The sequence below is a fragment of the Dreissena polymorpha genome, chromosome 9, assembly GCF_020536995.1.
Source record: "Dreissena polymorpha isolate Duluth1 chromosome 9, UMN_Dpol_1.0, whole genome shotgun sequence".
Classification (NCBI taxonomy): domain Eukaryota; kingdom Metazoa; phylum Mollusca; class Bivalvia; order Myida; family Dreissenidae; genus Dreissena; species Dreissena polymorpha.
The window spans coordinates 38,021,321-38,309,678 of NC_068363.1; the positions used below are offsets into that span (position 1 = coordinate 38,021,321).

A 288,358-nucleotide genomic window follows, 5' to 3' on the forward strand; every position below is an offset into this window, starting at 1 on the left:
TTTAAAGCAATATAATGTGCGAACAGGTAAAACCCGCTTTTATAATAAAAGCGGTTGGTCATCGTATTAAATGCACGATATTCTCCACACGGCTCCAATATATATGAGCCTCGCTCTGGGAAAATGGGGTTTAATGCATGTGCTGATAGTGTCGTCCCAGATAAGCCAGTGCAGTCCACATAGGCAAATCAGGGAGGACACTGTCCGCATATAATACATTTTTTCTAAGAAAAGACTCATTTAAACAAAAAATACCATAAAAGCGGTACATTTTGTTCCTGATTAGCCTATGCTTAGGACTGCCTAGATAATTTAGGACGACACTTTGCGCACATGCATAAAACCCCGTTTTCCTAGAGGGAAGATCTTCAGTTGTACAAGGATGCATACAAACACATTATTTATATACGTTTGTTTATTCACGATAAATACGACCGATCCGCAACGTTTATACAATCTTAATTAATTTCACTTTAGTTGTTGTTGTTCCTTTTTGCGATGGTTTTGTAGATGTCAATGTACTTTATTTTACTTGTAATGTGTCACGGGGGTAACGAAGTATGTTTACACAGTCAGAGGAGCACATTCCGTTGTGCTCACGTGGCGGCTACAGGTGCTTAGTGAACCCGGTAGTTGACTCCGGTGACGGATTAGACGCTGAGCAGTTAGGGCAACCTATCCTTGGACACTCGAGTTCGGATTAGGTGTAAACTCTTGACTGAAAGATTATTCGCTAGAACGTCCCACTTAACCATGGATACTTATGTCAGCAATAGCAATATTAACCAACAGCATGTTGATGTGCACATTTTTTATACAAAAAGTGCTAAAATGTAACCGATAACAAATGCAAGTATGCAGTTCTTCATCGTTATAACGTATGCGGAGATGTTCAAATATGTCCCGGCGCCACTCTCGTATGTGGAGAAGCTGAAATCTTTCCCGGTGCCACTCTCGTATGTGGAGAAGTTCAAATCTGTTCCGTTGCCGATCTCGTATGTGGAGAAGTTGAAATCCGTTCCGTTGCCGATCTCGTATGTGGGGTAGTTCACTCTTGTATGTGGAGAAGTTCAAATATGCCCCGGAGCCACTGCTCGTTTGTGAAGAATTTCACAACCGGTGCCACTTTCTGTATTCTTGTCTGTCCCGCCGCTTCTTTCTGGGTGCTAGCAAGTTCGAGTTAGTCCCTGTCGCTACTTATTTGTGCGTTGAAGTCTCAGATTGTCCCACTGCTACTTCTGTTGAGCTCACCGTACGACCGGCTCTTGGATCCACTCGAAAGCCGGTCCAGTATATGTCATTGCTATTTTGTTTAACTATATTTTTGTTTTTCCGAACCTTAACCTATTATGAGTCAAAACTGATTTTCTACAAATCCAAACATTATTTTAACGTAAAATCAGGGTAAGTTTAGAATGGACATTTTTATATATTTTAAAACGTATTGATTTTATAACTTGTAACAAAAATCTATCAATAAACATAAGTTGATATAGCTTTGTAACTATTTCGCTACGGAAACATTTAAAAAAAATAATCCATATTGTTTAAAAAAGTGTGCTGTGTAAATCTATTTGTTTTTCATTCAAAACTTTAAAAACAAAGAATTTTTCCTGCATCGATAAAACTTAACTTTTTTAGTAGTAAAAAAGTTATTAAAAGTTTGTCACGAGATCGCGGATGGTCTCATGGACGTACATTTTCTAATACTGGCTGTTTTGCGAATACGCTGAACATTACCTTCCAATCCTACTCATTCGCTCCCTCACATCCAAACTTGAATTGATTTGTTAACTGTATTGGTTTTGACTGGATGTCGCTAATTGCATTTCATAAAACATCTGCAAAAAAGTAGTACGAATACGAATTATTACGGTTTTCATATGAACTGGGAGGTTTGCAAATGTGTGTAATATTTGGAACAGTATCATTTTATAACAAGTTTCTTTAAATTGAATATCGAGGGACGCACATTTTCAAAAGGTACTGTTCAGGGTACTACTCCGAAAGAGCAGGTTGAAAATTGAACCATTCCAGTTAATTGCTTTGATTAGTTTACAAATCTATAAAATGCCAGTTAATATTCGCAAACACTTTTTAATTTGAAACAGATTTTCAAAACATTTGCTTTGATCAACCTTAAGGGCTAGAATAGAAGTGAGGCCTTTCGCCAATATTAAGCTCATTCTATTATTGGTTTTACATATTTCGCTAATAATCACTAAATTCCCACTTAACTCTTCATTTTTATACAACCTGTGGGTATCCGTATTACTTCTTTGCGGATGATTTTATTTTGTTTTATGAATCAATTCTCTTATGATTCAGAAAGCTCATGTACAGGAGTTGTGCATTAGGCAGCCACTGTCTTGAATCCGCCACCCGCTTCAAATTAGTAATATAAAATGGTGCTTATTGTTTTGTTGGTCTTTAACAATAGGAAAGAGTTAAAACACTGACATGTTTTCGTGTTGATGCGGCGATTACAAAATTATGTGATCATATTCATAAACGTGGATTCTACGTCTCTGCCATCGTTGTATAGCATCCCCTTAACCCTTTTTTCCACTCAGAAGCGAAGTGAAAATGGCTATGTGCAAACAGCATAAAACCAGAACAGCCTGCGAGTCACTCGCATCCTGTTCAGGTTTTATGCTGTTAACTTCAAAGAGACTACACAGTCGTCAAAATACGCATCTAAGCGTCAAAGTACGTATCTAAGTGGTAATGTTTAATGTCAATATATGTCATGGGAGGAATCTACGTATCATAATGCGCATGCGCAATTTTGAAGCCCAACATGATGACGACGATGCAATTTACTTGCCGCGTAATGTACATATGTGCACACACTTTTTTTTATTAAACACTTTTTATGTTAAAATTTCCACACGCAAACTGCAAATTAAACAAATATGTGCACTTCAATTTTTAAATCAATTAATACCACGTGACGTCGATAAAAAGCTCCGTTCCCCCTCAAATAAATATTAGAAATACTTCGGAGTATTTCAGGAAATTGCAAATTTTTATTAAACTATTGAGTTGTTTTCGTGAAATATAAACAAATGTTGTTGTTTTTTTTGGTTTTGAACAAAATGGAAGTTGCTTTGGAAAATAATTATGCATACAAAATAAAATTATATTTGATAGTGATTTTTTTTTATAGAAAAGTTAATTTTTCGTTATAATATGATTATTTATCATTCAAAATGATGTTTTTACTAATTAATATCATAGCCACACGCTAACCACCTGTGGAAAATAATGGTTGGTTTTCAACTAAATATTTTAGACGAAGTATTTTATTTATCCGCAAAATACACATACCATATTGTACGGTTGAGTTTTACATTCTCTTACTTATCTCCCTTGAATACAAAATGGCTTCCAATTTGACAGTACGATCGGGACACTTTGAAGTTTTTATTCGCCAACAGTGGTGCAAAGTCTCTGCGACACTGAACGATGAGTCCCTTACATTATCGCTCGACGAACCACCTGAAAACATGTCTGCATCGTCCACTGCGAATGACATATCCGTCCAGAGCATGCATGTTCACACCCCAAAAATAGATTTGTCTCCAGTCCCAGATAATATTCCTGGACAACGTCGAACTGTGAAAGTACTTAAAGAAGAAAATAATGGCCTTGGCATCAGTATAAAAGGTGGCAAGGAAAATAAAATGCCCATTTTGATTAGCAAGATATTTAAAGGCTTGGCAGCAGATAAAACTGGCCAGTTGTATGTAGGTGATGCTATTTTGTCCGTAAATGGTGAAGATCTCAAAGATGCAACACATGATGAAGCTGTTAGAGCTCTGAAAAATGCAGGAAGGGTTGTGGAAGTTGAAGGTCAGTGCATCATTTTAAATTTTTTCATTATTAATTGTGAAATATGTAATGGTTTAAACGTGGATGAACTGTGGTTAGAATATTTCTTATTTACTGCAAAGAAGTCTGCTTCATGTATATGCTTGTTGAGCGGTACCCCTTGTTGAGACCTGAGTAATTATGCCCCCAGATCAAACGATCGGGGGTATATTGTTTTTGGCCTGTCTGTCATTGTATGTGTCTGTGTGTGTGTCCCAAAACTTTAACCAAAACTTTAACCTTCTTCATAACTTTTGCAATATTGAACATAGCAACTTGATATTTGGCATGCATGTGTATCTCATGGAGCTGCACATTTTGAGGGGTGAAAGGTCAAGCTCATCCTTCAAGGTCAAAGGTCAAAAAAAAATTCTTCAAAACTTTAACCTTCTTCATAATTTTTGCGAATATTGAACGTAGGAACTTGATATTTGGCATGCATGTGTATCTCATGGAGCTGCACATTTTGAGTGGTGAAAGGTCTAGTCATCCTTCAAGGTCAAAGGTCAAAAAAATAATAAAAGCGGCGCATTATGGGGCATTGTGTCTCTGACAAACACATCTCTTGTTTTCATAAAGATGTTACATCACAAATATTTAATATAATACTACTATGAATTATTACAAACAAAATAACATATGGTCTTTATAATTGTTTTTTTTTGTCTTATCTTTTTCATCTGTAATAATAATATGACTCAAAAAGAATCCAGGACTCAACTAGCACCTTCCATATTTAAGTTCAGGGTTTTTTTTGGGTTGTGGGGGAAGGGGCCTTTAGCCCTTATGTGGGGGAAATTTTACGCGGGATTTTCCACTTTGGGGAAAAATTGTGCGCGTTTTAATTTTCGCGGCGTTTTCCTTTTTGGGGGATTTGTTTACTTACTCTCTCATTATTACAATACATTTGTACATGTTTGCACTATATTCATTGTTTTTTTCATAATTTATTACGTTTTGCAAGATTAAATTGAAATAGAATTGAGGTATTATAATCATGAGACACATCTTTCTATATAAAAAAAAAATAATTTTTTTTTTTTTTTTTTTTTTTTAGAGGGAATTTTTTGTTCTGAAAGGGGAAAAAAACATCCTAGTTTGGTGGGGGAAGACGCCGATATTCGGCGTCTGTTATATAAGGTAAAAAACCCCTGAAGTTATTTTAATCTTGGAGGTGCCCCCTTATGTTGGACTCAGAGCCATGACTCTATGAACTCTTTCCTGGTACTCAAATGAACTAACCTAAAATTGGCTTGAAAAGTGTGTGCAATCATCCAATTTTAAGGAATTGTAAGTAGCCCTCAATAATTTTTTAAATCAAATGTTAAATTGATTATTGTGTTATCATTATAATTGCTGTAATCTTACTGGAGTTATAACCTGTCAAGTTACATCGTCTGACTGAGTTCGAGTTAAATACAATACCATAGTCATCTAGAAACAATGCAAAATAAAACATTTACAACGGTAGTAACACCTTAATTGAAAATGATTTTGTTTTTGATACATGACAATTTCATTTATTGCAAATATGTTTATTACAAGATTGTTTAATAAATTTGCTGAATTATCTTCTTAAAAAGCTTATTTTTTCATGCCATTTGCTTTTTATCAGAGGCTTAAGCAGTTCAGGAATATCTGATCAGGTTTTTATGCCCCCGGATCGATAGATCGGGGGTATATTGTTTTTGTCCTGTCTGTCTGTCTGTCTGTCCCAAAACTTTAACTTTGGTTAAAGTTTGATAACTTTTGCAATATTGAACACACCAACTTGATATTTACCATGCATGTGTATCTCATGTAGCTGCTCATTTTGAGTTGTGAAAAGTCAAGGTCAAGGTCATCCTTCAAGGTCAAAGGTCAAAATTAAAAAAAAAATCATTTCTCCATTCAATCTCTTACTTCTCGTGCAGCTGCACATTTTTAGTGGTGAAAGGTCAAGGTCAACCTTCAAGGTCAAATATCATTGTATTTTTCTTTCCTATAACTTTAATCTTTGTTAACATTGCATAATAATTTTTTAATATTGAACACAGCAACTTCATATTTGGCATGCATGTGTATCTCATGGAGCTGCACATTTTGAGTGGTGAAAGGTCAAGATCATCCTTCAAGGTTAAAGGTCAAAATAAAAAAAATAAAAAATTCATTTCTCCATTCAATCTCTTACTTACTTCTCGTGCAGCTGCACATTTTTAGTGGTGAAAGGTCAAGGTCAACCTTCAAGGTCAAAGGTCAAATATCATTGTATTTTTCTTTCCTATGACTTTAACCTTCGTTAAAGTTTTATCATAACTTTTTATGCCCCCGGATCGATAGATCGGGGTATATTGTTTTTGTCCTGTCTGTCTGTCTGTCTGTCTGTCATTCTGTCCCAAAACTTTAACCTTGGTTGAAGTTTGATAACTTTTGCAATATTGAACATAGCAACTTGATATTTACCATGGATGTGTATCTCATGGAGCTGTTCATTTTGAGTTGTTAAAAGTCAAGGTCATCCTTCAAGGTCAAAGGTCAAATATCATTGTATTTTTCTTTCCTAAAACTTTAACCTTCGTTAAAGTTTTATCATAACTTTTTTAATATTGAACACAGCAACTTCATATTTGGCATGCATGTGTATCTCGTGGAGCTGAACATTTTGAGTGGTGAAAGGTCAAGGTCATCCTTCAAGGTCAAAGGTCAAAATAAAAAAAATAAAAAATTATTTCTCAATTCAATCTCTTACTTACTTCTTGTGCAGCTGCACATTTTTAGTGGTGAAAGGTCAAGGTCAACCTTCATGGTCAAAGGTCAAATATCATTGTATTTTTCTTTCCTAAAACTTTAACCTTTGTTAAAGTTTTATCATAACTTTTTTAATATTGAACACAGCAACTTCATATTTGGCATGCATGTGTATCTCATGGAGCTGCACATTTTGAGTGGTGAAAGGTCAAGGTCATCCTTCAAGGTCAAAGATAAAATAAATGGCTTTAAAGCGGCGCAATAGGGGGCATTGTGTTTCTGACAAACACATCTCTTGTTTAATGTTGTCTTTGATCTCTTTAACTTCTTGCTGATGCAGTGGCATTTTATTTGAAAGTCATGGTTAACAGAAGTTTGTTGAGAATCTCCTAATTATTGTTTCATATCTCGATTATATTTCCTGTAAGCTTCATGACGTTGTGCAGTACAGTTACCTTAAAATAGCTCTTTATTTTAATGGCTTCATAAATTATTGTTATAGTTATATTCAGTTTTAAATATATGTGTTCAACATATTTTTCACCAGCAACACTTTTAAATAAATGAAAAACATAAATGCAATAAACAACATATGACATCTATGTGTTTGCAAATACTAAGAGTTTATTTGTTTAATAAAAAGAAAATCAGGTCTTAATGATTATATAGTGGTTTTGGGAAATGAATACACTATTGAATTATTACAATTTAATGTTGCAGTTGCACATTTACTAGATGTAAAAAAATTCATATCAAATGTTGATGTGGATTGACATATGAATAGTAGTTGGGCATGTATGCAATGTATTGAAAATATTTGATAATATGTGCTGAATATGATGAAAATTATATTAACATGAACAACACTCTTTCCAACCATAATCCTAACATATGTAAATGTATGTGATCTTTTTGGGGTTTTGATTAATCACCACAGTTTAATGCTATTGATCTACCCTCAAATTTTTAAACAGCCATTGTGTTTAAAAATAAAAATGGTAACATTTTTTATGAATGATTAATTTTTTTTGATAAGTCGTGCCATTTTATCCAATATTTTCATGATGAATGATATTCAATCCAAACTTGTATTCTTTTCTCTTAAGTAAGATACCTAACAGAATATCCGTCTTACACAAAAAATGCAGATTTGTATTCCTTTCTTTTTCAGTAAAATACTTAAGAGAAGTTACGCCATACTTTCGGAAGAACTCTGCTTTGCACGAGTTAGGTTGGGGATCTGCAGATAACTCCCATGAAGCCAACGGCGCCAACTGGTCTGAAAGCAAGACAATCCCACTTAAACTTTGCTACTTGTGTCGCAACTTGAGTTTGTCCGATTCTGAAAAAAGGAGTATTGAATTGCATTCACCCGACGGCAAAAGTTCGTGCGTTTTGAGATTTCCTGATTCTTCAACTGCTGCGGAGTGGTTCAATGCCTTACACTCGAATGTGACCATGTTGACTGCTCAGGCCATTCATGATGCTAATATAGTGATCAGCTCCGCCCCAAACCAGAGGGAGATCGTTCACGTGGGATGGCTAGCTGAACAGGTTGTGTCACTTATAGCACTATACTGATTTTACATGATTGAGGGTAACAATCAAGACCAACACACTTTTGAACCTAAAAAACAATAGCAACATGTTAAAACTATCATGTATATAAGTGTGATTCATTATTTAAAACACCAACATTCATAATCATGTTGTTGTTTTTTTAAATTGATAATTGCATTTAAATTGGAGATTTAAATCAAAATAACTTTCATGTTAAATGTACATATCTGTTAAAGATTACCAACACATGCTTTCTTTCTTAATAAATTCAGTAAAATCATTTTATGTAAATAAAGATACAAATATGTATATTTTAAGTACTGTTCTGTAGCAGTACTAGCTAACTTGCTATTTACCTATGGAATCATATGATCATTTGCAGCTACTAGACGAACACAATAAACACACATGGAAGCCTGTATTCATTGCGTTGACAGACAAGGACCTGCTAATGTACGACACTGCACCCTGGAGTAAAGAGGAATGGGCAACACCCTTTCAGAGTCATCCTCTCCTGGCCACTCGGTGAGCTCCTATACCCCTTCAGTGATTTTTTTGCTAAAAATTACCGCTGATTTTCGGCTGCTTCCCAATCACAAAAATCAACATTTTTTCCCAAAAGGCTGACCAAAATTTCCAAAAAAAGCCCAATTTCCAAAAAAAAAAAGATCTTTTTTTTTTTTAATGACTTATGATTTCTTAACTCTAGATCTCAACTTTTTATCAATGAAAGCAATCTTAATTTGACCAGACTCCTTTTCCCAAAATGGCTAGAAAACCCCTGAACATGCACTTAAAAGCAATTTTAATTCTGTAACTTATAAACATATTTATAATGCTTATTTTTTCCCGATTTCATGGTTTATCGCACTATTTTACCCAATTTCATGGTTTATCGCGCTCATTTTCCCAATTCAAATGGCACAGTCTGTAACAAATAAAAGCAAAAAAATCACTGCGGCCTTCACCACTTAGATACGCATTTTGACTCGTGTGTAGTCCCTTAGAAAGTTACGTTTAATTGAAGACCTTTCTTACTGGATTGAAGCTTTAAAGGCTTCATTTTCAACCCTTAGATAATGATGTGCAGCTAACAGTATTAAAACTGGTTTTATGCTGTTTGCACATGGCCATTTTCACTTTGTTTCTGAGTGGATAAGGGATACTTGACATAAACTGCGATATAATGTTTCGCTTACATTATACTGAAGCATTTAGTATTTATTATTGATATTTTTATTACAGTAAGGGTTTCTTGATTTACGGAAATTGGAGATATATAGGATATTTGTTCATGTCAGTGTAAGATCGTTTGTTATTTCACGAGTGATCATAGAAAATGTTATTTTTCTATGATCACGAGTGAAATAACAAACGATCTTACACTGACATGAACAAATTTTCTGTTTCTTTTATGCCTCTTTTTCTAGAAAATAATTAATAATAATTTCCCTTTCGCTGAAAAATAACCCTCTCCCGTGGCGTGCCTCAATACAGTTTAATACACAAAATGACGTCATTAGTGTTTGCATCATTCCTCCGCCGAAAGAAAAAAGTCCAATAGTTGATCGTCTACGAGTAAACAAAGCTGAAAGGTTTTAACATTTTATTGCTGTTACTAAAATAACCAAACAAAGTTAAGCATAAAATAATGCTACAATAATACTAACTTGTAACAACATTAACTAAACAGTACATGTCTGTGATGTCGTAGGAATACGCAAATGTAAAAGTAGTAGAAAAAGTAGTTCCGAACATTTGTTCTTTTCACTGCTGTTATTTCACTGCAGAAATGTCATATTTTAGCATTAGGTATAAAAGAATAACTCTTAATTACTAGCATGTCAAGTGTCTTTAAGGGGGTTTAATGAACAAGAATTGAATATAGATGCAGATACAGCTCTGTTCCAATGATGTTTTCACTGAATAATACCTAATAGTTTTTACTATTATAAAAAAAGCTTACTATACTGGTATATCTATTTCTATGATGAAAATTGTATTGAGTGATTTTTAGCTTGGCGTTTTCGGAGAAAACCAGAGGTATTGTCATAGCAAGCTCGTCGTCTGACGTCCGCCGTCCGCGTCATGCTAAAACTTTAACATTTTGTTAAGGTTTTGAACATTGGCTCTAAAATCAAATTGCTTCCACCTACAACTTTGAAACTTCATATGTAGATGCACCTTGATGAGTTCTACACGTCACACCCATTTTGGGGTCACTAGGTCACAGGTCAAGGTCACTGTGACCTTAAAAAAATAAAAAAAAATAAAAAAATTCTGACAAGCTTTCATTTATTCAACACTGCACCCGTAGCCGAGCGTGGCACCCGTTATGCGGTGCTCTTGTTTTGTTTGTTATCAACATAATGAAATCATCATTATCATATTAAAATGACCAAAATGACTTAAACTAGCTCAGTTTGCAGAACACTGAACTGTCAATGCATGACATGTAATTTCTAATTCAAACAATCTTGCGCGGAGGTCTGTCATACAATTATTTCTTAAATGCAGTGATTTTTTTTGCTTTTATTAATTACAGCCTGTGCCATTTGAATTGGGAAAATTAGCGCGATAAACCGTGAAATTGGGAACAATATCGCAATAAACCATGAAATTGGGAAAAATTAAGCATTAAAAATATGATTATAAGTAACAGAATAAATACTTTTTTAAGTGCATGTTCAGGGGGTTTTCAAGCCATTTTGCGAAAAGGAGTCTGGTCTAATTTCGATTTTTTTAATCAATAAAAGTGGCAAATTTGGGAATTATTTATTGTCAAAAAGGACTGAATTAAAGATCTATATTTTGTAGGATGTTTAAAAAATAAAGTTGAGATCTAGAGTTAAGAAATCATAATTTAGACAAAAGAGACTTCTTTCTTTAAAAAAAAAAAAAATAAAATTGAAATTTTTTTTAGGGGGGAAATTTTGGTCAGATTTTTGGGAAAAAACATGGAATTTTGCGATTGGGAAGCAGAGAAAATCGGCTGTAATTTTAAGCAAAAAAAATCACTGAAATGTGTCCCTCTAACACTTATTTAAGTAGGGCAGCTGCCAGTTACTGACAGAAAACTCTTTAATAAGCTAAGCTTGCTTGGTAAGGTGCATGTATTTTTGATAAAATATTTGTAATACAGGAAGATATGTATTTTATCAATCACCATTTGACTTCAAACAGGGAATTTGTTTTCATTTTATTATATAGCCTGTGTCTTTTGGATTGGGAAAAAGGGGCTTTATAAAGCAGGACATTGGGAAAATGAAATATTATTTATATTCTCAAAATATTAGATGTTTCCATTTTTGTATCAGTAAAAATTAAATGTTAAAGGCTCATAGAAGGTGACTATCCGTAATTATTACCGGTTTTTAAATATATTTTGCATATTTTAGTTATAAAGGTTATCAAAAAAATAAAATATATATGCTATAGGACATAACCATAAAAACATGAGCAATACAACTTGTTTAGAGCTCAAAATACAGTGTCCTCCAAGTCAACAATCAGTTTATTTACATCGCTGTTTACTAGGGATAGAGCAACGCTTCAGTGATGCAGGTCACCATAAATATATCGTTAATTTTCAACGTTTACGGTATCACTTACAAAGTAGGTCTCTTCTAAATGGTCAAAACGTTTGTATTGATCTAATAAGTTACTTTCTGCTGGTAAAAATTTGTTAAAAATAAAACTTTAATTGAATTTTATTTCGGCTATTTTTAGCATACGTCTCCGCTTTGAGGCTACACACCAGGTTAGTTGCAAAGTTGAAAACATTTCTTTCAATTATGAAACGGGTATATCTTCCATAATTCTTGACAACGTTGCACCTAAGCTGTGTTATTATCATTTTTTATCTAAGAGTAACTGAAATCCGGTAAATATTAGATCAGTCTTTATGCATAATAATTGGATTTGTCACCTTTTATGAGCCTTTAACTGCAATTTTGTAATATTAAGTGCTTCTAAGGTTTCTTCTCACTCTAGTTAATGATCTTATTTTGAAAATATTTATGTATTGACCATTTTTGGAAATTGAGGGTGGATTTTTGTGGAAAATTATTAGTTTTTTTATGGGAATAGTGCCATATTTATGTTATAATTCTAAGCAAACAAAAAATCACAATCAAACCATGTCTAATCTCCATATTTTCCGTTCAGACTGGTTCATTCTGGTCGCCAGTCAGCCCATGCTCTGAATGACGGAGACGTGCTCACGTTTGGTACTCGCTCCGGGACCAGGAATGGTGTGGAGACCCATGTGTTCCGTGTGGAAACCCAGCGGGACCTTGCTCACTGGTCACGGGCCCTCGTACAGGGCTCACATGGGGCCGCAGCCCTCGTCAAGGAGGTCACATGTCGTATGTTCAATGTTTGACTTTTATAGTTAACTAGTGATAGCTGTTTTATAACAGTTATTGAAGGCACATGTCATATGTAGGATGTTTGACTTTTATTGTTACCTAGTGATAGATTGTTATCTAACAGTTATGGAGGGCACATGTATGCTTCATAATTGAATTTGATAGCTAGCTAGTAAGGCCTAAAGCAAAATAAGCATTTTTTCAGTGAAGCCAGGCTTTGAAGGCATGTTTAAGAAAAGTTTCTTTTTACAATCATATTTCTGTTTATGTTTTCATTTAAATTGGTTTTACTCTTTTTGTGTTGAAAATTTCAGATAAATCGGCCAACCCGTTTGGAAATTATGAAACTTTAAAGTTGCCTAAACTTACAAAAAAATGCCATTTCAGAGTGACATTTATTTTTTGGTAAATAAAAAATGCATGTTAAAAGATATTTTAGTATCATATTTAATTATTTTTATGCCCCCGGATCGAAAGCTGCACATTTTGAGTGGTAAAGGTGTAGGTCATCCTTCAAAATCAAAGGTCAAATTTATGGCTTTAAAGCGGCGCAATAGGGGGTTTTGACAAACACATCTCTTGTTGTATTTATACTGTAGCAAGACTATCTGTCTTTCTCAGAAAATCATTTTCGAGAGAAAAAACAAGAATTTTGCTTTAATATCACCCTTAATATAAGCATGCATGTCATTTTCTTCATTAAACAGCCACTGAGAGAATAAGACTGGTCTTTGACCTTTCAGGTTTATCAATTCATCATTCTAACTATAGAAACTTTTTGTCCCAACAGTCAGGGCTGATTTACTATACACAGATCACAAAATTTTAATGAACCCCAAATGTAAAATACTCTGTGGTCCACATGATTCCCAAACCTCTTTTATTATAATTTTGTTACATTGTAGTGTAAAATATGCATAAATACACACAAAATAATGGTCTTAATGCAATGGAACATGTCCCAACAGTCACATTTATATATTTAATTAGTTCTTATAATTATTTACACTAAACCGTAAAATATTTCAACAGAAATTATTTTTCTTACTGCTTTGGTTTTCATCTTGCATAAAATAATTAAAAATATAGATCTACTAGGTACATTTGATTAAATACTGAATTATAAAATGGCAATAAATTAAGTAGAAAGTGAAACATAATATTGCGTTTTTATACTTATTTTTCAAAAACTATATACAAATTACTGTCCTTTCCTGCCAAATAGTAAAGTATATTGTGTAAATGTATAAAAGAGCAAGAATTCTACTCCATTACACTAATAATTGATACTTCATCTGTGACTTCTCATTATTGTCCCAACAGTCACTATTTTAGTGATTTAATTCATGACATCATATCTGAAAAACTACGCAAGATAAGTTGGTCAAATTTTGAACATTGATTTTAATGCCATGGAATTTAACGACAAACATGTTTGTGTACAGAATAGTCCTTGATTCTTCTTTAAATAAAACTGACCATGTTCAATACTCTGTTTACACTACCTTTTGACCCTTACTTTATCAAATATTTTCATATAAGAATGTTTATCATGCACAAAGTAGTTATATTTTTCATTCTCTTTATCCCAACTTACTCATAAAATGGATAGATAATAATATACATGTCCCTTTTATTCCTATATTTTGTTATAATTTTATGTACATTTTTTACATTTTTTACAAATTTTCTGTCAGTCATGGTTACTTTTTTCATACTGAATTAAAAGATTTCCTTGAAACATTAACAATGTCATAAAATTTGAAGTTCCGGGAAATAGAAACATCTATATTATTTCCACTTGTTTTGCAAAATGTCACGCTTATTTTGCTTTAGGCCGTAATAGAGTTAAACATGTTGTATGTTTGAAATTTGACTGTTATAGTTTATCTTTTCCTGATCAGATAGGCAATGTTTAGCTCGGCTGTTTTGGAGAAAACCCGAGGTATTGTCATAGCCAGCCTGCCGTCTGCCATCCGCCGTCCGCGTCATGCTAAAACCTTAACATTGGCTCTAAAATCAAAGTGCTTCTGCCTATAACTTTGAAACTTCATATGTAGCTGCACCTTGATGAGTGCTACACGCCACACCCATTTTTAGGTCACTAGGTCAAAGGTCAAGGTCACTGTGATCCCTTATATAAAACTTAAACATAGGATCTAAAATCAAAGTGCTTCCACCTTCAACTTTGAAACTTCATATGTAGATGCTCCTTGATGCACGCCACACCCATTTTTGGGTCACTAAATCAAAGGTTAAGGTCACTTTTCTTCTGACAAGCTTTCATTTATTCAAAACTACACCCACAGCCGAGTGTTGGCACCCGCTTTGCCATGCTCTTGTTATTATTTGTAGTCACTTAAATAAATTTAAAGACCTTTCTTAATAGATTCAAGTTTTAAAGGCTTTTAAAGTGCTTGGAAACTGATGAGCAGCATCAGCACAAAACCTGAAGAGACTGCGAGTTACTCGCTGGCTGTACTGGGTTTGGCTGTACTGGTTTCATGCTAGTTGCTTATTGCCTTTTTATGTCCCCCACTATAGTAGTGGGGGACATATTGTTTTTGCCCTGTCTGTTGGTTTGTCTGTTGGTTGGTTTGCGCCAACTTTAACATTTTGCAATAACTTTTGCTATATTGAATATAGCAACTTGATATTTGGCATGCATGTGTATCTCATGGAGCTGCACATTTTGAGTGGTGAAAGGTCAAGGTCAAGGTCATCCTTCAAGGTCAGAGGTCAAACATATGTGGCCAAAATCGCTCATTTTATGAATACTTTTGCAATATTGAAGATAGCAACTTGATATTTGGCATGCATGTGTATCTCATGGAGCTGCACATTTTGAGTGGTGAAAGGTCAAGGTCAAGGTCATCCTTCAAGGTCAGAGGTCAAACATATGTGGCCAAAATCGCTCATTTTATGAATACTTTTGCAATATTGAAGATAGCAACTTGATATTTGGCATGCATGTGTATCTCATGGAGCTGCACATTTTGAGTGGTGAAAGGTCAAGGTCAAGGTCATCCTTCAAGGTCAGAGGTCAAATATATGTGGCCCAAATCGCTTATTTTATGAATACTTTTGAAAGATTGAAGATAGCAACTTGATATTTGGCATGCATGTGTATCTCATGGAGCTGCACAATTGAGTGGTGAAAGGTCAAGGTCATCCTTCAAGGTCAAATATATGGGTCAAAATTGCTCATGTTATGTCACTTCTGCAATATTGAAGCTAGCAATTTTATATTTGAAATGCATGTGTATCTCATGGAGCTGCACATTTTGAGTGGTGAAGGGTCAAGGTCAAGGTCATCCTTCAAGGTCAAACATCATATAGGGGGACATTGTGTTTCACAAACGCATCTTGTTCACTTTGCTTCCGAGCGGTGCTCGGGTACATGTTTCATGGGTACATTTACATGTACAGTATTTTGAGCATTGTTTGATCCATAATGATTTTTATAATAGTGCTTTTGAATTGTTATCATTGGGTTTTTTACATTTCATATATCCATCCAAGATGAAAAGTCCATTACAAAAAATCTGCAAACATGTTGTATTATGCTTTTAAAAAGAAATAATCATAAAGATTGAAAATTTATCTTTACTCTCCAAATATTCATTCATTAACCTGACTCTGACCTTTATGTATATGAAGAAATGTTTGATGATGTATATGTTACTTCCATAGTTTTCTTGAGTTAAATCTATAATGGCATTTTTAGCTCATCTATTTTTTGAAAAAAAATTATGAGCTATTGTCATCACCTTGGCGTCGGCGTTGGCGTCGGCGTCCGGTTAAGTTTTGCGTTTAGGTCCACTTTTCTCAGAAAGTATCAATGCTATTGCATTCAAACTTGGTACACTTACTAACTAACATGAGGGGACTGGGCAGGCAAAGTTAGATAACTCTGGCTTGCATTTTGACAGAATTATGTGCCCTTTTTATACTTAGAAAATTGAAAATTTTGGTTAAGTTTTGCATTTAGGTCCACTTTTCTCAGAAAGTATCAATGCTATGGCATTCAAACTTGTTACACTTACTTACTATCATGAGGGGACTGGGCAGGCAAAGTTAGATAACTCTGGCATGCATTTTGACAGAATTATGTGCCCTTTTTATACTTAGAAAATTGAAAATTTGGTTAAGTTTTGTGTTTAGGTCCACTTTATTCCTACAGTATCAAAGCTATTGCTTTCATACTTGCAACACTTATTAACTATCATAAGGGGACTGTGCAGGCAAAGTAATGTAACTCTGACTGGCATTTTGACAGAATTATGTGCCCTTTTTATACTTAGAAAATTGAAAATTTGGTTAAGTTTTGTGTTTTGGTCCACTTTACCCCTAAAGTATCATAGATATTGCTTTCATACTTGGAACACTCGCAAACTATCATAAGGGTACAGTAAAAGGACAAGTTGCATAACTCTGGTTGTCATTTTTACAGGATTATGGCCCTTTTTTGACTTAGTAACTTTGAATATATGGTTAAATTTTGTGTTTCGATCCATTTTACTTCTTAAGTATCAAGGCTATTGCTTTCAAACTTCAAATACTTTCATGCTATCATGAGGTTACTGTACCTGGCAAGTTGAATGTTACCTTGACCATTGAATGACCTTGACTCTCAAGGTCAAATTATTAAATTTTGCTAAAATTGCCATAACTTCTTTATTTATGATAAGTTTTGATTGATACTTTGACAAAACTACTTTTACCTGACATACCACAATAGACTCCACCCAAACCATCCCCTGTGCCCTCCCCCCCCTGCCCCCCTCCCCCCCCTCCCCCCCCCCCTAATTTTTATTTTATTTTTTTTTAAGATCATCTCACAAATGACCACCACACCCTCACACTATACCCCCCCCCCACCCCCCCCACCCCCGATTTTTTTTTGAAACGGTTAAAAAACACAAATATTTATTTTATTATTTTATGTTTGAAATACCGTCCAACCATCGCACCCAAGAATCCCCCCCCCCTCCCCCTACCCAAATCCCCCCCCCTCCCCCTACCCAAATCCCCCCCTCCCCCGTAATTTTTTTTTTTTAAGATCATCTCACAAATTACCACAACACCCTCACACTTTACCCCCCCCCCCCACCCCAACCCCCCAAATTTTTTTTTTTGAAATGGTTAAAAAACACAAATATTTATTTTTATTATTTTATGTTTGAAATACCGTCCAACAACCATCACACCCAAAAATCTTCCCCCCCCCACCCCACACTTACCTTAGCATTTTTGGAAGATAATGTAATAAATTCCACACCCCCACACTATACACCCCTCTTCACTCCTCCCCTCCCTCCTTTGTGATTGAACATGAGAGTCCCTTCACCTTTAAAAAGAAAATAGATGAGCGGTCTGCAACCGCAAGGCGGTGCTCATGTTAAAAACTGTTACGGTGTTGCTTTACCCTTTTCCTTTCGGAAAAAACATAAACTTGGTTAAATGCAATCAGCATAAACCCAGTACAGCCTGCGAGTAACTGGCAGTCTGTTCTGGTTTTATGAAGTTCGGTGCGCATCAGTATCTTAGGGTTGGAGATTTGAATCTTGTGAGAAAGGTCTTTAATTTTATATGTTTTTTAAGGGACTTCAAATGGGTCAAAATGCCAAAATGAGCGTTAAAGTGTCATTGTGAATCATTTCTTCTCCAGCTGCTACTTGGCAGAGTCAGAAAGGCAAGCTGACATTGCACTACGAGAATGGCTTTGCCCTGTACTCTCTCAAGCTGGGCGAGGGAGACAAGCCGAAGCTGCTCTGGTATTTCCCCTACGAAGCCTTGAGAATGTCCGCAGACGACGGTCATAGGCTGCTGTGGTTGGACTTTGGCAATCAAGGGGAAAAGGTTCTCAATATGAATATCGGCCATGCTCTGTGAAAAGATGGGTTTAATGCATGTGCGTAAAATGTCGTCCTACCTAAATTAGCCTGTGCAGTATGCACAGGCTAATTAGAGACACCTCATACATATCTTCTGCTTTTATGGTATTTTTGGTTTTAAGAAAGTTTCTTCTTAGCACGAATCCAGTTTAGGCAGAAAGTGTCATCCCTGATAAGCCTATGGCTGCCTACTGCGCAGGCTAATCTGGAACAACACTGAATGCACATGCATTAAACCTCCTCTCACAGAGTACGGCTCATATCATTTACTCGTTGATATTACAATGTAGTTTGGAAATCAAAAATATCAATTATTTGGACCTTGCACAGTTTTTCTGTTGTTTGGATGACTTTCCAAGGGATGGTGATGTGTACAGAACTGGGATACTTTAAATTATTGAAGAATCTGTTGCTTCCTGAGAACATTAGTCAGAGGCGTATTCTTTGTAAAAGTTTTGGCCAAGAAAGGCCCCATGTGGAGTCTAAAAAATAATAATATTTTTCGCAAATGACTCCCTTAATGACACAATCGATGGTTTCAAAAATAATTTTTTAAATTTTATAAATTGTTACAATTATTTCATCTCACAAGTGACAAGCCAGGGCAGTAAATAGAGTATTGAAAACACTTATTTCTCAATTTTAAAGTAGTTAATAGCAACAAAAAAATCCCAATATCCCCATTTAAGTCAGAATGAGATTTTTCCTGATCCCAAGGGCCCACAATGGTGGAAAAAGAGACACCTGAGTTTATATTTTTCAATTTTAATTAACCAGCCAAAGTAAATTGCCGTAAGTTGGATCACATTTTGTTTAACTTTATTTTACAGATTAATTTTTTTTTCTGAGCAGCTGTGGAAATGTATTTCTTTCATACACATACAAACCATGGTATTGTTTCATTGTGGTATGTGAAGAAAGCCGTACCATATTTATTTTTTTATTGCGTAATATCTAGCAATTCTTGTTATTAAATATAGTAAGGTTTACCGGTATTGACCAAGTAAGACAATTTACTCCTCAACAAGATTTGCTTTACAATTTGTTTAACCCTTTCAGCGCTGGAACCGAATTTTATAGGCCTTTGCAAACAGTTTGGATCCAGATGAGAAGCCACAGAAGGTGGTGTCTCATCAGGATCCAAACAGTCTGCTATTCTGATAGTATTCTTTGAAAACAAAAATGAAGAAAATGCTAATTTGAGAAATTCAGCTGGCAACATTTTAGCAGACGACAAATTTCCCAGCATGCAAAGGGTTAATCATTCAGAAAGTGTTTCATTTGAATACAGTATTGTAATTCTTAATACAAGGACATTTAAAGTCCGGCTTTGATATATGACATGGACATGTTAAGCCAGACATACCGTATGCTCATATAATTGAGTTTGTTGTTGACCAACCAGGGTTCATACCTGTGCAGTCCATTCAGGGACGAAACTGTCTGCCTTTATGAAACTTTTCCTTTATAGGAAGTCTCCTCTGAACCAAAATCCTGTCTAGGCTAAAATCATCAGTCATTGTGTGGTCAGCACAGGTTTATCTGGGACAAAACTTTACGTTCATTTGTGAAGCCCTGTTTCCATAGCGACAGACTCAAATATTTTATTTCGTCTCCCATTTCAGGAGCTGGATCTGGAGGCGTGTCCAAAGCCACTGGTGTTTGTGCTGCACACTTTTTTGTCAGCCAAAGTCAGTCGTCTGGGTCTGGTTGCCTAGCAACCTAGGGTATTTATCATCTTTCATTCAACGACAAGAGCCACCAAAGATTCTTTTATAATAAAACAAAGATAAACTTAGCCAGACTTAGATTTAGACTTAGTTAGACTCTAACCAGTTTTGCCAAATATTGATTGTTAAATAATTAATGAATTGTAGAATATAGTAGTAAATTATTATAGAATTATTATTACAACTTCCATTAACATTTGATATTATGAAATCATCGTCTTATGGCCAGTATTTTGAGACATATAATCCTCCCACTTGTTTTTCAATGATACACATGTGTTTAAGGATTTTTTCTATTAAGAATGTAGTTTAGTGTTCAGTTAATTTGTTATTATCATGATCATTTCTACAAACATTTAGCAACATTTTGTTACCCTTGATACATAGACCAAAACTTGTCTCGAAGTTTTCTACTACACTTTTCAATGTACAATATTTAGACTTGTACCTCATATAATGAAGTTGTACCAGTGTTCTTCAGAAAAATTTCAGAAGCCAGTTATATTTTCAAAGTAGCCTGCAACTAAGCAATAAAACAGGCATATTTGCACCATTTCAATTGATATTTGGGGAAAGTAGCCGGCATCTAGATTGAAGGAACTGGTGAAATAAAGGCTGTCGGTGCTTCCGGAGAACACTAAGTTGTACATATGCATTTTTTGTAACCATACGTTAAAAATTACTAAAGGTATGCCACTTTTTATGCTCCCCCTAAAATTTTGGAGGGGGAGCATATTGTCGCCGCTTCGTCTGTCCGTCTGTCCATGCGTCCGTCCGTCCATCCGTGCACAATTTTTGTCAGGGCTATTTCTCAGCAACTAATGACCAGAATTCAATGAAACTTTATGGGAAGCTTCACTACCAAGAGGAGATGTGCATATTATCAGCTGGTTCTGGTCGGATGATTTTTCACAGAGTTATGGCCCTTTGAAATTTTCCATTAACTGTACATATTGTGCAATTCTTGTCCTGGCTATTTCTCAGCAACTAATGACCGGAATTCAATGAAACTTTATTGGAAGCTTCACTACCAAAATGAGATGTGCATATTATCAGCCAGTTCTGTCGGATGATTTTTCACAGAGTTATGGCCCTTTGAAATTTTCCAATAACTGTACATATAGTGCAATTCTTGTCTGGGGTATTTCTCAGCAACTAATGACTGGAATTCAATGAAACTTTTTGGGAAGCTTCACTACCACTAGGAGATGTGCATATTATCAGCCGGCTCTCGTCGGATGATTTTTCACAGAGTTATGGCCCTTTGAAATTTTCCATGGTACATATAGTTTAATTCTTTTCCGAGCTATTTCTCAGCAACTTATTACGGGAATTCAATGAAACTTTATGGGAAGCTTCACTACCAACAGGAGATGTGCATATTATCAGCCGGTTATGGTCTGATGATTTTTCACAGAGTTATGGCCCTTTGAAATTTTCTATAAACTGTACATATAGTGCAATTCTTGTCCGGGCTATTTCACCCCAACTACTGACTGGAATTCAATGAAACTGTGGGAAGCTTAACTACCTTGAGGAGATGTGCATGTTATTTGTGGGTTCTGGTTAGATGATTTATTTAGAGAGTTATGGCCCTTTGACATTTTTAAGTTGCTAAACCATCCATCGTATTATTTTGTCCAAAGTTATGCCCCTCAAGACGTTTCCTTTTATTAGCTCACCTGATTGCTCAGGTGAGCTTTTCTGCCCGGTCTTTGTCCGTTGTCTGTCCGTCCGTCCACATTTGTTCGAAAACACTATAGAAGCCACATTTATTGTCCGATCTTCATGAAACTTGGTCAGAAGCTTCGTCCCAATGAAATCTCGGTCGAGTTCGAAACTGGGTCATGCCGGGTCAAAAACTAGGTCATTAGGTCAAAAATAGGAAAAAACTTGTAAACACTGTTGAAGTCACATTTCATGCCCAATCTTCATGTAACTTTGTCAAAATGTTTGTCTTAATGATATGTTGGTTGAGTTCAAAAGTGGTTCTGGTCCGTTGAAAAACATGGCCGCCAGTGGGCGGGGCAGTTTTCCTTATTTGGCTATAGAGAAACCTTGTAAACACACTAGAAGTCACAATTTTTACCCAATCATCATGAAAGTTGGACAAAACATTGGTTTTATTGATATCTCGGATGAGTTTGAAAATGGTCCAGATCGGTGAAAAACATGGCCGCCAGTGGGCGGGGCAGTTTTCTCTATATGTATATAGTGAATATAGAAGTCACATTTTTGGCCCAATTTTCATGAAATTTGGTCAGAACATTTGTTTCCTTCATACGAGAGTTGAGTTAAAAAATGGTTCCAGTCAGTTGAAAAACATGGTTGCCAGGGGGACGGGCAATTTTCCTTATATTTATATAGTAAAAAGGCTTGTATTGTGCTGTTTTGTATTGTTTGGGCAATCGGTCACTTGCCTTAAATAAAGGACCATCTATTTGTTTTAATGAGAATTCAATACTGCTCCAGCAGCTGGTGTTTCACTTTTTTATATTGTAAACAATCATGAATTAAGGTCGTGTAACATGCGAGACAACTCTTCTAAATATTGCATTTAAGTTTACAGTAGTTACTCCCCTTTGACTATTAATGTTTTCATAATAATACAGTGAATTTCTAAAGGGAACATTTCTTTTCCGATCTTCATGAAGTTTAAAAGTGGTTCTGATCTGTTGAAAAACATGGGCGCCAGTGGGCGGGGCAGTTTTCCTTATTTGGCTATAGAGATACACTCTAGAGGCCACATTTTTTGTCCGATCTTCATGAAACTTAGTTAGAAGATTTGTCCCATATGATATCTTGATGGAGTTGAAACTGGGTCATGCTGGGTCAAAAACTAGGTCACTAGGTCAAAAAAAAGAAATACCTTGTTAACACTGTAGAAGTCACATTTCGTGCCCAATCTTCATGTAACTTTGTCAAAATGTTTGTCTTAATGATATGTTGGTTGAGTTCAAAAGTGGTTCTGGTGCGTTGAAAAACATGGTCGCCAGTGGGCGGGGCAGTTTTTCTTATTTGGCTGTAGAGAAACCTTGTAGACACACTAGAAGTCACAATTTTTGCCCAATCATCATGAAAGTTGGACAAAACATTGGTTTTATTGATATCTCGGACGAGTTTGAAAATGGTCCAGATCGGTGAAAAACATGGCCGCCAGTGGGCGGGGCATTTTTCTCTAAATTTATATAGTGAAAACATGTGAACACTCTAGAAGTCACATTTTTGGCCTAATTTTAATGAAATTTGGTCAGAACATTTGTTTCCTTGATACGAGAGTTGAATTAAAAAATGGTTCCGGTCAGTTGAATAACATGGCTGCCGGGGGAGGGGGGGGCAGTTTTCTTATATTTATATAGTAAAAAAAGCTTGTGAACACTCTAGAAGTCACATTTTTTGCCCAATCAGCATGAAACTTGGTGAAATGAGTTTGTTTTATACATATCTCAGATGAGGTTGCAAATGGTCCTGATCGGTCAAAAAACATGGCCGCCAGGGGGGGGCAGTTTTCCTTATGTGACTAGAGAAACCTTGTGATCAAACACTATAGAAGTCTCATTTTTTGCCTTATCATCGTGAAATTTAATCAATACATTGGTTTTATTGATTTCTCGGACAAGTTGGAAAATGGCTCAGATCGGTGAAACACACTTTGATTGCTCAGGTGAGGTTTTAGAATTGGTCTTTGTCCACTGTCCCTTCGTCCACATTTGGTTTGTAAACACTCTAGCATTCACACTTCTCAAGCATTCTTTATGAAAGTTGCTGAAAGATCTCAGTCAAGTTTGATAATGAGCAAAATCACATAATTAATGCTATAATTATTGCCCTTAGATTGTCCAAATTTTCATTATATTATACAAAATCCTTGTAAACACTCTAGAGGTCACAATTGTGTTTCAGATTTTATAAATCTTGGTCAAAATATTTATTTTTGTAAGCAAAGTTTGATGTTTGGTAAGGGGGGTCAACTCAAAATATAGGTCACCAGGTAAAATCTTACAAAAACAAAAACACTCCATACGCCAGAGTTTTTGTCCAATAATGATGAAACTTGACCAGGATGTTTGTCTGGACAATATCTAGGTCAAGTTTGACGTTTGGTAAAGATTAAATTAATCGACTTCTCTCAGGTGAGCGAACTAGGGCCATCTTGGCCCTCTTGTTGATCTTATGGTAGGGCAGGGTGATGATTTACAGAAATGCTGCATATCTTGGTGTTATTATAATAATCTTTGTGTTGAATAAAATATTAAATCCTTGTCAAAAGTTCTGAACTAGATTAATAAATTGTAACTTTTTACATCCTTTAAAATGGTGAATTAATTTTTATATTTAAATCTATGCTATTAGCTTAATATGAACATAACCACAAAGTACCTTTTTCTGGTAATTAAATATAGGCTGATTGCTAATACACATGTGGTTGTACATGTATTGATACTGTAAGATATTTATTCTAGTCATCAGTGCTCCAGCTAGGATTTGAAAAGGGCAGGGCGGCTTTTTTGTTTAAAGGGCACTTTGGACGCGCAGTATTTTGTCAAAAGGGCACTTTCGAGCGCCAAGGCGTTTCTGGAACGCTTCCTCTTACATGTTAATTTATATGTTATTAATAATTGTAAGAATATATTATTGCCATTATTATTAAACAATTCAAATACAATGTCTACAATGAGAAATTAATTATTTACAATGTATTGTAATAAGAGATTTATTAATCATCATATTAAAAAAAAAATTAAGGGCAGGGGGGGCCCTAGGAAGGGCAGGGCGGAGGTTCGGGAAGGCAGGGCGGGGCGCCCTTCAATTTAGGCCTAGCTGGAGCACTGAGTCATGATAATGATTTGTTACTACATGTATTGCCTGTTTTTGCATACTTGACATGTTGTATGCAGAAAACATACCCCAAAGTATACCATGACTTTTATTAATGATAAATGTGAGTTTTGTTTTACTTAGGTAGCTTATATTTACCTAGGAGTTAGATTAGTTTTGGAAGGTTTAGTTAAGTAAACTGTGTCATATCACTTTCAATGTATTGTATACATGTTAATGTTTTACTTGCCTATATAATTACTTACATTTGTTTTGTTTTTTTAGCTTCAACTTAGGTGATAAGTTTACACTTTGTCTGTTTGTTTCTGTCAGTCTGTTTAGGTTTTATGCTGTTTGCTGCTTATCAGTATCTAAGGGTTGGAAATGAAGCCTATAGAAGTTAATTAAGTACGAAAGGTCTTTCATTTAATTTGATTTTCTAAGGGACTTTAAACGGGTCAAGATGCACATCTAGGTGGTTAAGGTTTAACCAGGTATGACTCCATGCTTGCTGTTTATTTCTACATGCTCGGTGGTTGTTCTTGTATTAAAGGAACTTACATAAATTATTTAATGATTTTTAATGATTGCTATCTTATGGCAAACTCTCTTTAATACAGGTGTGTTTTATAAGGCCTGCAAAGTGCTTTTGAAAAGGCAGTGCATTTAATTGTTTGTGTATAGAGGTGCATCTCAATGGCAGCTGTGCTCTTTGTTACTTACAATATAGTAATATGTGTGCTGTTTTTGTTTTTCTAGCACTTATTGTGATCATACATTAAATCACTTATTGTAATCATACAATTAAATACAATTAAGGGGTGTAAATTGACAAGGCTTTTTCTAGTACCATTTTGATTTCTAAATCCTATCCATAATGGGTATTGTTTTGAGAAGTCAAAAACTTTTCATTTTTCAGCATACATATGAGTGGCGCTCTTGGAAAGCTGGGCTTAATGTACAATGTATATGAGTTAACCCTTTCCCTGTCAGAAGCAAAGTGAAAATGGCGATGTTCAAACAGCATGAAACGAGAACAGCCTGAGAGTAACTCGCTGTATGGTCAGGTTTTATGCTGTTTGCTGCTCATCAGTTTCTAAGGGTTGCAAATGAAGCCTATAAGAATTGAATTTAGTAAGAAAGGTTTTTAATTAAAATTAACGCTCTATGGGACTACAAATGCGTCAAAATACATTTCAAAGTGGTAAAGGGTTAAGTTTATACAAGAGTAGTCTTTGCAGTCTGCATAGGCTAATCGTGGCGGACACTTTTGCCTTAAACTTGATTTTCATTTAGAAGAGATAAAAATTCCATAAAAGCAGATAGTCTCGTCCCTGAATAGCCTGCGACTGCAGACGCTTATCTGGGAGGACAAATTAAGCACATGCATTAAGCCCCGTTTTCCCTGAGGGAGGCTAATATATTATTGGACAATATATATCACTGTTTGTGAACAATATATATCACTGTTTGTGGACAATATATATCACTGTTTGTGGACAATATATATCACTGTTTGTTTGTGAAATGTTGGTAATACAGAATGTATAAACAGATATATGTTTTTTTCTTTCAATGCCAATGGTGTTTGCTATTTTTGATAATAGTACATTCATTAACTTTTTTTATTATAAGTAAATATAATGACAAGACAAAATGAATAGTAACAAAATGTTTAAAGTGTATTGCAAATGAAATGCCCAAATTTTCATCTTAAAATGTATAAACAAGAATAAACACTTATTCAACCTAGCTATCCTTACTCAAACTTGGTCCAACTTATGGGTGTTACATAGCCAGTGAGGTTTGGGATCAGTAAACTTTATAAGATCTAGGAAATAATGATATGTACTGTTTGAGTCGTAATAATGTTAAAATCAAGTGTATCTTTACACAAAAAAAGATTCACAGTCTCAATTCTTTTTTTGACATTTTTTTATCATTATTTAATGTTTATAATTTTGTCTCTAAGATATGTTGTTGCTTTGATCACTCAAATATATATATAATCATATCAATAATTGATTTACACCATAAAATAGCAATATTTTTTATTTGTATAGGCCTATGCACTATAAAGTGTATAATAATTTGTACAATCAGGCATACATTTTGTTGCCATTCTTTGACATTTATGCACAATTTTGATATTTTAAGCAATTATTTACGATATACAATGTTCATAAATGGGTCTTTATCATCTCACTTATAAACATGAAGACTTACCCTGTTGCTTAAAGACATGATAGGATGTATACATTTTTATTGATAGATATATTTATTTTATGTTGTTATGTTTTTGATAGCTTTATAAAATATGTTTTGATTTTTATTAGCGTCTTGCAAGTATACATGAGGGTTCTGGTCCGGCATTTATTACAGAGGGAGTTCACTGTAACGAGTTCAAGGTTTCATGTGTGCGAAAAGTTGTTTTATGACATATTGATACTGTTAAAGTGACTTGGCCACGCGCCCAATATCTGTGGTTGCAATGTGAATAAAAAGGAACACTTTCATTTTCCTAAATTCATTAAAAGTGTGTTTTCACTAGAGAATAGCAGACTTGTCTCAGCTACAGAGTTAATAGCACAATGGCTGTGTTCTGAATTCTTAAATCTACCAACATGATAGTGTTGTTTGTTTGGCTGTTTTATATATTTTCTCAACAGTTTGACAATGTTAGGAATGAACTCCATGATACATATAAATACTCAGTATTTACTGCTGAAACCAGTAGACCTACATAATATGTTTTGTCATTCACTTGATCTACATTGTATTAACTTCCCTCATAATTCAGAATTGTTTCTTTAAGGTTGTGGATTTAGTTCAGTAATTGTAAAAGTGACATGTATTTTTGTTGAATTCATTAACCAGATCATTTTAAACTAGTCTTTTCAATCACGTCTTGTTTATGATTTGGAAGACAGATTTACATGTTAGTTATTATTTGTTGTGTTTGTTTATCATATATTTACACCCTGTAGTTGTAACTATTTAGAATGTGATAGATTTCAAGTGTTTTTATAAAAAATTGTGTTGTTCTTTCCTTTATATTATTATGAAATATAATGGTTGTGTTGTCTTACCCAAATATGATTATGAAATATGATGATTGTGTTATTCTTACCCTATTATTACTATGAAACAAGTGTAATTACTTGGTATCACACCAATAAAAAATAATGAAAAAACTGTTGAATTCTTTGTGTTTTATTTTAGCCCTTACGTGTAAAAACATTTGTTGTGTGTCCATGCGTCTGTGCTAAATGTTTTATAATGCCCTGGAAATCTCGATATAATCCGTCTATCTGTAGCTGTTTCATATAACATATATACTGCTTGCTACAAAGCTTTGATTCTTGCATTGATGTTATGATTGAGCACTCTGTATAAACCCACACGGCTTACCCCATTTTGACCTTGCTATTGTCCTAATTTTTAGATCTCCTGAGCACAACGTGCTCATGGTGAGCTTTTGTGATCGCTTTTTGTCCGTCATGCGCTGTCAACATTTGCCTTGTTAACTCTCTAGAGGCCACATTTATTGTCCAATCTTAATGAAATTTGGGCAGAAGATTGGTCTCAATGATATCTTGGATGAGTTAGAAAATGGTTATGTTTTCTTGAAAAACATGGTTGCCAAGGGGCGAGGCATTTTTCCTTATATGGCTATATATGGCTAGTGTAAAATCTTGTTAACACTCTAGAGGCCACATTTATTGTCTGATCTTCATTAAACTTGGTCAGAAGATTCATCCCAATAATATCTTGGACAAGTTCGAAAATGATGCCGGTTGGTTGAAAAACATGGCCACCAGGGGGCGTGGCATTTTTCCTTATATGGCTATAGTAAAACCTTGTTAACACTCTAGAGGCCACATTTATTTTCCGATCTTCATGAAACTTGGTCAGAAGATTTGTCCCAATAATATCTTGTTATCTTAGGTGAGTGACTTTGGGCCTTTCAGACCCTCTTGATTACTAATTCCGATTAAAATTCTTTGTAAATCCAAAATAACGTGTTTTGTCTTTAATACATCAAAACCGCTTGCTTCAAAGCTTTGATACTAACATGGACATTATCTGTGAACAACAACAATTCACCAACAACACTTGACATTGACCTACTTTAGGACTTTCTGGGTTAAAATAACTTACTAAAAAGCTTTGACACTGCCATCTAACAAACAGGTGTTGGGCGCATGGCAAATTCACTGAAACTCTATCAATATGTCATAAAACAACATTTTTCATCACTTTGACAAAAAAAATAATTCTGATATCCTTTGCACACCTGTAACGTATTAGAACATACATGTTTTTTCTCTCCTCAAAACCGGGGAGATTTTTGCAGTGAACGACTACAACGTTATAGAACGCATACAAATTTCGTTGTTTCAAAACCTGACCCCATTTAAGCGTAGGAACCCTGCATCTTTTTTTCTTAAAAATAGAATTATCAATGTTTGTAAATGAACTAAAACTTAATCAAAGACAAAAATTAAATAAAGACTGCGACGTTTGAATGTTCAATATACAGTCTGTTTACTATAAACTTGTCAAATAAAGTTTTCGACCATTTATGGTTAATAATTGAGAGTTAAAATCAATAAATATTTAAATTTCCAAAATTCATCTTTAATAAGTAAATGAGTGGTATTTTGAAAACAATGATTTTCTGTCATGTGTGTGGTATAAACTTAAGAAAGTTCTGCATTTCGAATGTTTTTATGACAACGTTTTGGCAAAAAAAATCAAATCATACAACGGATCATGTGCAATATTGTTTATTGATCTGTATTGATTTTTTTTAAATACGTTTTTATACGTTACAGAGGTTTATTTTCTATTGACAAAGTTCGTAAAAATACGTTACAGTTCTTCTTAGTATTCTCATACACGTCATTTTTCAGTTGTATAAAAGGGTAAAAATACGGTAGAAACCCTTTCTATAACAAATTATACCGTATTTAAGCAGATAATTGTTTGACGACAAACAGCTGGGACGGGTAAAATTGTATTTTTGGCCCGATTTTCGTTGTAAACCGTAAAATGTATTTTAAAAAACGCGAAAATCCGTTACAGGATTGAAAATAGCGAAAAACGTGTACGTTTTACAATGTTGTAGGTGTTACCTTTAAAAAAAGCCCCGGTTCTGAGGAGAGAAAAATTGTATACTTTTCAATACGCTACATCGTTTCGCTGCAAAAATCGCCCTGGTGCCTAAAGGATATACTATACAAAAAATTATATGAACATATATATTACATCAGATTATTTTTTCAAAGTGATGAAAAATGTTGTTTTATGACATATTGATAGTGTTTCAGTGAATTGGCAATGTACCCAACACCTGTGATCCAACACTCACACTTAGCGCAATCATATCGCTTGACCTTCTTTTGGACTTAGATACTGCCATCCAACACTCGCCCCAATGCAATCATATCACCCGTACCTAAATGACCTTGACATTGACTTAATTTTGGTGTAAGACTTATTCAGATGACCTTCCAATAGGGGCGTCAGCAATATCAAAAGCATATTATTTGTGTACTTTTTTCAGCTCAGACATAAAAAAGTACTCATGATGAGTTTTGCGGGCGGCTTTTTCTGCTGTTTGTTGTGCATCGTCCCTCAATTGTTGTAACAATTACCTTGCAAGCACTCTAGAGGCCAAACTTAGTATCTTCATTAAACTTTGACAAAAAATGATCAAAATGATATCTAGGCTGCAAACAGGGTGGTGTTTGGTCAAACTCTAGATCACCATATCCAATTGAAGAAAAAGATTGTGAAAACTCTAGAGGCCACAAATATTGTCATGTCATTAAGAAAACCTTTTGAACACTATACCTGCTCTGATCAGTTTTGTTTCTTGAAGTCTCAGGTGAATAAAGTAAGGCCTTTGTTCTACTTCTTTAAAGACACTTCAATTTGGTGAAACCATTATTATGTTATTTGGAATTTCCAGATGTTACCTTTTGTCATGAAATAATCGTTGTACAGTCTTGTTTTAAGTGTGTGTGTGTGTGGGGGGGGGGGGGAGGAGGGGGGCAATTACCTGGAAAATTTCCACGTGTCTTTATGGTAACCACCAATCAAACTTGCATGCAAAATGTGGGCAGTTTTAAGCTCACCTTAGCAAAAAAAAACAACAAAAAAACAGGCTGTCCCTCGTTTGTTGTCTGTTGTGCCTCATCAACATTTACCTTCAGGACACTCTAGAGGCCTTATTTATTTTCAATTTAAATGAAACTTTGTCAGAACATCAGTCCTAATACTATCTTGATCAAGTTTGACATAAGGTCATGTGGGAACAAAAACTAGGTTACTTCGTCATCTGAAATAAAAACTTTGTGAACACTCTAGTTGTCCCATTTGTAGGCTACATTTATGCCTGAATCTTCATAACACTTGGTCAAAACATGTGTCCCAAAAATATCGTGACCGAGTTTAAAAATGGGTCACAGGGGGTTCAAAAAAGTCTCTGTGTCAAATTAAATAAAAAGCTTCTTAATGCTACAGAAGCCCTATTAAGTGTCTAATTTTCATAAAACTTGGTCAGAACATGTATCACAATATTAGTGCTTAGAATACTCTCCTAGTTTTGAGATGTTAATTTGATGTTGAAACAAACATAACAAATACTGAACACAGTTCAGTTCCTTTGGGTATCAGGTTAGAGTCTTAAGACCTGGGCCATTTCGTATGCTTTATTATTGGGATAATTTACAACTAATATAATTCTGAGCATATTCAATTCAGTGATGCCAGTTGAACACGTTTTCATATATAGAGATTAGAATGTTAAGACTTAAATTAAACATTTGAGTCCCACCCAAGACCCAGGTTTATGGGTTCAAGGTCACTCTGAAAGGTCAAATATATTTAGCCCTATGTCCTGTTTAGAGCTTTAGGTCCAGCATGTTGTCCAGAACTTTGAAATTGCATGGTAGAAATGGATAGACAGATGAGATTGCGTCATATGCAAGAACCAGGTCCCAAGAATCAGGTCCAACTCACACATTCAAGAGATTTAATTATGTTTAAAGTTAAAAGTTTTTATTATATTGCTGAACAATACATCAATACAATACCAATATCATTTTAAAAGTAAAATATTAGAACTGTGTTTTTCATAAATCAGCTACATTAAAATATGTTATTCAAGTTAAAATATCTTTTGTAAAACATGCCTTTCTTATCTTTTGTTTTCCTTGGTAGGCAAAATACTTATATTAAATGTTTTGTATGACCACCATTGGTCCCTCAATTTAAGGTAAAGGTCAAATGTTGGAATTCTGACCCTGTTGGAACCATTTTTCCATACCTTCGATCCAAGTGTTTGTGAAGCATAACTTTGTATATAAGTAATCGACTTTTAATTACTTCATTGAACTTGCGTGTGTTTGTTATGAGGTGCAGTATCAACTGCAATAATCAGGTTCTAGGTTCAAGGTCAAGGTCATACAGGAAGGTCAAAGGATTTACTTTTACTTTTTTTCATCCAAGTATCAACTTATTATTTGAACATCTGTTATTTTTCATCGCAAGGTCGAGTAACTTTGCTAGGTGGTTACTGGTGTACATAACCATTCATTGTATGCTATAAAAATTGTGTTAGTGAGTGGGAATAAGCTAAACCAGCTGTTATTAATTGCAGACGATACAATAATGGTAATGTTAGTGAATGACAATGTGACTTCCTGTGTTTATGCCAAGTCTATATGTTTTAGAGTTAATTAAAGTAACATATGTTGTGTATGACATCCTCTTCAGGCTCCTGACAGCTTTTAAATCAGAGATAACAATTTTCAATTTTGCTTAAAACGATGCTTAGTTTGCAGTTTGACGATAACAGTACCGTTGCCAAAGTGATGAGAAAGACAAAAACGCTGCCCGTTTCATGCCAAGTATGTGTAATGTATTAAGCTTCCTGTCAATTAAGTAAAGCATTATCGAAGATAACAATGCTTACATGTGTGCGGTTTTGATAATACATGTAATTTAATATAATATTATAATGCTATATTATTGGAATTATATTGAATAATTAATGTAACCAGATTAAAAAAACGTTGAGAATCCCCATTATGAGATTGGCCCCTAACCATTCATGGTTGAGCAGCTACTGGCATACAACAGTTGCGTTCCCATCAATTACATGAGTTTTAATTGACCTGAACCTTGAGGCAGCTTATATATGAAGCTTTCAATAAGACCTAGCTTAGATTTGTATTGCTCGCTAATAGGGTAAATGTCAATGTTCTACTCTACAACTAGACGAAAGTGGTCTTCGCTCAATTCATTGAAATAAAATTTAGCAATTGCTCTAAAATGTGTTCGTATGTACCATACGTGCATATATAGCATGGGATTGCACTTAGGGCCAAAACTTATGTAGGGCGGTCAGGTCAAGGTTACGGTTATACGATTTCCATTAAGTTACTTGAGTGAGTAGTTTAACTTTAAATCAATGCATTGTGATGGAATGTATATGTGTAGGTAGAACATTAATCATGGAGTATAATACTAAGGGTTTTATAATAAACGTTGTGTACAGAAAATATCTCTACGTATTAAGTGAACAAACTGATACAGGTTCTGTTGGAAGGTTGCTCAAGTATTTTGCTTGCAATACTTTAAAGCTTTGTTTTGATTTTCAGAGCCCTTTACATCAGTTGCTGTATAACTGTGTCTGATGATAGTAATGTTAACTTTCGATTTTTTTTATAAACTTCCCGATGCTTCATATAATAGTGTAGCTTAGCTGTTGTTTACTTAAATGTCCGTAATTACCATGTATCAAATGACCAGGTTTATTTTATTACAACTATAATTATTACATTTTAACCGTGAATATGTAATATGATACAGAACATCGTGTATAGCGTCGCATACATTTAAATTATTCAGTTTCACATTCTGTTTCAAAGTTTGAGAGCAGACTTGTCAGTAAGATGTATTAGCTTACAGTCAAGTGTATGCGATCTGCATTTTAATAAAATGTTAACGTCAAAGTGTTGTTAGATCATTCAGTTTTGTATTAAACAATCTTCACTTTTTGAAAATGATTAAGCATGCTTTAGTTTGGTTATTTAACAAGCAGATGCGATTGGTCAGTGGTTGAGAAGTTGTTTTTATTGATTATTTACTCTCTTTTTTATATATTTATTATTGTTTTAAAAAAATGAATATTTGTTTAGTTGTTTTATTTAGATAGAGGTAATAGAGGAACTAACTGATTTGTTTTTAGAAATATTCTATTTCACACACATAACATATTCAATTGGTTTATTCATATGAAAACAAATCTGTCAATACAGACTTATTAATCACACAACAATTGAGAGTTATAGATATAGGACTAATACAAATATTTTCATGTGACCAGATACTATAGATATTCATTTGTTTACTAAATAGACAAAAATATTATTGCCATTAATTTGTTACTGTTGACAACATTTGTTGTACGGTCAATATAATGATGGTTTGTATGGCGTGTGCGCGTCCAACCAATCTTGTCCAGACTGTAACTTCAACGTTCTTTATATGTGTCCCAAGCTCACAGGTCAATTTAACACTCAGTTGGTATAATGACGCGTTACTAATAAAATATAAGAGCCAATAAGTATGACAGGGCCACTCCAGCCTTGTTCAATCAAGAGATTTGCAAAATTCTCGAAACAAACAACAACATTCTCACGACAGATTAATGGTTTACGTTCGAAACCTCGTTGCTGCAGGATTTGCCCCCGATATCAAATTAGCAGGCCATTTGGCAGCTTGTATTTTTTCATTTAAAACATTACTTTTATAATTAATAAAGCTAGTTTGTCTTTGAAAATGTTATTTATTTATGAAACTCCTAATAAATATCCTTTATGTAAAATATGAAAGTTTAGACTAATATTTTGGTGTTGAATTCTTATGCTACGTTATTTGTATAAATACCAACTGCTATTCAAATCAAACAATAAATAATTAGAACTGTCATAGTTCCTTTTTCGTTGAATTATCAATGTTATGTATATTAAGTTTTCTCTAAGTTTAAGTTGTGGGGGAAATATGATGCCTCGTCAAAACTATTCTGCCTTGTTCTGAAAATTCGATAACAACCGGTTTTACAATTTGTTGTCGGATTGGCAATAGCGTGTGTAGAGCGCGTTCTCGTTCGTTAAATATCGACTTAATATAAGTAATGTGTTCAAATAATTTTCGTTTAATGACGACAAATAATTGGTTTGTCGATCGAGATAAATCGTTTATCTGCGGCCTTATTTGGGGTAATACACTCAGCTTTGCGTAACGATATATGGGCTTCAGCACCACCCAGTACATCACTGAAACGATTTCAAGACGTCTTTTTTTGCTCTCCCCCCTCACCACCTATCTAGTTTGGCAAAACATCTAGTGTAAATATGTTGAAATTGTATTTATTTATGCAAATATTCTATCGCAATAGACATGGCGTTGAATATTATTACCACGTGTAAGTTCCATAGATTTATTAAATTATTAAATAAAGTCATTAGCATTTGTTCCGCTGCCCCTTTGCAAAAGCATCCTGTATCATATGGGTCCTAGATATTAGCTAATATACCAGATGCAATCGGGCTTTTATGTTATGTAACTCTTGAGAACAATTGTAACGCGAGCCGGCCAACTTCCTGAGGCCGCCACCGAGCGCTATGTGCACGGCCTCACAATGCCGATGTGCCTTCCGAAGCTCTCGGCAGGCCAATTACAAAATATTATTTAATTCAATGATTTTCCTCAGGCTGCCTGCCTTTTGATTAGAAAACTAAAAGTGATCAAGTCGCTCTGAATATTTACAGTGCGACAAACAGGGGACCTTTGCCTTCAATGAAGCTTTAGTTATTCGTCACCCCAAGGCCCTAGATGGAACGTCCACAACCTAGTAAGACTTCCGAAGACACCAACCCTATGAAGATCCTCTAAACTTGCAACAGGAACTCTGCAGCCCGGCCAGCACCGTTTTAAGTCAACGTAATTACCAAAATGCTCCAGAGAAATGTTCTTTAGAGTACCGCACCCTTGTTTCAGATGTTGTCATGCTCGCATCCGCAGGAGTAGTGGCCAACTTTGTGTGTGTTTCAGAGTTTATTTACAGGTCCTACTGGCCTCTTCACGAGGTTACGGTAGCCCGACCTGCCCCTGTGACCTCTCAGGGGAAAAAGATTAATTTTAGAGTCAAAGTAGGTCAAATTTACCCCGGCTTCCCGGGTATTCGCCAAATACTTTAATTTTTAAAAGAGTTCGTTGCACGTTGGCCAATGAGACCTATCTACCTAAAGGTGGTGATGAGGAGCGGATCCCGCCGAGTGTCCCGCACATTACTAATGTACAAGACACCCAACGCGACCCACATCCCAACACCACTCGGTACGCGATTTACGTGTGTTCAGTGGGGAAAAAAACGCCCCGGTTGGACGTGATTTCATCACATCTTTAAATAGTAACAAATGCCAAAATGTATTTGATACTTAAGATAATTTGCAAATGTTTGTTTTACTTGTAATTCTTGAGCACATGTATAGTAAATATTTAAGAGAATTTGCTATAAAACTGGAATGTACAGGATTATCGGGTAATTGGCAAGTTATAATTCTGGTACAAGTTAGCAATATATTGTGATATATTGCAATACGGGTTTTTGAACCGACAATATATTGCAATACGGTTTTTGGCGTATTGTTGCAGCATTAATAATTAATAACATAGTTTTACAAATTTATGTAATAATACGGCCTTAAAGCATATGTCTAACACATAAAGAAATAAATAGTATCCTTTACTATGTATCTGTTTTGGTTGGGCAGAATACATTCGCGTTATCTGAATGTATAATTGATATTTTGAAACACTTTATTTTGGCGAGAAATCAGTCGTGTACATTCGGAAATTGCTGAACAAGACATAAAAAAGCAGAACAAAGTTTACAGATATCTATTTTTGTCGTGCGTTAAATAGACGTGTAAAATACCGATAATAGTCTCCACTCCACACAGATATCAAGTTAAAATGTTTCTACTTAAACAAAACAATACTGCCAACTATCAAAACTTAATCTCTGTTTGTAACAATAAAGGTCATCATGAATATCCCGTTGAAGTCCGTAACGGATTTTAAATATAGATATAAACAGATATAACAAATATCGTGCATTATTGTATGCTTTCCGATTGTTTATAGAGACATATTGATCAGTGAATTAAAACTGATATTGCACTTTTTCAAACAGTGAAAAATAACTGAAAATTATCGATAATTTTCATTGTTTTACCGGAACTAATTTTAGATATCTTTGGTTTCCCCATCGTGACACCCAATTAAAGGCAATTTTACCACGGAAGACTACTCTGCATTGATGTTTATAAAAATATACGGATGAGCTTTCTTTTTAAATACATGGGGGTGCCCAACGGGAAATTATATTGTCCGGAATGGCAAAATACAAAAATAATCATTTGTAAGCATAAAAAAAAATTTGTTTGATTTCGCGGAATATCTTTTAATTCACTCGTCATCATAGAAAAATATATTTTCTATGATCACTCCTGGATTAAAATCGATATTCCACCAAATCAAACAAATATCCTCTATTTATTAATACTGATACTTGCAGCACAGATTTGAATTTAACCGATAGCTGAAAGTCACATAGTAGTTGCTGTCGAAATTAATTTGTACATTAAGGCTACACATTTATTTGAAATTCTGTGTAAAAATTCTCCTTCATAAACTGTGCCGCATAAAGTTAAACGTTTGTATTCTACTTGAATTGAGAGTTCATATTAATGTGTTATTTTGTAACTGTTGCTACTATAATACATACAATATATTTATTTTTTACCTTATTTATGCGCACAAAATCGACCTCATAGCAAAATCGTAAACTCTGTTGGAAAGCAGATCGGATGCGTATAACTATTTCTTATATTCATGTTTATCCGGTTATTTCATATTAATAAACTGGAGTACTGTATTTTATCATTATCAATTAATGCATGTATATTTTAAGGATTTTATATTGATTTGAATCATATTTTTTGGCTGAAATAATTCTTTACTTTTACTACATGTTCCACATTTAATGTGTTACTGTACATTAATTGTATAATAGCGTACACTTTGTCAAACGTGCGTTAATGTGAAAGGCAATTATCGTTTTCACTGATATCACCGAAATTCATATCAGTCCGTATTAGTATCATGTAATCAAAGTATTAACGGAGGGGCTCTCATTAAGAAAGAATTGCAATTTTCTAATCAGATCTTACAGACTAAATGGGCGAACTTGAATCTCATATACGTCATTTTTCAGTTGTATACAAGCGTAAAAATACGGTAGAAACCGCTATGGGGCATCCCTTTCTATAACAAATTATACCATATTTAAGCAGATAATTGTTTGACGATACACAACTGTGACGGGTAAAATCGTATTTTAGGCCCGATTTTCGTTGTAAACCGTAAAATGTATTTAAAAAACGCGAAAATCCGTTACAGGATTGAAAATAGCAAAAAACGTGTACGTTTTACAATGTTGTAGGTGTTACCTTTAAAAAAAGCCCCGGTTCTGAGGAGAGAAAAATTGTATACGTTTCAATAAGCTACAGCGTTTCGCTGCAAAAATCGCCCAGGTGCCTAAAGGATATACTATATATGAACATATATATTATATCAGATTTTTTTTTTCAAAGTGATGAAAAATGTTGTTTTATGACATATTGATAGTGTTTCAGTGAATTGGCAATGTACCCAACACATGTGATCCAACACTCACACTCAGCGCAATCATATCGCTTGACCTACTTTTGGACTTAGATACCGCCATCCAACACTCGCCATAATGCAATCATATCACCCGTACCTAAATGACCTTGACATTGACTTAATTTTGGTGTAAGACTTATTCAGATGACCTTCCAATATCGAAAGCATATTATTTATGTACTTTTTTCAGCTCAGACATCAAAAAGTACTCATGATGAGTTTTGCGGGCGGCTTTTTCTGCTGTTTGTTGTGCATCGTCCCTCAATTGTTGTAACAATTACCTTGCAAGCACTCTAGAGGCCAAACTTAGTATCTTCATTAAACTTTGGCCAAAAATGGTCAAAATGATATCTAGGCTGCAAACAGGGTGGTGTTTGGTCAAACTCTAGATCACCATATCCAATTGAAGAAAAAGATTGTGAAAACTCTAGAGGCCACAAATATTGTCCTGTCGTTAAGAAAACCTTTTGAACACTATACCTGCTCTAATCAGTTTTGTTTCTTGAAGTCTCAGGTGAATAAAGTAAGGCCTTTGTTCTACTTCTTTAAAGACACTTCAATTTAGTGAAACCATTATTATGTTATTTGGAATTTCCAGATGTTACCTTTTGTCATGAAATAATCGTTGTACAGTCTTGTTTTAAGTGTGTGTGTGGGGGGGGGGGGGGAGGAGGGGGGCAATTACCTGGAAAATTTCCACGTGTCTTTATGGTAACCACCAATCAAACTTGCATGCAAAATGTGGGCAGTTTTAAGCTTACCTTAGCAAAAAATAAAACACAAAAAAAACAGGCTGTCCCTCGTTTGTTGTCTGTTGTGCCTCATCAACATTTACCTACAGGACACTCTAGAGGCCTTATTTATTTTCAATTTTAATAAAACTTTGTCAGAACATCAGTCCTAATACTATCTTGATCAAGTTTGACATAAGGTCATGTGGGAACAAAAACTAGGTTACTTCGTCATCTGAAATAAAAACTTTGTGAACACTCTAGTTGTCCCATTCGTAGGCTACATTTATGCCTGAATCTTCATAACACTTGGTCAAAACATGTGTCCCAAAAATATCGTGACCGAGTTTAAAAATGGGTCACAGGGGGTTCAAAAAAGTCTCTATGTCAAATTAAATAAAAAGCTTCTTAATGCTACAGAAGCCCTATTAGGTGTCTAATTTTCATAAAACTTGGTCAGAACATGTATCACAATATTAGTGCTTAGAATACTCTCCTAGTTTTGAGATCTTAATTTGATGTTGAAACAAACATAACAAATACTGAACACAGTTCAGTTCCTTTGGGTATCAGGTTAGAGACCTTAAGACCTGGGCCATTTCGTTTGCTTTATTATTGGGATAATTTACAACTAATATAATTCTGAGCATATTCAATTCAGTGATGCCAGTTGAACACGTTTTCATATATAGAGATTAGAATGTTAAGACTTAAATTAAACATTTGAGTCCCACCCAAGACCCAGGTTCATGGGTTCAAGGTCACTCTGAAAGGTCAAATATATTTAGCCCTATGTCCTGTTTAGAGCTTTAGGTCCAGCATGTTGTCCAGAACTTTGAAATTGCATGGTAGAAATGCAAAGCCAGATGAGATTGCGTCATATGCAAGAACCAGGTCCCAAGAATTAGGTCCAACTCACACATTCAAGAGGTTCAATTATGTTTAAAGTTAAAAGTTTTTATTATATTGCTGAACAATACATCAATACAATACCAATATCATTTTAAAAGTAAAATATTCGAACTGTGTTTTTCATAAATCAGCAACATTAAAATATGTTATTCAAGTTAAAATATCTTTTGTAAAACATGCCTTTCTTATCTTTGTTTTCCTTGTTAGGCAAAATACTTGAGAAATTATATTAAATGTTTTGTATGACCACCATTGGTCTCTCAGTTTAAGGTAAAGGTCAAATATTGGAATTCTGACCCTGTTGGAACCATTTTTCCATACCTTCGATCCAAGTGTTTGTGAAGCATAACTTTGTATATAAGTAATTGACTTTTAATTACTTCATTGAACTTGCGTGTGTTTGTTATGAGATGCAGTATCAACTGCAATAATCAGGTTCTAGGTTAAAGGTCAAGGTCATGCAGGAAGGTCAAATTAAGGCAGATTAAATTTTTATAAACCTTATTTGGTGCATTATAACTGAACAGACTTAATGTACTTAGTCCCTGAGTCATGAGTCAACAGCCCAATATGAAGTGTGTAATAGAAAACAAGAGGGCCAAGATGGCCCTAGTTCGCTCACCTGAGAGGAGTCAGTTCATATAATCTTCACCAAACGTCAAACTTGACCTAGATATTGTCCAGACAAACATCCTGGTCAAATTTCATCATTATTGAACCAAAACTCTGGCATATGGAGTGTTTTTGTTTTTGTTAGATTTTAACCTGGTGACCTATATTTTGAGTTGACCCCCCTTACCAAACATCAAAATTTGCTTACAAAAATAAATATTTTGACCAAGTTTCATAAAATCTGAAACAAAATTGTGACCTCTAGAGTGTTTACAAGGATTTTGTATAATATAATGAAAATTTGGACAATCTAAGGGCAATAATTATGGCATTAATTATGTGATTTTGCTCATTATCAAACTTGACTGAGATCTTTCAGCAACTTTCATAAAGAATGCTTGAGAAGTGTGAATGCTAGAGTGTTTACAAACCAAATGTGAAAGAACAGACGGCGGACAAAGACGAATTCTAAAACCTCACCTGAGCAATCAGGTGAGCTAAAGTGTGAAAGGAACCATTTTTGAACTCAACTCACGTATCAAGAAAACAAAAATGTTCTGACCAAATTTCATGAAAATTGGACCAAAAATGTGACTTCTAGAGTGTTCACATGCTTTCAATATATACATATAGAGAAAATATGCCCTGCCCACTGGCGGCCTTTTATTTGCACCGATCTGGACCATTTTCGAACTCGTCCGAGGTATCAATAAAACCAATGTTTTGACCAACTTTCATGATGATTGGGCAAAAATTGTGACTTCTAGAGTGTTTACAAGGTTTCTCTAAAGCCAAATAAGGAAAACTGCCCCGCCCACTGGCGGCAATGTTTTTCAACTGACCGGAACCACTTTTGAACTCAACCAACATATCATTAAGACAAACATTTTGACAAAGTTACATGGAGATTGGGCATGAAATGTGACTTCTACAGTGTTTACAAGGTTTTTCTTTTTCTTGACCTAGTGACCTAGTTTTTGACCCAGCATGACCCAGTTTCGAACTTGATCAAGATATCATTGGGACAAATCTTTTGACCAAGTGTCATGAAGATCGGACAATAAATGCGGCCTCAAGAGTGTTTATGAACAAATGTGGACGGACAGACAACAGACGGATGACGGACAAAGACCGATCACAAAAGCTCACCTGAGCAATCAGGTGAGCTAAAAATCAGGTAAGTGAAAGAAGAAACTTGCATGTGCAACAAATAACTGTTTTGTTGAATTTATTAATTTATTAATGCCATGTGAACGGATAACAAATGCTCTAACTAGTCAAAAATTGCATTGATCTAAAGTACGAGACATAATTACAAAATGACTTTATACAAATGTGGCAAAATATTACACAAATTTAAAAGAAATATTCACCAACTTGTAACAGCTACATGCCTATACATTAAAATCAAATCCAGCCATCACTGTTCTGCACCTTTTAATTTCGTATTAAGTAATAAAAGAAATACAACACATATATTTTGTACAAATTTTAAAGCAATAATCAGAAACAAACGACAGCTACCTGCCTACAAGTTAAAAATCAAATATAGCCACCACAGTTATTCACCCTTATATGTTTTATTTAGTCATGCATTTTAATTAATATTGAACATTTAATATATTAGGCGAGTGTTGGATTACAATGAAGTGTTTTTATTTATAATTGTTATGTTAATATGCAATGCTCATAATGTAACAATCAGTGTCAAATGTTTAAATCGCTTTCATAATATTGCAAGCAATACACAAGTCAAAATGACCTGACCCATTGTATAAACCAAAAAATTCAATTTCTTATGAAAGCTATTCATAATTGAATTACTAAATGTTGCAGTAGCAGTGACCAAACCTTTGACAATGTGTGCGTTATCCTAACATCATCAAATGTGTATTACCAAGTTTCATCCCATTATTTAATGTACTCTTTCAAACATCAAATGATCCAGTTTATGGACAGCTAATTCTGAAAGCTTAATTACAATGTAACAGGCCAACAACGCAATGTTAGTCTAGTCATCAAAATCTTTTATACAAAAAAAGACATACAGTAAATAAATATTATGCAAGCAAGAATGAAAACAAACTATGACTTAAGAGTGTACTTTGTACCAGATTATAAAAGTTTACAAAAGAACATAACAACACAAGCAGTACTGATGGCTTTTGGAAGCATACTGTGTAAATATGTGAGTATTCAAGCAACAGTTAATACAAAGTTATGCATACAACATACAACAGTTACACATATGTGTCTTGTTCTGAGAAAACGGGGCACAATGCATGTGCGTAAAGTGTTGTCCCAAGTGTTGTTTTCTCAGAACATGAATCATATAAAGATAGATCCAAACAGATCACAGTCGGGTCAATACCAGGACATGTGCACTTATAAATTCATGCAAAGTTCAAGCTCTATTTCTCTATAAAAAGTGTTCATAATTGACCTTTCACCTCTATGACCTTATCCTTTGGGGTAAAGAGACCAGTTTTAATGCTCATAGTTGGGTCGCCTTGCCGTTGTGAATATGGTGCTTCAAATAAGCCTTAGGCTCTTTATGCAGTCGAGCTAAAATAACTAGGTTTAAACTAAAGTTGGCCCATGATGAATAATTTTTGTAGCAAATGCCTGGTGAGCTTTGTCTGATTATTTAGCTTAGTCATTATTTATGCAAATTAACATTTTTTGAAAGTTTTGTGACGATCCGATGAAAACTGATTAAGTAAGTGATCAGAAAACGAAAAGTGTTGACATGCTGGTGGACTTACACACAGTCCAGTGATTACATGCTTCCCTTTGGGGCGACAGGGGGGGGGGGGGGGGGTTAAAAAAAATAAAAAAAATGCAATCCCATATCTCCAATCGTCAGAATTCAAACTACAAACCCTTTGGTGAAATTTTACTTATTCTCACTTTTTGTATACAAAACCATCAAAACCTTAACAACAACAACAAAAGCAGTAGCAACAAAAAAAAACTTGTTACAAAATTAAGTATGATAAATAAAACTATTTTTCACTGAGTAATTTTTTTAATATATATGCATTTCATTAACAAAAGCAACAGGCATTTCTAAATATATGCCATTTTACATGATGAAATTAATATGCACATTTGTTTTGGGGCAAGTAAGTGACATATATTATATAAATTAACAACACAGATTTATTTCATACCTGTTTAAGTATACAATATAAATCAATCATATCAACAGAACAGAAAGACAGCTGAACTTCAATACAACTCCGAATGCAAAAAGATATAAACATAAAAATGTCTAAACATTTTGACTTCGTTAAAGTTTAAGTTTAGAAGACAATATATTGACAGAAGATACAGTAAGTATATATGTTTACAAAATGAATTACACAAACTCACTTGATATCTATATCAATAATGCATTCAATTATGTTCATTGTTATGTAATTAAGTAAGCATTAAATCATGAAATTCATAAAATTTGAAACATTTAGCAGAAAAAAAGGAATGTTCACATAACCATTTCAATAAATATATATAAGAAAACATAAAAAAACTTTAACTGGTTGCAATTTCCAGAAAAAATAATTTTAAAACGACATTTGAAACTTTTTCATCTTAATCAATTGTATATACATGTAATTTGTGGATTAAATTGTGATGTTTAAACGCCTTTCATTGCTTCAATTACCAAAATAAAAATGGAATTCAGTGTCCACTGTTCAGATGGTGTTTTATCAAGATTGGAACTCTTCTTAGGGATGTTTTACATGGTATTTATGGTACTTGAAATGACTAATCTACCTATTTAATTTCATGTTCACAAGCTCCTGTGACCAAACCCTTGGAACCGTGAACCTCAAAAATTGATAATGGTGTTGCATTTCTACCAAGATACCAGCCTTTCATATCAGACGATGGCAGATATAAGCATTCTCATGTACTGCGGGTGAATAATAATTTGGTTTACAGACAGACCACGCCACCATGCAAAAGACAGGTCCAAAAAATAAACCCTACTTCTTTAACCCTTTACCACTTAGATACGTATTTTCACATATTTGTAGTCCCTTAGAAAGTTATATTTAATTTAAGACCTTTCTTAATAGATTAAAGTTTTTAAGGCTCACTTCTTTATATTCATCTCCAAACTTGAGATACTGATGAGCAGCAAACAGCATAAAACTGAACAGACTGCGAGTTACTCCCAGGCTGTTCTGGTTGTATGCTGTTTGCACGTAGCCATTTTCACTTTGCTTCTAAAGGGTCATAAAAGGACATTTATTCATATAGATTGAGTTTGAAAGTTTGAAAAAAACATTTGAACAAAATACACCATATATGCCAAACATTTCAGGTCCAAATAGGGTCATTCCATACAAATTGGCTGGACATTTATGACACAGTGGGACTGTGCCACCCGGCCACCTTAAACTATATTTCATTTTGCCTTCACTTCAGTTAGAGGTCAGTTGAACTTACTTAAACTAACAGAACAAACATAGTTTTTAACAAGAGCACCGCATAACAGGTGCCAACGCTCAGCTGCGGGTGCAGTTTTGAATAAATGAAAGCTTGTCAGAATTTTTTATATTTTTTTAGAGGTCACTGTGACCTTGACCTTTGACCTAGTGACCCCAAAATGGGTGTTGCGTGTAGAACTCAAGGTGCATCTACATATGAAGTTTCAAAGTTGTAGGTGGAAGCACTTTCATTTTAGAGCCAATGTTCAAAAGGTTAACAAAATGTAAAGGTTTTAGCACGGCACCGGAAGACGAGCTGGCTTTGACAATACCTCGGGTTTTCTCTGAAAACAGCCGAGCTAAAAATTGTCAAAACAAATTTTATAACATCGGGACAGTGGGTCAAACAGTCCTAAACACATTTATAAGAAATAAAATCACAGATCTACAACCAATTTGCATTTTGTTGGTAAAAACACGAAAACCCATAAGCAACTTGTACTAAACTAGAAATGGCGCGGCTACGGCCGACGCGTATACCCCGCCGCGACTTTTGACCCAGGGGTCAGATCAAAATTCCAAATAGTGCACTGTCGCACATATGCTCATAGCTACCAGGTGTTTAAGCTCAAGGTTCTAGTGCTAATAGTGTAGGAGGAAATAGTGACCAGGACTGACGTACAGACAGACAGCGGAGATAACCACATAATCCCCCCAATTCGGAGCGTGGGGATAATAAGTAGTAGATTGACATTACAAAAATATTTTATGAACACAACAAAGTTTAAAAAGTTGATAATTGACAAGTGGAAAAAGCCCTTGAATATAGCTACACACAAATTCCAGTCTGACAGAATTCACTCCAAATAGTATATGCCATTATTTGTGTACATGCAACACCAAAATGGTAAAACAACACACTTAATGGTAAAAAGGAAGCAAAACTGAGTTTCTGATTACACAAATGCCTGTTATCATGAACATGACGCCATAAGCTGAAAATCACAACAACCCTGAGTCATTACAGTTAAATCTTACAACAAACCTACACCTTGAAACATGTGAGTCGTGTTCTGAGAAAACTGGGCATAATGCATGTGTGTAAAGTGTTGTCCCAGATTAGCCTGTGCAGTCTGCACAGGCTAATCAGGGACGACACTTTACGCCTAAATTGGATTTTTGCTAAGAAGAGACTTCATTCAAACGAAAAATGTCATAAAAGCGGAGTGTCGTCTCTGATTAGCCTGTGTGAACTGCACAGGCTAATCTGGGACGACACTTTACGCACAGGAATTATGCCCAGTTTTCTCAGAACGCCACTCATGTCATCAAATTTCATGTCTTATGAAAAGTGATGGCCATAAGCACTAACTGGAAGCACATAGAGCATAATGTGACTATAATGTGACTATAAAAGCAATTCTTAGATCGATATATATTGATCAACATTAAATTAGCATCAACTAAAATGCCATTCTAATATTTGGATTACTTCATGATTATCTTAATACACTGATAAACATGTGCACAAAAATGTTTTAAAAGTTTAATACAACACCGATGCCATACTTAACAAATCAATAATACCTATTTACATTGCAATGTCTTTAATGCAATAAATAATTATTTAACTTAAAGTGAACTTTGTTCAATCAACTTAAGTAATACCATAAATAAAAATGTTAGTTCATGTTACTTCCTGATTATCTTAATAAACAGATAAAATGTTCACACAAATGTTATAAACAGTATAATACCAAACTGGTACCATATTTAACAAATCAATAATATATATTTACATTGAACTGATTATTTAAATTAAAGCTAAAATTGTGTGGCCATATTGAGTAGTAACATAATAAACAATATTGGTTTATGTAACTGCTGTAAGAGTTTCAATGATTTACTTATTACATATCATCATCATCGTGATAATCATGATCATCATCATCATGATAACCATCATCATCATCATCATGATAACCATCATCATCATCATCATCATCATCATCATCATCATCATCATCATCATCATCATCATCATCATCATCATCATCATCATCATCATCATCATCACCACCATCATCATCATCATCATCACCATCTCCATCCTAACCAACATGATGTTTGCCAAAATTGCTTACGTAATTCAAAATTATTGTTATCATCAGCAGTAGCAGTTCAAGCAGTATCATCGTTGTAAATAACATAAGTATCAGTGTTTGTCATTTCTGTTTTCAACAGCAACAAAGCTGAAAGGTAGTTGGTAGTTGTTCAAAGATTTTATTGAAATTATTTTAGGATTATGAAGCCTAATTTTTCAAAATTATCATCAACATAATTGCCATCATAACAAAGTGTCTCTATTTTACAAACACATGATCTGACTACTATTATCGATTGTCATCATCGTCATCATCATCATCATCGCCATCAACGTGACTATGGTATCTCCGCAGGGTCGCTGTGCCAGGTGCGTGAGATCCGTATCTCAGCGTGTAGTCGTAGTACGGATAGGACGGTGCCCAATCTGTGTTGGTTTCGGTGGCATTTTCTTCACTCTCGTCAGAGATTGGTGTGCGACCAAAAATGCATTCTGAATATGCAGGGGGTGGGAGAACAGCTGCAAAGAATGTTTTAATATATAAACAAAAATAAAATATCCAGATAAGAAAATATTTATGGCCATACATTCTGGCATTTATATAAAAGTTGAAATTAATATAAAGATGCAGTCACTGAACAAGATGTTGGGTACACTTCACCAAACCCAATGATAAAACTGAGCTCATTAGTGCTACTGTAATAATTAGTTAATACATGCTCAAATCAAATATGTATGCTTATCAACTGACAATTATTATTCTTTTAAATAAAGACAACAAAATGACCCTGTTCCAATGTCTTTACTCCAAATTCAATTTAACCTTTTTCTTATCAGAAGCAAAGTGTAAATGGCTTTATTCAACTCTTAGTCTGTTCAGGTTTTATGATGTTTGCTTCTCATCAGTATCTTAGGATCAGAACTGAAGCCTTTATAAATTGAATCTTGTATATCAATTTGATTTTCTAAAGGACTTTAAGCAGGTCAAAATAAGTATGTGAGTGGTTAACAGGTTAAACTACAGCTTTGTCACAGACGTGACGAATACCCCCACATGAAGAGCGGATGAAAATTACTTGAAATAGGGAACACCATGCTGAATGTGCAAAACTCACTAAGTGACCCCATGACCTAGTTTTTGGCCCGGCGTGGCCCATGTTCGAACATGGCCTAGAGATCATCTAGATAAAACTTCTGACCAAGTTTGGTGAAGAGCGGATGATAAGTACTTGAAATAGAGAGCGGACACCATACTGAATGTGTAAAACGCATTAAGTGACCCCGTGACCTAGTTTTTGGCCCGGCATGGCCCATGTTCGAACATGGCCTAGAGATCATCTAGATAAAACTTCTGACCAAGTTTGGTGAAGAGCGGATGATAAGTACTTGAAATAGAGAGCGGACACCATACTGAATGTGTAAAACGCATTAAGTGACCCCGTGACCTAGTTTTTTGCCCTGCATGGCCCATGTTAGAACATGGCCCAGAGATCATCTATATAAAACTTCTGACCAAGTTTGGTGAAGATCGGATGAAAATAACTTGAATTAGAGAGCTGACACCATGCTGAATGTTAAAAAACGCACTTAGTGACCCCGTGACCAAGTTTGGTAAAGATTGGATGAAAACTACTTGAATAAGAGAGCCGACAACATGCTGAATGTTTAAAACGCACTACGTGACCCCGTGACCTAGTTTTTAACCCGCCTGACCCGTATTCAAACTTGACTTAAGCATCATGTAGATACAACTTCTGACCACGTTTGATGATGATCGGATGAAAACAACTTGAATTAGAGAGCGGACACTTAATGCAGACCGACCGACTGACAGACCGACCGACAGACAGACAAGTTCACTCCTATATACCCCACTAAACTTCATTTTTGGGGGTAAAATAAAGAAAACAAAATGATCTTGGCCCATTGTTTCAGCTGAGAACCCAATATTTCCAGTTAAACAGTTTCCATGGCAACATGACCTACATTCTTCATATGAAGGTGGCAGCACCAGCTCCCCGGGTGTGTTCCCAGCCGGCAACTCAACAGTCAAAGCCTCTGGAGAAACAATTGCCGGCGCCGATGGTTGAACATACGTTCTTGGGAGGGGTTCAGGTTGAGACATATCTTGTAACGGAATGGAGCCAATGAAAAGGGGCTTTGAAACAACACATTTCTCAGAGCCAGAACAGACCTTCAGCTGAAATAATAAGGTATTGCTAATCAGGAAAAAAAAGAAAGATTGTTTATTTGTCGATTAACAATGATTTGGAGTTTTGATGTAAAGAAAGTTAAACAACAAAGGCATGAGATAAGTCGTTTAATAGCCATGCATCAGAGCAATGACCAATTTATAGAATTAATGCAAAAGATTTTGCCATGCTTACATGATTTGATAAATGTGCGGGCAATTTAAAGATGAGCTATATTTTATTACACTGTTCTCAATTCAGGACTTCTTTATGTGTATTTTACGCATAGTTTGACAAAGCTGTTTTTTTTTTGCCTATATTACGATTCTCCTTTATAAAAAACATTATTCATTCTTTAACAGGTAACCCCTGTTACTTACACAACTGTTTACCTTCACAATATGTTTGTTTTGATTTTTTTTCCATATTCAACTGCATTTAGGTCATACTACACAGTGGTCATTTTATCTAAACACAAATTTCCTCAGTATGCTGATTTAGTATTTTACCAGAACTATTGGTAAGCGAACATACTTTTAAGTGACAACTGTCCTATTTACAACGGAGGTATAGAGGATAATGGCAAAAGAAATCATTCTTGAAAAATTAATACAAATTATGTGTCTAGGTTCAGAATTGAATACTCCATCCTCAGATTTGTAGTCCAGCGTTCACCAACTGGGAAAGTTGACCAGGTTATACAAGCTTAAACATTCCAAGTAATGTAGAACTACTGGTTAATACTTTCAAGAAAATCTTAACATGACAAGATGTTCAGATGCTGGCAACTACAGAATAAATATGAGCCATGCTCCGTGAAAAGGGGGTTTAATGCATGTGTGTAAAGTGTCGTCCCAGAGTAGCCCGTGCTAATCAGGGACAACACTTTTCTGCCTAAACTGGATTTTTGCTAAGAAGAGACTTTCTGTAAATGAAAAATACCATAAGAACAGAAAGTGTCGGCCTTGATTAGTCTGTGCAGACTGCACATGCATTAAACCCCTTTTTCACAGAGCATATGTAAATGGTCAACATTGGGATCCGCATGCTAAAATATGCAGTAAACAATGTATATTTAATGCAAAAATCACTAACAATTTACCTTGACTTCATATTGAATGTCTATTATATTGCAACCGTCATTGTACGAAGGTGGTAATGAAGGAATTAACGTTGAGTTATTAATGTGGTGGTCTTTGTGAGGTCGGATTATCATACTTCCCGAAGTGAACAGGTTGAAATCATGAGACTTTGTCATAAACTTTGGCCGACCAGATGAAAGAAAGGAATCGGAGACACCTGTGTATTTAACATGCTGAAACAGAAAAGGAGAAAAAAATCATTGTACAATAATAACTGCATTGTGATTGAAGATCAACAAACAAAACAGAAATTAAGGTAATAACTATAATAAGATAAGCATGTAAAACAAGTTAACCTTACTTTAAAATTAAGGTCCAGAACTATTCATGTTTTAATTAAAAATGCAATATTTTATTTAGCATATTTTCAAACAAAAATATTGGAAACAATATGGACATAAAAAATGACAGATTTTGATGCTGATTATTGCATATCAATATCCCTTTGAGCGCTGGAACCGGATTTTGAAGGCCTTTGCAAACAGTTTGGATCCAGATGAGAAGCCACAGAACGTGGCGTCTCATCAGGATCCAAACTGTTTGCTATTCTGATAGTATTCTTTGAAAAAAAGTGAAGAAAATGATGATTTTAGAAATTCAGCAGACGACATTTTAGCAGATGACAAATTTCCCTTTATGCAAAGGGATATGTCTGAGAGTAAGAAGTAATGTTGAGGTACTGATGATGATTTACAGTACCTAGCATTTTGTCTTATCAAACAATTCAGAACTACTAGAGACTAGAGCTTTGTCACAATGTTTTTTCTCTCACTATTTTGGGAACAGGGCCGGGTCCCTTTGGATTGGGAAAAATCACGGCGTTTTGACCAAAATTGGTAAATTAGTGTTGTTGTTTTTTGCAAACAAATGCTTCAAAAATGAGAATTAATTAGTTTTAAACAATTTTTTTTATAGAATATTACTTGAAGAGCTGGATGGGCGATTAACTAAATGTTGATCAAAATATATAAAAAAATTATTTTTTTTAAACATTTTATTGGGAATTTTTGGCTCCCTTTTTGGAAAATATATACTTTTTTCCATTGGGAATGGGGCTGGATACCATACCAGCCCCGATTTTGAACAAAAAACACACTGTGTCACAAAGTTAACTAATACCACTGCACCTCTTTGTCACATAATTAAAAAAACATGCAGATCACTGGGGTTGAAAAATGTTTTCTTACAAATTGATTTTCACTTCATCATGATGGCATATTTGAAGTTTCCATGTTATCTTGAGGAATATGGAAGTTGTTTACTCCACAATTTAGAAACATTTTGTGCAGACAAACAAAAGAAAAATCAACAAACAAGCAACAGCGAATCCCTTGTAACACCTGCAGAGGTATTATAGTAACCTGGAAATTTCAGGCAGAAAAAAATCAGTGATTGAAGTCTATATTTTTGTGTGCTGCAACACAGAACTGGCAACCTACCTGAATTAAAAACAGAAACACCTTGTTCACTGGATTGTCAGTCTTGTTGTCGATGTATATATGATAGTTGAGTGGCTCCCCTGGTACAAACCCTGACTTTCCGACATCTAGACTTGCAGTGATCTCCCCTGCATCGCAACAGCAGCCGTGCAATGTCTGAGTTACCTCACCGTGGATGGGAAACTGAAACACAGGGGTCATAACTGTGGCTGCTTTACAGTGCTTAGTTCTGTGACAAGAATTGTTTTCCACAAACCGATCATTAAGCATGACATAATATAGACCATGCAAAAAGAATAAAGAATATGCAAATTTTATGGTATGCACAAAACTGATGGCATATTACAAAATAATTTACTCCAAATGGTTTTGCAAAATATGATTTTTACAAAGCTGTATGTAAAACAATTTCTCCATTTTCATAAGCCTTAACTGAAATTTCGGACTTGTGCCTTGTTTATTGTATTCTTATTCAAGTACTCTCTTTCGATAATTTTGTCAGATCAAAACCCTAGTGACAACTAATTCCAATAAATCCCAACCAACTCTATGTAATCGTATCTCATTTGGAGATTGATTGAAATGTGTTGGATTTTGATAGCTGTATTTGAAAAAGTGGGTGTGAACCCAACGCAGCATATCCTAACATGTGGATATGCATCACATTGTGAACACGAGTGATAACTAGATTCAAGTTTTAAAGGCTTCATTTCAAACCCTTAGATACTGATGAGCAGCAAACAGCATAAAACTTGAACAGACTGCAAGTTACTCACAGGCTGTTCTGGTTTTATGCTGTTTGTTCATAGCCATTTTCACTTTGCTTCTGAGTGTTGACCAAATTATGCCTAGCGTCTAGAAAAAAGGCCTTTGCAAACAGCGTAGACCCTGATGAGACGCCGCATGATGTGGCGTCTCATCAGGGTCTGCGCTGTTTGCTTAAAGGAATTTCTGTAAGAAATATTCTAAATATAGAAATAAATATACTAGCCATCCCTAATTTTGGAAATAAATTGATCCAATTTAGAAGGATGGGAGAGTCCACTCGGCATAAATGGGTAAAAGGGTTTAGGATTAGTAGAGGATCCCAAAACAGTGGGAGCGTGGAATTAGGGGCAAAATGCCATCATTACCACAGCATTCTGTAGAAGATTGAGGTCCAGATGATGAATGACAGTAAAGGCACGCATTTTCTGTGAGTTGAACTTCCATGGGCGATCTATAGTTGCCTTGCAGAAATACCTAACATGTCCCAACTTCCCTTCAAAGGACGATGGGAATGATGGAAGAAGGTCGATCGAAAACGGGTAGGCATGATTCCCAGATGGATGTTCAATGCTGTCACCAATTGTGCCTGCAAAATAGTGATTCCTATTTTCATGTAAACTTTGTAACACTAAAATAAACACTAAAAAAGAGAACAATTCATTTGAAAACATATTTTCATATTATAATTTTAGTACATGTATGTATAAACAAAAAATAAGTCAGTGCTAAATTTAAACATACATTGGCTGCATTTATAATAAATGTGTTTTTTAAGAAAAGAGCATATCAGCAAACCCAGATTAAAGCTGAGGCGACTTTCAAATACATTAAATAAAAGAGTTCCATTGTGCTTTAACATCTCTTAATTGTTACTCCTTTCTGCAGAAAATCACAAGGTAACAACTATCAATGCATGTATTTAAACAAATAGTATTGGTAGAGAACTATCAATACCAGCAGCTGGAAATAAAGTTAGGGTTTTCTCAAGGTACATTTCCCTTCCACTGTATTTGGTTTTGCTCTTGCCATGTTTATGAGTCCAAAGAGTCTTTGCCTGTCCCATAAAGAGTAAAGATATGGCTGAAACACAAAGGGTAAAATTAAAATAAATAATGGATGTTTAAAATGTTTTATATACATGTATGTTGTCTACACAACACAGTTGGTTTGAAAAATTGAGTATAATGGTCAGAAAATCAAATTGAGAATGGTAACTTTATCTGATGCCAGAAAATCACTGTTTTAAAAATATCAGTTCCTTGTCTTGAGCTTCGGAGAATAGCCCTTAATGGTTTAGAACTCTTTTTAAGACAGATCTCTTCTTTGCATATTCAAATTAAGCTTTGTTGGTTAAGCCATAAAAAGGTCAAGAAAGTTACAGAAACATGCCTTGCTGCAGCTTTTGTAATAATGGACAGTGTTCCTCACTTACATCTAACTTTCATTGCTTTCACCAGGTTGACATGGATCTTGCCTGAGACTGCATGTCCAGCGCAAAAGACACCCTGGGGGTTGTCGAACTGAATGTCAAAGTTTTGTAACTTCATATTTTAAATTGAAATTAGTTCCTCAGCTTACAGACATCTTATTCTGGAAAATTTTGTTCAGCCAAGTCACGCATACGGTTATCAGTGCTGTTTCACATCTTTCTAAATTGTCATTATGTAGGCCTACCAGTTGCTTTTAATTTAAGTGTTATTTGGTGTTATCGAACACATTTAAAGCATTGCATCAAACGTATTTCTTTATTCTATATTATGGTTATCATAAATGTAATGGTTACAATAACTGAGAATGAAACCGATCCACACATTAGATTACACAACCATTAAAAGTAATATGAATCATTTGGTCAAGCGAATCATTTCCTTGTTATTACTGTGACAGTGCTCATTGAAACATTTACATGTTGTAAGATCAGCGTTAAACCACGCATGAGTTTACGATTTGACATTTAATTATTTTAGACTGAACACGCGATTATAAATATGGCAAGAAATAAAAGAGCTAAACAATTGGCAAAAGAGAAAAATCGAGTGAAGCGAACAAAAGAAGAATGGGTAAGATTTATAACGAATTAGTTGTCTAAGTTTGTAATGTAAAATCGCGCTATTTCTTCTGCTAAAATGACGAAACTACTTAGATAATTCTTAAGACAATAAGAAGTAGCTTCCGATAAAATAGAAAATATTTATGAAATTATGTTGACAATTTTGAATCAAAGTCAATCCCCCCAAAAAATTGGATGAAACTCTTTGCACTAGTATACTGATACTACAGTCGGTCGGGTAGTTCCGGATCACTAGCGTAAATAATGGTGTTAATATTTTTAAAAGAAAGCAATTGCTTTCAAAATACTTGGATTATTGAGGCAAAATATTTCATATTTCAGGCCATATTAATTTATTAATACTTACCAACACATTTCTGATGCCAATTTGAACTTATTCACTTGCATAAAGTTGGCTAGTTCTGAATCGAGTGCGGTAATTTTGGAATCCAGGTTTTTTTTCTACTTTTTGGGAAGATAGCCCATGGCTTTGGAATTGGGAATTTTATCGGCATTTTCATGAAATTGGGAAAATAAATTCATTAGCCTTTTTTTTTCCACACGAAAAGTCCACTGATTAGAGAAATACTAAATTTTATATAACCCTTTATAATCATTCAAATTAAAAGAACAAAATCATATCATACTTTGTTAGATTTAATTGAATTAAAATTCAGATAAAATACACATTAGACTTCTTTAAAAAAAAAAAAAAAAAAAATTTGTGTGGGAAATTGGGAATTTTTTGCCACATTTTGGGAAAAGGGTATACTTTTTGGGATTGGGAACATAGCCGAATTTCGGCTATAAAATCGGGCCAAAAAAACCCTGGGATCACTCGGACTATTTGGAAGATGTAGGTCAGGGATCATCTCAAAACTTATTTTGACTGTCAACAATTATTTTGACTGTCAAAACAAATGATGCATGTATTAAATAAAACATCAAATAGGTTCGTTTGTTTCAGTTTAATAACTGTCTGTCTGACAATTTAAAAACATATTGTGTGTGTCTACACAGGAGAATAAAGCTGTTGGAAAGTATTTATGTTTTGATTTGAAATGGATTCCTCTGTATTATTGGTTATATAAAACTAACACAAATACTCAATACAAGCAATTTATTGATAAACTAAAGATACCTTCTTTGGAAATAACATAATATGATAACATTTAACAACAATAGAATCACAATAATGTACAAACTGTATGAAAATATGACATATATGCTTATGACTAGAACATTTTATGTATGACTAGAAAATATTTTTATAACTAAGGTCTTAAAAAATACAGAACTTTATATAAATGTATTTATAATAAGAGATGTGTTTGTCAGGAACACAATGCCCCCTATTGCGCTGCTTAACTTTTTTATCATTTGGCAGGTACAGATTTCCCTTTAAAGCTTATTACTTCCTTGGAATAGCTTTTTTGACCTTTTACCTTGAACAATGACCTTGACCTTTCACCACACAAAATGTGCAGCTCCATGAAATACACATGCATCATGCCAAATATCAAGTTTCTATCTTAAATATTGCACAAGTTATCAAAAAACTTTAAGGTTAAAGTTTTGGGACAGAATGACAGACAGATCAAAAACTATATGCCCCAATCATTCCATCCGGGGGCATAAAAATGACAACTGAACATAAACAAGTACCTCTGGAATGCATTTGCTAATAATAGGATCACAATAACGTAAAAATATATAAAAGCATCCATAACAAGAGCTGTCACCATAGGATGACTTATGCCCCCTTAAAACGCTTGATAGAAGTTATGAGCTTTTTTCGAAACCTAAAGCAGATTTGGAAACCTAAACGCGGACCCTAAGTTCAAGGTCAAGGTCACAGGGGTCAAAATTCGTGTGCGTATGGAAAGGCCTTGTCCATATACACATGCATACCAAATATGAAGGTTATATCTCAAGGGACATAGAAGTTATGAGCATTTTTCAAAACCTATACGCAGATTTCGAAACTTAAACGCGGACTCTAACTTCAAGGTCAAGGTCAGAGGGGTCAAAAAATGTTGTGCCTATGGAAAGGCCTTGTCCATATACACATGCATACCAAATATGAAGGTTATATCTCAAGGGACATAGAAGTTATGAGCATTTTTCGAAACCTAAATTCAGATTTCAAAACCTAAACTTGGACCTTAAGTTCAAGGTCAAGGTCACAGGGGTAAAAAGTTTTGTGCGTATGGAAAGGCCTTTTCCATATACACATGCATACCAAATATGAAGGTTATATCTCAAGGGACATAGAAGTTATGAGCATTTTTTGAAACCTAAACGCAGATTTTGAAACCTAAACGCGGACCCTAAGTTCAAGGTCAAGGTCACAGGGGTAAAAATTTGTGTGCGTATGGAAAGGCCTTGTCCATATACACATGCATACCAAATATGAAGGTTATATCTCGAGAGACATAGAAGTTATGAGCATTTTTCGAAACCTAAACACAGATTTCAAAACCTAAACGCGGACCCTAAGTTCAAGGTCAAGGTCACAGGGGTAAAAATGTTTGAGACGGACAGACAGGCGAACAGTCTGATCACTATATGCCCCCTTTTCTTCGAAAGGGGGCATAATAAGTATAACATAAACCAGTGCCTCTGGAATAAATTTGCTAAAGAAATGGAAAACAATACTAGATTAAGTTACTTTTTTGGTTAATAACATAGTATGATAACATGTAACAATAATAGGATCACAATAATGTAAAAATAATGTAATAAAAGTATAAAAAAACAACACAACATAAACCAGTACCTCTGGGATAAAAATGGTAAAGAAATGGAAGACAGTACTAGATATCAAGTTAAATTTTTGGTGAATAACATATTATGGCAACATTTAACAATAGGTAATAGGATTACAATAATGTAAAAATATATAAAAGTATCCGCTTCGACCTCTTTGCCAATGACTGTGCAGAGCACCCGTGCTTTTTAGGACCAACAAATGCTTACTGTATGTGTTAGCCTTGACCTTGTTACTTAGACCTAATTCCTCATAACTGGTTTGCATAATAGATCTCAATCAGATGCAAGAACATGTAAAGTTTGGAGAACCAGGTCCATAAAGTTTCATTTTATGAGCAAGGTTACAGTTTTAGGGCAGAAAGACAGACTGTATAAACAAAATTCAATCTTATTCTCTGTATTTCTTGACATTGAAGTCACAAAAAAGTATTATAATTAAATAATTCCAATGAAACATTATATCAAATTTATGAGAAACTAGGCACTTTTCATTTCATATATTTATACAAAACTTTTGTGGTAGCTAGAGCTTTAAAATATTACTAACACAGTATTTAAACAATAATAAACTGTTTTGAGATTTTCCCCAATCAGCTGATCTGCAAACAATAATAAACTGTTTTGAGATTTTCCCCAATCAGCTGATCCACAACTGACATGTACACAAGGTGCAATTTCCATGCTTTTATTTTCATAAATCATAAACATATACTTAAATCACTCACAGGAATTTAAAAACAATAATAAATAAACAAATTCATACCAAATGTACAAGCATTTACCAAGGAAATGTGCTTCTAAATCGTCTTTTAATTGGTAAAATGACACGACTGTGATAGTTACCAAAGTTTGATTTTCAATGAAAACACCGTTGAAATAAGAAGCAAAACTGTGTTATTGCTTGAAATTAACCACATTTTCCAAAAATCACAGTTATATTGATATGGCAATATCTTTTAGACTAATATTTTAATTATGCCCCCCTTCGAAGAAGAGGGGGTATATTGCTTTGCTCATGTCGGTCGGTCTGTCGGTCGGTCTGTCGGTCGGTCCGTCCACCAGGTGGTTGTCATACGATAACTCAAGAACGCTTGGGCCTAGGATCATGAAACTTCATAGGTACATTGATCATGACTCGCAGATGACCCCTATTGATTTTGAGGTCACTAGGTCAAAGGTCAAGGTCACGGTGACTCGAAATAGTAAAGTGGTTTTTTGAATGATAATTCAAGAATGCATACGCGGCCAACAGGGCACACTCTGAACAATATTACTGTAATCCTAAATCTATAATTATCAGTCCAATGAAACATCATCCTTTTAGTAAAATACAGTGGATCAGTAAAAATATTATCAGAATATGAGATTTTTGGTATATTTTGTATATTAAATATTGAGTTAATGTTTAATTTTGTTGATTAATATAAATATAAGCAGGACAGGGGAGGTAATACACTACAGGGGAAACAAATGCAATAAGTTTAAATTTATTGTTACAGATACTCCCTTGTAATATATTTAAATTTTACCAAATGTAAGGCTAACTGCATTTTTGTAATGCATACTACTACTACTACTACTACTACTACTACTACTACTACTACTACTACTACTACTGCTACTACTGCTGCTGCTACTACTACTACTACTACTACTACTACTACTACTACTACTACTACTTCTACTACTACTTCTACTACTACTACTACTACTACTACTACTACTTCTACTACTACTACTACTACTACTACTACTACTACTACTACTACTACTACTACTACTACTACTACTACTACTACTTCTACTACTACTACTACTACTACTACTACTACTACTACTACTACTACTACTACTATTTCTTCTGCTACCACCACCACCACCACCACCACCACCACCACCACCACCACCACCACCATTCACAGTGACAAAAAACAGATTCACACAATGGCTGCTACTACAACTCAGGGCTTTCCTTTGACCCGAGCTCCCGGGTTTTGACGCTTGAAAATTACAGAAGACCCCTTTTTGACTCTTGAGAAAATTATGTCATGCGTCACATTTGACCCTGGGGAATATACCGACTTGCGTCAACGAGATCAAAAGTTGTTAAGACTAAGCGATAATTGGCTCGGGGCGGACCACCACCACCACCACCACCGCCGCCGCCACCACCACCACCACCACCACCACCACCACCACCACCACCACCCACCACCCACCACCACCACCACCGACAAAAAACAGATTCACACTATGGCTGCTACTACAACTGAGGGCTTTCCTTTGACCCGAGCTCCCGGGTTTTGACGCTTGAAAATTACAGAAGACCCCTTTTTGACTCTTGAGAAAATTATGTCATGCGTCACATTTGACCCGGGGGAATATACCGACTTGCGTCAACGAGATCAAAAGTTGTTAAGACTAAGCGATAATTGGCTCGGGGCGGAGTACCACCACCACTACCACCACCACCACCACCATTCACAGTGACAAAAAACGTATTCACACAATGGCTGCTACTACAACTCAGGGCTTTCCTTTGACCCGAGCTCCCAGGTTTTGACGCTTGAAAATTACAGAAGACCGCTTTTTGACTCTTGAGAAAATTATGTCATGCGTCACATTTGACCCGGGGGCATATACCGACTTGCGTCAACGAGATCAAAAGTTGTTAAGACTAAGCGATAATTGGCTCGGGGCGGAGTATCTCATTTAGTAGTCGCTCATCGTTAACGCCCGCTTCCAATCATCGAAGCACAAGTCCACCCAGTAGGCGGAGTTTGGTTAATTGAGAAATCTAGTATTGACCAATTAAAACACTGCTGGTTCGCATGTATTAACTTTCCATTATTTATCATAGCGTTTGTTATCAGCTGTTTGAGGAAAAGACGTGTATTAAACCCACCTAGTTGTAATAATCCAACTCCCAGGTATTGACCCTCTGAGCTGTACGTATGTACTCATAAAAGCTCAGAGTATTTAAGAAGAACTATAAACCCCCCAAAACAGAATGGATTCATCCGCGTCAGTTTTAATAATATTCAATATAAAATAATAACATCCATATCCACAGTACACTGTAAAGCATATTTTGAGATATTTCCAGAGTATGTCAGAATGTATTTCCAAAGCTGAATGCACCCATCACTGTTTTACTTCATGTTTGCTCAATTCAAAGACGCGAGAAAGTTATGCTGTGATAATTATGTAGGGCCTACTGTCTACAACGTCAAATTACACGCTTTGCATCAAAGTTGCTAAAAATAACTATAGAACCGATATAACTGACCTTGTGGGCAAGTGACAATTTTCGCATGTGCTAATTGATTACAAAATACATGTAGGCGTAATAATTGAACGTCTGAGAAGGCATAGAAAACGGCGTGTTTGTCGCACGTTTTCAGTGAAGATGGCACATGAAATAATTAAAGGGTGTCGGAATTTTTAATGAGATTAAATACGGAGGCACCTTTATCGGTGAGTAGAAATAATTTCCTTTTATAGTTTACCGATTTATATAGGCTATTGTGTTAAGGTGCCACCCGTATGTTTTTTTGTGATAGCCAGCGGAAATGTTTTTTTTTAACATTTTGTATTTCATTCTTAATTTAATAGCCAAGCGAAACGGTCAAACAAAGTTATTGGATCCCAGAATCTGTTATTCCATCCCAGAATGTGCTGCGCAGGTTTCAGGACATGTGCAAGAGAAGAAAGTGATAGTTTGCTGGTTTTATGCTAGTTGTGTGTGTGTGTAGTCATAGTGTTGTTTTATTACCTTTTCTTTACTAGTGCACCCATTTGAGATCACTCTTTAAATGCATGAATGATTTATTTATTTGTTCAAATGATTGTTAGTTTGTAGGACATATGACATATTGTTTTGCTGTATAAATGAAGTAAATGTTATATTAGAATACATATTTCGTATGTAATCTTTGAGATGTTGTGTAGGACATATGACATATTGCTCTCTGAGATGTTGTGTAAGACATGATATAACATATTACTCTTTGAGATGTTGTTTAGAACATATGACATATTACCCTGCTGTATACATGAAGTAAATGTTGTATTAGAATACATATTTCGTATTTATTAATAATTGAGATATTGTGTTTAAATGCATAGTGTCGTAGTGACAGTCCATGTAAGAAATAAATGTTAACATATCTTTTAATTTTTTGCTTTTTATATATTATTAACCAGGTTTTCCGAAGGAAAAAACTGGTTATTAGATTGGCGAATGCGGGCGGGCTGGCTGGCTGGCTGGCTGGCGGGCGGGCGGAACAAGCTTGTCCGGGCCATAACTATGTCGTTATCTCCAAGGTCAAGGTCACACTTTGAGTTCAAAGGTCAAAAATGGCCATAAATGAGCTTGTCCTGGCCATAACTATGTCATTCATTGTGAGATTTTAAAATCATTTGGCACATTTGTTCACCATCATGGGACGGTGTGTTGCACGAAAGAATCACGTCAATATCTCCAATGTCAAGGTCGCCACAACTAAAAATAGATTTTTTTTAAAAACAAACTTACAAAGGGGGTTAATTTTGTTTGTTCATTTCAAAAGTTCAGTTTGAGTTTTCTCCCTTTATCAGATTTTTTTTTCACAATGAAAACCTGGTTTTGTGACAATTTTGTCCCTTGTATCTCAGTAATTTGCTTAAATTTAAAAAAATCACTGACTCTCCTGCGTTATTATTAGGACTCTTATAAGTTTGATTTTGACTCTTGAAAATATGGTCCCAAGAGTCCTTGACTCTTGAGATTTGAGGTCTAAGGAAAGCCCTGCTTGAACTTATAGCCCATATAGGGGGGCATGCATGTTTTACAAACAGCCCTTGTTAAATCATAGAGTTGATTCGGAATTACCCGAGATCTGGAACTCCCCGATCAACTGTATAGTGATAGTCAAACAGAAATGTTAGGGTTATTTTACTTTGATTAACTACATAATTGGGTATTTTTCGATTGGATTGTACTTATTCGGTTTTCCAAACACACTGCATGTCAAGAGATTATCAACTAACTTGCATATAAATTGATTTCCTTTAAAAAGATAAAAAGTGTTGATTTATAGCATGGAAGTCACGACTCTGGTAGACTTTCAAAACAGCGTTAGGTTTAACAAATAGATTCACGTTTAGATTTATTAAAAATACCTGTTTGTCGCAGACGCTGTTCTTTTAGCTATTTCACATATTTTCATAAAGCATCTTGAAAATCTACATAATTAATTAGTTTATTGTTGAACAAAAAAACAACAACTAGCCTTTCATGCTTCTGCTTTTTTGTCTAATACAGGAGGCGATGAAAAGAGAAAACCCAGATTTGGGCCAAAAGAAAGGCTACCACCTGGCACCAAAGTCTAATGAAATGTTTGAGAGATACTACAGGGTATTTCTTTACTTTCTTAACCATTTACCACTCGGATACGTATTTTGATGCATTTGTAATCCTTTAGAAAGTTAAATTTAACTAAAGACTTTTCTTACTAGATTCAAGTTTTAACAGCTTCATTTCCAACCCTTACATACTGATGAGCAGCAAATAGCATAAAACCTGAACAGACAGCGAGTTACTTGCAGGTTGTTCTGGTTTAATGCTGGCTGCAAAAGCCATTTTCACTTTGCTTCTTATGGGGGAAATGGTTTAGTAATGACAACAATAAATAATTGATGTAGTTTATAATAAGAATTTTTAATAAAATTCAGCAATAATTATATCATAAATGAAATATGTTTTAGCCTGTCAGTCAATTAATAATAATAATGGCTTGTACATGTACTGATAAGAGTAAATATTGTCATCAAGAAGTTGTTGATGTAGTTTAATATACCGTTTTCTCTTCAAAAAACATTTTCAAAATGAAGTGTTTATTGTTGACATACCTTTATTGTCCTCTTGGCACCAAAGTTTGGTAACAACATTGATAGATAAGTTGTTTCCAATCCAAACAGAAACTTCTTTTTACAGAAGTTCTTGTTTATTATTCACAAAAGTAAGCTCCATGACTCTTCTGTCTGTTACCAGGGTATTGGTATCGTGCCTGAGGAGGAATGGGATGATTTCCTGAATACCATGCGCCGCCCTTTACCAACAACATTCAGAGTGACAGGTTCACGCAGGTAGGGTGTTCAATGGAGCCTCCTTCTTAGTAAACATGTCTTCATGCATATGCATAAAGTGTCACCCCAGATTAGCCTGCACAGTCGACACAGGCTAATCAGGGACGACACTTAACACTTACTAGTACAGTCAATCTTGTGGATGCGACCACTTGTATTAAGCGACCTTTGTCTTATGCGACCATTTTGAAATCCCACGGAGCTTTTTCGCTATATAATGATATTGTATTAAGCGACTTTTGTCTTACGCGACCAGCGACCGCTGATTTGTGTGTATTTTGATGTCCGAATCTTGTATTAAGCGACCACTAGGAGGTAAAAGTGGTTAATCTATCGATCTTTCAGGGACAAATCCGTGTTAATTGTTTATCTAAGCCGATAAGATGTACTGTTACACCTCTGCTTTGTTTTCACAACCATTATGATTATGCTTTGTCTCGTTGACCGGTTCTGACCGGTATTGTTGTAGACTGCGTATTAATTTATTGAGTTGAATAATAGGGGAACGTATTGCGCACAGTCTACAGCTTAAATAGTTTACTATGTGGATCATTAAGAGACAATGCCGATTTTTCTCGAGTATAGATAACAGGTGCAGAAACAATGCACTGTACGCGACAAACATTTCCTGAGAAGTGCGGAAAATAAACTATTAATCGGCAACATCTGTCGAAATCCGTACATTACCAATTTGTAATAATGCTAATTAGTAGATATTTGTAAGCCAATCACATTGTTATTTACTTAATAAATTTTCCAACCAGGTCTGATTGTTTGTTTTCAATTGACGTGTTTTAATTTTTTCAGCTCATTATTTATCATTGAGTTAGATTTCCTTAAGCGTAAATGCAGAAATTAAAATGTCAAAACAAAAAGTATTAACGTTGAACGAGAAAATTCGGGTTTTAGAATTGTCAAAGAGTATAAGTGCACGTAAAATCGCAGACGAGATTGGAGTCGGAAAAACCCAAATTCAGAACATTCTTAAGCGTAAAGCCGAGGTGCTTGAAGACGTGAAAATAATGTGTCAGGTGAAAAAAAACGCGCAATATAGAAACGGAAAGAGAAATACATGTGATAATATATCATAGCTTTTGGCTTCTGACATTTATTTCTAGTTTTAGCTGTACACATGTATATGTAGACTGTTACACATTTTTAGCAAAATTCTTTGTTCTTAGGAAAAATATTTCCTTGTCTATTTTGTTTTTCGCAAATAAATATGTACACACAATTGATTTATAATAAATGATAATTTATAATAAGTGAAAAATAAAACACATTATAAGTAAAATATTGTTTATGTATTGTGTTTATATTCATTTTATTATAAAAGTTAAAATCATTGTGGATAAAAGAGATAATCCTTCATATAGATTAAAATTGAGGGTAAGCATTCTTCCAGAATGGCCTTTTGTATTCAAAGACCGTTTTATTAAGAGACCACTTTTGATTACTCCCTTGAGTGGTCTCTTAATACAAGATTGACTGTATCTGGATTTAATTGTTAAAGGCAGGCCTGTTTTAAACGGAAATCAAGTGGAGGTGGAAAGTGTAGTCCCTGATTAGCCTGTGAGAACTGCACAGGCTGATCTTGGATGTCACTTTAGCTTATTTGTTAAACCCAGTTTTACCAGAACCAGGCTCAACTGTTGTGTGTTGAATTTGGTGTTAAATCTTTAATCCCCAGTCAATAGCAAAGAACTCGATCCATTTTTAAAAGATTTTTGTTCAAAGACCCGCTACTTGATATATTTTACCAGGTTTTCTGAAGGAATAAACTGGTTATTAGACTGGCGAATGTAGGCGGGCGGGCTGGCGGGCGGGCGGAACAAGCTTGTCCGGGCCATAACTATGTCGTTCATTGTGAGATATTAAAATCATTTAGCGCATTTATTCACCATCATTAGACGGTGTGTCGCGCGAAAGAATTACGTCGATATCTCCAAGTTCAAGGTCACACTTTGAGTTCAAATGTCAAAAATGGCCATAAACGAGCTTGTCCGGGCTATAACTATGTCATTCATTGTGAGATTTTAAAATCATTTTGCACACTTGTTCACCATCATTGAAAGGTGTGTCGCGCGAAAGAATTACGTCAATATCTCCAAGGTCAAGGTCGCGACGACTAAAAATAGATTGATTTTGAAACAAGGGGGGTAACTTTGAATAATCAGTAACAATGCACATTTTGAGTTGGTCTCTCTTTATCAGACTTCATTTCAAATTGAAATCAAGGTCGCCACGAGTAAAAATAGATTGATACTTACACAAGGTGGGTAACAATGCACATTTTGAATTGTCTCCCTTTATCAGACTTTTTTTCAAATTGAAAACCTGGTTTTGTGACAATTTTGTCCCTTGTTTGATTTTGAATCTAAGAAAGAACATACAGACTGAAAAATGGCAATAACATAGATAAAATTAAATCTTTAGCCTAGTTAGCAAGTAATTTATTATTTTTCAAACGGTACCGCTTTTTAAACCGAAAGAAGGATCTCTAGATGTATATGTCCATTTAGACAAACGTGATTGTTTTTAGCTCACCTGGGCACAACGTGCTCATGGTGAGCTTTTGGGATCACCTTTTGTCCGTCGAGTGTCGTCAACATTCTGCCTTGTGAACACTCTTATCGAGTTCACATTTATTGTCTGATCTTCATGAAACTTGGTCAGAACATTTGTCCCATTGATACCTTGACTGAGTTTGAAACTGGGTCATGCTGGGTCAAAAACAAGGTCACTAGGTCAAAAAAAAGAAAAACCTGGTGAACACTGTAGAAGTCACATTTGATGCCCAATCTTCATGTAACTTTGTCAAAATGTTTGTCTAAATGATATGTTGGTTGAGTTCAAAAATGGTTCTGGTCAGTTGAAAAACATGGCCGCCAGGGGGTGGGGCAGTATTCCTTATATGGATATAGAGAAACCTTGTGAACACTCTAGAAGTCACAATTTTTGCCCAATCATCATGAAACTTGGTCAAAACACTGGTTTCATTGATATCTCGCACAAGTTAAAAAATGGTCCAGATCGGTGAATAAACATGACTGCCAGGGGGTGGGGCAGTTTTCTCTATATGTATACAGTGAAAACATGTGAACCCTCTAAAAGTCACATTTTTGGTCAAATGTTCATGAAATTTGGTCAGAACATGTGTTTTCTGGATATGACGGTTGAGTTCGAAAATGGTTGTGATCGGTAAAAAAGCATGGCCGCTGGGGTGGGGGGTGGGGTCATTTTCCTTATATTTATATAGTAAAGCAGCTTGTGAACACTCTAGTTTAGCATGTCAAGGGAAGTAATTGCAAAATGTCTTTTGAAAAATTATGTTGAATTGACAGAGTTGTCTCCCTTTTATTTTTTATTTTTTTTAAGCACAAGAAGATTAAGTGGAATTAATTATAAATGATAGTTTTACATTCTGGAAGATAGCAAACTTTTGAATATGTTTTTTATTGTTTGATGATTCTGTACAATATGGCATTCTTTTGTCAAACGATTAAAGCGAGACTATACGATTTTTATATGTGTTAAATTGTAATACATTGATAAATACATGTTACAATAACACCAAATAGGCAAGACATTGAAGACGAATTTCATAAAATGCAGCAAAGACAAATTAGCGCCCCGAGCCGATGGTGAGGAAGATATTTCGTACATATTTTCCTACAATAACCGAAGAATTCGTCTTTTTATTAGGATCAGAGTTAGTGTTTGTGTGTCGTAAGAATAGACATCGCTGCAGGAATAAAAAAAAACAACATTATATACATCGTACATGCATGATATACATTCTGGCGAATTCGACTTTACAGACATTTTCGATTCAGAATTAAATATCTGGCTTATTTCACATTTTTCGACACATGTTCTTCTTAACTTTTATTTTAAATTATATTGAAATGTATGACCTTGTTAACACTCTAGAGGTAACATTTATTTTCCAATCATCATGAAACTTGGTCTGAAGATTTGTCCCAATGATATCTTGGATGAGTTCGAAAATGGTTTTTGTTGCTTTAAAAACATGGCCACCAGGGGCAAGGCATTTTTCCTTATATGGCTTTATATGGCTTAAGTAAAACCTTGTTAACACTCTAGAGGCCACATTTATTGTCCAAACTTCATGAAATTTGGTCAGAAGATTGGTCTCAATTATATCTTGGATGAGTTCGGAAATAATTATGTTTGTTTAAAAAACATGGCTTCCAAGGGGCGGGGCATTTTTCTTTATATGGCTATAGTAAAATCTTGTTAACACTCTATAGAGGCCACATTTACTGTCCGATCTTCATGAAACTTGGTCAGAAGATTCATCCCAATAATATCTTGGAAATGTCTAAAATGATGCCGGTTGGTTGAAAAACATGGCTGCTAGGGGGCGGGGCATTTTTCCTTATATAGCTATAGTAAAATCTTGTTAACACTCTAGAGGTTTATTTTTTTATCTTCATGAAACTTGGTCAGAAGATTTGTCCCAATAATATGTATATCTTGTTATCTCAGGTGAGCGACTTTTGGCCTTTCAGGCCCTCTTGTTTGATCCTCATGAAACTTGGTCAGAAGATTTGTCCCAATAATATTTATATCTTTTTATCTCAGGTGAGCGACTTTGGACCTTTCAGGCCCTCTTGTTTAGTTTTAAAGCACAAAAAAGACAGACTTCTACCTTGTAACAACCAGATATATTCTAATTGGCATAGATAAAATATGTTTCTTATTTATACTTAAATTTACTATGCCAAATAAGGTGAGTGGCTTTAATTTATGGTAATGATAACATTTTTGTGTTTCTGCAGACAAGCTGAAGAGCTGTTGAAGATCATTAAGGGTCAGTACTTCAGCAAGTTTTTTTCAACAGACGATGATCAGGAGAAGATTGTACCAACACAGTTACCATGGTAACCTTACAAACTGGAAAAATAAAGTCTCTTTCATGCAATTTATAGTAGTATTTTAAATTGGGGTTAATAATGGTTTTGGAATATTTTACGACTTTAAAACATACAAGCAGTTGCTATCAATTACTTACCATCTTTGATAAATGTATCTTAAACTGTACATTTATTTAGTGATATTATGTATTAAACAAATACTTAGGCCCTTTAACAAAGTTCATGCTTTTTAAAACTATTAACTTTGTTTACGTTTATTGTTATGATAGTTTATGTACTTAAATGACAGATGTGTGTACAATATTGTCTGAAATGTGCAATAAATCTGTCAGTGACAGAACTCTCCGCAAAGACTTAGTTTTTATTAAGCAGAGACTTTTTATGTCCCCGAAGGAGGGCATATAGAGATCAGACCGTCCTGTCAGTCTGTCCTTCCGTCACACTTTGCGTTTAGGTTTCGCGGTTAGGTTTCGAAAAATGCTCATAACTTCTACGTTGCTTCAGATAGCAACTTGATATTTGGCATGCATGTGTATCTCATGGAGCTGCACATTTTGAGTGGTGAAAGGTCAAGGTCATCCTTCAAGGTCAAAGGTCCAATATATGGCTTCAAAGCGGCGCAGAAGGGTCATTATGTTTCTGACAAACACATCTCTTGTTATGAATGAAAATTTCTTTGAAAGCGCTTCATAGACAGGGCTTTTAACCCTCATATAACAGGGGCCGAAATTCGGCCCCTTCCCAATCGAAAATTAGGTCATTTTTTCCCAAAATTGATAGAGGAATTTCCCAAATTGTATGCACAAAAAAAAATTATTTTTTTTTAATTAGACATATTGGTAGACATATTGGGCATCTGCCAAACTGAAAGCAATGAGCTCTAATATGATTAAGAATGCACCACAATGTGTCTTTTAATACTTCTGCACAACAAAAAGACCCTGTTTCAAAATCAGCAGTTATCGCGCATGAAATTCCCTATTTAAAAGGCCCCTGGCCTCTTCCCAATTTCCTGATAAAAAGCCCTGATAGATTTCACAGAGAAAGGTTCATATATTACTTACTGTACAGGTATCCTAATGGCCTTGCCTGGCAACTGGACTTCACAAGGAAGGAGATCAAGAATGATAGCGCCTTGAAGAGCCTGCATGGTTTCCTTATTTCAGAGACAGAAAGCGTAAGTACAGTTGATAAAGGAATATTTAAGTCGTCATGTATGGTATTGTATTTGTTTATGCAAAAGGGAATCTTTCTCAGACCCTTTGGCACGACAACCCAGACAATTTTAACAATTAAGTGCATGCGTAATCTTTAATGACACAACGATGCAGAAAACTTCACCAACTAAGTACATGAAAAATCTTTAATTGCAAATTGTCATAATATTAATGAGTAAAAATCTTGACAATTATTTTATATTCTTGACTCCTTGGCTTAGAACGAAAGCTTTTGCTTAAAATCATAATTCATTATCATAGAGACATTTTATCTTTGTTAAATATGTGGGCAACACTGTGGGAAAATAGCTTTAAATGCATGTGTGTGAAGTGTCAACATAGATTAGCCTGTGCAGTCTGCAGAGGCTAATTAGGGACGACGCTTTACACTTGTATTGTTATTATTTTGCTTTTATTAGCTCAGCTGTTTTCGGAGAAAACCTGGGGTATTGTTATAGCCAGCTCGTCGTCCGGCATCTGCCGTCCGCTTCGTGCTAAAACCTTAACAGCCTCTAAAATCAAAGTACTTCCACATACTACTTTGAAACTTCATATGTAGATGCACTTTGATGAGTTCAACATGCCACACCTATTTTTGGGTCACTAAGTCAAAGGTCAAGGTCACTTCTGACAAGCTAGCATTCATTCAAAACTGCACCAACAGCCGAGCGTTGGCACCCACTATGCGGTGCTCTTTTTAGGAATTTTCTTCTTAGCAAAAAATGCAGTGTATCCAGAAAGTGTTGTCCCTAATTAGCCTGTGCTGACTTCACAGGCTAATCTGGGACGACACTTTAAGCACATGCATTAAACCACGTTTTACCAGATCGAGGCTCATATATGTTACATTTGCAGGGCAACATCAGTCGCCAGGAGGCAGTCAGCATGCTGCCCCCTCTGTTGATGGATATCAAGCCTCATCATAAGGTAGCTGTTTAACAATTTCCCACTCAGAAGCTAAGTAAAAATGCAGTGTGTTTTTTCATTCAAAATCGGGTCCGGTAACCGAACCCATTCCCAATGGAAAAAAGTATATATTTGTTCCACATGGTAGCTAAAAATTTCCAATGGATGGTTTCCCCCCCCCCCCCCCAAACAAATTTTTTTTTTTTTTAGATCTCAATATTTTGTTCATCTTCCATCCATATAAGATCTATCTTAGTAAATATAATACTTGACACACTTGTATCCTCAATTTTGAAGCATTTGTTAGCAAAACAACAACAACACTAATTTCCCAATTTTAGTCTAAATGCCGCTAATTTTCCCAATCCAAAGGGACCCGGCCTCATTCCCAAAATGGTGAAAACAAACACACTGAAAATGGCTATGTGAAAACAGCATAAAACCAGAACAGCCTGTTTGCTACTCGTCAGTATCAACGGGTTGGAAATGAAGCCTTTGAAACTTGAATCTAGTTAGAAAAGTCTTCAATTAAATGTTACTTTCTGAGGGACCACAAATGCATCAAAATACGTATCTAAGTGGTGAAGGGTTAATTTGTTTTGGCAGTACACTTCATTGAGAATCAGATTGTGTACAAGAAAATGTCAAGGTCATACTGGATTTATGCTTTTATTGCTCATGTAATAGTATTATGTAGAGTTATCATGACACTTTAATGCTAATTCGTTTATTTTTCATACCATTTTATGACAACGTATAATTAGGTGTTGTATTTACACAGACACATGTTTTTTCTCCCTTTACCAAAGTAGAGTTAATTCAACAGATTCATGCACGCTTTAAAATGCATGTAAAAGATTATGTTCATCTGAGCGTCTTAATGCGACACATTCTAGCCTTGCGCGACATCCAAACCATGTTAAAAAAAAATGGATGTTTCACTGAACTGCAGGTTGACGCTGAAATATTGCTTGCAAAATAGAATAATAAATAAAGGGATAGCAACTTTTAATGGTTGATGTTATAGAAATATGTAGCATTATAAAACCCTTGCCCAACCTGTTCTATTCCTAAGATAATGTACAGAACTACCCAACATGTTCCATAATAATCTCAGATACTGGACATGTGTGCTGCACCAGGATCCAAGACGGCCCAGCTTATAGAGGCCCTGCATAGTGATGAGAATGTACCCACGCCTGGTAGGTTGATAATGGTTTAATGTACCCTTGCCTGGTAGGTTGATAATGGTTTAATGTACCCATGCCTGGTAGGTTGATAATGGTTTAATGTACCCACGCCTGGTAGGTTGATAATGGTTTAATGTACCCACGCCTGGTAGGTTGATAATGGTTTAATGTACCCATGCCTGGTAGGTTGATAATTGTTTAATGTACCCATGCCTGGTAGGCTGATAATGGTTTAATGTACCCATGCCTGTTAAGTTGATAATGGTTTAATGTACCCATGCCTGGTAGGTTGATAATGGTTTAATATCCCATGCCTGGTAGGTTGATAATTGTTTAATGTACCCATGCCTGGTAGGCTGATAATGGTTTAATGTACCCACGCCTGGTAGGTTGATAATGGTTTAATGTACCCATGCCTGGTAGGTTGATAATTGTTTAATGTACCCATGCCTGGTAGGCTGATAATGGTTTAATGTACCCATGCCTGGTAGGTTGATAATGGTTTAATGTACCCACGCCTGGTAGGTTGATAATGGTTTAATGTACCCATGCCTGGTAGGCTGATAATGGTTTAATGTACCCACGCCTGGTAGGTTGATAATGGTTTAATGTACCCATGCCTGGTAGGTTGATAATTGTTTAATGTACCCATGCCTGGTAGGCTGATAATGGTTTAATGTACCCATGCCTGGTAGGTTGATAATGGTTTAATGTACCCATGCCTGGTAGGTTGATAATGGTTTAATGTACCCATGCCTGGTAGGCTGATAATGGTTTAATGTACCCATGCCTGGTAGGCTGATAATGGTTTAATGTACCCATGCCTGGTAGGCTGATAATGGTTTAATGTACCCATGCCTGGTAGGTTGATAATGGTTTAATGTACCCATGCCTGGTAGGTTGATAATGGTTTAATGTACCCATGCCTGGTAGGTTGATAATGGTTTAATGTACCCATGCCTGGTAGGTTGATAATGGTTTAATGTACCCATGCCTGGTAGGTTGATAATGGTTTAATGTACCCACTCCTGGTAGGTTGATAATGGTTTAATGTACCCATGCCTGGTAGGTTGATAATGTTTTAATGTACCCATGCCTGGTAGGTTGATAATGGTTTGAGCAGCTAAAGAAGAGTTATGTATTAACATGTAGAAATGTTTGGATCATGTTGTGTATATAATTAACTTTTTGTGAAATACTGCTTATTAATATGTAGAAATCTTTTTCTAAAAACAGAATAGAGTTTGCATGAGAAAATAATATATTTGTGCTTTTTAGTACACACATTTGGTATACCTGTAAACATGTATGTATAATATAAACTATGATGAAATACTGCCGTAAAGCAATACCCCCTAATCATGGTTATACATGTATTTATCTAAAATATAATATCTAGTAAATCTGGGATTCAATGGATTCACTTTTCTGTTATACTCTTAGAAACTTATTTCAGAGGGTTTTGTGGTCGCTAATGACGCAGACAACAAACGCTGTTACCTGATGACACATCAAGTGAAAAGGCTTCAGAGCCCCAACTGTATGATTGTCAACCATGATGCCAGGATCCTACCCAACATGTTCTACTCCAAAGATAATGTAATTACACTGCTAAGAACTTTATAAGTGCAAATATATAAAGTTATTGAAATACATTTGCAAAAATCTATAGTGAATAAAAGACAGTTTATCTTGAAGTTTGTGCCGATATTGTAAGGTATAATAATAAATACTTGTATACGTCTGAAATCGGTGACAAAATTTCACGTTGCATGAAACATAACAGTGTACAATGAATGCAGTAAAAATGGAAGTTTTGGACAAGAACACATGCTTATTAAATAAAGTAATTCTGATGTGTTTCGAATTGTCATAAGCGGCATAAAAATCTGTCTTTTATGCACTAGTCGAAATTCTTAAGAAAAACTTGTTTTAAAAAGTTATTTGAAGTAAAGCCCCACTGCCATCGTGTATAATTCAAGTTTAAAGGTGGAACCCCAAAAAGTCACGTGATCCTGCACATTGTGTAATTTACTTCTAAAAATGTTGTTTTGTAGAATGCAGATGTGGTGAAGTACGACAGGATCCTGTGTGATGTCCCATGCAGGTCAGTTTTCATGAGTTACAATTGTGTGCTTGTATGAAAATGATTTCATTAATGTTATCAAATTATGACTGTAATAGTTAGCTGTCTGATTTCTAGCTCTGCTGTTTTCGGAGAAAACCCGAGGTATTGTCATAGCCAGCTCGTTGTCAGCCGTCCGCCGTAGGCGTCGTGCTAAATCCTTAACATTGGCTCTAAAATCAAAGTGCTTCCACCTACAACTTTGAAACTTCATATGTAGATGCACATTGATGAGTTCTACATGCCACACCCAGTTTGGGGTCACTAGGTCAAAGGTCAAGGTCACTGTGACCTCTAAAAAAATATATTCTGACAAGCTTTCGCAGCTGAGCGTTGGCACCCATTATGCAGTGCTCTTGTTTTTTACTTTAAGCATGACTTTTATTTGTTGATTGCATATGAAATTTTGCTTGTAAGTTTTTAGATTTCATTTGAATATTTAATTCTGATTTCAAATTTATTTACTTTATTTTGTATTTGTCGTTTAATCATTTACAAAATAAAATAAACAGGATTCCAAAAATGCACATACTGTTGGTCTGTTTTATTTCAGTGGGGATGGAACCATGAGGAAGAACCCAGATATCTGGTCAAAGTGGCACGTAAATGGAGGATATAATCTTCACAGGTAATTGGATGGAATTCTTAAAAAGTTCAGAACATGAATGAAAAATAGCAAATAATCAATATACAATTAACATATGAAGCTTCAACCAAATTGACATATTTGGAACAGAATACCTTAGTAAGAATGATAGGCTGTCAGACTAGTGCATGGGTTGGTATAAGCTCTTTTTGTCTTAGTGAACCAGGTGGAATAAATGCTCCTGCCCTATATGCAGGGCTTTTTTTCCTGTTTTTGTGAAGCGGCCTTGGCCCCTATTTTGTGAAAAGATGAGGTGTGAACTGTTCAAAATTCGTGAAAAAATGAGTTGCGAACGTTCTAAAATTATGAAAACTTGAGTCTTAAAATTTATATAATTGTGAAAATTTGAGTCACAAACTGCTTGAAATTGTGAAAATTTGAGTTGAGAATTTCGCAAATTTGTGAAAAATGGCCTTTCTCACAGAAGGAAAAAAGCCCTGATGTGAGTTTGGTTGGTGGTCACCATATTGCACAGGTAAGGTGTCCACTAGGTACTCAGTTTCCCTCAGCACAAAACCCTGTCAGACTGAAAATCATTCATTAAAATCTTGTGTGAGATTTCAGATGTAATACCCCCCCCCCCCCCAATGTTTCCTGGGTGAGATTGGGTATATCCAGGTCCTCACACTATTGGTGGAAGAACTTTATACATGTTAATTATTACATTTGATAAATAATGACATGATCACGGTCACCTATGCTTAGTCATCAATTTTTTATTTCAGGGAACGACTTCATTATTTATAAAATTTATTATCAGGGAATTAGTTATGTGTTAGTGTCTTTCTGCCCTTTTCTGTGTGAAGCGTTCAGAAGAAGATCCTGCAGCGAGGTCTGGAGCTGTTGGCTGTGGGTGGCCGCCTGGTGTACTCCACCTGCTCCCTCAACCCCATGGAGGACGAGGCTGTCATACTCACAATACTCAACATGTGTGGTAAGTCAAGGTCACGCACTGGGGTCAAACAATACTCAACAAGTGTGGTAAGTCAAGGTCACTCAACATGTGTGTTAAGTCAAGGTCACTCAACATGTGTGGTAAGTCAAGGTCACTCAACATTTGTGGTAAGTCAAGGTCACTCAACATATGTGGTAAGTCAAGGTCACTTAACATGTGTGGTAAGTCAAAGTCACTCAACATGTGTGGCAAGTCAAGGTCACACACTGAGGTCAAACGAGACCAATTTTGATTGCATATGCCTTGTTTTGATAGGATTCTAACATCAAGGGATATACAGCAATCCATAAACTATATTTATTTGTTGGAGGATTTCAATTTAACAAATGCATTTGTTATACATAGTTTAAATGTATTTTATTATAGCTCCTTTGTATTGAAAGCCTACAGCTTATTTGAAATGCTCTCGAGTCCATTTCCTGGGCCTATATCAAGTACTTGGTGTCTTTTGGGGGCAATATAAAGAAGGCTGTCACAGTGGGGATCGAACCCGTGACCTCCTGATCGCTAGACAGACACTATAGCCTCAGCCTCCTTGTTATACATGGCCTGGTCACTGGTCCCAAGTTGGCCTTGAATTTATTTCAGGAACCATTCACCCTCTACCTTTGATTTTGGTTTGACAGTTGTCAGTTACTTGCACAATTGTGTGTGCTTAGTAAATCAGCTCAAATTGAGAGTAGGTTTACTTAAATGACTGAAAAACTTTTGAAAAAGGCACAAATCATGAAAAGCAAGAAAACATACTCTTCTTTACCAATAACATTATGATCTGATACTAATCTGTGCAAAAGACATTTTAGAGAGGCTGTCAGCCATCTACACCCTCCACAAGCAGTTTGGTTGGGGTCCACTGACATGTACACCCCCCACACATGTTGATAGATTTGTTTGACGTTTAAGGGGCCCATAGTTTACATAATCATGTGTGTATAAAATTGTGAAGTCTTTTGGGTCATATCCCAGTCAGACCATTTGAAATTTTATGAGGAACACATTTCCTCACATAATGCTTATTTTCATATTTTGCCCGTAACCTTTCGACAATTCTAAGACTCTAAGTTAAGAATATTCTGAAAACTGTAATGTTTTAGAAATATGTAAAAGTGCAGTCTACCATGGCATTTCACATCAATAATTAAAACATTATTTATTTAGAAAATTTGATCATTTCTAGCTGTAGGCTGTATATATACAAAAGCTCAAAGTATATTTATTGGATCAAAGTTTATTCTTTATTCTTAAGTGTAAGAAAAGGTTTGTGAATACATGTCCAGGTATATAAATGGGTACATCTGAGGAGAATTACATATGTGTAAGAAAGCCTAGAACATTTGGGGGATTTGGGGGACTTTGCCAGTCAGTTCAAGATGTACATTTGTATAACCCTTAAATCTTGGTAGAAGATGTATATGTATTTCAACTAACAATCACAGCAATCTTTACCTGAAGAATTACCATTTACTTCATCAAATTGTAGACTAGAAGCTTATTTGTAGCTTAATTGCCGAAATAAATGTTGTTGTTGTTGTTTGTTGTATATCACTATTAGACTAAAAGCCTCATTATTTTGTTCACTATTGGTTTTTGATAGGTGGAGCTGTAGAGCTGGTGGACGTCAGTGACAAGCTCACAGGACTCAAGTACAGTAAAGGCACCTATTCATGGAAGGTAAGCTCACAGGACTCAAGTACAGTAAAGGCACCTATTCATGGAAGGTAAGCTCACAGGACTCAAGTACAGTAAAGGCACATGTTCATGGAAGGTAAGCTCACAGGACTCAAGTACAGTAAAGGCACGTATTCATGATAGGTAAGCTCACAGGACTCAAGTACAGTAAAGGCACCTATTCATGGAAGGTAAGCTCACAGGACTCAAGTAAAGTAAAGGCACCTATTCATGGAAGGTAATCGAGGCAAGAAAAGGGAGGTCACTCTACAAATTTACAAAGAAATTTTCATTACATACTCTTGAAATTTCATATAAAGAATGAGAATTACTCATTGAGGACAGAGAGTTTAGCTGTTGATTTTTATGTTCTTGTTGATATCAAAGGTGAGACAAGAAGTATTGATCTCCCTTCAAAATTTTGAAATAAGTTTTTGTATAAGTTATTGCATTCTCTGCTCACAATTCATCTGTGTACAATTCTTTTTTTTTAAGTTAAAAGCCTTTGAAATTCCCTTAGTTTAAAACTTATAATAACAAGTTTTTCCTTCATTAGAAGGGATTTTATGAAAGATAACAGTTGACATCTTCCCTGGTATAATTTCTTTTTTGTGATGCTTTTTTCCACAATACACCTTGGCTAATTTCTTCCCCTTTCTCAGTGATATATTATTCCATTACATAGAAGGCTAGACCATTACCTTAATCAGTAAAAAAAAACACTGCATCATATCTACAAAAAACATTAAAATGTCATGCATTTTCTTTCACTTGCTTTTTTACCAGTGCATGAACAAGACTGGAGAGTGGTATGAGACGGAGGAAATGGCCTCGAAGCAGTTCCGTAACCAGTGGGACACTACGATCTACCCGCCCATCATCACTGTGGCACAGGAGGCCAAGCTAGAGAGATGGTGGGTGTATACCTGCTCTGTAACCTTTTGTAAGAAGAGAGATGGTGGGTGTTAACCTGCACGTGTAACCTATTGTAAGAGGATGAATGAGATGGTGGGTGTTAACCTGCATGTGTAACCTATTGTAAGAGGATGAATGAGATGGTGGGTGTTAACCTGCATGTGTAACCTATTGTAAAAGATAGAAAGATAACACTTTTCTGCTCAGAAAATGGCTCTATGCAACCAGCATTAAACCATGAGAGCCTGTGCAGGCTGTTGGAAGTGTTATGCTGTTTGCTGCTCAGCAGTATATTAGGGTTGAAAATGAAGGCTTTGCAACTTGAATCTAGCAAGGAAGATCTTAAATTTAATTTTATTTTTTTAAGGGACTAAAAAGTTTGTTGATATGTGCATCTGAGTGGTAAAGGATTAACCCAATGGTGTAACCTATTGCAAGAGGATGAATGAGAAGCTTGTCTTGTTGTTTTCCATATTATAGCATTATAAAACAAACATCTGCTCCAAAATAGATTTTGTGTTAAGCAATCGGCTAAAACAAATAACTTTCTATGATAATATAAGCCTCATTCTGAGAAAATTGGGCCAAGTGTATGTGGGTTACGTGTCGCCCCAGATTGGCTTGCACAGGCTAATAAGGGACAAAACCCACTGTTCTGTTGATTTTTAATGAAAAATGCTTTATTTATTCTAGTATCCGGGTGCTGCCCCATCAGAACAACACTGGAGCATTTTTTATCGCTGTATTGGAGAAGACAAGAGATCTGCCGTGGACATCAGGGAAATCAAACAGTAAGAGTTATGTGTCCTTTTGCACGGATTTCTTTAGTAATGTTGATTAAATAATCAATCATTCACTTGTAGAGCCACTGAGAAGTGCTATTATTTGCCAACCATTTTATTATTGTTTTAACAGAAATATGCAGTTTGAATTCAAAGATCACTTTCAACCCCAACACAAAGGTATAGAGTTTATGTACTAGATTAACTATTCAGGACAGCTTTTCAGTCTGTACACAAACCTGTGTGACAAAAAACTCTGCACAGTTTGTCATGTACAACATTAAAACTTGTATGCTTTGTTCCTTATTGTTATTATCCTTAATTCAAAATTGTCTAAGTTATAACCTATGCAATTATCATTGCAACTTGCTGTATATCATCCTGGCATGCATCTTCTTAGAGTATTTGTCTCTATTGTAACAACCTCTGCTTTTGTCTTTTTTTATGTTAGCTAGTTTTCACTCATTTACGTTACAATTTCTGCCTTCTTTCTGTTTATATTGTACAATAATTCTGCCTTGTACCCAAAACTCAGACCATTAAGACAGAAGGAAAACATGTAAGTCAGCTTTTTGGTGTCACTTTAACACGTTTTTTATGACCCATGTTCGTTCAGGAAACGCAGATCCCATCATCAACCCCAGCGAGCGCCAGGATCCCAGTGAGAAGAAGCAGTCCCAGTCCCAGCACTTTACCTTCGGTATCCGGGGCAAGAACGGCAGCTACCACTTCGCCAAGTGCAAGCTGTGCGGGGTCATGCTGCAGGGTCGTAACGACTTTAACAGCCACCAGGGCGGCCGCAAACATAAACAGAGCCTGGAAGATTATGAGCAGACCAAGAAAACAGGTGGGTAGTACTTTGAAGAACCTTTTGCAGTAGATTAGTTTAAACCTATTTATTTTAGCTAAAAAAATGTAATGCCTCTGGTGTCTGTTCCCTGTGTAGAACCAGTACTTGGTGTCTATTTGGGAGAATTCTCCCACATTGGGGATTGAATTTGTGGGCTCCAGGTTGCAAGGTCAATACTTTATCCACTACGCCATGGCAACCTCGCAGATTGCCACAGATTGTGGATTCTTACTGTGTTTGGTCAACTGTCACTATATCAGAAATTGGCTTTATCTATCATTTTAATTGCTTCTTCAATACCATTTATATTTCTGTGACTTTCATTTTCATGGATAATACCAAATTAGTTTTTATGCCCTCTTTCGAAGAAAAGTATATAGTTTTCGCACTGTCCGGCAGTCTGTCTGTCAGTCTCTCACACTTTTCATGTCCGCTCTCTAATTATCCCCCGCCATAGGCGGAGGGATATTGTTTTGGCGTTGTCCGTCCATCCGTCCATCTTTCCATCCGTCTTTCCGTCCGTCTGGCACTTTTGTGTCGGAAGCCATATCTTGGAATTCTTAAGCGGATTTCATTGAAACTTGGTATGAGTATATATATGGATAAGAGGATGATGCACGCCAAATGGCATTGTACACCATCTGTTAATAACGGAGTTATGACCCTTTGTATCTTGAAAAAATGCTTTTTTGAGTGTCAAATATAACACTTTTGTGTCCAGAAACATATTGGCGGGGGATATCAATTCAACGAATTTGCTTGTTCAAATAGTTTTCATCCGATCTTTAACAAACTTACCAAACTTGGTCAGAAGTTGTATCTAGACAATATCTAGGTAAAGTTCGAATATGGGTCATGCCAGGTCAAAAACTAGGTCACGGGTCACTTAGTGCAATTCAAGGATTTAGTATTTAGGTTTCGAAAAATGCTCATAACTTCTATCAAAGCGTTTTTAGGGGGCATATGTCATCCTATGGTGACAGCTCTTGTTTAATATCAAACAAGCCCCGTCATTCTGATTTCCTAAGTATAAAACTTCCTGAGGTTAAGATAAGCACATTCCATCGATCAAAACAATGATTTTGTTGGTCAGTTAAAAAATAAATAATTTGAATATTGATAAAATGCGGTTTAAAATTTCAATAAAATTTATTTTAATCCAATTTTTAGCTCGGCTGTTTTCGGAGAAAACCCAAGGTATTGTAATAGCCAGCTCGTGGTCCGGCGTCGTGCTAAAACCTTTACGTTGGCTCTAAAATATAAGTGCTTCCACTTACAACTTTGGTACATGCATTTTGAGGAGTTCTACACGCCACACCTATTTTTGGGTCACTAGGTCAAAGGCCAATGTAGCTGCGACCTCAAACAAAAAAAATCTAAAAAATCTGAAAATTGCACCCGCAGCCGAGCATTAGCACCCGTTATGCGGGGTCTTGTTAGAAAGTAGGTTGTAAATTGTGCATTCAGTCTAAATAAACATTTTCTTGTGGATTAATTGTTATAATTAAATAAGATTAGTGCCCTTTGCCTGGCACATACGTTACATGATTTATGTCATTTACGGCACTTTTATACACGTTTATCCCTATTATTATTGAAGATTTTCTTTTTAAAAGGAAGTTGTGTTGACGAGATGAAATGAAAGTTTGTGAGCCGTTGCCTAGTTACTATGTCAACTTTTCAAACAATGTTCATGGCATGTTTCGATATAAACCAGAAAAATCATTTGATGTATGATACATGTATTACTGACTTCTTATGTGACACTTAGGGCATGCTTTTTTTATCAATTCATATGAAGTAAGTGAAATAATTTGATAGTTATACTCAACAAAGTCCATATTTTTCCTCCTTTTGTATTTATTTTATCACTTACCTTTAATTTTTTATTCAGGACCAGTTGCAAGTACAGACCCAGCAGTTCCAGTTAAAAGTGATACTGTTGCTATGGATACAGAACCAGCAAAGCCAACAGAACACGCCAGTAAGACTGATACTTACTCATCTGTAGCGGACCCAGAGAAGCCCACAAATGACTGTGAACGAACCACAGGGGAAGACACAGTGGCTTCAGGTGTAACAGAGGTCACAGCTAGAAAGGTCAGAGATGAACCAGAGGTCACAGAGGAAAGAGAGGTCACAGGTGAACCAGGGGTCACAGACACTGCAGTGGAGCCGAGTGGAAAAGACTCTCCACCTACAAAACGTCAGAAAATGGATAAGGGTGAAACTACAGAGGAGAAAAAGGAAACAGAGCAGAAGAAAGAAATGGAGGAAAAGACAAAACCAGAGGAGATAAGGGAGGCAACACAGCAAAGTGGGATACCAGTGATGGTCCACGGCCACAAGGAAGACCCCTTTATCTTTTGCACCAAGGATGACCCCATATGGCCACCTATTAAGTAAGTTGTTATGTACACTGTAAGTCCAATATAAAGCAGATGACAGGGCAAAAGCCAAAAACCCAAAGGATAAATGGGATGTGTTGTTAATTTCGTGCTCACTTATTTCTAAGTTGTGTTTTCAATTGCCAAATACATACATTTAAAAATGACCACAAATGGCCACCTATTAAGCAAGTGGCTATGCAGTTGGGTTACTTAGCTGCATGCATTGTAAAATAACTGGTAGAATAATACTATTCTAGAGAAGACAATCTTCTGGTATAAGTGGTTGTCGAGATCTGAGATTCAGGCATGTTTCATGCAATTTATCTTCTGAAATGAACAATTTAAGTTCATGGATAGTCTGTGTTTTATCAATTCTTAGTCACAAACTGAATTTATAAATGGTTACAATTTTTAGCTCGACTATTATATATGAAATATATACAGTAGAGCTATCCTACTCATCCCGGCGTCAGCGTGTGCGTAAGCGTTGGAATGTTAAAGTTTGCGTACCACCTCAAATATTTCCTATGTCCCTTGACATATTGCTTTTATATTTTGCATACTTCTTAACCAACATGACCCCAACCTATAAACATGAGCAGACAACTGTATCAAGCATTTTGTAAGAATTATGGCCCTTTTTCACTTAGAATATGCATATTAATGATAAATCTATGTTAAAGTTTGCGTACCACCTCAAATATTTCCTATGCCCTTTGACATATTGCTTTTATATTTTGCATACTTCTTTACCAACATGACCCCAATCTATAAACAAGAGCAGACAACTGTTTCAAGCATTTTGTAAGAATTAAGGCCCTTTTTCACTTAGAATATGCATATTATTGATAAATCTATGTTGAAGTTTGCATACCACCTAAAATATTTTCTATGTCCTTTGACATATTGCTTTCATATTTTGCATACTTCTTTACCAAAATGATCCCAATCTATCAACAAGAGCAGACAACTGTATCAAGCATTTTGACAGATTTATGGCCCTTTTTCACTTAGAATATGCATATTATTGATAAATCTATGTTGAAGTTTGCATACCACCTCAAATATTGTCTATGTCCTTTGACATATTGCTTTCATATTTTGCATACTTCATTACCAACATGATCCCAATCTATCAACAAGAGCAGACAACTGTATCAAGCATTTTGACAGATTTATGACCCCTTTTATACTTAGATATCAGAACATTTGGTTAAGTTTTGTGTTTTGGTCCATTTTATTCCTTAAGTATCATAGCCATTGCTGACACACTTGGAAAACTCGCTAAGGGGACTGTACAGGGCAAGTTACATAACTCTGGTTGGCTTTTTAACGGAATTATGGCCCTTTTCTGTCTTAGTAACTTTGAATATTTTGTTAAATTTTGTGTTTATATCCACTTTACTTCTTAAGTATCAAGGCTATTGGTTTCAAACTTCAAATACTTTCTTACTGTCATGATGGTACTGTACCTGGCAAGTTGTATTTGACCTTGACCTTTGAATGACCTAGATTCTCAAGGTCAATAGTGTTTTTCCCAGAAGGGCAAAGGGGCATGGCGCATTACTTTCAAAAATGGCATTTTAGCGCGCAGTTTAGGCAAAAAAGGGAAAAAACGTTCCGTGAATACCTGAATGAGGGAGAAACATGTGATCGCATCAGAGGCAGTTGTGGAAAAACATAAAATATATACAAGTACATTTAATGGTATATAGTAATTGATGTATTTAACCAACTTTGATTTATATTAATATATTTACCTTGCAATGTACGTTTAAGTTCCATGCTGTTTCAATACACTGTACAGCACGACAAACATAACTAGAAATGGCGCGGCAGAGGCCGATGCGTATCCCCATGCCGCATGTTTGACCCAGGGGCGCCCCAGGGTTGGTAATGGGGCCATGCATAGTTGAGATTGACCGTATTGTCATTAAAGAAGTTCAGTATCAATTAGAAGTGAATTTGTGTAGAAATGAAGAAATTATACTAAAAGGCAATTTTGGGTGGGCGTGGCCTATGTGGGCGGGGCGCCCCAGGGTTGGTAATGGGGCCATGCATAGTTGAGATTGACTGTATTGTAATAAGAGAGGCTCAGTATCAATTTGAAGTGAATCAGTGTAGAAATAAGGAAATTATAGTAAAAGGCAATTTTGGGTGGGCGTGGCATATGTGGGCGGGGCGCCCCAGGGTTGGTTATGGGGCCATGCATAGTTGAGATTAACCGTATTGTCATAAGAGTGGTTCAGTATCAATTTGAAGTGAATCGGTGTAGAAATGAAGAAGTTATAGTAAAAGGCAATTTTGGGTGGGCGTGGCCTATGTGGGAGGGGCGCCTCAGGGTTGGTAATGGGGCCATGCATAGCTGAGATTGACCGTATTGTCATAAGAGAGGTTCAGTATCAATTTGAAGTGAATCGGTGTAGAAATGAAGAAATTATAGTAAAAGGCAATTTTGGGTGGGCGTGGCCTATGTGGGTGGGGCGCCCCAGGGTTGGTAATGGGGCCATGCATAGTTGAGATTGACCGTATTGTCATAAGAGAGGTTCAGTATCAATTTGAAGACAATCGGTGTAGAAATGAAGTAATTATAGTAAAATAACCTTAAAAATTGAGTAAAAATCTCTGACCCGGCCCCACCCCAACTCCCATAACTTTTGACCCAGGGGTCAGATCAAAATTCCAAATAGTGCAGGGTCGTTCATATGCTCATAGCTACCATGTGTGTAAGTTTCAAGGTTCTAGTGCTAATAGTGTAGGAGGAGATAGTGGCCAGGACGGACAGACAGACGGACGGCGGAGATAACCACAATATCCCCACGCTTTTTAAAAAGCGTGGGGATAAAGGCAATTTTGGGTGGGTGTGGCCTATTATGGGCGGGGCGCCCCAGGGTTGGTAATGGTTCCATACATAGTTGAGATTGACCGTATTGTCATAAGAGATGTTCAGTATCAATTTGAAGTAAATCGGTGTAGAAATGAAGAAATTATAGTAAAAGGCAATTTTGGGTGGGCGTGGCCTATGTGGCCGGGGCGCAGCAGGGTTGGTAATGGGGCCATGCATAGTTGAGATTGACTGGGTTGTCATAAAAGAGGTTCAGTATCAATTTGAAGTGAATCGGTGTAGAAATGAAGAAATTATAGTAAAAGGCAATTTTGGGTGGGCGTTGCCTACGTGTGCGGGGCGCCCCAGGGTTGTTAATGAGGCCATGCATAGTTGAGATTAACTGTATTGTCATAAGAGAGGTTCAGTATCAATTTGAAGTGAATCGGTGTAGAAATGAAGAAATTATAGTAAAAGGCAGTTTTGGGTGGGCGTGGCCTATGTGGCCTGGGCGCCCCAGGGTTGGTAATGGGGCCATGCATTATTGAGATTGACCGTATTGTCATAAGAGAGGCTCAGTATCAATTTGAAGTAAATCGGTGCAGAAATGAAGAAGTTTATGAAAAATAACATAAAAAAATGAGTGAAAACATACATGCCATACGTCCCGATCTCGGCGGGACAGTCCCGCTTTTGGACCCTTTGTCCCGCCGTCCCGCCGTGAGACGATTTGTCCCGACATTCGTAAAAAACGATGTAAGGTCTATAGGTTCCCAATAAAATTCGCTATTCAAGCTCTGTTTCGCTAACACTTACCACCGCTAATCCCTTTATTGCCCCCAATTAACAATCCGATTCTACTTATCGTGTGTACCAGTGTTGTTTATGACACCTTATCAGCGATTTATCGGCTAATTATTGATTTCATCAGGCATTCACACCATGGTGGTCTTTAAAATAGTGGTCGCTTATTGCTATCGATTATAATGAAATAAATGTTGAAAATTTGTTTATTTTTGTATTTGTTTGAAACGGTTTACAAAACAATTGTTTCGTAAAATTAACTCTACGTCATTAATGAGTCTTTTACATTCAATGTTTAGTTCCAATATAGCGGGATAATCCGAATGTGCAATATACCAAAATCGCAACAAACAGTCCAATAAGTGATACCCATCCTGTCTAGTGTAATTGGGTGTAATTGTAATAAAAACAACGAGGTGCTATGCATGACAGTTTGACCCTACTTCAATTAAGCTAAAATCAACGAGGTGCTATGCATGACAGTTTGACCCTACTCCAATTAAGCCGCGACAATTGACAAGTAACAAACTGCGCATGGATACATGCTTAAAAAAACATCGCAACAAACAGTAAAAGTGGTTCGGTAGATAGTGTACTGTAACCCGTACTTTCAGTCAACTGGATAACCTCCCCTGCGTTAATGTTTGCCATTGAAATTAATATAATGAGTATTGTTGTTGTAATGTTCTAGATTTTATACTCTTAAAAAGATGAATATTATTTCGTTGTTTGCTATTGTCTTATTTAATAAAACTGTTATTGTTATGTTTTAGATTTCATGCTTCATATCAGATGTTTTATGTCTTGAATAAAAGTATCAAGAGTTTTTGTTAGTACTATTTACTGACAATAGTAAAGGTGGAATGATAGATCGTTTTAGGGTGTCCTGCTTTTTGGTCAAATGTTCCGACAATTTTTTATGGAATGTCCCGCTTTGGACCTCAAAAATTATGGCATGTATGGTGAAAATCTCTGACCCGGCCCCGCCCCAACTCCCATAACTTTTGACCCAGGGGTCAGATCAATATTCCGTCACTGTCACCGTCGCACATATGCTCATAGCTACCATGTATGTAAGTTTCAAGGTTCTAGTGCTAATAGTGTAGGAGGAGCATGTGGCCAGGACAGACGGACAGACGCACATCACCACAATATCCCCACTTTTTCTCAGAAAAACGTGGGGATAATAAACATAGCTTTTATGCTATATTAAAACAAATTACGTTAGAAAAGAAATAAAACGCATCGCAAAAAGTATGCGTTGTCGGCAGGTTTCGAACCTGCCCGGGAAAATCCTAAAAGATTTCAAGTCTATCGCCTTAACCACTCGGCCACGGCAACTTTACACTGGCTCTTCAATCTTCGCAGAAATCGCGGGAAATCATTATGGGTGCGCTATCTTAACATTTGCAATTTTACAAGAATACATGTAACAATTCAGTTTTTACTGCAAATAATGCATTACTAAAAAGTGGCAGGTGGAAAACAACTTATATATGCTCAAGAACTTTAAGTGTTCTAGTTTTTCATGTTTTTTTATCAAAATGTATTCATTGTTTTCAAAACCTATCGCAATACCAGTTAACAGTAGTGCAGAAAATAAATATCATGGTTAGCTTACGTACACAGAATAAATTTGTAGTTTTAAACTTAACAAAATGATATGTAACATTAAAGTTATTTCTATTTTAGTAACATTTCAATAGGTATAACATATCTTCTATTGAGCTTGCATGACAATTAAGCTGAACGGAATTCACTGGGGAGGGATATCATGTTTAGTCTATTTGAGGCGTATCAACCCTCACCAAGTTCATTTCTTTGTTTTATCAATGACAGGAACAAAGAAACACTGATTGTTTTTTATGATAAACCCATTGAAGAACAATGTGCTTATACGCTTATGGCTGCCTTTTGTATGCTGACATTTCTTTTTAATTTGAATTTCAAACTACAAAGTCATTTAAAGTGACAAACCGGTACCTTCAATGAATATGTAAAGCTATACTTCTTAAACAATAGATAATATTTTGAACCAATAATGCATTGACAATTAAGATAGACAATATAATTTCATGTGTTAAGCTATTGAGTGGAAACAATATTTTTACTGCAGTAATTTTGAATTGCAAAACAAACACCATGTGCAATGCAAAGTGCCATTATAATAGCATAAATAAATCTCAATTTATTGGGCTTAAATCAGTTGTGTATCATTCATTACACTTATCATAAAGACCTTGAATCCAGCCATCAAACCATTATCAAGTCGTTATAATTTATTAACCATGATATAAAGTTTCACATTTTCAATGATCACTTTTTAATAAATTAGCTCTTTTTGTTTCATTCAACTGAGTAATTGAGCTGAAACCGTTTTACAAGAAAGGATCTTAACAGATCCCAGAACTCATATCTAGATAAATGTATGTGATATCGGGAAACCATCATGATTACCGTAGAGATCAGCAATATCTCGTAGAGATCAGCAATATCTGCCTACATGTCGTATTTGTATATTCTTTTACCAAAGTTAATTAATAAATAATATGTTATGTGCAATAATATTGCTTTTAATGAATTTATAACAATCAAATTACTAAAATCCGCAAAAAACAGATAAAAAACATGTTTTCACAATATTACACATTGAACCAGTTGGTGAAAAAGCATATGCATATATTCAACATAATGAGTACCATAAGCGTTTTTAAATGTGTTGTTATACAAACACTTTGTGTAAATAAAATGTGTAATCTGATTAAGGTAATAATTGTGTTCGCTTACAATGTTATTATTGTTGTCAATTAAATTACAAAAACCCAAATTAATTTGTTTTACAGGTGTCTGGTATACTGTATAGCAAATCTGCAAATTGCAAAATTTACCTAAAGAGATTTGTTCAGAGATTTGTGCATTTGTGAACAATGTCGTTTGAGTAATATACTTATAAAACTGCAGAATTTTACCAGTTTTATATAAGTATAACTACACTTGAAAACATAGAAATTACTAGAAATGGCGCAGCAGAGGCCAACGCGTATCCCCACGCCACATGTTTGACCCAGGGGCGCCCATAGTTGAGATTGACCGTATTGTCATAAAAGAAGTTCAGTATCAATTAGAAGTGAATCGGTGTAGAAATGAAGAAATTATAGTAAAAGGCAATTTTGGGTGGGCATGGCCTATGTTTGCGGGTCCCCCAGGGTTGGTAATGGGGCCATGCATAGTTGAGAGTGACTGTATTGTAATACTCTCTATTCAGTATCAATTTGAAGTGAATCGGTGTAGAAATAAGTAAATTATAGTAAAAGGCAATTTTGGGTGGGCGTGGCCTATGTGGGTGGGGCGCCCCAGGGTTGGTCATGGGGCCATGCATAGTTGATATTGACTGTATTGTCATAAAAGAGGTTCAGTATCAATTTGAAGTGAATCGGTGTAGAAATGAAGAAATTATTGTAAAAGGCAATTTTGGGTGGGAGTGGCCTATGTGGGCGGGGCCCTTAGGGTTGGTAATGGGGCCATGCATAGTTGAGATAAACTGTATTGTCATAAGAGAGGTTCAGTATCAATTTGAAGTGAATCGGTGTAGAAATGAAGTAATTATAGTAAACGGCAATTTTAGGTGGGCATAGCCTATGTGGGCGGGGTTGCCCAGGGTTGGTAATGGGGCCATGCATAACTAAGATTGACCGTATTGTCATAAGAGAGGTTCAGTATCAATTAGAAGTGAATCGGTGTAGAAATGAAGAAATTATAGTAAAAGGCAATTTTGGGTGGGCGTGGCCTATGTGGGCGGGGCGCCCTAGGGTTAGTAATGGGGCCATGCATAGCTGAGATTGACCGTATTGTCATAAAAGAGGTTCAGTATCAATTTGAAGTGAATCGGTGTAGAAATGAAGAAATTATAGTAAAAGGCAATTTTGGGTGGGCGTGGCCTATGTGGCCGGGGCGCCCCAGGGTTGGTAATGGGGCCATGCATAGTTGAGATTGACCGTATTGTCATTAGAAAGGTTCAGTATCAATTTGAAGTAAATCGGTGCAGAAATGAAGAAGTTAATGTAAAATAACATAAAAAAATGAGTGAAAATCTCTGACCCGGCCTGCCCCAACCCCCATAACTTTTGACCCAGGGGTCAGATCAAAATTCCTTCACTGTCACCGTCGCACATATGTTTATAGCTACCATGTATGTAAGTTACAAGGCTCTAGTGCTAATAGTGAAGGAGGAGCAGGTGGCCAGAACGGACGGACGGACAGACGCACAACACCACAATATCCCCACTTTTTCTCCGAAAAACGTGGGGATAATAAAGCAATATATGCATATGAATCTGATTATACACAGATCCACTAACATATAAATGAAACCATGTTTGTCTTATCCCGATTCTAACGATAATCTTGGCAGATGTTTAATATTGGGAGTAAACTGATTGCAAACAATATGCAAGCGCTCGTTTCCGTGAAATATCGTGATACACCCACTGAGTAGATTACAAATAAGTATGTTGCTATCAAAAACATGTTTATGCATCGTTGATTATCACAGACATTTCATTAATTCCTTCTGAATCATTAATCTCCATCGTTAATTTGATCGTTTACGACGTTATTTGCAATGTTTGCCGAGACACAATTTAGTTCTGTATGTCCGCCATGTTGTCAAAATGTGAAATGATGTAAGCGACAGGTGCGCATAGCAACGTAAAATCGTCTTATGCGTCTGCCTAATACGCGATTCTCATTTTGTTTAATTAGTATACGTCTCAGTAATTAATTCAATAATTAATTATCTTAAAGACAATATCGATAAATAATTAATTTTTTTGTGTTTTTAAATGTAATTATGGGTAAAAATATATGTTTTTATATAACTGAATTATGTATGAAATGCCACGAGGATAACATCGAGCTTTCCATCAAAAGTCTCCGAAGTAACAGTCCACGATTTTATCCTGAAGGAATACACATTACCGACCGATTAGTGGTATAACATATTGATTGATACTGACATTGGGGTTATTCACGCATGACTAATTCACAAACGCGCTGCCTCGGAGGCCATAATCTGATACTAGTCGGCTTAGAAATTTGGTCAAGGGGCAATTAAGATGTTATCATTATGGACAGAAAACAGCGGGTGCTTATGAAAGGGCAGGGCGGCACCCTTTGGAAAGGGCAGCATGGCGCTAAATGGCTTTGAAAGGGGCAGCGTGGCGCTACAAAAAAGGGGCATGGCGATTCGCCACGCTAAAACGGCCTGGAAAAAACAATAGTCAAATTAATAAATTTTGCTTAAATTTCCATAACTTTTTTATTTATGATCACATTTGATTCATACTTTGACACAAAACAACACTTACCTGACATACCACAATGGACTCCACCCAAACCACCCCACCCCAGAATTCCCCCCCTTATTTCTTTTTTTTTTCTTATTTTTGAAAGATCATCTATTAAATGACCACACACCCACATTATACCCCCCTCTCCATGATGGCTTACGTTACACTGTCAAGCACTTGAATAGTCGAGCGCGCTGTCCTCTGACAGCTCTTGTTTATTTTTGCAGTATTAATATTTTATATTTAAATATGAATTGGTTGTCCATAAGTATGTCTGAGTCCAAAGTGTGCACTAATAGTTAAATATTTTCTTAAAAACAATACAAAGTGTATTCATAACTTTATTTAATTTGGCAAGATAAATAAGGAGTTTCCATAAAAGTTTATATAGAAAAACATTCATTCATTCATGATTGATCTAGGATGGTTGCATACTTGGCTGTGTATGAATGAGATATGAATATGAAACAGGTCTAAATGTATGCACGCAATTTAAAAGTGTAGTCAACACAAGTTTTATGAGACGACACTTTAAGCATTTATGAGTATTTTTCATTTGAATTACTTCTCTTCTTAGCAAAATTCCAGTAAAGGTAGAAAGTGTAGTCCCGGATAAGCCTGTGCATTAAACCACATTTTTGCTGAGCAATGTTCATAATTTTATGCCCCCGAAGGAGGGCATATAGTGATTGAACTGTCCGTCCGTCTGTCCGTCACACTTTGCGTTTAGGTTTCAAAAAATGCTCATAACTTCTATGTCGCTTCAGATAGCAATTTCATATTTGGCATGCATGTGTTTATGGACAAGTCTATCCATAAACACACAAATTTTGACCCCTTTGACCTTGAACTTAGGGTCCGCGTTTAGGTTTCGAAATCTGCGTTTAGGTTTCGAAAAAAGCTCATAACTTCTATCAAGCGTTTATAGGGGGCATAAGTCATTTTATGGTGACAGCTCTTGTTTAATATGTAAATTATGTACATTGCTTTTGTCCCTATTTTCTAGAGAATTCTACGGCATTGGTGAGAGCATGTGCGTTGAGCAGATAATGTACAGGAACATGAAGCGCATGCTGTACTATGTGACAGAGCAGGTTAGAGACCTGGTGGTAGCCAACAATGAGAGAGTCAAGGTAGGTGTCAACGGCCTTGTATCACTTACATACTTCCTAAGTTAACTCTTTCAGTGCTGGAACCGAATTTTGAAGGCCTTTGCAAACAGTTTGGATCCAGATGAGACGCCACAGAATGTGGATCCTAATCAGGATCCAAACTGTTTGCTATTCTGATAGTATTCTTTGAAAAATAAATCGAAGAAAATGCTAATTTTAGAAATTCAGCAGACAACATTTTAGCAGACGACAAATTGCCCAGCATGCAAAGGGTTAAGATTCTGACTCCACTTTATTTCTCAGTTTTTAAGATGAGTTTGACCATCATGTTCAATTTTGTGTTTACAGAAATGTTTTTTTTATAGTTTTGATTCTGACTCAAGCTTCTGAGTTTTTACATTTATTTGCATTTTCTTACAGCCAAGATTTGAGATTGTTCCTGAGCTGACATATATTCTCAATACTTGGCCATACTAAGTTTGACCTGAAAAATGGAGCATGTTCATTATACTGGGCCAATTTCATTGCATTAACAATCGTCATAATGTTTCAGAATTTAGTTTTTATGTAATGATAAAAATACTTACCAAAGGCATGAACATCCAAACAAAAAGGAAAATTATCACAAAATGAATGAGATTATCATTAAAATTGAGTGTTATTTATACGTAATTGCAAAAATATTTGTGTTCACAAACATTATTAGTCTTTTATATTATAAATCAAAGTTTAGGAAATTTAAAATTGTTATTTAATATAACAAAGGGGGTAATCATGTGATTATCAAGATGGCGATGTCCATGCCGAGGCAGGTATTTTTCGCCGTTTTATACCCTTTATTACTTGTATTAATTTTTAGCTCACCTGATTGCTCAGGTGAGCTTTTTTGACCGGTCTTTGTCCGTCCGTCTGTAAACATTTGCTCGTTAACACTAGAGGCCACATTTCTTGTCCTATCTTCATGAAACCTAGTCAAAAGCTTTGCCCCAATAAAATCTAGGCCGAGTTCGAAACTGGGTTGTGCCGGGTCAAAAACTAGGTCACTTGGTAAAAAAAAGAAAAACCTTGTAAACACTGTAGAAGTCACCTTTTATGTTCAATCTTCATGTAACTTTGTCAAAATGTTTGTCTTAATGATATCTTGATTGAGTTCAAAAATGGTTCGTGTGTGTTGATAAACATGGCCGCCAGTGGGTGGGGCAGTTTTCCTTATTTGGCTATAGAGAAACCTTGTAAACACTCTAGAACTCACAATTTTTTCCCAAACTTCATGAAAGTTGGTCAAAACATTGGTTTTATTGATTTCTTGGACGAGGTCAAAAATGGTCCAGATCGGTGAAAAAACATGGCCGCCAGGGGGCGGGGCAGTTTTCTCTATATGTATATAGTGAAAATATGGGAACACTCTTTAAGTCACATTTATTTCCAATCTTCATGAAATTTGGTCAGAAGATTGGTCTCAATGATATCTTGCATGAGTTCGAAAATAATTATGTTTGCTTGAAAAACATGGCTTCCAATGGGGCGTGTCATTTTTCCTTTTACGGTTATAGTAAAATCTTGTTAACACTCTAGTTTTATTTAATTCAGTTGCCCAATCTTCAAGAAATTTGGTCAGAACATTTGTGTCCTGTGTAGTATAGTTTGGTTTTATTATGTCAGTATTATGTGCCATTAACTGTTTTTCATAACACAGAATTTTCATAATCAACTGTTTTAGTCATTATTACTTATGGTAAGCCTATCAACTAAAAGAAAGCTGAAATGGAGACAACACGCATTATCTATCTCCATTGTTTAACCTGCTGAGTCATATTTCCCAATCTATTTTTAGTTCTGTTCTTGAATTTGTTAGACCCAAGATATTGATCATTGCAGTGTGTAACTATTTACCACTCAGCTTACTGACCCTCTCACTTTGCTGTATGCCAGATGTTAATATCAGTGGTCAGTAATAAAAGCTGGTTGAACTGTTTGATATATTTTTAGCCAGGTGAGCTTTTGTGACCAGTCTTTGTCCATCGTATGTCCGTCCGTCCTTAACATTTGCTCGTTAACACTCTAGAGGCCACATTTCTTGTCCCATCTTCATGAAACTTGGTCAGAAGCTTTGTCCCAATGAAAATGGTCGGGATTGGTGAAAAAACATGGCTGCCAGTGGGAGGGGCATTTTTCTCTATATGTATATAGTGAAAACATGTGAACACAGTAGAAGTCACATATTTGGCCCAATTTTCATGAAATTTGCTCGGAACATTTGTTTCCTTGATACGAGAGTTGTGTTCAAAAATGGTTCCGCTCAGTTAAATTACATGGCTGCTGGGAGGGGGGCAGTTTTCTCATTATGCCCCCCCCCCCCACCCCCCCTTTAGAAGAAGAGAGGGGATATTGTTTTGCTCATGTCGGTCCGTCCGTCCACCAGATGGTTTCCTGTTAAAAACTCAAGAGCACTTATGCCAAGGATCATGAAACTTCATAGGTACATTGATCATGACTTGCAGATGACTCCTATTGATTTTTAGGTCACTAGGTAAAAGGTCAAGGTCACGATGACCCGAAATAGTAAAATGGTTTCCAGATGATAACTCAGGAACACTTATGCCTAGGATCATAAAACTTCATAGGTACATTGATCATGACTCGCAGATGACTCCTATTGATTTTTAGGTCACTTGGTCAAAGGTCAAGGTCATGATGACCCGAAATAGTAAAATGGTTTCCAGATGATAACTCAGGAACACTAATGCCTAGGATCATAAAACTTCATAGATACATTGATCATGACTCGCAAATGACCCCTATTGATTTTCAGGTCACTAGGTCAAGGTCACGGTGACCCAAAGCAGTTAAATGGTTTCCAGATGATAACTCAAGAACGCTTATGCCTAGGATCATGAAACTTCATGCTACATTGATCATGACTCCCAGATAACCCTTATTGATTTTCCGGTCACTAGGTCAAATGTCAAGGTCACGATGACCCGAAATAGTAAAATGGTTTCAGGATGATAACTCAAGAACGCTTAGGCCTAGGATCATGAAACTTCATAGGTACATTGATCATAACTCGTAGATGACCCCTATTGATTTTCAGGTCACTAGGTCAAAGGTCAAGATCACGATGACCCAAAATAATTAAATGGTTTCTGGATGATAACTCAACACTTATGCCTAGGATCATAAAACTTCATAGGTACATTGATCATGACTCGCAGATGACCCCTATTAATTTTGAGGTCACTAGGTCAAAGGTCAAGGTCACGGTGACCCGAAATAGTAAAATGGTTTCCCGATGATAACTCAAGAATGCATACGCATAGGATCATGAAACTTGATAGGTAGATTGATCATGACTCGCAGATGACCCCTATTGATTTTGAGGTCACTAGGTCAAAGGTCAAGGTGACCCGAAATAGTAAAATGGTTTCAGGATGATAACTCAAGAACGCATTCGCCTAGGATCATGAAACTTCATCGTTAGATAGATCATGACTCGCAGATGACCCCTATTGATTTTGAGGTCACTAGGTCAAAGGTCAAGGTTACCCGAAATAGTGAAATGGTTTTCGGATGATAACTCAAGAACGCATACGCCTGGGATCATGAAACTTCATAGGTAGATTGATCATGACTCGCAGATGACCCCTATTGATTTTGAGGTCACAAGGTCAAGGTCACAGTAACCCGAAATAGTAAAATGGTTTCCGGATGATAACTCAAGAACGCTTATGCCTAGGATCATGAAACTTCATAGGTACATTGATCATGACTCGCAGATGACCCCTATCAATTTTGAGGTCACTAGGTCAAAGGTCAAGTTCACTGTGACCCGAAATAATAAAATGGTTTCCGTAGGATAACTGAAGAACCATTATTCCTAGGATCATGAAACTTGATAGGTAGATTGATCATGATTCGCAGATGACCCCTATTGATTTCCAGGTCACTATGTCAAAGGTCAAGGTCACGGTGACCCAAAAAAGTAAAATGGTTTCCGGATGATAACTCAAGAAGGCTTATGGCTAGGATCATGAAACTTCATAGGTACATTGATCATGACTGGCAGATGACCCCAATTGATTTTCAGGTCACTAGGTCAAAGGTCAAGGTCACAGTGACAAAAAACATATTCACACAATGGCTGTCACTACAACGGAGAGCCCACATGGGGGACATGCATGTTTTACAAACAGCCCTTGTTAATGATCACATTTTATTATTACTTTGACAAAACAACACTTACCTGAATACCACAATGGATTCCACCCAAACAATACCCCACGCCCCTACCAGAATCCCTTCCCCCCCCCCCCCTAACCTCACCCCCCCCCCAATTTTTTTTTAACATCTAATAAATTACCACAACCCACATTATATCCCCCTCTCACTCCCCCCTACCCCCTCTACCCCCCCCCCCAAACATTTTTTTTAAACACCTAATAAATTACCACACCCCCACATTATACACCCCTCTCACTCCCCCCTACCCCTCCTTACCGCCCCCCCCCCCCCACGCCCCCCCCCCACCACCCCCCCCCCCCACCCCCCCCCTCAATTTTTTTTTTTTAACATCTAATAAATTACCACACCCTACATTATACCCCCCTCTCACTACCCCCTTGATCATGACTGGCAAATGACCCCTATTGATTTTCAGGTCACTAGGTCAAAGGTCAAGGTCACAGTGACTCAAAATAGTACAATGGTTTCCGGATCATAACTTACATTAGGTCAAAGGTTTAGGTCACAGTGACAAAAACCGTATTCACAAAATGGCTGCCACTACAACTGACAGCCCATATGGGGGCATGCATGTTTTACAAACAGCCCTTGTTTCAGATTGTATTAATCTTGGTCATAATATTTATTTCTGTAAGCACAGTATGATGTTTGGTCATGAGGGGTCAAAATATAGGTCACTGGTCAAATCTTACAAAAACATCTTGGCCCTTTTGTTATGTATTATTTCAGGGCTATATCTCACATACCATACAAGATTCCAACATGAAACTTCATGGGTGAATAGATATCAATAAGGAAAATGCCTTGTACTAAAGAACTAAAACCATCCACTTTTTAAACAAGAGTTACATGTATTGCCCTTTGTAAATTTTGTATGATGTGCCTTTTCAGGACTATATCTCAGATATGGAACACTATTTTTACATGAACTTTCATGTGCCACTGTTTGTAGATATCAATTAAAAGTGCTATGCACAAGAACCATAACCCTTCACTTTCTTAAATGAGAGTTATTGACTGTGTTTGTATAATGTAACTTTTCAGGGCTATATTTCAGATATGATACAAGATTTAAAAATGAAACTCCAAGTGTGTTTAGAAATCAATAAGGACAAGTTCAATGCATGAAAACAATTACCCTACACTTAATTATGTTGTTTTAGGATAATACTGTATATCAAGAGATTAGCAACCATTCATAAACAAACTTTTTTTTGTGGGGATATAAATTTAACAAATTTACTTCTTATCTACATGTATGTCCTTGATTGGTTTATATTGTAAAGAAGCCACACAAGATTGACTTTACAACTTTCAATACATAAAAAAACTTTACATGGATAAATAATTGTTAACGTGATATGTCAGTATCAGTTAATAGTCAGAGGTGTCAAAGTTCAGGATTATTCCTGAAATCGGGATTTTGGCCCTTAAGCACCAATTTTGATATTGATATAAATCAGAGGATTTTTTTCTGGAATTTTAAGATTATTGTCACAAAATGTCATCTTAAACACAAATTATTTTACTTTGACATATTATTTACAAAGTTATAAACAATAGTTTACCATACATGCCATAAATTTTCAGACCGATTCCGGGACATTGTGCTAAATTTTCCGGGACATTTGCCGATTTTCCGGGACATGTATACAAATATCGATATATGAAGTCATACATGTATTTTTGGTACGCATTTTTTCGCGATATCCAATTAGTTAAATTACTTATGTAACTTACCTGGAATAAACAAATTTAACATCCATTTAAGATCAATGCACAAAAAAACGTTATTTAAACAAGAAGAATAAATTATAATTAACATCGTAAATTGCTTTTAAACAATTGACAAATTAAACATTTCTACATCCGTTACTAGATACAAGCCACGTGTTTTGCGTGTTTGAAAAGAGCACATGTATATAAACATGAGACAGTTCAGTGCTGATTTAATTTTCAGTCACTGTATACACTTAAAACGTGGACTGCGTGTAACACGGGTGATGAATTCAGACGTTGTCATGGGTAGCGGGCGCAGTGTAAGCTATGACGTCAAACTGTTACAACTTACATTGTATGCGCTGAGCGTAAAGTCGTGTTGTTTGTCGCAATATGAGTGTGAATGAATCTGACACCGCGAAAATCCGGGTGAAACTGGATTTATTCACGAATGTGCATCGCGTAATCCGTTAAAACTACACAGCCATCAAATTTGAGCAAGCCAAGTCACAACGAATTAACCCCTTTTGTTTGACTGTGATTACCAGACAATCGACAAGGTAATAGGACCCCCGTTAATTGATCGATTTTGACACGTAGCGTTTTTGCCTAATCGGACAGGCATTGCTTTGGAGATGACACAATATCAGTGGCAAGTACAGATTTGCATGCTAATATAAGGAACATACAGGTTTTACTACAAATTTCCGGGACTGCGGGACAGGGTATGCATTTCCGGGACTGTCCCTGAAGATCCGGGACGTATGGCATGTATGAGTTAACAAAGTTACATGAATTATTAACCATTTTTTTCTCTGGCCCCCAAACGATAGGCTTATTTTCAGGATTTTTGATTTTGGCCAATTGACACCCCTGATAGTTTATATATAAATAATTGAAGTATGATTATTAAATTAAGAAATTTAGTTGTGTAAGATAATCTTTCACTTATGACCAACTCAATAGCTCAAAACACAAATGATCCATAGAGTATATTCATTTAACAAAGGTCTGTTGGAATGTTAAAGAAATGTTTAAAAGCTGAATAAAAGATCTATTAACATATTTCTCTTGACTATACTTATGGCACAAAATTGACATTGCTTAATTGATCATTTGAATTGATAACGCACTTGAATAATTAAAATGGAAATGCTATACCTTAAAATGTTTTTTGGTCCAATTATGACTTTAAAAAATTATTCAGTACCATTGCTTCAATAGCTTCTACAATGAAATAACCCTACCCAGTGAATACCAGTAAATTGTAATATATTAATTAGATATAATCGCTCCGCAAATCTCTTTGTGTGAGTGTAGTGTCAGGCAATTTGAAAAGATCTACAATCCATTGAATTGCTTTCATATCATACCTGATAAGTCTCTCAAAGCCTTTGACAAGTAAGTTGAAAATAGTTGAAATATGAGAACAATATCTGAAACTTTAAATTTAAAATCTACTTGTGATCAGCAATTAAAGGGACTTGTTCACATATTTGGGCATGTTTAGGCCCCTGAAGGAGGGCGTATATTAGTCACACTGTCCATCTATGCCTGAGTTCTGGTGTGTGCATGTGTGAGTATTCTGTCTGAAATTAATATCATCTCTGTAATGTTTGCATTACCAGAAGGATTTTTATTGTCAGTTCATATTTAATCCTCCCTGACTACCAGAACATGTGTCCCCAAAAACTTCCATGCTCTAGGTTCAAGTGTCTGATTTGTAACATAAACACGCCTGGAAGAATTTTAATATTACTTAATATCTTTCCCAACCTGACCATGTGTCACTCATTAACCCAATGCTCCTTGGTGAAAAGTTGCAGCTCAAGGTCAAAGGTCATGAGTATACATTTCTCCTTTAAAATATTATTTTTATGCCCCCCTTCGAAGAAGAGGGCGTTTATTGTTTTGCACATGTCGGTCCGTATGTCCGTCCGTACGTCCGTCCACCAGATGGTTTCCGGATGATAACTTAGAACGCTTAGGCCTAGGATCATGAAACTTCATAGGTACATTGATCATGACTCGCAGATGACCCCTATTGATTTTGTGGTCAAAGGTCAAGGTCATGGTGAAAAGAAAAAAAAATGGCCATGCCCCGAGAATCACATTTTTTTCATGGATTTATTTAGCATAATAACTTCTTCTGATAATCCACAATGCATACATCTTTGATATTTTGTATGTGAAATCAAAATGTGTTCCACTGAAAGGACTGTTCTAGTTATTTCCCCTAGGTTTCTAAAGTGGAAATGCTCCACTGTCACATAATTGATGTATACCTGCATAGTTAACATATTTTTAAAATTGTATCTACAGGCCAAGTCAGAGGTGTAATATTTGGCATGTAACATCATATAGTCGTTCTGTACTAAGTTTGATTAAATCCTTATTTGGGGTCAAAATCTGCCTTCTCTGTAGTTGTTGTGACTTAGTTATTTTATATTGTACATCAACTTAACATACACATTTGATGTGGTATATTACCTCAGATTTTGGTCCCTGAGAAAAAACTGTTCAACACATGCCCCTGGGGTAAAAATTGGCCATGCCCATAACAGAGGTGAGCGATCAAAGGCATTCTTTGTCCTCTAGTCTAAAATTCATAAATATAACAATGTTCTTTTATAAATATCTGCTTGAAAAGAGAGAATATGTATTTCTTAAATAATGTTTATGGTAAGTTGGAAATATCGTTGTTATACCCCTTTAAGCTGTGATCCTTTAGTTCAGAAACATTTTAAACCTCTTTATGAGGAACAAAATAATGTTCTTTGGTCCAACAAGTTTCTATTATGTTTTAAAACTAATCAATATTCCTCACAATATTTTGAATAGCTCAGCAAATGAGATACTGGACTAAAGAAGAGTCCTTTGTGTGAAATAGACCTGTTAAAATATCCACAAACATTAGTTTTGATTATGTATCCTTTAAGCTGAAGAATGTTCAATGCGATATTTAAGCAAATTAGCCAATGGTTTATTTAACCAAATCCAATAAGCATAGGAAACTTATCAACATTTTATTAGCTCATCTATTTTTTGAAAAAAAATTATGAGCTATTGTCATCACCTTGGCGTCGGCGTTGGCGTTGGCGTTGGCGTTGGCGTTGGCGTCGGCGTCCGGTTAAGTTTTGCGTTTAGGTCCACTTTTCTCAGAAAGTATCAATGCTATTGCATTCAAACTTGGTACACTTACTTACTATCATGAGGGGACTAGGCAGGCAAAGTTAGATAACTCTGGCGTGCATTTTGACAGAATTATGTGCCCTTTTTGTACTTAAAAAATTGCAAATTTTGGTTAAGTTTTGCGTTTAGTTCCACTTTTCTCAGTAAGTATCAATGCTATTGCATTCAAACTTGGTACACTTACTTACTATCATGAGGGGACTGGGCAGGCAAAGTTAGATAACTCTGGCATGCATTTTGACAGAATTATGTGCCCTTTTTATACTTAGAAAATTGACAATTTTGGTTAAGTTTTGTGTTTAGGTCCATTTTATTCCTTAAGCATCAAAGCTATTGCTTTCATACTTGCAACACTTACTAACTATCATAAGGGGACTGTGCAGGCAAAGTAATGTAACTCTGACTGGCATTTTGACAGAATTATGTGCCCTTTTTATACTTAGAAAATTGAAAATTTGATTAAGTTTTGTGTTTAGGTCCACTTTATTCCTACAGTATCAAAGCTATTGCTTTCATACTTGCAAGATTTATGAACTATCATAAGGGGACGGTGCAGGCAAAGTTATGTAACTCTGACTGGCATTTGGACGGAATTATGGGCCCTTTATACTTAGAAAATTGAAAATTTGGTTAAGATTTATGTTTTGGTCACTTTACCCCTAAAGTATCATAGATATTGCTTTCATACTTGGAACACTCACAAACTATCATAAGGGTACAGTAAAAGGACAAGTTGCATAACTCTGGTTGTCATTGTTACGGAATTATGGCCCTTTTTTGACTTAGTAACTTTTAATATATGGTTAAATTTTGTGTTTCGATCCACTCGAAGTATCAAGGCTATTGCTTTCAAACTTCAAATACTTACATGCTATCATGAGGTTACTGTACCTGGCAACTTGAATTTTACTTTGACCTTTGAATGACCTTGACTCTCAAGGTCAAATTATTAAATTTTGCTAAAATTGCCATAACTTCTTTATTTATGATTAGATTTGATTGATACTTTGATGAAACTACTCTTACCTGACATACCACAATAGACTTCACCCAAACCATCCCCCGTGCCCTCCCCCCCCTCCCCCCCTCCCCCCCCCCCCCCTAATTTTTTTTTTTTTTTTTTTTTTTATAAGATCATCTCACAAATGACCACCACACCCTCACACTATACCCCCACCCCACCCCCCCACCCCCCCCCCCCCCAAATTTTTTTTTTGATTTTTTTTTTTTTTTTTTTTTTTTTTTTTTAAGATCATCTCACAAATTATCACCACACCCTCACACTATACCCCCACCCCCCCCCCCCCCCCCCCCGATTTTTTTTTTTTTTTTTTTTTTTTTCGCTTTTTTGGAAGATAATGTAATAAATGTCCACAACCCCACACTATACACCCCTCTTCACTCCACTCCTCCCTCCTTTGTGATTGAAAATGAGAGTCCCTTCACCTTTAAAAAGAAAATAGATGAGCGGTCTGCACCCGCAAGGCGGTGCTCTTGTTTTTATTACTTTTTGTGCAATTTGCATGTCAGATGTGAAATAGTAGTTTTGATATTGGCATTTTTGAATTACTTTAATTTAAATAATACAACACTTTTAAAATCAAGTTTGTTAAGTTCCTATATATGTAGTTAAGTTTCGCTCGATTGGTCATTGTCGGCTAGGGTATTACTTATTACATGTTCTCTGGGTACTCTTAAGAATATTTTAAGTACCCCGGTACGGAAAATATACTAACACGTACCCGGTCAATTTAGACTGTACCTGAGTTTTATTTCCGCCTGAAATCCAATGTCGTAAAACGCCCTACAGAATACAAAACAAATTTGTTATGAAAAAAAACATATGGCATATTACCTGCACAGGGGATGCAATGATAGAGATACCCACAGAGCAAGTTTGCAGCTACCCATTCCACTGCAAAAGATGCTTGTAACTCAATCGTACAATGTTTCTTTGAATTGTTTTGTGATTTTGTTCAGAACCAATTTTGTGAAAGAAAAGAATAAAAGAAACCGTCAATTTCAGTACAAGAATTTGATTTTATTTAAACACTTGTAAAGTGGACGATAATTACCTCAAGTGTCCGAAAACTGCCACCATACACCTTGTATTTTTGCTAGTACATTCTTGCATCAAACACATTAAGACTAATATAAGCATATCGGCATTTTCACGTTCAACTGCAAAATAACCTAAGTGTACAAATTGATTGCGAATAAATCGCAAGTTAGTGACATTTAATGCAAAAACAATGTTAAATGGGCGATAACTACCCACTTTACTCTACAATTTAAAATAATTTTCAAAACATTTGTGCAACATTTAAATTAGTTTTATGTCAAAATAAGATGAATTGCGTGTCTTATGAATGTGTTAATCAAATTTTTAATAGGCACCTTAGCTGGGCCGGCTTATTAAATAGGCACAACCTCCACGCAGATTTCATTGGTAAATGACGTAATAATTTATTGGACTGTTCCATTTTTAGATGGTCGCTTAAGCGACCGTCTAAAGTGCTTAGTGTAAAATTCAGGTTGGTACGGCCTAGGTATGATTAACTCAATTCCCGCTTACTACGCGCAAGAAAGAGTTGTATAATTTATGCAGGAGGTTTGAGTTCTCCAATTATGTTTATTCACAAATGGAAACATTATATTAATATCGTGTTAAATGCAATAGTTTCGAATGGTGTTTTATAGAAACGAATAAAAAAACAATGATCGTATTGTACGTGTCGCGGAGGAGATTGTTTATGAATGATTAAAATAGTCCTCTTTCTGCTTCGTCTGCGTGACATAGTATTTTCGCTCATCTCATTCATAACTCTGAGGCTGGCGATAAACAAAGGGGAGTCCGGGTGAGAATAACGCACTTGTATAAGGTTACGCTTGTTTATATTCACAGGTCTCAATTAATAATACGTTGAACACGAGTTCAACAATAATTACAGGGATACGATAGACAACATAAAAAATGTTTCATTATCGCTGAAACTGTTAATTTTTAGCCGGATTTTTTTCGAAAAAATCTCGGCTTATAGATTGATGTTGTCGGGCGGGCGGGGGGGGCGGGCGGGCGGGGTGGCGGCGTGCTCGAAAATGTTAAAGTTCTTATTTCATGGTATAACTTTGGTATGCTTGGACCTAGAGTCTTCAAACTTGACATGAAGGTTGGCCAGGATTAACAGATGACCACTGGTCATTTCAAGGTCATTCATTTGAAGGTCAAGGTCACTGTGACCTTCAATATAAAAAATGTTAAAGTTGTTATAACTTTGGTATGCTTGGACCTAGAGTCTTGAAACTTGACATGAAGGTTGGCCATAACTAGTTAGTAACCACTGGTCATTTCAAGGTCATTCATTTGAAGGTCAAGGTCACTGTGACCTTGAATGTAAAAATGTTAAAGTTCTTATTTCATGGTATAACTTTGGTATGCTTGGACCTAGAGTCTTCAAACTTGACATGAAGGTTGGCCAGGATTAACAGATGACCACTGGTCATTTCAAGGTCATTCATTTGAAGGTGAAGGTCACTGTGACCTTCAATATAAAAATGTTAAAGTTGTTATAACTTTGGTATGCTTGGACCTAGAGTCTTGAAACTTGACATGAAGGTTGGCCAGAACTAGTAAGTAACCACTGGACATTTCAAGGTCATTCATTTGAAGGTCAAGGTCACTGTGACCTTGAATGTAAAAATGTTAAAGTTGTTATAACTTTGGTATGCTTGGACCTAGAGTCTTGAAACTTGACATGAAGGTTGGCCAGAACTAGTAAGTAACCACTGGACATTTCAAGGTCATTCATTTGAAGGTCAAGGTCACTGTGACCTTGAATGTAAAAATGTTAAAGTTCTTATTTCATGTTATAACTTTGGTATGCTTGTACCTAGAGTCTTCAAACTTGAAATAAAGATTGGCCAGTACTAGAAGATGACCACTGGTCATTTCAATGTCATTCATTTGAAGGTCAAGGTCACTGTGACCTTAAATGTTAAAATGTTAAAATTGTTATAACTTTGGTATGCTTGGACATAGAGTCTTCAAACTTGACATGAAGGTTTGCAAGCACACTTAGATGACCACTGGTCATTTCAAGGTCATTCATTCTAAGGTCAAGGTCACTGTGACCTTGAATGTAAAAATGTTAAAGTTCTTATAACTTTGGTAGGTAAAAATGTTAAAGTTCTTATTCCATGTTATAACTTTGGTATGCTTGTACCTAGAGTCTTCAAACTTGACATAAAGGTTGGCCAGTACTAGAAGATCACCACTGCTCATTTCAATGTCATTCATTTGAAGGTCAAGGTCACTGCAAAACAATAAATAGTATTATTTCATCTAAGTTTATTTTCTTACATTTGATAATGAAATTGATGGAAACTTCAAACAATATGTTACTAATTTGCTAATAAAAAAATTGAGATCAAACTTTCCTAATTGTCAATTCAAGTTCATATTTGTGACCTTAAATGTTATTGTTGTTCATGTATATGCATGCATTCAAAACATAACACAAGGTTTGCTCATGCCTTGAAAAGTACTTACATTTCATTTTGACCTTTGAACAATATTTCAGTAATTTAAGTATTGCATTGACAAAAACACGAAAGGTACTTTCCTGTCATTTAAATAAAAAATCCGGCTTCAATGCGGTCATCTCCGACCGCGGAACTCTTGTTTTTAAATATAACAAGAATATTCTCTAAAAAACGTAGTCTTGCTGTTTTGAAATAAGGTTTGGAATTTTGGTTTCTAAATAACTTAATTCAAAACAAAAGTTTAATTATAGTGTTTTTTACTCGTTAGTCGCTTATTTACCGCATTATAATGTGTGTTATAATAGGCAAACCATACATAAGTAAAATTTAATCTGCCTTCGCACATAGAAGGAATGGGTCAATTAGGTGCTGCGTTTCCTTTGCTTACTTCAGTTAGAGGTCAATTCTTTACGTAATAGCAATCACAAGGCTCCGGCTTCAAAGGAATTGCGGAGCGTTCTTACATAATATAAGTCGTAGTCGCATGGTATTTGCATTTTGATCCTATTTGGTCACGTGGTTCTTTTTTGCGGGTGTTTTGGCATTCATGATATGAGGCTATTAATAGATGCGCCTGTCGATAAACTAAGGAAAGTTTACGGGTTATAACAACGCAATTGGTTACGCTCTCACATACAACTCAATGACGTAGTACAGGTCGTAAATTGAGAGATTTGGGAAAAAGTTGATGCTTATTTATATTCTCAATATATAAAACGTTGAACATAAGTTCAACAATAACTTCAGCGATACGATAGACAAAAACAAAGCAAAAAATGTTTCATAATCGCTAAACCCGAATATAACAAACAATTTATAATAATACATTTTGTAATACGAATGACCTGTTTCATAACCTCGTTCATGCTACGTAACAGTGGGTATTTCTGGAAAACGTTCTTTGGTTCTCAACAGATAGCGGCGATCTTTTGTATTTACGGGTGCTAGCAACGCAATAGTAGAAGGTTAGTAGAAGGTTGAGCTTGTTTATATTCACAGTTCTCAATACATACACAGTTGGATATGAGTTCATCAATTACTACAGGCATACTATAGACAACCTCGAAAATGCTTTTTAATCGCTAAAACTAAAAACAACTTAATATATTATATTAAATATATTTATAATAATAAATGTCTTTTAAAAATGTAGTCGGCGTATACGCTGACTTAGAAATAAAGTTAGAAATGTACTTTTCTAAATAATTAAATACAATTAAACAAAAGTTAAACTATTGTGTTGTGTTTTTCACTTGTAAGCTGCATATTCACAGCATGAAATGTGTGTTAGCATTGTCAAACCACACATTAGTGTGAGTAAATAAAAAATATACTACGGGAGAGCACTTCATATGTGTCCTCATATGCCTTGTTATGAGTATCTTTCTTCACTATCAAAATATATCGTATGTTTATATTTGATTTAAACGCAGTTTTCTTTCGACACATTTAAATTACACGTCAATAGCGCCGTCATGCGAAAATGGGTCTTATGCGTTTCGGCAAGCGTTTGTTAAACCCAACATGTGCTTTTGCGCAGTCAGGCCATAGGCGATGCTGTTCTATTTGAAATCACTCAAAATGTTATGTTTCTCCTTACCAGAAGGAGGATTAGCTGAGTGGGCTATTTATATGATGGGCGCATATGGAATAAGACCCATTTTAGCATGATGAGGGTCATTACAAATCTCATTGCGAATTGAAAATGCCACATTTAAGAACAAAGCTTTTTGATACAAAATTGAATTCAAAATAGCAAACTTGTTAATAATGGCAGCCTATACACACATTAAGGAATGATTTCCAGACGTGCTGACCAAGTACGGCAAACATTGTGGTATGATAATTAAACGATTTTCTCTTATCCTGACACTATACTATTTCGCTAATGATTGTTTTCTCATCTTGGAGGCGAAAGTGAAATTCTGCAAGATGGATTGTAACGCGTAATTGTAACAGGGCCACAATTTGTGTCGTTTGAGCATACAGAGAGTAGTCCGGAATTCCTTACACTGAACAGTGCTACATCCTTTGAATTGAGCACATACGCAGTGATGTAGCAAAAATTCAGAGGTTGTATCTCGAATCAGCTTATTAAATATTCAAAAATATTCATGCGTGTCTGTTGGCGTTAAGTAAAAGTCACTAAGATGAAAACTGAAACAGCTACGCCTAAAAGCGCATTAGTGCTCTATACCTATGTTTATGTTAGCGTTGTTGACACCGTGTGAACTGCTCGGGTAACAAGTAAAGCATAAACAGCAATGTTTATATACTTTTATTCCTCCATATACAAGATACGAAGATTATTGTATATTTTGAATTTGTATATGGTGTCAAAAATCAAAAGTTTTGTACAGGGAACTTTCATTATGAATTTATATTCTTGGTGAGATAGTCATTTGATATTAGAAAAAATATTCCTTTAATATGATTGTGACTGCAAATTTTCTTTATATTAAGTTCTCATTACCATTTTCATCATACTTTCTATGCTTTCAGAACTTCCAAAAAGCATGTTGTTTTTATTTTATCTTAGTTATTTCTATGAAATAATAAGGATGATAAAAAGTGCACACAAAACTCGACCCGTGCGCTATGACACACACTTTATAAAGTTGAATGGCGTGTGTTCATTTCAAACTTGCGATTGATTTTCAAAAATGAATTGCGTGTTAAATTATGCAGTAGCGAACATCTTCAGTGCCTTCAGCGCTTTGATTTAGTTAGTAAAGGGTTGAAAGAAAATCTAAATTAAAATTTTGTTTTTATTAGAGTTTGACACCTGGATAAATAGTCATACTGCCCAACATAACAACCCTACAGTAAAAAAAGCCTGAGGCCAAAGGCTTGCGAGTACATGCCAGACCTCATGGTGTTGATAAACTTTGATTAATTGTCCCAAAGGGTTAATGTTTACATTCCTAAGCTCTCTCTTTATGTTTATCAGAGAAAGTATATCTCCTTAAAATAAAACAGACACTAGATTCTTGAAAAATTCTCAGTTTTAGGGACTTTAGGGACAATTGCATTTTGGCCATCATTAAGGAAGGATAAAAAAATTATGTATTAAAGGTAAGACTGCGTTGGAGAGTGGGTCATGTTGGTCATCAACACTGCTTCTCTCTTGTAACCTGACACGTTTCTTAAATGGACCATCTTTGGGTGTCACTTTAGCTCTTGAAATATGAATATTTCCTTTGATCTCATCAATTGTTATAGTTCTACCCTGCTCCCGACAGAGATCTGGTATAGCTTTAAAGTTAATTGTCTGCATCTGATGTCCATCAACTTTTCGGACAAGTGTTTCATCATCTTCATGACAGTTTATTAGATGCAGTATCATATTCTTGAAGCATGACTGTTTCTCGGGGCAGTAATATCACATGTATGTGGACATCTTTTCCTGTAATAAATGTAATAATGTTTCTATAAACACAGACAGACCGACCGACCGACATTCATCCAGCAAAACAATATCACCCTCTTCTTCGAAGGGGGGCATAATTTAGGTAATAAGAGTATACTATTTAACGTCGACGTTTGGCAATTTAAACGTTGAACCTGACGTAACTTCAATTTTGAAAACAACTACCCTCCCCCAAGTTTAGAGTACTCGCCAATGTCCAACCAGGGTACGTACTTAGTAAACAATGGGCCTTTAAACTGATTATTACTTAATCACTTTAAATATATGCATTTGAGGGCAGAACAAAGGAATTTCTATAATTCGAATTTTTAATTTTTGAACATAACATTGTTAACTGTCAATTTTTGTTTTGAGCATTTCATTTTTTATATATCAATTGGAAAATCAAATGCTCCAAGAAAACCACTTTTTTACGCAGGGGTTATATTAAAGTCGACTTGCGTGCAATTCATTGGGGAGCACGTGCATTAGCCAGCAACAAAGACGCATTGATAATATTGCAATTACGGCCAAGCAGTCTGTTCTCAATAAAGATTTAAGAATGAATAAAGATGTCATTATTATCCCAAAAATGATGAAATTAAACATTGTTTTTTTAGTTAAATGTATTTATTTATTAAATTAAATTGCAGTGACAAACTTTCTGCTATCAATTTATGATTAAAGAATGAATTAAATGTCATTTTTTACTCCAAAAGAGCGTGGAAACTAAACGGATTTTGAATAAGACTTTTTGTTAACGTCAGTATGTTTGTATACACATGTGTCTTGCATCTCTGTGCACATGACAGTCAAACGGAACCCCATAAACCTGTTCATTTTAATGTGTTTTATTTGTTTGTGCATTTCCACGTGTTCCAAAATTGACGAATTGCACCCAATTAGGATACAAACATAACTCAAATAGGGGAAAATGTCACCGATAAAAATAATCCCGTTCAGAGGTCCCCTTTTTCTGCATTGTGGGTTACCAAACTCAAAACTATTCTCCGTACAAAATTTAATTTTATTTTGCTATGTACGCAGTACACATCAGAAGCTATTCGCCGTACACAACAAAGTTTCTATTTTAGCCAAACATTTGCATACAAACTAGATTTTTGGGCTGAAGCTTTCAAAAAACAATAGTTTATATAATTCTATTTGCACACCATTGAAAAATTCGGCAAAATTAGTATACTTAACTCTGACAAAAGGAAAAAGATGTCCACAATGAACTTAACTTTCAGTACCAGGTAGCTGATGATTGATCTATTTCAACACTCGAATGTATTAATAAAGAACTCCAACTACTTACCATAGAAGTTTGATATGTCATGTCCACTATTCATTTGTCACACAGTTTTTGGAAAATGTTCGCGATAAAAATGGTATAACTTACTCTTTTCACGAGCACTACCTCGGTTGTTTTGTTTATTCTCGCTTCGCTGGTCATCTATTTCCGGTGGTGATGATAGACAGTGATATACTGTAAACGTATAGAAATTCGTCGGTATGAAATTTCGTGGTTTCATAAAAAACAACTAATTCGTTGGCACGTAATTTCGTGGATTTCAAATAAAAAACAACTTATTCGTTGAAACTTAATTTTGTGGATTTAAAATTTTCGGGGAAGAATTAACGTCATAATTATTAAAAATTTATTAAAACGACCAGAGCAATAACGAAGCATAATCTGCTTATCTGTGTTGACAGCAAAACTCGAGGTTAATGTGCACTGAAGCATGAAAGTGTTGCCGATAATTGTCAATAAGAGCGAAAAAGCGGCGCACTTGTGGGTCCCCACTCGCTAATTGCCACCAATGTTGTTTTAACAATATTTGTAAATAACAGCGCAAATGGTCCCCTAGTAGTAACAATTGAGTAATAAGGTCCCCAAAATAAACGTGTGAAAACCGTGATGTCTCTTTTAAGTTTAACATTAACACAGGCCGCTAACGATGCAGTAGAAGAAATGGCCAATGGACGTAAACGGAAGCGTAGTTCTTATCATACTAAGTAATCATAAACATCTTAGTTCTAACATATATAATTTACGTCAAATTAGTGGAAATGACAACAACATTTTCAATTCGGAAATATTTTAATTAGTCAAGATAAAGTGTAATGTGACCTACTGAAGTGAAGTTACTACCTGGTATTACAAAAAACAAATATCTCGGACAACCGACAACAAAAGAACTTGTCGGAAATGACATTCGCAAATGACCGATTTCGGATTAATAATGTATAAATAATTGTTGGTACTTGAATTCGTGGTCCGGCGGACCAACGAAATCCACGAAAATTAGTACCACACGAAATTTAATGATTTTACAGTAAACCCGAAAACTTGGAAACTAAAAACCAAGATGGCTCCTGTCTTGGTTTGTGCACTAAAGATTTAATGCACAAAATATTGCAGTCTACCAGACTCTCTATATTACACATACCAAACAGCACTAGCGGTACATTTTAGTGTTTTACACTGTATAATAAACGTGCACAGATGCTAACCACTGAATGCTAACCCAGTCATCTCAATTTCAGTCTTTTCAATGATCTACATGTAGTAAATCAGCAACATTGATTTTCCAGAAAGAGAATTGATCATTTCTGACTTTCTCATCCAACAACGATTAATCAATTGTATTTGATCATCGTGACATTGATAGTTATAATACTATAATAGTATAACAGTCTATTATGTAAAGTTGGAATACGACATTATTTATAGAATGGACTGTTTCAGCACCGTATGGGCAAGCCCTCCTTGCTCATACACCGCATGGGCAAAACCCCTTTGCTCATGCACCGTATTTTTATGAGCAAAGAGTGTTTGCCCATACGGTGCATGAGCAAAGGGGTTTGCCCATGCGGTGCATGAGTAAAGGTCCATCTATTTTTAATTGATAACTCTATAATTTATGGTTTTAATCATTGTTTTTATGACCACTGACATTTGCATGGTAAAAACCAAGCAAATGAAGCTGAAACAGTCCATTCTAGAATTAATGTTGTATTCCAACTTTACATAATAGAATTTAATAGGTACATTGATCATGACTCGTAGATGACCCCTATTGATTTTCAGGTCACTAGATCAAAGGTCAAGGTCACGGTTACCCGAAATAGTAAAATGGTTTCCAGAAGATAACTCAAGAGCGCTTATGCCTAGGATCATGAAACTTCATAGGTACATTGATCATAACTCGAAGATGACCCCTATTGATTTTCAGGTCACTAGGTTAAAGGTCAAGGTCAGGGTGACCTGAAATAGTAAAATGTTTTCTGGATGATAACTCAAGAACACTTATGCCTAGGATCATGAAACTTCATAGGTACAATGATCATGACTCACAGATGACCCCTATTGATTTTCAGGTCACTAGATCAAAGGTCAAGGTCATGGTGACCTGAAATAGTAAAATGGTTTCTAGATGATAACTCAAGAACGCTTATGCCTAGGTTCATGAAACTTCATAGGTATATTGATCATGACTCGCAGATGACCCCTTTTGATTATCAGGTCACTAGGTCAAAGGTCAAGGTCACAGTGCCAAATAACGTATTCACACAATGGCTGTCAAGGTCACGGTGACTCAACTTAGAAAAATGGTTTCTTGATGATAACTCAAGAATGCTTACGCCTAGGATCATGAAACTTCATAGCGATGGTCCCAATTTAAAATGACGAACCTACATTTTTGGCATTTCGCGATTTTGATATTGTGTAAAGCGGGAAATCAATGCACATATACCCCCAAAACAACAAAATAGTTAACCAATCGCAACAGCTCCATATAGTCACGTGATGTAATGACGAACCGCAATTGCTTGAAGTCAAAATGACGAAGCTGAAAAAAATTGTTACGTCGGCATTTTGCGAGCTTATTAATATATTAAAGTATCAATATAGCCATGTATTTTAAGGCAAATTGACGAAACGTAAACGTTTGCTTATAAAATAATTAAATGATGTACATTTTATAGCATTGATGAACGCAAAAAGATATCAAAATAATATAAAATGTTGAGGTATTAACTTAGTAACTTGTGGCCGCAACTAATAGCTTGTTCCTACAACTTATTAAGTTGAGGTTTCAACTTAGTAAGTTGTTCCTTCAACTTTATAACTTCTGGCCGCAAGTTACTAAGTTAAGACCACAATTGTCTGAGCACTTGCCTTGTTTGCGACTGGGTTCAGGGTTCCATCCCCGGTCTGAGCACTAGCAACGTACGCGTCGGATCCCGGTTTCGAGTCCCATGGTTTTTGGATTTGAACCCGGGACGCTTCTTGTAAAGGGCGATTCCTCTGACCGGGGCTCGATCCCGGGAACCATCGCTTACGAGGCGAGTGCAAGATGCCTAAGTTTTCGACGGTCTGAAAATCTAATACGGAGTTTTCGACGGCCTCGGGGTTCGAATCATAGTTCGAGCACTAGCCCTGAAAGCTTTGGGTCTCTAGATCAATCCTCGGTTTAAGGATTTACCCTATAAGCGACGGCTCGAATTCCGATGTGAGAATTTGCACCAACAGTGACCGGTCCCGGGTTCGAGCCCCAGTCTGAGTACTAGTCCTGAAAGCTATGGATCCCGGGTTCAAGCCTGTGTCTTAGCTCTTGCCCAGTAAGGGAAGGATCCCGGTTGCAAACCTCAGTCTGAGCGTTCGCACCGAAAGCTACGGGTTCACACAGGGACTCGAACCAAACAGCCGTCGCTAACATACCATACTGAGCACCCGCCTACTAAGCGACCGGCTGCGGAAATGAGCTTCGTAAGCAACATTTCCCGCTTTCGAGTCCGGAAATGAGAGCTAGCCTCGCAAGCTATGGGTGTTCGGGTTCTAGCGCCGGTCTGAGCACTAGCCCTGTAAGCTATAAATCCCGCATTTTTCTGGTCCGGTGATAAGACTACGACTTTGATCAGGGTCCGTTCGCTTAAATGGTAAGTACTTAAACAGGGATTTTAGCCCGGGGGCATAGCATACAGGGTGAGTGCTCAAGCAGGGCATCCAAGCCGGGATCCGTTACGTAGGGTGCGAATGCTCAGACTGGAATCCAAGTCGCTTACAGGGAAAGTCCTTAGACTGGGGCTAAAACCCAAAGACCCATCGTTTAAAAAGGGAGGTATCAGACCTGGATTCCCAACCGGAATCCGTCGCTTATGTGCCTAGTTTTCACAACAGGGTTCGAGCCCTGAACCAAGTCGCTAACTTGGCGATCGCTCAGATAGGGGCTCAAATCTGAAATCCATGACTTACATGGCAAGTGCTCAGATAGGGCTCGAACGGGGGATCCATAGCTAACAGGGATAGTGCTCGAACCCGAGCACCTAGTAAAATAAGGGGTACTAATTGTGATAAAACGGTAAAGATGAAACGCCCGATATTATTGGTTAAACTTAAATTAGTGGTTTCAACATAGTTAGTTGGTCCCACAAGTTATTTAGTTGAGGCAAAAACTAATAAGTTGTGGGAACAAGTTATGAAGTTGTCGCCACAAGTTTCTGAGCTGAGGCCTCAACTTAATAAATAAGTTGTTCCCACAAGTTATTTAGTTGAAGGAATAACTTAATAAGTTAAATGAACAAATTACTAGGTTGAGGTCACAATTTAATAAGTTTTGGGAGCAAGTTATGAAGTTGTGGCCACAAGTTACTAAGCTGAGGTCTCAACTTAAACAGTTGTGGGGACAACGTACGTAGTTGTTTCCACAAGTTATTTTAAAAATTGTTTCCACAAGTTATTAAGTTGAAGCCACAACTTATGATGTTGTTCCCTCAACTTTATTAGTCGTTCCCACAAGTTACTAAGTTGAGGCCACACTATAAATAACGAATTGCGGTTGTCACCTCTGTTCCACCGTGTAAAACAGAAAAAAAAATGCATTGCTTTGCTATATCTAACGGACAACAGTGGAAAAATTTATTCTATTGAAACAAAATCTATTACAATAAGCTGTCCAATTTGCCGAAACATCACATAAATGCAAGTCTAAATGACGAAGATACATTTTACAGCAGATTTATTAACTTAACGTCAAATTAGTTCCATACGAACATGGTCTATCATGCGACACTTTTAAAAATGTTTAAAATAATCTTTATTTGACTTTGTGCAAGAAATGTTTAACTAAAATAGGTCTCCTGAAAACTTGTGTTTTTGTAGGTTCGACATTTTAAATTGAGACCATCGATAGGTATATTGATCATGACTCGCAGATGAAATAATGATGAAACTTGACCAGGATGTTTGTCTGGACAATATCTAGGTCAAGTTTGACATTTGGTAAAGATTGAATGCACCGACTTTTCTCAGGTAAGCGAACTAGGGCCATCTTGGCCCTCTTGTTTTAATTCCGATGACTTTCCAGCCATATTAGCAAGAAAGTTACTAGCGTTTATTTCATAGTAATATTCGCTCTATTACTCAACGTTACTAGCTGCGAAATTTCTTAGCGGGATGACCTTATTAGGGCTCCACTAAGAAAATGTGAAGGAGTAAAGTCGAGATGAAAAGCGAATTTAAATATGAAATTAACGCTAATCACCATTTTTACTGATATGGCTGAAAAGTGAGCGTCATTTAAAAAATAAACAAAAGTAATAAAGGGTATAAAACAGCAAAAAATAACTGTCTTGGCATGGACCTCGCAATCTTGCTTATTACGTGATTACCTCCTCTGTATAAATGCATTTTTCCTCTGTATGATGTGTGCTATGAATACCAGGTGTACATTATGTTGTGTTTTTCAGTTCATCAACATGGGTGTGAAGTGTTTCTCCAGTGGACCGTCTCCCTTAGTAACAGAGTGTGACTACAGACTCTCTCAGGAGGTAACAGTGTTTGTGCTGAAGTGCTTGTGTGCATTTGTGTCAATGTGTGTATGTGGGACTTAAATATATCTTGTTCACATACAATATGTTTGACTTAATTTTACATTTGAATTTTTATGCATTATGTATACTTCACACAATTACATATTGTTTATTACGCCCCCCTTCGAAGAAGTGGGGGTATATTGCTTTGCACATGTTGGTCGGTCGGTCTGTCGGTCCGTCTACCAGGTGGTTTCTGGATGATAACTCAAGAACGCTTGGGCCTAGGATCATGAAACTTCATAGGTACATTGATCATGACTCGCAGTTAACCCCTATTGATTTTGAGGTCACTAGGTCAAAGGTCAAGGTCACGGTGACCCAAAATAGTAAAATGGTTTCCGGATGATAACTCAAGAACGCTTATGGCTACGATCATGAAACTTCATCGGTACATTGATCATGACTCGCAGATGACCCCTATTGATTTTGAGGTCACTAGGTCAAAGGTCAAGGTCATGGTGACCCGAAATAGTAAAATGGTTTCCGGATGATAACTCAAGAACGCTTATGCCAAGGATCATGAAACTTCACAGGTACATTTATCATGACCTCCAGATGACCCCTATTGATTTTCAGGTCACTAGGTCAAAGGTCAAGGTCACGATGACCTGAAATAGTAACATGGTTTCCGGATGATAACTGAAGAACGCTTATTCCTAGGATCATGAAACCTGATAAGTAGATTGATCATGACTCGCAGATGACTCCTATTGATTTTAAGGTCACTAGGTCAAAGGTCAAGGTCATGGTGACCCGAAATAGTAAAATGGTTTCCGGATGATAACTCAAGAACGCTTATGCCAAGGATCATGAAACTTCACAGGTACATTTATCATGACCTCCAGATGACCCCTATTGATTTTCAGGTCACTAGGTCAAAGGTCAAGGTCACGATGACCTGAAATAGTAACATGGTTTCCAGATGATAACTCAAGAACGCTTATGGCTAGGATCATGAAACTTCATAGGTACATTGATCATGACTCGCAGATGACCCCTATTGATTTTCAGGTCACTAGTTTGCATTCTTGTTTACCAACATCACCCCAACCTATAAACAAAAGCAGACAATTCTATCAAGCATTTTGTCATAATTATTGCCCCTTAAATACTTAGAATATGCATATAATTGATAAATTTATGTTAAAGTTTGCGTACTACCCCAAATATTTCCTATATCCTTTGACATATTGCTTTTATATTTTGCATACTTGTTTACCAACATGACCCCAACCTATAAACAAGAGCAGACCACTGTATCAAGAATTTTTACATAATTATGGCCCCTTTTACACTTCGATAATTGTTCATTTTGCTAAAATTGTCATAACTTCTTTATTTATGATCACATTTTATTATTACTTTGACAAAACAACACTTCCCTGAATACCACAATGGATTCCACCCAAACAATACCCCACACCCCTACCCAGAATCCCTTCCCCCGAACCTCCCCCCCCCCAATTTTTTTTTTAACATCATCTTATAAATTACCCCACCCTACATTATACCCCCTCTCACCCCCTACCCCCCCCCTACCCCCCCAAACACATTTTTTATTTTTTTATTTTATCATCTAATAAAATACCCCACCCCACATTATTACCCCTCTCACCCCCACCCCCCCTACCCATCCCCCACTTTACCACAACCCACATTTTACCCTCCTCTGCCCCCCCCCCCCCACCCCCCCTCAAAAAAAATAAATATTTGTTTTCCTTTTTTTATTTTTGAAAGATCGTCTAATAAATTATTGAATATGAACAATTTGCCCATGATGACTTACGTTATAATATCAAGCACTCGAATAGTCGAGCGCGCTGTCCTCTGACAGCTCTTGTTAGGAAATAATGTTTCTTTGTTAAAGATTTCAAAGACTAAAATTGTGAAAACGCGGACACATTTTGTCTTCCCAAATCCTCCATTATAGATAATGTTCAATATACCATTATAAAGTTTTCCCTCTCAATTCTCATGGGCCAGAGTGGTATTTCACAATCTCAACACTGTGTACACAGGTGTGTATTGTGAAGGTTGATTTATCACGTAATTCTAGGGGGAATTCCCCTTATAGCCATATAATTATTATTATGTCCCCCACTATAGTAGTGGGGGACATATTGTTTTTGCCCTGTCTGTTGGTCTGTTGGTTGGTCTGTTGGTTTGCGCCAACTTTAACATTTGCAATAACTTTTGCAATATTGAAGATAGCAACTTGATATTTGGCATGCATATGTATCTCATGGAGCTGCACATTTTGAGTGGTGAAAAGTCAAGGTCAAGGTCATCCTTCAAGGTCAAAGGTCAAATATATGGGTCAAAATCGCTCATTTAATGTACACTTTTGCAATATTTCAATATTCAAGATAGCAACTTGATATTTGGCATGCATGTGTATCTCATGGAGCTACACATTATGAGTGGTGAAAGGTCAAGGTCATCTTTCAAGGTCAGAGGTCAAATATATGTGGTCCAAATTGCTTATTTTATGAATACTTTTGCAATATTGAAGATAGCAACTTGAAATTTGGCATGCATGTGTATCTCATGGAGCTGCACATTTTGAGAGGTGAAGGTCAAGGTCATCATTTACAAGGTCAAGGTCATCCTTCAAGGTCAAACATCATATAGGGGGACATTGTGTTTCACAAACACATCTTGTTAAATTCAGAACATAATGCTGTGAATTCTTGTAGTCAATTAAGATACCAATATTTGTGCCATTAGGATGATAATACTTATTAATAATCTAAGTCCATGTTTAACATATCATCAGTCTTGTAGATACGTGCCATGTTAGGTTTAAACACCACATACATCATCAAAAATGGTGTTAAAACACAGGATATTGTTGTTTTCACATCTAACTATTTCTTTGTTTTCGACCTATCAATCAATCTTGTTCACACCATAAACTTGTCTACCTTGCATTTGTTAACCTACCATCACATACATTAGACACACAAACCAGGTTATTAAGTATTTAAAATGGCTGTGATGTTGCCTGCATACATTTCCCAGCCTATCACATGAGTGTGAGTCATTCCATGTCCATTGTTAGCCGTGCAGGCTTGGCAAATAACCAACTTGCAAATTGCATTCGCAAATCGATAGCAATATGCCAACTTTTAAATTGCATCTTACACTACATGGTTACTTCAATATTCTTTAAAATAAGAAATGTGAAAATACTGGTTGTTTTTGCAATTTCGAGAATACATGTATATCAGTAAATTGGGTCAATCCATTGTGGGCTATAACCTAGAGCAGTTGTTATCAACACTTGAAGGTTATCAACTCAGCCATGTGCCAGATCGTTATATTTCCTATGCAGGAGACTTGAGATACTAGTGTTCATGTATCTAGGAAGGGACTGTTTGAAATTGGAAAATTAATCTTGTACATTCAGATCTTGTTGGCTGGTGGCAAAGTTATTAATACAGCTGGCAAGCGGGGATCAATGTTGTCTTAAAGAAAGAATATCAAATAACCTATGTATTATGCACAAGCTATAATCTACCTATTGAATAGCTTACCAGAGGTACAAAAGGCCTGCTATACCTTTTCATAAATACTCTTGTACACGAAAGAAAGATTTTACGATTTATAAACTGGTTGTTTATTCAACATTGATGTGAATAGGAATATGTCTTAACAGCATGTATGATTTGGCAGAAAGTCAAGACTGGGCAGAATGACTGGGCATGAATAGACCCAGTCAAATTAGTTGCTGGGCTGGATTTGTAAATAGGCATTTAGAAAGTCAGTATTATTGGTTGAGGTTCTTTTTAGGTGGAATGTAATGTCGTTAAAGATGAGATAGGATTCTTAACTGATTGTTGCTCTGTGTCTATTAGATCTAGGCCCATGTTCACCAAACTATTCTTGCAATTTAGTCTAAGAATAAAGAATATTCTTGAGATTTTTATTTAAAAGAGTTGCTTTTTTGAGTAGGATTTAGTTTTGTCCACCTTTTTGCCTAGTGCTTCATTTAGAATATTTATGCCCCCCTTTGAAGAAGAGGGGGTATATTGCTTTGCACATGTTGGTAGGTCTGTCGGTCCGTCCACCAGGTGGTTTCCGGATGATAACTCAAGAACGCTTAGGCCTAGGATCATGAAACTTCATAGGTAAATAGATCATGACTGGCAGATGACCCCTATTGATTTTGAGGTCACTAGGTCAAAGGTCAAGGTCACGGTGACCCGAAATAGTAAAATGGTTTCTGGATGATAACTCAAGAACGCATATGCCTAGGATCATGAAACTTCATTGGTAGATAGATAATGACTTGCAGATGACCCCTATCGATTTTGAGGTCAGTAGGTCAAAGGTCAAGGTCACGGTGACCAGAAAAAGTAAAATGGTTTCCGGATGATAACTCAAGAACACATATGCCTAGGATCATGAAACTTCATGGGTAGATTGATCATGACTCTCAGATGAACCCTATTGATTTGGAGGTCACTAGGTCAAAGGTCAAGGTCACGGTGACCCGAAATAGTTAAATGGTTTCCGGATGATAACTCAAGAACGCTTAGGCCTAGGATCATGAAACTTCATAGGTACATTGATCATGACTCGCAGATGACCCATATTGATTTTCAGGTCACTAGGTCAAAGGTCAAGGTCACGGTGACTCGAAACAGTAAAATTGTTTCCGGATGATAACTCAAGAACGCTTTTGCCTAGGATCATGACACTTCATAGGTACATTGATCATGACTCGCAGATGACCCCTATTGATTTTCAGGTCACTAGGTCAAAGGTCAAGGTCACAGTGACAAAAAACGTATTCACACAATGGCTGCCACTACAACAGACAGCCCATATGGGGGGCATGCATGTTTTACAAACAGCCCTTGTTTAAATATTGAAATTAAATTAGGAGTTAAATGATTATGTCCACATATATTTTTATGCCCCCTTTCGAAGAAAAGGGGGCATATAGTGATCGGACTGTCTGTCCGTCTTTCCGTCACACTTAGCGTTTAGGTTTCGAAAAATGCTCATAACTTCTATGTCCCTTGAGATATAACCTTCATATTTGGCATGCATGTGTATATGGACAAGGCCTTACCATACGCACACAAATTTTGACCCCTGTGACCTTGACCTTGAAGCTAGGGTCCGCGTTTATGTTTCGAAATCTGCGTTTAGGTTTTGAAAAATGCTCATAACTTCTATGTCCCTTGAGATATAACCTTCATATTTGGTATGCATGTGTATACGGACAAGGACTTTCCATACGCACACAAATTTTGACCCCTGTGACCTTGACCTTGACCTTAGGGTCCGCGTTTTCGTTTCGAAATCTGCGTTTAGGTTTCGAAAAAAGCTCATAACTTCTATCAAGCGTTTATAGGGGGGCATAAGTCATCCTATTGTGAATGCTCTTGTTTTAATTGATATGCACAAAAAAGACAACCATAAGAACTTATAATGTTATTATCCCCCGCCATAGGCGGAGGGATATTGTTTTGGCGTTGTCCGTCCCTCCTTCCGTCCGTCTGTCCGGCACTTTTGTGTCCGTAGCCATATCTTGGAAGTGCTTTGCCGGATTTCATTGACACTTGGTATGAGTATATATATGGATAAAAGGATGATGCACGCCAAATGACATTGAACACCATCGGATAGTAACGGAGTTATGGCCCTTTGTATCTTGAAAAAATGCTTTTTTTGTGTGTCCAGAGCCATATCTTGAAAGTGCTTTGACAGATTTTATTGAAACTTGGTATGAGTATATATATGGATAAGAGGATGATGCACCCCAAATGGCATTGTACACCATCGGATAATAACGGAGTTTGTATCTTGAAAACATGCTTTGTTTGTGTGTCCGAAGACATATATTGGAAGTGCTTTGACGGATTTCATTGAAACTTGGTATGAGTATACATATGGATAAGAGGATGATGCACATTGGCCTTGTTTATCCGTCCAGAATACTTTTGTGTCCAGAAGTATAATGGCTGGGGATATCAATTCAACGAATTTGCTTGTTACACTTATATTTGTCACCGTCAGTATTAGTTCCAGATGTACATGTAGCTTATATAATATTTATTATGCAACCCTTCGAAGAAGAGGGGTATATTGTTTTGCACATGTCGGTCAATCAGTTGGTCGGTCCGTCCACCAAATGGTTTCCAGATGATAACTCAAGAACACTTAGGCCTGGGATCAGGAATGTTCATAGGTACATTGATCATGACCATGACTGGCAGATGACCCCTATTGATTTTCAGGTCACGAGGTCAAAGGTCAAGGTCTCAGTGAATTGAAACAGTAAAATGGTTTCCGGATGATAAGTCAAGAACGCTTAAGCCTGGGATCAGGAAAGTTCATGGGAACATTTTGGTCATGACCGCCAGATGACCCCTATTGATTTTCAGGTCACTAGGTCAAAGGTCAAGGTCACAGTGACTCAAAACAGTAAAATATTTTCCAGATTATACCTCAAGAACACTTAGGCCTGGTATCAGGAAAGTTCATAGGGACATTGGTCATGACTGGCAGATGACTACTATTGACTTTCAGTTCACTAAAATTAACCATTGGCTGCGAAATGACATCATGTCCAATGAAAAAAATTGTTCTAGTTACGCATTCACTTGATTTCTTTACCAACTTACAAATTGAGTCGATTAGTTTTTATGCCTAATTCTTGTGCGCTCGCGGACCCATATATGAAAAAAAGGTGGGGACAAATCTCTTTTTGTGCCAATGATGCAAGGGCGCATCCACTGCAGAACACTGCAATCGGTTTCAAATATACTTATGTAGTTACACATACAATCAAATAAATACCATATAATAAATGAATATATAGCAATAAAAAATCGGTTCTTCGAGAAGAGTTCTAGCCAAACGGTAGTTCTAGCCATCAGGTTTCCACTGTATTCATCATGCTTCAAAATCAACGATACAAAATATTTAATTCATCTTCAATACATGTTTATGTATGTTAAAGAAATTCTAGCCTATATATGTACATATATATAGAGAGAGAGAATAACAGGTAACTGTCTGATCTTTTTGTAATATATGAGGCAAGGCTTAGAATAATATAACGGCGAGGCTTATTATACCCCCACAAACTAAGTTTAGGGGGGTATATTGGAATGAACTTGTCGGTCGGTCTGTCTCTCGGTCCGTATTAAGTGTCCGCTCTCTAATTCAAGTAGTTTTCATCCGATCTTCACCAAACTTGGTCAGAAGTTGTATCTACATGATGTCTGGGCCAAGTTCGAACATGGGCCTTGCCGGGTCAAAAACTAGGTCACGGGGTCACTAAGTGCGTTTTAAACATTCAGCATGTTGTCCGCTCTCTAATTCAAGTAGTTATCATCCGATCTTCACCAAACTTGGTCAGAAGTTGAATCTAGATGATCTTAAGGCCAAGTTCGAACATTGGCCTTGCCGGGTCAAAAACTAGGTCACGGGGTCACTTAGTGCGTTTTAAACATTCAGCATGTTGTCCGCTCTCTAATTCAAGTAGTTTTCAACCGATCTTCACCAAACTTGGTCAGAAGTTTTATCTAGATGATGTCTAGGCCAAGTTCGAACATGGGCCTTGCCGGGTCAAAAACTAGGTCACGGGGTCACTTAGTGCGTTTTTTAACATTCAGCATGGTGTCCTCTCTCTTATTCAAGTAGTTTTCATCCGATCTACACCAAACTTGGTCAGAAGTTTTATCTAGATGATCTGAAGGCCAAGTTCGAACATGGGCCATGCCAGATCAAAAACTAGGTCACAGGGTCACTTAGTATGTTTTACACATTGAGCATGGTGTCCGCTCTCTTATTTCAAGTAGTTTAAATCCGATCTTCACCACACTTGGTCAGAAGTTGTAACTAGATAATGTGTAGGTCAAGTTCGAACATGGGCCATGCCGGGTCAAAAACTAGGTCACGGGGTCACTTAGTGTGTTTTAAACCTCACCATGTTGTCTGCTCTCTAATTCAAGTAGTTTTATCCAATCTTCACCAAAATTGGTCAGAAGTTGTATCTTGATAATGTCTAGGGCAAGTTTGAATATGGGTCATGCCGGGTCAAAAACAAGGTCACGGGGTCACTTAGTGCGTTTTAAACATCACAATGTTGTCCGCTGTCTAATTCAAGTAGTTTTCATCCAATCTTCACCAAACTTGGTCAGAAATTGTATCTAGATGATGTCTAAGTCAAGTTTGAATATGGGTCATGCCGGGTCAAAAACTAGGTCACGGGGTCACTTAGTGCGTTTTTTAACATTCAGCATGGTGTCCGCTCTCTAATTCAAGTAGTTTACATCCGATCTTTACCAAACCTGGTCAGAAGTTTTATGGAGATGATCTTAAGGCCAAGTTAGAAAATGGGCCTTTCTGGGTCAAAAACTAGGTCAAGGGGTCACTTAGTGCGTTTTAAAAATTGAGCATGTTGTCCGCTGTTTTTTTGTGAAGACGATATGCAAAATATTATGTGTCAATGCGGCATGTGGGGGTATTCGTCACGTCTGTGACAAAGCTCTAGTTTTATTTCAGCCGATCCTGATATATTACAAAAACATCAGGCAGTAACCTGTTTTTCTGTTTATCATACCTCTACGTCCCGAGTATAGAGAAATAATGAAAAAATCGCTAAAAAGCTGCATTTTAAGCGGGAAAGAATATGATTTTTGTTGTTTGACATGTTAATAATGATGTCATGAGCTCTTGGGCTTAATATTTGTGAAATATGTTTTTGCTGTTTGTGTAGCATTTTTGTGTTAAAAATATAACACATCTTGGTATCAAATTGTTTGTTTTGTTGAATCTGAATCAATTTTACTAAAAATATTACTTTGTAGTTGATTCCGAGTAATATGACCTATCTCCTATCATCGACTGATTTAAGAAAATTCCTGTTGAACTGATATAAAAAATATATCATGCAGTGTTATATCAGTCAGATATCAATGCAGCGGTATGATAAAAATAGTGTCATGTTGATGTTATGTAAAAATGACAGACATTATATTCTGATCTAAAACTGTTCCTGTATTTTCACCAGCAGTTTATGTTGACTTGTAAAGTCAATGAGAAAAACAAAAACAACTGTTATATTAGATGTAACACTATACCAGTAATACACCCTATATCAATTCTAATGTTCACAGAAAATTCTTTGAACTTATGACATTATTTGTTTACAAAATAAATGCACCTGCAAAAACACTAAAAAGTCGTTATTATCATAACAAAATGTTCTTACACACAACAACACAATCACATGGCAATTTAAATCCCCTGAATCATCAATCAAGATACATGTTAAATTACACTATTCCACTTTGAACACGAGGATACTACTCTTGTCGTCTAATCCCACAATGATGGAGGCAGTGTGTCTGTTGTAGCAGACTGATATTGGTTCCACCACTCCATCCTCCTTTGTACCAAGAGTAGCCAGCTTTCTCTTGCCCTCACTATCTACTTGTAGGATAGTGTTAGACCGCCCTCCACTGACCAGCACTTGGCCTGCAGGTGTCACATGAAGACCATGTGGGTGTTCTAGTTCATGGTCAGTGAACGTGGCCAGGACTGAACCATCCCTGGCCAGAGTGAGGAGCTTGTGCTGGGAGAGATTACTGATGTACAACTTGTCCCCTGTGGGACCCACAGCACAATTGCTAACTGTAAAACAGAGTACCATCAACATATTGAATAACATGTATAGTAGTTAATAATAAATCTTATTGAAACTGTATAAATAATGTGTTGTTAAAAATACCAGAGACAACAAATTATTAAGATATGTATAAAATCCACTAATAATAAATAAATATGTGTGACAGGAAGTTCTGTTCCAGTGTATTGTGTTCTCTAAATGTTTGTGAGTGACTGGTGTTAGAATAATTAAAGTCTTCACAAACAACGTAGAAAGAAATAATTACGCTTTAATATGAACAGGAATATGTCAGGTGGTATGACTCATTAACATTACCCATACATACAAACTTGGTAATAATGGTATTGACACAAAATGGAATATTTTACATGATCATCATTCAAAAGAATAACTATATGGTTACAATTGGATCCATATCCTTCATCAGTTATGAAAGTCAGTTGCTGAACTTAGTAAGTCATGCTCATTTACTAAATATTTAAAAACAAAACACAAAAAAAACAAGTTACAAACAGTTATTGAACCACACAATCAAATGTTTAACAACATTTTAGGTCAAATTCTTAAATCAGATATTATAAAAAGCAACAAACAATTAAAAGATCTACTAAATATGCTCGATTTTACCAATCCATTAAATTTTATGTAAACAAAATTTAATTATTTCACAATATTTTTAGACATGGCATTCTGGCAATGTCTTAATCAACGATACGAAACATTAATTATTTTCTTAACTTCGGTTGAAATAATTGACTGACGGAACATTTTAAATGTATTTATTAAACAAATCACATATAATGATTCTTACCTGTATAACTGTCTGATGTATCCTCATACATCTTGCTGACAAGTTTCCCATTCAGTGTATACTTGTACAGTGCAGTATTAGCAGTAATATACATGTCTCCCTGGTGGAAGGCAATACCAACACATACATGTTGTAACTGAAGCTTTCTTCCTATTACCAGCTGTCTGTTGTTGACTGTGATGAACTGGACCTCATTTATGTTCTTATCAGTTTCATACACAGCAACAGCCACTTCACTGGGTGTGATCTCACACAGGGCCTCTGGATAGCCAGTCACAATATAGTGACTCACCACCTGGTACTGCTGGTCAAGAAGCTTGACACTCTTATTCATGTTGTCTGCAACCAGGATCTGTTTGGCTGGGAGAACAAGTATGGCTATGATTTGGCATTCCTCTGAATCACTTGATATTTTCACATTGTGTTCAGACTTGCCCTGCACAGTGATAACCTTGTTTGTATTATCTTGTACCATCATTCGTTCAATCTTCCCAAGACCTAACAGTGTTGTCAAGTACTGTACAATTTCACTGTTAGGCTGGAATGATATATAAAATTTATCCTGAAGAGTGCTCTTCAAAAAAGTTTTAGATTGTTTTATTATTTCCTCGCATTTTCTGGTGGCAATAAAGGATAACTCCTGCTTGCTTTTATCACTTATGTCCTGTGTGGCGTCTCGAAGTTGTTTCAATTCATCCCTAAGCCTGATGCATTTATCAGCTTCACTTTTGGTAGAGGCCTGCAGTTTGGTTAGAGTATCTAACATTTCCTTTCGTGTCTTCTGTTCAATAGTGTCTAGGGCTGCATTTATTTCTCTGCGAGTGTTTTGTATCTTGTGTAACTGTTCATCATATGAACTTTGCACATACTGAATGCTAGCCTCTTGGTTGTCTTGAAGTTTCTTCAACTCTTTTAGAATAGTTTGGATAGAAACTGAAAGTTGTTGAAGGTCTGTCGACTGGCTTTTTACGATGTCGGATATAAGAGTTATCTTTTGGCAGTGTCTGAAAGAAAATTGAAATAAAAACTTTCACCTGTATACAATACTAAATAATTTTAAAGATTGTGTAATGGGAATCTAAAATACTTCGGTAAAATCAGAATGAAATAGTTCATATACTAGAATTCAGCTTTAGGTCAACATGCTATTTACATAAGTATTCATTTATTTTAATCTAAAACCTACATATTAATTTCAGATATTTTATTGGATGTGAAATCAGTGACCCAATTACAAAGATAGCTTAAAACTGCTGTCTTTTTATATTTTTATGCCCCCAGATAGAGAATATAGGTTTGGGGGGCATATTAAAATCGCACCGTCCGTTAGTCAGTTAGTTAGTCAGTTAGTCTTTCCGTCCGGATTAGTTTCCGCTCAATAAGTCAAGCAATAAAAATGTGTAAAGCATTAACATCTAGGTCAAGTTCGATTATTGTCCAAATTGACCCAGACACTCTTGAGTTACTGCCCTTGAATCATCGTAAAATTGTTGTTTTTCTCGTTTCCGCTCAATAACTCTATCAAATTTCATAGGATCTTCACTAAACTTCATGAAAATGTGTAAGTCAATAATATCTAGGTCAAGTTTGATAATCGGCCGAATTCACCCAGACACTCTTGAGTTACAGCCCTTGAATCATCGTAAAATTGGGGTTGTTCGCGTTTCCGCTCAATAATTCTAGCAATTATCATCAGATCTTCATCAAACTTCATGGAAATGTGTAAGGCAATAACTACTAGGTCAAGTGCGATAATCAGCCAAATCGACCCAGACACTGCTGAGTTACAGCCCTTGATTCATCGTAATATCGTGTGTTTTTTCTCGTTTCCGCTCAATAATTTTAGCAAATTTCATAGGATCTTCACCAAACTGCATGAAAATTTGTAAGGCAATAATATCTAGGTCAAGTTCAATAATCGGCCAAATTGACCCAGACACTTCTGAGTTACGGCCCTAAAATCATCGAAGAAATGCGTTTTTTCTCATTTCCGCTCAATAACTCGAGTAAATGTCATAGGATCTTCGCCACACTTCATGAAAATGTGTAAGGTCATGAGATTTAGGTCAAGTTCAATAATCAGCAAAATTGACCAAGACACTCCTGAGTTAGGGCCCTTGAATCATGGAAAAATTGAGTTTGTTTCTTGTTTCCGCTCAATAACTCAAGGAATTGTCATCGGATCTATACCGAACTTCATAAAAATGTGTAAGATAATAAAATCTAGGTTAAGTTTGATAATCAGCCAAATTAACACAGGCACTTCTGAGTTACGGCCCTTGAATCATCGAAAAATTGCATTTTTTCTCATTTCCGCTCAATAACTCGAGCAAATGTCATAGGATCTTTGCCACACTTCATGAAAATGTGTAAGGTCATGAGATTTAGGTCAAGTTTGATAATCAGCAAAATTGACCAAGACACTCCTGAGTTATGGCCCTTGAATCATGGAAAAATTGAGTTTGTTTCTTGTTTCCGCTCAATAACTCAAGCAATTGTCATCAGCTCTTCACCAAACTTCATAAAAATGTGTAAGATAATAAAATCTAGGTTAAGTTTGATAATCAGCCAAATTTACACAGGCACTTCTGAGTTACGGCCCTTGAATCATCAAAAGAATTGTGTTTCCGCTCGAAAAATGCTCAAAACTTCTTTGTTGCTTCAGATGTAACCTGCATATTTGGTACATGTATGCATGTGTATATGAACAAGGCCTTCCCATACGCACACAACTTTTGACCCCTTTAACCTTGAACTTAGGGTCCGCGTTTAGGTTTCGAAATCTGCGTTTAGCTTTCGAACAAGCGTTTTTTTGGGGGCATATGTCTTCCGATGGAGACAGCTCTTGTTTGAATTAGTGTACATGAACAAATTAATTGTTTATTGAAATAAAAACTATTTTGTTGATATTATGAAATTTATTTTATATTTTCCGTAATAATTTGACTTCCTAGAAAAGAAGTTTGAAAACCCTACATTTGTTTCTTAACCTGTTCATAATTGAAGTATAGTTAAAATTTACCTGTGATTAAGAATTGCACAGTTTGTGCAGCACAGCTCAATGTGATTATCACAAAACAATTCAAGGTTTTTATCTTTATGGACATCGCATTTCAATAGAAAATCTTCCACCTGCTTTGCCACTGGCCATTTCTTCAAATCTCCCCTTCCATAGGGGGCATGTTTTATAAACAACTGGCTGTGCATGCCAATACATTTTCCGCAGTAAAATTTAACACAAGTTTCACAGTAGAAATCAGCCATTTTATCCAGTTTCTTGTCTTCACATGTCGAACATAAGAAATCTTGGAGAATGTCAGATCCCTTGTCAATGGTGGATTGTGAAAAGGTTGCCATTTTACTGAATGAGTTTTGTAAACAAAGCAGCTTTAAATCTCTTAAAGTTTAATTTAATTAATATTGTTTACTAGCTCTTACTGCCGGTAGGCTATATTAAAAAGATGAAGAAATAACGTCCATCTAGCTCCGGTCAATAGTCCAATAAAAAGCAGCGCCTAACCGTACCACTATCAAAGATAAAACTCAATTTTATTTAAAGGTTATAAGTAGGCAAAGTAACTATCTTATATGTCATATGAAATGTATTGCAAGATAAAACCATTCGAATACACCTGAGTTTGCGGTTAGTTTATTTGGACATTTTTTTAATCAATAAAGCAAAGATAATAGTCGGTTTAAGTTAACTAGATAGCATGGGTATACAAGGAGTATTTTAAACTGTAGAAGGCCAAGTTAGGATTCCAATCCAACTTTAAATAATGAACTTGTCGTGAAAAATAAAGCATTAACATATCAACTTATTAATTAAATAAGATCTTTAAATTGATACAACTATCCTTGTCATGCTTGAAATATTCTCCCTAATTGTGCTGCTTTGTCAGGGGGAATGGCTTGTTTGGTTAACTATTCAATATAATTAATACCACTTAAAATTTAAGATTGGTCCAGGACAAAGTTTAAATATAGCAAATGGCAATGACTTTAATCTGTTGATCAAAAGTCCCTTGGTCAATCACCCGAGATCGTAAGCTGAGCAGCTTTTGTGCTGTTTCCTTAGCCATTTTAAAATTAAGGAAATTAGCCATGAAGTCATAAGAGCATATGTTCTAAGCAAGTTTAATGATGATTGGGTAAAAAATGTGACTTCTTGTTTACAATATTTCACAACAGCCATGTATTTCAACAGGAACCATTTTTAACTTGATCAAGATATCATCACTCCAACTGTTCTAAGCAAGTTTAATGATGATCATGCGAAAAATGTGGCTTCTAAAGTATTATTATCCAAGGCTTATTAGCTCACCTGATTGCTCAGGTGAGCTTTTGTGACCGGTCTTTGTCCGTCGTCCGTCCGTCCACATTTGTTCGTAAACACTCTAGTGGCCACATTTATTGTACGATCTTCATGAAACTTGGTCAGAAGATTTGTCCCAATGATATCTCGATCGAGTGCGAAACTGGGTCATGCTGTGTCAAAAACTAGGTCACTAGGTCAAACAAAAATAAAAACCTTGTAAACACTGTAGAAGTCACATTTCAAGCCCAATTTTCATGTAACTGTGTCAAAACATTGTTTTTATTGATATCTCTGACAAGTTCGAAAATGGTCCAGATTGGTGAAAAAACATGGCCACAAGGTGGCGGGGCAGTTTTCTCTATATGTATATAGTGAAAACATGTGAACACACTTGAAGTCAAATTTTTGGTCCAATCTTCATGAAATTTAGTCAGAACTTTTGTTTCCTAGATATGTGAGTTAAGTTCGAAAATGGTTACGGTCCATTGAAAAACATGGTTGCCAGGGGGGTGGGGCAGTTTTCCTTATATTTATGTAGTAAAAAAAGGCTTGTAAACATTCATGAATAAAGGTCATGTAACAAGGGAGACAACTCTTCTAAATATTGCATTTAAGTTTAACAGTAGTTTCTCCTCTTTGACCATTAATGTTTTCATAATAATACAGTGTAGTTGTGTGAATCATTTATGTGTTATTAACTTAATTGTTATTCGAGGTTAGATGTTTTATGCTCACCTGATTGCTCAGGTGAGCTTTTGTGACTGGTCTTTATCAGTCGTCCGTCCGTTCACATTTGTTCGTAAACACTCTAGAGGCCACATTTATTGTCCGTTCTTTATGAAACTTGGTCAGAAGATTTGTCCCAATGATATCTCGATCGAGTTCGAAAGTGGGTCATGCTGTGTCAAAAACTAGGTCACTAGGTCAAAAAAAAAGAAAAACCTTGTTAACACTGTAGAAGTCACATTTCATACTCAATCTTCATGTAACTTTGTCAAAATGTTTGCCTTAATGATATGTTGGTTGAGTTCAAAAGTGATTCCTGTCCATTGAAAAACATGGCCGATAGTGGGCGGGGCAGTTTTCCTTATTTGGCTATAGAGAAACCTTGTAAACACTTAGAAGTCACAATTTTTGGCCAATCATCATGCAAGTTCGTTAAAACATTGGTTTTATTGATATCTTGGATGAGTCCGAAAATGGTCCAGATCGGCAAAAAACATGGCCGCCAGTGGGCGGGGCATTTTTCTCTATATGTATTTAGTGAAAACATTTGAACACTCTAGAAGTAACATTTTTTGCCCAATTTTCATGAAATTTGGTCAAAATGTTAGCCTTAATGATATGGTGGTTGAGTTCAAAAGTGGTTCCAGTCCGTCGAATAACATGGCCGCCAGTGGGCGGGGCAGTTTTCCTTATTTGGCTATAGAGAAACATTGTAAACACTCTAGAAGTCACATTTTTAGCCCAATCATCATGAAAGTTGGTCAAAACATTGGTTTTATTGAAATCTTGGACGAGATTAAAAATGGTCCAGATCGGTGAAAAAACATTGCCGCCAGTGGGCGGGGCATTTTTCTCTATATGTATATAGTGAAAACATGTGAACACTCTTGAAGTCACATTTTTGGCCCAATTTTCATGAAATTTGGTCAGAACATCTGTTTCCTACGTTTGATACGAGCGTTGAGTTCGAAAAATGGTTCCGGTCAGTTGAATAACATGGCTGCCTGGGGGGGCAGTTTTCTTAAATTTATATAGTAAAAAAAAGCTTGTGAACACTCTAGAAGTCACATTATATGCCCAATCATCATGAAACTTGGTGAAAAGATTGGTTTTATATATATCTCAGATGAGTTCGCAAATGGTCCCAATCGGTCAAGTTTTCCTTATGTGACTAGAGAGAAATCTTGTGATTGAACACTATAGAAGTCACATGTTTTGCCTAATCATCGTGAAACTTAGTCAATACATTGATTTATTAGCGAGGCTGTTTTCGGAGAAAATCCGAGCTATTGTCATAGCAAGCTCGTCGTCCGACGTCAGGTGTAGGCGTAGTGCTATAACCTTAACATTGGCCATAACTTTTTAAATATTGAAGATAGCACCTTGATATTTGGCATGCATGTGTATCTCATGGAGCTGCACATTTTGAGTGGTAAAATTTCAAGGTGAACATCATCCTTTAAGGTTTTTGGTCGAAAAAACAAAGTCAAGGGAAGTTATAAGCTTTAAATGGACATAGTTATCTGACCTGCCCAGGTATATATTTTTGTTAAATAAATCAAAGCGGCGCAGTAGGCAGCATTTTGTTTCTGACAAACACATTGTGGTAAAAGGTCAAGGTCATCCTTTACAGTCTATGGTAAAAAATACAAATTTAAGGGAAGTAATAAGCTTTAAAAAGGGAGATAATTATTTAATATTGAGCATAGCCACTTTATATATTTCGCATGCATGTGTATCTCATGGAGCTGCACATTTCGAGTGGTCAATCACAGTCACGGTAATGGCTTTTAATTATTTGCTACTAAAAATAGAGATTTGTTAGAGACAATTATTTTCAAGGGAAGTTATTTATATAATTATAAATCTCATGTTATATATTTCCTTACTAAGAATCGAAGTTCTTTTTACAGTTACTGTACAGATTTATTATTTTGATTATTTATAACTCAAATGAGTGATTTGTTAAAGTTTTTTTTAAATGATAATAATTATAATTTCTTTGATGTTCATTACATACATGTGTACCTGTGGACTTATCTCTTTTAAACTACAGGCCTTGCATGTTGTCAGTGATGTCTGACATGGTTGTTGCGGTTTTGGCGCGTTAACTTAATGCCACCGTAACGCGGCGCCACTTTATGTAACGTTGTTTTAACATCATATCCTTTTAGTTTGTTATTGTCAGTTGAATTAAAGGAACGAACCTGAACACAACGTCTTTATATTTTGGTGTCGTGACTATTACACTAGAAGTACGATGAATTTACAGAAGTTACGATCAAATAGAAGAGGTAATAAACGCACAATTGCTATTTTGCTAGAGAAAATCGAAGAAAAGAATGAGAATGAAACGCTGATAGAAATCAACTTACTTCTGAAAATGTTCGAGACAAAAATGGAAATGCTAGAGACGCTTAACGAAAAAATCTTATCAAACAAGGAAACTGAAGAAATCGAAGATGAAACTGTGGAAACAGAAATTTACATGATGGATTTACTCATGAAATTAGGCACACTAATCACCGAGCGTGATCAACGAGATATGATCATCGGGAGTCAGGAGCCGACATTTCATTCCATGGATACGCAGAGTGGTCGAGGGGATACGGGTTTAGGAGGTCCAACAGATGACATTTCATCCCTTAGATGCATAGCGTGATCAACGGGATACGAGCATAGGGAGTCAGCAGCCGACATTTCATCCCATGGATACGCAGCGTGGTCGAGGGGATACAGGTTTAGGAGGTCAACAGAAGCCATTTCATCCCTTAGATGCACAGTGTGATCAAGCGGATACGAGGTTGTACATTCAACAGACGACATTTCATCCCGACGTTACACCAACTACACTGGAGAACAGAAATACACATGCGTTATATAATCCAGTCGATACCATTCATCTGACAGAGTGTGAAGAGTGTGACGGGGCCAGCTGTGATCAAATTCATAGCTTGGTGGTCACGTGTAAGACGACAACGCCGGGTACATCTGCTGCAACACAGACTACAACTCTGCGTACACCTGCTACCACGCAGAAGACAAGGCTGGGTACACCTGCTATCACGCAGACAACAACATTGGGGTACACCTGCTACCAAGCAGACGACAACGATGGGTACACCTTCTATCAAGCAGACAATGATGGGTAAATTTTCAAACAATTCAACTCCAAACACGCAAACCACAGAGCTGCTTGCACCTCCAACCAAGCACATCGTGATACCCACGCATCTCAATATGCATCCCGCATCTACACAAGGCATTTCAACAATAACTCACAGTACGCAGCCTGGTGTTGAAACGACAGTAATGCCTTTGTCGTCATCCACGAAAAGGAGGATCATGACACCTCTTGGCCCGGGACACTACACCCTGCTACAATTAGCAACCCAGTGTGCAGTGGGCATGGAACTGACATATCCTAGCAGCGCCGACGGCAACCACGAGCGGCTCCGGCGATCCGGCAAGAAATGCATCAAACCACCAGACAAGCGTCTCCTCTGCAGAGATGAAGAGCGAGTGGACAGACGGGGGATTGAAAACTGAGAAGATCTCAGTTTCGTGGTCGCCGTCGCTGCAGAGTTTTCAAGGGGCAAGCTCCCACCCACGTGACACGAGCATGTCCGATAACAGCTCGTCGTCCGACTCCAAGCACTCGTCCGGCTCCGAGAGCGAAGATCATGAGCCGAACGTGTTGTCCGAGAAGTCACGTGGAGATAGTCCGACGGTCATCTCTACTGTGACCGCTTCTCACCAAGATTCCCGCGGGTCTCCGCCTGCGCAGCTTAAGCCGTACCACCACCCGAGTGTCGGAGCCGCGTCCGTCTGCTTCGACTTCCGGTACACCACGTGCGTGGATGTCAACATGAACATGTACCCGCATGCACAGAGAGCACCGGGGGAGCAGACGTACGAGGCGGCCGCCAAGTTGCTTTTCATGTGCGTGCAATGGACACACAACCAGGCCAATCGTAAAACTCAATCCGTTAGAAATGCTATGTGGAAGCGAAACCGAGAGAAACAAGTGTTGAACATTGTGATTAAACATGTGAGAAACAGCGCTATAAACAGTTTATAAACAATGTGCTTAACATGTGATTGATACATATGTGATACAAAGTGAACTTTCAAAGTCAGTGCAATCTATTCTGGGGTGTAGGTGATAAATCGATACTTTGACAGTAATTGAGATAATTATTTTGACTAATAATTTGTTCTTCATGTATTTTTGTTGGATCAACATTTTGATCAGACTCATTGATATATGTTGTTTAATCATTTTGAGGCCCCCAGAATGTCGCGGTTTGGCGCCGTAACGCCGTGCCAATTTATGTTACGTTGTTTGTAAGTAACATCATTTCCTATTATTATGTTATTGTTAGTTGAATTAAAGGAACGAACCTGAACACAACGTCTTGTTACTTACAAAGTCTTTATATTGGTCAAAATTGACTGTGAGACCCCCTTCCCCTGACGAACAAATAATAAATAGAAATTTTATTTCAAAGTGGCGCAGTAGGGGGCATTGTGTTTCTGACAAACACATCTCTTGTTGGGTCACTAGGTCAAAGGTCAAGGACACTGTGACCTCTGAAAAAAAAATCTGACAAGCTTTCGCAGTCGAGCGTGGCACCCGGTATGGGGTGCTCTTGTTGATTTCTCGGACAAGTTGGAAAATGGCTCAGATCGGTGAAACACACTTTTAAGCTCACCTGATTGCTCAGGTGAGGTTTTAGGATTTTTCTTTGTCCGCCGTCCGTCCGTCCACATTTGGTCTGAAAACACTCTAACATTCACATTTCTCAAGCATTCTTTATCAAAGTTGCTGAAAGATCTCAGTCAATTTTGATAATGAGCAAAATCACATAATTAATGCCATAATTATTGCCCTTAGATTGTCCAAATTTTCTTTATATTTTACAACGTCCTTGTAAACACTCTAGAGGTCACAATTTTGTTTCAGATTTTATGAATCTTGGTCACAATATTTATTTTTGTAAGCAAAGTTTGATGTTTGGTTAGGGGGTCAACTCAAAATAAAGGTAACCAGGTTAAATCTTACAAAAACAAAAACACTCCATGCGCCAGAGTTTTGTTTCAATAATAATAATGAAACTTGACCCGAATGTTTGTCTGGGCAATATCTAGGTAAAGTTTGACATTTGGTAAAGATTGAATGAACCGACTCCTCTCAGGTGAGCGAACTAGGGCCATCTTGGCCCTCTTGTTTACTTCATTTGGGGAAAGGGTCTGGCCTTCCATTTTGGGGACAAAATTATTCACACAACTGAAGAAGGGGATTTTTTTTTCCAAAGTAAGCTGGACATTTGGGGAAAAATTGCATCATTTTAAAGAAATTCTCTTTAGAGAACGGAATCGATCAATTTTCGATCAATAATTTGTCAACAAATTGACAGATTTACTTAATACTTCCCATGTGCATTGGCCTTGGACAGTAGATGACCCCTATTGAAATTAGGGTCGCAAGGTCAAAGGTCAAGGTCACTGTCACAATAAGTGTGAAAATCCTTTCTGACCAACTAGTCACTGAACTGATCGATTTGCTTAATACTTTACATGTGCATTTGCCATTTGCAGTTGATGACCCCTATTGAAAGTGGGGTCATTACTTCAAAGCCCTGTTTGGGGGGGGGGAGGCATAAGTGTCCGACCATGTAATTCTTGTTTGTAATATGTATCAGGGCCTGCACGTGATTGAGAAGTATGTGAGTGGCCGTCGTATCTCAATGACGAGGCAGGACGTGGTTACCATCTTGAGCTGTGAGAACCCCTTCATCTACAAGCTGAGCCCCTCTACACAGGACAGTGTGCACACCATCGGTACGGTAACGGCATTTCCTTAGTTACATCATAGTTATGGTACCGGCATGTCATTAGTTACATCATAGTTACGGTACTGGCATGTTGTTAGTTTCAACATAGTTACAGTACTGGCATGTCTTAAGTTACATCAAAGTTACAGTACTGGCATGTCGTTAGTTACAACATTGTTACAGTACTGACATGTCGTTAGTTACAACATCGTTACAGTACTGGCATGTCATTAGTTACAACATCATTACAGTACTGGCATGTCGTTAGTTACAACATTGTTACAGTACTGGCATGTCGTTAGTCACAACAAAGAAACTGTAATCGCATGTCTATAGTTGATTTTTTTTTTACAAAACACTGATTATTCAATGATAAAGATGTGTTTCAGTCATTTTTCAATTGCTGCTTATAAATATATATCTACAGTTACTATGTTAACATAAAGTACACCTTATTTTTCAGCCCCAGGCAGTGTCATTTTCCATTTCGTGCCAAGTGAAAGGTAGGCTTGCTGTTGTAGTATCAACCTGGTTGTGTTGTTAATTGATTACTGTTTGATCTGCTTTCATGCAAAAATGGATTTTATGCCATATTCAATAACATTAATCTGGATGTGCAGGTTTAAAGGTAAAGTGGCCTATTATGGCATTATAACTATTTGTGCCTGCCATGGCTCATTTTTTAATGAAATTCAATGTTTATCTATCTATATTGCTGAATATGTTGTACACTTTTAAAGAAACAGAATAAATAATACATGTTATGAAAGGATTCCTTAATTTGCATTAGAACAAATTCCTTCTAACAACTATGATTGTTCGAACACTGCTTCTTGTGGCCCTTTTTTATGCCCCCGGATAGAATGATCGGGGTTATATTGTTTTTGGCCTGTCCGTCTGTCATTCTGTCACTCTTGTCATTCTGTCACTTTGTCACTCTGTCATTCTGTCATAAAACTTTAACCTTGGTCATAACTTTTGCAATATTGAAGATAGCACCTTGATATTTGGCATGCATGTGTATCTCATGAAGCTGCACATTTTGAGTGGTGAAAGGTCAAGATCATCCTTCAAGGCAAAGGTCAAATATATGGCTTCAAAGCGTTGCGCAGTCGGGGGCATTGTGTTTCTGACAAACACATTTCTTGTTTCTCATAAAGCTTTTCAAAAATCATTTACATTTTACTTGAAACCAATCCATTTTATACTCTAACTGAGGTGGGGTAACATGGTTCCTTCCTCAGGGCCTTCTTGTCTTGTCTTGAATATCACATCAATAACTCACAGTTTACATCCTCCACAGTGATCCAGAGCCTTGTGTTGAGATACTGTTCTGTGGGTGGCGAGGGAAGACGTCCGTCCGCTCGTTTGTCGACAAGGATCAGAGACAGCACTACCTGAGGATGTGCGGCGTGGAGCTCAGCGATATAAGTAGGTGCTCTGTGTATTTTGAATCCTTTATAGACATGCCCTGCTCTGTGTATTCTGTATCCTTGATAGACATGCCCTGCTCTGTGTATTATTTATCATTCATAGACATTCCCTGATCCGTGTATTATTTATCATTTATAGACATGCCCTTCTCTGTGTTTTTTGTATCATTTATGGACATCATATGCTCTGTGTATTCTCCATCCTTTATCAAACTGCCCATCAAGCAGGCTTAATGGAGATCCAGTACTCCTAGGCTAAGCTTGGAAAACACTTTTGTAATTTAACGACCATTAAAATGAAGTCTGTTTTAAACATAAATCCACTGCAGACCGAAAGTTCCATGCTGGATCAGCCTTCCATACATGCACTTTAAAGGCTTATAACAAACAACACTCTGAAATACATTCAGCCCGGCTTAGCTTCAACACACCTGTATATGATACAAATATATTTTATTGTACACCTTTTTATTTTATACAATCATTATTCATTTGTTTCAATAATACAATATAGGACACTATAATTGCTACTAGCGTTATTGATTGCCATACCATGCTGCTTCTTGTGTGAATTTACTACCAAACCAACTCGATAAAACACCTTACTACCATCACATTCGGTATGTGTTTATAGAAGCTCAAGTGAAAATGATGAAGGAATGCAAGAACCTGCTGGAGGCTACACCCGGCTCTTCCCAGGTGTCCGGAACGGAGACACCAGTGGGGCCTGCATCGGGAGATGAGGCTGAAGTGGAGAAGTGGAATGAGGAGGCAGAGGCCCCTCGCGACCCGGAGGCGGATGAGGTGGAGGAGGAAATTAATGGTAGATAGTTTACCTCCTTAACCCTTTCAGGGCTGGAACCGAATTTTAAAGGCCTTTGCAAACAGCTTGGATCCAGATGAGAACGTGGCGTCTCATCAGGATCCAAACTGTTTGCTATTCTGATAGTATTCTTTGAAAAAAAATCAAAGAAAATGCTAATTTTAGAAATTCAGCAGATAATTGACATATTTACCCTTTACCACTTAGATATATATTTTTACGCATTTGTAGTCCCTTAGATAGTTAAATTTTATTAAAGACCTTTTTTTTATCTGATTCCAGTTTTAAAGGCTTTATTTCCAACCATTATAAGCAGATAAGCAGCAAACAGCATAACACCTGAACAGACTGCGAGTTACTCGCAGGCTGTTGTGGTTTTATGCTGTTTGCACATGGCCATTTTCACTTTGTTTCTGAGAGGAAAAGGGTTAAGGTAGGAAACCTATGTATGCTTCAGTCATGGGATATATGAAAACTGACTTGTCCAGTTTAGGAACAAAACGACTTGAGTCATATATATTACAACTATTATATACATAACTCTTCTAATAAATACAGTACGAATGAATTGAATTTGAATTCGCCTCATTGTCTTAACTAGATATGGCCACAATTTAATGACCTTGTTAAAACACCCAGGCTTATGCAAACTGACTTATTAAATCTTTTTTGATCAAAAGAAGACAACTGTGCTCTGCTATAGGGTGTTATGCAAAGAACAAAATATTTAATGTTATTAGTAAATTAGATTATTATTGACCTTGTTCTTGGGGTGAAGAGAGCAGTATTTGCCAGACTATTCAGAGTCAAGACTAATACAACTGTATGAAGCACAATAATAAGGCAGTTTATAAATTCAACTAATGTCAGTTAGTGCATACATACATACATATACATCATTATATTTTGTACGTAATATATATCTTTAAACGATGGTTTTCATTTCCAAACCCAAACAATCTAATCATTTTTCTACTTTCAGGAGATCTTGCTGTTGAGTCTGAAATGTTGAATACAGATAATGACAAGGCTAATGATAATAATGAGGCAGGCATTGATAATGAAGAAAATATGGAAGATGATGTTGCTGAAAGTGCAGAATAGCAGTATACGGATTATGTTTTCTGGGCTCAGCATGCTCTACTGGTAGAGGGCTTTATTGTTTATACAAGAAGCAGTCAACAAATATCAGCCTGGCAGCATAACTCGTGGGGGGGATCAGTCGTACTATTATCCGTATTGCCATTTGCCCCTTCTACCCCCCTTCCTGTGATTCAAAAAGGGCAATCGTCAGTTACCGTCAGTGTGTGCAGTTAGTACTGGTAAACTGCCAAGATCGAAGAACCTGTTCCAGGTAGTGGGCATAGGTGAACTGACTTCTATAATATTACTGTTATGCTGTTAAAACAGCCAAAAATCCTATCAAAACAAAAAAAAATATTCGTAACTTTTTATTCAGTTTATTTTAAATTGGTGCTTCTTGTTTGCATCTTATTTGTTTTTTACTTTATTGTCAATTTGAGCACATTTATGTTATAGAGATATTGTTTGTTTTTGTTTTTTAAGATAAAATTAAATTGATTTGTTTCTTTATTGGTAATGGAATATGGTAAATAAAGAGCCAGCAAAATGGTCAAGTGTATGTTCGTGCATGCTTTAATTTAGCCTATGTTGTCCAGACTGTAACTTTGAATATTCAAAATAACTTGCCCCAATTATCCACCATGATATCCCGGAGTGTTGCTAGTTACACAGATCTCCTCTCCTCAAATGACAAAGGTCACTCATAAGAGGTCAAAGGTAAAGATAAATGTTGCCTTATTATATCTGATGCATTTTAAAAGAAACTTGCCAGTTGTATTTACCATGTGGAGATAGCGTGGAAGACCTTTGTCATTTGCCGCAAAGGTCAAGGTCACACTCAAGTGGTTTAAGGTCAACTTTGAGCATTATACAGTGTTTCAAGACAGCAACTTACTTGTTCACCATGAACTTATCAGAAATGTGCAGATGGTTTGTCCACTTTATGTAAGGGTGTATTACTCAAAGGTCAATGTGACCTGTAAAGGTCAAATGTCCTATGTTGGCAAAATACTGTTTTTATGGACAGCAATTTTATCGTTCCTCATGTAATTTTGAAATAATTTACCTCAATGTGATTCCATGTTGAGAAGGCGTGTAACTTGCATGGCCAGTGCCCCATGCACAAAGATCAAGGTCACATTTAGATTTAAAAGTTCAAACACCTTTGTTGTGCTGCTTAGTGAATAATTACATGTATTCTTGACAATAAGCATTACATGTTGCAAACAGGCATCTAGTTTGGTTATTTTTAGCTCGGTGTTTTCGGAGAAAACCTGAGGTATTGTCATAGCCAGCTCGTCGTGTCGTCCGACATCCGCCGTCCGCGTCATGCTAAAACCTTAACATTTTGTTAAGGTTTTTAACATTGGCTCTCAAATCAAATTGCTTCCACCTACAACTTTGAAACTTCATATGTAGATGCGCCTTGATGAGTTTTACACGCCACACCAATTTTTGGGTCACTAGGTCAAGGTCACTGTGACCTAAAAAAATAATTCTGACAAGCTTTTATTCCCATAGCCGAGCGTGGCACCTGTAATGCGATGCTCATGTCATTAATATGTTATATAGTACAGTTCAATAATGTTTTTATATACCTGATACCTACTTTGGACATTGCTGGTATGGTATTGAATGGTTTTAATAAATGCCAGCCTGAATCACATACTATATTTATCTTTTGTGTGGCATTCTAATGACATAATTTAATAACACAGTCATTTTGTACTTGCGCATTATATACTAAGCATAGGGTTCATTGACTTCAAGTGCCAACATTTAATTTTTTTTTTCAATCGTTTCAGGAATGAACTTACAAAATTGGTTGGTTTGGACTTGCAAACTTCAGAATATTTTTTAGGTATTATGTTTAATGTCTTTCTCTATTGGAACATTGTGGATCACATAACATATCTGAATTGAACATTTACCTTTTTATATTTTCGACTGTTATAATATTGACAAATGTTGTGTGTGTTTTTCATTATTTTGTTTGTTCAATAAATGAACGATATTTGACTTTGCTTCTTTTTTCTTCTGTTTAAATTTGTGTACAAAGCCTTAAGCTCTTTTTTAGGGGAAATACTCCACAATGAGTTGTTTTCTTTATTAATCAAGATATGCATTCGATAAACAGGTGTGAACGATAACAGGTGTGGTGGATAAATAATAATTAGACATCAGTTGAAATACTTAATGCTAAAACTGAATAAATATCGTTCAGCAGCTATCAGTTTTACTGATTTTTTATCAGTAAAACTGATAGCCGCTGAACGATATTTATTTTGTAAATGAATCATTCGTTGAGTGCAAACAAACAAATACATTGTATTCAAATAATGAAATGTCTTTTCTATCAAAGATGTATCGATTAACATGGTTATTGATATATCTTTGGTTATATCAATGACAAAAATGAATACCGTGACACATATAACTTTTAAAAAAGACAATCAGTTGACATGAAGATATTTCCGTCTGCGATTACTTGCTCGATATTATTTAAAAAGTGATTGTCTCTCACTATCGGTGAAAGATAGACAATATACTGATTGTTTTCAGAGGCTACATGGCCGCTTTCTTGCGTACTTAGTTGATACTCATGTCCACTGTCTTAATTCTCTGTTCTCTTCACAAATTCTCTTCACTAAAGCAATTCTGTGTTATAATTATTCTGAGGACAAAACGTGTTATTCCAACGCGAAACTAGACCGTTCCTCCTCGAGCGTCCGTTTACAACTTTTTTTAAACCTAGCGCTCTTTAATACCCTGAGAGTATGGCGTAACAAACGTTATATCATTCACGTATGACATCGAAAGCATTTTGCCATTACTTTTTTCAGACACTAACGAGTCAGTTAGTAGAACTAGTATTATTTTTTTTTGGGGGGGGGGGGGGCAAAATATTCGTAACGCTCCAATAGTGGGAATTGTTAGGCTGTTGTACTTACGTCATCTATGGTGATTACAAACTGCGTTGCAGACTCATATGACGTCATTAGTTTTTCCACGAGATCGCCGTTCGTCAGCGCGTATAATCTACGAGTCCGTGTTTGTGGTAACACGACGTTTGAATTACTACTTAAAGAAGACCTCCACTATGGCAAGCAGTTTGACGCATTGTCCCAGAAAACTAGGTTTTTACTGAGAATATGCCCTAGGTTCTCGCTTGAAGATTACACATGGCTTCCAGAACCCAAGTTTTTATTCGATATCATAAGTTTTCACCAGAACCCAAGTTATCATAAAATGTGCATCAAACAGCGATAGCCTAGGTTCTTATTTGAAAACCAAGGTTTCGACAGACGTTAAATAATCTGTGAAAACCATAGTTTTCATGACGAGAACTTAAGTTCTCAACTTTAATATTAAATCCGTGGTTTTCATTTGGGAACCATAGTTCTCATGAGAACCTTGGTTCCCAGAATTACGCGTCGGACGGCGTAAACTAAGTCTCTCATACGAGAACTGTGGTTTTCAATACTGACCAATAATAACACAACTTAATAACTTTTGTTTCAATGTGACGAACCCCTAGCAGACGCTATACATAAATTCAGCAAACTGTGATCTCATTTGAAAACGTTAGTCTACGCTCGAGAACCTATGTTCTTGGCGAGACGACGCACATAGACACATAGAACTTAGATTCTCATGAGAACCTAAGTTTTTATTTCAGAACCCCATTTCAGTCAGACATTTAACTAATATTTATAAAAATACACATTTTCATGAAAACCTAGGTTTTCAAATCTAGAACTTAAGTTATCAGATAATAAAGCCAAAACAATTTTCGAGAACCAAAGTTCTCGTTTGATATCCAAGGTTTTCACAAGAACCTAAATTCTCGACAACTTTTCGCGTCGTTCTCTCGGATATCCTTAGTTTTCATGAGAACACAAGATTTCATTTGGGATCATAAGTTCCGGTAAGAACCTAGGTTCTCAATAAAAACCTAGTTTCTTGGGATTATGCGTCGAACCGCTTGTCATACTCCGCCGTGCAGCTATAAACACAGAAATATATATTTTTTCTTAAATAAATTGAAAAAGTCATATTTTGAAGCAAAAGGTTTCACAGACTTGACATTTGAACTTAAAATTTATCACAGTGTATGCTTGATTAAGTTTTATGACAAATATTTTTGACAGTTAAATGTTGTGAAATGTCCGTAATGTTCGAGTTATCACTTAAACGTAATGCGAAGTCAACAACTTAACCCAAAGTACATTTGTATGATCTAAATATTTTAGCAAATTTAGAGTAAATAATACCAAGTTTAGAGTAAATGACAACAAATTTAGAGTAAATTAAAAAGCATATCTGGAATCTTCTCAGTACCAGCACGATCTTCTTTCGAGAGTTAAATGAAACGTTGAAATGAAATGAAACTGCATCGACTTTGTATCGAGCTACTTTCTAGAAAACGGCACGTTAAGTAATAAGTAGCAAATCGAGTGCGTACTGTCATGCAAAATATAAAGCTAGTAAGGTCTTATTAAAAGGTAAATCAAAAATGTGTTTATACTTAAGTTGATGGTGCGCATTCATTATGAATCAAATTAGATGTCAAAAATAAATACCAGGGTTTAACGTATCGCTTTATGAACATCAACTTTCGACGAAATATATTTATGCATAACTCGTATTTTGATATTCAATTATATTTCAAGAAATATGCTTTTAATTAAAGCAACTTGTCACGTAAATTAAGCTCTAACCGGTTTATAACTGTTGCTTGGATTCCTTTTGCATTATTTTTTCAGAGAGACTGACTTATGAGTAATAAATCACATTTGCAAAAGCCTGTACGCAAGCCTTGGGCCCGCTCCCCCCCCCCCCTCAGCTGGCTGTAAAGTTTGTTTTTTTAATGGGCCTACTGCCATTTTTACTATTCTGAATATTGCTAAATGTTTGCAATTTTATGTTTTAATGCACAATATGATCATTACACCCAATCATACTATACACTAATATTATGTTGTTAACCCAATGCACTATGTTTTACGGTATACTGTAATAATAGTGTTTAATTTATGTACATGTACGATATAGGTCGTAATGACTGACTCTCATTATTCAATCCATTGAATACGAGTTTCGCTCTGAGAAAACGGGACATGTGCGTTAAGAGTCGTCCCTGATTAGATTGAGCAGTGATTATTTGAGTATTGTTCTGATATAGGTCGTAATGACTGACTCTCATTATTCAATCCATTGTATATGAGCTTCGCTCTGAGAAAACGGGACATGTGCGTTAAGAGTCGTCCCTGATTAGATTGAGCAGTGATTATTTGAGTCTTGTTCTGAGAAAACGGGACATGTGCGTTAAGAGTCGTCCCTGATTAGATTGAGCAGTGATTATTTGAGTCTTGTTCTGATATAGATCGTAATGACTGACTCTCATTATTCAATCCATTGTATATGAGCTTCGCTCTGAGAAAACGGGGCATGTGCACTTAGAGTCGTCCCTGATTAGATTGAGCAGTGATTATCTGAGTCTTGTTCTGAGAAAACGGGGCATGTGCGTTAAGAGTCGTCCCTGATTAGATTGAGCAGTGATTATCTGAGTCTTGTTCTGAGAAAACCGGGCATGTGCGTTAAGAGTCGTCCCTGATTAGATTGAGCAGTGATTATTTGAGTCTTGTTACGATATAGGTCGTAATGACTGACTCTCATTATTCAATCCATTGTATATGAGGTCGTAATGACTGACTCTCATTATTCAATCCATTGTATATGAGGTCGTAATGACTGACTCTCATTATTCAATCCATTGTACATGAGCTTCGCTCTGAGAAAACGGGACATGTGCGTTAAGAGTCGTCCCTGATTAGATTGAGCAGTGATTATTTGAGTCTTGTTCTGATATAGGTCGTAATGATTGACTCTCATTATTCAATCCATTGTATATGAGCTTCGCTCTGAGAAAACGGGACATGTGCGTTAAGAGTCGTCCCTGATTAGATTGAGCAGTGATTATTTGAGTCTTGTTCTGAGAAAACGAGACATGTGCGTTAAGAGTCGTCCCTGATTAGATTGAGCTGTGATTATTTGAGTCTTGTTCTGAGAAAACGAGACATGTGCGTTAAGAGTCGTCCCTGATTAGATTGAGCTGTGATTATTTGAGTATTGTTCTGATATAGGTCGTAATGACTAACTCTCATTATTCAATCCATTGTATATGAGCTTCGCTCTGAGAAAACGGGACATGTGCGTTAAGAGTCGTCCCTGATTAGATTGAGCAGTGATTATTCCAGTCTTGTTCTGATATAGGTCGTTATGCTTGACTCTCATTATTCAATCCATTGTACATGAGCTTCGCTCTGAGAAAACGGGACATGTGCGTTAAGAGTCGTCCCTGATTAGATTGAGCAGTGATTATTTGAGTATTGTTCTGATATAGGTCGTAATGACTGACTCTCATTATTCAATCCATTGTATATGAGCTTCGCTCTGAGAAAACGGGGCATGTGCGTTAAGAGTCGTCCCTGATTAGATTGAGCAGTGATTATTTGAGTCTTGTTCTGATATAGGTCGTAATGACTGACTCTCATTATTCAATCCATTGTACATGAGCTTCGCTCTGAGAAAACGGGACATGTTCGTTAAGAGTCGTCCCTGATAAGATTGAGCAGTGATTATTTGAGTCTTGTTCTGATATAGGTCGTAATGACTGACTCTCATTATTCAATCCATTGTTTATGAGGTCGTAATGACTGACTCTCATTATTCAATCCATTGTATATGAGCTTCGCTCTGAGAAAACGGGACATGTGCGTTAAGTGTCGTCTCTGATTAGATTGAGCAGTGATTGAGTAGGTCGTAATGACTGACTCTCATTATTCAATCCATTGTATATGAGCTTCGCTCTAAGAAAACGGGACATGTGCGTTAAGTGTCGTCCCTGATTAGATTGAGCAGTGATTATTTGAGTCTTGTTCTGAGAAAACTGTGCATAATGCATGTGCGTAAAGTGTCGTCCCAGATTATCCTGTGCAATCCACACAGGCTAATCAGGGACGACACTTTCCGCTTGTATGACATTTTTCGTTTAAATGAAGTCTCTTTTTAGCAAAAATCCGATTTAGGCGGAAAGTGTCGTTCCTGATTAGCCTGTGTGGATTGCACAAGCTAATCTGAGACGACACCTTACGCACATATATTATGCCCAGTTTTCTCAGAACGCGACTCATTTCATTCAAATAATGCAATCGTTTTGAAAACATTGCCACCATGGTTTATGAATATATACCAGTAAATGGGAAGTATTTCACATGACTAAATGTTTCATTTTTTCTGTTTTTGTGTGTATATAAAGCCAGCTCACAGTCGACTGCATTTATCAGGTGTGGTGATTACCCATATACCATTTGTGGCTGCAACAATTTGTCGAATTTCAATGGGGCTATAAAGTGTAAAAATTAAATATTTGGTTCATTTATTGTGTTTAGGAGCTGTTACTCCCGAATCACTGTTTTTTTCCAGAGTGTGTATTTAGTAGCTACATAAAAGAGGACATTCATTCATCTTTAAATTGATTAATGCCCCAAAAACAACATCAGAGATAAAGAACATGTAATGCTGGAAACATGTTGGCAAGTTTTTGCTTTGTTTTGTAACTGGACCCTAAAGAAATTGGAATGACTGATACCTAGCAATGGAACGTTTTTTTTAGTCTCGCATTTCTATATAGAGAGTATGCGATAGATAAGGGGAGGTAACCAATCTATTTGGCTACGTGCTTTAATTATGAAGTCAATGTGGATAAGGGCATTGATGAAAACGTTAATGATGATGCCGCCGCCGACCACGATGATAATCGTCGCTTTGTGCGCATTGAATGGAATATTCGTGCTTTTTCAGGTCGTTATGTAAAAATTTTCTCGTTATTTTGAAAGAAAAGATTTGTTTCTATTCCACGAAAATCTCAGTTTGAATTTCATGTTTATTCACTATTCTTGACTTTGTGCATTTATAACTAGAGACCGAAAGTGAGACCACAAACACAACAACATTCACAACTGGAAAGATAGACAAATATGCAACCAGGTAGAACAACGTCCAAAAGTTGACGGCCAAAAAATAAAGCGGTCTCCAGTCAGGCTAAGCGTTTGGCACTCGTATCCAGATGGGAGGCTATGGGTAAGACTGGGGAAGCGCGGTGGCGTTTCAGCGGTAATGCGAGATGATCGCGAATCAGACCGAGAGGGCTAAGAAACAGCGGAAAATAATCGAAAACAGGAGGGCGGAGCAACACAAGACAAATGCTGACAGGAGGATGGAGGAAAGGGATGTAGAGCGGGTAGAAGAAAGGGATGCAGAGCGGGTAGTAGAAAGGGATGCAGAGCGGGTAGAGGAAAGGGCTGCAGAGCGGATAGAGGAAAGGGATGCAGAGCGGGTAGAGGAAAGGGATGCAGAGCGGGTAGAGGAAAGGGATGCAGAGCGGGTAGAGGAAAGGGATGCAGAGCGGGTAGAGGAAAGGAATGCAGAGCGGGTAGAGGAAAGGGATGCAGAGCGGGTAGAGGAAAGGGATGCAGAGCGGGTAGAGGAAAGGGATGCAGAGCGGGTAGAGGAAAGGGATGCAGAGCGGGTAGAGGAAAGGGATGCAGAGCGGGTAGAGGAAAGGGATGCAAAGCGGGTAGAGGAAAGGGATGCAGAGCGGGTAGAGGAAAGGGATGCAGAGCGGGTAGAGGAAAAGGATGCAGAGCGGATAGAGGAAAGGGATGCAGAGCGGGTAGAGGAAAGGGATGCAGAGCGGGTAGATGAAAGGGATGCAGAGCGGATAGAGGAAAGGGATGCAGAGCGGGTAGAGGAAAGAGATGCAGAGCGGGTAGCGGAAAGGGATGCAGAGAGGATAGAGGAAAGGTATGCAGAGTTGGTAGAGGAAAGGGATGCAGAGCGGGTAGAGGAAAGGGATGCAGAGCGGGTAGAAGAAAGGGATGCAGAGCGGATAGAGGAAAGGGATGCAGAGCGGGTAGAGGTAAGGGAAGCAGAGCGGGTAGAGGCAAGGGATGCAGAGCGGGTAGAGGAAAGGGATGCAGAGCGGATAGAGGAAAGGGACGCAGAGCGGGTAGCGGAGAGGGATGCAGAGCGGATAGAGGAAAGGGATGCAGAGCGGGTAGAGGAAAGGGATGCAGAGCGGGTAGAGGAAAGGGATGCAGAGCGGGTAGAGGAAAGGGATGCAGAGCGGGTAGCGGAAAGGGATGCAGAGCGGATAGAGGAAAGGGATGCAGAGCGGGTAGAGGAAAGACAGCGGGTGCAGGAAATGGATCAGAGGCGGATGGAGGTAAAGGAAACACAATGGACTCAGAAACGTGCAATGATGAGCGACCACAAACAGACAGTCAATGATGCCGACAGTAACTTGGTATGAATGCAATATGGCCTCAACATTATTATAATGCGTAATGATATGAATTTATTTTGTTAATCTGAATCCGTCAAATATTAAGTGATTAAAGCTAAAAATATTTTAGTCAAATAGACGGAATCGAGCATGTATAAAAATATAAAAATGCTGCGTAAAAAAACTAGTAAATAACAACTAAATGTTTTTAGCGCCGAAATTAAACAAAAATGCATCCCTTGTGTTTCATTTTCCGACATGATACATGAAAAACGCTAAACATTAGGAATCGCGCCATCAGCGCTATGCTTTGAATGTGAATATAAGCGGCTCAGAGAATATAATTTAACATTCACGAATTAAGAACAGCACTTGCTGCACGAATTAATGACAGCACGTACTGCAAATATAATGAAAATGCTGAAAGTTTAACCCATTTATGCCTAGTGGACTCTCCCATCCTGCAAAATTCGATCAGTTTTTTCAAAATTAAGGATGTTCAGTATATTTATTTCTATATTTAGAATATTTACAGAAAATCCTTTAAGCAAACAGCGCAGACCCTATGATGCGGCGTCTCATCTGGGTCTACGATGATTGCAAAGGCCTTTTTTCTAGACGCTAGGCATAAATGGGTTAAAAGACTTTATGAAAGGAAACCCGATAATAAAATAACATTTAGGAAAATAGTGTACACAAATTAATCGAGCGTTTGGTCGACGTGCTTCGTTATCACTCCTCAAGACGACAAAGTTTACGTCATGTACATTCCGTTATTTTGGCATGTTTTGAAGTCTTACATTAAAAGCTTTTAATTGATTAATGTATGAATGAATCGGAACGAAAGAGTTCAATTATAAAACACAAATTATATTAAATAAAGAAAAGTAGTAAACCACAACTGGGCTCGATCCACTGACTTTTGAAGTACAAGTCTAGCGCTTAAACCCATCGTCCATCCGTGCTGACATTCTAATTAATGTATTGTATACTTTATATAAACAATCCTCGTAATGTCAAAAAATATGTAGATAATAAACGAACTTTCAAAATTTAACAATCGTTTTGCATTTGTAACTTGCAGGGTTTTTTAATCGTCAAAAGATACATATAATGGATATTTTAGATCGTGGTAAATGTTCAGTATTACTGTGTACATGGATAAAAACTGAACTACAATGAAAATTTGCAAAGCTGATTTGCTTTCAATATTGTCAATGTATCAAAATGTGAAAAGGTCTCTTTAAAGCTAACGTAAAACGACCACCAGTAAAACTTAGCGAAACTGATTTTAGATTTTTAAAATTCACGGCCGTTAATGACGGGCGCCACCTCTTTTTTAGGATGCATTAATAAACGAGCAAATGCTACTTCCAAGGTGGCGCTCAGACCCGGATGTTTTAAAATGATTGATTCATCATTTTTTTACAGAAATAATAATTCTCAATCCATTTAAAAACGTGAGAACTTTTATAAGTTGTGGCATGATGGAGTTTTAAAAAGCATTTCGATGAGTTTTAAATGGCCGTTGAATTGTAAAAGTATTTGTACTGGTTTTATGTCCATGGTCTTCGATAAGAAAAAACATTTATATGAAAAATCCCATTGGGAAACAAAAAGTCAAATAGGAAAATGAAACAATGCCATGACAAAGTCTATCTTTGAACAAAAAATACTGAAATAAATTTAAATACTATACAAAAACCATATAAAAATAATCACAAAGAAACATTTTATCGCAAACATTATCTAAAATATCAATATCTTAAAGGCAAGAGAAACTTAAGCTTGCGAGATTTGGGTTTCGCAAAGTTTTCCCGGTGGCCGTTATAATTTTAACGTATCATAACTTAATTAGCCGATCTGGCGTTTTGCTGGGTTTCAAAGTTGCCAAAAAGCGTGCATCCCGAAAAAGCAAGTACGTTCGTTTGTCGTTTAGAGGGAGGGTACGATCGTTCTAGCGCCTTGTCGTGTTGGCAGCCTCAAACCTGTCACTACGCCAGGTCGATGAACAAGAAATCAGCTACCATAAAAATCAGCCACCTTATGAACGCGTGCTTTATTTATCTGTTAGTTTTACCAAATTGTACAAAACATCACACACATTGTCGAAGAACCGAACGGCGTATGACTGACAAAATTGATATCTTTTACACGATTGTAACTGACTTCTTTGATAAGTTAATAAGGACACGAGCTAAAAACTAAAGGATTGGTGAAGCGATAAGGCGCTGCGGTGCTCTGCTATAAAGAGAACGAACGCATTGAAGTAGGGTTCACACAAGACAAGTTGTGTAAGCAACAACATGCTCTCCTGCTTGACTTTGGTTGCCATATCTGTGGGGCTTGCTGAGGTATGTATGTCGACTTCAGTACAGTTTCTGTAAAGCGACTTGTTCTCGATTTTGCAAAATGCTAAATTAAAAAAATATATATTAAAAATGAATGCTTGTATTATATTCCAACACTAGCATAATCCCTTAACTTATATAAATATATGTTCGTTTATTGATAACCAATTATCGAAGTCTTAAAATTATAACGCGCTTGTAAGTCTTTGATCGAAAAATTAACAGAAACGGGTGTTTCGGACAAGGTTCTTTTATTACACACCGGATGAAAAATTGTGCGTGTGGTAGTGGTAGCAAGTTAGCTTTTGCTTGAAGTCCGGATCTCGATCCCCGGGGAATACTGTGTATTATATATTTGTATTTGTTATTTTTGTTATTAGACACTGTTCCAAAATATTACAGTTTCAGTAGTAAATTAATTCAATTATACTGAAAAATAGTGCACTTATGTATAATGTATGCATATAGTTATGCATGTCCCCAAACTAATTAATATTTACAAAAAAACATATGTGTTGCGATATGGTATATTTTAAATGTTCATTTAACGAACTGTGAATACATTCCGTTTAAATATAATATAAAAAAAGTAAAGTATATCAAAACATATCTTTCAAATGTATGCATTCAGGTATTGTTAAAAAACTACACAGAGATGTTTTTATCATGACCTACTTGTATATGTACGTGCATATGCATTAACAACTATATGCTTGTTCACAGGCCACCTTTTGTACGGTCAAAAGCGAATGCGCGGCCAACGAATGCTGCTATATCCGGCCGCAGTACCTCATCATGAGCAAACGGCAGATGGTACTTCCTGGACAGCCATTATGGACACCCGAACCCGGTGGGTTGATTTGTCTGCGTAATAATAAATATGTGTAATCCAATGTTAAACGGTTCGGAGTGTCGGATTGCGGTCGATAGATGTCTAGACGCTACATGTATCTGGATAGAACGTTTTTGGATACGTTCGGCATAATCGGCTATTTGCTCTTATATTGAAGCCCAAGCCACAAAATTGCGATTTTATTTCTAGTTAGCGATACCTTTTAAGTTAAGAAAATTCTTTCAAATTCAAATCTCTTATTTTGTTTTTTAACTCCGAACATGATCCGTGCGAACACATCACCGATCAGTGTGTCTCATATACGGATTGTAGCAAACCCTCAGATTATTGCATGATTTGATAAGAATAACTCCTGAAAAGACGAGATTACGAAAAGCCCCACTTATATCTGGGTACATGCATAGCTGACACATTTAAAATCCTTTTTAAATCACACACCGTATCATCCGTTAGTATCTGAATGAAACTACTGGTTCCCACATACATACATGTTCTTTTTTCTCACTAAGTTGTATAGATCCGGTAATACCTATTCACAGGCAAGTCCGTATAAACGGACTCACAGAGCCTTTGATATTTTTTGCTGATAGTTTTGCTGGGAGTTCATATGTACCTCTTCTTAAACACAATCGCAGTCCTCCGCAGATGATCAGTGCGCATCTCTAAACAGACTTCGTTCGTGACCATTTAAGGAAAGCGAAGAAAAATACTTCAAAAACACATTAAATTTACCTAAATGGTAATATACGGGCATTATTCTTTGCACGAAACCTTTAAAAACACGACAATCTTTCAACACACTTTTCTTATTGATATTTTATCGCGAAATTTGGAACAGTGTAAATATTCGAAAATCGTTATCGACCCAGGCTACATCACAAATAACAATGTGCAAAAGAGTGGTGCACTGCGACCTAACCGATAGCGACTCTTTGAATCGGCAACACTGCAACAGTTTTCTAATATGGGGGATATAGCGTACGGAATAATAACAAAGTAAATACAAAGCATTTATTTCTTGTTTTAATTGTACTATATTTGCATGTGTTTGTGCTTGATACAGGTAAATGTTGATAAGTTTTTGCAGTATCAGTGTTCCCTAAGCCCTTGCAGCGGTAATCAAATTGTGCACCTTAGACAGCGCATTGCAACTCTCGGTAACCCTTTCGGATATAAAGCTGAGAGTTGAATTATTGCAACTATATTGCAACTATTCACAGGCATGTGCGAGACCTACAAGAACCCCGGCGACCCCTGCAGTGTCATTTTGAACGGCCATTGCGGCTGCTCTTCCGGTTACTCGTGCCAGTGGGTGCCCGAGCCGAGCACGACCGCGTCTGCGGGCCGACGCTCCATGATATACCACCCCGGACCAGGCTCATATCAGTGTGTCGCCAACAACCCTTGAATGCGCCGATTACCAAAATGTGCATATAGTATTAAACGCGTTCAATGAATTTAAATGATTTCTCTTATTCCTTACGAATAACGTTCATCCCGTTAAGCCATATATTGCGTCCCAATAAATGCTTACCAATACTTTTCAGGTCCTCCCAAGGTCAATGTGACAGCCTCAGCCTGTCACCCCCCCCCCCCCCCCCCCCCCATTTGCGTGAAAGTCCGTTAAGTTATTCCAAGGCCTTAATTCTGTTTTGGAACAGTTCCTACACTAGTTTTCAACTGATTTTGTTGCCAGGAAAGGTCACAAAATATACACAATAAGATGTGTCCTTTTTGACGAAAAGCAGTTATTGTAAGTTTCTAATCTTGGAAAGGTTGGTGGGTTGGACTCCTGTCGAATGTGAGTAGTTTGTGCTCTTCTTCATCAGTCAACTAGTAGTTCTGCATAAAGACTAATGTCTACTTGAAAAAAGTCATTTTAGATCTCAGCTGGCTCAGAATCATAGTCATCAGTTTTTCTCTCTTAGTTCAGAAATGTCTCTAATGTTAACTGTTTACATTGAAGTGATATACAGTATCGGTAGGAATATTGGATTGTTTTTAATCATTTTTAGCTCGGCTGTTTTCGGAGAAAACCCGAGGTATTGTCATAGCCAGTTCGTCGTCCGGCGCCGTGCTAAAATCTTTACATTCTAAAATCTATAAACAGTGCTTCCACCTACAACTTTGAAACTTCCCATGTACATGCACCTTAATGACTTCTACACGCCACACCCATTTTTGGGTCACTAGGTCAACGTTCAAGGTGACTGAGACCTCTAAAAATATTCTGACGAGCTTTAATTTATTCAAAACTGCACCCGCAGCCGAGCGTTGGCACCCATTATGCGGTACTCTTGTTAGTCTACGAAATTAGCGCTTAGCAATGTTTTGTATACAAAAGAACAGTGGTTTAGAGGTAGGACGCTTGTCTATGAATCTGATGGTCCTATATTCAAATCCCGCTCAGAACACTGGATGTAACTGTGATGGAAATAAGCTAATGTGGCTGTCCGGTAAGTGCAGTGGTTGGTACAAGCGCTTCTCATGTAGACGACACAGGCAAATATTTGGCACCTTTTATGGATACAGGAGAGAAAAAAAATAGAAAAAAGGGACATGGAACAAAGAAACTTACCAGTACACTTGAATGACGATAATCTGTATATCCTCTTTAATTGCTTAAAGCATCAATTGTTTAAAAAAAATTATTAACGTCAGCCATTTTCCTAAGCCAGTCCAAGGCCCATAACTTCGCCAAAAATCAATGGACCGGAACAAAACTCATACGTTATCTGTTAGTCATTATAGGTAGACTCAGTGATCAGATATCAGGTCATTATGTTTTAGCGTTTTGAAAAAGTCCGGAAAATTACAGGCTAAACGGACAGACGAACAGAAAGTCCGACTGCTATATGCCACCATACCACGAGCATACTAATCAGCACACTATCTGAAAAAGTTGCGTAAAAAACTGGAGGAAACGGTTATTAGACAGAAACAATTAGGTCCAAGACCCATAACTTTGCCAAAAATCAATGGCCCGGAACAAATTTTACACTTCATTTGTAGGTCCTGTAGCTCACATACCAACACTCTTCTCACAATCTGAAAGCATTGCGTTAAAAACCTCCGGAATATGGTTATTATAAAAAATGTGATGTCGGAGTTGTCGACGATTGTGATGGTTTATCTTTGTCGACGAATACAGTTTTTGGATTTTAAAAGTTTGCTTTCATTCTTGATTAAACATAATACATTTATGAAATCTAAAGCTTAAAAAAATGGTGTGAATTTCACACCAATGTTTAAAGCTTTAGACTTAAAAATGGTGCTGATTTACTTATTATATTTCATTAATTTATATAAAAAATAAGTAGTTTTGAAGCATTATAATTCACTTTAAAAAGTGCAAAATTAAAAAAAAATAGGGATGGGACAAACCCCCGCACCCTCTCCGGTTGCCCCCCCCCCAGTCAAAAGTTCCTGCGTACGGCCCTGTTTGCATGAAGTAAAAATTATAAGACGAAAAAAACATGTAGTAAGAATGCTAGGGGTTTCACTTGTAAGAAAAAACTGTCCCCACTTTTGTATGTGTCAAGCCATCATTAATTGTCAAGAAAAAAAGCTTTTTTTCTTTGATAAAATCCAATTAATGACTATTCCTTGCCTCTTTGATCATACTGTACACAGGTATAACATTTTATTTTATTTTATTTAATAAAATCAATGCCAGATTATCCAGTAAGTCAATTATCAATCGACAACTCAGCTTTTATCAAGCTATTAAATGAATACAACTATTTTTTCACCATTTATTGAATCTTTAGTATAGTATTATATATCTGTAAAATACTTACATAGAACGAAGGTATACTACGTATGCATCATTTTCGTAGGTCTGTATGTATTCACATTCGGAGCTGTGAATGGGTGACCACTCTGCAATTGATGTTGATTATTTTTGATATACGATTTAGTTTTAATTAAAAAATACTGTTGGGAGTTTTGGCATACATGTACTTTTATAAATTGGTTTCCTTTGGCCGATTAGGCGAGCCTCGTTTGCATTTTACCGCAAATTGAAAGCAAGATCATAAAACTCGCAGACGTAATTTATTTCTTGTCCGAAACCTAGTTGCAATCGTTCCATTTATATATGCTTTAGTTCAATACAAGTATTCTTAATTGTGTGAAAGACAATACAGTGAGGCTAAATCAAACAATAGATATTGAATATTACCGTATAAATAAACCACAAGCCATGCATGGCATATATACAAATAAAACATTCCGAAGTAAAATGGAGGAGCGATAATAAAATATGATTAAATATATGCAATGAAGCACGATTGAAGGAAGGAATAATTCAATACATTTATGTGACAAAATGGGGAAAGCAGGTACTTATATTTTGGTTTTATAATGTAACTACCGGTATAAAAAGTGAAGAGCAGTTGTAAAATTAAAGGTTTAAACATACCTGTACTAGTGTATAAAAATAATAACAAGCTTAGAGAAGACAAAAACATTAGGTCTTCCATATTTTAAACTTGCTGCACGAGATTTAACTTAATTAGACAGGGATACGGAATCTATGCGAACCAGCTGCATAAAACAATCTAACATTCATAAATGAAAGGAGTTCATAATCCAAAAAAAAATCGCTGCAGTGACCAGTGTCGACCATTAATATGAAAGAAAAAGTCTCATGTCCGATTATGCGTTTAAGTCAGAGTGACATTGGTCTATTTCTATTTATATCAACACCGTGTCGCACTACTGCAGACCTATCTAGTGCCCGGAAGTGGTACCTGTGCCTGGCGGCGACCGTGGGCGCGCTGGGGCTCGTACTGTTGACCTGTGGGCTGGTGGGCGTACTGGAGTATCACCGAGTTGACGTGCTTCCCTACTATGCCGGGGGGCTGGCCGCGGGGCCGCTGGTATAGGTTTAAAACGGGGTTTAAAGCATGTGCGTAAAGTGTCATCCCTGTACTGTCCGCACAGGCTAATCAGGAACGACACTTTCCGCTTTTGTGGTAAATTTCCTTTCAAAGAAGTCTCATCTCATCGAAATTCCAGCTTAGGCGTAAAGTGTCGTCCCACATTAGCCTGTGCGGACTGCATTGGCTAATTCGAGACACACAGCATTTTATTTATTTTTTATTGATGGTTTTGTATTTAAAAGCATTTCTCTCGCTTTTTCTGACGAAAGTCTGATGATTATTGTATACAGTATCTTTCGATTTTGCATCCTGCATTGAGAGCATACGTGAAATAGATCAAGCTCATACTGTCTCCAAAAGAGAATTTGCAAGGCTAACAGTGCTTTGGTTCGATCATCTTTAATACCTAAAATTTGTATTCGTATATTTACTAGAAGGCTCTTAATTTTTACGGATTAGCCTAATTTATCATGTTGAAGGTACCGGACGAATGAAAATCCTGTGTTTAACCCATTTATGCATAGCGTCTAGAAAAAAGGCCTTGGCAAACAGCGTAGACCCGGATGAGACGCCGCATGATACTGCGTCTCATCAGGGTCTGCGCTGTTTGCCTAAAGGAATTTCTGTAAGAAATATTCTAAATATAGAAATACATATACTAGACATCCCTAATTTTGGAAATAAATTGATCCAATTTAGGAGGATGGGATAGTCCACTAGGCATAAATGGGTTAAGGGCAATAACTCTTTTAAGGCCCTTCTGATGGCGATGACGAGCGCCTGTATCTCGATGTGCACAAGAAGGGCCGACAACTCCGGGCAGAGGATGGCTGTCGTGAGGCGAATGGTGGGTGCAGAATGAATTGCGAGGACTACCGTGTAGCCACTTGCAGGTTTTATGCCTGTATGGATTCCATTACTAGTACTTAAACTCTAAAACTGATACCAATGAGTAGACTACGGAATACCATTAGGGCCATCGTGGTAACACATTAAAATCCAGAGGGCGACAATGCGATAGTACGCGATAGTACGATGGCGACAATGCAATAGTACGATGACGACAGTGCGACAATACGATGGCGACAGTGCGATAGTACGATGGCGACAATGCGATAATACGATGACGACAGTACGATGGCGACAATGCGACAATATGATGACGACAAAGCGACAATACGATGGCGACAGTGTGATAATACGATGGCGACAATGCGATAATACGACGACGACAGTGCGACAATACGATGGCGACAGTGCGATAGTACGATGGCGACAATACGCCATCGAATTGTCGAACTGTCGCATTGTCGTCATCGTACTATCGCATCGCCGCCATCGTACTATCGCATTGTCGCCCTCTGGATTTTAATATGTAACCACGATGGCTCTAACGGTATTCCGTAGTAGACTTTATACACGCGTAATGCTACTATTATTTGCTTATTTATAATGCATTTTCTTCAAGTACAAGTTTTCTTTGCAAGCTATGTAGAACCGTAAGATATTTTGATGTTTAGAAAAGTAAGCTTTGCGATTTTAGTGTTTTGCTTGAATAGAAAAGTGATCTATTCCAGTGTGTCAAGTTTTTATATGAATAATTTTGTAATGCACTTGAACATGTTCAAAATACAGAAATATATTGGCATGTTAATTTCAGGTTGTATTCCAGTCCCTTGTTTTAGCGGTTCTGCTGACGTTCGCGTGCATATTGGGCGTAGTTTTCGCTGTTGTGGGCGGGGTCTCTGACGCCGGTTATGACGTCACGCCAATACTGGCCAATAGAACAATATCATGGATTATACTGATCGCATGCCTTCTAGCGCTAGGTGCTGTGTTGCTAAGCTTCTGTATGTACTGTATCTGCGCCAAGGTGTTTGGCCTTACTGTAGGACCGGTTAGCCGGAGCCACGCTGAGCACCACAGCAGCGTCATCACCGCGCAGACGAACACGAACATCGTCAACAACAACAACACGTTCATCCAACAGTCGCAGACGATCGGAGCAAACAACTTCAGTGACGCACATGTGCAGTCTTTACAGCAGCAGAACCAGCTTCTGCAACAGCAGATAGCGTTACAGCAGCGGCTAATTCAGCAACAGCAGCAGCCTCGTGTGGGCGCTCTGCCGTTTCCGCCCGCGGAGCCTCCGCCTCCCTACTCGCCACCGGACCCAGGGCATCGGGAACCAACGGCTCCCCCACCCAGCTTCGCGGATAGCAAAACTTGAACATTTATGTCGAAATTATTACTGACGCATTGATGTACAAATACGACATATAACATTCTACTTTGTGTGCACGTGAATACCGTTTTTGTAGATGCGTATCCTTCTAAAACATGTTTGTTTCAACAACCATACTTAGGGTCATTTTGATAATAATTTGACCGCCGTTCTCTGTGAAAAGGGGGTTAATGCATATGCATAAAGTTTCGTCCCAGATTAGCATGTGCAGTCCGCACAGGCTAATCAGGGACGAAACTTTACGCTTGTATGGTATTTTTTCATTAACAGAAAATCTCTTCTTAGCAAAAATCCAGTTAAGGCGGAAAGTGTCGTCCATGGTTGGCCTGTGCGGATTGCACATGCTAATCTGGGACGACACTTTACGCACATGCATTAAACCCTCTTTTCACAGAGCAAGACCCATATGCTAACAAGCACACATGCATTAAACCCCCTTTTTCACAGAGCAAGGCCCATATGCTAACAAGCGATAAGACAGGAGCACTAGCCTTATTGGCCAAACACCTTTCTTACGTATGTTTAATATTTATAACAATGTTTTAAAACGGTTGCAGTTCGGTAATATTTGCGCGTGGTCTTCTGAGTATTAGATTTTATTTGCGCTTAGTTATACTTTTCACTTTGTATGCGAACATGTCAGGTTCCTTTTGTACACGCTTCTCACTGTATACATTTCATTACTTTGAAGCCGGTTGTATGGCTTTGATTGTAAGAAAGGATTGATTTTACGTTTTTTTAAAGAAATTCCGTTGACCAAATATACGATTGTGCTGTTCGAAAGTCGTCATTAACTTTTGAAGTTAGTGCAAAAGGGAATTGCGTGAACATAAATTAATAAAATAAATAATCTGTTCAATAAGCACTGTTTCCGATAATTCAGACATTTCCCATTGTACCGGATATAAAAGACACTTACATTGAATAAGTGAAATAAAATAAATAACACTTCGTCACGTTTAGATTTCTTCACAGACGCGATTTAAGAAAGCGTGCATATGCAAGCAATATTATTTGTTTTACAAATGAAATAACATTTGCATTTAGCGAACGCTGAGCATGTGAATCGAATTTTCGCCGTTTTCAAAAGTTGTTCAGTCGAACCAATAGTTAAAATAGTGATAGAGCTGATCTCCGGAGCAGTAAAACAGTGATAGAGCTTATCTCCAGGTTAGTAAAATAGTGATCAAGCTTATCTCCGCGGTAGTAAAAAAATGATAGAGCTTGTCTCCAGGGTAGTAAAATAGTGTGGAGCTTATATCTGGGGTAGTAAAATAGTGATTTAGCTTATCTCCGGAGTAGTAAAATAGTGAAACAGCTTATCTCCGGGGTAGTAAAATAATCATGAAGCTTATCTCCGGGGTAGTAAAATAGTGAATAAGCTTATCTCCGGGGTAGTAAAATAGTGAATAAGCTTATCTCCGGGGTAGTAAAATAGTGATAGAGCTTATCTCCGGGTTAGTAAAATAGTGTTAGAGCTTATCTCCAGGGTAGCAAAATAGTGATAGAGCTTATCTCCGGGGTAGTAAAATAGTGATAAAGCTTATCTCTGGGGTAGTAAAATAGTGATAGAGCTTATCTCCAGGGTAGTAAAATAGTGATAGAGCTTATCTCCGGGGTAGTAAAATAGTGATAGAGCTTATCTCCGGGGAAGTAAAATAGTAATAGAGCTTATCTCCAGGGTAGTAAAATAGTGAAAGAGCTTATCTCTGGGGTAGTAAAATAGTGATAGAGCTGATCTCCGGAGTAGTAAAATAGTGAAAGAGCTTATCTCTTGGGTAGTAAAATAGTGATAGAGCTTATCTCCAGGGTAGTTATATAGAGCTTATCTCCGGGGTAGTAAAATAGTGATAGAGCTTATCTCCAGGGTAGTAAAATAGTGATAGAGCTTATCTCTGGGGTAGTAAAATAGTGCTTAAGCTTATCTCCGGGGTAGTAAAATAGTGATAGAGCTTATCTCCAGGGTAGTAAAATAGTGATAGAGCTTATCTCAGGGGCAGTAAAATAGTGATAGAGCTTATCTCCGGAGTAGTAAAATAGTGATAGAGCTTATCTCAGGGGTAGTAAAATAGTGATAGAGCTTATCTCCGGAGTAGTAAAATGGTGATAGAGCTTATCTCCAGGGTAGTAATATAGAGCTTATCTCCGGGGTAGTAAAATAGTGATAGAGCTTATCTCCAGGGTAGTAAAATAGTGATAGAGCTTATCTCTGGGGTAGTAAAATAGTGATTAAGCTTATCTCCGAGGTAGTAAAATAGTGATAGAGCTTATCTCCAGGGTAGTAAAATAGTGATAGAGCTTATCTCCGGGGTAGCAAAATAGTGATAGAGCTTATCTCCGAGGTAGTAAAATAGTGATAGAGCTTATCTCCAGGTTAGTAAAATAGTGATAGAGCTTATCTCCAGGGCAGTAAAATAGTGATAGAGCTTATCTCAGGGGTAGTAAAATAGTGATAGAGCTTATCTCCGGGGTAGTAAAATAGTGATAGAGCTTATCTCCAGGGTAGTAAAATAGTGATAGAGCTTATCTCCGAGGTAGTAAAATAGTGATAGAGCTTATCTCCAGGGTAGTAAAATAGTGATAGAGCTTATCTCCAGGGTAGTAAAATAGTGATAGAGCTTATCTCCGAGGTAGTAAAATAGGGATGGAGCTTATCTCCTGGGTAATAAAATAGGGATCAAGCTTATCTCCAAGGTAGTTAAATCACAGCAAGCTATTGTCCGCTCTCAAATTTGACGGTTGAGCAAATAACCGGGAGAAATTTTGTCCGTATGCTCGTTTTGTCAAAAATAACAGGTATGTACAACACGTTATTGATATCTATCTAAATTATGGTTCCTTTTTCCTATTTTGGATTAAAACACGTTGAAACACATAAACCTTTATTTATTTCTTGCCACTCAAATGCATGGACGGCAAACTAAAACATGTATAACAGTAATACAATTATGAAATTGATTTACAGAGTTTATTAATTTGACTGTAAACAACACAATCTTATAGATAAGGAATTGATGGCCTCTCAGAGAATAATAATTTTATCATTACACATTTTTGCATACTTCAATTTGTCTTTATCATTAGCCTTATCTATAACAATGCAAGCGATTTAATATCTATTCTCTTTCCACAACCGCCCCAAGAATATACTTCGATGGACCCAACAGAATGATAATACAGTTGCTTGATTAGGGCCTCCTTTAAATTCACTCGTGTGTAACACTCGCGATGTTCACGAATGGTTATCGGCAGATGCCCCAACGGTTTTGTTCCAGCCTCCTAGACTACTAGGCAGCTGTGTGTTTTCTTCTTGGGAACCTGAAATGTACAATTAGTTTATCAAGTGTATGCTTTTATTTTATCTTCGATGGCGTCAAAATCTCTGGGAAGATCTGACTCTGTGTCAGTTTTCTATGCAGAATCAGTTGTTTGTTTCTGTTTGGAACTCACAATATTCAGATCGAGAATCCATGCAAGGATAGCCGTATGTTCACATAATCCCGTCTTAATGACTTCTCATAAATTCTTTATTTGTCAATTTAAGACTGTATTAACGTTCCATTTATATAAAAAAAAGGGTGATAACCCAATGTTCTTTCTTTATTTATTTTTTCAAAACTGCAATAAATTTTATTAAAGTACATGTAGAGACAATATTCTGCTGGGCCATCCATTCTAATTCTGCAAGAGGTAGATAAAAGCAATATATACACTAAACAAAAACCACATTAAACCTTTAAATTGACAATCTTGTATTTCCTTATCCATAGCCGACATTTCAAGATAAAACACCCACCTGTTCCCTCCACAATGTCTTCGTACTTTGTGAGCTCTTCAAAAGGTCTGGGACCTAATAACTCTTCCAGCCCAACTTTGTCGAGCTTCTCCTTTTCTAGCAGCGTGTTGGCCACTTTCTCCACATCAGTTTTATGCTTGTTCAGCAACTCTTTCGTTTTACTATATGCAAAGTCAATGATTTTCTTGACTTCTGAGTCAATAAGTTCGGCAAAGTCCTGGCTATAGGGTTTCACGACTGACTCTTGGTCTTGGAACGACAGGTGTCCAACCAATGGACTCATGCCGTACTGGGTAACCTAGCAACACAAGAACAATGGGTAAAAGCCAAGAGGAGCCAGTTCATTATGAAGAACAGGTTTTGACTACAGGGGTATTCTAAACAGACCTCGAACAAAGAAAAAGTATCTACCCAGTATACAAGATCCACATTTCAATCATTCCTAACTAGTCAGCATATCCATGTCCTTACCGAATAATATTATTCCTTGTCCAAATGTACCAGTACTTCACCTGTGCATAAGCCAGCTCCGTGACTTGTTTGAGCTCCTTCTCAGCCCTCCTTGAAAAGTGTCCAAACTCAGTGTACCAGTACTTCACCTGTGCATAAGCCAGCTCCGTGACCCATTTCAGCCCCTTCTCAGCCCTTGTTGAAAAGTGTCCAAACTCAGTGTACCAGTACCTCACCTGTGCATAAGCCAGCTCTGTGACCCGTTTGAGCTCCTTCTCAGCCCTTGATGAAAAGTGTCCAAACTCCATCTCCTCGGCCACCACACCACCAAGACTGCAGCACATCATGTCAATCAGCTGCAATGGGGAGATGCATGTGCGTAAATTGTGGGCCCTATTTAGCCTGTGCAGGCTAATCAAGGACGACACTTGCCGCTCTTATGTTTTGTTTTGTTTGCAGCAAGTCTCTTCTTACATTAAATCCAGTTCAGACAGGAAATTTTGTCCAGGATTAGCCTGTGTGGACTGCACAGGCTAATCTGGGACGACAATTTAAGCACATGCATTTAGTCCAGTTTGCCAAGAACAAGGCTCATAAAGGAATCTGAACAACCCAGTTAAAATATTAACCAATGAAAAGATTGCAGTCTTGTGCTTATTTTAGAACATTTATATTACGATACACAAAACTAAAATCATGAGTCCAAAATACGTGGGAACCAGGCCGGGTTTGACATTAATCGCAAGACATACAGAATCCCCCTACAGATAAGAATCCTTATTTATTAAACATTACCCATTTCTCGCATTTGGTCATTTGTCTCTACATAGGTAAAAGCAGTAATTAATTGAAAAGCCTTATTCATAAAGAGAATGAAGTGAATAATCATAAAGAGAATATCAGGCTACTCAACTACCATTTGTAATATATCAGGTAGAGAATATCGGGCTACTCAACAACCATTTGTAATATGTCAGATAGAGAATATCAGGCTACTCAACTACCATTTGTAATGTATCAGGAAGAGAATATCAGGCAACTCAACTACCGTTTTGGTATGAAGTGAATAATCATAAAGAGAATATCAGGCTACTCAACTACCATTTGTAATGTATCAGGAAGAGAATATCAGGCTACTCAACTACCGTTTTGGTATGAAGTGAATAATCATATAGAGAAATCAGTCTACTCAACTACCATTTTGGTATGAAGTGAATAATCATATAGAGAATATCAGGCTACTCAACTACCATGTTGGTATGAAGTGAATAAGCATATAGAGAATATCAGGCTACTCAATTACCTTTTTGGTATGAAGTGAATAATCATATAGAGAATATCAGGCTACTCAACTACCATTTTGTAATATAGAGAATATCAGGCTACTCAACTACCCTTTTGTAATATAGAGAATATCAGGCTACTCAACTACCCTTTTGTAAAATAGAGAATGTCAGGCTACTCAACTACCCTTTTGTCATATAAAGAATATCAGGCTACTCAACTACCCTTTTGTAATAAATCAAATAGAGAATATCAGGCTACTCAACTACCATTTTGTAATATATCAGGTAGAGAATATCAGGCTACTCAACTACCCTTTTGTTATATAGACAATATCAGGCTACTCAACTACCCCTTTGTAATATAGAGAATATCAGGCTACTTAACTACCCTTTTGTAATATAGAGAATATCAGGCTACTCAACTACCCTTTTGTAATATAGAGAATATCAGGCTACTCAACTACCTTTTTGAAATATAGAGTATATCAGTCTACTCAACTACCCCTTTGCAATATAGAGAATATCAGGCTACTCAACTACCCTTTTGTAATATAGAGAATATCAGGCTACTCAACTACCCTCTTGTAAAATAGAGAATGTCAGGCTACTCAACTACCCTTTTGTCATATAAAGAATATCAGGCTACTCAACTACCCTTTTGTAATAAATCAAATAGAGAATATCAGGCTACTCAACTACCCTTTTGTCATATAAAGAATATCAGGCTTCTCAACTACCCTTTTGTAAAATAGAGAATGTCAGGCTCCTCAACTACCCTTTTGTCATATAAAGAATATCAGGCTTCTCAACTACCCTTTTGTAATATATCATATAGAGAATATCTGGCTACTCAACTACCCTTTTGTTATATAGAGAATATCAGGCTACTCAACTGCCCTTTTGTAAAATAGAGAATGTCAGGCTACTCAACTACCCTTTTGTCATATAAAGAATATCAGGCTACTCAACTAACCTTTTGTAATAAATCAAATAGAGATTATCAGGCTACTCAACTACCCTTTTGTCATATAAAGATTATCATGCTTCTCAACTACCCTTTTGTAATATATCATAAAGAGAATATCAGGCTACTCAACTACCGTTTTGTAATATATCAGGTAGAGTATATCAGGCTACTCAAATACCGTTTTGTAATTATATCAGGTGAGGCTTTGAATAAAACCTGTTTTTCTGCTTATCTCACTTTAGTGCTGCCATTTAAAAACAAACAAGAAAATTTATTGAATTGATATTCCCCGCACATTTTTTTTTTACAGACGGACGAACCGACGTACTAACAGACAGACTGATGGACGACTCCGATTGTATATCCCTCAGCCTTCGGCAGGGGTTAATAATAAAATAAAATGGCTATGGCACTGCATTTTCAGCTGGAATGAATATGTTGTTATACCTTTGGCACGTCAATCATGTTAACGTTAGCACTTGCGAGTTATATTTAAAAAAATCTTTTTTTGATGCTTTTGTTGCATTTTGTGTCCAAAATATATTACATATTGGTAGCATATTGTTTATTTTGCTGAATCTGATTAATTTTCACAGAAAATGATAATGCTATATAAATGAGCCGTGCTCTGTGAAAAGGGGGTTTAATGCATGTGCGTAAAGTGCCATCCCAGATTAGCCTGTGCAGTCTGCCCAGGCTTATATGGGACGACACTGTACGCACATGCATTAAACCCCTTTTCACAGAGCACGGCTCAAATGATTCCAATAAATATGGGATTTGACATCACATTGACGTATATAAACACAATACTTTCCTGAAATAAACAATTATATCAGGCATCTTCGTATCAAGCCGATATCAACACAGATGCAGGATTGAATTTAACCCTTTATCACTTAGATACCTATTTAACCCTTTACCACTTAGATACATATTTAACCCTTTTTACCACTTAGATACCTATTTAACCCTTTACCACTTAGATACGTATTTAACCTTTTACCACTTAGATACGTATTTAACCCTTTACCACTTAGATACGTATTTAACTCTTCACCACTTAGATACGTATTTAACCCTTCACCACTTAGATATGTATATAACCATTCACCACTTAGATATGTATGTTCATGCATTTGTAGTCCCTTAGAAAGTTATATTTAATTTAAGACCTTTCTTACTAGATTCAAGCTTTTAAGGCTTCATTTCCAACCCTTAGATTGGATGGGCAGCAAACAGCATAAAACCTGAACAGACTGCAAGTTTCTCACAGGCTGTTCTGTTTTTATGCTGTTTGCACGTTATCATTTTCACTCTGCTTCAGATAGGGAAAGAGTTAACATATTACCTGTTCCTGGGTCTGTAAATATTTCTCCTTGGGCAGGGACATTGAAAAGCTCAGCTTGTCACCACGGGGAATCAGAGAGATCTGAAATGATCATTTGAAAGAACATGAAGAAACAATGCAATTTTATAACAAGAGCACCGCCTTGCGGGTGCAGACCGCTCGTCTATTTTTCTTTTAAAAAGTAAAGGGACCTATCTCAATACTTCAATCAAAAAAGATGGAGGGGTGGGGTGGAGAGGGGTGTATAGTTTGGGGGTGGGGGGTGGTCATTTATTACATTATCTTCCAAAAATAAGAATTACAAATGCAAAAAAAAATGGGGGGGGGGATTCTTGGGTGGGATAGTTGGACGGTCTTTCAAAAATAAAATAATAAAAAGAGCTGTCACCATTAGATGACATATGCCCCCTATAAACGCTTTGATAGAAAATATGAGCATTTTTCGAAACCTAAACGCAGATTTCGAAACCTAAACGCGGACCCTAAGTTCAAGGTCAAGGTCACAGGGGTCCAAATTTTTTAGGCGTATGGAAAGGCCTTGTCCATATACACATGCATACCAAATATGAAGGTTATATATCAAGGGACATAGAAGTAATGAGCATTTTTCGAAACCTAAACGCAGATTTCGAAACCTAAACGCGGACCCTAAGTTCAAGGTCAAGGTCACAGGGGTCAAAATTTTTGGGCTTATGGAAAGGTCTTGCCCATATACACATGCATACCAAATATGAAGGTTATATCTCAAGGGACATAGAAGTTATGAGCATTTTTCGAAACCTAAACACAAAGTGTGACGGACAGACAGACGGACAGTCCGATCACTATATGCCCTCCTTCGGGGGCATGAAAATAAATATTTTTGTTTTTTAACCATGTTTAAACACACACAAAAATTGGGAGTGGGGGTGGGGGGGTATAGTGTAAGGGTGTGGTCATTTATAAAATGATCTTTCAAAAATAAATGAAAAATAAAAATTACTTTTCTTGGGGGGGGGGGGGATTCTGGGTGGAGTCTATTGTAGTATGTCAGGTAAGAGTTGTTTTGTCAAAGTATCAATCAAATCTGATCATAAATAACAAATGGCAATTTTAGCAAAATTTAATTATTTGACCTTGAGAGTCAAGGTCATTCACAGGTCAAGGTAAAATTCAACTTGCCAGGTACAGTACCCTCATGATAGTATGAAAGTTTTTGAAGTTTAAAAGCAATAGCCTTGATACTTAAGAAGTAAAGTGGATGTTAACACAAAATTTGACCATATATTCAAAGTTAATAAGTCAAAAAAGGGCCATAATTCCGTCAAAATGAGAACCAGAGTTAAGCAACTTGTCCTGTACAGTCCCCTTATGATAGTTTGATTGTGTTACAAGTCTCAAAGCAATAGCTATGATACTTTAGGAGTAAAATGGACCAAAACTCAAAGCTTAACGAAATTTTCAATTTTCTAAGTATAAAGGGCCATAATTCTGTCAAAATGCCAGTCTGAGTTACATAACTTTGCCTGCACAGTCCCCTTATGATAGTTAGTAAGTGTCACAAGTATGAAAGCAATAGCTTTGACACTTTAGGAATAAAATGGACCTAAACACAAAACTTAACCACATTTTCAAAGTATAAAAAGGGCACATAATTCTGTCAAAATGCACACCAGAGTTATCTAACTTTGCCTGCCCAGTCCCCTCATGATAGTAAGTAAGTGTACCAAGTTTGAATGCAAAAGCTTTGATACTTTATGAGAAAAGTGGACCTAAACACAAAAATTAACCGGACGCCGACGCCAACGTGATGACAATAGCTCATAATTTTTTTTCAAACAAGGGCTGTTTGTAAAACATGCATGCCCCCCATATGGGCTGTCAGTTGTAGTGGCAGCCATTGTGTGAATACGTTTTTTTGTCATTGTGACCTTGACCTTTGACCTAGTGACCTGAAAATAAATAGGGGTCATCTGCCAGTAACGATCAATGTAGCTATGAAGTTTCATGATCCTAGGCCTAATTATTCTTAAGTTATCATCAGGAAACCATTTTACTGTTTCGAGTCACTTTGACCTTGACCTTTGACCTAGTGACCTGAAAATCAATAGGGGTCATCTGCCAGTCATGATCAATGTACCTATGAAGTTTCATGATCCTAGGCCTAAGCATTCTTGAGTTATCATCCGGAAACCATCTGGTGGACAGACCGACCGACCCACGGACCGACAGACCGACCGACATGTGCAAAACAATATACCCCCTCTTCTTCGAAGGGGGGCATAAAAATAGATGAGCTAAAAACAGAGCTATTGCTGAAGGTAATTAATAAATGTACGGCTTTCACATATGCAACAAGCGCATAAAACCTTATACCCCAGAAAGCACTGCATTTTGAACAAGAATGTCAAAGTGTGGCATTCACCTTAAAGTAGCACTGTAGTCGCTGAGTGCAATTCTTTGTTTGTGTGGGTATAAATAAATATAAATGCAACCATTTGGGAACTTTTAATTTATAAGGTCATGTCATGCTAATGCTGGCCTTCATTTAACTTGATATCATACCATTTAATGTAAACGAGATTGTATTGTGTGTTTATCAAATTAGACAGCTGAGAAGTACTGTTGAGTTTTAACCCATTTATTAAACTCTACTGCAATAAAAAAGCCTAGATAATATTGAGACAGTCACGAGAGTGAGGAATCAAACCCAGGCCCCTCTGATCTCATGGCAGATACAGGGTGCAGGATCACGTGACTTTGTGGGGTTCCCCCTTTTAACTTTAATGGATGTTAACACGAGGGTAAGTGGTGCTTTATTTCAAATAACTTTTTAAAACGATTTTTCTTAAGAATTTAAACTAGTGCATAAAAGACATATTTTTATGCTGCTTTTGGCAATGTGAAATTCATCAGAATTTCTTTATTTAATCAGCCTGTGTTCTTGTTCAAAATTCTATTTGTACTACACAGTTATGCTTAAAGCAACATGAAATTTTGTAACCGATTTCAGATGTATTCAAGGATTTATTCTTATACCTTAAGATATCCACACAAACTGAGAGAAAAACTTGTCTTTTATGCACTAAAGACTTTTGCAAATGTATTTTAATAACTTGAGATATTTGCAAAAAAAAAGTTTTTAACGGAGTGATTACATTCTGTCAAACCTGTGTGTAAACCCCTGAAAACCCCGTTGATTCTGCACCCTAAGATATCATATCGACTCACCAACAAAGATCTTATAAAATTCTTGATAAAAATAATTTTTGGAAACACTTAACTTAGTTTGAAAAGTCTTTAATATTGCCTTGTGAATCCACTTTTCACACATGCATTATGACCCATTTACCCAGAGTGCTGCTCAAGTAGAAAGTCATGAGTTTGTGTCTGCAAGGGTACCTTCAGAATTGGCGAGGCATGTTCCGAGAACCATGCAGTCACAGTTTTCCCCGCCTCATGAAACGCAATCTTTCGTTTCTCAGATGGGATTAACACACGAGTCCTCTTTTCCATGCCTACAAAATAGAAAGATAAAAATAAACAAGCAAATTCGTTGAATTGATATCCCCCGCCAATATGCTTCTGGACACAAAAGCGTTATATTTGACACTAAAAAAGCATTTTTTTTTAAGATACAAAGGGCCATAACTCCGTTATTAACAGATGGTGTACAATGCCATTTGGCGTGCATCATCCTCTTATCCATATATATACTCATACCAAGTTTCAATGGATGGACAACGCAAAAACAATATACCTCCGCCGTTGGCGGGGGATAATAAGTACCAATATGTCAGGTTAGGCACAATAATGTCACATGACTAAATTACATGTGGCTCTTAGATTATATAAAGACATGTAAATAATTTTCTTAAGTCACAAATGAACACGAATTGTGGAGATTTATTTCCCTACATGTTTAATTATTATAATTTAAGAGACTCTCTGGTAAAAAATAAAACACTATTCGTAAATGGTTACATCAATATATATTTACAAACAATCACATTCATGCAATTACAATTGAAAATTTCTTTACTGCATTACCAATTTTTAAGCATGTATCTAAATAACGCTGGCACAATTATGATATGGGTTCATATAATAGAAACACACACCCATATTGTTACACTTATTTATGAAATACATGATATCAAAAAATATTAATGTACAAAAATTGACCACAAAAATAAGCCTGTGCAGTTTGCACAGGATAATCAGTAACGTCACTTTCCACTTTCATGAAATTTTTCATTTAAATAAGATTTTTTTTAAACAAAAATGCTCTTTCAAAGACTTTAGTAGAAAAAGTCTGCACAGACTAACTTGGGACAAGACTTTACGCACAGGCATTAAGCCCCGCTTTCCCATAAGAAGACTTATTTATAATACATGTATCAATAATCAAGCATACCTGCTACAACTCGTTCAATGGCCTGATCAAAGTGTTCCATCTCTACCATTGTTTTGCTGTGTCGAACAGCAATCAGGGCCGCTTCATTACAAACATTCATGATTTCAGCACCTTAAACACAAATAAGTAATAAGGTATATGATACGCACTTAAAGCCCCATAAACATGTAAAATCAAGGAATATTTTGTTAAATATTTCTTAAAATAAAGTTAACCCATAAAAATTCAGTGTTCCTTATAGCAATAGCCAAAATTTCAATGCTAGATGTGGTCTGGTAACATAGATTTAACGAAATTTGGGACAATATATTCGATGTGAATTTCCCATGACAATATCCCAATATTCATTGATTTCAAATGGTGTTTATGGGGCTTAAATTTCACAACTTGCAATATTGCAGTCTTAAAGCATTCCCCTAAGTATTAAATCAATATGTTAATTTGTGAGAAAATCAGAGTGTGTATTAAATAAAGGCTTTTCTTGCATACCATTACTGATAAGATTTATTTACAACAATTTTTTTATATATTGCCTCCTTTTATTATTGACCAATTATGTTTAACAAATTTGCTCACACGAAGAAGAATATGATATATTCATAGCATGTCATTTAAATCCACACCATAATTGGATCCTTCAAAGTAGACCGCTATTTTGTGTTAAAACTATGGCATATTATTCACATTTATTACCTGAAAATCCAGGTGTGAGTGTGGCCATTTTCTTGGCAATTTCATCTTTGTCTAAAGCTGTCTTTAGTTTCTTAAGGTGGACTTTGAAAATTGAGGTTCTGAAAACAATGGCTTGACGTATTGAAACTGCTTTTCAAGCAACTTTATTATATAAATAAGTCTACATGTACATATCAAAATTCAAAAATGTGAATAGCCCTCAAACAATTTGTATTCATCTGAATTTCTTAACAAAACAGATACTACAATATATAGAAAAATAAAAATAATATACAAACAAGGGACAAAATTGTCACAATACCAGGTTTTCAAAAAAAAAAAAAGTCTGATAAAGGGAGACAATTCAAAATGTGCAATGTAACCCCCCTTGTTTCAAAATCAATCTATTTTTAGTCGTGGTGACCTTTACCTTGAAGATATCGACGTTATTCTTTTGCGCGACACACCGTCCAATGATGGTAAACAAATGTGCCAGATGATCCAAAATCTCACAATGAACGACATAGTTATGGCCCAGACAAGCTCATTTATGGCAATTTTTACATTTGAACTCAAAGTGTGACCTTGACCTTGGAGATATCGACGTAATTCTTTCGCGCGACACACCGTCCAATGATGGTGAACAAATGTACCAAATGATTTTACAATCACACAATGAACGACAAAGTTATGGCTCGGACAAGCTTGTTTCTCCAGCCCGCCGCCCACCGACATTCGCCAATCTAATAACCAGTTTTTTCCTTTGGAAAACATGGTTAAAATCCAGGTAATGAGTTGTTTGCATATACCGGGGGTACATGAATTACCTTCCTTTTATATCGGGTGAACCGACATATATTTGTCGATCAAATCTTCCAGGTCGCAGCAAAGCTTTATCAAGGATGTTCAGACGATTTGTGGCGGCCATAACAATCACACCACGCTCACTTTCAAAACCTGGAGAGAAAAATATGTACATGTACTAGAAATTGCCAAGACAAATAGTGCTGAGATGGCATTTTAACCAAAGTTAAAGGGCAAATAACTGTGCAAAAATATAGTCATGCAGTTCTCCATAATATGAAGTATAAACAACATATCAATAAAGTTTCATGTGATACTAATAAAACTTACTAGAGACTAAATTGCGACACAAAGTACACATGTACCACAATATGAGTATCCAAAAATTTGCCTAATTTAAAGAGCATATGACTCTGCAAAGAACATTTTTTTAAATAACAGAAAAATGACAAAGATTTTCAGGACACAAAGTAGTACAAATGTACGTATAATGATGTAAGTATCCTTAATGTACCTAAGTTGTACAACATATAACACTTCAAATAATATGAGTTGTGTTCTGAGAAAACTTGGCATAATGCATGTGCGTAAAGTGTCATCCCAGATTAGCCTGTGCAATTTGCACAGGCTAATCAGGGACGACACTTTCCGCTTTTATGACATTTTTCGTTAAAATGAAGTCTTTTCTTAGCAAAAATCCAATTGAGGTGGAAAGTGTTGTCCCTGATTAGCCTGTGCGGACTGCACAGGCTAATCTGGGACGACACTTTATGCACATTCATTTAACCCAGTTTTCACAGAACATGGCCCATAATTTGACCTACATGCAAATAACGTCTTGCACATTAGAATACTATATACAACACATCTATAAAGTTTCAATTTGATACACTAGAGCCTTGGAGTTCTTGAAACAAAGTACACACATGCAGTGATGTCACTATCCAAAAACTGAAAAAGTTGAAGGGCACATTTCTCTAACAAGAATATCCAGTTGTGTTTTTACCATTTTGGGAATGGGGCCGGGTCATTTTGGTTTGGGAAATATGGCGTTTTTACTAAAATTGGGAAATTAATGTTGTTATGTAATGCTTAAAAATACTTTAAAATTTATTTAAAGTGATTTCAATATTATATTTTCTAAGGCTGCTTAAGAGCTGTATTTGGCAATTGACATGTTAAGGCTTATTTAAAAAAAAACTTTTTTGGGAACTTTTAATCGGAAATTTTTAGGTTTCATTGGGGAAAAATATATACTTTTTTCCACTGGGACTGGGCCAAATTTGAAAGAAAAACACATGCTAATATCGCGACAAACAGAAAAAATAACATATGCTCTTTAACTGAGCAACAACATCAAATCTATAAATTTTCACGTTCTAGCAAAAACAGATAACCTAGTTCACCACAACATGATGTACATATGAAAACATCTGCCTACTTTCGAGGGAAAAAAAGTCTGCAACAAATTACACAACATAAACAAAAATTAAGACTTGCACTTCTATACAGTGTAAACAACATATCTGTAAAGTTTCATGTCAATACACTTCAAACTGAGAGACTATTTCATAACAAAAAAAGTACACATGTGCAGCAAGACAGACCAACCCCCCCCCCCCAAAATCCGTTTGCAGAGGTATAATTGTTTTTAATAACATCATATTTACCTGAAAAAAAATCCCCACACCATTGTATTACAACGTGAAAACACATGACTTTTCTTAATACATAAAATTGCAAACAGATGTACATCTCCTCTGGAAGTTTTGATTTGATACCAATACCTTAAGCATTATTCTCTATAAACCTTTACCATGTCAGGGCCATCTTTAGCAAGGGCATTAATTATATAGGCCCATTCCTTTAAGAAAAAGGCCCTTTCCCCTTAAAGAATTTCTTTAAAATGACAATATTTTCCACAAAATTCAAGCTTACTTTGGGAAATTTCTTCCCCTTTTTCAGTTTTGTTGATGATCTTTTCCTCAAAATGGAAGGCCAGGCTCTTTCCCCAAATCAAGAAAATAAAGCCCTGCATTTACTACAGATTGAAGCCAATATTTCACTTATTCAGTCAGGGCTTGCACTGACAGAAGTTTGATAGCAATTGATTCCCAGTTTTTTTTAATAATATCGCAAAATTGTAGTATCAGAAGTGTAAAATGCTTAAGATGTCCAATATCCAACACTTGGATGAATGTAATTCTAAAACGTGCTAGCCCTGATCATAATAATATTTCACATTTTTCAACATTAGTCCCCAAAAAGCTAAATGTAATTATAAGGAGTGGAAAACCTGACTTACACCAAAAAGATGTGATATAATCCTGTGACATTTGTAATGTACATGTCACATACATATTACGCTCACCAAATGTCCAGACACGTTAAAGCAAAACTAACAAATGCAGAGGACAAACTGTGAGTTTAAAGAAGTCCAAAGAAAGCCCTGGATTCAGTAGTAGAATTTATTGTTTGTGCATAAGACCATCTCTGGGAGAACAAGCAAATTCGTTGAATTGATATCCCCCGCCAATATGCTTCTGGACACAAAAGTGTTATATTTGACACTCAAAAAAGCATTTTTTCAAGATACAAAGGGCCATAACTCCTTTATCATCCAATGGTGTACAATGACATTTGGCGTGCATCATCCTCTTATCCATATATATACTCATACCAAGTTTCAATGAAATCCGCCACAGCACTTCCAAGATATTTCTCCGGACACAAAAAAGCATTTTTTCAAGATACAAAAGGGCCATAACTCTGTTATTAACAGATGGTGTACAATGCCATTCGGCGTGCATCATCCTCTTATCAATATATATACTCATACCAAGTTTCATTGAAATCTGTCAAAGCACTTCCAAGATATGGCTCCGGACACAAAAGTGTCGGACGGACGGATGGACGGACGGAAGGAAGGACGGAAAGACGGACGGAAGGACGGACCGACAACGCCAAAACAATATCCCTCCGCCTATGGCGAGGGATAAAAATACCAGGTAAATGCCAAATACAGATAACGTCATTTGCTGGGCATGAAAACCTGCACAACTCGTGGAGGTTTTGATAAGACTTGCTATTAAATATATATATAATGACTTCATCTGTATTCATCACTAACTTCTCAATATGAATCTCATTCTGGGATCTGCACAGGCTAATCAAAGATGAACCTTTTAGTCTATAATGGAGTTTTATTTATTAATGTCTTCCTTCATACAAAAAATCAATTTAAGCAGAAAGTTTTGTCCGTGATTAGCCTGTGCCGACTGCATGTACCTTTAGGCACTTGCTTTAAGCACACTTTTCCCAGAAGAGGCTCCTTTAAAAAAATCATCAAATAATTCTCTTGATTGCTAAATATGCTGTCAGCATTTGGGCTAATAAAGCGGATAAAACTGGCTTTCAAGTGATCAAGTGAGCCTTGTTCTGGAAAAACTGGGCTTAATGCATGAGTGTAAAGCCTTGTACCAGATTGGCCTGTGCAGTCCACACAGGCTTATCCGGGACAACACTTTACACTTATATTGTATTTTTCATTTAAAATCTCTACTTAGCAAAAATCCATTCCAGATGCGCCTCGTTGGACTGCGCAGGCTAATCTGGGAGGACACTTTACACACACGTTTTAAGCCCCGAGTCCCGAATGCCCACATGTGTTGCCTTACCATCCATCTCTACCAGCAGCTGATTGAGAGTGTTGCTCCTCTCGTCATCGATGGAGTTGCTGCCCGCACGCTTGGTGCCTATGGCGTCGATCTCGTCAATGAACACTATGCACGGCGCGTTCTCTCGAGCTGTCTTGAACATCTTTCTCACCTGCAGTGACATGTTGTCATTTATTTCCAGTCATTTATTTCAGATAAGCACTTTGTAAAGAAAAATATTAAATAAATGTGCCAGCATATGACGGGTATCACTGCTGTGTAGGAAATAACGAGCTTACATTTATTAAAGTACATGACATGTGTTTTATAAAGAGCAACTCATGCAACTACCCAATAGTTTGACTGCTCAGCACTGCTAATATTTCGACCTTGATTTCAGAAGGCAGGACAAACTAATGCCTTCTGAACATCTTCCCAATGACCTTATAATTTTTGTCCAAGTTTGATGAAATTCCATTAATGCGATTGGGGGGCATAATGAGAATGCACTTTTTCTGTCCCTCACTCCGTAAGCCAGTCTGTCCGTAACGTGTTAACGTCCACTTATCTCCTATAGCCTTTGATGGTTGTTATTATTTAAAGGCTTAGTAGAAATAAACAAAATATCCTGCCTTTGAATACGATCAGCGCAGAACTGTGTTTAGTGTGTGTCGAGAACATGCTTAATATAGCATAACTTTACACACAGCCGCAAAAATCGATTTTAAATCTAAATAGACTGTTAGTTCATATACCTACCCTATCAGGTCCCACTCCCACAAAAATCTCCAGGAACTCAGACCCTGAGGCTGCTATGAAAGGTACACCCGCCTCTCCTGCGGTTGCTTTGGCCAGAAGTGTTTTCCCAGTGCCAGGAGGGCCGTTCAATAAGGCCCCTTTAGGGATTTTGGCACCAAGTTCAACATACTGCTGAGGGTTCTTCAGAAAGTTCACAAACTCCATGATCTCAATCTTGGCTTCTTCACAACCCGCAACATCTCTGCAGACAAAACCGTCTATAATGAATGTCCCATTGAATCACTTCACAACCCGCAACATCTCTGCAGACAAAACCATCTTTAATGAATGTCACATTAAATCACGCAATCTGGATATTAACATTGCTTGTATGAATACTATAAAGATCAGTTTATGCTTTACCCCTTATAAACACAATTTGATGCGTTTGAAGTCCCTTAGAAAATCTAATTAAATTAAAAATCTTTTTTACAAGAATCTAGTTATAAAGGCTTCATTTCCAACCTTAAGATACTGATGAGCAGCAAACAGCATAAAACCTGAACAGACTTCAAGTTACGCCCAGGCTATTCTGGTTTTATGCTTGTTGCAAAAGCCATTTTCACTTTGCCTCTGAGTGGGAAAGAGTAAACAGTAATGTGTAACAAAAATAACAAAATTAATGAACAAATACACAGTCACACAGATTACAAACTGGATGAACCTATCAGAAAGTCGGCAATCTTAAAGTCAAATATAAATCACTTGAATGTACATCACACTTTTAAATAACCTCTCATTATACGTATATTATGTTGTATTAATAGCCATAATCAGTGCCATTAACATGACTCCGTAATTATGTCAGTGTATAAGTGTGTATGCTCACCTCATAAAAAACCTGTTCTTAATTTGATGACATCTTACATCCAAAATACATACACAGTGTGTTCTCTATACAAGATAGCCACATCAGCGTATATAGAAAGTCTACATTACAATTCTTAAAGGCAGTAAATAAGAATTCCGTTACTGTGCATGTATTTAAAAATGCCCTTGCATATCCATGATAATTATTGTCAGCTTAATTTCTCAACAAATTTTATTATCCTTAAAATCTTACTTGAACTTAACAGGAGTTTTTTCACTCTTTTTGGACTTAATTCTTGTGTAGTCTCTAACTTGATTTTAGCTCGAGTGCACGCACTAACTAGAATATCACCCTAGTGTTTTCACTTTATTAAATTCCAATCCATTGTTCTTACTTACTTGAACCAGACTCCAGTCTCCTCACTGAATTTAATTTAAATACAGTGTCTTCACTTACTTGAACTTAACTGCAGTGTCCTTAGTTATTATTTCAATCAAGTATTCTTACTTACTTGAACTTCACTCCGGTGTCCTCACTTACTTGAACTTCACTCCAGTGTCCTCACTTACTTGAACTTCACTGCAGTGTCCTCACTTACTTGATCTTCACTCCAGTGTGCTCACTTACTTGAACTTCAATCCAGTGTCCTCACTTACTTGAACTTCACTCCAGCGTCCTCACTTACTTGATCTTCACTCCAGTGTCCTCACTTACTTGATCTGCAATCCAGTGTCCTCACTTACTTGAACTTCCCTCCAGTGTCGTCACTTACTTGAACTTCACTCCAGTGTGCTCACTTACTTGAACTTCACTCCAGTGTTCTCACTTACTTGATCTTCACTCCAGTGTCCTCACTTACTTGAACTTCACTCCAGTGTCTTCACTTACTTAAACTTCACTGCAGTGTCCTCACTTACTTGAACTTCACTCCAGTGTCCTCACTTACTTGAACTTCACTCCAGTGTCCTCACTTACTTGAACTTCACTCCAGTGTCCTCACTTACTTGAACTTCACTCCAGTGTGCTCACTTACTTGAACTTCACTCCAGTGTTATCACTTACTTGAACTTCTCTCCAGTGTCCTCACTTACTTGAACTTCACTCCAGTGTCCTCACTTACTTGAACTTCACTCCAGTGTTCTCACTTACTTGAACTTCACTCCAGTGTGCTCACTTACTTGAACTTCACTCCAGTGTCCTCACTAACTTGAACTTCACTCCAGTGTGCTCACTTACTTGAACTTCACTCCAGTGTCCTCACTTACTTGAACTTCACTCCAGTGTCCTCACTTACTTGAACTTTACTCCAGTGTCCTCACTTACTTGAACTTCACTCCAGTGTCTTCAGTAACCATCTTTGCAGGCTGTTTGTCAACCATGCTGTCGATGTTGCGTGAGAACCTGGAAAAACTGCGGACCTACAGACAAGATGAAAATAATATGAGCCTCGTTCTGGAAACATGCATAATCATGCATAGTGTCAGCCCAGATTAGCCTGTGCAGACTGGGACGACACTTTCTGCCTAGAGAAAGTTTTCTCCGTGATATGCCTGATATACTGCACAGCCTAATCTTGGGAGTACACTTTGAGCACTTATAATACACTCATATAATACATCAAATAAAAGGGTGTAATAGTTACTAAATCCTTGCAAAAGCATGCCTATATAAACAGGACTCAAAAAAAAGCTTCTATCAACTTGATAAATTAAAATCAAGTCCAGGCAGCCGAGCTAAAATAGAAAATATATTTACATTATTTCTCTCCCTTGTATCAAGTTTTAATAAATCTGTGGTATATTCACAATATTGCTTGCTTGGAAAACAAAATGGTATAAGTATAAACCTATTTATTTCAGCTCTATTGCATCGAAAGCCTCAGGCTTATTTAAAATGCTCTCAAGTCTGTTTTGTCTTTGAGAGAGATCCACACCACAGAATGCTCCCACAGTGGGGATCGAACCAATGACACCCCCGCTTGCTAGTACACCATATCATATCCACGTCGCCACGGCGACAAAAATGGTATTGAAGGACAAAGAGCTAGTTAATTCATTTTCGGATATTTTTAAGCACATGGTTTGGGTAGTTGTAGCACATGTAAACAAGTGATCTGTGCCCACTTTTTTTTTTCATTTTTAAATAATTTTTTTTGGTCTCTTGACCTTCCATCTTGATTCATGGATACATAGCATCTTAACTCTTTCAGTGCTGGAACCAAATTTTAAAGGCCTTTGCAAACAGTTTGGATCCAGATGAGACGCATCTCATCAGGATCCAAACTGTTTGCTATTCTTATAGTATTCTTTGAAAAAAAATCGAAGACAATGCTAATTTTAGAAATTCAGCAGACAACATTTTAGCAGACGACAAATTTCCCAGCATGCAATGGGTTAAACTCAAATGATTTGAACCATTTTCATAGAGAACCTTCCATTAAATATTCCTGTGAAGTTTTTTCAGACTTGACTTAGTTATGGGTAAGAAATCATTCGAATAAAACGTGACTGTCAAACTGCTCACAGAATTCAAAAAGTTTCCCATTAGCATATTTAGCATGTAAAATAGACAAAATAAAAGTACTTACTCCCAATAGCATCAATCCGAAAAGCATGAACATCAGAAAATATGTAAATGCACCTGTTCGATTGCTGCAATTATAGACAAATACAAAGAGAATTTAGATATATTTTCTGTAAACAAAAATACAAAATTAGATGCGATTATGCAATGCTGTAAAAGAGACAACTTATGTGAATAGAATCAAATACATGTAGGTAATCATTCATTAATGTAATGTAAGGTCATCATTTATGAATGTAATGTTAGGTCATCGTCTATTAATGTAATGTAAGTTCATCGTCTATAAATGTAATGTTTGGTCATAATTTATTAATGTAATGTTTGGTCATCAGTTATAACTGTAATGTAAGTTCATCATCTATTAATGTAATGTTAGGTAATAATTTATTAATGTAACTTTGGGTCATCATTTAAGAATGTAATGTTAGGTCATCATTTATAAATGTAATGTACGGTCATCATTTATCAATTTAATGTTATGTCCTCATTTATGAATGTAATGTTAGGTCATCATTTATGAATGTTAAGTTATGTCATCATTTATTAATGTAATTTTCGGTCATCATTTAATCATGTAATGTTAGGTCATCATTTATTCATGTAATGTTAGGTCACCATTTATTAATGAAATGTTAGGTCATCATTTATTAATGTAATGTTAGGGCATCATTTATTAATGTAATATTAGGTCATCATTTATTAATGTAATTTTAGGTAATCATTCATTAATGTAATGTCATAATTTATAAATGTAATGTTAGGTCATTATTTACAAATGTAATGCAAGGTCATCATTTATGAATGTAATGCTAGGTCATCATCTACGAATGTAATGTTAGGTCATCATTTATAAATGTAATGTAGGTCATCATATATAAATGTAATGTTAGGTCATCATAATACATTTTGGAATGTAATGTTAGGTCATCATTTTGGAATGTTATACTAGGTCATCATTTATGAATGAAATGTTAGGTCATCATTTATGAATGTAATGTTAGGTCATCATTTATGAATGTAATGTTAGGTCAACATGAATGAATGTAATGTAAGGTCATCATTTATGAATGTAATGTTAGGTCATCATTTATGAATGTAATGGTTGGTCATCATTTATTAATGTAATGTTAGGTCATCATTTATGAATGTAATGTTTGGTCATCATTTATGAATGTAATGTTAGGTCATCATTTATTAATGCAATGTAAGGTCATCATTTATTTATGTAATGTTAGGTCATCATTTATGAATGTAATGTTAGGTCATCATTTATTAATGCAATGTTAGGGCAGCATTTATTAATGCAATGTTAGGTCATCATTTATTAATGCAAATGTAGTTCATCATTTATTAATGTAATGTTGGGGGGGGGGGAAATCATCATTTATTAATGTAATGTTAAGTCATCAATTATTAATGTAATGTTAGGTGTGAGGTCATCATTTATTAATGTAATGTCAGGATTGCACATGTGACACATGTCACATCACCCAAGCAATTAAATTTTAAAATATTTTTGTTCAGGAGTTTCTTCAACTGGTCTTCAAAAATGGCTACAGAAACATTTATCAAACATTTGTGAATAGTTCATGTAGATGTATAAAAACCTGTAGCGAAATATTACTCTTAATCCAATTATAGCAAACAACAACAACACTTTCTAAAACAATTGAGAATTTCACTTTCACTTTCCTAATCTTTTGTTTATTTAATCTATAGTTTTTGCAAATTAGGTCTTTTATTATTCATTTAATGTCAATATTCTGCTTTCAACAATAATACCAACCGGTTTCCTCACAGAGACCTGTAAGAAAAATAGTCTGCATACTCTAAATAGTATACATATATAGTATGTAGACAATTTTTTTTAAAGGTCCCTGTGGGTTTCCTCAGACAATGTGGCTTGATATTTTACCTTTCATACATGATTGCCACATGGCGGTCTGGGGTTACATTCATTTCTAGTTGTGCCTGTGTTATTTTTTTCTCAAAGTTGCTCAAATTTTCAACGACGAAAAACTCTGAGCTGGACTGGAACTGGTCTTGTTCATCCATCTAAAATAACAACATAAACAAAATAAACCAAGTCATGCCAGTGTTAATGCATTTGAGCTGCTCTCTGGAGAATTCTGCTTTTTGACTAAGGACTGTATGCATGGGCTTGCAACTGCTTTGTTTAAAGACTACATTGGCTTACTCTTAAGGCGAGCTTACAATTAGACTACAGTACACTTAAGTGCAGTACAGAAATCTCTAATCTCAAGTTGCTGAGTATCCAGTAGAGGCAGCACTAAAAACAATCATAATCATCATAATACTTAATTAGGACCCAAGAATGCTCATTTAAAATCACTAAAAATTTAATACTTTAATAAGACCATACAGTGACTTCATCATTAAATAAGTAAGATTCATCATCTTCATAGATAAATTAACGATTCCATAGATGTTAGGCATTATTATATCGGGCATATATTAAAGTTGAGTTTACATGATCACAATATTTACTTAACGTTATTGTGAATTCTTGAAAAGCTAACTTCGGCTTACATGAGCATACTGTGATTTCTTAAACAGCGTACATGTACTTTAAATATAAATAAGCTTAATGTGAATACTTCAAAATCTTACTTTAGACTAATTGAGCTTTATGTGAATACTATATGAGCTTACTTAAGATTTCATGTGCTTACTCCTAAAATAATAAGACCTTACTTTAGACTTCATGAGCTGTGAATATGATATGAGCTCACTTTAGTCTTCATGAGCTTTATGTGAATACTTTATGAGCTTACTTTAGACTTCATGAGCTAAATGTGAATACTATATGAGCTTACTTTAGACTTCATGAGCTTAATGTGAATACTATATGAGCTTACTTTAGACTTCATGAGCTTAATGTGAATACTATATGAGCTTACTTCAGACTTCATGAGCTTAATGTGAATACTACAAGAGATTTCTTTAGACTATATGAGCTTTTTAAGGTTCTTTAAGATACCATTTGGCCTTATTGTGAAATTGACCAGAACATAGTATCTGCTTACTTTAAACTAAGTTTACCTTAAAGAAAACATTCCAGTAATCTTTTTTTGGGCCCGCTGGAATAACAGTGATTCCTTGGACCTGTTGATACATAAAAGTTGAATGTGAACAAAAATAATATTACAACTATACGAGCTGTGCTCTGTGTGAAGGGGATTTTATGCATGAGCATAAAGTGTCATCCCAGATTAGCCTGTTCAGTCCACACAGGCTAATCAGGGACGACACTTTCCGCCTAAACTTGTTTTTGCTAACAAGAAACTTTGTTGAAACAAAAAATATCATAATGGGGGAAAGTGTCGTCCCTGATTAGCCTGACACTAGGCACATGCATCAAACCCCTTTTTCACAGAGCACAGCCTCTGAATAGAAAAAGCCATCTATAGACATGGCAATGACAGAAAAACAGCTTTTAAATCTTTTTCGATTTTTATGTCAATAATTGCACAATCCCAATCTAGGACTGTATGAATGCTACCTTTAACCCTTTACCACTTAGATACGTATTTGAACGCATTTGTAGTCCCTTAGAAAGTTAAATTTAATTAAAGACCTTTCTTATTAAAATAAAGTTTTAAAGGCTTCATATCCAACCCTTAGATACTGATGAGCAGCAAACAGCATAAAACCTGAACGGACTGGGAGTTACAATGTCCCCACCCGAAGTTAGGTATTGTGAGGAAAGTGTTTTACATATGTTTCATCAGTGACTTTGACCCTACACGCACAAAACTAAAGCTAGGTGTCTAGGTCTCTATGCAAGCTTGATTTACCTTATGTTTTATTTTGATCCCCAATTACATACTTAAGTTATCAACTGGAAACCACCAGTTTAACACCGCTCATCTGCCAAACATTAATCTTGACTAGCTTCACTGAAAACCTTCTTGAAAAGTAAAAACCCTCAAATTATGCCAGTTATACATGTAATTAATCATAGGAAAGCGTATGGTCATGACAAGGATTATGTCTACAGTAAACATTACATTCATGAATAGTTCATGTAAAAAACATTAATTTTAACAATAACATTGACTGTGATACTCACAATACATAAACATGCAGTTGCATTTCTAAAGTGCAATATGATAATAATTATAACATCATGTAACTACAGATATGTCACCATAATTTTATTTCTTCTTTGCAAACATCACACACAAATAATAAACAATCATGACATACCTTTCCTTTTTTAAGATAGTTATCGATGAACTGTTGGAAAGATATTTCACTGTACTTTGAAAACAATGGCACCACAAAATCTACAAGAACGCTGTAAATAAAAAATAAAAAACAAGTTTACTAGAGTTTTTCAGAAAAATTACAATAAATGAATTTGTGACAATATCTTCCATGTGAATTTCCTGCGACAAAATGCGAACATTTACGAGCGAACAGGAGATTGGCTTCAGGCAGCACATGAGAACGTCGTGCTTTGGACGCTGTCCAAAGCCAATCGCGTATTTGCTTGTAAATGTTCAGATAACATCGCAGGGAATTCACACGGAATAAATTGTGACACAAAAATAAAAACAAACATTTTGTGTCTCATTATATCTATTTTACTGTACCACATCTAGCATTAAAATTTTCACTATTGCTACATGTATAAGGAACACAGATTTTGTATGGGTTTACCGGTACTTTATTTTACGAAACATTTTACAAAATATTCTTGAATCTTAAGTGTTAATGAGGTTGTGAACTTAGACAAACACAGCAATACTTGACGTCATACATTTCAACGACATCGATTGAACTTATATGAATTGTTTCCTTTATCAAGTTATTTTGTCTCACTAAAAAGCAAATAGGTGAATGTTAATGTCTTGTTTGGTTTTAAAATATAGGCAAGTCAGGGTATGACCTGATAAAACAAATCAACCTTGCTCTGGGGAAAGAGGTTTAATTCATGTGCTTAAAGTGTCATTTTGAATAAGCATATGCAGGCTAATCAAGGATAATGCTTTCCGCTTTTATTGTGTTTTTCTCTTGTATGCAGAAATCTTGTTTAAAGCGGATAGGGCCTTCCCTGATAAGCCTATACCGACTGCATATTGAGGCTCAAATGAACTTAAAAGGTTAAAGGTGCAGTTCATAATCTGCTTCGATAACGTATGCATCTTCAGCCGACTTCGACATTAACCCCCCGATCACTGGGATTTATGCCGTCCGTGAACTCACTTGTAAATCAGCATAGTAAGCCCTAGGAGGATGAGTGTTCTGTCGAAAGGAGGTCCCCCTGAAATTATTTTAACCATTTTTCAATTATTTACTAAAGCAACCCAAAAGCAAATTATGATATTTTACTGGTGACTTTCCTTCTAAATATAATGTATATACTCTATATATAGGATCTGACACGAGTTGTCAAATCATACCATATTTTATTAAACGAGTTCAGGAATTTTGTTAGTAAGCGAGACTTTGGCGAGCTTACTAACGAATTTTCTGGACGAGTTTAATAAAATATGGTGTGATATGACAACAAGTGTCAGATCTTTTTTATCACATGCTTTTAAATTAGCAAATTAAATAAATATTTACGCAAACATAATGATAAATCCCTAATGTTATTTACATTTCGTGACGTCATTTGACGTTGCAACGTCATTTCAGCAAAATAACAAAATGCGATTGGTCAATAAACGAAAACTAAGCTATTGAAAACGCTTAAAAATGTTGTATTACACATGTGTAATACAAACAAATATGTAATGGTTGTATAACATGGGAAACAGGGTATAGCATGTGATAAAAACATGTAATTTTACATGCAGGATTAAAAAATAAAACAAGGTCTGATCAGATGTTACTTTTGAACTGAACTACAAATACAGGAAAACGTGGATATGAACATCAATAAACTTTGGTGTTATGGTTGATTACGTACAAAATCAATGTTTTGTTATAATGATATGCAAACAATACCAGTGGAATTATATCCAAATCATTTATCATCAAATAAGTGTTAAACAAGAGATGTGTTTGTCAGAAACACAATGCCCCCTATTGCGCCCCTTTGAAATGAAATTTCAATATATCATTTGTCAGGTTTAGAAATTATCTTTCTTTTAAAGCTTATTACTTCCCTATGATTGTATTCTTTTACTTTTGACTTTGAAGGATGACCTTGACCATTCACCACTCATACTGTGCAGCTTCATGAGATACACATGCATGCCAAATATCAAATTGCTATCTTCAATATTGCAAAATTATGGCCAATGTTAAAGTTTTCGGACGGAAGGACAGACAGTTCAAATGCTATATGCCACCCTTTCGGGGGCATAAAAATGATTCTCAAATAATGGGGATGCGTCATTGTTCAATATCAAACAGCCAAGTAAATTAACACGATTTTCATACCATGTTTTTGTCTATAAATTCTGGTTTTATTCAGGATAAAAATTTTACTATAAATATTTTCTGAACTGTAGACATAAATATCCAGAAAACATACCAGTTCTTGGATTTCTATTGTTTTGATTATACTTCAAACAGGTTCTGTGAAAGCATCTCTTGAGTACTTTTGGAGACTGTCTCTGAATGGACATGAGTTGGCGCAAAATAGTTGAATGATATCTGCATCCTGGTGGAATCCCAACATGGTGAAAGTCTTTTTTAAGCTTTAATAAGAAGATGAATAAAGAATATATGAGACATTAATAATGAAACTAACAAAACTGCATTTTCATAGTAAATGTATTTATATTCTGTGATAAATATTACAGTAAAACAAATAAAACAATCAAATGTATCTTTAAATTAATTGCTTATTTGCCGCTTAACACTTAAGCCTAATTTTAATAAACACTCGGTATTAATTTTTTAAGCCATTTTTATAATTATAAAAGCTTCTCAATGGACATAATAAGCAAGGAAAGTCTGTCAACAGATTGTGGACAATCAAAAATGCATAACAGAGTGACAACCCTCAAAAAGTTATTCCATGGACATAATTAGCAATAAACTTACTACTATTACTAATTAGCAAGAAAATTTTGCCAACAGATTGTGAACAAGGAAATATGCATAACAGTGAGACAACCCTTCTAAAAACAGACATACAAATACACACATCAATTGCCAAATAAAGGACTTCACAAATACAATGATATTTATTTTTAAAATCTTCTAATTTTAAATTAAAGCCTCAACTTTAACTATATGTAAATGGCACATAAACCACATTGGGACCCCCATAATCATATCTTTTTTTAAAGGTCATTTTAAGCTAAATTGATTGAAGCACTAACAAAATACATGTAATGTGGTAAGGTTTGCAAAAAAGAACTTGACACAAAACAATTTCAACAGTATTTTTCTTAAACCTTTCTTTTTCTAACTTGATAATATTCTGTGATTAAGTGGCTTAGCCAATATCTCCAAAAGATAAAAACAGAAAATGTGTCAAAACTGCTAAACATGCCATCAGGTAAAATATGTTGATTTATTTTGAGAGTATAGCCAGCCATGACTCAATGATTATTGTAACCTCTCATTAAGAAAAAAGGTTTTTAAATTGTTATGTTTCAGGCTTGTTATGAAATTTTGCCAAAAAATATGTTGTATCACCCTAACCATAATTTGCTAAGGAGTTAAACCTCAGAAAAAAACGCAGGGAAATCTGCAGATAAATTACATCCCTGTAGTACACTACGTGACCCGTGATTTTTGCCTTATTCACAGAGTCACAGTGGACAGTTTTATGTTTTGACAGATTTCACGTGATTTGTCACTTCGCTGTCGCGCAAGTGCAAGATAATCTTCGCTGTAATTCCCAACAATTTTATGGTGATTCGTTGTGATCGCAGTGGATATCAGTGACATCGGTGATTTGCCAATTCAACCAATAAACCGAATCGTATTGATAACTGTATACATACGGCTTTCCTTATATTCACATTTTTGCGATAATCCTATATAATTACAACATCACTTACCAAAAAATTCATCTAAACGTTAATGACGATAAATATGTTTTAAGAATGTCATCAACACTACCATATGCCTACACCATTTTTCAGACGTGTAAAGAGTACAGTGCATTATGGGACAGAGCTTTCATTGGACGAGCAAATTTAAATTTTGATTGAATGCAATACGATCATAACCAAACACAGTATCTGCCATCACCAACACTGGTTCATGATATTTTTGGATATAAAAGATCATTTTCCTCGAATTTGAACAACTGTCAGTAAGACACTGCTGCAACAATCTATTCAGACAGCAATTCGAAATATTAACGGAACATCTGCCTATTCTCGTGATGTTACCGAACGACATCATACATAAAGAGGTAGCTTACAGTTACATTTGTCCTTCAAACTTATACATAATTGCTGAAAAATGTACAATATAAGACATATACATATCGCTTATACCTGCCGAAGAATAATATTTCGAATCTGATGCGATTTAATTAGCTTTGTGACATGTATCGGGGCATATAAATGTTGAAAAGACATGTTTTTCTCTGATCTCCGATCACTATTATGCAACTAGTTATCAGCTTTGCATGATTTCATGGTGGTATATTCGACTAAACAACCAACCACAAATATATAAAAAGAATTACACAATTCGTATCATAAAAATATTTAAAGTATTAATTTTACTATATTCAAACTATATAGAGTCTATATTACGATTTTTGATAGGCTTTTAAAAAAGGAATAAAATACGAAACAACATCAAAGAAACGCCACCGTATAGAAAAGGGTACAAACTACTAATACAAATGTAGGTTGTTTGTGAAATAACCTTCCCCAGTGTTTATTTCACTTTTACCGTTTACGACCTTACCTATGTTGTCCGCGGTACCTGAAACAAGTATTAAAAGCGTGTTATTTATAATTTAAAAACAACGCCATTATGTGTTAATATGATTATAGGTGCTACCTTATTTTCGGGCAAAAGCTTAAAAGATGTCTTTTTTAGTTTGCAAATTGATTAGAAATAAAAGCCTGCACATTTTAATTAAACAATCCAGCTCCCAAAAGGTAATTCGTTTTTAGAGAAATTAACCAAAAACATTTTTTTTAATTTAGGCAATGTATTTAGCAACCACTAGTCTTGTTTACAAACGTTTTAATATCAAGTTTAATGGTTGTTCACTTTTTAAATAAACAATATTTAAAATTTCTATCTTAAAAACCTCTTGAATAGATAAAAGTAACTGCGTTTAAAGAAAAATAAATGTTTAAATATCATGATAAATTTTATTATCTATAAATTGTTGGGCATCTCAACATATATTTTATCTATCTTTACATGTGTCTATTTACAGCAGTGTGACATCCATGATTTCATCTAAACCCTGCTAGAAACGAATCACTGAGTGACATATTTGACAAACATGCATTTGCGAAGTTGTTGTCCACCAAAAAAGAAAATCATTTCTAAACAGTCAAAATAAAAATAATGTATTTTATTATTAAAATTGTGTTTTATGTTTCTTGAACATATGGAGGCATTTAAAAATGTTGAAGACGGAAGATGAAGTAGAAGGGGGAAATGATCCTTTTTTTACTTAAAGCGAGTATATTATATGATTTCAATGTCAACGTTGTATTTTTCCTTCCTTACTTAACATATTAATATAACGATAGAATGTTACATTAAATTAAATCACAATCCTCATATGGTACCATAAATCAAATAATGTTTACTACAGTGAAGCAAGCAAGTTAACACGCATGCAGAAGGAGTTTTTTTCTGTACAGCAGAAATTGATTTACTATTAAATACACCCTTTCTTTCATTTATTTTCTGGTACTACTTCCTCTGATTTTTTTAGTATTCAATTAAAGCCAAAAAAGTATACACAACAATAATTCATGGGTAATTGAGCTTGAAAGTGGTCTTTTTCTTAACCCTAAGGTGTATGCTCCATGAACTTTATGGGAAGAAGTAGAAGAAGGAATCTAAAGCGATTGCTCATGACATAAACTGATGAAGCATAAAAAAATAGCATGATGTGTCAATTTATTATGTATGCAAGAATAAAAAAGATGCATGTCAAAGATCCACAGGCATTTTTGCAATTAAACTAGTAACAATTTTGCCACTATATCATGGGACAGAAAAATTAACATTCAATTACACAATATATATCAAATTCTATAGTAAAAAAATGCTAGTTAATATTGTTTAAAAGTTAAATGTCTTGCAAGAAGTCTTCAAAACACAATAACCCCAAAACTGAGTGCACTTCCTTGCTTGTGGCATGCTTTTAATTAACTACTAGACTTTTCTTAACAAATTATATAAATGCATGGGCTCTATTAGTATAAACATAACTTTAACATGTTTGCCATCTGCTAGTTGTTTATTTCACTTCTCTTTTACTATTGTTTGTACATCTTATATTTGTTATGCTGAAACTGCTTTTTGATGACATACAGACACTCTTCATAATAACTGCAGTTTCTTTACAGTCTACTTATGTTACATAACAATAACCCAACAGAACTATTGAATATTTCAAGGCCACAATTGCATAATTTCCATCACTGGCAAGTTTGATAGATCCAGAATGGCATCGTTGTTGAGTATTTAACACCCAGCCAGTTTTGCTGCGCAGAATAATGTATGGAGTGTGTGACGCCCAGTGCTTGACAGACCATCTTCTAAAATATTAAACAAAAGAAAAATCAATTAAATACACATTTATAAGGCAATATCCTATTTTAATGTAATCACAGCTTTTTTACAAATGAACCCGTTTACTGTAGTACAAAATGATCCAGAACAAGTTTAAATATTGTTTACAAACATTCACTGTTTGGTACGAAAACATTCGAGTATGAGTTGAAATATTGTTAACAATCACAGCGTATCGTAACATACCAAAGAGAGAGGATCTTTGAATAAATATGTAGAATATTCTTAAGAAATATAACCAAAACGTTAACTGCATGGATACTGTTTTTGTTTAAATAGTTTTAATGAATAGCCATAGATAGAACTAATCTCAAAATCGGCGAAAAATTGCTATGTGATGAAAGCAGTTTCCGTTTTATAAAAGGTAATCTTTAACAATACATTGATATTTTATGTAACCAAATACAATAATTACCAACCGATTTTTAATAAATTAAGTGGTTTTAGGCCTAATCTTTATATAGTGATTTGTAACCTTTTATATGAAAATAAATTAGAATTGAACAAGTGAGTGCAGACGAAGTTAAAACCAGTTAAAATTAGCTAAAATGCTGTAAAGTTAAATCGCAATAACGTTAAATTTGTCAAATAAACGTGTTCCTCGTGGATAACAACCGCAACTTACCCAACTATTGCTCATGACCACGGGTAAAACTGCTTTCTGAGAGCGAATGGTAAATGCGTCACGAATTCCGACAAGTAAACAGTACTATACGGTGTCGTTATTCACCGGACGCTGTATGCGCAGTGGTAAGCTCCCCATTTAACATTTTAGAGCTCAAATAACGCCGATGTTCATGAATTCAGCGAATCAATTTTTTAAACAGTTTTATTTATTGATTTGTGAGGATTATAATAACATTAAGATGTTGAATTTATGGAATGAAATAAATTCTCAACTAAACAAACGGAGGCAGAACATGGACAAGATAAGTATACAAGGGAGGTAATTGCATCGCGAAAAAATTTGTCGCGTGTCGAAAATTTTTCAGATGCACCCCTTGTCTATTTTTTTGGTCTAAATTTCCGTATGTATGAACGGTTAACGCCCGCTACGCGGGCTTTTGCCCGTATAAGCTAGAATTTTACTTGGATATATCGAGCTGCACTTTTCATCCATTTGTCGGCGTCGGTGAAACACAATGATTAATGTTTGTGTGCAACAACTCCGCATCTCAACACCTGTTATTGATAGTCAAGTGAATTTTAACATATGAGAACAAGTTTTTTAAAGACTTCACTTACCAAACATTTTACATGTGACCACTCGTTTGGCATAATTAATCCCCCTCTTGTCCGTAAAAAGTCAAGTTAAGATGATTTTGTGAGATGAAAAAGGAACGTATGGGTGCGTGCAATCAGTACATGTCTCTGCAACTATTACAGATATGCAGTTGAGACTTCACAACACATGACCTGCATCAGGTAATCTTAAGCAGTTTTAAGAACCGAATGCAAAAACAACATGATTGCGAAAAAAACGGTATGACCTTTTTTGAAAATAAATGTCGCCACTTACCACTTGTTTTCTTGTTTTAACCAACGATTATGATAGTAAATCGAGCAATCATTTTGTTGCAACGTTAACACTAAAACGTAAGGCCAAACAGTAAGTAAAAAAACTCATAAGTGTCATCAAAATACTTGGAATATTTTAATTTATACCCTCAGAAAGTGGATACAACATAATTCTGGCTGGATAAAACAGGGACCTATACAAATTGTTTGTATAGGCCCCTGGATAAAAACAGAACGCAGTGCCTTTTTTTCGGGCATGGATTAAAACCTTACAAGAGCACAATACGTATTTGCTGAACACCTCATCTACTATTTTAATTTATAAACGGTCTCTTGTGTAAAAACCACGATAAATAATTGCAATACCATTAAATATGTTTATAAAATGTATTGTTGATAACTACCATACCATATAACAAAGAGATGCTCTTTCAAGAACACTTTAATTTATTTCAATACTACCATTCAAATTACTAGTATATGAGTTTAATTGCATGTCGTCGCTGTTCTACGAAAACCGCGTAAGTCAAATTTGGCGCAAATTGTTATTTGTTTTTATAAGAACGGCTGGTTCACGGGTCACTTTCAGCGAAAATACTGGATTTAATATCCAATTGGAAGGCATAGTTATGAGCACGTGAGAAAATCCTGAACACTCATTGGTGCACTAATTGTTTCTGCAAAAACTGCGTAAGTCAATTTTTCCAACTTTTCACAAAAGAAATTAAATATTTTTTGAAGTTGTAAAATATATTTATTTAGATAGTCTATGTCAAAATGGGCATGCTTTCTGTTTATGACAATATAAAGGCCTGTAGTTGTCATTTTAATTCTAAAAATGGACTTACGCAGTTTTCTCTTTAATATTTTGTTCCTTTTTTAGACTATCTAAATAAGTATATTTAAAAATGTTTTTTTTTGCCTATTGAAAAGTCGTAAAAATTGACTAACGCAGTTTTCGAAGAACAGCGACGATGTAACAAATTTAACTATCTAAATCACGGACTATCAAATACGTAAATTTAATAATTAACTATACTGTTTTAACTGTTTATCATGTAAGCGTTCGTATTTATCCATCGCTGTATTTAAGACGACTCTCAGAATTTATCCACGAGCCAATAACCACTGAAAAATGTCGAAAGATTTTAGGTATAATTCATTTAAGTACCGGTATTTAGTTTACTACTAAGGAACTAGTTTGTTCAGATATTTAAAATACATTTGAACAGAGGGAGTAATCACATGACAAACCAGGTGGCAACGTCCATGCCGAGTCAGGTATTTTTTGCCGTTGTATACCCTTTATTACTTGTATCAATTGTTTAAATAACGCGAACTTTCTAGTCATATCAGCAAGAAAATGAGTAGCGGTTATTTCGTATTAAAATTCGCTCTATATCTCGACTTTACTTTTGTACTTTTGTGACCCGCTGAGAAATTTCGCTGCGAGTAAAGTCGGGATAAAGAGCTAAAAAATCTTGAGTTTTAATGTAAATTTTGCGCAGAAATTGTTTGTGCATGTTGCTGCATGCAAATGTTGCATTCACAATTATTAAAATGAAATACAATCAAGAAAAAACGCTGAGATAATAGTTTCCTTTCATCGCCACGTTTGTTGATGTAATTTATCAATTATTTAAATGTGTACATATACTCTATACACATATATTGAGCGTCAAATATGCCTTTGCGGTTACATGTTTTAAATCAGTTGACTGTTAGAAAATCTACACTTTACTATGAAATAAGAGAAATAGTCGAGCGCGCTGTCAGTTCTTATTTATCTATAATGCTATGTTGCTCGCTCTAGTCAGGCAAACCATATATGGAATACTTATCACATGAATTACTATTTGGATGATGCAAGCTGTTTGCGTGCAAATTAATTCGTTTTTGTATACATTCTGACAACATGCAAAAAAGTCGTAGATAACAGAGATCTGCGATTTCTTGGCACCCGTAACGTTTCACACGCCAATTCCGAACTGCACATATTTTATTCTGATTGTATTTTCGAACAAATCTACAAACCATGTCGCGAATATAAGCATGCGAATAAACGTACACAAAAGTATAATGTTGGCGATACTTGCTTTTCTAATTATTGATCGAACTTGACAAACTTGTTCCAGTGTTATCATAGAAGAGTGTGATAACAGGCTTCTTCTACTTAAGATCGGATACAAAAATTGTATTTAAGAATGTGCAGACCGGGCACCAGAACAAAATACGTCCACCGTATGGCTACTGACGCTCGATTGGTCATTGTCGGCTCGGGTACTACTAACATGTACCCCGGGTACTCTTAAGAATACTTACATGTACCCCGGGTTCGGTAAATATACTTTAACGTACCCGGTCGATAAGACTGTACCCGATATGAATTCCCGCCTAAAATCCGATATCGTAAAACGCGCTACCGATTACCGCAAAACAGTATTGTTTACATTAAACAATTTTATTAAAAAAAACAACTGCATCAACATGCTTTTTAAGTATCAATTTCGATGATATAGAGGGCATTTAACAGAACATTGACATAAATGTGAACATAATTAATTTTAATAAAAATAGCCGACAACGACCGATTTAGCGTTAAAATTTCTGGGTACGTTTTAGTATTTAGTTTAAATTTTACCGTCCGCGGGGCACATGTAAGCATACTTAAGAGTACCCGGGGTACATTCAAGTAGTACCCGAGCCGACATTGACCAATCCAGCGCTACTGACAGGCTTACGATTGTATGGAGGAGTACATATTCCGCACCAACAGAACACTGAGTTCATTTGTCGGTGTGAATCTCAAGGATATAGAAAACTAACTGAGTCGCGTTCTAAGAAAACTGGGCATAATGCATGTGCGTAAAGTGTCGTCCCAGATTAGCCTGTGCAGTCCGCACAGGCTAATCAGGGACGTCACTTTCCGCTTTTATGACATTTTTCGTTTAAATGAAATCTCTTCTTAGCAAAAATCCAATTTAATCGGAAAGTGTCGTCCCTAATTAGCCTGTGCGGACTGGGACGACACTTTACGCACATACATTATGTTTTCTCATAATACGACTCACTTATTATATTGCACTTACAACAAAGCGACTACAGCATTCATATAACATAATAGAAATATTATAATATAATACTGCACAAACCGCGTGTCTGCCATTTTGTCAACAAATTCGAATTTAAGCAAGACTACATGCAGGAATAAGTGGAGTCACTTCTACAGTAGAGACAGCTAATAACTTTAAAGGGGCATTTTCACAGATTTTGGCATGCAATGAAGTTTGTCGTTAAATTCTTTATATTGATAAATTTAGAAAATGGATCTAAACAACTCCAGTAAAAAAAATCAATAATGCAGGCTAATAATAGACTTTCGGTCACACTTTTGTTACAGTTTCTCATAGCGCCTTGAATACTTTACCGCTCTCTTACACATTTGACATCTTTTGATAAGATTTGACGTCAGTGGGGCCAAGGTCACTGAGGCTAATAATATATTTTTCGTCACACTTTGGTTACAGTTTCGCATAGCGCCTTTAATACTTTTCCGCTCTCTTACATATTTGGCATGTAGGTACCTTGCATGGACCTCTACCTCTTGATGAGGTTTGAGGTCACTGGGGTCAAGGTCAAGGTCACTAAGGCTTATAATAGATTTTCTCAAGGTCACACTTATTTCCACACAATAAACCCATATATCGACATAGCATCATTGGGCAGCATCCATCAGTTTTACTGATATCCTTGTTGCAACTTGTAAAAAGAAAAATCATTTATTTCTATATACTGTTCATAATGATCGTGTATGTCTGTACATTACATAATTTGTATCACTTTTACCATTCACTCTGTATCCAATTTGCTTTCTATCGCTTTTTACTACGTTGTATATTCCTATCATGTATACCTATTAAGTGCAGTTACTTTCATTAATACACCCACAATTGCCTTTAACCACATCTATGCTTCTCAAGAAGCTATTCACGTAATTATTACAGCAGTTACGAATTATGTTGAATGACCGGCCTTTTTGCATAATGCCTTACACTCTTATCTACGTCTTAATATATTTTTTCTTTTGCACTTTTTACTTATTCCTTGTACTTCTGCTTTTTTATTATGCTTTTCTCTACATGGAACCGATAATTTGACCATATTGACCATATTGAGCCTTCCCAGAGTTTACTCCCTGCTCGTGTTTATTTTGTTTGGCATGCCAGCTGTTTACATGTTCATTTTGCTCCTGCTTCGTATATCATGAGCAAAGGTCAGACAAGAATAGCTGTCATGTCCAACTTGCGCATCAACTACTTTTTTGCCGCTAGCAATCACCTTATTTTATCTCGTCGCTATCTTTAACATTCCCGTGTTTGTAAAATCCTTGGCTGTTAATATTGATTCCATGTCCGACTGCCATCTGACAATACAGACCCATGTACGTATCAGTCCAACCAGTCACAAAGTAATGCAAATTATCGTGTTCTTTTTTCGATTGAATACAGCAGTTTTTGTGTCTACTCTTTGCCTATGGCTACACTGTCTTCTACTGATTATATTCGGTGATATCCACCCAAACCCCGGGCAATCAGCTAGTGCTTCCTCATCATCACTTGAATCCCACAGTTACTCATCATTAGATATGTCCAATTTTCTAAAGTCTTCTCACAATTTGTCGCTAGTTAACTATAATGTGCAAAGTCTTCTTCATAAGTTGGATTTGCTAGCTGCAGAATTAACACCATTTGATATCAACACTTTCTCCGAAACGTGGCTATCAGATTCCATCAATAACGACCAGTTATTTATACCAGGTTGCCTACCTGTCCGCCGCGACCGAACTCAAAATGCACACGGCGGACTTGCTGTATATGTCAAAGATGGTATTCAATTTACTAGAAGACCAGATATAGAGATAACTAATCTTGAGGCAATTTGGTTGGAGGTTCGACCTCATTCTAATTAACAAATTTTAATCGGAACTTTTTATAGACCACCCAACTCAGATAACAATTATTTCTGTAAAATAATAGACTCAATCGGGCTGGCAATAGATACCGGCATTAACGACATTATAGTTTTGGGCGACTTAAATTTAAACACCCAACTTGATCAGGCTAAACGTAAAATTGACTCCATCTCGCAACAGTTTGCACTCGACCAATGTATACAGGATCCCACCCACTTTACTGAAACTTCTTCATCTATTATTGATCTCATATTTGTTTCAAACAAAGAGTCTGTCATCTTCTCTGGTGTTGGTGAACCATTCCTTGATCAAACTATAAGATATCACTGTCCCGTATTCGTTATTCTTAAATTTAAAACGTAAAATTTGGAAGTACGACTCAGGAAATTACGACTCTTTTCGAAGCTATTTATCAAATATTGAATGTAATAACGTATATAGTGACAATATCGACACATTTACTAAAAATCTTACTAACATTGTACTTGCCACTGCAGCTGATTGTATACCAAGCAAAGAGGTCACTGTTCGCCAAGCCGAACCGCCATGGCTCTCATCGGAAATAAAACTAAAAATTCGAAAACGAAAACGTGCTAAAAAAAGCTAAAACAACGAATTCCACATCTAATTGGACTAGGTTTCGTGTACTTCGTAATGATGTAGTCTCTCTTGTCCGCCTCGCCAAATCAAATTATTACGACTCTCTTGCATTCAAACTAAAATCCAACAATTACTCCTCGCGTGATTGGTGGAAAGTCCTGAAATCTTTCCTAACAGTCAACGTTAGTAAAACTTTATCCCCACTTGTCAACATCGCTGGCGAACTGGCCTTTGATGAACTTTAAAAAGCTGAAGTACTTAATAATTTCTTCGTTCAACAGACATCTTTAGATGAGTCTGGTCACGTTTTACCGGAATTGGCAACTATTGAAAATCAACAGACAATTTCGTCTATAGTAATAACCGCTTGCGAAGTTAAGGACGTTCTTATGAATCTGCCTTTGGGTAAAGCCTGTGGCCCTGATGGTGTTAATAACAAATTACTTGTAGAGGCATCTCATGAACTAAGTCAACCACTTTGTGATCTCTTTAATATGTCTTTGTCGTCGTCAACAGTACCATACTATTGGAAAACGTCAAACGTTTGTGCAATATTCAAAAAAGGGGACGTTTCCATTCCCTCGAACTATCGCCCAATTTCACTTCTGAATACCATGGAAAAAGTACTAGAACGGATTATCTTTAAACATGTATTCAACTTTTTGTGTGATACTAATTTTTTCACAAGATTTCAATCCGGATTTATGCCAGGTGACTCTACTGTCAACCAGCTTACATACCTTTACAACACGTTTTGTAAAGCACTCGATGATGGATTGGAAGTAAGGGTGTTTTTTTTTTCGATATAAGCAAAGCATTCGACAAAGTCTGGCATAGTGGCCTTATATTAAAACTGAAACGCGCCGGTATCAAAGATAAACTTTTGAACTGGTTTTCTAACTATCTGTATCAAAGGCGTCAAAGGGTAGTGGTTCCCGCGGCCTCATCTTCCCTAGCCGAAATCAAGGCTGGAGTTCCACAAGGCTCCATTCTTGGTCCCCTATTATTTCTTTGATATATAAATGACATTGTAAATGACATTCAAGCTCATATAAACTTATTTGCAGACAACACTAGTTTATTTGTCGTTGTTGACAATCCTAATTCTGCAGCCGCTGTTTTAGAGCGCGATATAGACAAAATTGCAAAATGGGCCGATACATGGTTGGTAAAATTCAATCCATTGAAGTCAGAATCACTTGTTATATCGCGTTAGAGGGACAAACCCTATCATATTCCTATCAATATGTACGATACTCCGATTCCCGAAGTGAATAGTCACACACATTTGGGCATTATTCTGTCAAATGATGGAATCTGGCATCAACACATTGAATGTATTAAATTAAAGGCCTGGTCACGTGTCAACCTTCTAAAAAAACTTCATTTTCGCCTTGACCGGAGATCACTTGAAATAACTTATTTCACGTTTATTCGACCTATTCTAGAATATGCAGATGTTGTATGGGATAATTGTACAATGTATGAAAAAAATGATTTAGATAAAATTCAAACTGAAGCTGCCCGCATTGTTTCCGGCTGTACCCGACTTGTGTCCTTAAATTTACTTTCTAACGAAATTGGCTGGGAAACTCTTGGCACAAGAAGGTCCAAGCACAAACTCATTCTTTTCTTTAAAATGGTCAAAGGTCTCAGTCCAGAATATTTGTCCTCACTGTCCCCACAATCAGTTGGCGAGCGATCTACAAGATCATTGCATAACTCATCCCACTTAGATGGTGCTCGGACTAGGACTTCTCTGTACCAACATTCCTTCTTGCCCTCAACAATTGCTGCTTGGAATTCACTTCCAGACGAAGCAAAACTTGTTGATAACATATCTGATTTTAAAAAGGCCATCGATCTTAACAAATCTCGTAGTAATCCGTTTTTCTATTATGGTAAGCGAAGACAGCAAGTGCTGCACACACGTCTAAGAACTAATTGTAGTTCTCTTAATAAACATTTATTTGATAGAAATCTGGTTCCATCGCCACTTTGTCAATGCGGAAAATAGAGGACACTACTCACTTTTTACTGGTCTGTCCATGTTATGCAGCTATAAGATTAGTTTTAGTAAGAACTATAGAACAATACACGGATATATCACTCCGCACATTACTGTACGGAGATGATAATCTTTCAATCAGAGATAACTATGCAGTATTTGATGCAGTCCATATTTTCATCGAAGGCTCAGGAAGGTTCAGAGTGGGATAACTATCGGTTCTCTAATTTTTAACATTTGTTTTCACAATCAATTTCTTTGATCATAATCACACCAGCAATATGCTTTTTCTTAATACATTGTCTCAACGTATTTTAGCAATGTTGGTTCCAATCATACATATAAACTTGTTTAAACTCGAATGATTATTCAAATGTTTTGTGTTTAGAATGCCAATACCGCCACTATGTTTTGTAAATATACCATTGAGAAAAGGAAACCTACTAGCCTAGCTATCGTTCCAATCCTATAAACTTTAGATGCTTGTACATTATGTTGTAAAACACATTATTGAATAAATATGTTTAAACCAATAATGCAAAAAAATGTAACCCTCAACTGGGCTCGAACCACTGATAGCTGGAGTCCTGGAGTAAAAAGTCTCCCATTTTGACCACTCGGCCATCCGTGCTCATACAATGAATGATGTTTTTTAAACCATGTATATGCAATCCTCGTAGTTTCACAAAATATAATGACAACAACAGAACTCTCCAAATTATTCAATCGTTTCTTGTTGCAACGCTTGATAATTTTCAGGTTTTTAAATCGTCAAAAGATGCATATAATGGCTATTTAAGAGCATGGCATATGTTCAGTATTACTGTTTCCTCACAAATATCATAACTAAAACGAAAATTTGCGAATCTGAAACAACTTTTTTTAATTTTGTCAATTTACCAAAACGTGAAAATACCCCTTTAAGTAACGCACATTTATTTAGTGTCAGCGATTCTTTTTACAAACCTGTATCAAACCCCGCGTACCAGCTGTATAGCCGTAGGCATAAGGCACCTATCCAACATGCAGCTTATTCGGCGAGTACCGGACGCAAAAAACTTCATATCTAGTCTTTTTATGCGATTTATCATTATCAACAACATTAACAATATAGGAGGAAATCTTCATGTATTGCTGTTATGCAAGAAAAGCGATGTAAAGCCTAACAAAGGCTACTTCAACACATCTTTATCAACAGGAGAAACGCTAGACTTATTGAAGTCTCGGAAAACGAATTTTAGCAAATTGATAAGATTATCCGCAACTGAAAAAGTCGTGTTAAACTTTGCTTCTGCAGGGTCCTTTTGATCTTCCTCCGATTTTCTAACAAACAGAGTTTTGTTTTTTCTATTCTTTTGGGGTAAGCCTACATATTTTAGTTCTTGTAAGAACTGATGAATGTGTTGTGTTCCAAGCTTTTTATAACACACAAAGGAAGACAAATGCGTGTTTTTTTCTCAACACGTTACATTTCCAAGCACCGTATTGAGGAGAACAATATGGCAAGCACTGTATAGAAAAAAAGGGAAAAGAAACATACAGTAACACACGCATGTACATGAATGAAATGTTTGTCTTAAACGACTGAATTAGTCGATTCAGAGGCATTCCGCATTGTAACTACCCTTAGTCACGACTCAAATGAAAATCACACGAAATAAAGCAAACACAAGGCAGTCAATTACAAACATATTTGCTAGCTGTATTTCTAGTGTATATGTAAACGGGTAATCATAGATAGGAAGAAGACAAAGTTCGTGGTTGTTCACCATCTTATAGGAATTCCCAATTTAAATTGTTTTCCTAGTTTTGTCACTCCTCCAAACCTATATCGTAATCGGTTGCCTTATTTTTCACAGAAACCATGAAGGCTTTGAAAACATGGTCGGGAATTTCCGTCTGCTTCACCGCAGGTATCTCCGCCATTTTCTTCATCCATGTCGAGAACACCGGAAACCTTGCTGGATCTAACGTCACATCCGGCGCAAACAGTCTGAAGATTAGGGGTATTCTGTACGCGTGCGGCCAAATGTTCACATCGGCCGTAGAAGGTTTCGCACCTAAAATGATAAAGTTAATAAAGTCCTCATTGTTTTTAAATAAAATTAAAACAAAACAATTCTATGAAATAATCTAAATTAGAAATAATATGACGAAGTTTGGATTTTTTCCCTTTGCTGGAATTCGACCCCGGGTCCACGGGTTGCCAAATTTGATGACTACTACTATGTAATATGGCGCCTATGCAAACGCTGGGTTAACCCTTAATTGTTAATAAACATAGCGTACCTCCAAAATAAGGTGAAGTCCGGTTTTTAATTCTTGACTCAAACTTGTCGAGTTCTTCCAGTAGAGGGGTGTACGCATCTTTGTCGTCCGACGCGGCTAAAAACGCCTTGTAGAATGGAGGGACAACCTGAACAAATATGCGTTAAACATGTTTATAATAAGTGCACAATATCAAGGGAAATAAAATTATACATGTTGTATCCCAGTTTAATGTTAAAAAAGCTCAAAAAAACTGACAACAAACACGCGCTTAACCCATTTATGCCTAGCGTCTAGAAAAAAGGCCTTGGCAAACAGCGTAGACCCAGATGAGACGCCGCATGATGCGGCGTCTAATCAGGGCCTGCGCTGTTTGCTTAAAGGAGTTTCTGTAAGAAATATTCTTAATATAGAAATAAATATACCAGACATCCCTAATTTGGGAAATACGTTGATCATCCATCCATTGATTAAATTTAGGATGGGAGAGTCCACTAGGCATAAATGGGTTAAAAAGCGTTTGTGTTCAGAGTCTATATCTGCGCTAATAGACCGTAAAGGGATTTTTTTTATTTGTAACCTACTGTGTTTACGATTTTAAAAGAGTTTAGTTTAGTTATCAGTACTCTACTAATGCGTATTTTAGTTTTGTTTGTTCTCGCCGTATACTTATGGTACTTGGAATTCAAGTTAGAGGGATTTTAGATCACAAACATTAATACTGTTACACATAGGAAGAAAATATACTGCAGTGCTGTAGAAGATTTTGTTATTCACGTAGCTCAAATTTTAAGTACTTACAATATAATGTTCCAGGAATGATTGTCATAAAAAGAGAAAGCACAAGCCGGGTATCCAGCGCGGCTAAGGTCATTCTTTCTCAAAATGTTAACATAAAAAAATAAACATACGGACCAGGGTAACAATAACCCACGGGGATAGAGTCAAAAGCCATGTATATGGGAAAAGGGTAAGGCTCATAAAATATGACATTTTACACTTTATTGCATTATTCTAGTATAGTCCAGTTCTTCATATTTTAATATTTCTTATGAATAGATATTTAAAATTAATTCATTTGAATTGGCATTGTTGTTAAGTACACGAATCGTGCGTCTGCATGAAGGAGATCCCATTCAGCTGCCAACATTCCGTGAAAATGAGATCCGTAAAATAAGTTGGTACGAGTAAATATTGTCTCAGTTTGAAATCTAAATCAACCATAACAAGTTTCATGCAATATTCAATAAGCAGACCCGTACATGGAGCAATATACATTAAAATATGGTAGGGTTTGGCACTGATAATACGTTGACATTTTTTTACGCATTTGACGCACTCTACTTCGACACAAAATAGATGTATGAAAATTCAAATATAGTGTTCTTAGTGTTTACATACTGAATTGTGTATTATTGCTTCCATTGAAAAAGTTGGCAATCACTTAACTAAACCCATGTATGCCTAGTGGACTCTTTCATCCTTCTAAATTGGATCAATTTATTTCCAAAATTAGGGATGTCTCGTATATTTATGTCTATATATTTAGAATATTTCTTACAGAAATTCCTTTAAGCAAACAGCGCAGACCCTGATGATGCGGCGTCTCATCTGGGTCTACGCTGTTTGCCAATGCCTTCTTTTTAGACGCTAGGCATAAATGGGTTAAATGTGAACTTGAGCCGTATTTTGTGATTAATTTGATGAATGCAAGCACTCGAAGGTCTTGTCTCAGATTAGCCTGTACAGTCCGCACAGGCTAATCAGGGACGATTCTTTTCGCCCAGGCTAAATTTTCGTTTAGAAGACACTTCTTTTTAATGAAAAATTTAATAACAGCGGAAAGTGTCGTCACTGATTAGCCTGTGCGGTCTGCACATGCTTATCTGGCATTACACTTTACGTACACTTGTTACGCCCAGTTTTCCTAGAACGAGGCTATTATGATTTACATCGTAAACATCTACATCTACAAGCTAAATGATTAGTCGTTATCTGCACAGGGCTTCGTTTATTAAACCGAATGTCCACAAACCGTTAAGATAGCATGGCTGTTCTCAATCATATAACAGTCAATAAATATTAAGCGTGTACTTTAAGACTGCATATCGGGGTAAAATACATGGAAATTTAATCTAGAATGATCTATTGTTCTTTCGAAAGGTCGTTTAATAGAACACTTGAAGGTTCTAGTTTCAATTTCATTTATTTTACCCACAGGCAGCAGTATCATAAATTTGCCCCCACCCCCTCCGGGACCCTACCCGCCTCCCCCCCCCCCCTTCCCCCCGAGCTTAACCCAGATTGTTAAATGTACACCTATTGTGTATGGTTTGACTTGTCAACAACGAATATTGACAAAATACACAGTTTGAAAAAATAACCCTCGTATAGGTATTATATAGACCAGTTGAATGTTATTGTTTACATTCGGGATTTTCCGCGCATGCGCACTGGCTGGTTGGCAAAAAACACTGGTTACAGTAACGTAAAACAAAATGCTAGATTGTTATCACTCCTTATCACCAGTAAAGAGAGTGCACGCAAAGACAGTTCAATTTGCTTAATATGCAGTTTATGTTTTTCATATGTATGCTAAACTTTATAATATTGTCATTCGATGGAAACGAAATACCTGGGTAATTCATTCAATGGAAAATAAAATTACTACATGTCTGTGTTTTGCTGTCATATTTTGTCGATCGAATACTCGGTTCTAAAACGCCATATCATTGGCCAACACAATGAGAACAACCAACCAGATGACGCGTTATAAAATTAAAATGGTGTACATCTGTAGATGAAACACCGAGTGACATATAGCGAGAAAGTCAAATTTAATTGAATAGTAAAGTTATTAGCCGAGCAGGAGATCGGTTAGTTGTGTAATCACGTTGCTTTTACTATCTTTTAACGAATCCAGTTGGATTTTGTCGGCAACTGCATGGGAACATGTGTGTTTTCGATGAAAAAGGTCACGTCCAGTGTTCCACAATCTTTCAGCAATAGGCTATAGTGCGTTTCATACCTTGTGTATATATAATATCTATACGAGGGTTATTTTTTCAAACTGTGTATTTTTGTCAATCTTCGTTGTTGAAAAGTCAAACCATACACAATAGGTGTACATTTAACAATCTGGAACCCCTGGGGTAAGCTCAGGGGGAGGGGGGGGGGGTAGGGTCCCGGGGGGGGGGGCAAATTTATGATACTGCTGCCTGTGATTTTACATATTAAAATATATGCTTGGTTTTATAACACAGTTAACACTTTTTAGACTGTAAACTCGCATATAAGTTACCATCTACCAACACTTATTAAACGGATATTTATTTAAAAAAATATATGAACTTTCAAAAATCGTACAAGTAAATCGGCGCAGGAAAAACAAATAGAAACTTTAATATTTTATATCTCCTAAGTCAGGAGTGTTATTTTACTTGTTCGGATATGATGTATGCAATCTTTTGTTAATCTATTACTTTTTGTTTTTGTATTGTCATTTTGCCAAACTATACACGAATACGGGGCTTATTTTGAACCGTACTTTCGATTGTGCTAATATGCTGACTTTTGAAATTGAAACAAATTACCATCCGGTTGGTCTGGTTACAATAAACTAAGTTAAAATGAGGCGATTTGGACGTGAGCACGGAAGTCTTGGCAAGGAGCAAGAAGCGAGTGAACAAACCAATGCGATTGCCAAACAACTATTAGAAAACAACAATACGTTCTCGATGTTCACTATGCATTTTTTTTTACCTTTCCCCACATTTCTAGAAGCATCCGTTCTTGTGCGGCTTGGTAGGGGTCGTAGGGGCCGAGTCGCACTTCCGGGTACGTGGCGTCCAGAAAGTCATTGATAATTTGGGAGTCGAACACGATTCGGTCGCCCTTCTGAATGGTAGGGACGAGGCCAAGGGGGTTAACTCTGTCCAGGTACCAGGAAGGCTTGTCTTGCAGATGGATGTTTACGGTCTCATGGCTGGATAAGTCAGCACAATAGAATTAACTTGTATCTATGAGTGGCATTTAATGGACTTGTTCGCAGATTTTCGTTTTTAATGTAATCAAATGCATTTACAAAATTTAAGGAACTAAGTTTATCTTCCACGGGGATCGAAGCCGGTTCCTTTTGGAACAATATCCTGTGCGCACTAACTGCCTCTCGTTCGATTTAAGATGATATGCCCACGCTTCATTTTAGAACAACTAAATCCGTTAACATTTTATAGAAACTGGATTTAAAACTAGTCATTACACTTTACATGTCAAAAATAGTGTGTTCTTAATAATGTTTTCGTGCTTAAGTACTAGATCCGATTGCTTTCAATGTTGTTTTGTATTTCAATGTAATAATTTCAGCAGAAAAGATGATAGTACACATTATGCACGCTCTTTTGACACGAATACCATTTAAACCAGTAATAGGGTTGAAATATCCTCGATATTAATACAAGTAAAAGAATAAACTGCAATTGAAAAAACGCATGCAAGCTATTGTACGTTATTGTACGCTCAAGCACGAATTTGAAGTATTTACGTACGGAATATTCTTCATTAGCAAGACTAGTTTTGTTCTTTGGGCGTAAGGGCAAAACTGCATGCTGTAGAATCGCAGACGCCCATCTTCCAGCGGAGGGTAATCACTCCCTGAAAAAATAATGTGAGTTAATGAGTGACGAATTCCTTTTAAATCGTATTTACTTCTTTTGTTTAACGAATTCAGAAACCGTTTTGTAGCTATACTTCAACGTTACAAAATATTTAGTCCGACGTCACCAACCAAACAAAAGCATTGTAATGCTTGAGCTTTGATCTTTTTGTTGATTATTTTAAATTATTATATAAGTTCCTAAGTGAAAACAATGTTTAAATTCATGTATCTTAATTCCTCCAGATTACCTATGCGACTTGCCCCCTCCCGTATGGTACGCAATATTCAAGGAGTAGTAATGTCATACGCAAAGGTCCGATATGCAGCACGCACACATGTTTTTGTTTCGTCAGCATAAGTTAAAATAAAAATTGCAATTTTCCACTTTATTCAATTTAGACAGCTATAAACTCCGCTAATCGATAATTGCATATACCCTTAATGCTGATGGAACTGATCGATGGAAAACATACGATTGATATCGGGTCTTGCCTGTCTTTTCTCATCAGAAAAGACTTCAAGCCTTAGTGAATTAACACTGTTCTAACTTTACGGTTCGTTATAATGTGTTATTCATATACCTATTAACAGGACTACAATGCCCTTGTTAGCATATTTGTGAGTTCTTTCTTGCTGTAAGTGTATGCGTATATATGCATAATTATATTATTTAGCATAACATCAAAATACCGTTTTTATGTAACGGTTGCTACCACATAATGCTTAAAATGTATACAGGTATACACGTATTAAACATTGATAAAAGATCACGTACGGAATAGTTCACTGTTTTACTGTTGTTTTAAAATGTTTAAATGAAAATAATCTGCGTTAAACAGTATGCATCACATAGCGTAAAATTAAGGCTGCACGCACGGTCAGAATACCCCAGTATACAATACCATAGAAAGATGAGCAGGTTAGTATCATCTATGTGACTGTTTCGTTTTAAGGTAAACGTTGTCCATTCGATCCGATCTGGTCAAACTTATATACTTCAACTCAGAACAATTTATCATGTAACGGGCAATTTTTTTCATACAATTTACCCTATATGCTATGTGAAGAGTCTCCACTCTGAAAGCACGCAATGACAGAATGAGAATCGGGACTTGGTTTGTCGTTTAACATTGTAATCATGTTGACAACAGTTGTGTAATACACCATAGGTTTAAAAACAAGGAATCTACAGCCTCATTTTACAATTCACAAACATTTACCTGATCTTTGATGTTTTAAGATGTCCGGCATGTTAAATGCTCCTTAATTTCACGTTTCACTAGTTTAATCGCGACAACCTATATATATATGAAAGGTAATCAAAACTTTAAGCAGTACACATTTCAGGACATACACCTACTTTCATGAAATCTGAATTTTATCATGCTTGATATTGCATGACTTCAGCGGTATTTGCATACAAGCGGGTTATAGATAACAGTCATATACAAGCGGGTTAAAGATAAGTCATATACAAGCGGGTTAAAGTTATGTGTGATTTCAGTGTCCCACCTACGTGCACATAAATACGTATATATAGCTGTAAACAAGCTCTTGTAAATGAGTTACGACAAGTGAGTTCAGACGGAAGAATTAAGGACACCGCCATTATTGTCGAATGGATTTTTATTAATTTTTGTACTAGGTTTTGGTGAAAAGTAATTTTAAAGTCAATATATATTCGGCTAAGTCTCACTCAAGTGCACTTATCGATGTCCATGGTGTTTCAGAGGCCTTGATACGGTTCAAAATGTTAGTATTGAGCCACTTTTGCTTGTGTTCACAATTTTAATATGCCATTTATTGTTTAACATTTTATTAGATGCAATTAATTGATCATATGTGTAAACATAAGATAAACACACTAGCTATGCCAAACTGCCGTGTCTTTGATTACAATTTTAAATTTTTGCATCGTATACAATATATCTAGAGCATTTTAACACACAATTTGCATGTTTATTCTTGTGAGAAGTTCATTTCAATAGTGTTGTCATCAAAAATCATTGCATTTTCGGAGTGCGTCCTTAATATGAAACTAGATACGAGCCTATAAAAAAATCCCATTACAATATATCAGGTTCCTATAAATATCGTTTGTAAAAGCACGATTTGTCAGTTAAAAGTGTATAATTAAAGCGGGTATATACGATTTTTTATATGTGTTAAATTGTAATATATTGATAAAATATGTTACAATAACCATATATAGGCAAGAACAATTATACATTAAAGCCGAATTTCATAAAATGCAGCAAAGACAAATTAGCGCCCCGAGCCGATTGTGACGTACATATTTTCCTACAATAACAGAAGCATTCATCTTTGTATTAGGATCAGAGTTAGTGTTCGTGTGTCGTATGAATAGATATCGTTGCAGGAATTCAAATAAACCGTTAAACTAAGTTTAGATTCACATCGTACATGTATGGTATACATGCTGGCGAATTCGGCTGTACAGCCGTTTTCAATTTCAGAATTAAATATCTGGCTTATTTCGCATTTTTCGACACATGTTCTTCTTAACTTTTATTTTTATTTATATTGAAATATATATATAATAAGTTTTTACAAATTTTATATAAATTCATAAATATTTGACAAATCGTATATACCCGCTTTAAATAAATAAACAACAGTTAGTTTTACTTACATAGAATATCATTTTTCTGCCATGCGATCATATTGCCAAAATATGCAACGTAATTTTTACAAATAAGCTTCATAGATATATATATATATATATATATATATATATATATATATATATATATATATATATATATATATATATATATATATATATATATATATATATATATATATATATATATATATATATATATATTAATTACATCAAATAAAGGAGAGAAACATATTTATTTCATGTATACATGTGTGCAAATACAACCAAAATACAGCAGCATGTTGTAATTATAAACCAAAATTAATGTACGTAATTTGAAACGGTATTCTGGTTCATGCGTAATAAGGTCTTTGTGTAATAACTGTCAAAACTGCACCCTTTATTGCGACGACGGAAAAATGAAAGACTGGAATGAGATAGAAAACGATGCATATTGCATTTTCAATGACGCAAACTAGACAAGAATAGAAATCTGTATCATCAAATTTAACATCCAGAACCACCATATCAATTTCAGTGGATTTCGTGTCAAGCAGGGAGAAGGACAGACTACCATAGCCAAGGCTCCAGTATAAGATTTTCGGGGCCTGATTCGAACGTCCAAAACATAACACGCGGGTTAAAAATTGCTGATATAATTTTGTTCTAATCGCAGAAGAGCTATTTAATTTTGAATTTGATAAAATCTGGCTTATGGCGTCGCAGTTTGTGCAGGAAAATTGTCTTGCTCAAATTTGTCAAAATAAAATATCAGGACTGGGGACCGTTTTGAAGCCATGGCACCGGTTTTGACCTAGTAGATATTGGCAACGACTCGTTGATATCGACGGCCTCTGAAGTTTAACCATTGGATGTGATCAGTGTTAATGTCGATATCAACACAGCGCAGAAGAGTAACATCTTAGACATCTGAACCAAAACAAACGTTTAATACAAATACAACAGAAATATTTTGCCTTGGAAAACTATGAAGCAAGGTTCACTTAAAGAAACAATGCATGCAATAGAAATAGTAGGTTACGTTCTTTGTCACATAGGCCTCGTTTAAATAAACAGTTAGACATTTAATCCCAACCGTACCGTTTTCGGAACAATTTTAGCGATGTATGTTTCCTTACCGATTAGTATCGATTCCATTATTATATTTTGCTGCAACATTCTTGTTTATTTTTCCTAAGTGAGAATATTCATTTTTTACATACGTGTCAAGTTTCGGTTTAACAACCGCAAATAGTCCCCTTTAATGTAAAACTGTAATTTATATTTTCATGTAATTTTCTTTTTAATTTGTACTCGGTTTCTATGATGTTATTGTCGTTTTTCACTTACTATATTAATTTACTACCATATTTGTGAAATTGTGAACATACATTTGGACATGAACCGAACCATGTTGATCTATTCATATCGCAAGCATATAGTAGCTGATCAAAGTTGAGGTATAAAATAACTTTCATTACACGGTCTGTTCAACGCCGTTCTCATCCTGCTATCAAATTACCATCGCAACGGGTCAAAACGGTTATTTCCAACATAAAAATGTATATTAAACGCGTAAACTGTGATTAAATGTCTTATACCGTACTTTAAAAGTTTGTATCACTGTTTCGGGTTTGCCGGCTACCCATGCATGCAGCGTCGCTTGGTTGTATTTACGAACGGCTACATACGAACTTCCCTTTCTTTTGAAATAGACAACATTCCAATAGTAAGTTAGATATTTAAGCGGACGTAAGTGATACATGTGTTAATGATATGGCGAAGAAGGAAGTTACATGCGTGTAAAATCTGTAGTTGCACATTTTAATATGAAGTATACCGGTAGCTTGTACAAAATCAAATCTAGTATGTGAAGTTTAAATAAGGTGACTGATATAGTTGATGTAAAACTTGCAACTTCACTATACCTCTGTGCTATTCTTCAGTTTAAGGTATGATGTAGCAGCGTGTAAACTATAAAAAGATTGTATGCTTCCGAAGGAGGGCAAGTAGTAATCGCAACATCCGTCCGTTCGTCCTTCTTTCCGTGTTTAACCCATTTATGCCTAGCGTCTAGAAAAAGGGCATTGGCAAACAGCGTAGACCCAGATGAGACGCCGCATGATGCGGCGTCTCATCAGGGTCTGCGCTGCTTGCTTAAAGTAATTTCTGTAAGAAATATGCTAAATATAGAAATAAATATACAAGACATCCCTAATTTTGGAAATAAATTTCATCCAATTTAGAAGGATGGGAGAGTCCACTAGGCATAAATGGGTTAATTCTGCCCCGCTTCTTGTGCGGAGCATACCTTTGGAAGTATTGACGGCGTTAAATTAAAACTTCATATATTGATAGGGCTCATTGGGTCATTGTCGACCTGAAATAGCTTGAAGTCACCCGGGGTTGACTAGAAGCTGATTCATGTCACCCTGGGGTGACTTCAAGCCGATTCTAGTCACCCGGTCGGCTTGAAGTCACCCCAGGGTGACATGAATCGACTTGAAGTCACCCTAGGGTGACAAGAATCCGCTTCTAGTCACCCCCGGGTGACTTCAAGCCATTTCAGGTCGACAATGACCCAATGAACATTGATAGGGGGCATATTTGTCACCTCTCGTTCAGAGCATAACTCCCTGAGTATTGAATGCATTAAACTAAAACTTGGTTCATTGATAGAGGACTTTGAGAGGAAGTGCAAAATAAAAGAAAAACATCAGTTATCAGTATTTTTGGATGTATTGCCTTTGTATATTTTTTTGATATGTCTGTTTCTTGTAAACTGCATAACTTAAGTTTAATGACAATTCATACTGTATTTTTTAGGTGCAAACCATAACTTAAAAGATATCGAATGGATTAAGATGAAACTGCAGTTATTGATAGAGGGTTTGATATTAAAAGTAACATAACTGTGTTATCAGTATTAAAAAAGTTATTGTCGGTTGTTAATTTTCCTGTGCACTATAATTCCACAGGCATTGAAGATATTAAGACAAAACATTACAGCTCTAGAGAAAATATAGAAGATAAGTTTGGCGTGCAAGAGTTGTGGCATGGTGAAGCATTTGAAAGGAAATCGATGTATTTTGCCTGTATGACACATGAGCACATTTTCACCCGATTTATTCGCTAACGACATCAAATGATTGCGTTCAACATACCGCACGCTTAAACAGACTGGCTTCTTGCAGATCTAATAAATTATTGTGTATTTTTCCAAAACAGATGGAGCCAATTCAAAGGAGGTGGAGCTAAGGACATGAGGTAGCGCCAATGCACGATGTATGAATCATCACATGACTTACATTTGATAGATAATATTCCTTTTCATTAATATTTTATTATTTGAACTGTAATACGCAAACCCAAATCTATACGGATTATATACACAGACTATCAAACAAGATGCAAATATGTAAATATTAGTAACCAACTCAATTAAGAAGTCAGTAACCTTAATAAAAAATTGTTAGATATAAAACAAAAATATTAAATACTCATTATCCAATCACTAAATTATAAAAAAATATTTGTTCTACGACATACAGTGAGATAATTCACGACATAATTAAATGATGCTACAACTGTTTGAAAAGATGAATTGTTTCGCCCAATCAAATGAAAACAATTAGGCTAAACTATGTCGTTTATTCCCACTAACATATCCAAATAATTAGGATAGCTCGTCTTTAATCGTTTGTTATTATACTCAATTTACTTTCCTAATGTATAGTACATTCAATGACAGAAATCTTCACAATCTCTTTGCCACACATGTTTCATCATAATTATGTAGATATACTTTATGGATTAAATTTCATTATGATCGAATACAGACAACATAACAAACACTCAACCTGAATTACCACAAAAACGTGTATGGTCGGAATCGAAAATTAAATAGCTCAAAATGTGCATTGGCGCAATCTCCTGTCATAAGCGTCACCTACTTGGCATCTTACTCCATATCTTTTGGGAAAATGCAACATTATTTATAAAATCGACAAGAGGCCAATATTTGTGTGTATGTTAAGCGATTTTTTAAGGCTGCAAAGTGTCTCGTCACACAGGCAAATTACATGGATATCCTATTAAAAACTTCACCATGTCACAACTTATTAAGGTCTTCACGTTTCCAATTGGGTTGTTACTAGTATTATATGTTTCTGTACACATGTGGATGAATAAATCTTCACTGAATTGAACTTTGTTGCCCGATTTTTTTTTTTCAAATAAAACTTAATATGTTGAAATACGATATAAAACCTTATCATCCTGACAAATTATCCGTGGACATTCAAAACATACCGGTACGTTCCTTAGCGTCAACTCGGAAATAGCATGGACTCATTTATTAATGCATCGCAAAAAGAGGTGGCGCCATTGATTTATGGCCGTTATGATAACATAAGACTTTGTAAGAGTTGCAAAGGACGGATCTATTTATATAGTATTTGCCGTTTGTTTTATGTTATGAGCAGAACATATTTATGTGTATATTACCGGTATCGATTGTTACCAACATTCTACTATCAATAGAAGACATGGACATTTCTGCCAGTCCATAAATACATACAACTTGTTTGTTTTTCCCTTCATTGAAATTCAAGATCACACTTTGGGTCAAAATGTTCATTTCATCTTATTAAGGTACTAACGCTACAATAAGCTCAACGTTACGATCAAAATATCAAATGTCGCCAATCGTTCTTCATTGTCAAGTTTGTCATTCGGTACCCCTCGCAGATTATAAATTATCCTTATCCGACGTTTGACGGAAATGGCCGAGATTGTGCGATTGAGTGTTTGTGTGAGTTGTTGAGTGTCGTATTATGGCCCTATTCCACTACGAAAACAAGTCCGCGATTCGCTACGATTTCTCACATTTATTGAATCGGGAAGACTCGTGACAGTCTGCGATTCAGTTACGACAGTGGTACGATTGAGTTACGAGTAATTTGCAAAATATTAATGAATGAAAACGACGTAAAATGTTTGTACAATTCAATGACGTCACTAAATAGTGAACTTTGTACTAAGAAGGGCGGAGTATTGAAAAATATAGTTCCCGTCCAAAAGCTTGAAGCAATCAATCAGAATCGTGTAAGAATAGAAATAATATTTTTCTATGATGGCTTGTTGTCGAATAACCCACAGTAAGGAGTATAGATTCGTGTTATCAAAGCACTCGTGCTCCGCATTCGTGATTTAATTCCTACGCATCTATACTCCTAACTGTGGGTTATTCGACAACAAAACATGATGGAAAAATATTATTTCTTTATCATTCTTTACAAAATCGTAACTGTTTCGTAACTAAATCGCCAGAATCTTAGCAGGCTCGCAACTCAATCGAGGTGAACTATTGAGAGTCTTGACAAAGTCGTAGCTGATTCGTAGACAGATCACGTGATCACCGATTCCCCGATTGAGTCACGAATTACCTAAGATTCCATTACGACGCCCAAGAACGCACTACGACACTGCTACGAGTCAACTGCGATTAAATTCAGTCTTGGAGGTCTTGGTCAAATTTTAAACACGTTTAAAAACTGGCCGCGATTTTTTGGGAGCTCACGACTCGCCCGCGACTAGCTACGAACGAGTTAGGACCTTCGCCGATTGAGTTACGAATGTCCCCGACCTCAGAATATTGGAAATCGGGACAAATCGTGGGGAATCGGGTCGTAGTGGAATACCCCTATTATGCGTCGCGATGATTGTCGGGTGTCGACCTCGACTGCAATATCGCGAAACCGAATCTGTATTTAACAGAACAAATGTCGGTTAACTAAATTACCCAATGGAAAGTATCTTATTTTCCCCAAGCTCAATGGATCATATGATAATGACTCTACTCATGTTTTACATATTGTGGGATTTTATTTGCGTTAGAAGTTTTGACATTTAATAAAACCAGCGTGTCCACGTTGTTAAATTACAGTGTGCATGCCATTGGTGTAACCCACTGGAAGGCCTGATTTTCAAAGCACAAAGTATTTACTTTGTTATCACATATAAATGCATTTCCATTGTTGCACTGTTTGCGCCTTACACAATCGAGTCGTGTTATGAGAAAACTTGGCATAATGCATGTGCGTAAAGTGTACTCTTAGATTAGCCCGTGCAGTCCCCACAGGCTAATCAGGGAAGACACTTTTCGCTTTTATGACATTTTTCATTAAAATTAAGTCTCTTCTTAGCAAAAATCCAATTAAGGCAGACAGTGTCGTCCCTGATTAGCCTGTGCGGACTGCACAGGCTAATCTGGGATGACACATTACGCACATGCATTATGCACAGTTTTCTCAGAACGCGACCCAATTTATAACTTGTCATTGCATTACTATATTTCGCTACATGTAAGCCAGGGTTTTCATTAGGATTCTTGTTAGCAGGCTTTTGAGTTATTTGAGGAGGCCAACCTGCTAGGGGGGTCCGGGCATGCCCCCCGGAAATTTTTTGTAATAAAGGTGCCAAATCGTGGCTTCTGAGCGATTTTGGGCACATATTTTACATGATTTTCCTCAGTTAAAATAGAGGATATTAATGTGAATTTTTAAGTCCTCATGTTACATAAACTCTCAGGGGTGTCAATTGTCCCAAATTTGAAATCCTGAAAATAAAATCTGGGTGCCGATAGGGCCCATGGTAGGTTTAGGGCACACCCTGGACAGGGGTCCGTGGGGCCAGAGGCCCCCGGAAGCACCTGCAATTTAGCTTATTTGAAACAAAGAAATCGCTTCTCCTGAGCTTTAAGACACCTGTATTTTAAAGAGATTCAAAACAGAAAAAATACTTTGGCTAGCAAATATCATAATCTATTTCTCTAAATTGTCATGTAGATGCATGGGTCTGAGGTGGAATGTCCCCGTCGGGTGCGAAGGGCCCGGGCCCTAGCTTAATGTATAATTTCTGTGCAGTACATAACATGCATTCTTTACAGTATTAATGAAAATCAGTTAAACAAACACTGGAAATTTTAACATTTTAATAAGTTGTAACTTCCAATAATGACAATGACATTTCAAAATATATAACTAAACCAATTTAAATGACTAGTCCACAAGTAGTTATTGCAAATAAGAAGAAGCAGTACAAACTGTAAACATCTTTATCACCTGTCAAACCAGGGGTGGCGAAATCAAATGTCCGAGTTGCCCGAGTCGTACATTTGCTTGACCGGGCAACTGATTTTTTTCAATTAAGTTGTCCGTGGACAACCAGTCGGGTTGAGAAATACAAAAAAATAGATTGTATTAAAGCCGTTATTAAGTTTTACAAAACCGGATGTTGACACCCGATAACATTGTCAGTGCTATTTGCGGAGCAATCAAGCTAAAATATGGGCACTCTCCTGCGCAGTGGTCTCGCTTATTCTATAAGCATGATAAGAGACCAGGAGGCTAGTATGCCGCATTTTCAACATTCGGCCCGTCTGTTTAATAGGCAGTGTACAGACTGATTTGCTCGTTCATTCCGTACCTAAATGTTGAACGTTCGTCTTAAATTTAAAAATGCATTATTTATACCAGAGGGGAGGTATAAAACCCGGAACTGTCCGGAAAAACCCAGAGTGTGTCACATCGCTCCTACCTAACTAATTTTCTAGACTCACAAACGTCGGGACGTTGGGACGTGAAAAGCCGATAGCCGAGACGGATTACGTACAGTTCCGTTGATTGGGTAAAGTATTCCGTTTGAATCAACTACAATTTATATTAAAGTTGAACAAAGACGGTAAAATAGTCATTATGTATAAAAACATATATTTAATGTATAATTTGAACATTACATTTTCCGGCTTATTTCATCTGCAAAAATGAAAATTATATATTAAAATACTGTTTTAAAACACCGCTGTGCTTTTAACCGAGTTGAATGGTAGAACTCACTACATACAATTACGACTGACTTATAACATCATAACGTATTTTCAGGTGAGCTTATGAAGCAATATTATACATTTAAAGCAAAATCACACTACTTCCTGAAGTACAACTTACTCGCGTGTGCTTGATTGGTTTTCCAATTTTATAATTCAAACCCGAAACTAAAAAAGACAGGAAGAAAATTAATTGAAATTCAACTGACACGGATGTAAAGACCGGAATATTATGTTGAGATAAAACACCAAATAACACGTAAACAGGAAAAAAATAGTTTTCCCTGACAAAGAAGAAAACTTGAACAATTGATGATATGATACGACACAATTGGACAGGAAGAAAATTCATTCAAATCCAACTGACATGGATGTAAAGACCGGAAGATTATGTTGAGATGATCATATGATACGACACAATTGGACGCGTTTGGCCAATCCGAAAGCAATGGCGTAAATATTGAGCGAAGATATTTGGTAAACAAAATAATTATGTCAGCAATATATTTCGGCGTTTTACTAACAATATCCCGCTTATAAATCCGATTGTGTACGCAAATATAAACACGTATAATGTTTCAAGACACTTCATTTTTATACTTTGTTAATCAGTGCTTGCTAGTCTTCCTAATGCTTCATTTCTTATCAATGGCGTTGATACCATTTTTAAAATGCTGTAATACGTGTTAACCATGTAACAAACAACCCAAAACGTTATAACATAATACTACTGTTCTGAATGGTTTGATATAATGCAACCTTTGTGTCATAAACGCCTCATGATATTGTGAATAACCAGGATGACTGACCAAAAAGGTCAAAACACAAAATGCATTTGCAAAATGTGAACTCCGTTTGCCTGATGACAGGTTATCAACAACTATGCGGGTTTTGCAAGTCTATTATTTTAATAAAATACTTTTAAATACTGTTGCTCACAAAGATACAGGGCAGCGTATACATACAAGTAGTATTTAAAGACGAATGTGCTGTTCATGTATAACTTGGTTTGAATAAATATAAGAAAATAAAAATGTCAAAACAAAAGCTAAATGGAAGAAGTTCAGGATTTATTTCGTTATTTCATTTAAAAACTTGTACTTTCGTAGTAATGGCAGTCAACATAGTTTTGAAAATTAACCTGGAGATATGGTATGTGTTTGTCTTGTGTTAAACTTATTTTATTTACAACTTATTTTATGTGTTGTTTTTAAACGTGTATTCAAAAACAAACCATGCAAAATACGAAATTTGATATTGATCAAGTGTTACATTAATAGTTGTAATTGTATAGGTTAATAACATTTAAATGATGTGTCAATATTATATTCATGTTATTATCAAAATATGCTATGACGTAACGTCAAAAAGTCCGTCCATCCAGAAAATTGCTCATGTGATGTACATGTTTTCTTAATAAAATTTTAATTTTTTAACATAGCGTCATGATAATTATATCAAACGAATCAGCTGAAAAATGCGCATTTCACAATATATAATACAAAAAAACCCAGATATACCGACATTTAAGGAAAACCTATGCTTAAGTGATTATAAAAGCTATATTATTTTTTCCATATTAATTATAATGGTATCCTAGTAGAGAGGTTCTCTAAGGTTTGTAAAACATGCAACAATAATGTTTTACAATATCAAATTAGCACTCTTGCAACATGTTAGCGTCCAAAGTTTTATGATTTCTAATGCCTAATTATGTTTTGCGTAAAATTCGGAAAAGATAAAAGTAATTATAAAAGCAATATTTTCTACCGACTTGAATTAAAATAATATCGTTGTGAAGGAAAATTTATGACGTTCCTAAAATATGCAAAAGAATTTTTTCAATATCAGATGAGCGCTGTAGGTTGGTATAAGTTGTTTGATTTCCCTACCAAGTTATGACATTTTCTGTTTTAAAGGTACAGTTTTAAAGCGTAAAATTGTTTCCGGTAACCCGACCCTACGTTTTTTTTCCTTGCCGACCCTAAAATTTAGTTTGGAGTATTTAAAGTCGATTTTCGTGCAACACGTTTTTCTTTCGACATTACCACTTTACATGCATATATAAGGGATATAAGACATCCGGATAAAAACCCTCCCGTCAATTTCATAGGGGCGGACATAAGCTCTCCCGGCTTTTATTCGGAAATTTAAATATCGCTTACCGTTAAACTGAAATAATGACCCTTGGATTATTTTTTCAATATACTTAGTATAAGAATAATTTCTTGTGAACGCATCTCCTTTTATAATTTCAACGGATTTTCATTTATACTCATGGACAGTCTTCAGGGCGACATGCAGATGTACGTTAATGTTAAAATTAAAAAAAAATAAAATTAAATTAAAAATTTTCATAAAGCACCACACTCGTGTCACTTATATTCAACGTTCTGAATGCCCAAATAACGATCGTTTGGTCACGCTTTGGTCAAGATTTGTGCCCGCCTCCGCCCCTCCCCTGTGATAACCCCACCAATTTAATGTAAAACTTAAGCGGTGGTATGCATGCGCGATAAGGATCTTCATCCTGCTTTGTCCCCACGACATAAAATGTCACATTTTCACGAGACTGAAACTTATTTTTCTCAATTTCTCTTGTATACACGGAAAAAGGATATATTATGTTTTATTCACATCAAATCCTGTTCATTGTACATTAATCCATCATTACAGGTTGTTGTGTTCGTTATCGGTTCAAACGACATCGGCACAAAGACCCCGGTAATTGGGCAATGTTTTACACGTGTTGTGCATGACGTAAATTACATTAGCTGAGGTTTCTTTAATCTTAATTGCTGTTTTCCACATGTTACATTTAAGGGACTTGTGATATCGTCGAAGACATATAAACTTACTTATCTTCATTTTTACTATCGGTTACAAGTACCATCTTGGAAGTATAGTTGACTCAATAAATAATACAACTCCAAACAGAGGTGGCGCTAGAGATAACCGAACGTGATATGAAGCTCCGTGTTTTCATCAATAATAACGAAAAGAGGGCAATACAAGTAATTTACGCAAATATAATTAGATAACGCGTCTGTCAGGATTGTACAAAATATCGTCATTCTATCATAATGTACGATTATTTTGGAAACACACACAATAGGGTTTTGAAAATTCTAATAAGATACATCGCTTCATATAACGTTAAGCGAATTATGCTGATGAATGTACGCTGTTTAATAATTGTGCATTATGGATGAACTAACAGATTCGAGTCCAATATCAATTATAAATAACGTTAATATCAAGTTGCATCTGCATGAAGTTATTGTATCGTCAAAACAAGGCCGGTCATTTTAGGCATGTGGCAAATTGCAATTTAATTAGACACACGACAAAAAACACGACACACACTGGGGTCAGCGCATTAACATGGCCAATGCAAAGCAATGCATTGCCTAAGGTTTAGACACGGTTTAAGGGCGCCGAAACATTACACTTTGCCAAAAGAAAAAAAAAACATTCAACAGCAAAACACTTATTAACCTAATTGCATGACAATTTCAATCAAACTACAATAAAAGAGAATACGCTTAATTTGATTAAACTATTCAACTACACAATGGTTGTATGTTCACCAGAGCAACATAACTGTAACTTTCTAAGGCACCATGAAATAAAACAAAACAACGTCGCATGTTTTTAATAAAATAATAAGTTAACTCCAGAAATATGATCATGAAGGAAAATAGTCAAACCACCCGCTGTCATTTCCTTATTGCTCTCACGACAACAAAAGCCATCATATATACTATTTACCCTCAATATAATATATAAATCAAAATCATTCGTAGGCACTTATCAGGATCCTCTTTACAAAGGTACCATTATAATTAATATCGAATTAATAAAACTGTTTCCTCTAAACCACTTTTACCTTTTCCGGGTTTTCCATTAGGCATTTTTTGTGTTCGAAAAAAAACCTAAAAGTAGACCGACTTTGACCGCGATTTACAGACCGACCCCGACCCTGCCATACAATATGTCAACATCGTTAGAAGCTTTGGAGGCTCTTCTTTCCAACGGTACCATTATAATTCATATCGGACGAATAATAATGCATTTATAACCATTTTTACCTTTTCCGGGTTTTACCTAAAAGACTTCCGGGTTTTCCGGACATTTCCGGGTTTATACCTTCCCATACCAAATGTTGGCTTAATTTTAGCATCATTTTTTTCTCATGTTATTTCATACAAATTCGAGCATTGCCGGATAGTTAAATTGCATATGGAAATGGCTGTCATAAAAATTCAGAAGTGTTTGTCGGATTACACATTTACTTATGCTCATTTGAGAATAAAACAAAACGTTTACAGTTGTGTGTAATTAATTTAACGAGTCTTTGTTAAAACGCTCAACGTGATGCAAAAATGTTTTGACAATATTACGCATGAAATGCACAATTTCCACGAGGATAACACCGTTGCCATCATCAGTTTTTTTTAAACTGGCCACTATTTTATCTGATTAGAATAATACATGTGTAGGTATAACAATAAATGCGTTTATAATTTATATAAATATTAAGTTTAACGGACAAGTGTAGTTCAGCAACGGACAAATTAAATTTCCTAAATTGTTGTCCGTGGACAACTATAGTTTTTTTGAGATTTCGCCACTCTTGCAAACAATAACATTCAATATAATTAACCTCTACTTAACACGATCCCATTTTACCAAGAGTATGTGACTAGCAATTCAAATAATATTACCAAATGAGTAAGTTACCTTAAGAAAAATAAAGTCTAATAAACATCACAATAATTAAAACAATATTACTGAAGCATTTTATGAGCAAATACCTGAACATTTATAAGTAATACTGTGTTAAGAGTACACAATAAAACAGTACGATTACAGTGTTAACTCTTAGCACATGAGATCATTAAAACAGTTGCAAAAATTGACCTGTCAGACTGACAAAGAACAATCTCAATATTATGAACCTCCACTTAACACAATAACATTTTAACGAGAGTTTATGTCTAGCACTTCAAATGAAATTACCAAACGAGTATATTACTTCATAAATTACAGTCTGATATAAGATGAGTATATGTCTGGCACTTTAAGTGACATTAACAAATGGGTACATGAACATGACTTAATTAATAATTGCCACAACAATCATCATCTTATAATTCACTATCTGATTCAGATAGCGAATTATCGGATGATGATTGTTGTGGCAACTAGACTAGATAATTCACTATCTGATGATTGTTGTGGCAACTGGACTAGTTGCCACAACAATCATCATCCGATTATTCACTATCTGATTCTGGATCATATTCCTTTGATTCCAGGTTAAGAATCAGGAGAGTTTGGGGCTCGAGAGCATTTATCCTAATGAAAGACTCACCCTCCTGTAAAATGTGGTAACAAATAAATCCACTTACCGCTCGGAGGATCAAAATTCCGCGGAGAAACCAAACATCAGCGAAATCTGTCGAAAATCGAACAAAAAACGAAATGTAAGTGTAGCAGGAAAGTGCATTTATCCGGAGGTGCCGGTAAATGATAAACGTTAACAAAACTGGAACAAGATAACTTCAACAGCGAACTATCGTTCTTACTCGAAACACAAACGAAAAAGTCGTTTTTTGTGTGTTTTTTTGACATATCCAATTGTTGACTTTGTCACAGTTTGTGACCTTGAATCAAAGTCGTACAGTCTCGTTACCCGCTCCGCGATTGGACAATTATATCGATACGACCAATGAGAAAGCAGTTAACATATATCGGTTAAGGTTGTTTACTTCCGTTTCAGACAGTTAGTATATTAACGAATACTAAATATCTGGTCATCGTCGTGAAAATTTGCCGATGTTTTTGGTTTTTTTTAATTTTCTTTCCCAATTTGAGCCGGCCTGAATAACATTTGAGGCGGTCAAATCAGCCGCCGGCCGCCTCCTAATGAAAACCCTGGTAAGCATACGGCAATTTTGATATACATGTCAGCGCATTGATATTTTATCAAAAGTTATCTGAGCTTAGCGATGCTGTCATAAAATCTCTGCGGATGAAAGTTTTAAATATTGTCATAGCTTGTTAGTGCCATTTTTATAATTTAGTGTTCTCTAAAAAATTCAATAAATGCATTTAGTATATTTATCGTAACATCATGTTATTAACATTCGGATGTCTTAGATAATTATCAATCTAATATTCGGAACATACTCTTATAAGTTAATTAAAATGCTTTTCAATTTAAAAACACGATCGTAAAATGAACTGCCTCGCCCGTCTATAAAAGTGTTTTTGTTGTTTTCTAGCCTGTATTTAAACCTTTCAGTACACTACAGCCTTTTTATTTAAATGCGTGTGAAGGTATACATGTTTATTCTTTATGAACTGAACTTGCCCTGACAAAAATTCACTTTAGAATCGGTAATACTTCAGATTATCCTCATTGCGTATTTTCATTCGGCGATTCTTATGCAAAATAAAAAAAAAGACTTGCAGTGATAAGCAGTCGAATATACTGGAACCAACAAGGAAGTAAAATGTGAATTATTAATACATTAAGATACAACGACAAGTTAATGGAGTTTCACAAATCTATACAGGTAAACATATAAAGTAAACTTATCCCATTGGTGACGAATACCACCTGACGCCTGCCTTAGGTCTTAATATGTAGCCCCTGCTAGCTATGTTGGATAAGAGGCATACATTTCGCATTTAAGTGACATACGATTATAAAAAAGTGCATACACACCTCGTTTTAATGAATGAGGACGTCCTCGGACTGGTTTAGGATTACGGACAGACACTCATGGTGATATCAGGTGTCTTGTTCTGTAAAAATTGGGCAAAATGCATGTGCGTATAGTGTCGACCCAGATTAGCCTGTGCAGTCCGCACAGGCTTTTCAGGGACGACACTTTCCGCCTTAACTTGATTTTCGGTAAGGAGAGGGACTTCCTTGAAACTAAAAATACCACAAAAGCGGAAAGTGTCGTCCCTGATTAGCCTGTGCGGACTGCACAGGCTAATCTGGGACGACACTTAACGCACATGCGTTATGCCCAGTTTTCTCAGAACACGACTCATATAAACAAAAAACGAATGAATCACGTGTAAACCAAGATAAATACAGGATTTTGAAACACATAAAGAAAATAATGATTGTTGTTATGTTTACGAAGATATACTATGAATACAGATGATACACACATTTAAGAAAATGAAATAAACCACTGATATCCAACATGACATTATCCGATAACTTGTTTAACAAAAGCCATCACAACATTTTATATGATAAAATACATATAATAGTACATTTAATAATAAGATCTAACTTAATTATGTAAAACAGATGAACACCACCAACAACAGCATCAACAAAAACTAAAACAAATAAATGGACAATTGGTTATAAAATGATGTATATAAACATGTTGTTCTACACAACATTCTATGATGCCACAAATGTGCTCTGAAAAATTGAAATGACCTCAAAGAGCATAGTAGTTGACTTGGTATTCATTTCTACAAGCCCGAAACACATGCACACTTTCACACGGGTCGTTATTTCAGCGCAGGTATAATATGAATATGGGTGCTAAACAGTTTTAAAGAAATGAAAGAACCAATAATATCCAAAATGACATACGATGCCTTGTCTTGAAAGAGTCACCAATACATAATATATGATAAAATACACATACTCGTTCATTTAATTAAATAACTTGATTATGTACAATAGTAAATAAAAAACAACAGCATCAAAACTTAACCAAATACATGGAGAATACATGGTTATACAAATATGCATATATACATGTTGTGCTAAACAGCATTCAACAATGCCAAATGCATTCGGAAAAATAAAATAATCTCAAGGAGCAGAGTCGTTAGTTTTGTATTCATCTCTGCATCGCATTTTCTGCACGTCACGCACGCTAGCTTTTCATGGCCACGACACGTCGCTAACGTCTAGTTCTGCACGTGCACGCCAGTATCTCAAAATGGACTGCTCGATCTCTGCCTCCTCCAACTGGCGCTTCACAACTTCGCTTCCTTCCATCATGATCTCAAACAAGTGAGGCAAAGCGCCCACCGAGACTACAAAGATCACGTGCATCACTTCGGACGTTTCCGGGGTGCTGAACTCAAATGAAATTGCGTTTGCGAGTGCGATCAAAGTGATAATGAGTGCAAAACGGAAAATAACTTTCAGTACTTGAATGTGAACAGGCCTGTGTCGTTCAATTAGGTATTTGAACAGATCTTTTGGAATGCCATGTGTGTTTCCTCTTTGCATTGTCTTGTGTTGCACTTGCGACCTGTTAATCTTTTGTAGCGTGTTGTCTGACACGTCAAGTATTGTACCTTTAATTCGAATGCTTTTCACGTGTCTGGCGCAAATATTTGGAATCTCAATATTACCGTCTTGGATAAATATTTGATTGACTGGTGCTTCTATGTGCAATGATTTTTCAATTGCTATTGAAAGTAGATCAAAATATACATCTCCAAATCCACGCGCTAGTTTCGCCAAGTAGACCACAAGTACAAGAACGAAGAACAGGAATCCAAACGCGGTTGTAGGAGTCACGATAACCGCTACAAAACACATTATTGTAATTTGTGAAATGAACATAAAACTTTCGATGTAAATTAAACACAATGTGTACGCGAAAATTGTGAAAAGACCAGAACATATCAACACGATCAACCATGCCAAGGGGGAATTGAATAAAACTCTCGCACAATTAATATAACAATAGCGTCTTTGAGCAACAATAGTTAACACAGCTCCCTTTACCGAGATGACAGCAAAGTTAAAAAATGGAATTAAATTGTAAACAACGCAGACGAAAATCTCAAAGGCGCTTAGTAGAACAAGAAACAGAAAAACAAACATATACACACTTTTTGACCACATCCAAACGTAACTGAATCGCATTTTTTGTTCGTAGAATAGTTTGTGCCAGAAGGGACGATTAAACAACATATAAAAACTCCCCGTAAACACTGCAGCAGCCCGGTGATAACCAGGCTCGGTTTTGGGTTTTAGCATGGCCATTCGAAGGATCTCGTCTACACTCAGAAATAGTGTTGACCATTTTCTTTTCCTCGGCATACCATTCTCAACAATCTGTTTCAGACTTCTTGGCATAACGATGAGAACTATTCCAATTGTGAGATATGCGCCTAACATTCCGAAAGGACCGCCAAGAAATGGTACAAACGTTTTCCTAGCGTCTGACGAATTTCCAAGAATGCTCAGAAATCCGATCGGTGTTCCTACGCCAACAATATCTTGAACCATAATTTTCATTTCCTTACCTCCATAACCCATTTTCCCTGTACCATTTCGATATAAAAGCACCTTTAAAAATAGAAAAGTTGGGACCAAAATCAAACAAAACAGACGGCGAAATCGTGAAAACATGACCGGATGCGAGCGCTTGAAGCCTGAAAAAAGACTACTCGCAAGATACGACAAAGTGAGAGGCGAATTTCCATCAAGAAATATCCATGTATCTTCTAGCCACGTGGTTGAAGGTGAATTTGTCGAGAGATCAGAAAGGAGTTCGTGGTCATAAGACTGAATGAGTTCATCTGATGTCAGAGTATGAAAGAATCGAAACAGTACAATCGGAAAGTATAGAAAAATAATGATTCCAATTACATAAGGTCCAATTGTACATAAACTCCATTTCTGAGGTTTAAACGAACATGTTGATTGTATGAATGTTTTACTGTAATAGTTGTATTTCATGATGCAACAAGTATATTGAATGAATGGAACTGGGTAGTTGAAGTATACTCCTGCTGTGTATGCCCATGTCCTATTAGCATTTTTATCAATAGACATGTAACAAAAGTACAGTGTTTTAAAACGAGTTAAGTCTTCGTCTCCGACTTGGTCGAATATTTCTGATAAGGCGTGCGCAATGTAAGTATTGGTTGAATTGTCTCCAATTGAAAGCACACATTTACCTTTAGATGTAACATTCAAACGAACGAAATCTACATGTTCAGTTTTCTGTTCTAAGAGCCCAAATGTGAGCAGTCCAAAATCGAAGTTCAAGTACAAATAGGGGTATTCCCCATGACTCGTGTTGTAGGTCCAAAACCATTCGTCGGGATGAAAAACTTCTTGTGTAGCATTCCGAACGAACGAATCGTTGAGTAAGGTAAGTTGAAATGTAATAAAATCTGGTTCATACCAGTGGATTCGGTTCTTAAAATAAGTTTTGCTGATGTTTGTAACGGCAAATTCGCAAAATGGATGGTTATCGTTAGGTCGTTGTGTGACATTTGACTCCACTGTAGAAATCGCATACTGGCTATCGGGTGTAAATGAATTGACCGACTGAAGTCCTATTGCCACCAGAATCACCAACACGGTCTGCCTCATGCTGCTGCTTCTGCAATGTCAGAGAATATACGAAGGCATATTCAAGCCATGATAAGAGTATGTCAAATAATACCCAACGGCATAATCGAGCCATAGTTAAAGAACATCAACGGATAACAAACTCATAACACAAGTCAGATGATATTCATCTTGATATACAAATCATAAAAGAGTATGTCAGATGATACCCAATTGAATATACAAGTCAGAATCAGAGAATGTAAAATGATACCCAACGTAATATACAGGAACGAATAAGAGAATGTCAGATGATACTAACTGAATATACAAGTCAAAATAATACCCAACTGGATAAACACATCATAGTAAGAGTATGCCAGATGATACCCAACTAAATATCAAAGTCAGAATATGAGAACGTCAGATGATACCAACTAAATATACAATTCAGAATAAGAGATTGTCAGATGATACCCAACTGAATATACAAGTCAGGATAAGAGAATGTCAGATGATACAGACTGAACATCCAAGTCAGAATAAGAGAATGTCAGATGATACCCAACTGAATATACAAGTCATGGTCAGAGAATGTCAGATGAAACCCAACTGAATATATAAGCCAAGATTAGAGTATGCCAGATGATACCCAACTGAATATACAAGTCAAGATTAGAATAATTTTATGCCAGATGATACCCAACTGAATATACAAGTCAGAATAAGAGAATGTCAGATGATACCCAGCGGAATATAAAAGTCAAGATTAGAATATGTTAGATGATACCCAACTGAATATACAAGTCAGAATAAGAGAATGTCAGATGATACTCAACTAAATATACAAGTCAGGATAAGAGAATGTCAGATGATACTCAACTTCATATACAAGACAGTATAATAGAATGTCAGATGATACCCAACTTCAGGATTAGAGTATGATAGATGATACCCAACGGAATTTACAAGTCACGATAAGAGAATGTCAGATGATACCCAACTCAGAATATACAAGTCATCGTCCGAGTATGCCAGATGATACCCGACTGATCTACAAGTCAGGATTAGAGAATGCCAGATGATATTCAACCGAATCTACAAGAAAGGATAAGAGAATGTCAGATGATATCCAGCGCAATATAAAAGTCAGAATAAGAGAATTACAGATTAGAACACCGTACTAGCGTAATAGTCTATATTTATAAGAAAGTACATAAACGAATATAAACCTCATAATAATGCCATCGGAGATAACAAAATATAATATAAATTACATATTAAGACCATTTTTATTTGGAATGTAAATTGTAAGACACGTTTTTCTTTACTTGAATATATTTCACCTACATGATATGGTTAGTAGAACTTGTGAATGTCGTATAAGCTTTTCCAAACTCTCCTTTATATCATTCCTTCATGCCAACCCAAAAACACTCAAATGATTTCATATCATGATTTCTGTGAAACACACAATAAATAAGATTGGTTACCTCTAAAATCTGTATTTAAAGATGTCCTTCTATTCCTGTTTTCCACACTAGTATATTTACAGGCGTCTATAGAAATCGAAAGGTACCCCACTAAAAACTTAACATTTTTTAAACTTCCTGATGTTGCAGTTTAACATGAGCTTATGTTGGACAAATCTAACTCGATCCTTGGTTAATAGATCTTACATTTATATGCTCCACTGCGCGGGTTAAATTTACTGCATTCAAACGTTTGAGGACGGAATGCAACCTACCAACTTTACTTAAAGCAAAACAAAGTAAACAAAATAGACATGTTTGAAACCTGCGTAACTGGAGGCTCGTAATTTATGTTGGTAGATCAATTACAAGATTCAAGATTTCAAGATTGATTAGATATCATGTAAATAAAGGCCACCGGCCCAAAATACAGTATTCAATTACAATTTCATACTGATAAATCCCACCTTGTAAAACTGGTTGTTTTGCACTATTGTTTAAACAAATACACATTTTCAAAATGATACAAAATCCGTGCTACCAGTGGATACAAGTATATAGTTCCATCATTCATATATGAGAGACTAAAACTATTAATTTTCCGCATTTTGTGACAAAAAGTAGAGTCTTTCTATGAAATTATTATACAACAAAAATTATTACATAACAAAGTTTGTTATCAAGGTAATTGTTAATATATCAGTGCTGCTCATTAGGATTTTAAATGACGTTTCGTTTCTGTGGCCGTTATACCAATTATACAAATACCTTGTTCGTATATCAGTGTACTGGGGACACTCATGAAACTCGTTCTCCAATAAATGTACGTCAAATCTTGTTAAACAAAATAAGCATGTTCGGTTTTCGCGCTGTACGTTCGAATGCCTGCCAAGTTCAATGTTAAATATATGATTAGAACACCTAAAACGAGCAAATGCGCAACGTGACTTAAAGGATACGTCTATAGTTAAATATTTCTCCGGAGTTAAAATGACTTAAACTGTTTGTAAGTGTTGCAGCGCGGAGATGCATTAATCTCATTATGCCAGTCTTGGGTTTTACAGTCTCTTAAAAACATTGTAAAAATATATTCATATCGACTACGTCCTGGGCAACCCAAACAAAATCAAAACCATATTTAATTAAGAGTTCCTTCACATATGTTGCCCAATTTTTCCTTCCAAGATCGTCTAATGACTTCAGCATTTTGTAACAATTTACTGGATATCTATGATCAGGCATTTGTAGTAAATGACACCAGTATTTTATTCATTTTAAACAATACACACAACAAAGTGACAATCTACCACATTCCCCTAAGACCATGCTGTTATTAACCGTCGAGCCGACGCTTACGAAATATTTGCAAAATTCGATTTGTGATCTTTCGATTATATCACATTATTCATAACCCCATATTTCAGCCCCAAATGTGAGTACGGGCACAACCATAGTGTCAAAAAGTTTTAAAATGTCACTATGGGTAAAATAACCAAAGGGAACTTGAAACTGTTTGATAGAGAAGAATGCTTTGCGTGTTTGTGCCACCATCTTGGATTTAGCAGCTGTCCACGATAGCTTTGGAGTAAATAACATACCCATATATTTATAGACTGAAACAACTTTAACCTTTTGACCATTTAGAAACCACGCTTCATAATTGCGTAAAGGACCACCATTACGGAAGACTTTGATTTCGGTTTTATTCAGGTTAATCTGCATACCAGTATCTTCGCAAAATTTTGTAACAGCGTTTAAATATAACTGAAGGTTATATGCCGTGTCCGCGCAATAAGTTACGTCATCTGCGTACATCAAACAATACATATCTGGTATATCATTGGTTATAAATATTCCCTTCAATGTTCCCTTAGGTAGCTTACTAAATTATTTATATATAATGAAAATATTATCGGTGAGATTAAATCACCCTGCCTGGTACCGATGTTACAGCAGAATGGTTGCGTGATGATATTTCCGGACACTTTGATATGTGCGCGTAAATTAGCGTACATCGATTACAAGACAATTAGGATCTTGCCGTTCATACCTGTGGCACATAAGCTGGTAAAAAGCTTGAAATGAACCAATAAATCAAAGGCCTTTTTGAAGTCCACGTATAGTACGTAGAAACGACCACCAGGTTTCGACGTATACTTTTGAATCGTGCTCTGGAGACAAGAAAAGGTTTATCTACAACATAGTACCCAGCTCTAAACCCGGCTTGTGATGCTTTTATTTTACTAATTAAAATTTGTTAAGATTATAATCATACTCGCTTTTTTCAAACAATATTCATCCAAAACTAATCTGCCATAATTATAAAAATGATCCATTTTCTAACGTTAAGGTCGATTTTTTATAGCATAATCTAATCCTTTCTGAAATGAAATGAACATCAACATACGGGCGATAAAGAAATAATTTAAATGTCGATTCCCCGTGGTTCCAGGAACGAATGGAGCTCCATCTAAATGTATATTTTCTATATCCGAATAATAATATTTGTAGCTCATTATAAAGATGACGTCATTGTAAAGACCCGTTTGTGGAGTGCCCGATACGTGATTTCCCGAGACATGATCTCCCGAACCGGGATCTGTTGGAATTCGTTTCTCGAAAGCGACACAACAAGCTACGAAAAGTCATTTCATTTAAAGCCTTAACTTTGTTGGTAAGAAAATTTCATGCATCAATATATTTGTATTCTTAGCTTGCATTGTACAACGATTTTCTTAATCGAATGTTCCGAAGGCTTTTTATAAAGCCACATCATTATCTTATTTCAGGATAAATTCGATCAATACACAATGAATGTTACTATGTAAGTTTAAAAGCCAATATTTTTTAAGTAAATCAATCTGCTAACTAAATTGTTTGCGTAAGATTTTAGTTTAGGTTGTTACTTGTGCGCCGTGATAAAGCCATGCAGTCGGTCGCTTGATGTCCGTTAGCTGTTTATTCAACGTGATAACCGTTTGATAATTGCTGCCTCGTATTTTATGATCAACGATGTACACCAAGTAGTCCCGGAGTGTGACAATATGACTGACAAACAGCATAAAACATCGCATTTAATGACAGGCGATGACCGCAGTTTATGCCTCAATCGCTTGTATATATATCTTTATATCCCCCAATAACAGTCACCGATTGCGGAAATAATGTCCATCAGCAATGCTGCGTTCCTATTGCCCAGTGAAACCGAACATTTGCAGTCCGCCCGAGTCTTCTTACTTGTATCATTTTACATATTTTCAAGTGTGTTATCTTTTCAGTGCACAAATACTATTGCCCAGTGAAACCGAACATTTGCAGTCCGCCCGAGTTTTCTTACTTGTATCATTTTACATTATGTTCAAGTGTGTTATCTTTTCATTGCACAAATATATGAAGTAAAGCAACTTTTTGCTAGTTTAATACGTTATGATCAATACAAAGAAGTATAAATATCAATCAAGGAAAACAGGTAAAATACTTTTCGTTTTAAAGTATAGTATTACACTCTTGTTTTGGAGGGGGTGGGCGGAAACGAAGTACGCTTTATCTCTCTAAAGAAATTACCACTGGGTTGACTTATTGCTATTGTAACTCAGCCAGAAATATCCCCGACCACCATGGGGATCGAACCCGGGACCTCCCGGTTCAAAATCATGCAGACACTCTACCGCGTCGCTTTAAAAGCTAGCCCAAATAGCAATGCAGTATAAGTTCTCCTTATACCAAACCCGGCTACAAATACCCACTCCAATTGAGAAAATATTCCATGAATTTCCACATGCCATGACATCTGAGGGAAGTCTGACACACATGGTGTTTTTTTACGTTTTACTGTAACACTTACTAATTTGCATGTAGACTGTGTGGTCTTTGTTGTATATTTACATCCAGATAAAAGGAAGCAAATTTTTCTGATGCCCGAGACTCTTGTTTAATTTGCTCTTATTCTTTGAACAAAACCGCTGTGTGTGTATAAAACATTCAATAACGTGTTTTTAACGTTCATGTTTTCCCGCCCCATCACCAAACTCAGAATCGTGTTTCCGTGTCTGCATATAGTTTAGTGTATCCACTTGTTAACAGATTATTGTTCTGGGCGAATAAATAATATTACGGAAAATGTTTCGAAAAGGTTGTATATCAATATGATATAAAGCAATTTAAGCAAACATATTTAAAACTAAACGTGCATGCTTAGAAAACACATTCTGGTAAAGGCATTGATGAAGAATTGAATGCAAAACTTGTAACACCGTTTTGTATGTATTCACACTTTCTCAAAGTAAAATAAACTATTGCATTTGGCAACCATGCGTAGTGCAATAATAAGTCATTTAAGTGAAAATTAATCCGGACGCCGCGCGATCCTACATATTGGCCCGGTTTCCGTGCGATCATCGGCCGGTCGCCAGCCCGATGAGCGGAAAATACGTCGGCCGCTTATCGGACGGTGACCGGTGTCTATTTGCGACTGAGGTATAAACGAAATACGCACACATTACTCCGTTGAATTCGGAATTTATCAAATAAAGTACTGTATTATATAGACATCTTAGTATAAGAAACTATAGTTTTGCCATTATCATCCCCACGTTTTTCAGAGAAAAAGTGGGGATATTGTATTGATGTGCGTCTGTCTGTCCGTCCGTCCTGGCCACCTGCTTCTCCTACACTATTAGCACTAGAACCTTGAAACTTACATACATGGTAGCTATGAGCATATGTGCGACGGTGACAGTGACGTAATTTTGATCTGACCCCTTGGTCATATGTTATGGGGGTTGGGGCGGGGCCGGTTCAGAGATTTTCGATCATTTTTTTATGTTATTTTACATTAACTTCTTCATTTCTGCACCGATTTACTTCAAATTGATACTGAGCCTCTCTTATGACACTAAGGTAAATCTCAACTATGCATGGCCCCTTACCAACCCTGGGGCGCCCCGGCCACATAGGGCACGCCCACCCAAAATTGCATTTTACTATAATTTCTTCATTTCTACAACGATTCACTTCAAATTGATACTGAACCTCTCTTATGACAATACGGTCAATCTCATCTATGCATGGCCCCATTACCAACACTGGGGCGCCCCGCCCACATAGGCCAAGCCCACCCAAAATTGCCTTTTACTATAATATCTTCATTTCTACACCGATTCACTTCAAATTGATACTGAGCCTCTTTTATGACAATACGGTCAATCTCAACTATGCATGGCGCCATTACCAACCCTGGGGCGCCCCGCCCACATAGGCCACGCCCACCCAAAATTGCCTTTTACTATAATTTCTTCATTTCTACACCGATTTACTTCAAATTGATACTGTACATCTCTTATGACAATAAGGTCAATCTCAACTATGTATGGCCCCTTTACCAACCCTGGGGCACCCCGCTCATAAAAGGCCACACCCACCCAAAATTGTCTTTTACTATAATTACTTCATTTCTACACCGATTCACTTCTAATTGATACTGAACTTCTCTTATGACAATAAGGTCAATCTCAACTATGCATGGACTCATTACCAACCATGAAACGCCCCTGTGTCAAACATGCGGCGTGGGGATACGCGTCGGCCTCTGCCGCGCCTTTTCTAGTTACAAGTTTTGTCGTAGAACGAATCATTACTATAATGATTGTTTAAACTTATAATATATAACAAAACAACACAACAAACACAAACAACGTAACATTCATTAAATAATTGATCATATTATATTAATTCTACAGCTCGAAATGATCATAACAGAGCACTCTTTTTTCCTTATAAACAGCTATCATAAATAACTACAAACGATACTGGAACACGTCAACGATAGACGTGCAAATACAGATACAAATCATATAATGGCCAATTAAACTCTTCATCATAATTGTGATTTACAGAGTTCAATGTAACACATTCATTTATTTTTGAAGAAGCGACTAATAGATATGTTATTTGTATAGCCGGCCGGTTTTACGTTTTTTGGCTGATCGGCACTTGCTGTTTGTTCTATTTTTTTACCGTATGCCATTCAGTTGCTAAATTGTTTAAAAACAACAAACTTTCCATGTTTCGCTTAATCTGAAATGCTTTGTGATGCTAAATGCTATTTGCAAATCGCTAACTGCTTATCAGATATCAGTAAAAAGAAGGCATGCATTTTTCGGTTTGCTATTTCCTAGATGTTATTTGCAAATGCCAATTGCTATAAAATGGCTACTTAACACCCAGAAAAAACAACTCATTTGGCATTGGGCAAACTTCACATGCAATAAGTAGAATTCGACTTGGGTCGGAAACCTTTTTTAGCTTTGTAACAAATGGAACATATTTCCCCCCCCCCCCACCCCCCCAAAAACCCCACATAATTATTGCCTTTTATGCGTCTATAAATTCAATTTTAAACAAAATTAATGTCCATGCAAATGGTTACACCATGTACATGTCACTGCTATTTTACAATTTCCAAACTCTACCAACTAATATTATACATATATTGAATCGAATTCGCAATTTGCCATAATAGTAACAGAGTGCAAAACACTATCAAGTTGTGCATTTCACACCAAAGGGTTTAATGAAAGGCACTTAATTTGTGTTACAAATTTACAATTTTGCACAATATTGTATAATGTTTCCAGTACCATGATTTGATTGGTAATTGAAAAAAGTAGGAAAGACTAAGGTAACCTCTTTCAAGTACTTTACTGATAAGGTGGAAACATCAGCAGTGTTTATTTCTCGCTTAAAAAGACTAATTGTCGCGTCAAAAATAAATTCAGCCTAACACTTAAAGAAGTAGAAGAAAATTCTGTCAAACTAAAACGTCATAGATTTATACAAATGTTGCCCTACATGGTGTATCACCAGCATCGAAATTTTGAGACAGGACAACTCCGCGTCGAAAAGCAACCGAGAAAGGTTCGTCCCTACCCGAACACAAACTGGTTCTGGTTGGTATTAGCGTTGCTTCCTTGCCTTGCCCACCAGGGCAAGACCTGCACGGGCGGGCCAGTTTGACCCATTGCTTGGGGCATGTTGGGGCCGTTCTGATTCATGATCAGCGGGACACATCGCTGGCGGCTCCAGTCGCAACGCAAGTACTGCGAGCCACACGTATTTGAGTTAGGAACGCACGCTGGTCTTCTTTCGTACCTGTAGATTCTTCGAGTGAAAATGTCATTGATTCCATCTATTACTAAAAGTCTACCGAGTCCCATGGAGGCTAACGGCTGGTGGGCTTGTTCGCCGACAATACGCGGGTAGTCCCGTGAGGGGTCGATACCGCGCATGCGTTGATTAGTTCTGAACTCCTCCCATAAATAATCGATAAAGGCGTGGTGGCAGTAAAACAGGGGGTCATAGGACGCAGATTCTATCCGGCTCATTATATGACCGACGTAAACATGGACGTCGTTATGCAGCTCTTCCATGTTGGTAGCTTCCGGTGCGTTTGGGTTTGTTATGTCAGCGATGATGCTCTGGGACATGATGGCGCTGATGTCGTTAGGATTCATCAGTCGGCGATCGCTTCCCACGTCGCGTCCAAGGGGGCCAAAGGGTGTTGACCAGAACGCAAATGGGCCTAATAAAAAGATCAGAATGTTAATAAATTTTATATCAATTTAATTCAAGAATATTTAATTATATATTTTCTCATCAGGCATTTGTTTTGTAAATGATATAAAAAGGTTGCAGGTTTCATCCTCTTTGAGGTAAGAATGTGTTTTAATAATACGTATATATTTACACATGACTAAAATATCGCCAAGATATTAGTGAAGCATTACACAATTGGAAACAAAGTCAGTTATTTCACATGGACAATTTATTACAAATTCATAACAAAGAGCACATAGTTATCATAATACAACGAATTGGGATGCATCCAAAATTAGTTTAGACAAAACTCATTACATGTAGTCATAAGTGAAGATTTTATGGATCATCAAAAGCCAAGTTTTGTACTTATAAAAGAACGCCTATGTAAAGTTCTCCAGAAATTGAATAATGAACTATTCGTAATCTCATTAGCGTGAGTGAGGTCAAGTAAGTTTTGCTAGGAAAGGCCTATGGAGCGTCTCACGTAAGTAATGACTGCGCCCTACCTACCTTCAGTGACCTGCCCGTTGGCGGTGCCCATGAAGAGAGGCGAGAAGAGGATTGATTGTCTGGGGACGGGCAACGCCTCCTCCAACGTGTTGTCCCAGTAGGGGATCGTCACATTGGCCACCTTCTCACGCATGGCGTTCTCACAGCTGCGCATGGGAAACACATAGTTAGGGTTAGGGTTAGAGTTAGGATTATTGCTTATTCAAATCGATAGGATAAAAGCCCGGTCGTTTACAGTAAATGTGTATCTGGACCAGTGTTTCTAGGATACTTAATTTTTTTTTCATTGAGACGTCGTTCAACAATGTTTTAAACAAAAACAGTGATGAATTGAGCAACAACCAGTAGTAGTTAAAAATAGTTTAACGCTTTTTACGTGATTAGCAATTTGTGATTCAAAAAGATAAAAATAATTTAAGAGAGCCTTTTGATTAAAAATTACGAAACAATTACATAAGAAGCGCTGGTATGCAATAACATTATTTCGTAATTTTAAACGATGTGCAATTTTATATAGAACGAATGACAATGTGTAAAATCTTGTATTGTACATTTAATTGTTAGCTAAATCTGACATTATATTTAATATATGAGTTGTAACAGAACACATTAAGTCCTCGTAATCATTAGTATATTGCACTTGTTAACAATTTTAGCGAATTACGTGTCTACTTACAGCACAAGGTATGTCCTGTGCCAACCCAAGAAGTTTGGGCCGCCGTGCGCAGACATAGCCGTGTTGAGATGGTGCAGAGAGGCGAGGGCGTCGAACTTGTTCGGTGGCACGCTCTGTAATCAGAAGCGTCGGATGACGTAGGGGCCATACGTCGAATGATACGTCACACGTATTATAGTACGAACGCGTATGAAAGTTTTTGTAACATTGCATGAAAAGGGAATACGTTTTATGTGCGTATATTAATGAATGCCTATTAATCTGCAAAGGTATGCCAAGGTCCCGTATTGTCACACATTCAGAAGTATCTGCTCGAGTGCACAGACGGAAGACAAAATTATATCGGTATATATATATGCGCGGCATTTTCAAATATATTCACACAGACAACAATAATTATATTTTACTAAAAAAATATAAATAATAAATAGAAATAAATCATTAACTGGAACAGATGATACCTCACGATATTTTAGTATATATAAGATACAGATGAATGCAAGAGACAAGCTGCATACAACAAGACCGAAGCACGATATCATGGTGAAAATATTGGAACATTCCTCTATAGGGACAAGCAACATTTTACTTCGACTAGCGTATCAATTAACATCCAAAAGATTGTCCGTACCGTGTCTTGCTTAAGAAGTCGTATTGCGTTGTGGAAATTGTTCCTTTCTTGGTCTGACAGCACACGGTACTCCTTGCGGATCCGTATTTCTCCTTCCGGCGGGAGGTAGAATAAGGAGTTAAGCCAGTTTAAAAAACGTGGGTCCAGTGACCTGTAATGGAATAGTTGATATGAAAGATCTCAACCGAGTTAATACAAAGTTGAACGGACTTTGCCCGGTTGCTTTAAGGGCCTCTCATTCATGTATATTAAAATTTAAAATGTATTACTTTGTCTTGCGTCTTGTGTATAAGTAAATATCTTCGCTTGAACAAGGGTATTCTGTTTGATTTTTTTTTAATGTTTATTTATTTCTAACGTTAATTTGCTGTAAGCTTTAGGGGTGCAACGTTTCGATTCGAGCATTTGTTCGCATTGAGCCTGACAGGCTTTTAATTTGAGAAAGGATAAAATGACAAATGAAAATAACAAGGAACAGGTTTATTAAACCTTTGAAAAATGATTAAAAATATAGATGTGTCTATAATAAACACTCACAATATTAACTTATTTGAGCAACTTGACCTTGATGATCGTGTTTTACAGAAGAAATCATTTGGCACATTATTTATATCAAAACGAGACAATATGATATTCTTATGCCATTATGTTTAGTTATTTTTTCCTGTCCAATTTCATTACATGAGTGCAAATATATATATATATATAATGAAAAAAATAACGGAATACTATAATTTTTTCAATGCTGAGAAAATGTGGTTGCACACAATAGTCAGGGTGCATATGTAACCATTAAGAAGGTATGTAGCTATAGTCGATGGCATACATAAAATTAAGCAAATTATTTTAATATTGGTAAAATCAGATGTCCTCTGGCTTTCTTCAGACACATCCACGTACTCTATTTAAAAAACAGTATTTGCACACGTGTTTTTATTTACACTATACATGTGTAAAACAGCTTTAACACGACGCGTCTGTATCTTTGTTATGCACGACTAAAAAGTTTACAAAAAAACTATTAAATACTGCTCTGCAACATAGATATTATAATACTTTTCGAAAGGTTATTAAATGAGTTTACATTTATTTAAAAAAATGAATGAAATATGAATATTAAATTCTAGGACAGCAAACACACTTATTCACATGAATTACAAATACGAATGCATTTTAGTTTCAGATAAAAACATAATAATAAAAAGGAAAATATACTTATACGTTAGCCGGGATTTTGTGTTTATAAAAGAAGCGTAAAATGAAATGGGTTAGCCGGGATTTTATGTTTATAAAAGAGGCGTAAAATGAAATGACGCCACATTTTAAAGACCACTGGATATGTTTTACATCACTAAAGCAGGTATACAGTCAAAGAGTCAGAGCATATAAAAGTTTCATGCCATTTTGTAATGGAGGAGTTCTAGAACTATAGAAAAGAATGTCGTGTAAATCGTTGCAAAATTTCATTAGCCCTTTTTTTATGTCGTCTATGTGTATACATATGTTCAATTAAGTCATACTTATATGGTAAACCCCAACTGTCTTGCAAATTAACCGTATATATAAATATTTGACCAATACATGTTTCTTGTACATTTGTTTCGTTTATTCTGCGGAAATATGTGTATGTTAAAAATATAACATATATTTTTGTTTCGTGTTATTGTCGTATTTATATTATATACTTCTATTTCAATGCTTGCGGTAAAACGAGATGATTTATGTATTTAATAATTACTTCTTGGTCCCATTTATAAATATACGGTGATTTATGCGTGCTTTTCAGTCAGAAAGACGGTCATTGATTTTAACGAGGAATTTAATTGGATGGCTGACACAGACGACATAGTTCGGTGTTCCGTTAAGCCATTCCTTGTTTCGCACTTTGTACATCTGGGTTACAAACGCGAGGACGCTTACGAAAGAGCGAATCACCATAAAAATTTGTCAGCTTACGATTAGATATCACGAAATGGATATCGCGATCTCGCACATATATCTCGAACTATCACATCGTGTTTAGACGTTGTAGTCAATTGTTTATTAAAAGGACGAAAATGGGCTAAGCGAAATTTCTAAACTTATCTCGCGATCTTGTGGTCTGTATCTGTAGCATCAGGCATTGGTCTTGAACTATCAATACTGAGTAGAATTCAGACATCGATTATAAATTATATACATTTGAAGTCAGCTGTGGTGTTGGATGGCTCTTTGTAAAAGAACGAAATTGTTGCGTAGAAATAACTACATCAACGACTTGACTTATTTTGTGTTATTTATATTAACTAAGCGTGTATACAGTTATGCATTAATAAGTTGTATCTAAACAGTAAGTCGTTACTAGAAACACTAGTTTTTTCGTTTCTGTGAATATTTTTTTACTCGAACATATATTATCACGGACGATAACTGCATACATTCTTAACGGGCATTCTTTTCATTCTTTCTCTGAAAACTTCCATTTGAACACAAATTCATTTAATTCTGTATATGTTCGAAAATGTTTTATATGAATTGCAAATATACATTTCTGCACGCGTGTCGCCACGTCTGACAGACAATAAAAAAGAAAACACATTCATATATATATAAATAATATATTGTTATACACGAACGTGTGAGGCTTGGGATTCGTTTATTAATTTTACAGTTGTATAAATACAAGTTAAATACAAAAATATATATAGCCCTAAAAGAATTTACTGCCAAGAAACATGTTATTATTCATGAAAGGAAATAAATGTCTTGGTAAAAAGTAATCAATTATTGCTTCGTTTGTCAGTATTATATATATATATATATACACACCATTCACATAATAAAAATAACTCATATTGATAATAATTATTGATTTATATACGTCCTTTAAAAAGGCGCAACAAACGAGACTCATAATCAAATCATCCCCAGTCTGACACATTTATAATATATTTCGAAAATCATAACCAGTCGGTCTTTTATATACTATCAATTGACTGAAGACGTGAGGATTTCACTTTGATGATGGTCGTGAAGAAAGTGAAATGCGAGACATGATACAATTTTAGCCTCGCGTTGAGAAAACGTGGTTTAATGCATATGTGTAAAGTTTCATGACAGATTAGCCAGTGCGGGCCGCACAAGGGTAATCAGGGACGAAACTTTTCGCTCAAAGGATACTTTTTGTAAACGAAAAATACCATATTAGCGGAAAGTGTAGTCCTCGACTCGCCTGTGTGGATTGCACAGGCAAATCTGGGACGACATTTGACGCACATGACTTAAGCCCCGTTTTCCCAGAGCGCGGCCCATTTATACTTATGGTATCAATCTTACCGATTCATGGCCCCTGCCGGCGTCGCCAGCTGGGCGTCGATGTCGAAGCATGGAAGAAGAATCGCCCAGAGAACAAACAGCACACTCAGGGTTGTCATTGTCTAAAATATAAAAAAAACATACATATGAGTCGCGTTCTGGGAAAACTGGGCATTATGCATGTGCATAAAGTGTCGTCCCATATTAGCCTGTGCAGTCCGCACAGGCTATTCAGGGACGACACTTTCCATCTAAATTTGATTTTTGCTAAGAAGAGACTTCATTTTAACGAACAATGTCATACAAGCGGAAAGTGTCGTCCCAGATTAGCCTGTTTTTTAGAGCTGAATTGCTTATTGTAAACACAATGTTGGAATTACATGTATATAGCTCTTGTCATTTACTTATTGAGAATTAAGCTATTTCGATGATGATAAGCCATTAGTAAAACTGTAGTGAGAGTTTTGTTATATTTATTAAATATCATGTATGTTTTATTTTTTGGAACTTGAGTTCTTTGCGCGCGTTAATTTACAACTATTTGTTTCAGATTGTTGAACTTATACCGCTGATTATTTGTCTAAATTTATTGGTTGTTATGTTATATTATTTAATAAAAATACAGCAAAAACGAAACTTAAAAAGTACAATTCAGCTCTAAAAACGGAGTTGCTGAGCTGAAGCGTGCTCTAAAAATGGAGTTGCCGAGCTGAAGCGTTCTCTAAAAACGGAGTTGCCGAGCTGAAGCGTGAGTTGCCAAGCTGAAGCGGGAGTTGCCGAGCTGAAGCGTGAGTTGCCGAGCTGAAGCGGGAGTTGCCGAGCTGGAGCGGGAGTTGCCGAGCTGAAGCGGGAGTTGCCGAGCTGAAGCGTGGTCAATGTTTCTCCCAAACGTCTTGGGTTCATTATTAAATTGTTTGGCGTTATTTGGGTTAAGTTTTCCTTCTTTACGAATATTTATTTTAACAATAAGACTTATCTTCACATCTATCTAGATTAATACTATTGCTACTTACAAATAACGTTTGTATTGTGACAGAACTTGACGGTTATGATAATATTTGTTACGTACACGTGAGCATCGAAGACTGAAATGAACAGTCTCATATTGTCCACAACTGACAAGTTACATCGTTAATGTGTTGTGAATGCATACTTAATGGACTGCAAGCGACCGGTCGACGTTCTGATTTATATGCGAGGAATTTGGGTATGGAGTAACTAGACTTGATTATAAAAGTTCACTTGGACCAAACATTCATTGTATTAAGCTAGCATTTCCTTTATGGACAGCGACGCACATAAAGTAATTTTCTAAAGTTGTTAGAGTTAACGTAATTAAATTTATGTACATTCAATTATAGACTCTTGTGAATAAAATGTCCAACATCTTTTTTGTAGTCGCCTACATACGGGCACATCACGTGTCTTACGCTGCATTTTGCGACCAACGTAGCGCAGTCCCGTCTGAAGGTAACGTGTCCGCTATTGAGACCACGAAACCTTGCGTGGCCTTTTAGCGGTCAGCGTAAATCCTGACCATACTTCTCGTACAAAATCTTACCGTTTACTATTCTAAATTTTGTTATAAACGTAAAGAACTATATGTAGAACACAACACATATTGCTCCGAATAAAATTACTCGATAAATCGCGTGTATGTTAATCGTCCGATATATGTTTTCTAACATAAAGCATGGTATCCATTACACATTGTTTAAGCAGATTGAAGTCAATAACGAATTATTTTAGAAAATAATGTATCCTGCCTTGACTTACCATAAACACGATGAACAGGGACGCAAGAGCGCCCAACTGTTTAGGCTTTGACCGCGTTTGTGTCTTTATAGCTCCTTATATGCACTTCGATGCCATTTGAAAATAGTAATGGCGATATAAATGTAAATACAAACCTAACCTTTCTTTGTACAGTATTTGAACGTGTATAATCTTAGTGATATTAGAAACTTACTGCGTACGCAAGTTTTTTGCATATAAACGTATGGTTATTGTTCCGCTATAATATAAAACAAAACTACCTGAACTTTTTGGTTTGGTATTTTTAATGCCTTACATGCAAGAACGAACTTTCTTCTTTTTTTTCCTGCCGAGAAATGTCAATAAATAAGTAAGTAATACAATAATCAGCAAAGTATTAACATTATGCATAAAGCATAAAGCGCATAGTACAAAATCTGAAGACAATAAGCATCAAAGTAACCCAGCAAACACACCGCGATTCATTTATAACGTTCTGATTTGCGGAAACTCGTTTCATAATATAAATACGTAACACAGTTTTCAGACAAGTACGATTTCTCTTGCCTTGGTGCTTACCTAATAGTTGTGGCAGTGCATTAGCCCTGAATACTGTTATATCCAGGACACTGTGGTTTGAGAGACAAATCAGTTCTCCATATTTGCTTAACAAACACTAAGGGAATATTTTGAAAAAGGCTGTAATGCATCAATTAACAACGCAATATAATTGTGATGCTTTGTAACGTTTTCGCAACAAACTCCATTAGTGTTTGTAACTGAGTAAAATTCGTATTTACTCGCTTGCTTAATTCAATTGGGATTTTGAGAAGTTCCAACAAATACATATAAATTTTAACGGTTATTATAATACAAACAAAATTAATAACAAGACCTTTACCAAATGAAAAACAATAATGCTTATCTATGGAAAAAAATAACCCCAGCGGTCGCGTACATCGAACCGTGAAATATACACAGAACCTTTAGACGGCATGAGCGGACAGATTTCCGCCATGTCGATCTGACGAATTGGCGGGTTTGAAGAAGATCGCGAACTCGCCAACACGACAGAACAACAAACTAGCCCTCAGATCGTCAAACAAGGCGCTGATACGACGATTTTGACATTAATTGTTAAAAAATTTGTAATAATACTAACATTTACTCTTGATTGAACATGATAAATATTGTGTTTAATGTACTATTATTTTCTGATGACATGGCACTTCTGGGCTCGTCATCTGCAGCAGTTCAATGACATTTATATCATATTTCTTTTGCAATTCTTGGAGCCTATTTTAATACTGCAAAAATGAAAATAATAAAATATCGGAAAAGGGGTTGAATAAAAATAAAATAAAAAAAGATATAAAATGGTAACGTTATTGACGAAGTTCCTAGTTGTAACTATTCAGACACATGGTAAAGTATACTGGACGTTTCAAAGTAAACACGATCAGGTGTTGGGTAAAACCTTTAAGGTCATGAATACACTATTGTATTTGACATAAACACTTAACTATTTTGTTAGTTGTTCGACTATTTTGTATGTTCAAATTTAAATCATCCTTTAGGAATAATGGGTAATACCATTAAGAATAACAATATAAAATATCAACGTTGTATTCTACTTAAAGTATCAAAATGCAAATTATTTACCAAAAAGCTTTGACAAATGGTAATAAAGGTTAACGAAGTCTGGCCCCGAGTGTCAAGAGCATAATTCGTTTGGTAATGTAAATGGCAACCAGCGCGTTGTGAATAACTAGTTTCATAAGTGAGTGTTAATAAAAATGTGTTGACAATTTAAAAGATGAGATATTTATTAAGTTTTAAAAACTTCTTGGAATAATAAACATAATAATATGATAAAACTGTCCATCTGTCTGTGCGTCTATCTACTTCTTGAAACATGATAATATGATAAAAAAATGTCCATCTGACTGACTGTCTGTCTGTCTGTCTGTCTGTCTGTCTGTCTGTCTGTCTGTCTGTCTGTCTGTCTGTCTGTCTGCCTGCCTGCCTGCCTGCCTGCCTGCCTGCCTGCCTGCCTGCCTGCCTGCCTGCCTGCCTGCCTGCCTGCCTGCCTGCCTGCCTGCCTGCCTGCCTGCCTGCCTGCCTGCCTGTCTGTCTGTCTGTCTGTTCGTCTGTCTGTTTGTCTGTGTACAAGAGATATCTGTTGCTTTGAAAACAATTTTGTAATGCCATGCATTATTGAGACTTATGCTGTCAAAGCTGTCAAGAAGTCTTCTGAATATATATAACATACAATTATTTTATCGAAGGACTTTATTTGTTGAATTATTAAACATAGTCCTACTTTTAAGTTCAAATATATCTACACCTTTTTAATGTGTATAGATGTACAGTTTATCCAATTAAGATTGCTCAAGTAAGAATAGAAATTTCCCATGATAACAATTAAAACTTGTGAACACCAATTGTGTTTATGGTAAACTTAGTTCGTTAATTATCGACAACTTGACTATCCACTGAAGGCTAATTTTGAATGTCAAAATTAGATTGAACGGCCATATATTTTTAGCAACAAAGGCTTTCTTCTCTGTTATGTCAACTAATTATTGTTTTATTGCCAATGTGAATGCGCTTATTAACCGGTATGCTTTGCTTGTCATGTCGTAGAACTTCTAGTTTCGCACACGGCTTGTCAGCCAATTATTTATGCGAGTGTATAACTCACACGATAATGTATTAGATGTTTCGAAGGTCCGGCTAAGAAATTATTGTTGTTTTATTACGTCATTAAGTTCAGTTTTTATTTTATGTCACCGACTATTTACAAACGCGCCACGTATGCCAATCAGGATATTAAAGACTAATACTCAATTAAAAGGCTTAATTACGACATATTCATTGCTGAAAATTAGTCGACTATCTAGCTTTTTGTTTGAACCTCAGTCGACAACCTTAGCTTTTACGACGCCTATCAAAGATTCCTGTAAACTGATATACGATTATAAATTAATGTCCTCGGAATAACGATTCAATTATTCTTAATAAAATAATTATACTTCCACTACGGGCATTCTATCTGATAAAAATACAGGACAGACTGCGAGTAAACACAATTATTATAATGTTTGTGTATATTTATCATATACACAAATATAAACAATAAACATGCATAGGATCACATTAAGATGTATCTAGTGCGATAATTCTGCAAACAAATTGTCAATAAAACATAGACAAAATGCATTCTGTTCAAAACTTCATTTAAGAACTTGCATAGATTAAATAGTATGTGTTTATTCTTAACATTAAGGCGTCACAACTTACGCAATTATTTATCTTATATATTTTCGAGGTATAAATTTATTTCGCAATTCGTTAAATTCAGTACATTTATAAAGGTAATGATATTCGTCACCAACTTCGCGAGTATTACATAAAGTGCATAACCTATTACAACGTTCTATATTTGACCATCTAAGTTTATCAATTGGAAGTTGGTTTTTACACATTCTAAAATTAACAATGGTTTGTACAAGGCGTGGCGGTAGGACATCAAATTAATACTCGTTTTTATGTTCGGTTTTGTATACAGGGGCGGATCCAGGATTTCTGGTTGGGGTTGGGGGCGGGACATTGAAAGATTTGGACATTTTTGTAGGAGGTGAGATATTGCGTTTGACCTGTATGTGTTTCATGAAATCAGAATGAACTTGTTCTTAAACATTAACATCTGAATAGCCCCAAACTTCACATCTTTATGTTAAAATTTGCAATATTGTAGAATCAAAGAGTTTTAGTTGACATTCAATTGACAAGTCCAAATTTCTAGCTTGTTCAACAACATGCTTTATAGTTGTTTCGAAATTTCTGTTTTTTGAAAAAACAACACCGAGGTATTTAAATGTATCTACAACTTCGATCTGGTGATAGTTTACTACAATATTTCGATTTCTAAGGAATCGATCACGAAATACCATGACCTTAGTTTTATCAAAATGTATTTCTAATGTGCACAATGTGCAATAATCTTCAAACGCATGTAATACAGATACGAGGTCTTCCTCTGAGATTGAAAATACAACAGTATCATCTGCGTACAGTATAACAATTAATTTTAAATACATATCTAGGTGTTCATCTGAGATCTTAAGAGACCCACTCTCCAAACAGAGTCAAAGGCTTTTTGGAAATCAATAAAACAACCGAATAACTTCTTATTTCTTAGTTTACAAATTTCAGCTAGGGTAGCATGATAAATGTCTACCTTTTGGTTAACCTTTGGTTTAACTTTTAGACAAAAAGGATACGTAAGTGTCTCTTTAATACAATCCTTTAGCTAAACCATCTGCAACCATACTTTTGATACTCTCACGCTCTTACTTTAAACCCTAAATGTTGTGTTTTACATTGAACAGTTCAAAGCCACTCAAAGATTATTCAGTTGTGTTTGAGGTGTGTATCTCGTTTATTTGGACGATACATTAAGGATAAAGATTATTTAGGAATTATCTTCTATTCGTGAAAATGCTGAATCATTTCGTTATAACCTCGGTAAAACACAAATAGAATTTGTACCAAAGACTGACAATTTGTTAAGGGGCATTTGTTAAAAAAACTATTTGCAATTCACTGGTTTTGCGGCGAATCGATTTGATGTGAACATTCAAACACTGATAATGTGTCACAAAACATATAAACGTCAAATAAAATACCGCGTTTTTTGAAACAATGCATTAAAGTCGAGTATTCAAAAGCGTTAAATCAATTCAATTGTGGTGTTTTTTATGAATAACTGTCAAAGCCATCACCACTGACAGACAAGAGAATGCATACTTCAAATCGAATAGTTCACAAACGAATAGATAATAACCTTAGAAATGCATTTCTTTATTACAATATAAAGAAGTGGAACTCAAGCTACTGGAGCAGTATTGCATTTTCATTTTATACAATTAGTGGGTCCTTTATTTAATGTAAGTGACCAATTGCCAAAACAGCACAATACAAAACAACATAAACACATTAGCTTTATAAGTGTCCGACACATATTAAAGCTTGACAAAAATGTTTGGAGTAGTTTTAAGTTCTTTAAATATCTGGATATCAAAACAATATTTGATCTGATTGGAAGACATTGTATACATAATGTTTGGCCCGTCAATTGGGTAGTCCGCTTTGTATTTGGAGCATTATTGAGTATCTTATTATTTAAATTTTTTTACTCTCAACGCAGTCATAAATGATTCAATGATATCAACCGATTCCGACTGTGCATTGACCTCAGCTGATAAGGTTTGCCACTTTGAATAAACATTTTAGTACACTGCCAAAATATGTAAATAATAAAAAATAAATAAACCACACGAAGAAAATATTTGTAAATATGTATTGACAAATCACTGTTTAAAAAAAATAATTAATAATTGAATTTTGGGAAGCTCAATTCTTTAAAATAACCTGTTTAACCACACATCAGTTTTGAATAAAGTCTCTGAAGTCTGAAGTAGAACTGGTTTGTAAAATTGGCCTTGAAATGATTCGTTTAAGTAAAATGCGATCATGATTTTTAGTTCAGATCATCTGGTGGTTGCGTGATCATTTTAAGGGATTCTTATTTCTGAGGTCTGAAGTAGAACTGGTTTGAAAAATTGGAATTAAGATGATTCAGTTAAGTTAAATGCCATCATGGTTTTTATTTCAGATCAACTCGTGGTTGCGCGAACATTTTAAGGGATTTTTCATTGTTAAGAGATATTGCAAAATACTGCATATTACTCGTTATTTGCACGTCATATGAGAGGAATGAGTAGCCTATAGAGAAGAAATTTTATACATGATTTTTAACACTGCTATTGTTCGCGTAAGACATCCATTTAAAGTAGTTTCCACAATTGTGCAGAGATGTCAAGTGCTGTTTCTATATATCATACTTTTTGCGCAACTATTCATTACGACTATCTTTAGCATCATTCATCGCTTGTGACAAATCTCTTAATCATTTTAAATATAGAACAGTTTTGTCCTTCCAAAAAAAAACAACAACACACAAATGAATTCCTTTTTACATTGTCATGTTACGCTTTCTGTTTGTTTTACATTACGGGATGTGCGCTTGAAATGTTACGGTCTCTTAACAATCCAAAACGCTACAGAAGCGTTAAACTTTAAATGTATATATTAACGTTATTTAGATAAGAGTGTACAATGAACAAGATATGATAAAAATTATCAATTTGGACTTTGTAACATGTTCTTCATTATTTAAATTACATTTCACGCAATCTATTTTATTTGAGAACATTTAGGAGAAACGGACCATATATCTATCATAATAAACACCTTCTTGTCTTTTTTGAAATGTAGATAATATGTTTTAGTTTATTCTGAGCAACACTACGAGCTGTTTCATGTATAATTGAATATGAAGGGTATGCAAAGTTACTTCATCGAAGAAACAAACATGAAAGGCCCTTATACTTGAAATGTTATCAAACTTAATTAAACAGCACATAGTATGAAAATTCTTTTTTTCCGATTAAAAATGTGCTTTTTTAAGAACAGAAAATGGCAACTGATGAATGCAGTGTACATACAGTGAGTGAATGTTAAATAACGCAACGTAACATTTACAGGTATTTTGAAGCAAACGAAACCATGTGGCCCGTACAAAAACAAATTTATCTTTTCACGGGAGCACATGACATGTTACATTAAAACGACTTGCAACAAAAGGTAATTTATATACAAAAATCAAGGACAATCCGGAGCTATTCATAAATTGCCTGCGATGGGTAATTCATTTTTTCGAGCGCGCAATTTACAATCTTGACATTAACTTCCGAAAAAACTTCTCCGTGGAAACGGAAATCCGATCTTTAAAGCGTTTGATTCATATATAACTATTTTTTTGCAGGTTTGAATTGTTTTAAGAGTATTGTATCATAAATAATGTGTTGATGAAATGGTTAATGAAAGCGATTTTTCTCGTGCGACACTAAATAAAATAAAAGTAAGGTAAATGAAGTGCTGGTTTCTATGTAGTGCATTAAACCATACAAACAAATACAAAAAAAGTTGAAATAAGGTAATTTGGAAAAAGTGCACATGTTTAAATGCATTGAAGTGCGTGTATGCTTAAACATCAACATTGAGAGAAACATGCAAGTGTGAAGAATTCAGTCTAGACAACAATGCTTTATAATGCCCACTGCATATGGTTTCACGTGTTGTGCATGTTACCATATTATGGCTTTTGAACGTTGTGCATGATACACAAGAACAGGACACGTAAAACATGACTGGACAACCGTGGCAATTGTAGCAACATAAAAACTGTGCCATCTATTCTTTGTCATCTCAACATGTTTTCACACCTGTGCGTGTATAGCCGAATATATAGCAAACAGGTCTTAATACCAGAATAGCATAATGTTATTTAGGGTAGGTCTATGTTTTTATTTATAAATTCAAATCCTAGAAAAGGGGGTACTGGTATATTGTTTGCATATGTCCATCGATCGGTCGGTTGAGCGACTGGTAGGTCGGTCATTTGTTCCGCACCATATCAAAAGAACGACCTACGACTATCATAAATGGTTTCTGATTACGTTAAAGGAAATGTTGACTTCTATTGATTTTGAGTCCAAAAGGTCCAACGTCAAGGTTACGGGAGATGGAAATATGAACTATGTTCCCAATGAATATCGTAAGAACGCTTTGGCCATCGTCAATCTAAAATGGACTTCTGGTTACTTGATAGAAAATGTTGACGCGTTTTAATTTTGAATCCAACAGGAGCTTGACACATGAAATATGTTCCCACATATTATCTACAGAACCTTTTACCTAACGATCGAGTAGATTGGTTTGCTGGTTATTTTTAGAAAAGGACTACTTCTTTCGATGTTGATACTAAAGGTCAATAAGAGGGGCATATTAAACATTCCCACAACAATTGACATACCGACAGTTTTTGTGCTAGTCAGTAGGCATAAATGTCTTACGAAATTATCTTGTTAACAGTTTCTTTCTGACAAAAAAAATGCCATTTAGGTTTTCAGTCATCGAGTTATTTTTAGCTTGTTTAGTTACATCAAAACAATTGTTGAAGGCATGCATTTTCACAAATATGATTCAGTAAGGTTGGTTTAAGTAACGAATGATGTAGTTGTTTCCATAATGACACAATGTAGTGCTAAGGCAACTAAAACGCGTTTGTTAAACGTCCATAAAATTAAAATAATTACAATAAAAAATTGCGGATTACAATACAAATAATTATTATTTTCATTTCACAGTGTAAGTATTAAAATGTCATCAACATTCTGACCTATATAAATGTCAAAGTACAAGATTTTTCATGTAAAATACGGCAGATAAAAATATTCTCTTTCATATATAATAGGCACGATGACAACTAGCAATTTATATCTGTAATATGATATGTTTTATTGTTAATGTCTTATGTAAACTTAATTTAATTTAACTTAAATTATTCAAATTTCAGGACTGACGTGGAGTGGATGACAAAATAATGTCCTAGAAACTTCTGCAATTAGCAAGAATTATGCTACCTCACTGAATTTCGAGCATTGCCAAAGGTCTTATAAATAAAAGCAGCTTCAATATGCTAACCCTTTTAGACATGTTCGGCTTATGTGACGCCCACAAGGGGATCATTTTAGGATGAATATTCAACCAAATAATCATAATGTAAGAAATTAAAAAATGTTACAAAAATACATAAATGGAAGTAACGACATCAAAGCATTTACAGATCACGCATTGTGAATCCGCATAGCTAAGCCTCTTTATGGACGTGGCACATTTTGCCTATTCGAGAATAAACAACGCATAGACACGCCGTTTTCCTTTTGCAGAGACTTGCAACGAAGATATGTCTGCACAAATGAGCAGTTGTTATCGCTTAGTCAGACACTACTTAAGGATTTCATCACCCATTCAAACACGGATAATTTTATATCGCCAATAATGATGACGATTATGCTTATTATGTTGATAGGGATGATGGTGATGATGATAGGCCACATTCTAGATGAGATGCAGTGCCAATTTGATAATAAATTATAGTTGGTATTTATTGTAAGGTATTTGATGTACTAAGTTATTCCTACTCACATGTACATCACATGCGCTTGTTTAAATGAAAATTTACCCCATTTCTATTACTTTTAAAAGAAGAATAAACAAGCAAACTCTTTTTAACCAATGCAGGTGTGTCATGTCACACTCCAAGACATTTATAATACAGCATTATTCGTTTGCATAGTATGCTTTACCACGGTCATATAATCTATTTATTAGAAAGCATGTGTTTGTATAAGACGATTACAGAGTGGTCGCTTGTAAAAGCACAACCTCAACGCAGAGATTTGACTGGAACCAGCATAGCTGGATCAAATCCCTGCCTTCATAACCAACCACTTGATAATAGCCTAGATACGTGGTACAATGATTTACCCTTGTTATTTTTACTTTTTTAAATTTAGGTAATTATTTTTTTATTATGAACCTAAACGTTTACACTATTTTCAAAATATAAAAGAAAATGTTACTACTTTTTATAATATAATACTTAAAAAATAGCCTACCAGATTCTGGTAGGATTTTCTTTGTGATGGCAGAGATGGCATGTGAGATCAAGGAACGACAACTCTGCCTGGAGATTAGTAAAAGCAGGCATGTAGTTGGGCATTAGCTCATATTGCACTTGCAACACATGTATTACAACATGTACAAGATAAGTATTGATGCAAAGCATCAAAGGGCGTCGGGAATTTCAGTGTAAAAGGCACTCAATGAAGTTACATGGAACGATTTTTTTCTACTGTAAATATTAATATATTGGACGATTATTTTAAACAAAATAGAAAAAGATACTGGCATAACCATTATCTATAATTTTGTGTTGTAACCCCCAAATATTTCATAGTACATTTCATTTACATTGGTTTCCTTTTTTTAACTTGCATCCGTGTGCAGTTTTCATTAATGGAACAGAACTGTGTAGGTTTTAAAAAATCTGCTTCATCTTGTAAGCGTAATTTCATACTTTTCTCAACTTCAAGGGGAGATGATTCTGAACTTATTCTTACGTTGCTCATTTACGATAGGGGTTGAGTACTCATTGATATGAAAACACTGTAAAAGTTTGAAAAAAAAATGAATTAAAACTGTAAATTGCATAAAGAAGCTGCATTCATCATTTTCAATAGGGTTCGAGTAATACTGATTTAAAAACACTTAACAAGTTTGGAAAGATTCAGACGAAAGTTGTGAAATCTTTTAAACAAGTGGAAATTGTTTATTTTGTCAAATTTAATAGAAAAAAATTCTGGACTTATTGTCCCGATGTTTCTCATATAAATGAGGTAAAAATGCTCATTGATATGAAGACACTGTAAGTTTGGAAAGAATCTGATGAAAAATGTTGACATAATCACCTAACCAAGCAGTTTTTCACTTTTATTTTTTAAATTCAAAGAGACATAATTCTGGACTTATGGTACGATATTGCTCATATAAAGTTTGGGTTGGGTCCTCATTGATAAAAAAACCTGTGCAAGTTTGGGAACAATCGGATGAAAATTTTGGACTTCGAACAACGATTTCAAAATTTCTCAATTCTAAGGAAGATAACTATGGACGTAATGGTTGGATAATGCTAAAGGGCCCATACCACCTGGATAGTAATACGTGTCGCGCTTCGCGCTCTATATGTGGTTCTTAAAAAAAAAATCCCAGGAGTGCTTGACTCTAGGGGAACGGGTTGCTGGGACACAGCTCCTCCTTGATAAGCGGCTGCTTCCTTTATCGCAACTCATTGTTACAATCAATAATACGTGTCGCGCTTCGCGCTCTATATGTGGTAGGGATAGTACTTAGGGCCTATGATAGACAACCATAAAAATACATGGATAATAGATGTGTTGTTCGCATTTATTTGTTAATATAAAAACACGTGTATTTTTTTTTATAAGATATTTAAGTGATGTAAGAAATTTTAATTAACGTTGTCACCACGCGACATCCATTAATTTTAATAAAAATGTCCAATTGTAGTAAAGGGATTTTAAAATGTCTACATAAAATAAAGCTTTATTATATTTATTAACCTGACTGAAACAAATTGTCAGCCGCCGAACTGTTCCGTTCGTGCCGGAACCCGGGATTGAACCGATGCCTTTTGTAATAAATGTAATAGGCACAAATGCAATACTTATTTACACTAATTTACACAAAAAATCACCACTATGCAAGATATTCTTAAAACAAAAATATATACAATGATCCGTAAAATAACTTCTCCCATAAGCGAAAAAAATGCATTACATACTAGTCGCCGCTCTCCAGAGCGACGCCAATAACATCACCGGTAAAGAACGTTTGCTCTTCCATCAAAATTACCACATCTAAAATGACTTGAACATGGATATAAAGACACGATCTGCAATCTGTTGTTGACTACGAAAACTTGATTGAACATTCTACCGGCGTTCATCTATTAACATGAGACTAAATGTGTCAAGCTGTCATCACATCAATGAGTGTCTATACATGATTCTGCGCAACCTGGAATCGATTATTTGGTAAATGTTCGATTGATTATTAACATTTAAATTATTTTGACTGAAAGGAAGTCTATTTTAGTCTGTCATTTAGATATTTGTTCATTTTCGAGTGGTGTTCCTCGTTTAAAAATAATTAATGGAATCATGGATCCATTCGAATACAATTTCTGTGAGATATCAAAATATGATTTATTATTTCACATTCCAAACTTTGACCATATCCGATAATACAAAATCGGGACACTATTCAAACGTAAGTGTTGCGTTAAACGTGTCTTTCAGCGTTGTTTGACAGTTCCGTTTGTTATTTTATTTAATACGGTTGAATACGATTTGATTTTATAGTTATTAAACCAATATCCGCCTATGATTAATATACATGCATTACTAACACTTGGCCGGTCGGTTTAGGTGTTCTTTATGATAGGACCTATATAAACTCTCTCTGAAAACATAGGTAACCACAAAAACCGTGTAAACAATAGTGAGGCAACCTACCGTCCGATTTCGCACGTTTAATTCGTTTAATTCATCGAATCGCGGAATAATTTGAATAGTATTTCTTTGGAACATTAAACTATATTTTATTAGTTCACATAATATTGACGATATCCGTTGATAAATAATCGAGAAATAATGGTAAATGTTAATGTTGCGCAGAAAGTGCCTTTCGGTGCAGTGTGACTATATCATTTGATATAATATGATAGATCTCGCCTTATAAACTGTGTATCATTAAAAAAATACGATGCAGACACAATGTTCGAAATATTTTGGTTCCAAACGCGAATGCATTCATCCAGTCAAATGTTCAATAAACAGTCCCGCCATCAATTTCCATAGCATAAAAAACATGGTAAACTAATAACTTTTTGTCTTTTTAAATACTGACTTTAATTTATTTTTTGGTTTCTATGAAAATTAGTTTAGGTATAAGACTAGTTTTTCTGAACTCTCTAGTAAATGGTAGGACACAATGTCACACGAAAACACGCGCCTGTTGAATCTATACGTAAAAATTTAAAACTCAATCCTCGAAGAACAGGTAATATATTTCTGTCCACAGAAACTAGAGCTATGCAAAATATTAAATGGGTTAAATTATGTTTCTAACAGAATACTCTTTGGACTATTGTTCTTGACAATCAGCGAGCAATTTCTAAAAAAACAACTCATTTTTAGTGTGGTCAATATACACTTTCACTCCCCAAAATTGCTACAAAAGGTATTACAACTGATCCAGGTAGGGCAGAAAAGGTTTTTATAAAAAAAAACGTACCGAAATCGGATCTCCGGAAAGTTTTTTTTCAAGATGGCCGCCAAAACATATTTATTATCATTACTCTGTTACTATCCATACAAATTCAATGATTTTGGACTCTATACCTAGGTTTCGAAGGTCAAAGAACACTTTAAGATCATCAGAAATAGTGTAAGTATATAATGTTTCTCAGAAATTGAACATGATATCAAAAATAGCCACCGCCACAATAAGAAGGACCACAAGTCCATAAAGTTTGAGTCAAAGGTGATGGTTTGTATGTCAAACTAAATTGTTTCGAGACAAGGAACATTTTTATTACATTGTTGACATCACCAAGAAGTTGAATAATCATGAAATGCAATTAATGACATTCAGCTGTCCACTATCACCTGACACACAATCACCTTTGTCTATAATATTTGTCTCCTCATCGTCCTCAGGACAGACATCTTGTGAATTGTTTGTATTATCAGTTGTCAGTTTGGCAAGGGCCACATACAGCAATGCAAGTGAGCCCATAGCATCTGCAGCTGTATCGAGAGGATTTACATCCTACTGAACAGTTACAATTAATGCGTGTCAATAGTTCTTCAACTACAGTATTGTTTATGGCAATGATTGGAATTAATTGTTCGTTTTTCTTTTTCCATCCCCATTCAGTGAGTTTCATATTATTTGCCATCCCCACCATACCATAATTCGAAAGTATACGCATTGGCTATTACATACTGTTGTGTGTGATTGTATGGAAGTTCGCTCAGGAATGACGAATGTTTCGACAGTAGCCACTTCCTTTGTGAAATGTCTATAGTGATTCTAAGGAATAATTAGACTTGCAACAAAACAGATCTGCCATCAAGCATTTGCCAAGATTTGATATTTACTCTTGAGCCTTGATTCGAAGGAGGAATAAACAAGCAAATAACTTCATGATAGGAACAGTTTTTATTACCTTTAGTTTATACAGATGCCTTAAAACCTTGAAGTTGAATCACAGCCTTAGTGAGCATGAACAAAGAGCAACTAATTGCACATTTCTTCCTTCAAAAGTTCTTTCAAAGGGTTGATATGGTACACTTTTTGTTCATTTGCCTGTTTGTTTACATCAGAGCGAAAGAAGATGGTCTTATTGTCCCTTTCGGAGTAATGCTGGAGCAGGATCAGCAAACCTGTACCCTTGTCGATTAACGTTGTGGTGCTATGACGGGATCGTCCTACTGTTGCTTTTACAATATCAACGTCCGCATCACCTGGTGACACAACAACATAACATCCCTTTTTAATAAGAGTTGTGCTATCAGAGCAATCATTCATGCCTTGTTTTGTCGCGAAACAAGAAGTCCTCCTTGTTGCATGAGTATTATGTTTCTTTGGGGAAACTCAGAATAGGGTTCACATTTTTTCATCGTCTCTGGTGTGAGTTGTCTTTAATAGTAGGACCGTTTTCGTATCCATCAAACACCTCTGGCAGTTGTCCGTAATGCCTTACAGTGAAATATGCATAAGACACGGCTGTTGCGTAATATGTGTCGCCATTTTCCATTGTAAACGATGAAGCAAAGAGCCACCATCAAGCACTTAACAATCTGTTACAAGAATACATTTCATCACAGCCTTTTTTGCCGCGTTTTCAGCATGATCTCAAACTGCCTGAATTATGTAAGGCTTGTCTGCTTTACGAAGTTTGTTCTTGGCCTCACAGAGTGCAGGAGGATGGGGACTCAGTTCATACGACAGTACGTCTTTAATGGAAAGATTTCCAGATTTCGACACTACCAGTAAACGCTAGAACAGAAAGGACGGATCAATAGAACGGTCAGAAGCAATCTGACAAGCGGACCTATTTTCAAGAATTTTTACTCTGTCTTTTCTCTTGAATTTATCAGCAAAGGCCAACTTTCCTATGATATCTCTTATGATCGTGTTCCTATCCTCCGGAAATGCATGAACATTCACATCTGACCCAGCCACTATCCCATTGATTATGTTTCTTAAAGTAGCATCAGATGTGTAGGGTGAGCAGATTGTAATCATTGTCTTCAATTTCTCGAGATCAGACGCATCTCTTTTGGTGCGCGCCTTGAGTATTTGTGTTGTGGACTTGTCGTAAAGGCCGGATCTGTAAAATCCTGCATCGCTCTTTTGTACTCGGATGTTAGGTGCAGATATGGTCCAAACGCTTTGCATTTCCTCGGTCATTCCACTGCCGCGAGTTAGACCATCTGTGCTCTTAAGATACCTCGTCCATGTTTACTCAATCACAAAATCACGGCTTAGCCCAGCCCAACACTGATTGAACCGACGAACAACTTGGAAACCAAAACCGACCTTACGATCCGCCTTGATCTACATCCTTTCCATGCTTACCATAACCTGATAATACAGCCATAATTGGAATGTATTTGAGGTTTTGGCAAGTTCGTGTTTCTTCTTCTCTGTAGCTGATCAAATCCTCAAAACATGTAGCATCTTCCTGCTAGCGTCGTCTCACCCCTATGACGGAAAGAGTACAACTCCTCGGCCTGATCCAGCAGTATCTGAATTAGGTGATCTTCATGTCTTTTCTGCTATGAGCTGGCTTTATTGGTACTTGTCAACAAGAAAATGGTCCCGAAAAGCCCCCCGGACTTTGCCGGTACGTTTTTTTTTCAAGAAGGCCACCAAGTTGGCCGCGAAAACTAGTGAATGATCATCATGGATCGCCGGCTTTCCCCGTCATTATGTGCACAATTGCATTTTCCCCACAGATAGTCTCAATTATGTTTTTTATATGTTGTTATAAAATAATACGAAAAAAGAATAACAATAGTTATGCGCTTGCTGTCATCGGGTTAGGGGTCATTTTGATCCCATGATTGATTTCTCTGTTACGTTTCAGACTAACATAAATTTGTATTATCTTATTATGTGGTCTTTGCCCCCACCCCCCCAGCCGAAACCTTAGCTTAGACACCAAAATAATTAACTTTGATTGGACAGTCACATAGTTATCATCATTACTATATTTTTTGCGGCCATCAAGGACGCCATCTTGAAAAAACACACTTTCCGGTTGTTCGATTTGGGTAAACGTGAAAGAATTAGTTTAACAATTTAAAAGCTTTTACTCACGCACAACAACGTCTATTTTAAAAATGAATATAAAAACGTTTAAACACATAAAAAAATCACCTCGGTGGCTTATTTCTTATAATATTTACTTTCGAAATAAAAATATATATGTAATATGTCGTTCTTTTTGGTACAACGAATAATGACTTGAGCTTTTAATGCGCATAAAATAATAGTCATGCCGCTGTACGACACAGAGATTTCGTTGACCGATAAATACTTATACCTAATTAATAAATTCTGATTTTGAATACATTGATACAATAACGGTTTTCAAGTAACATAACGTTAGCGTAATGATGTTGAGTTTATTAATGTAGTCATGTGCGCACATATCGGTATGAGTGAAAGTGAAATTGAATAAATTGTAGTTGCTTAGTTTCATCTAAGAGACAGACTGTTGCGTCGTTTTAAGGACATACATTTCAAAAGTGCACTCCAACCATAAACATTACCGAATTTCACAGTTATGTTTTGTGACGCAAGCAAATAAATTACACTGTCTAGAATATATTGATGTTGAGAAGTACTTTTAGTTAACACCAAAAACCAGCCATGTATTTTTTTCCTGTTTAAATACTAAGAATACAATGGTGTTTGTTCAGATACTTTAAGTTGAAATATTTTTGTCAATATGTAAATCTTGGTCTGTTCAAATTACTTTTTTTGGATAAACACTCTGCATTTTTGGAACTTCATAACATTTTTCACACATGCATATCTTGGTGGACTAATAAAATATGATAATCTGAAAGTGTTACACATGTGCTCTTCAAACAAGCCTTGATGCTTTGTTAACGCATTTGATTTATTTCAAAGATTGAGTTTGTTGAACTGTTTTAGTTTGAACATTTCAAATTGCTTAGCGCTTAAAATAAAACACTCGGGGGCGTACAATAATATCGATTACATGGAAATATATAGGACTGGACAATTGTATTTCAATACAGTAAGGATATTATTATTTATAAGTATATGATATAAGTATGTGATAAATAAAATAGAACGAACGATTAAATGATTAAAGTCCTTAAAAAACTGACCCGCCACTCAGTTAAGGATAAGCATTCGCAATAGAGGCACACAACTATAAGAAAATCACCAAATAACATTGAAACGAGACGCGTCCTGGTGAAACCAGGCCGAATGCATGTGCGTTCAGCATCAGGCCAGATTTTTCTGTGCAGACCGCACGGGCTAATCAGGGACGACATTTTCCGCTTGTAGGGATTGTTTGTTTAAAGCCTCTATAACGCTCAAAATCAACGAAAATTTCGTAAAGTATTTCGTAAAATAAAGTTAACACTTAAACAATCAGTGTTCCTTATAGCAATAGCCACAATTTCAACGCTTGCTGTGGTATGATTTCATAGATTTTTGTAGATACAAAATGCTCGTTTTTATTTATTTGTGACACAATTAATTCCATTTTAATTTCCCGCGAATATATCTATTCATACGACACACGAACAGTAAGATGGTACAATGTTACTGTTCATGGTTCGTATGAATAGATATCGTTGCGTGAAATTAGAATGGGATTACATATGCAAAACAATAATAAAAACGATCATTTTGTATCTACAAACATCTATTTTACCAGACCACATATGGCGTTGAAATTTCGGCAATTGCCATAAGGAGCACTGATTTTTAATTGTTTAACTTTATTTTATGAAATATTGTACGAAATTTTCGTTGATTTTGAGTAGTAATGGGGCTAGGAAGTCACTCCAAGCCGAAAATCCAGTCTATGCGGCAATCGCGTACCTGATTAGCCTGTGCAAAGGCTCATCAGGGATAATGATTTAAGCACATGCGTTGAGTCCTGTTTTGCCCGGGCGGGACTCTTTGGTATATTGTTAAAAGCGTTACTTTTGGAAAAGAGCTTAACAGGGCCACTTAACTGTCATGAGATAAAAGACGAACAAAACACAAACCCCGAACTAGCAGAATAAAATTTACTTTGAAAAGATTATCCCAATGGAAAATCATAAACTTGTTACGATTGCATCGTTAGCCGAAAGTAAAATACTTAAAACTTTTTATTAAAAGCTGATCGGCAACGTGTCACTACATTTGATTTATTGATGACAGAAAATACTCGTTCGAGACGAAACCGGCGAAATATATCTTTTCAGAAATTGAAGGTAGCTACCTTAAAGAATCGACAAAGCAATAGACACACACACTTATAGTAATGGTAACAATGCGTCTTTCGTAGTACATGAAATCAGTACATAACTTTACTTTAAATGGAACTAGCATTATAAGAAACACATCAAATTTTGAAATTAAAAAACTGTTTTGATAAGAAAATGTGTATATAAACAACTTAATACTCCAAAACTGGACTTTTACCAGATTGAAATAAAAACAAGTGAGATGGAATTATAATTGAACAAATGTAATGGTTTAACATAGTATAGAAAATAAAAATCACGTACTTTCAAACAAGTAGTTAAGATCCCGTATAAAAGGTCCTTCAGTAGACAATATATTTCTTTGTATGAAAGCAAGTATCAAACAAAAACGCATCTTGGTGTATATTTATTTAAATTCTTATTAATATGAGTTGGGTTTTTGGCGAAACATATCTTCTAGCGAGAATTGCGAAATATATTTAATGTTAATTGTTTGTTGCCATATGCATAAATCTTCGAGCAATGTTTGGCGAAATGAGCAGATTGTTGTAAACATAAATAGTTTACATGAGCATAAAGCACATTTTAAATCTGCAAACATATATTTATTGCCGAGAACACGACTTGACGTGAATAGCAACACAACGCAAACATTGCGTATTTCAAAATGAAATAGAACTTCTATTCGAGTTCTGCATTTAAGTAAATATTTATATTCTTCTTATAAAAGTTCTATATGTTCTATCAATCATGTTGATGTTTTTTATTCCAAGAAATTTATTCCAAGACTTCTACACATTCACTTCTAATCAAATTGATTATTTACGTTATGCAATTAGGCGTTGTAAATATTTTGTAAAACATTAATGACAACATACCGTAAGTTTAACTAAGTTATCTCCCAAAATGAAACAGACGACAAAGTCCCACACCAATTCAGCGTCATTCAACAACCGACATGTCTCATCTGCTGTCATATATGTAACCTCGTTGTAATAATTAATGCTTTTTCGGCAGTCTTCGGAAACCTCCGTTATAATTGTCGAGACTGTTCGGTGAATTCCGTGATTTAACGAAACTGGCCATTGAACGCAAGACCAATCTGAACGCATCGGACAGTGGGCTACAACACGCCGATATGGCGGAATTGTCCGAGGTGTCCCGATTGACGCAAGACGTGAGACGTAGGGGCTATTTATGACTCTTAAGAACGTATTGATTTGTTGATATTTGTTTAATGACAGAATCACAGTTTGCAAAAGTGATGTATCGCGTTACGCCGTCGGTCAAGAAATAAATGTACGCTGGCGAAATAAACGTGTCGAAATAAATGATAACCTTGGTTATAAATGTGTCACAATAACTTTTTCAGCATTGTGAACAGGTGTATATAATGACTATGTTAATATTTTATAAATTGCAGATGCAACACCCACTGTTGACTTCTAGCTAGCGTAAGCAAATTTGAAGTGAAATCGTTGTCTTCTAAACAACTAAATGTTGTGTGATTTCGCTGTGTAAACACAAAATACGCGCTTTAAACATAACATCATCTACGAATTGTGTATGCATCTTTTACAAATATGTTTTAACGTTAATGTGTAAATGCTAGCTGAATTAGAACAGTCGAGTCAAGATAATAATCCCAATGGATGTATCTGCGGACATGTATAAACACTAAACACAACAGTAATAAACTGCTTAACACTCGATGATCTCATGGAAAGAAAATAACAAAAACACGATCAACTCTAAACAAAATTTGATTCAGATCTTTCACAAAAGCATGTTAGTGATCAGACAATAAAAGTATTAGTCTCGTGATAAGAATAAACTTAGTTTAAGCTATAGCAGTTTGGTGAAAACTAAGCTTTACTTTAAGTTTATTTGTTGCTGTGTTTTCATGCGTTTTTCAGTTTCCGATCAAAATAAAGAAAAAAAATATATAATAACCTTATTAATTCTTAAAATAAATGCTTACGTATGCGCCTGTAAATATGCAAATACCAGAAGTCTACTAATCTTAGTATTTCGTCCGAAATTTGTATATTTACTTCTTAACGGTCCATCCTACCTCTGAAATTTACACAAACATAATGTCATCCACAGATGTTTTAAATAGAGATTTAAATATTAAATATGCACATCAATAATAATCATCGTATGAATTTTAATGAATATTTACAAGAATTGTACAGCTGAATGAGGGCTTCACATGACGAACGGACTAAATAACTAAATTTTACATGTCCAGCAATATATAGTGCGAAACGTAATTTATTTTTATTTTTACTCAAATCACAATAATAAATTGTGGAAAATTGAATTTAATTACAATTTTGCCTTCCTCCAAAATGGATTCAGAGACAATTGGAACAATTGCTTTAACAGCAGAGTCATCAAGACATACAAAAATTCCAGTATTAATAATTGCAACGCTACGTACATATCATGTTATGAGTTTGCAAAAACACCAAGGATTTCATAAAAACACTTTTTTCTAAATGCCTGTCTTAACGTTGTCTCTTATCATACATGAAATAGTGTTTCTACACATTTTGTATTTATTGTGTTTATTTCTATTACGAGAAAATTGTGAAAATCGTGAAATTGTTAAACTCTTAACGTGTCCCTTTAATGTTAAATGAATGTTTTCTTCTATTTCCACTGAATACCTGAAAGCGTTCATCAGTCACAATATACGATTCATACAATTATATTTATTGTGTTTTGATAAACATGTGTTCAAGCGACATGCATTTGTCTAATGTGACATTTAGACGCATTACATAGCCAGAACATTCTTTACATCTGAATGAAGCAAGTAAATTATTTTTTCAATTCTCCAGCGACCTCTCCAGGTGTAATTTCACTCGTAATTTATTTCTGAAAGTTATGAATGAATGTTGTGTTTATATACTGATATATTGCCGTAAACATGCTCTAGTTTTCCACTTTCAAGCACGGCTGAGCGCATGGTGCGGAGACGTTGTGACAGAAACTGATGTTACTTAAATCAAGCTTAAATATATTGCATTTGTTATCTTTTGTACAACAGGGATTTTATTCATACAATTCGTTTTCGTACTGTGCATGGCTTAGATCTGTCACAGTGGAGTCTATTGACGTTTCATGCGTGTTCTTAATGTACACCAACTCCTCAAAATCACCTTACATTACAGATGGATAGAACGGCTGTAACACTAGTTAGGCTTGGTGTTTTTCGTAGTTTTGTTGCACGTTTAGATAGTCTTCTACATTAATTGTGTGACTGTCATATCAAATAAAGGTGATTGTAACGCGTATATAGTCTACTTGCAAATGAATAAGTATGGGGGATATGACATATACACATATGACCGTGCAAAAATATTTTATATTAATCAGCACATATGGCTTAACATTCATCATCTTAACCGTTAGGAAACACAAATCATTGGATTTGTATATAAAATAATAAATAACCTTCTCCTTTTATTTTGCCACTATTTAAAACGAATTCCAGTCAAATTTTTTACTCAACACGTAGCCCACAATAAACCATTCCACAACGTATGCGTGTATGTCTTAAATAAAATCACAATAAAGAATAAGTTTAGTAACGTTGCGATGATACTTGCTTATACGTTTCCAATTCTTCTCTATTGCCTATATTTGTCAATGGGTACTAGTTTGATTGTCAATTACAAAGGATTGTGTATTGTCCATACTTGTTTGTGGCAAATGATGGTTTGAGGTAAATGTTTTGCTATGCTTATGACAAACGCTTGTCTATGATAAATTGTGAAAGCTCGTATATGATTAATGGGTGTACATGACAAATGTTAGTCTATTACCAATATATGTTTCTGGTCATTATTTGTCTATGACCAACTCTTTTAATGACAAATGCTTGTATATAATCAACGCCTGCCTATGATAAATGCTTGTTTATGATCAAGTCTTGTATATGTCCAACGTTTGGCAATTCACAATCAATGTTTGAATATTGCCGATTGCTTTATTGTTATCAATTCATCTAAATGACCAATTCTTGTTTATTGCCAATGTTTGTTAATAGCCATAACCAATTTTTTCTATGATCTATACTTTTTAATAATAAAATCTTGTCTGATGCGAATGCTCGTCTTTTGCTCATGTTCTTCTTTAATAATTCTTGTATGCGACCAGTGATTATAAAAGACCAATGCTTGTCTTTTTCAAACTCTTGTCTTCGACCAATTTTTGTCTATAACCATAACAAATGAGTTTCTATGGTCAGTACTTGTCAATTAACGATGCCTATCTATGACCCATGATTGTCTGTGACTAATACTTATCAATGATGAATGCAGCTCCATTACCAATCATTGTGTATGACCAAAGATTGTTTATGACCAATGATTGCCTAGCACCAATGCTTACCTAGCACCAATGCATGTCTATGACCAATTCATGTCTGCGACCAATGCATGTCTATGACCAATGCTTGCCTAGCACCACTGCTTGTCTATCACCAACGCTTGCCTAGCACCGATGCATGTTAATGACCAATTCATGTCTACGACCAATGCTTGCCTAGAACCAATGCTTACCTAGCCTAGCACCAATGCATGTGTATGGCCAATGCTTATCTATAACAAACGCTTGCCTAGCATCAATCTATGCCTACGACAAACGCTTATCTGTTACAAATGATTGCCAATGACCAATTCTTGCCTATGACCAATTCATGGCTATGACCAATTCTAAACTAAAACTAATTTCTGTATATGACCAATTGTATTGTATATGACGTATGCTTGTTTACGAACAATTCTTGCCCATGACCAATTCTAGTCGATGACCAATTCTTGTCAACGACCAATGCTCGCCTTAAACCGATTTTAGTCTTTAACGGATGTTGGATGTTTAGCTTTAACCCATACTTGCCTATGACCTACTATTTTATATGATCAATGCTTAACTAAGATTAATTCCTTTATTTCACCAATGCTTGTCTATGATCAGAACTTTTCTATGACTGATGCATTACAAATCCATTACCAATTTTTATAACCATAATCATGCTTAATTGATCCTTTTTTGTTCGGAATAATCTGACCGACTCATGGATATTACTCTGTACCAAAAGTGTGTTTAAAGTCTAGGTTTTATTGCATATGTTTTAATATCTAAAGAAAGACAAACTCGCGTTTGCATTCACAAAACGCCATAAAAGTCTATAAAGCTTTGCAAAAACGTTATGCAGCACTCTTTTACATGCGGTACTTATAAAATTGGAAGTTAATCCTTGTGGATGTGTATTGCCGTTCAAATCACAATGACCTCATAACTTTTGTCAATATGAGAAAAGTATGCAGCGCATGTGCATATAACAGTAAAATGTTTCGTAAATTAAAGTTTAGTTCCAAGGAATGTCCATTATTGATTAATCTACGGAGTGACCCTAACCTTTGCGTGTCAAAGGTTGGATGAATCTATTTTAAATCGATCAATAGGCATATGTCAAAGTGTAAGCAATTATTAAAAGCTACACCAGAAAATCAATTTGCAACAAGTGACACGCCAAAGACGTAAAATATGCCCGTCCTTAATGTAGAGGTATTTAAATTATGGAATGTATAAAACACGATTATTTAATTTCGGGCATTCAGATGTATGTCCGAAAATTTATTTTTGTAATATATATCATTATGTATCGAACCAATAAGTCATTTTTGATTATTTTAGTTACTGTATTAATTGTTTCATTAATTTTATGTTTAAAAGATTGTATATTTTATTCAACTGATTAAATATATAATTTAATTAAAAACTAAATTAAACAAAGATCAGTTGGTGTATTTTTGTTTTACAATTTTACATACCGGTAAATACGGCATCGACGTACTCTATATTCACCATACTCGCTACCAATATCCTTTTTTGCACTGGAACTAACACCTCTATATTAGGCATATATTATGTTGCAACAAAAATAACACTTGTTTATATGTTTAAATAAACACAAATGAAATACTTACTTGCCAAGTTATATCGAATAGGCTTTGTTATATTGAACGTTAAAACTGGAGAAGTTTACAATCGTGGGTTTTTAAAACCACACTGATGTAAACAGTCAATGGTCGAAGTAAACGTGACGCACAATATACTAGCTACAAATAATGTGTTAAATAAAATGAAGATATTTTACTGAGAAAAATGCACTTTTTGTAAGACAGAAAAACGATTTCATTTATAGTGGAGTTCTGAATAATATAATAGTTATTTTTACATTGTAAAAAAGTAGTCCAGCAATTAATGGTCGAAGAAATAATTGTAAGCTAGCGTTATTGATATGCAAAAACACATGTAATCATCATTTAATAATAACGTGGGTATTGGTGGTGTATTTTGAAATAGTTTATAAATTGTGATGACAGTCATTTAAGTTATGATTGTTGTTCTTTTTTTAATATTTGCACCAACTTGCAAATCATCAGAAAAGTATTACATTGGTGTTACAAAAAAAAAACGTTCATTTTTTTCTTTGTTAACGAAACATGGTGCAACAAAAGTTCGTGACCTTAAACAAAGTGGTAAAGACGCCTATGTAGTTATTCAAGAAACACTTTTCTACAGTTAATTTATTGCTTTATATTAATGTTATATGCATGTGCCCCATGAGAATTATATCCATGGCATGTGTTTGTTGTAGTCCGTGGAGTTTAAAAGGTTCTTGTAAGTTGGATTAAGCATTTCTATTACAAACTGAACATAATTTCGTCGTAGCCAATCCACAATCACTTAAGTTTCGATACGGTTACACATATAATGGATATTGCAATACATGCTCGTTAAGTCGATACAGCATGTTCTGTTGATGTTCTGTTTTTTTAACGAATAAAGTGCTTAAAAGCCCATAATAACTCTAATTCAACGAATATTGAGAGCAATATTTAAAAAAAATACAGCTAACAAATACAAAAAATCAATTTTTCTAATACCAATAGCCAACATTTCAGGTTCGAACCACACATAGCACTTTTTTAACCTGCTTAAAGTAACATAAAAACAGAAAGTTATCGAATATTTCGCAAAATATTTCGTTGAATAAAGTTAAACCATAAAACATCAGGGTACAAAATCAGCGTTCCTTACAGCATTTGCCAAAAATTCAACGCTATATGTGGTCTAGTAACATTGATTTAACGCGATACAAAATTCTATTTATTTTTTTTTTTTTGGGGGGGGGGGGTTGCGTCACAATATATTCCGTGTGATTTTCCGGCCCGATATTCGAACATTTACGAGCGAACGCGAGTGGGGCTTCGGGAAGCTTCGAAAGCACGATGTAGTTCTCATGAATACGTCGTTCTTCCGACGTTCCCCGAAGTCAGTCATGCGGGAAATTTACATAAAATATACTGTCGCAAAAAATAAAAACGAGCATTTTGTATCTCGTTAAATCTGTGTTACCATACCACATAAAGCGTTGAAATTTTTGCTATTTCTATAAGGCACACCGATGTTTTATGTGTATATTTTATTTTACGAAATATTTTTCGAAATATTCGTCGATTTTGAGTATTTATGCTTCTTAAAGCAGGTTTTATAAAAGATGATTCGAACCTTTACCAATAAAAAACCCTATTCGTATTTAGCTAGCGAGTCCAATACATCAAGCACATACAAACACAAGGGTAAACAAGGGACAAAATTGTCACAAAACCAGGTTTTCATTGTGAAAAAAAATCTGATTAAGGGAGACAACTAAAACTGAACTTTTGAAATGAACAAACAAAATTAACCCCCTTTGTAAGTTTGTTTCAAAATAAATCTATTTTAATTTGTGGTGACCTTGACATTGGAGATATTGACGTGATTCTTTCGTGCGACACACCGTGCCATGATGGTGAACAAATGTGCCAAATAATTGTAAAATCTCACAATGAATGACATAGTTATGGCCCAGACAAGCTCATTTATTGCCAATTTTGACCTTTGAACTCAAAGTGTAACCTTGACCTTGGAGATATCGACGTAATTATTTCGCGCGACACACCGTCCAATGATGGTGAACAAATGTGCCAAATGATTTTAAAATCTGACAATGAACGACATAGTTATGGCCCGGACAAGCTTGTTCCGCCCGCCCGCCAGCCCGCCAGCCAGCCAGCCAGCCAGCCAGCCCGCCCGCCCGCATTCGCCAATCTAATAACAAGTTTTTTCCTTCGGAAAACATGGTTAAAAATATCGCTTTCATGCCGTCAACATAAGGAAAAGACTATTATTAAAACATTGCACATGAATTTCGTGTAACGACTTCGAGTTGCTAAAAAAACGCGCGAAAGATAAGCTAAACCAACAACGTCCTCGATAAAAGCTTTGGCGTACACAATTCAAATTACGTTTGTTTTACAAATCTTCACGCAGAGTTGTCGTTCCATGCTCTAACATACAATTTCTGCCATCACAAGAAAAACCTTCAGGATCTGGAAGGATGTTATGTTTTTGTTTAAGTATTATATTATAAAAAGTAGTGTCATTGTCTTTTATATTTTGAAAATAGTGTATAAGTTAAAATTCATAATAAAAATATACATAAATAATACAGATATATTTTTATAAAATTTATTTTAAAAAAACCCACATCTTAAAGGACAGCCTAAGTTTTTGCTAACCAAGCATTTAAAATTGCACATGGTTATTGTATAAGTGTTGTAAAGTGAAGCCCTGCTGAAAGTGATGCATTCATAATTGTTCCACGATGTGCGATATTTATTTTCTTCATCGCCATCAGCGCAGTCAAATCAAGTCTAATCATGCATTTTCTTCATTTCGTGTACACTGTGCAATATAGAAAACAAGTTAACTAAAATAAATAGGCACATGAAGGTTAAACCAATGTGCCGTGGTGGTATTACGGAACTACAGCGCTATTTTAGTACTGAATTATGGTTTGGTCTTGCTGTTCCTTATTAGACATGAAAAATAGTACTGATTGCAGTCTCTTTGACTAACACAAACCCCTGATATAATTTTAACGTGTATTGTGTCTTTGTTTCAATGTCATCCCGAAACTCGATAGAAACTGCAAACATAATGCTGATTGCTTCATTCCTCTCAACATTGCTCCCAACTTGATAGTATAAACGCTCTAAAATTAATCATATATGAAAAAAAATAATGGTAAGAGTAACAGATGAAAAATCAAACATTTTGAATAACCTCTCTATTGTGCGGAAGTCAGATATTATGAGAATGGACACGTTGCTTTGGGGTATAGCGGGTTTAATAATACGTTATCATTGTCCAATTAGTATTTCACAACTACAACAATGTGTAATCTGTCAAATTTCGTTTGTGTTTGTCACCAGTATTGACAGCCTCTCAATCGGTGGAATACTTTCGCTGAAGTTTTCTAGTAACAAATACACAACGGAGTGACGTCATGATGAAGACGTTATAAATGCCATTGTGTCACACCGGTCTTACTGACCTGTGTGAATGCGCGCAAAGCATTGTGGGAAACGGACTTTTTTCCATCATGGCGTTGGTAACCATAATAAACGCGGAAGTGAAAAATGGTAATTAATTATTATCAAAAACAGGCTCCATCAAACCGGGCCAGCTGTAATATATATTTGGATGCAGTTTGTGCTTCAAAAGGAGCCACTTTTCATGTCAGTCTATTGTTTGTAAGAATCACTAAACACGAAATTAGACTAACTGAACACGTTGCAATACTGTATCTTCGAAATAGTAAATAAATCTAAATCATAAAAAAATATTTATAATTAAATACCTGCTGAAATTTGAGAACGTAAACGATTTAAAATAAACGCTGTGATCATTGCAAGGAATCGTACATGTAGGCCTACTGTGTGAGAGTATTAATCAGGGATAAAATAAAATGGAGTTCGAAGGATCTAACATTTTGAGGAGGACGTCATGACTCATGGTATCTTGGACATTTGGCACTTTCATGTATTTATTTAGTAGATACTGAAAATGCTGAATGTGCTAATTGCAACATCAAAGACGAGCAGGTGAGATTTTTACAGCTTTATTTTTCTCGACATAATATTGTATGTTTTCCATTTAATTTATATGCCAGTGTTTTTTTTTCACCATTTAGGGAATGGGGCTAGGCCCTTTAAATTGGAAAATAACATGTTCTTTTGAGTTAATTTGGGAGATTAATAATGTTGCTTTTATGATTAAAAATACTTTGAAATTGATAATAACAGTGATTTTAATAAGATATATTTTAAGGTTCAACTTATTTAGCTTGACTTTGAGATAATTTACATGTTTATATAATTATTAAAACATTTTTTGTTTGGAAACCTTCCATTGGGAATTTTAAGGTCCCATTTGCGAAAAATATATACTTTTTTCATTGCGAATCAGAATGGGTCATCTTACCGGACCCAAATTTGAAGGAAAAAAAACACTATATGCTCAATTTTAGCTCGGCTGTTTTCAGGGAAAACCCTAGGTATTGTGTTTCTACACACCACACCCATTTTGGGGTCACTATGTCAAAGGTTAAGGTCACTAACCTCAAAAAAATAATAAATTTCATTTTTCAAAACTGCACCGCAGCCTAGCTTGGCACCCATTATGTGGTGCTCTTGTTTATATATAATTTTAAAGATATATTAATAACCAGAATAGTTGATGCATGTATAAATTAAAAGATACAGCCATGAACAGTGTGTTTTAATTTTTAATAAATATGCTTTGATTGCGTATTATGCAAAACAATAAAAGTCCATAAATTGTTTACTGATTTTTAAAATGTTGAATGTCACACCTCATGTACCACTCCGTTTATGTACCAACACTTTATGTACCACTATCTGACACTTTATGTACCATATTTATAATATATAGAGATAACTCATTTAATATGAATGTGTGTTATTGATGAAATGTATTTTGTGTGATAGTATTTATGAATTTAGACTTATATATTGGCCATAGATTTTATTTTTTGTCAGATTGTCTAAGTACATTGTATCACTGAGTGTCTTAGTGTAATTTATTAGCCCAAGTACATGTAGTACTTAATAAATGATTTATTAGTCTTACCTGAAATTGAAGTAAAGTATAAAAATTCATTTGTCTCTTATCTTATCCTGACTAAGGATTATAAAGTCTAAAAAGTTTTTATTATATTGTAAAATTGAAATGTGATGCTTTGAAGAGAAGAGAGAATGACCTTATAATAAATGTTCAAACTGTAAAAAATCAAATTATATCCATCTTTAGACTTTAATCATGTTTAGAGAATGACCTTGATTCATTAGGACTGCTATGAATGAATGGACAATAACACCTATATTTTATGTAGTAGTAGTAGTAGTAGTAGTAGTAGTTGTAGTAGTTTTCGTAGTAGTAGTAGTAGTAGTAGTAGTAGTAGTAGTAGTAGTAGTAGTAGTAGTAGTAGAAGTAGAAATAATTGTAGTAGTAGTAGTAGTAGTAGTAGTAGTAGTAGTAGTAGTAGTAGTTGTAGACTAGTAGCAGTAGAAGTAATATCAGTAGTAGTAATAGTTGTAGTTGTTGTTCTTGTTGTAGTAGTAGATAATTATTTAATTAGTTGTAGAAGTAGTAAGAGTTGTAATGGTTGTGTTTGTATTTGTATTGAATTCTGATCATACAACACAATGATGCTGGTGCTAACGATGATGATGATGAATATGATAATGCTGCTGCTGATTGTGATGATGATTATATGATGGGACTTCGGTATTATAAAATTTGTGAGGTTCAAACACAAAACCTGTTGGATAATAAAACTTCTCATTTTATGACAAAAGGTTTAGATTGTAGAGTAAAAAAAAGAGTATAAAATTCCCTAATAGGAAAGCCACCATTAAAGGACCATGTGGGCTTCATCAAAAGCAATGCATGACACAGTTATATCTCTTTCAAATGCACTCAATATTGCTGTTCCAATTGACATGCTCAGAAATGCTTCTGGTTGGGCATACACCAAAAAGTACTTTCCTTCAATTATTTCTTCTAAAGACACAATAACAACAATGTCGCCCTTAGCAGGAATTCCGGACGCCCCCCCCCTAAGATGTTCCCTCCCCAGACATTTCCCCCCTATTTTAGTTTTAGTGCTTACATTCCCCCCCACCCCACAATAAATTTATAATGGTTTGGTTGAATTATAATCTTGATTTATTATCAAAATGATTATTTTGCTTATGTAATCTTATGTAAATAACTTTTTATATGAAGCAGCTTGTTTGTTGTTTTCTTTGGATTAATCATTCATTATTTTTGTTAAACTGTTTAAGGAGTGCATGTAAATTATTAGTAAATGTATGTTGGTGTACTAGAGAAATACTAGAGGAATACATGTACATGGGAAATATTCTTAAAATCTTACACATGTTGTTTTTAATATAATTAAATAGGATCAATTGATGAATTAATTCAGTTTGAGTAAACTTGGGCTGGGTTGTGGAACTATAGTAATTTGTTGTTTTTAATCCAATTAAATAGGGTAATATGTATTGTCAAAAAAAAAAAAATGCATTCATACGCATATAATCCAATTATTGGATGTCACTGATATTTTCAATTTTACTAGTAGCTTATTAAGACTAATTAAAATAGAAATGGACTTTCCTTGCAAAGTATTTCATTATTAATAATATAATTAGCTAATGTGATAAAAATATTGATATTTTAATACTTTAACTCAATGATATTAATAATATTTAAATTTGCCCAAAAAACAAGGGCAGGTAGATAGGAAGGATTTTTTGTGGAAAATCAACAGTGTTGTCAGTGTTAAATATTTGTAAAGCTTCTTCAACTTCAGTTTTACATTTTATGACCTGCAACATATTCTATCCTAGTTTATTTTACTATGGTAAGTCATTAAAGTGTTATTCATTTTTGAACTATATAATGTGCTAATCTCATATAATGAATTACTACCCGATTTAAAGATGACAACTTATCTAAATTCATTAATACACTAGTAATAATTGTTTTATTGTAACATACTATTCCACTAAAAATGACCATCATAGAACATCAATGCTGTGCTTTTACTAAATTTTTCATTGATCTGAATTATTTAAAGAAAAAAATCAGTCACTTATAAAAAAATATATAATTAGGGTGTCAAATTTAACAAACTGAACAAGTCAATTTAAACTTCTCTTGCAATGCAAATGGAGCCACTTGAAATTCAAATTGTTCCCATACTAGTCGGCAATATAGCTATGACATTGTGTCTATTCAAAACATGCATCAGTCACACCTTCTGAAACTTTTTAGGCGGATTTTTAAACCCTATTTCACTGCAAACTTTCGTCAATAAAAGATCCATGTTGTAATACAACCGAAAGTGAAAGTACAGTTTAAAAAAATGAATAAAGAGCAAACTTGTTGAAAACTGACGAAAAATTTAGCTGATACTGATGTAAGACCATAAGACTGAACAAAATAACACTTAAATTTTAAATCATAACAATAATGTTTACTTCTAAAACAAATTCTTCATTCGTCCGCGGACTTCTTTGTGTCGTAGTCATAAATGCCTCCAAACGGAGTGGTGTGATGCGTCTAAGGATAGAGGTGACAATAACGTAGTGACGTCACCATCTATGTATAGAATGTTATAAATGCTACATTCCGGATAAATGAACATAAATAAGAAATGACCATTGGGGCATGCATGTGTTGGCGAAAAAAAAGTGGTATTACCCTTTGTATATGGCTTTTATTTATTTTATAAATTTGAAAACAATGAATCATCAATACGACGCAAATAACCGAGGGAATTGGGTTTTAAATGTTTTCATTATGGTTTAAATGCACATACTAAACCATCGCATGAAACGTTCGGGTGGGCATTCTTGGCATGGCTTTGCTGGATTGTGAAAACAACAGCACTTAGCAAAGGTTTATAACCTAATAAATTAAATTGTAAATAAAAACTGTCTTTCATACACGTTCACAGTGGTAAATATATAGTATTAACTATAATTTCCCAATAAAGTCAGATGATATATTAAGATAAATACTCATGGATGATCCTTATATGATATCTTAACAATGTGTAATATGCACGAAGCCATTCATGCCATGGTTATATGAGCAATTCGGTGAATTCCATTTACTGTTTAATTCTGTAACGCAGAGATGGGGGAAATGCTTATCGCATGACATGACGTCATTTAAATGCACCGGCTAGTAATAGCGTCAGATATGTATGGATTGTTAGATGACGAAGTCATTACATCGATGAACTCACGAAATGTGGTTTATCATGCGATATATTCAAACAAATGTAAAGGTGAAGTATGAATTACATATAATGTGTCGCGTTCTGAGAAAACTGGGCATAATGCTTGTGCCTGAAGTGTCGTCCCAAATTAGCATGTGCAGTCCACACAGGCTAATCAGGGACGACACTATCCGCCTTAATTGTTTTTTTTGCTAAGAGTCTTCATTTTAACAAAAAATCTCATAAGAGCGGAAAGTGTCGTCCCTGATTAGCCTGTGCGGACTGCACAGGCTAATTTGGGACGACACTTCACGCACGTGCATTAAGCCCAGTTTTCTAAGAAAATGGCTCTTTTAATTATACAATGTGTTAACACATCACCAAATGACCAAAACGCGTGGACAGACAGACTTGTGCATACGCGGATTTCTTGGGGCTGGAAACGGGAAAAAAATATTGGCGATATTTTACATTTTTAACCATTCTATCTGTTTTAATACAAAATCTGATGTGATGTACTTAAGATGAAAAATTAGTAAGCACATATATTTATGTAGCAAGTTTATTTTTTTGAATTACTCAATTCCGTTGAGCAATGTGTTTAGTTAAGCATACACTATAACAAACTATGAACATATGTCGTCTGCTAAAAAAGAAAAGCAACAGCAACACACTTGCTTGTAAGAATTTTATTTTTTCATATGTTGTGTTACTCACACAAATGAAAGTAAAAACTATATCATTCACAGTTAAACGAGATTGACGAGTGTGTGTCTATCAATAAGGTGCTACAATCCCAAAATCAGATATCGGCGTCTGGCGTGTTTGCTAAGCGGAAGTAAGTTTATTAAATCGCGTATAAAGTGGTTAAAATTAATGTACACATTGAACCATCCCACAGCAAAGAGATATTATAAATACTGTTTCTTATTATAACCACAACAAAAGGGTTAACACATTCAACAGGTCTAAATGGCGACAGAAACTTTTTGTCCACCTCGGAGCACTTTAAACACACGTACGATCGGTTCGCAAGATAAAACAAAAACTATCAATGTAAATGAGCCTTGTTCTGAGAAAACTAGACTTAATGCATGTGCGTAAAGTGTTGTCCCAGATTAGCCTGCACAGTCCGCACAGGCTAATCAGGGACGACACTTTCCGCATAAACTTGATTTTCGGTAAGGAGGGACTTCATAGAAACTAAAAAAATATAAAAGCGGAAAGTTTTGTCCCTGATTAGCCTGTGCGTACTGCACAGGCTAATCTGGGACAACCCTTTACCCACATGCATTTAGCCCAGTTTTCTCAGAACACGACACAAATTATTTTCAGTTGTAGGTAGAGATGTGCTGTGATGTTATGAATGAAATTATGCCTTCATAAATCAAAGTACTGACAGTACTGGTGTGACGATGCTTTTGAACAGGATGGATATAAAACATCAATTTAAGTCTATCTATATCACCACAATTATGTATGTTGATACGAACATTTGGGTACGATAAAAAATTTGGGTACGAAAAAAAATTTGGTACGAAAAAAATTTGCGTACGAAACATTTTTGGTACGAAAAACAGTTTAAGGTTCGTAAAAAGTTAATATTACATGTTTTTATTCGCAATTTATTTACTAAATCGAGAACAAATATCAAACAAAATAGAGAAAATATATAGTTGTTTCATTGGTCCATAAAAATAAAATGGATGTAAAATTACTAATTTTAAATTAACGTTCTGATACACTTATTGAATCTGTTTCCCCAGGATATGCTGTTCTCTTAATATTCACCTTTATCAACACGAACGACAACTCTGCTAGGAGAATGTTATCAATGAAAATCAACGAGCAATCTCCGACGCAGTGGCGAATGCCAAGGGAAGTAACTGAAAAATCGAATTATCTCAATCGGTCTTTTACATAAGTCCCCATTGTGAAGAATTTTTTTACTGCTAATCAAACCTTAGACGACGCTGTTCCAGCATCGTCAAAAAGCGCAAATTCACTCATTGAACATCATGGTAATAAGTCCGAAATCGGTGTAAAGTAACCGTAAAACAAGGTGAACATCAAGGTTCTAGTTTCATCGAAATTGTTTCAAACATTCACGGAAAAGTAACTAGTTCGTTTCTATCAGTTCGTCTTTCGTCTTTGCATAAGCAAAATAACTGACTGTATGTCATTTGACATTATGAAAATAATTTACTAAGTATTATATGTGAGCCTTTGCAGTAAATCATGTATACATCCTACGTCAAATGCTCTGCAAACAATCGTTCGTGTCATTGTTCACGTTTTTTATCGTGTTCACTGTACGACATAACAATATAGAGAGCAATAGTCAAAGCAAGTTGTTGTTTTTTTCTGTGAAACTGAATCAGTTAATAAGTTATTTATACATGTGTGTGTCTCCAGTGCAAAAATGGAATATGTAGTGTCACTGTGTGCGCTTTTATAGTGTTTATTTGAGTGTATTTAATTCCAAACCAATGACTTTGGTATATATTTTGCGTGATAATTTGTTGGATTAAGTGAGTTTTTACGGAGTGTTAGAAAACTTCCCTTGATTTAAAACCGTGTACACTTGGATTTATTCTTTTTCAGAATCAAACATTTGCGCCATATTCTTGTTTAGAATTGTTTATAATATAACCATATGTTCATTTAATAAGTAAGGCGCACATGACAATTTAGCAGGACGACTGATACTTCTTATTTTATGAACATTACAAATTTGTTGTGCCTGAATTATCCAATCGTGAATGTTAATTTAAAGTAATGAGTGTAAGACACTTAACGCGCATGCATATTAGGACTTTTGTGTGATAAAAGGGAAAACGCCGCGAAAATTCCCCCTGCTATGGGTAGCGACCCGCTTTCCCTAAAATGGATTGAGGGCCCTGTAATAATACATATACATAGTTTATTTGTTCCTGTAGATTTGTGTAGTAATATTATATTCATATACAGTGTTTTGATATACACGTTTAACACGTTGTGAGTGTGAGTGTGGTTATTTAGTCATTAATACAACTATTTTGCTTAATTGAGGACAATTAAGAAGCTAAGGTGAGGGGAGTGTTGTATTGTTTAGTTTATGAACTCAATTTAGACTGCTTTGTTTGATGCCATCGGGGCATGGTGGACATGTGTTATCAGAACAGGATACCATGTGGTTATCATTTCATAATAAAGAGTAGTCTGGTGTGTTGCTCTGCAAAGTCTGCTTGTCAAATATTTCAACAGTTGCGAAAATAAATATCAATTAAATGTTAGGTCCTATCAGTGTCTTTCCACATATCCAAATATGGGAGGGTGGGCAGATTGGTGTGAAAAGCCAGGTTTTGTGAGGGAGCTGGGGAGAGTATAATTGAACGTTGAGATGTAAAGAGACAAGTAGTGTGAGAGACTTATTCATTGGTGTATATATTTATTATCATAGTGTGCAAATAAAATGTAGAGTGTATATACTGTGTTGTGAAATTATGAACACTCCCCCCCCCCTTGAAAATTGTAACACTGTCGTGACACATTCAATCTTTTTATACAATACAAGACATTATAAATGTGTGTTGTATTTGTAAGTTTTTTAACAAGATACCATGATTTCTTGGTGCGTTCATTATATGATGTCGTATTGACTTTCTAACAAATCCCATGCCAGTAAAAAGGCCATATGGTTCTTTTGTAAAAGAGGGCGGAAGTGGATATCTTATCGAGTACATTCTATCATCGAGGCAGGGAACCATCGTGCTTTGGTCAAAACTGTATTTGCAGCCTTATTTTGATCGCTTTTAGCCGTAATACGAGCATTCATGAACACAATCTCTATTACTCAATAATAATTTGCGACTTGACAATAGTTTATACATAAAGGTTTGACGAAAGGGACGACTGGGGCGAACCATAGATCAGTAATACAAATTTACGGGTCATGTAAACAAGCGAAAAAAAGAACCTTACACATGTCATATCTCCATATTTCGTATTTGAATACGCATTTGTAAAGTGTATTCTTTTTATCAAATGATTTTACCCAATCCGTGTTAATCTTTTACGTTTAACTTTATTATCAACACACATGATTAAATTTAGATAAAGAAATATAAGAAGGTGGAAAAATATCATCATGAAATTCAATATATAATGACCGTCTTGAACATAGGTTTTTCATATGTTTATAATATCTCATATGTTTATAATCTCTACAATTAAAGTAAATTTCCGATTATGTTAAAATTCAAAAACTACACTAAGATGCATTTACTGATAGGTACCTTCCAAACTCCTTATGAAAACTATATTTCAAAGTGAACAGAATAACGATGATTATGAAGACTATACTTCAAAGTGAAAAAAAGAAAATGATAAAATTTGCTCAACTCACCTTTTTCATGTTTAGTATTACGTCCTCAATAAAACAAACCGTATATCATAGTAATTTGAGAATTCATTTTTGTTGTTTCACCATTTTCTAAATTAAACCTAAACTCATACCACCGAGACTGATCGAATTAAAAAGATTGATTATAGTATAACATGTGAGCGTTTCAAAATTGTCAATTTAGACTATTATAAGATATCACGTGACTGGTCTGTCATTCATTCAGCTTCGGGGCAACTGAATACACGCATATACCGGAAGAGTTGGTGAAGTTTGCCGCAAAATCACAGTGTTTGAAAACTTCGACGAGGCGTTGATTTTGAGGATGACATGTAGTACAGGCCGCCATAACTTATGTTATAATTATATCATATAAACACATTGAACCGGTGAGTTGTTGTGACCCTTCCCTCTATTAATCCATACGGCGCAATCGAAGGCACAAGAACATTACATGTATCTACATACGAATAGATTAAAGACCGATATGCGGTGCATGTGTATTTCTATAGCACAAATGCTATTTGTTTAAAGAAAAATTACTAGTATTATTATTTCTATAACATAATTATTGGGCTGAATATATATATGGTTTACCACAAATGCCGACATTTGATCCTTCAAAACTTCAGGAATAAAGGATGAAATTTTTCTAAAAAAAGAAAACTCGCAATATGGTTCAGGCCATATGGTTCGTGTGCGTTTGTAAATCCATTCCCCTTAAAGACTTGTGATCAAATGAAAACTGTAAAAAATAGATCAAGTATTTTCGGTCATGGAAACGTAGAGGAGGCATATTGATTCGCCCAGTTTAATTCATTTGTGTGAGTGTGTTGCGTATTTTGGCACTGCTTTGCAATCGGTTCCTTGTCATAAAGAAGCACCGCAGCTGCTATTTCACTTGTTCGTGTTTTCTTTAAAGTGATATTATGGGCATCTAACAGTTTTTAGGTGTCTATCGCAACCGTTGTTTATTTTTGGTGTTTTCACTTCATGTACACTTATATTTGTTAATGCACCATCAACATACTAAAACAATATCCCGGAAAGAGAAAAATAATGCATTTGAATATCAACCGTACTTTCGTTTGACAACTGATCACGCATGTACAATGTGAACCTAAATTTAGTTTTAGTGCATATTCGTCTTTACGACACAAAGACACAATTTTGTTTTACGGATCATTTCGGCTTACAGGACTGGGTGAGTCACGTAAACTATCGAATGTAAAATATATTTTATAAACAACTGGTAGCAAGATGAGTTGCAGATAATTGGTCAGTAACCACATTTTAACTTTCTTTTTTGACCTGTTAATTCTTTTCAGCTCAATTCAACAGTGAAAAATGTCCATAATATCACTTTAAAGGGACCTTTTCACACATAGTTCCGCTTTAAAAAATGAATGTACTTACAAAACTGTTATATTTGAAATTGGTTTAAATGAATATAAAAATGAGAAGGTAAAAGATAATACAAGTGCCTGCCTTGGGTTTCGAACCCTGGACACCAAGAACAAAACTGTACACGTTCCTACTTCGCCACGCAGGCAATTGAACATCAATGGTAGTTCACGCGCTGTGTAAGTAATGCACGTTTACGATGAAAGCGTTACAAACGCTTTGATTTTTATTCCAATGTTGAGTGATAATTTTAAATAATTGAACATATATCCGGCCTTTTCGCGTTTTGGTAAATTGACAAAATTTTAAAAAGTTGTTTCAGATTCGCAAATTTTCGTTTTAGTTGTGAGGAAACAGTTATACAAAACATTAACCATGCTCTAAAATAGCCATTATATGCATCTTTTGACGATTTGAAAACCTGAAAATTATAAAGCGTTGCAACGCGAAACGATTGAATAATTTGGAGAGTTCTGTTGTTGTCGTTATATGTTGTGAAACTACGAGGATTGCTTATATAAACTATAAAATACGACAGTGGCCGAGTGGTCTAAATGGGTGGACTTTTACTCCAGGACTCCAAGGGTCAGTGGTTCGAGCCCTGTCAAGGTCTACATAAAATAAAATAAAATTGTAATCTTATTTTTTTTACTGGAGCTTTTTAGATCCAATGTTCACATTTATCAATATAAAGCATTTAATGACAAAGTTCAATACATGCCAAAATCTGTGAAAAAGGCCCCTTTAACATTTTACTTAGAATGAGTCTTATTTTGCTTCTATAATACTTTTTAATTGATATTTCTTTGAAATTTTTAATTTTGCCAAACTGTGAACGAGACTTTGTTAATGAATGTAAAGTTTAACTCATTCTAGCCAGTTATTTCAATGATTAAAAACTTATACAAACATTTTATTTACTTGTTGTCGCTGTTTTTTTCCATTTGCTCTAAGTTAATTAAGTTGAAATAAAGTGTTTCTCTGTTTCTACGTTTTATAAGACAAATAAGATTATTTAAGCAAACTAAAATGTGATGTGCGATTACAAGTATTTACTTTCGTGTCCGTTCTGTTCATGCAAAGGCAGGCAAACGCTTGTACCAGGCTACCGTTCAATATTTGCTGGTAAATTGCGTGTGCTCTTCTTTAGTGTTGACGTCTTTCTGAATCTGCGACTGCATTATGTGTGGATCCGGGATGTACTAGTACCTCTATCATTAAGCCTATTATTAACTAAAGATACTTACAAAAGTTGGGACGAATATTTGCTGAAATTTTCAGCTATTTATTATTTATTACATATATTCAATTTTAGTGCGGTTTGTGCTGTGAACAAGAGTGACCGGACAACCCGTCAGACGCCGCGCCTGTCCGGTGCGGCGATCACCAGCTGAACTCGCGTGCGCCGGGTGTGGGAATTGAACGCGGGTCGCTATGGTGAGAAGCGCGCTATTACGTTGCTGTGGAAACGCGTGCCCTTCATCTGACTCTATCCGCCTCGCGACTCATTTTCTATTGGCTTAATTCCAACCTTACCACGAAGCCTAAAATAATTTGTTTCACAGTTGAAATAGTTCGGGACATATGTTTTGAGGTGGGACAGATCTGATGATTTTTTTTTTAAATACAACAATGTCTAATAGTCAGAGTAAATCATATTTTAGATTAAATAAATACAAAACAAGGCGATTTTCCGCAATTAACAGTATGGTATGATAAACAAACAAAATTTTATAGATCCGATTGCAGAATGATAGAATCACCGAAAATCAACATGCTTCTATACACGTTTTGTCAGTCCGTGTAGCTCTAGTTTGGTCCGTATCGCTGCCGTGTTTGTCCGTTTCGTTGTGGTGTAAGTCCGGGATGGTCCGTGAACATGCCGTGTTGGTCCGTACTAATTTGTAGCGCCACCGGGAATGTCCGGGAGAGTCCCTGTGATCGCCGTGTTGATTGTGTGTTTAAGCGTTGTTAAATGTAAGTCCACGTGGATGACGTGTTTTCAACGGGTTGGTGATCTTCTGAAGACTGTCGATGCTAAAACAATCTATAAAAAATACCGGATAATCCCGGATCTTGATCCGGGGTCTCCGGGATGATGTCCGTTCCTCCGTGCTTATATGGGACTGGGCTGTAGCTTTTACCAGTACAAACCAACATCAACGTCTTTTTTTGGCTGATGTGTCTTACTTGCAAGTGAATTAAACTCTATTTTCGTTTATTTTATGTCGCTACTTCTACAGAACTGTTACATTTTTTATTTATTTTTTATTTATAAAATATTTTATGTTTTGAAAAAAAAGTAAAAACAAGTAGATACTCGGTTTAGAGAGTTTTAACCTTTTTAAATGTTAACATTAATTCCTTTAAATAATTTGTTTTAGCCGTGCACTTAAAATGTCTTCTGCTTCGGAATAAGTAATGTATTTAAATGCATTTTTTGTTGTTATTTATTGGATAAATTGTGATAGTTTCAACGATCTCAGCAAATATATGACCCTTTTAAAAGCGGATGTCATATCTTTGGTGGTTGTCGTATGTTAACTCTGAACCAATATATACATGTTTTTGCGAGTGATATAAAAACAAAACTATGCTATTTTGAGCTGTAAAAATCAAACTTCCACAAAACTACCCGGTTAAGTTTTGTCAAACACCAAACGATAGTAACGATGCCGATACCCAGGCGGACTTGAACTTCCAACTCGTTAAAAAAATACCCGTAACGTTCCGCGGTCATATTTTGCTAAACAGGCGTTAACGTAGGAGATTTGGTTGATGCCATCCTCATACTACTATACAATGAAGAGTAAAATAAATATCTGATACTAGTGATATTATAGGAATTTTTCGCTGTTGAATTGAGCTGAAAAGAATTAACAGGTCAAAAGAGTTAGTTAAAATGTGGTAAATGACCAATTATCTGCAACTCATTCTGATATCAGTTGTTAATCAAAAAATATATATTATATTAGATATTTTACATGACTGTCCAAGTCCTCTAAGCCGAGCGGAACTATCTTTTTATTAGGATCAGAGTTGTTGTTTGAGTGTCGTATGAATAGATATCGTTGCAGGAAATTAAAATGATCCGTAAAACAAAATTGTGTCTTTGTGTCGTATGAACGAATCTGCACTAAAACTAAACTTAGGTTCACACCGACCATCGAATCATTTCTGTCGTCAGTTGTCAAAACGAAAGTACGGTTGATATTCAAATGCATTATTTTTCTCTTTCTGTGATATTGTTTTAATATATTGATGCTGCATTAACAAAAAAAGTGTATATGAAGTGAAAACACCAAAAAATAAACAACGGTTTCGATAGACACCTATAAACATAGCTTATACTGTTAGATGCGCATAATATCACTTTAACCTTCACGTACACACGATATTCCATCTTGCGCCGTTTCTAAAATGCTCCTGTGAGAGGCCGATCAAACGGCTGAGCACTTCGTTCGATAGTGCAGGGACTACCAACTCATGAGGGAAAATGTATTTCCGGAACCCGTGAGCCTAAGCCGTACAGGAGAAGCTGTAAGGACGGGTGGATGCTCTTAAGAAGGCAACCCGTGTCATCATTGCTTCCGGACGCAAAGTGTGGCGGCGATCGAAAAGGATTGTATAAATATGAATAACTTGAATAGAAGCCAATTTTATAAAACTTAAAGATAACCGAAGTCAAATACCTGGCTTAACCTTATCCAAAACTTAACTCAAACGTGCACCAGTTCAGTTATATATTCCAGGGGTGTCAATTGGCCCAAATTTGAAATCCGGAAAATTAAGCCGTGGGATAAAGGGAAGAGAGGGCCCAACCCCCCGAGCCCTAGGTTATTGTTCTTTTTTTATAGTCTTTCTACAGTACAGCCAAAGCGGAACAAACATATTTCGCGATCCGCGGCGGCAAGGTGAATCAAGTCGATGCTGCGTCAGTCGTTGAAGCCGCGTCAGTAAGTCGCATTTCGCCGCGAAACTTCGCATCTGTCCGCCGAGGCATGCCGCGATCCGCGACATGATGCCGAGTCGATGCGCATCATGAAATAAAACATCTTTTAAAAAATATTAGTTACATGTAGTTAA

The 288,358-nt window shown here is 35.9% G+C and overlaps 11 protein-coding genes and 1 non-coding gene across 14 annotated transcripts; 5 read left to right on the forward strand and 7 right to left on the reverse strand.

Annotated features, from left to right (window-relative positions):
• Positions 1–3,377: 3,377 nt before the first annotated feature.
• On the forward strand, positions 3,378–22,492 carry LOC127845204 (beta-1-syntrophin-like). The gene is made up of 6 exons (XM_052375990.1): positions 3,378–3,855; positions 7,772–8,154; positions 8,543–8,685; positions 12,328–12,527; positions 18,202–18,392; positions 20,053–22,492. Exons 1-6 carry the CDS (start codon positions 3,384–3,386, stop codon positions 20,143–20,145), a joined length of 1,482 nt encoding a protein of 493 aa, XP_052231950.1. The 5' UTR covers positions 3,378–3,383; the 3' UTR covers positions 20,146–22,492.
• A 19,758-nt stretch (positions 22,493–42,250) lies between these two features.
• Positions 42,251–55,009, reverse strand: LOC127845205 (arrestin domain-containing protein 17-like). 2 transcript variants are annotated; one of them, XM_052375992.1, is made up of 7 exons: positions 54,556–55,009; positions 54,078–54,203; positions 53,489–53,709; positions 52,356–52,538; positions 50,877–51,089; positions 49,569–49,782; positions 42,251–48,101 (listed from the first exon to the last, which is right to left on the reverse strand). In XM_052375992.1, exons 1-7 carry the CDS (start codon positions 54,668–54,670, stop codon positions 47,872–47,874), a joined length of 1,302 nt encoding a protein of 433 aa, XP_052231952.1. In that variant the 5' UTR covers positions 54,671–55,009; the 3' UTR covers positions 42,251–47,871. The 2 variants fall into 2 exon arrangements, with proteins under 2 accessions (XP_052231952.1, XP_052231953.1); XM_052375993.1 differs by lacking the exon at positions 50,877–51,089.
• Positions 55,010–55,018: 9 nt separating this feature from the next.
• On the forward strand, positions 55,019–143,395 carry LOC127845200 (RNA cytosine-C(5)-methyltransferase NSUN2-like). The gene is made up of 23 exons (XM_052375985.1): positions 55,019–55,183; positions 63,251–63,343; positions 63,980–64,074; positions 68,880–68,981; positions 70,047–70,152; positions 71,048–71,119; positions 72,216–72,300; positions 73,745–73,887; positions 74,346–74,395; positions 74,967–75,041; positions 75,866–75,993; positions 77,609–77,685; positions 78,469–78,596; positions 79,291–79,388; positions 79,996–80,226; positions 82,124–82,631; positions 92,602–92,728; positions 116,568–116,648; positions 137,906–138,044; positions 138,501–138,540; positions 139,341–139,468; positions 140,105–140,293; positions 141,276–143,395. The coding sequence occupies exons 1-23, from the start codon at positions 55,112–55,114 to the stop codon at positions 141,395–141,397; spliced, it is 2,889 nt and encodes a 962-aa protein (XP_052231945.1). The 5' UTR covers positions 55,019–55,111; the 3' UTR covers positions 141,398–143,395.
• Trnas-uga (transfer RNA serine (anticodon UGA)) lies at positions 87,507–87,588 on the reverse strand. Its single transcript has one exon. It is a non-coding gene; the product is annotated as a tRNA-Ser (tRNA).
• On the reverse strand, positions 125,888–130,625 carry LOC127845202 (uncharacterized). The gene is made up of 3 exons (XM_052375988.1): positions 130,179–130,625; positions 127,157–128,160; positions 125,888–126,350 (listed from the first exon to the last, which is right to left on the reverse strand). Exons 1-3 carry the CDS (start codon positions 130,511–130,513, stop codon positions 125,998–126,000), a joined length of 1,692 nt encoding a protein of 563 aa, XP_052231948.1. The 5' UTR covers positions 130,514–130,625; the 3' UTR covers positions 125,888–125,997.
• A 6,169-nt stretch (positions 143,396–149,564) lies between the features above and the next one.
• On the forward strand, positions 149,565–150,752 carry LOC127845971 (nipped-B-like protein B). The gene has a single exon (XM_052377150.1). The coding sequence runs from the start codon at positions 149,565–149,567 to the stop codon at positions 150,750–150,752; it is 1,188 nt and encodes a 395-aa protein (XP_052233110.1).
• Positions 150,753–152,922: 2,170 nt separating this feature from the next.
• Positions 152,923–155,386, forward strand: LOC127845005 (uncharacterized). Its single transcript, XM_052375616.1, has 3 exons — positions 152,923–153,079; positions 153,800–153,926; positions 155,150–155,386. The coding sequence occupies exons 1-3, from the start codon at positions 153,032–153,034 to the stop codon at positions 155,335–155,337; spliced, it is 363 nt and encodes a 120-aa protein (XP_052231576.1). The 5' UTR covers positions 152,923–153,031; the 3' UTR covers positions 155,338–155,386.
• A 2,873-nt stretch (positions 155,387–158,259) lies between these two features.
• Positions 158,260–161,167, forward strand: LOC127845972 (uncharacterized). The gene is made up of 4 exons (XM_052377151.1): positions 158,260–158,272; positions 158,658–158,812; positions 159,570–159,662; positions 160,476–161,167. Exons 1-4 carry the CDS (start codon positions 158,260–158,262, stop codon positions 161,043–161,045), a joined length of 831 nt encoding a protein of 276 aa, XP_052233111.1. The 3' UTR covers positions 161,046–161,167.
• Positions 161,168–163,929: 2,762 nt separating this feature from the next.
• Positions 163,930–191,394, reverse strand: LOC127845091 (AFG3-like protein 2). Of its 2 annotated transcripts, none has more exons than XM_052375780.1 (18): positions 191,314–191,394; positions 189,142–189,307; positions 187,863–187,920; positions 186,861–186,951; positions 185,694–185,756; positions 184,546–184,685; positions 182,635–182,698; positions 181,371–181,465; positions 179,198–179,438; positions 178,460–178,610; positions 174,806–174,935; positions 174,000–174,097; positions 173,307–173,417; positions 172,292–172,407; positions 168,911–168,991; positions 165,543–165,662; positions 164,857–165,154; positions 163,930–164,378 (listed from the first exon to the last, which is right to left on the reverse strand). In XM_052375780.1, the coding sequence occupies exons 2-18, from the start codon at positions 189,233–189,235 to the stop codon at positions 164,293–164,295; spliced, it is 2,037 nt and encodes a 678-aa protein (XP_052231740.1). In that variant the 5' UTR covers positions 189,236–189,307; positions 191,314–191,394; the 3' UTR covers positions 163,930–164,292. The 2 variants fall into 2 exon arrangements, with proteins under 2 accessions (XP_052231740.1, XP_052231739.1); XM_052375779.1 differs by lacking the exon at positions 191,314–191,394 and adding an exon at positions 191,069–191,273.
• Positions 191,395–203,514: 12,120 nt separating this feature from the next.
• On the reverse strand, positions 203,515–210,762 carry LOC127845100 (pyrimidodiazepine synthase-like). The gene is made up of 5 exons (XM_052375798.1): positions 210,593–210,762; positions 209,263–209,368; positions 208,478–208,700; positions 204,737–204,863; positions 203,515–204,507 (listed from the first exon to the last, which is right to left on the reverse strand). The coding sequence occupies exons 1-5, from the start codon at positions 210,621–210,623 to the stop codon at positions 204,260–204,262; spliced, it is 735 nt and encodes a 244-aa protein (XP_052231758.1). The 5' UTR covers positions 210,624–210,762; the 3' UTR covers positions 203,515–204,259.
• A 16,165-nt stretch (positions 210,763–226,927) lies between these two features.
• Positions 226,928–231,923, reverse strand: LOC127846676 (uncharacterized). The gene is made up of 2 exons (XM_052378161.1): positions 231,731–231,923; positions 226,928–230,289 (listed from the first exon to the last, which is right to left on the reverse strand). Exon 2 carries the CDS (start codon positions 230,277–230,279, stop codon positions 227,820–227,822), a length of 2,460 nt encoding a protein of 819 aa, XP_052234121.1. The 5' UTR covers positions 230,280–230,289; positions 231,731–231,923; the 3' UTR covers positions 226,928–227,819.
• A 6,470-nt stretch (positions 231,924–238,393) lies between these two features.
• Positions 238,394–265,230, reverse strand: LOC127845285 (putative tyrosinase-like protein tyr-1). Its single transcript, XM_052376112.1, has 6 exons — positions 265,139–265,230; positions 244,438–244,538; positions 241,123–241,273; positions 240,492–240,604; positions 239,816–239,961; positions 238,394–239,288 (listed from the first exon to the last, which is right to left on the reverse strand). Exons 2-6 carry the CDS (start codon positions 244,533–244,535, stop codon positions 238,633–238,635), a joined length of 1,164 nt encoding a protein of 387 aa, XP_052232072.1. The 5' UTR covers positions 244,536–244,538; positions 265,139–265,230; the 3' UTR covers positions 238,394–238,632.
• Between the last annotated feature and the right edge of the window lie 23,128 nt (positions 265,231–288,358).

What these genes read in the sequence shown, in the direction of transcription:
- LOC127845204 (XM_052375990.1), top strand. Translation starts at nt 3,384, where the DNA reads ATGGCTTCCAATTTGACAGTACGATCGGGACACTTTGAAGTTTTTATT. An exon ending in CGTCAAGGAGGTCACATGTC is followed by an intron (nt 12,528 to 18,201) that starts GTATGTTCAATG and finishes TTTCTTCTCCAG; the next exon opens with CTGCTACTTGGCAGAGTCAG. An exon ending in TTGGCAATCAAGGGGAAAAG is followed by an intron (nt 18,393 to 20,052) that starts GTTCTCAATATG and finishes CTCCCATTTCAG; the next exon opens with GAGCTGGATCTGGAGGCGTG.
- LOC127845205 (XM_052375992.1), bottom strand. Translation starts at nt 54,670, where the DNA reads ATGAAGTTACAAAACTTTGACATTCAGTTCGACAACCCCCAGGGTGTC. An exon ending in AACTTTATTTCCAGCTGCTG is followed by an intron (nt 53,710 to 54,077) that starts GTATTGATAGTT and finishes ACTATTTTGCAG; the next exon opens with GCACAATTGGTGACAGCATT. An exon ending in GCCACCTTCATATGAAGAAT is followed by an intron (nt 48,102 to 49,568) that starts GTAGGTCATGTT and finishes CATTCTTTGCAG; the next exon opens with CTGTTCTCCCACCCCCTGCA.
- LOC127845200 (XM_052375985.1), top strand. Translation starts at nt 55,112, where the DNA reads ATGGCAAGAAATAAAAGAGCTAAACAATTGGCAAAAGAGAAAAATCGA. An exon ending in TGTTTGAGAGATACTACAGG is followed by an intron (nt 63,344 to 63,979) that starts GTATTTCTTTAC and finishes GTCTGTTACCAG; the next exon opens with GGTATTGGTATCGTGCCTGA. An exon ending in CGTGGAGCTCAGCGATATAA is followed by an intron (nt 139,469 to 140,104) that starts GTAGGTGCTCTG and finishes ATGTGTTTATAG; the next exon opens with AAGCTCAAGTGAAAATGATG.
- LOC127845202 (XM_052375988.1), bottom strand. Translation starts at nt 130,513, where the DNA reads ATGGCAACCTTTTCACAATCCACCATTGACAAGGGATCTGACATTCTC. An exon ending in TGTGCAATTCTTAATCACAG is followed by an intron (nt 128,161 to 130,178) that starts GTAAATTTTAAC and finishes ATTTTCTTTCAG; the next exon opens with ACACTGCCAAAAGATAACTC. An exon ending in TACATCAGACAGTTATACAG is followed by an intron (nt 126,351 to 127,156) that starts GTAAGAATCATT and finishes TCTGTTTTACAG; the next exon opens with TTAGCAATTGTGCTGTGGGT.
- LOC127845971 (XM_052377150.1), top strand. Translation starts at nt 149,565, where the DNA reads ATGATCGCGAATCAGACCGAGAGGGCTAAGAAACAGCGGAAAATAATC.
- LOC127845005 (XM_052375616.1), top strand. Translation starts at nt 153,032, where the DNA reads ATGCTCTCCTGCTTGACTTTGGTTGCCATATCTGTGGGGCTTGCTGAG. An exon ending in TATCTGTGGGGCTTGCTGAG is followed by an intron (nt 153,080 to 153,799) that starts GTATGTATGTCG and finishes GCTTGTTCACAG; the next exon opens with GCCACCTTTTGTACGGTCAA. An exon ending in ATTATGGACACCCGAACCCG is followed by an intron (nt 153,927 to 155,149) that starts GTGGGTTGATTT and finishes AACTATTCACAG; the next exon opens with GCATGTGCGAGACCTACAAG.
- LOC127845972 (XM_052377151.1), top strand. An exon ending in GGCTGGCCGCGGGGCCGCTG is followed by an intron (nt 158,813 to 159,569) that starts GTATAGGTTTAA and finishes AACTCTTTTAAG; the next exon opens with GCCCTTCTGATGGCGATGAC. An exon ending in TGGCTGTCGTGAGGCGAATG is followed by an intron (nt 159,663 to 160,475) that starts GTGGGTGCAGAA and finishes TGTTAATTTCAG; the next exon opens with GTTGTATTCCAGTCCCTTGT.
- LOC127845091 (XM_052375779.1), bottom strand. Translation starts at nt 191,152, where the DNA reads ATGTCTTTTCAACATTTATATGCCCCGATACATGTCACAAAGCTAATT. An exon ending in GACACTGGAGTGAAGTTCAA is followed by an intron (nt 179,439 to 181,370) that starts GTAAGTGAGGAC and finishes TTTTGTCTGCAG; the next exon opens with AGATGTTGCGGGTTGTGAAG. An exon ending in TGGGAGTGGGACCTGATAGG is followed by an intron (nt 178,611 to 179,197) that starts GTAGGTATATGA and finishes ATGTCACTGCAG; the next exon opens with GTGAGAAAGATGTTCAAGAC.
- LOC127845100 (XM_052375798.1), bottom strand. Translation starts at nt 210,623, where the DNA reads ATGCCGGACATCTTAAAACATCAAAGATCAG. An exon ending in TTGCTAATGAAGAATATTCC is followed by an intron (nt 208,701 to 209,262) that starts GTACGTAAATAC and finishes TGACTTATCCAG; the next exon opens with CCATGAGACCGTAAACATCC. An exon ending in TTCTAGAAATGTGGGGAAAG is followed by an intron (nt 204,864 to 208,477) that starts GTAAAAAAAAAT and finishes ATATTTGTTCAG; the next exon opens with GTTGTCCCTCCATTCTACAA.
- LOC127846676 (XM_052378161.1), bottom strand. Translation starts at nt 230,279, where the DNA reads ATGAGGCAGACCGTGTTGGTGATTCTGGTGGCAATAGGACTTCAGTCG.
- LOC127845285 (XM_052376112.1), bottom strand. Translation starts at nt 244,535, where the DNA reads ATGACAACCCTGAGTGTGCTGTTTGTTCTCTGGGCGATTCTTCTTCCA. An exon ending in CCGGCAGGGGCCATGAATCG is followed by an intron (nt 241,274 to 244,437) that starts GTAAGATTGATA and finishes ATTCCATTACAG; the next exon opens with GTCACTGGACCCACGTTTTT. An exon ending in GACTTCTTAAGCAAGACACG is followed by an intron (nt 240,605 to 241,122) that starts GTACGGACAATC and finishes TTCTGATTACAG; the next exon opens with AGCGTGCCACCGAACAAGTT.